Source organism: Solea solea, chromosome 3, assembly GCF_958295425.1.
Source record: "Solea solea chromosome 3, fSolSol10.1, whole genome shotgun sequence".
In the NCBI taxonomy this organism is placed as follows: Eukaryota; Metazoa; Chordata; class Actinopteri; order Pleuronectiformes; family Soleidae; genus Solea; species Solea solea.
Genome location: NC_081136.1, coordinates 31,129,366 through 31,367,995, shown reverse-complemented (window position 1 = coordinate 31,367,995; position 238,630 = coordinate 31,129,366). Strand labels below are relative to the sequence as shown.

General features: G+C 41.0%; 16 protein-coding genes across 27 annotated transcripts; 4 read left to right on the top strand and 12 right to left on the bottom strand.

The window, feature by feature from the left end:
- Positions 1–13,074: 13,074 nt before the first annotated feature.
- On the bottom strand, positions 13,075–30,866 carry rassf8b (Ras association domain family member 8b). Its single transcript, XM_058625233.1, has 9 exons — positions 30,511–30,866; positions 19,913–20,083; positions 17,831–18,181; positions 17,505–17,710; positions 17,175–17,378; positions 16,742–16,816; positions 16,264–16,386; positions 14,945–15,068; positions 13,075–14,524 (listed from the first exon to the last, which is right to left on the bottom strand). Exons 2-9 carry the CDS (start codon positions 20,022–20,024, stop codon positions 14,409–14,411), a joined length of 1,311 nt encoding a protein of 436 aa, XP_058481216.1. The 5' UTR covers positions 20,025–20,083; positions 30,511–30,866; the 3' UTR covers positions 13,075–14,408.
- Positions 30,867–40,114: 9,248 nt separating this feature from the next.
- Positions 40,115–53,103, bottom strand: pkp2 (plakophilin 2). Its single transcript, XM_058625220.1, has 13 exons — positions 52,771–53,103; positions 49,548–49,618; positions 48,052–48,653; positions 47,834–47,972; positions 46,729–46,936; positions 46,471–46,648; positions 44,779–44,896; positions 44,497–44,658; positions 43,365–43,541; positions 42,323–42,476; positions 41,542–41,734; positions 40,818–40,905; positions 40,115–40,251 (listed from the first exon to the last, which is right to left on the bottom strand). Exons 1-13 carry the CDS (start codon positions 52,964–52,966, stop codon positions 40,183–40,185), a joined length of 2,355 nt encoding a protein of 784 aa, XP_058481203.1. The 5' UTR covers positions 52,967–53,103; the 3' UTR covers positions 40,115–40,182.
- A 2,628-nt stretch (positions 53,104–55,731) lies between these two features.
- Positions 55,732–71,819, bottom strand: nudt4b (nudix (nucleoside diphosphate linked moiety X)-type motif 4b). Its single transcript, XM_058625236.1, has 5 exons — positions 71,317–71,819; positions 61,394–61,504; positions 59,689–59,733; positions 58,927–59,014; positions 55,732–57,468 (listed from the first exon to the last, which is right to left on the bottom strand). The coding sequence occupies exons 1-5, from the start codon at positions 71,410–71,412 to the stop codon at positions 57,248–57,250; spliced, it is 561 nt and encodes a 186-aa protein (XP_058481219.1). The 5' UTR covers positions 71,413–71,819; the 3' UTR covers positions 55,732–57,247.
- A 14,514-nt stretch (positions 71,820–86,333) lies between these two features.
- ube2nb (ubiquitin-conjugating enzyme E2Nb) lies at positions 86,334–92,559 on the bottom strand. The gene is made up of 4 exons (XM_058625237.1): positions 92,421–92,559; positions 90,500–90,746; positions 89,390–89,530; positions 86,334–88,754 (listed from the first exon to the last, which is right to left on the bottom strand). The coding sequence occupies exons 1-4, from the start codon at positions 92,448–92,450 to the stop codon at positions 88,711–88,713; spliced, it is 462 nt and encodes a 153-aa protein (XP_058481220.1). The 5' UTR covers positions 92,451–92,559; the 3' UTR covers positions 86,334–88,710.
- A 1,115-nt stretch (positions 92,560–93,674) lies between these two features.
- Positions 93,675–96,610, bottom strand: mrpl42 (mitochondrial ribosomal protein L42). The gene is made up of 5 exons (XM_058625239.1): positions 96,489–96,610; positions 96,055–96,118; positions 95,160–95,244; positions 94,496–94,659; positions 93,675–93,796 (listed from the first exon to the last, which is right to left on the bottom strand). Exons 1-5 carry the CDS (start codon positions 96,571–96,573, stop codon positions 93,751–93,753), a joined length of 444 nt encoding a protein of 147 aa, XP_058481222.1. The 5' UTR covers positions 96,574–96,610; the 3' UTR covers positions 93,675–93,750.
- A 410-nt stretch (positions 96,611–97,020) lies between these two features.
- pwp1 (PWP1 homolog, endonuclein) lies at positions 97,021–102,449 on the bottom strand. The gene is made up of 15 exons (XM_058625232.1): positions 102,260–102,449; positions 101,584–101,642; positions 101,314–101,483; positions 101,109–101,194; positions 100,615–100,711; positions 100,393–100,503; positions 100,109–100,239; positions 99,604–99,674; positions 99,403–99,499; positions 99,224–99,285; positions 98,989–99,100; positions 98,533–98,623; positions 98,110–98,231; positions 97,729–97,834; positions 97,021–97,563 (listed from the first exon to the last, which is right to left on the bottom strand). The coding sequence occupies exons 1-15, from the start codon at positions 102,323–102,325 to the stop codon at positions 97,466–97,468; spliced, it is 1,479 nt and encodes a 492-aa protein (XP_058481215.1). The 5' UTR covers positions 102,326–102,449; the 3' UTR covers positions 97,021–97,465.
- An 890-nt stretch (positions 102,450–103,339) lies between these two features.
- Positions 103,340–118,626, bottom strand: ano6 (anoctamin 6). The gene is made up of 20 exons (XM_058625214.1): positions 118,219–118,626; positions 113,785–113,855; positions 113,076–113,204; positions 111,426–111,491; positions 111,053–111,340; positions 110,761–110,874; positions 109,948–110,063; positions 109,737–109,871; positions 109,431–109,536; positions 109,103–109,163; positions 108,795–108,940; positions 108,578–108,655; positions 108,051–108,279; positions 107,795–107,964; positions 107,617–107,714; positions 106,866–106,996; positions 106,134–106,339; positions 105,767–105,966; positions 105,560–105,665; positions 103,340–105,470 (listed from the first exon to the last, which is right to left on the bottom strand). Exons 1-20 carry the CDS (start codon positions 118,304–118,306, stop codon positions 105,252–105,254), a joined length of 2,757 nt encoding a protein of 918 aa, XP_058481197.1. The 5' UTR covers positions 118,307–118,626; the 3' UTR covers positions 103,340–105,251.
- Positions 118,627–120,102: 1,476 nt separating this feature from the next.
- ints13 (integrator complex subunit 13) lies at positions 120,103–126,957 on the top strand. 4 transcript variants are annotated; one of them, XM_058625221.1, is made up of 18 exons: positions 120,103–120,472; positions 121,313–121,563; positions 121,656–121,730; positions 121,913–122,115; positions 122,330–122,410; positions 122,549–122,639; positions 122,766–122,894; positions 123,242–123,265; positions 124,109–124,193; positions 124,358–124,471; positions 124,566–124,655; positions 124,795–124,973; positions 125,062–125,226; positions 125,359–125,513; positions 125,613–125,843; positions 125,940–126,070; positions 126,465–126,600; positions 126,744–126,957. In XM_058625221.1, the coding sequence occupies exons 2-18, from the start codon at positions 121,339–121,341 to the stop codon at positions 126,778–126,780; spliced, it is 2,151 nt and encodes a 716-aa protein (XP_058481204.1). In that variant the 5' UTR covers positions 120,103–120,472; positions 121,313–121,338; the 3' UTR covers positions 126,781–126,957. The 4 variants fall into 4 exon arrangements, with proteins under 4 accessions (XP_058481204.1, XP_058481205.1, XP_058481207.1 ...); XM_058625222.1 differs by having other exon boundaries at positions 120,104–120,472; positions 124,358–124,450; XM_058625224.1 differs by lacking the exon at positions 123,242–123,265 and having other exon boundaries at positions 120,104–120,472; positions 124,358–124,450.
- Positions 126,958–127,006: 49 nt separating this feature from the next.
- Positions 127,007–134,904, bottom strand: LOC131456681 (uncharacterized). Of its 5 annotated transcripts, XM_058625210.1 has the most exons (9): positions 134,700–134,904; positions 133,602–134,035; positions 132,948–133,043; positions 132,642–132,841; positions 132,498–132,539; positions 131,897–132,093; positions 130,561–131,609; positions 128,576–129,892; positions 127,007–128,297 (listed from the first exon to the last, which is right to left on the bottom strand). In XM_058625210.1, exons 4-9 carry the CDS (start codon positions 132,732–132,734, stop codon positions 127,135–127,137), a joined length of 3,861 nt encoding a protein of 1,286 aa, XP_058481193.1. In that variant the 5' UTR covers positions 132,735–132,841; positions 132,948–133,043; positions 133,602–134,035; positions 134,700–134,904; the 3' UTR covers positions 127,007–127,134. The 5 variants fall into 5 exon arrangements, with proteins under 5 accessions (XP_058481193.1, XP_058481189.1, XP_058481190.1 ...); XM_058625206.1 differs by having other exon boundaries at positions 132,498–132,841; XM_058625207.1 differs by having other exon boundaries at positions 132,498–132,841; positions 133,622–134,035.
- Positions 134,905–135,546: 642 nt separating this feature from the next.
- Positions 135,547–141,704, bottom strand: si:dkey-14d8.1 (zinc finger protein 878). Its single transcript, XM_058624793.1, has 7 exons — positions 141,494–141,704; positions 140,045–140,253; positions 139,547–139,639; positions 139,365–139,457; positions 139,074–139,184; positions 138,840–138,963; positions 135,547–138,675 (listed from the first exon to the last, which is right to left on the bottom strand). The coding sequence occupies exons 1-7, from the start codon at positions 141,516–141,518 to the stop codon at positions 136,964–136,966; spliced, it is 2,367 nt and encodes a 788-aa protein (XP_058480776.1). The 5' UTR covers positions 141,519–141,704; the 3' UTR covers positions 135,547–136,963.
- A 156-nt stretch (positions 141,705–141,860) lies between these two features.
- On the bottom strand, positions 141,861–152,883 carry LOC131456693 (uncharacterized). 2 transcript variants are annotated; one of them, XM_058625235.1, is made up of 9 exons: positions 152,729–152,883; positions 151,339–152,636; positions 148,810–149,064; positions 147,390–147,497; positions 147,225–147,281; positions 146,965–147,123; positions 146,681–146,840; positions 146,277–146,377; positions 141,861–144,565 (listed from the first exon to the last, which is right to left on the bottom strand). In XM_058625235.1, the coding sequence occupies exons 3-9, from the start codon at positions 148,939–148,941 to the stop codon at positions 144,404–144,406; spliced, it is 879 nt and encodes a 292-aa protein (XP_058481218.1). In that variant the 5' UTR covers positions 148,942–149,064; positions 151,339–152,636; positions 152,729–152,883; the 3' UTR covers positions 141,861–144,403. The 2 variants fall into 2 exon arrangements, with proteins under 2 accessions (XP_058481218.1, XP_058481217.1); XM_058625234.1 differs by having other exon boundaries at positions 151,339–152,883.
- asb15b (ankyrin repeat and SOCS box containing 15b) lies at positions 150,389–156,162 on the top strand. 2 transcript variants are annotated; one of them, XM_058625225.1, is made up of 14 exons: positions 150,389–150,614; positions 150,762–150,875; positions 150,976–151,028; positions 151,146–151,277; positions 151,355–151,522; positions 152,792–152,898; positions 153,003–153,141; positions 153,689–153,860; positions 154,227–154,387; positions 154,840–154,984; positions 155,052–155,207; positions 155,276–155,378; positions 155,472–155,625; positions 155,727–156,162. In XM_058625225.1, the coding sequence occupies exons 2-14, from the start codon at positions 150,769–150,771 to the stop codon at positions 155,864–155,866; spliced, it is 1,737 nt and encodes a 578-aa protein (XP_058481208.1). In that variant the 5' UTR covers positions 150,389–150,614; positions 150,762–150,768; the 3' UTR covers positions 155,867–156,162. The 2 variants fall into 2 exon arrangements, with proteins under 2 accessions (XP_058481208.1, XP_058481210.1); XM_058625227.1 differs by having other exon boundaries at positions 150,390–150,614; positions 153,689–153,842.
- Positions 156,163–157,219: 1,057 nt separating this feature from the next.
- lmod2b (leiomodin 2 (cardiac) b) lies at positions 157,220–162,599 on the top strand. The gene is made up of 6 exons (XM_058625228.1): positions 157,220–157,813; positions 158,073–158,543; positions 159,037–159,297; positions 159,416–159,637; positions 159,753–160,214; positions 161,915–162,599. The coding sequence occupies exons 1-6, from the start codon at positions 157,538–157,540 to the stop codon at positions 161,939–161,941; spliced, it is 1,719 nt and encodes a 572-aa protein (XP_058481211.1). The 5' UTR covers positions 157,220–157,537; the 3' UTR covers positions 161,942–162,599.
- Positions 162,600–165,318: 2,719 nt separating this feature from the next.
- On the bottom strand, positions 165,319–185,095 carry waslb (WASP like actin nucleation promoting factor b). 3 transcript variants are annotated; one of them, XM_058625229.1, is made up of 12 exons: positions 184,699–185,094; positions 177,823–177,957; positions 177,557–177,643; positions 176,790–176,886; positions 175,474–175,497; positions 172,148–172,331; positions 171,409–171,451; positions 170,282–170,435; positions 170,064–170,081; positions 168,708–169,255; positions 168,506–168,614; positions 165,319–167,187 (listed from the first exon to the last, which is right to left on the bottom strand). In XM_058625229.1, the coding sequence occupies exons 1-12, from the start codon at positions 184,801–184,803 to the stop codon at positions 167,126–167,128; spliced, it is 1,566 nt and encodes a 521-aa protein (XP_058481212.1). In that variant the 5' UTR covers positions 184,804–185,094; the 3' UTR covers positions 165,319–167,125. The 3 variants fall into 3 exon arrangements, with proteins under 3 accessions (XP_058481212.1, XP_058481214.1, XP_058481213.1); XM_058625231.1 differs by lacking the exon at positions 175,474–175,497 and having other exon boundaries at positions 184,699–185,095; XM_058625230.1 differs by lacking the exon at positions 170,064–170,081 and having other exon boundaries at positions 184,699–185,093.
- Positions 185,096–189,725: 4,630 nt separating this feature from the next.
- LOC131456998 (hyaluronidase PH-20-like) lies at positions 189,726–193,497 on the top strand. The gene is made up of 8 exons (XM_058625730.1): positions 189,726–189,784; positions 190,135–190,841; positions 190,987–191,153; positions 191,230–191,398; positions 191,484–191,702; positions 191,804–191,962; positions 192,503–192,592; positions 192,747–193,497. The coding sequence occupies exons 2-8, from the start codon at positions 190,143–190,145 to the stop codon at positions 193,140–193,142; spliced, it is 1,899 nt and encodes a 632-aa protein (XP_058481713.1). The 5' UTR covers positions 189,726–189,784; positions 190,135–190,142; the 3' UTR covers positions 193,143–193,497.
- Positions 193,498–195,988: 2,491 nt separating this feature from the next.
- tmem229a (transmembrane protein 229A) lies at positions 195,989–198,200 on the bottom strand. The gene has a single exon (XM_058625435.1). The coding sequence runs from the start codon at positions 198,032–198,034 to the stop codon at positions 196,976–196,978; it is 1,059 nt and encodes a 352-aa protein (XP_058481418.1). The 5' UTR covers positions 198,035–198,200; the 3' UTR covers positions 195,989–196,975.
- Positions 198,201–238,630: the final 40,430 nt, after the last annotated feature.

The window sequence follows — 238,630 nt, the reverse complement described above, 5'->3', positions numbered from 1 at the left end:
TACAGCTTCTCTCCCTCTTTCCCCGTCTTTTCTTAGTATTTGTGTGTCAGGGCGTGGCTTCCTCTGCTGCCGTTCACCTGCAGATTTCTGCTTAAATCCACCCATCAAGACGATGAAGGCCATTTCCACAGACTGACATAAGAGTATAACAGACTTCTTTAATGTTATAAACCAGGCAATTCATGAAAGGTCATAAAAGGGACAGTCAAAGGAGAGAAGATAGAGGTGGATCACTGGAGTAATGGGTATCTACAGGCGACAGATTCTGCTTATATAATGACTTCTTCATATCAGGCGTAGATTCCAACGCTAACTAACTCGTATAACCGCGTTCATGCCTTTTCTAAGTAGGATGAGGAAAGGTTTATTAAAGTTGAAGATCTGATGTCTGATTACGGCAGAATAATGTTCACTCCTGCTGTTTCGATACTTGTGAAATGCACCATAGGTGTCATTACTGAACGAAGGACTTGGACCCAATAGCACAACTTGGGAAACAAAGTAAAAACCAAACTTATTTTGAAAGTGCAACGAAAAACCACTCTTTCAAGGGGAAAAACTAATAGCAAAAACAAGGGCTAATAAAGCTAATACATAAAATACTCTTTGGAGGGAAGCTAACAAACAAAAAAACACTCTTTCGAGGGAAAAACTACTAGCAAAAACAAGGGCTAATAAAGCTAATACATAAAATACTCTTTGGAGGGAAGCTAACCAAGAAAACCACTCTTTGAAGGAAAGCCAACAAAACCACTCTTTTGAGGAAAGCTAACAAAACCACTCTTCCGAGTAAAGCTAACAAACAAAAAAAACACTCTTTCGAGGGAAAAACTACTAGCAAAAACAAGGCTAATAAAGCTAATACATAAAAAAACTCCTTTGAGGGAAGCTAACAAACAAAACCACTCTTTGAAGGAAAGCCAACAAAACTACTCTTTTGAGGACAGCTAACAAAACCACTCTTTCGAGGAAAGCTAACAAACAAAACAACTCTTTGAAGGAAAGCCAAGAAAACCCCTCTTCCGAGGAAAGCTAACAAACAAAAAAACACTCATTCGAGGGAAAAACTACTAGCAAAAACAAGGGCTTGACAAAGCAGCAAACAAAAAGTACAGAACCTGACGAGACAGGGGCATGGAGCGAACGCTGACAAATCTTGACAAGACAATCGCACAGGGGTTACACTGGTTCACAAGACAAGACGAACTGGCAACAGACAAAAAGGGAGACGCAGACCATATATACACACACACACTGTAATGGGAAACAGGTAGAAACAATCAGAGCGGGGAAGACAATCAAGACTGGTGGGAAAAACACAAGGGGAAAGGGCAAGTTACCTAAGTGAAATTTCAAAATAAAAGACAACGTTGACACAAGACAACTACTAAACACAACCAGCTTTCTTGGTCATGACAATGGGGGCCTTGACGGTGTGAGTCATGTGACGTCCAAAGTCCTGTAACATTCACTCCGTTCTTCAGTGAACTGTTCAGTCCTACACTTGATATTGATATTTTTGTATCATCATCAGTCCAAAAACATGCAGATTTTGGGATTAGGTGAATTGGACACTCGAAATTGAGCGTATGTGTGAGTGTGAGTGTGGATGATTGTTTGCCTCCATGTGATGGAGTGGCGACCTGTCCAGAGAGTACCCTGCGTTTCAAACCGGTGCCCTCCGCGACCCTCATGTGATGTGGAGGATAAAGTGGTAGCTGATGGATGGATGGACCTGATTCATTGTGACCAACTAGTGTCTTTTCCTGTCCCCGCCGAGATCTAACGACTCTGAAACTTCCAGTCTGTTTATAGCATCAGCCAGCCCCAGCTTTTCCTCCAGCAGCCTTAATATTCACCACACTACCTACACATTGTTCCACATTTTTTCCCCATTCAAGTTACTTAAATTTCAACCCTGAATTGAACCTCTGGCTTCAGGCTTTTGGGTCCTAACTATGGACAATATTTGACAAAATGCACATCACGTTGTACTGAAAAAGTACTTGTGTTATAAAGTGAATAGTAGGCTAATGAATACTGCACACAGTTAGGCACTCTCATGCCACCATTACACATGTCCTAGATTGTAGCTCCATATAAATTGAATTAATCTTTATTTCAGTTGCATTCATATAAAAAATAAACATAAAAGCGAGATCCTTCAACACGAATGCACCAATAAAGAAATAGGCCTATGTTGTACAATACAAGGAAAACACTGCATCAATTTTCATAAACATCTTTATATGCAGTCATAAGGTCCTCACACTGAATAACACAAAGCACAAAAGGGAGTGGAAATGAACCAAATGTTTCATTTTACACATCCAGTGTCTGGTACACTAAGTACCACGAGGCAGGACCACTGACATGGATATCGACTCTCTATCTTGGGCAACAGAGTGAGGAATGGGGTAAAACACAGTTGGAGTCCGGACATGAATTATATATCACTCTTACATTGTGGTGGACACAGATCATTCGTTTCACGCTGATAAAACCTCCAAAAAGGAAGAGTTGCTCCTCTGTGGACGTGAATCGACAAATCTGAACAAAAATAAAGGTTAAACTACCGGCCTTGATTTATACACAGCGGTGAGTCTCCTCAAGAAGGGTGAGAATGATTGTGTCGGCGCAGATCATCATTTTGTTGCATTAATCACCGCTGCATGAGATTACATCGACTGCTGCCCTTCCTGTGTGATCAATGAGCGGCAGCGTCGTGGCTTGTGAACTTTCTAATTCTCTATTGATTTCCCCGAGCTGCTGCGTTACTTGCCCAGCCTCGCCATGCCGGGAAGGTCAGATGGCGGGGTCGGCTGTTTGTCGGCTGTTTGCGGCCCCGGCAAAGATTCAGAGTCGTTATTAAAAGGACACTTCTGCAGGGGTGGGCACCTGGGGGGGAGGGGGGGGGGGGTTATGACACTCAAAAGAAGGACGCTGACCGTTCCTCTAAGTGTTAAACGATGGCCTCGCTGATCAGAGGGTGACTCAGCCGCTGTCCTCGAGGAAAACGCATGGTGCATTCACACCTCGTCCACCGAGAGCAAATTAAAAGGTCTTTATTGGTGAACTGGGAAGCGGCGATAAAGAGCGCGATACTGTGCGACCACTTTAGAGAAAGTCTTTCACAGGATTTAAAAGAGGAGGAAATTATGCATTCGCTGCAGCACAACCAATGAAAAATGTGTTTTTTTCCCCCCCTGAGGAGACAGCTCAGTTTTTTTTTTCTTTTCAGTAATAAGCTTTGTTTTCCAGACATTTCGGAAGATATGAATATGCATCATGTTGTCCAGTAATTCCGCTAATGGCCCCTTAGCACAGCAGCCACTTTGACTTGTTTCAGCAGCAAAAGCACAGGTGTTGCTGATCACACTGACGATGGCTCTATTCACCTCGTGTAAGTCGGGACGGTGCGACAGTGACCCAGCATGCACCCTGGAACATGGTCTCAGCTGTCATTCATTTGATTATATACACAACTGTGACCTACAGTGGCGTGCATGGCGGCACACTTGGCCAAAGTCACTCATAGGGTTTTCCATTACCCCTAGAAATGTGCAAACGGCAACACCTACATTTAAAAAATAAAAACCCTGAAGGTTCCCCCTAGGTTGTCCTGTGGTTGATATGGAACATTTTCCTCACCTTCATACAACCTTTAGAGAACATTCTTAAAAGGTTCGCAGTATCAGGCTGAACAAACACTGGATGTGGACTCAAAAGCACAGCTCAAAAAAAGCAAAACAAAACCCTTTCACTGGTTTCAAACAAAAGCACAAGGCAACAAAACAAACCAAAACACAAAAGGCTACTAGTTACTACAGATAATGACAAGGACGCTTACCGGTCGGGCAACAGACGCAGGAAACATGCGGGCTAAACACACAGGTGGAGGGATAACGATGACGGGAAACAGGTGAAACACATCAGGGTAATCACAGAGGAGGGAAACTTTACAGGAAGCAGACTCGGAAACCGGAGGCTTAATGGTAATTATTTCAAAATAAAACAGGAAACAGAACACAAGACTACTTCAGAACGTTCTCTTTAGGTTCCCAGAATGTTCCCCTAACGTTACTTTGTCACAACCTTCAAACATTAATTACGGTATACACATATTGTGTGGAAACCACGGAGCAAACCATTGGAGAACGTTTCTGTTTTTGGCTCCCTCAACGTTTAGGGAACGTTGGGCTCCTACCTGACCCTGAGGGAATGTTCTCTAAGCGTCTTTTTGGTTTACGTTCTAACTAACCTGACGAGAACCTCAGATAAAACCACGGAAACGCAAAATGCTTTCGACCATGTCAAAATCTTTGAAATGGAAATACAACGATATACCATTGAAATGATGCCAATGCCTAATATAAATGCACTTAAACATAACTATCCCTTCAAAGACCTTTACATTTGAAGAATGCATCCTAAACAGTTCATTAAGAGACATCTTTTTTTTCATTTATGTTATTCATTATTTGTTTTTACTTGGGTTGCCAATATGTTGTCACTTTTACATATTTAGAAAAAGAAAATTACACACCCTCTCTCTCTCTCTCTCTATATTAGCAGTCCAGATTGGATGTTAGCTTTGCCCCCTAACTGCCGTGTTGGCAACAACATCCCTATCTTTCAATTTGGTGATAGCTCTGCCTATAAAAGAGTGCTACCTGCAGCCAAGCACAAACTTGTCTGAGAGATTTATGTCTCCCTAACTCTAAATTCCAATCTCAGCCTGTTAGTTATCCCTGGCTTTAGTTTAGTTGGCAGAATGATTGACAGCCAGCTGATTGGGGAGCCATGGATTTCTGTGCCCTCAAGTCAAGATTCTGGAGGGATTCAACCAATTACTGCTCAAGGGCATCAAGACAAGGTGCAGAGGGTTGACGACCAGCACTGGTTGTAGTCTAACCCCTCGTGGCGCTCGTGCACACCAGAGGGTGCAGTGCGGGATGCGGCAGAAAAGGAACTGCAGAGATTATGAGAGACAAATCAGACCCTGCAGGTTGTGTCTCTTGTAATTGGAAGAAGAGAAGGTTTTCGGGGGGGTTTTCACACTCAAGCAGCTGAAACAAAGGATGAAGCAGGAGGTGAATGAAAAGCCTATTGTGTCACTGTCAGAAACCCAGAGTATCTCACCCACTGACGACACGGGCGTCTCTTCTTGGAAAGTACTGTCTTATGTTTCACTGATGAGTGCACCTGCAAACAGAACTAATTATGTCCTACAAAGCACAATGTGGACACAACCACCTGTTAAATACCAGGTTATTATAGTTCCTCTTTCCTTTTACAAGTATTTATATACATTTTGAACACTGACGTGTGCATTTGTGCTGCTGTTTTATCAGTGAAGACCAGGAAGGGAGTAGAATTTAGCCACCAGGGGGCGACTCGACTGCACTGGTGGAAAAAAACTTGTGATTTCTCACTGGATTTATTTCAAATGCTCGTTTCGGGTTTTCTTCAACACGATTTTCATGTTGAATTTCAGGTTGTTTTTTTTTACATTATGCTCCCATACCACGTCGCACATGAGTGGACACCAGAGTGATTGACAGCTGGTGTTGTCCAATAGGAGCCCGGTTGCTTGCGACTCGTCGTGGCGGTGGTCAAATTGTAAATGCCAACGCTTCATATTGAGAGTTTGCATGTCCATTTTTATATAGAGAGAGTGTATGCAAGTACTAATATTAACCTTAAACACTCTATTTTAATCCCATTTTTTGGGTCTTTCTTCATATTATCTATGGGAAGATTAAATGAAAAACAATTTACTATTGAGAACTTAATTGTAGTACATAAACATAATTGTGTACCATCAACAAAGACATAACCCATACATACATAAACATACAAGAATATAAAGAAATATAAAGTCGGAAAAAAAGGAAATATATGTTAGGAAACTACACTGAATACTCTAGTATGTACAGACTATACATAAGTAAGAATCTATATATACATTCATAGACATTGTGCATTGAGAAACATTATGCTATCTGTGTCGATTATTGAGTATTGTCATTTGATGTACTGTGACAAAGCCCTTTACATGGGTGTGAGTATGTACGTGTCCTTAAAGAAGTTCCAACAGAGGAGAGAGAGAGAGAGAGAGGGAGAGGGGGAGAGAGAGAGAGAATTAGGCAGCAGTTTCCAACAAGATCATTCGGTTCAATCCACCAGCCACTTTAACTGTTGTGTTAAAAGCAGCACAGGCCACCTTGAGTTATTGCTGCATCCGGTAACATTCATTCACAGTAACGTGCATGTGTGTGTGTGTGTGTGCATGTGTGTGTGAGACACATACACACATGCACACACACACACAGAAGGAGAGGAGACACCTACTTGTAAATGATGTCTTTCATCTTTTGACTTCAGACGTGGCTGTCATCCACTTCCATTATACAGCGGGATGAAATGGGACACACAAAACAGACTGCATGATGTGTGTGTGTATGTGTGTGTGTGTGTGAGTGAGAGAAAGAACAAAGGAAGCTGTGAAACGTGCACACACACACACACACACACACACACAGACTCTTTCTTGTGTCATAATCACAGAAACAGTGAGAGGAATTACTCTCGTCTACGTCAACTTATGAGATTTTCAGCCCAGATGTGGAGGATGGGAATGGATGAGCGACGCTCTCGGGCTCAGCTCACTCCACAAACACCACGATGGTGGTGCTCTTGAAGAAGCCACTTAAAGCCCCCCCCCAAATCGCTCCAGTGGAGCTTTGCAGTGGCCAACAGTATCAGGCTGCAGCTGCACAGACTGGATATCTGCATGAATTTGGGTTGAAAGAGAGAGAGAGAGAGAGCCAGCATAACCTATCTCAGGAAAAAAGAAATAAGAGTTCAGGCTGCAGCCAGGGGAACGGCAATCCATCTGAGCCAGGCCTGCATCGTGTGGAATAAGAGCCCTGCGGGAAAATTAAAGTGTGATAAAACAAGACGTTTATGTATTACAGTATTACAGCCAGCCATGCTCAACTTGGATATTCCGGCATAATTCCTTTTCACTGGCTCCCTTCAGAATCTTTTCTCTTTATGTTTTCAGTGACAGCTCAGACAGCAGGCGGTGGTGATGGGCAAGTGAAATTGCTTTTGCACTGTGTCCAAAACTCCCATTTCCAGGTAGATTTTTCTGTCACAAGAGTAAACCTTCATGAGCAATTCTCACTTGACAGATGCAGGGGAAAAAAGTCCAACTGCAGACACTTTCTACCGAATGTTTCACATTGAAATCACAAAAATGAATTGATAAAGGGTAATAATTCAGGTAATCGTCAGGTAAATAGCTGGATCTGGGAATCACAGTTGCCTTCAGTTACCTGATACGCTTCAGTCTGTTGGTAGAGATAAGACGGATTCATTCGTAGTCTATCCGTCGGCGAATGGCTCTTTAAACTTCCACCAACCACAAAAGTTACTACATTTGTGCCAAGTAATTGTTGCATTTTTAACTTTAAAAGTCAAAAATTGTACTTTAAAGTGCTCCAGTTTTATAACCTTTAAAAAACGTATTTCATCTTTGGAGCCAAAGATAACATTTTACGTAGCCTGACTAAACCAATCCATATACAACGACGTTATTCACCTTTTTTGCAAGATTTTATGGCAAAATTGATAATATATGGTAGTTGATGGAGATTAGTTTGCCAAGAGTGAAGCCTGTACTCTAAATTGTATTAATTTGCATGTACTGATTATGCACCAGCTTGATATGACTGCTGGATATTTTTAACAGACCAAAATCAAGTCCAGGGGAAAGCCTACAAAATGCACTTTTCTGCATGTTTCATTTACTTTTTTTTGCCTTATCAAGATTCATATTATTTAATACCTGAGGTAATCACCACTCCTCCGTGGTGCGAGCTGAGCCCGACGGAAGAAAAAAAAAAAAAACACATTCAGCCTAACCTGTGGTGCAACGGTATTTCACGGCAAATCACGAGTGTTAATCATCAGTCATTTGCTCGAGGACAGGGACCGAGGAGTAAAAAAAAGAGTGGGTGTCGGCATTCGGGGGGGGGGCAAAACTGATCTTAATGAGACCTGTGTGAGGAAGAGGATAAGCAGCAACTCTTCACCTTAAAACGCTGCGACTGTGGGCGCCGAGATGGCTTCATTAAGGCCCCGGCAGACTTTAGGGGCTGTCACTCCTGAAAACGGCCAGAGCAGCAAAGGAATGGAAAACAACAACACAGTAATAACGTTGACATTTACAATAGGCGACAGATATCATATCCAATTTCTCCCTGCACACCCTTAATTCCTTTTTAATTGCTTTTCCGTGTTGGTGACGGGATAAGACTGTCTCTCTTCATTTAGTGGAGAGATGGGGGAACGTGGAGTGTGTGTGTGTGTGTGCGTGTGTGTGTGTGCGTGTGTGTGTGGGCGCTGATGGCTCATGTTGTGGTGCCGGTGGTGCTGGTGGTGGATTCAGCAGCTATAGGGTTAGGGTTGGGGGCGAGTGGGGGGCGCTGTTGGTTGCACGCCAGTTGCAAAGCCAGTACTGACATCACTGGTAGCGGTTTCAAAGAAATCAATGTGTGCAGTCAAAAGCTTTGATTAAGCACTTTACATGTCTGACTCTGGTTTGATGAAAGTTACAGATGGATTAAAGGAGCGATACGCATGATTAACTATAGCAGTGTAGCCAGCAATTTGTAAGTTTACTTTTGAATATGTGAGAAACAAATAAGAAGAAGAAGAAGACAAATTTGCAAATTTGTGTTAATAGCGAGACCAGAAACACATGTATGGGGGGGGGGGGTTACCTTTTCCACCTATGATGATATAACGTGTTCCAAAAGTAGTCCAATCTTTCAAGAACTCGTCTTCCATGACAATTGACACCCCCGATGATGGCAAATCTTGGAAATAGGGGACGATAATTATCAAGAAAGAGCAGCACAGTGCTTCCCAATGTCCCAATTTTATTAGGGAGGCAGCAGTAGCCTGAATCTTTCCAATAGTTTACCAATAAAATTAGCCTCAATAATTTATGTCTGACATTTGTGATGGGTCGATAAAAGTGTTACAGTGATACAGTGTTTCCCCTCCGTTGTTGTCACATAAACAAAAGGAAATATTGGTCAAGCCCAGAAAACAATGTCTAATATAATATTCATTAACTGGTGAATGTTGGCTGTAGTTCACTAATCTAAATTAAGCTATTGACCTAATAATCTGCATAAATAAACACGTAACAGGATCTTGAAGTATATCGGAGATCCATAAAGAAATACAGCACTTAATATTTCAAATATAGAGCTGTAAGTGACGGGAACCGAACATCATGGGTCTATTACTCTGCCGAGTGACTGACGGCACAGCCCAGTGCACCACATAACTTGGCAACCCTGGAGTTACTTTTATCCAGCAGAGTGTGTGGTGGTTAATCAAAGCCCATCATTTCCATAATTCATGGATGCCCATCTGTTTGCCACCTACTCCCAAGCCCAGTGCAGAATAAACAAATCAGAAGAGGGGCCGAGGGGCTATTTAATGACAGCGTCAGCCGTGGCTTGTGTTACTATAACCGTACACACACACACACACGTGCTCGTCTCATCAGTCTTTCTGCAACACTATCATTCATTTCAAACAATATTCTTCAATCCATCTACGGTGTAATATTTGCATCTCGCGGTTCCCTTCAGATCTCCATCCCCGACAGTTTGTCACTAAAGCCTTGTCACACTATGGGATTGTACAGATTTCCTCCTGATAATATCTAACCACTCTGATGTTATTGCAAACCCAATGGGCTGATTAAATCAGCAGAGCTCACGATAGGAAGCGGGGGGGTGTGGGGGAGCCGATAAAGCTTAGAGGGAAGTTGATTTGTTGTATGAATCAGGGATAATCTTACCTAACAAACGTTCCGGCGGCAAAGCAGCCAATAAAAAGCTAAATCTGACTCCCCCTGAGTGGCGTGCCGTGTGTTTTTTCCATATATTGTAGTGACACAGAAATCATTTCCATGCATTAATATCCCATTTTTTTCCCCTCAAAGCTTCCGTCTCAAAGCAAACAAACAAACAAACAGAAAATAGAGCCCTGGTTAAAAAAAGTGGAAAGATACTGCAGTGGTTTCATGGCTGGAGGCTTGGTTGGTGCCTGCATGCTGAGAGCTGCTGTCACTTACTTAGGAGTTTTATTCTCTAATGAGCTATACTGTACAAAAGATCACCCAAAGTGATCCCTCTTTAAAACACACACACACACACAGGCTATTAAATCTAATGATGGCACCATGTAAACATCAGGAAACGACTGTAGACAAAAAACAAAAAACAAAAAAAGGGTTTGGGTGGACTTAACAGCATTTAACGCTACAGACCTTCAAGTAGAGACTGGTGTGAGAGGGTCACAGATGTAATCAGAGCTGCTCTGACCCGGCTGTTGAGCTCCATTTAAAGTATTAAAGCTGGAATACACCGGGGAGACACTGAGGACAAATAACAATTCTTACAGGAGGCGGGGGGAAAAAAAGAAAAGATGAAAAAAACGTGTGATAACCAAAGTTCTCCAACTCTGTAAAGTACCAAAAGTGTCTCTCCAAACTTGAAAAATAAATCCAAAATTGGGTCTTATTTGGAGAAACTTTTATTCCTCTCAGTGTTGGCAGAAAATGTGTCTGCCAACACAAAGGAGAGAGCAGGCAGAGGAGCCGCGAGTGATTCTGACAGTTGCAGACGCGCAGGTAAAGACACTGCTGTGGCAGCCTTCCTGCAATTCAGATACGTATTAAAAATGAAGTTGTTCTTATCCTTCCTAGATGGAGAGAAGGTCACCCGAGCTTTTATCTCCCCTCGTTTAGACAACTGCAAAATGTCACTCCCGCGTCATCCCCGCGTCGCTAACTATCTCGGCGAAGCAGAAGCAGCTTCCGCGACAAACTCGCGCGTACGTTTCACATTCATTGCCCAAAGGTGAGCAGAGCAGCGTCTGCCATGGCTGACTAGTGACTACACACTGAGTGTTTGATATTGCCAAAGTGAAGGGTATGATTTCCGCCGAGTCCACTACTGTTGGGTGCACTTTGTCCGACAAAAAAAAAAAAACCCGGTTTCAAGCTGTTAGAGGTCACCGCACACTTTAAAGCCATGGAGATCGAGGATTAAGTCGCACAACTTGACAGACTAAATATAACTGCCCCCTAAAATGACTTTTCACCACTATGGAAGACATTATTCCCACTTCTTTAACTTTCTGACGTTTCCTCTTCTAACGATTAAACGGGGCTTTTGATTCCAACTGTTGCATGATGGGATTGCGTGATATCATGCTACCAGAGCTCTATGGGGAGAGCGACCTTGGCTGCTAGGTGATTGAGCTAACTAGCATAAAGTAGATGTGTCCAGCATAATTATTTCCTTGACCGTGTGGAGTAAAAGTAAAGTTTTTTTTCCACTCAAACCCAAAACTGCACAAACATGTGTGACAGCAACACACTGTATGTAAAGCTGTCGAGTTAGCATACGCAGCTAACTTAGTGCTACCTGCCTCTAGCTAGCAATGCTATGTTTACATTATTTTGAAGAGTAAAAGCTATTTTCACAGAAAACCAGATGACCACATTATGACTCTTACAACCCCAGTTTTATAAGCTAGTGTTTTGTTCCTTAAAAATAGCAATTAAATGTAAAAATAAATAAAAATTAACAAGTAAATCAAGCTAGTATCTTAAAAAGAGACCACACAGCATTATTACACTGTAGAGCAGTTTATTAAGTTATAATTTCTGCATTTTCTTTTATATATAATTTATATTCATTTATTGTTTTGGTTTCTTTTCCATTATTCTTGAATTTATCTTCATGTCTTTCATACTAAGTGGCTGAATTATAACCTGTGGGGGGGGGGATGAAACAGAAGATGAAGTTAATACAAAATAAAACATTTACTATTCAACGATCTGTCAATTCTAATTGTCGCGTTAATGCAAGTTAGTGATGAGGTTGTGTCTCAATGAAAGGCACTACAAGCTCATGAAGACTTGAACTTGCCCCAGTTTGTTTACTCGTTGTCAAATACATGCATTACAAGCCGAGACTACGGCTATAACATTAATCCCGAGCCAGCACAGACACTTTACTTTTCAAGTAAAGCTACATCTCATCCAGTAGCGAATCATTGCCTTGGTTACGCTTGTTGTCCTGTGTCTGTACAGGAGCTAAATAGCTTTCATCCTTAATTACTTTCTGTCCATTTCTTTTGTGGGTAATTCTGTGTCTTGAAATTTCCCTGAGCCGTGGCGTATCCATAGAAGCTTTCAAAAACCACTTGAAGGCCGTTTCCATAATGGCTCTATCATCTTGTCTTGTATATGCACTGTTATTGAGCGGCGCCACTGACGGCGCGGCCCGACGACAGTCATTGGCAAAGTGTCTCCGCGTGACGGAGGATAAATGTTAGTAAACTAGTGTCACGTTTGACACATTTACATTTGTGTTTGTTTGTTTTTTTTTAACTAACAGTGAAAAGGTTTGGCCATTTTCTGACGTTCATCGGCGTAGAATGTTAACAAGGCAAAAATGACAGAACAAAAAACTAATAATTGTCACATAATGGTAATTATTAGGAGTCCGGACAAAGCAATCACACATTCAAATCTAACCGCTCTCACACTCTGCATATTTTACTTCAAAAATAATCTACACACACTGATGTGATATGTTGACATTATATACAGGACTTGTGTTCTGTAAGGCATGCTTGTTAGGTACAAGGGAGCTGTGCCGAGTTGTGATGTGAATTCCTCTGGGTACATTAGCACGGCAAAACAAAGCAAGATGCTCCACACACTGGAAAGAGGAATTCAACCTTATTAATACACTTCCACCACAACAAATAGAAGTCAGGGCTGGTTTATATACGCTTTCAAACGAAGCTCCTGAAATGATCATTCCTGTGGCTGCCTCGCAAATTACAAACCTACGTGACGAAATCCCAATTTGTGAATGAATAGGACCGATTGTACTTGTGCACAAATTATATTTAACAGTGACGATGCAAAGGGACAAAAGTAAAAGTTTCATGCATCCACAACACAACAGTGTTATTTTGTACACAATTACAGCCTCTTATTCTTATTCACCCAGTTCATCGAGATAAGCTGCATAAATACTGTATTTAAAAAGTACATTCATCTAAGTAATTAGATTTTTCTTTTTCTTCACACTACCTTTGGTTCATATGAGACATCTTTCTTTAAGTTCTTTAGAATGATAAAAATCAAATGTGTGTGTGTGTGTGTGTCCCTGCTTCATGAACACAGTGAACCATGTCAAACACTGTACGTGGCACCTCAGGTAAAAACACTGACAGTTAAAGTGCTGAGGCTTTTGTTACAAAACAGTATGATTATGAAAATAAAGACAAAGAAATACAGACACACCGGCGTCCTGTGACCCCTGACCCTCGTGTGGAGGACAAAGCATGGATGGGAAATATCAACAGGAGCAGGACCAACTTACACAGTTAACTTTCAGCCGGCTAAATAATGTATGTTTTGCCACCACCCAGTGGTTAAACTGAGTACATTTTTCACGCTGGATTTTAAATGCAGACTCCAAGGCTATCATGGGGTTTTGTGGAAAAGAAAACATTTCATGTTTCTCCACCCAAACTGGAGCCATACTTTTCTTTTTTTGTAGCCTCCACCTCTATCTCTTTAATATAAAGGATTATATATGATCGACAGGAAATAATGAGGCAGATTTTCTGTTCAAATCCAATACAAAAAGTCCAAATTCACATTGGAACCATTGTATCTACTGACATCAGTTACGACGACCTCAGTGTCACCTGAACCGGTGCTAATGCTAAATAATATACGTTTAGTAGCTACCTTGAGTTTCTTTTACACATATTGAAGTCTGGTTTAAAAACAAAACAAAACACCAGAGTAAGGCAATCAGATATGGCTACAGTTATAGCACAGGTGTGACGTCACTGTTCTGTTTGTGCATGCTCATGCACGACTCTTTTTTTTCTTCTATGTTTGTTTATGCATACGTGTACATGTGTCCAAACTTTGCATCTCTTTAAATCCACATTGTTTGTCCGCTGGCTGGATTTTTCAAGACGAATCTTCACCCATTTCTTAAGAATCCAGGCAATGAAAATGGATATTGACATCACTTTGAGTGTCAGTTATGGCATGAAAGGTAGAGAGGGAGGCAGTGCAAAAACAAATCAACCATGTTTATCCTCCAGAACATGTTTTTTTTTCTCTCTCTTCAGGTTAGATTGTTTCAGTGTTTTTGCTCAGGAGCATTTTCAGCAGGTCACTTTTTTCGTTTTGACCTTTCTCTGTAATAGAAAAGAGTCCAATAGGACATCTGGCCGTGCCACTGCCAAAAATAATGTCACGTCTCCCGGGGTCAAACGTAGATCCCTTCTGGGTTGAGGCTGGAGGAGACGGCGCTCTGAAGAGTTCGGAGGTCGCTGGGTAAGAGGCGCGACGAGCCTCGTCTTCTCAGAGAGTCGCGTGCCACTTCTGCAAAGTTTTAAACCCACTATTAATTCAAAAGAAAACAACTGCAACTAATATTATTATTAACTGCTATTCCTTCACAGTATTAATAAAACGAGAAAGGCTTAGAGTTAAGACTGAATGAGAGTGAAATTTTCTGCTCTTCTTAGTCCGTGTAATAGGTTTACAGACTTAAGCCGTAGTCTCACTTTATACCAGTTATACTGTATATTTACAGTGTTACCTGCAATTCATCAGGATGCCCACAAAGTGGCACTGTGACCATACACATGTGAAAACATGTCAGTTGAGTGCCTTAAACTGAGCCTTTTAACCATGTGATGTTACAAATTCATGAAGTCTATGCTATGAGTTTGTTTGTGTGTATATATATATATATATATATATATATATACACACATCGATATGTGTGTGTATACGTGCCATTGTCCTCTGCTGAGGGCTGAGCAGGCAGCACGGTGACCTTGGTTCCCGTCTGCTGGATGAACTGCTGCAGGTTGACCTGTCGCAGCTCTTTTGTCAGCTGCTCCAGCTCCTGCTCTTTTTCCTGTAGACAAAAGTCAAACAATTATAAAATAAAAATCACCACTTCTTTTTTTTTCTTGTTTCACAAGAACGTTTGCGCTCATAGGTCTGCATCCAGTTTACTTAATAACAATAAAGACAGTGTGATAATCAGTTGTTAAACTTAAACCAAGGCAACTTTTATATGCCTTGGAAAACGTGTTTTATTCTTCCTTTTTATATATTTTATTACATTACTCTTATTAATAGAATTATAACTATACATTTTGAAACCTAAACATGTTTTTATTTCTTTTTACATTTCCTATTTTAACCTCTTTTAACACTTTCAGTCGTCGTTTGTGCTCTTTAAATGTTTTATTCCTCTTTTATATATTGCATTACATACCTCTTATTATCATTATTACTACTATATATTTTGAAAGCTAATCCTGTTTTTATGTAGTTTTTTTTCCATTTCATTTTAACCTCTTTTCACACTTAAACCCTAAAAGTCCTTCACAATCTTTTTTAATGATTTGTTATCGATCTTGTCGACGTCTTAAATGTTTGTTCAGTCCACCTTTGTGCTTGAAAAGTGCTCTCTACATAAAACGTGTGGACATTATTAACAGAGCATCATGCTCTGCTCAGGATCCGTCCGCGTGTCGCATCCCAGCGTCGACAGCTAAGGGCGAAGACTTAACTCTCAGATAGTTATGCAACTGCAGGCGAGGGACATTGCGTACTTACTCAGGCCTCTCTCTAATCAGGCAAAGAATGCTGTAATACCCTCCTTTCCTTTTCCCTTCTCATTACCTCACGCTTCCCACACCCTGCTGGCCCTCGCCTGTATATAGAACCCTTCAACTCATAGCCAAGGATCCACTGCACATCCCTGCAAGCCGGAGATTAAACTGCGCTCCGCTGCCCACAATTTAATGAGCTTAGATTTCTATGGTTCCACCTGGTTTGCCGGGGTTCAATTTTTACTCACTCACACACACACACACACACACACACACACACAGAAGCAGCAGCAGCAACTTTTTAATTAGCACTTTTCTGAAATCAATCTTCTTTTCAGCACCACACTGATATATTAGGAGCAGCCGCTTTTGAGAAAAAAACAATAAAAAAAAGGTTCTTCAAATTCCTGGCAATGTGGACGTGATGTTGTGAAAGATAAAAAAAAAAAAAAAAGGAATAAAACACTGAGCAGGAGAATCTGAGCTGACCTGTAATCTCTTGCCTGACTGGCTGAGCGAGCGCTCCAACGCCCTGCAGCTGCTCTCCAGCCGCGCCGTTTGTTGGCTCTGCATTTCCAGCTCTGCCCTCACTTTCTCCAGCTGGGACTGCACCTGAAATCCAGAGTCGAGGGAGGAGGAGGAGGGGGGGGGGGGGGGGTGGAGAAGAGGCGAAGCCAGCACTCATCAGGACTTCACAGAGGAGATGGGGAGTAACTAATCCTTTGTATCGTTAAAACATGTAGGAGGAATTGAATGCTTAAATGTGCTTTGAAGTTAAGTCCCCGACCACGTGAAATAATGCAGTGTTGCAAATTGTATTTTTTTATTTTAGTTCTTTTGTTTATTATCAAGAGTTAACTTCATTTCTTCACCTCACATTGAGTCATTTTACTTCCCAGAATCTTTCATTTTGGTGAACTTTTTTTTTTTTTTTTTTTTAACAATATCAGCAGTGACTGGACTCTACCTCCTCGTCATTGACCCTCTGGTTGAGCTCGGCCTCCTGCTGCAGCCGCTCCTGCTCCACGCCGGTTTCCATGCTCTACACAGTGTCACAGAAAAAGGTAAAAATGTAGTGCATGACTTTGTCAGTGATATTCAAACATTGTCACAATGCAGCTCCACACGTCTCTCGCAGTGTATGGATCTCATGTCACAAGGCTCAGGGGAAGTGATCGGTTTCATGTTCAGACAGATGGAGGCAACAGCAACATTGCTCTAGTAAAGTTGGCAGGCGGGACTATGACTGAAAACGGAAAGAAGTGCCCATGAAAAGATTTTACTGCTCAGAGGGGGATAGTTCAGCAGTTTGCCACTGCATACACACACAAGTCAGGTCTGATATGTCTGTAACAGTAGCTTAAAGAAAGTAAGTAAAGTACAGTAACAACATATTTCACCTGTATGTGCGCGAGATGCTCTGAAAGCTTGGCCTCGCACTCGCGCACACGGCCCTGCAGCTCGGCTAACTGTTGCCTGAGCTGCCGCTCGCTCTCCTGCTCGATCTGAAGCTCGTTCTGCCAGAATTCGTCCTCCTCGATCTCGGCGTCGTTCCTCCGCACCTGCTGCTCTAAGAGCAGAAGCTCTACCTCCAGATTCTCTCTCTGTGGACAGACAACACGACATTTTTCCGTAACGAGAACATTAGTAATTTCGGATCTAAAACCCGAGTAGATTGAGTCGACTTTTTCTGTAAGTAACAGGACTGGCAACTGTGGTTTTCCGCTCACTTCAATGGCTTCACTGGCGGCCTCCTCCCACTCTCCCAGCTCGGCCTCACAGCCCAGCAGACGGCTCTCCAGGGCCTGGAGTTTGTCTCTCTGCAGCTGCACCAGCCGGCTCAAATCTCTGGCCGGACTCCCAGGCACAGATGCTATTCCGCCGCCTCCAACTCTGCTCAGGTTCAAGCTCACACTGCGCTGCTGAGCCTGTTTGGCTGGAGGGAACGGATGGGTGAGTGGGATGTGAAAAGTTTGGTGACGAAGAAGATAAAAAAAAGAGGTTTTTAAAGTAGGTAGAGAAAGTAAAAACTTCAATTCCAAACAACACAATCTACCTTCAGCATCTCTGCTTCTCCCAAAGATCTCCCGCAGACCTTTGGCTCCTCCAGAGAAGGTCAGCGACTTGCGCTTGGGTTCCCTTCGCTTCAGCGAGTGGTCTGCGCCCGAAGTGCGGAACTTGGCCAGAGGTGGGAGGCTCTGGCGGTAGAAGCCTCGCTCCGGAACGCGAGCCTGCCTGTCAGAAGTGGGCCGCTCGCTGATGGACGGGCTGGTTCTCTGGAGTATGAGCTGCACATCGCTGGCATACTGACCCCACTTGTTCAGGGACACCACAGGGTTTTCGTTTGGAGCCAGGTGGCGCTCGGTATCCCGCCATTTCTCGATCAACGTGTATCTGCCGGTGCGTCCTAGGGCGGGGGTGGAAAAAGAATAAAAATAAATAAAGCTGAATATTAAATTTTTTACTGAGATGAACAAAAGGGAGCGCTCCACTGACCCTAACCACCAAACACTCATCTAATGAAGTGGACAGTGTCACCGCAGATCCACTTAGTGTAATGGACTTAAGCAGAGATGATGCTTTTGACTGACTCAGCTCATGTGTGTCCAATAAAACATATATACACACACACACACATATTCAGTGTTGTAATGTAAAGAAGTACAAATACTTTGTTACTGTACTTAAGTACAAAATACACATATCTGTTTTTTGCCAGACAGACATTTTGAGGCTTAGGTGTTAAGTGTCTTGCACAAGGACACATTAGCACACTAGCAAAGCCAGGAATTGAACCTACAACATTCTCGTTGAAAGACAATTCGCCCTTCCACTGAGCCACCATGGCTCAATCCCGACTTTAAAGTATCCCTTTTAAGGTAATTTATACAAGACTGTACATATTCAGTGTTATTGTTGGCGGTGCCTTCTCTTTAGAGGTCCCTCTGACATATGGTGTTCCGCAAGGATCTATGCTTGATCCCTTTATTTTCCATGTCGTGCAGATGATTTATATCACTGCAAAAAATGCCTCAAGAAAATATAACAAGAAAATATAACCACTATTGGGGGAAAATTACTTGTTTCAAGCTCAATCATCTGCCAGTGCAGCAAGAAAATGGCAAAACAAGGAAAAAAATACCTTGAAACAAGTCAAAGTATCTTAAGTATCTTCAGCCTTAATAAGTAAATAAGTGTATAAAATGTATCCATGGCAAAATAAAAAGACATAACATGGACAACACTGATTAACTCTTTAACGTCTCTCCCACGCTTGTTTACCAGTGTTTAGTGACAGAACTTTACAGTGGGAAAATTCAACTCAAACAGTGGCCGCGCTGGGAAAAAAGGGCGGGGTTCAATGGTTCACGGCCCTGTGTGTGTGTTATTGTGTGTGTGCGCGCCTGCATTCTTGTCTGTAGTGTTCACATATAGATAAGAGCTAAACACTAGCCCGTTTGCGCCCTCACCCTCGCCTTGCACAGTGAGGGTCCTTGTAAAAAAAGAGGCACATTCATCACTACAGCCATTCACATCAAAACGCCCCGGCCGGGACAAAGAGCAAAGGGAACACACAAAGGGACAGTGAATGCCATAACTCATGAAACACTGTCACTGTGAAACACGCTGCACTTTGTAGCTCTGAGAGAAATCTTCTGCCGGGGGTTGGGAGGGGGCTTGAATTCGCAGGTGATGACAAACAGAAGCGGCGCGTCGACTTGTTTCTCTGCATCCGAAACGCGACGTGTCAATGGAGTTAAGTGCGTCGCACGGCTCATTTCATTCTGTGCAGCCCCATTTATGCCACATATCTCTCGGTGTGTCCTCAAGTCGCTTTTCATTTTCATGCAATTTATCATGTGCAGTGTGTCTGACAAGCTGCCAAGCCAATGTTGGACACAGTCCACGTCACATGAATGTCACCATAGGGATTTGTGTAGGACAAGATACCATTTACACCGTTTTTCCAGCATGAAAGTCGTCTGGAGGACTTTGTCTCAAATCCGCTCCTCTGTGGTGGTCAGGCTAACGGGAAAGTATGAGTTCCCCATTCGGTCACCAATATCTGATATGTACAGCTGACATTTTAGTTGATTTATTTGTTCCAGCAGCATACAGTTCCTCGTTCTGAACTCACCAATAGCTTGTGCCAAAGCGATGACCACTTCCTGACATGTGGTGAACTCCGTGACCCCGCACACGATGCGCTGCACACCGTCCACCCACACTTTCAGCTCCATGGCCTTCATCCAAAGGCCCTCATTCCTCCGCACCACAAGGGGGAACTAGTGACGGTTTAATGTGCATTCTAAAAAAGACAAAAACACACACACGGTTTAATGCTGGTAAAGCAAAACATTTAAACTTTACACAGAGAGAATTGATCAAATCACTTTATATAATATAATATATTATTGTGGCAAACTGCAAGTTTTTTTTTAGCATCTTTCATTTTATTGTTGTGGTTCATTCATTTGTCAACAAACAAAAAAAAAAATCAACACAGGTGTTATAATTCTATTTGATGGGTTTTAATCAGGTGGAAAGTAATGAATTACATTTACTCGCGTTACTGTAATTGAGTAGATTTTTTGTGTACTAGTACTTTTTAAAGTCATTTTACATTTGGAATCACATCCTTTATAGAGTAAAAACAGGTGAATGAATGATGACAGGTGAACGATAAGGACAGGTGGATGACAGGTGAATTGGCACTAATTAAGATCCCCGAGTGAGTGAAAAAGTGAAATTATTGTGTGACCTTTGACCCATGTTGACCGATACATTATGCGTTGATACATAATTTACTTTGTCAGCACTTTAATTTAAGTTTTGCCTTTAATTAAAAACAATTCATGTGAGATTTGTGTCCTTTTTGCATGACACAAGAAAGAACCTTGTCAAAAGTCAAGTAAATAAGTACATTTTAAACAAGCTACTTTCTTTACTTTAACTTGAATACATTATTTAAAGAGCAAGCATTAGAGAACACACACACACACACACACACCAGCTCTGTGAAAAATCAACAGCTCACCAACATGCAACACTTGTTTCATTGTCACACTATTCCTGTTGCGCTGCTAATAATAAATGACTGCACCACATTTGTGTGTGTGAGTGTGAGTGTGTGTGTGTGTGTGTGTGTGGTGCAGTAGCTGCTGTGTAACAGGGCCTCGTTCAATACCGTTTTCTCATTTGCTGGTGTGTCTGCGCAGGAAAAAAAAAAAAGCTTACAGCGGTTGCAAAAGCGTGCAGAAGGAGAGGGGAGCCATTTCAAACTGCTGACACAAGCGCGTCAGCAGCGAGGCAGTCATTACGGACCTGGCAAGGCCACGACAGTGAGCCGGAGCAGCGGAGCAGTGAGGGAGCAGGTGCCTAATGCTCACACTCGAGCAATCCTACAGGGCATCGGCCCTCGTTTTTCCCTGACAAGGCCATCAGCTCTGCTCTGATCCTTGACTTTCATTTCACTTGAGGTCTCCCTTATTACAATTTAGTCGCCTCTCATGTTCATCACAGCTGGGATGGGACTCCCATCTCTCCTGCTATTTAACCGCCACTGCCCCGCCCCGGAGGCCCCCTTCCTCTATAGCACGCTCCTATATGCACACGGCGTCCAGTGAGGGCAAAGCTGCCCGGCATTTGGTGCAGAGCAGGATGATTTGTAACTGTGGGCAGATTCTGCAGGAACCGTCTGAACCCAAACACCCGTTTACAGCGCAGTAAATGAAAGTATCGCCGTGAATACAGCTCAGTGTGACATACAACAGTGTTTGTGTGTGTGGGGTAAACAAATCAAGGTGAAAGGGCAGAGGAGTGAGAGATTGTGGTGCCCGGAAGACGGAGTGCAAATACTATTGGAATGAACAGGAAACGTTAAAGCAGCACAAACTCATATCCACAAAACACAAGCTGCCGATATAACAACATAAAAGAAAATGTATGAGAAAATGTTTCACTTAAACTATAGTGTGCAACTTTTAAATATAAACAACATGTGTTCCATTAATGGACAAATGAGTTTAACCCTTTAACACAGAGCGTATCGCCGACGACACGTTTGGGCAAGCTGTGTTTGCATTACCGTAATTACGCCGCGGTAATTTATGCTATCGGAAAAATCCCAACAGTTTTAAGAAAGCTAAGAAGTTGCACTTCAAAGCGGAGTATGTGGTCATTATGGTCATTTTACTGTCGCCGGGTGCGGGAAGCTGGCAGATGGACACAATAGCGTGATTGTTCTAGTAAAAGGGAGAAAAAGCTGCAAACACGTGACCACCAAACTTTTCACAAGTGAATTCTACCGCTCAAAAAAACCCGGATGTTCAGCAGTCTTTGCCCTTGCTCGACCCTGCACGTGCTGTATACACAGAAATGCTCCCTAAGTCAGGGCGGATAGCTTTTCTGTGAACGTTTCTGTTCAAAGACCAAAAAAAAAAAGCAGAAAAATCAACAAGAGGTTAACAAAAACAACAAAAGTTATGTCTGAAACTTTTAATCCATTAACAATACAGCATGTGTCAATACTACACACTGTTCTGGGAAAGAATGGTTTCATTGTGTTCACAAACGGGTCAGTGACACGGTTTCGCAACAGACGACGCGATGACACCCTCCACTTTCACAGCTGTGGTCGAAATGTTGTAATGCAATGTTTATTCTATGACGAGCGATATCCAGATCACGCTGAGCGCGCCGTGGTCGGGTGACACGAGCTTGTTAACCTGAGATTTCTCCAGTACACAAACACACTGTACATCTATGTGAAGAAGTTACACCTAAGTCATTCACTCGTCTATGATACAAATTACTCATTAAACTCATTCTCACTTAATCAAAAAGTCCAGATAAATGATTTCACTTGCTGATGAGATTCTCACACACACGTTAATGTGCTCCAGTGATTTTTGGGAGACATTAAACTGGCAGCACACACTTTTATATTGAATTAAAACGATAATTTAAGACTCTCTTCGTTCCCTCACTTGGAAACAGTGACGACTGACCACTACGTATGACAACTCTTCTTTTTTAGGGGGGGCATTATTATTATTATTTTTAAAAAGTCCATGACTCACTCGCTCCCACCAGCACCTTGGCATGAATAAGAGAACATATGCTCGGAGATGTTTGGTTTTATCAGAGGGAGCGTACAGCTCAGTGTTACAGGAGCAGAGGAGCAGCTGCGCCGGAGCAGATGTTCTGCGTTTCTTAAGTGGAACTGAGCAGACCCGCGCGTGGGTACGCATTTTTATAAATGTCGTACCTTTAGAAGCCGTGACGTCAGAGAACAGAGAGCAGAGACATCCGACTTGTGACTGAATGCCGATTTAACGCAGCGGGTAAATTGCCGTGAGAATAATACATACAGTAAGTCCTTATATGGACATCCTGGGGGTGTGTGTCTAAATGTCATATTCAAAAAAATGTATAATTTAAACTTTAAAAAATGTATTTTTTCATATTCTTATGTGTTGTTGAGTCGAAGTTAATATTATATGGCATTTTTGGTTGGGATATAAAGTAGCAATAATTGTGCAGAAGTCACAAAATAGACCGTTTTTCTTTTGTTGTGTGAACTTTGAACTGTGACGTACCCAAAATCAATCCGATTTTTAAACATTTTGAGTACTTTTTGCTCAGGTGTGTTTATAGAGTTGCTGAAAATGGAAAAAATATTCCATTAGTAATGGGAAAAAAGCGTGAATGGGGTCATTATATACAATTTCTTTTAATTTACATGAGTTACTTTCAAGCCCCTGCGCTGCCACAGAGTGGATAAATAAATCATATATGGCTACACGACGTGTTCTCACACACACACACACACACACACACACACACACACACACACACACACACACACACACACACACACACACACACACACACACACACACACACACACACACACACACACACACACACACACACACACACACACACACACACACACACACACACACACACACACACACACACACCAGTATTCTGCTGCCGCAACATGTGTGTTTCTATTTTGGTGCAGCTTCACTTTAAGTGTATATGTCCGTATTTAGTAGCACCAGGCCCGCGGCTCACTCGCTGAGCTGTACATTATGACGGAACGGCGAACTGCACACAGCATGTGTGAAACTTGCTGGAATTTCCTTTTTCATGAGTCATAGTTGAGTAATAAAGAGACAAAATCAAAGCTGCGTGTTCTTGCTTTCCATGGCAGAATGAGTCAACATCATCACTGGAGAGACTATGAGTAGATATTGCAACCAAATATGGATGAAACGTAAAAGGGAGTTTGTGCATTCGTGTCCATGTTGGTGATCCATTAACTTCACTTTCAGTAAAAAATGTTTTTATTCCACCCCGTGTTGTGTTTTATGTGCATTTTTAGTTTATTTTATAAGTTAAAACAACCCTGTGTTGTGTTTTACAGATTTATTTGCATCTTTTGTTTTATTTCAAAGCTAAAACAGCATTCTTCTACTTCTTCCTTCCTCATTTCACCCTGTGTTGTGTTTTATAGTTGTATTTGCTTTTTTAAATTCTATTTTTCCCTTTTATTGGGAAGCACTTTGAGCTGCTGTACAAATAAGGTTCATTCTATGAAAATAGCAAACAAACATTCCGAGCAAAACCCAGAATTTAGATCTTACATTTTTATTAGTCGTTAGAAACTCAATCCTGAAATTTGTGTCCATTATAAAATACATTTTTAATACCCTAATGTGCTTGATATGGACATAAAACTGTACTTTCTGGTTGAAAGCTGAAGCAGAAAATAAAGTGGTACTTTGTGTATGATGTCGTTGGGTCTCACTGGTAATTAGTGGTCATATATAAACCTCGTCTGTCTGTCTGACTGTCTGTCTGACCTCTGTCTCGTCATGAGTTTCATTCAGAGGGAAAGAGGTTTTGACCGCTAATGCTGAAACAGTGCGTGTGGATGTTATTGGAACATATTACTGGTGGTTGTATAAGAAAATAAATGGAGTTTTCAAGAGCAGGTTTGTCTCAGACTTCAGACGGCGGAATTATCTGTGAGTCAATTCTAGAGAATCTACTGACACCGAGTGTGTTTTTCTAATATGCCCAACTGTTAATGTGAAGTAATGAAAATGGCAAAGGTCATGTCACTTTTGTGATTCTAGGGTGGTGTTTTTGAGGTTAGATGAGAAAAGGATTTTGACAGACAGAGGGACCAAAAGGTCAACGCTGTCAGAACAAATCCACAACTTTCGCCGCCGCAGCCTTTTAACTTTGAGACACGAAGAATCCCGTGTCGTCTGGGCTGTGAACTGCTGAGCTAAACTTAGTGGTGACTTCAGTCTGCCGCTGCTAAAGTTTCATTCTCCGGATTCCACAGAAAGGCAGAGCCTGGGAGGCGACTCAAGTGTGGAAAGTCACCGTGTCGTATTTGTGTTTTTCCTCAGGAACGGGGCCGTCGCTCATGGAGCCTGCTCAGCGTGAGAGCTCCTTTCATTTTAACGTCTTAAAGAGTTATCAACGATATTAAAATGAGGAAAAACATCCAGCAATGAGCTCATTTCCTGCCGTGTTTGTGCTCAGTGGTTTCAGCTCATTGGTAGATTAAACTTTAACAAACTCATTGATCAGGTTTGAACCCCGACCTTTTGTTACTTCCGGTAAAATTCAGACAATAAAAACTTGTATCTCTGTACTTCAATGAGTGAGAATTCTTTCTATATCTGGCAGTTATTCAACCGTTTAGTAATCACGGTACTGAGCTCACTTTGCAAATGTGTGACGCGCTGGTGAATCTCGTCTGTGATTGGACGGTCGTTCCAAGGAAATCCTAAGGTCCTACCGTAATGACTAGTATATGAGCGAAAAGCTCAATTTACTCTGATTTCCTTTATCCATCCATTACATGTATTTTCTACCACTTTATCCTCCACATGAGGGGGGTGCTGTGCCAATCTCAGCTGACATAGGGTGAAAGGCGGGGTCACACCCTGGACAGATCGCCAGTCCATTTGAATATCGTAGATATCACAATTGGTCTAGGAGTTACGGTAATGAGTACAAAATCCTGACCATGTTAAAGCCAATATCTGCCGATACCGATAATATCGTGCGTCCCCACTACTACAGATATACAGTGAGCAATATTTTTGCTTCAATATGTTAAAAGAATACAATTTAAAAACTTGCTAAGTGTAAATGTGGTGACATAGAAGCAGTAACAACAAGATCAGATGACGATGATGCAATCACAGGCCAATTTTTAAAGTAACGAGGAGGCAGTGGGAGCAGGAGGGGGTGCACAGACAAAGGAGCATGTTGTAATGTGTGTGCCTATGTGTGTGTGTGTGTGTGTCCACATGGCTAGCTGGATGCAAACAATCCCTCGCCATGGCGACGCAGCTCTAGCTTTGTCCGAGCTCAACACAGATGAGCGCATTGATTGGGGGCCTCGGTCTGGGAAAGTAAGCCAAACAATCGTGGACAATTAAGAAACAGCCCGTGCTTTTCCTGTCACTTCCTCTTTGTCTCGTCTGAATGTGAGGGTGTGTGTGTGTGTGTGTGTGTGTGCGCACTGCAGCGGGGTTTCCTCCCACAAACTCTGATTTAAGCTTAAGCATATTCAGGGCTGATGTGCAGCCCTGATGGAGATTATCAGAGTCAGCTGGAGAGCAGGGAGTCACGTGGTTCTGGTTAAAGCACCTGAGAGGGGAACTAATCTCTCACTCCGGCTAAATAAACATATTTCACGTAGAAGCTAAATGAGTCTGCACTGGAACTGAAGACGTCCACAAACAGTGTTAAATCAGGAGGATTCATCGCTGTACTAAATGTCAGGCCTTTCAAAACGGAGAAACCAAAGGCGTAGCAACAAGACAATCCCCCTGAGAGGGGGGGGGGCGCGCTCAGGAAAGGCTGATTAACAATTTTGTGAGAACTCCCTTAAACGTCCAGAGTGGAAGAATTAGTGACATCTCCCGGTGAGACTAGGGGGTGTAAGAAAATATCACGCTGTGGAGCTAAATCATTAATTGTTTTCGACCGATCTCTGCCGAAAGTCACAAACTACGATACAGATCCTGCAATATGTCCACATGCTGCTCTCCAGATGTTTAGTGTACAGTTTTGTTTGTCAGTTTGTGTCCTTTTAATGTCACAGTAAACAACAATAACATCACTATTGTCCTCTGCCGATGAGCGAAGGCGGCGTGGACGCAGGCCGTGCTGTGATCACAGCACCCTCTGCTGGATAACTTTGGGAACTACTTCAAACAGTCTGATGTTTTAAGAATGTATGTAGCCGTTAAGAGAGAGTTGTGAACAATTGAATTTGCCGATGCTGAAGAGCAAACTTAAAGACCTATAAATTCTCCAGTCGTCCATATACAGGACACCATTGTTGGTAACATTTGTTTAGCTTCAGGGGACACAAAAAAGAAAAGCTGGGACTGACATTGGCACTCTTACAGCCACGCTACCAGCGAGACTAAAAATAGCCACAGGAAGAAAAAAAAAAGCTAATGTCAGCAGGTATCTCCATTACGAAGAAAAAAAATGTAGATTAAATTAGGATTTGACTCTCGTCCTCAGACCAGATGTCACTTTTCTTGATGGAGTGTCCCTGCGCCTCGTCATTACACGGAGTTTCATGAGGACTGTTATTAACACACACACTCTGCAGTCCTAGTGTTCCCTCTCATTCATGTGCGCGCTGTTGAATGGAGACGACCTTTTACAGATTACTTCCGCATCAACCTCGCCAGGTTGTGCAGAGTGAGGAATAAAGTTGATTTCCCTGTGAACAAAGAGCAATTTTTAATCCAACTGAATCAAAAACAACCTTAAAACGGCACCGTTTCCTTCATCGTATGTGGAGATAAGTTGTTTTTAATTTGCTGCAGACACGAGGTATAATGTAAAAGCTCAAAATTGAGTGGACATTATGTTTATGTCCACTGGTGCGGAGAAAACAACCACCATATAATGAGTTTGGGTGACCAGAGTGCTACCTTGCAGTCTCAAAAGTTCAACCTAATCAGCTTTATGGAGACAATAAGCCTTTAACCCTTTAAGACTCGGAGCTTAGTCGGACCATGAGGTGATGGGAGGAGAAAAGAGAGGAGGTAACGAACACTGGATTCACCACAATCTGTGCAATTTGAGTTTTAGTTAATTTTGCACACACATCAGTTAGTGATGGCTAATTTAATCCATTACAGTAGTGAACACACACACAAGCCGGGTGCAGGACAGTGGGCAGGATTTGAACTGGCGACCTTCCCGGTCACAAGGCCAATTCTTCTCCTCTTGACCAAGCGCTGCCATAACTTACATACTGTATCCCCCACTTACATTAAAAGTTAAGATAAAGCTCTGTGGCTTCAAAAACACTTGGATCTTCATGTTTAGAGAGTTTAGAGAGGTCACTGTAAATGTGGGTTGATTTAAAAAAACTTATTTATCTACTATTTATTCTAGAGCTCCAGGTATTAAATCAGATTAATCATTGACTAAATCTGACAGAACCTTAATCAGCAACTATTGGGATTTAATCATCAATCAAAGCTGCTTCTCAAATGTGAGAATTCATCACTTTTTACATAAAGTGAGCAGAGAGCGATCCCCAAACCTAGAAATGTTTTTGTCCACAAACCAGAATGATTCACTTTTAATGATTTCCTTTGTTATATGGAGCAAATAAAGCAGAAAATATTCACATTTAAGAAGCTGAAAAAAAAAGAAAATCAGAGAACTTAACTAATCGTTGGAGCCCTAGATTGACTGTCTTATTGCAGCCATCATTCTTCTAGAACACAGTGATGATCTCTGTGTAATACTGTGGCATGAAACACATCCTTTATGATGGGAGTGAAGTAAAAGGTGGAGGTGGACCATGATAGAACTAATCATTGGGACAGACTTTTACAGAACCTGTCAAAACAAATCCCTTAGATAAAGTGAAGATGTTTGATATCAAGAGTCAAACCAAAAGAGGCAGAAACTGCTGTGAGATTGGACAGTGTTCACGATCTCGTACCCTGTCCACACCTTAATCAGTCTGCTGTGTTATGTCTGTTTCTTACACCAAACACATGCTACGTGTTTGTGAATGAGTTCTGCCCTTGCTTACATGATCTCACACACACACACACTTCAAGGACTTCTCTCCACCTCTGCTACTGTTGTCGTTCTGATTCAGTTGAAGGAGCTCTGATTAAAACCTCTGCTGAGTGAGCGCTTAGAGCCAAACTCTATTAAGAGATTCATCACTGCAGGGCTCAGCACATCTCTCTATCTCTCTCACACACACACACACACACACACACACACACACACACACACACACACACACACACACACACACACACACACACACACACACACACACACACACACACACACACACACACACACACACACACACACACACACACACACACACACACACACACACACACGTACAGTGAGGACCCTCATAGACAATGCCTTCCCTAGCCTCTTACCCTAACCTCAACTATTGCAGCTAAGTGCCTTTACCTTCACCCTAATCTAAACCCAGTTCTAACCCTAAAACAGGGTCTTCATTGTCCCCAAAAAGCCTTTTAAAGATGTGAGGACCAGACCAAATGTCCTCACAAAGCCACAAATACAAGAACACACACTTCCTGCAGGAATCAGATATGACACCTTGTGTAGAATCCGTCCAGATATTTCTACTGCTCCTGCCACTAATGAATATCAAATTCACTCACAGCTTGTGAGTGAGTGAGTGAGTGAGCATCCGAAGCAGCAAACCAAGACAGGATTGAAACAACTAATCGATTGTTAATCAGTAACTAAATTAATCTGCAGTTATTTTGATAATCGGTTTGAGTGTTACTTGATTGTTCAGCTTCTTAAATGTGAATAATGTTCTGGTTTATTTTTCTAAATAAAGAGAAATTAATAATTTACAAAGATCAAAACGTGCGCCATCTTGGCAGGCCGATTGGAGACGTGTTGATCAATAAAGTTGAGCAATTTTGTATAGTTTTTGTTATTTAACTGGAGGGAAAACTACACATTTACAGACTTTAGAAGTTAGGTAAGTAAGTCGGTAGTAAGTTAGGATCGAGACATGGTAGCTTTCTTTCAACGGGAAGGTTGGGGGTTCAATTCCTGGCCCTGCGAGCCTATGTGTCCTTGAGCAAGAATGGGTGAATGACAAAACTATAGTGTAAAGCTGCTCATCAAGATTAGATTTATAAATACAGACCATAACACCAACTCTTCTTCCTCTGATTTTATTTGGTAGTAATGAGTAACAAAGTTAGTTAGAAGAAATGTACAGTACAGATATGTGAATCTTGTACTTAAGTACAGCAAAGTATTACTTGTACTTGACAACACTGGTGTAACGTGTAACGACTTATACATGTTACTGGGTTTGTTTTGAAGCAGGAGGAGGTGGAATGGATGAATATGGAAATAATGCCAAAAAAGAGAGAAGTTATGCAACTACAACCACATTCAATCCTCTACAGATATAAGGTCTCTTTAAAAGCCTTTTTTTAAGTTAAGTGAATTACTTAATGGTGGTCTTAGAGGACAGTTGGCCTCCTCAGTGTTGCAGAAATATTACCTTTCTCTGGATTCAACCATGCATTATTTCTCATTTGTTTGCGTCTGATCGCAGATGTTTTGAAAGCAGCAGTTTTTAAATAGAGTGACGCACTGAAGCATTTACCGCACAAACACACGCACACATACCTGTAATTGAGCCCGCAGATCACAACATGTCACGGTCTCCTCCTGCTCGTGTTCCTGCTGCTGCTGCTGCTGCTGCTGCTGCAGACTCACTTTGTTTCCCAGTGGAGATAAAAACGCAGGAGTTCATATGATGATGCGGGCCCACACGGTCTGTTCCCGACACGAGCCGCGCCAGTTCACGGTGCGGTGCGCCGCGCACATCCGCGCGTCTGTGTGGATGTAAACATGCGTCCGTCCAGTCGTCGGACATCCGACATCCGCTCCTGCTCTGTGCGTCACCGAGGGAGAGAGACACACCACAGAGACATGGAGAGAGAGTGAGTGACTGAGTGAATGTGTGAGTGTGTGTGTGTGTGTGTGTGAGAGAGCGAGAGCTGCTGTAAATTACATCTGAACAGAACTGGGACAAACCGCAAGGCATGATGGAGCCGTTAAAGCTGCACTGCACTGCACCGGCGACGCAAACCGGACCGGACGGATCTGCTTCTGTCTGATTATCACCAACACTTTATGTTCAGTGAAGATATAAGTGGGGAACATGTATGACAACATTCTACCCGACATCACTTAGTTTTATATAAATACAGTTATTTTATTTTATTTAGACATTTATAGAGCGGGCACAAATGCATTAAACGTTATTTCATATGAAGTATATGACACGTGTCATGGAAGGAAGAGGATTAGGGACAAATGAAAAAAACATTTGGAAAACAGCCTGAATTCTGAGATTAATGTCAGAATTCTGACTCCCCCCCCCCCCCCCCCCCTCTCAGAATTCCAACTTCTGAGAATTCCCACATTCCCCCCACAGAATTGATTTTTTTTCCCCTTCAGAATTTAGAATGAGAATTCTGAGATTATCCCAAAATTCCCACTTTTTCCCTAAAAAGATTGCCTATTGCTCTATGTCAGCTGGGATTGGCACCCGCGCCCCTTGAGACCCTTATGTGGAGGATAAAGTGGTAGAAGATGAATGGATGGATTAACCTTTAACCAGGTAAATCCCATTCAGATTAAGAAATACTCTTTCCCAAGGGAGACCTGGCCAAGATAGGCAGCAATAGCCTACATAAAAACACAAATAATAAAATAAAAGTTACACACTGAATAAAAACAATGACAAATGAATAAACAAGGTATGTTTACTTTCAAATCACAGATGTCTCAGAGACAAATCACCATGGTCAAACAATAAAAAAGAATTTAGAGGATAGAGGATTTAGGAAATATGACGTTGAGTCTTCCAAGTTGTAAATCAAAGTCAGAAGAAACATGTTTTTCAAAAGATAAATCAAGAACTTGAAGAATAAGTAGAGAAGACGCTTGATTTTCAAATTTAATTTAGGAGGGAAAACTCTTTTCGTAACACGATGTGAAATTAATTGAGCGTTCAACCCAAATACCATGCTATTTTAAGGCTGCTTCATGCTAAGAAATGGAAATGTTCTGGATGACTTTGTGCATCATTTCACACACACTCGCCTCACAAAATACACATACACACTCTGACATAATTGGTATCTTTGGAAACACTGCAATCTCCACACCAACGGACACAGAGGCGGTATCTGGACACGGGCTGAGAACATGTAATTTAAGTAGGATGTTTATATTCCCATTGCTGAGTTATATTCAGTGTCCTGCTGGCTTTTTTTTTTACTGCCATGTGGCAACAGCCAGTGAGCTTCACTCCTCACAGCCAAGAAACAGCAACATGTTTCTTTTGGCGACGCTGTTTCACTTGAGGAAAGGTTATTTTTTTTTAAAAAAAGGAATGAGAATCTGCTCGTTTAAATTCCAGCCAACACATAGTGTATGTCGTCATGTCTCACAGCATTAATCATGACAGCTGCCTGTTGTGCTAATGATGCAGAAACATGTGGCTTTCGGCTTCTTTTTTTAGATAACTGTAATTTAGTGCTGAAACACCCTCAGCTTTTGACAAAATCAGAGTCACTGATTTCTAATCTGTGTTGCTCAATTAAGCAGCGTCTCACACTCCGTTTTTTTTTTTGGTGGCAAATGACTTTACATGACTCATAAATTTAATAAACCCCAAGATTTGGATCTTTTTTTTTTCCTGCCAGCTTTTCTTCTAATTGCAGTCATTGGTTCCAGACTTGTACATTTGTACATAAATCAGATTAGAATTTAACTCCGAGATTAATCCTCAACATATGGTTGGGCTGCCGAGACAACCAAGCGGTGATCAGTCATCAATATTTTCTTGCAGGCAGTGGTGACATGGTTTGACAGATCAGATCAAAATCTTTAACCCTTAGGACCAGGTCTAATACTAGTCACACTCATACCCCTAAGCACAAAAAATGTCCTTTTTAGAAGAAATACATAAAAAATTATACATTATAATATATTCTACTTTCATTGAGCTGATTATTTTTCATCTACATCTGACCTACCTATTGATATGAAATACGATTCATTTTTAAAGATTTTAACCCTTCAAATGCCAGGTTTTTGGATATGTCAATGAGGAGGAGGGGGGAATTGTGCCAGTGCCATCTAGTGGAAATAGCATTTTTTTTCTCCATATGCCAATTTTGGCCAAAAACACTCTCCACACAATCTGGTGGAGAGTAGTAAGAATTATCACTTCCAAGGCAAAAGCCCAGATTGACACCCAGATACTGTTTAATTAAATGTGTGTATTATGCTTTAATGGAAGTGAGATCAAAAATTGCAGTTTGAATGGGACATTTTTTGCACTAACACTATGATTGTAACACTTTTGTTTGTACACCGTGTATTTTAGCTTCACTGTCAAAGCTGAGCTGGAAATAAGATCAAATAAGAATACACAATCTTACCAAAATTCCTGAAATATGCATGAACACAGCCAAAGTTATCAAAACAATGCAATCTTCCACGCACAAGCACAGAAAACAACATCGCTAAATCTCAATCACCAATTTAACTGTCAAAGATTCTGTTTTTGAATTTCCTTATTTTACATATCTCCTTGAATACAGATAGAATACAGACAGAACACTTGAATACAGAGTGGTCATACAAACGTGACATTTTCTGGTGTTGATGATGCATGAAACTTCTAGTAATGAATGCGCACCGTCCAATTAATTGAATTAATGTGAATAATATTTGAAACTATGTGGTTGGTGATGTGATCCTTGCCTAAAGTACATATTCTCAGGCTACAGAAACCAAATTATTTTAGAAAATGTTTAGTGATTACACTACAATTTAGACACTCAAAATAGGTGTCTGTGCATCTCAAAGTTAAAGATATGGCAGAGATCATGTGCTGGTACTTTTTAGATGGTGTGTACAGACTGTACCTTCTCACTTTCTGACCAGGTTTCTTCCACCTGTTAGGACAAAATCCCATTCGTGCTTCTTCTCTTCTTTGTGATGTGATTCCACAGACATTTTCACCAGAGCAGAGGTCTAATCAGACAGAGAGAGTGAAAACACCTGTGTCTGTGAACAGGAGCCAGGTGCACCAGCTCAGACTAAACGAAGCAACAAGTAGCCATTACATGTATGAAAGGGTTGTTCTTTAGGGAGTTATTTTTGTGTCTCTAAAATGCAAGATTTGAAAGCAAACAAAAGCATAATCACTTTTTGACCATTAACAACAATTTATTTTTGCACATTCAAGTTTTCTTTGCATATTGAAACATTTTGTTTGCAAATTCAAAAGTTTTGTTGGTAAATTCAAAAGTTTTGTTTGCAAATTCAAGTTTTGTTTGTAAATTCAAAAGTTTTGTTTGTAAATTAAAACTAAATTTGTGAATCCCCAAATTTTGCTTTCAAATTCTAAACTTTAGCTTGTGAGTTGCTTTCAAATCCATCGTTTGCTTGCAGATTAAAGACACATTTGTTAGATTAACCCCTTTTTTTTTTTACCAAGTTCAAACTACAATGCACATTCAGTATAAGCCTCTAAATGTTTAAAAGCGTGAAAATCACAGAAAGTAGCTTTAGCATGAAAATGTATAACATCCCTTCATAATTAGGCAAATATAACTATCATGTGTCATTTATAATTTATCAGTAAAGAACTTCTGGAGTTCCAGGATGTAATATGTCGACATAATAACAAACAGGGATTTAAAGCAATATATATTCTGGTTTTACCTTGTAATGTAAGCTAGGTTAGCATCACCACACCTCACGTGGAACTTATAACTTCTATTCTAATCACATATGTTACAAACCAAGTTTTAAAACAAATAAAAGTCATACAATGACATACAAAGCGTTAAAGAAACAAAGATGATATTACTTCCCCCCAAAGATGTAATTTGTGGAAGTTCTTATAGTGGTTTCGCTCTTGAGGCTACGTGGTTGTTAGCTAATGACTGGAAATGTTCAAAATTAGCAATAAAGCTTTAGTAAATCACCAGTTTAACTCATGACCAGTATATAAAAATGGTCATAGTTTTCCAGTTTGAAAAGTGAATCATAGATGTAGCGAGTATAGCCACCAGGGGGCGACTCCAACAGTTGCTATTTGAATGGAGGTCAATGGGGAAATTAGCTTACTTCTCACTTGATTTACAATGTCAGGAAATGCTTTCTTGAGGAGTTATTGCTTTCGGTCCTTATGTTTTCAGGTGTTCACAAATAACACATGTCAATTTTGGAAATTATGTTCCCAATTTAAAGTTTAAGGAGACCTAAAAGGTAAGACTTAATGCGTTTGGTAATAGATTTATGAGATTTCATTCAACAATCCTGGACTTCACAAATACATATTACATAAAATTGTGTATGTAATGTAATATTTTTCTATATTTAAAAAGATAATGGATAAATAGTCCAGTAACGTTCCTCACTATTTTTGCCACCACCTCCTTTGACCTTCTGCCTTTTATTAAATCGACATGTCTGTCTGCTGTTTGTTATCAAACCACGGAGCCAGCTCTCGGCTTCAACCATTTTTTAATCCTTTTTCTTGTCAACATGCTTCCTCTGACTACTTTTCTCTGTACCCGTCACAACCTCCTTGACCCCCAGTCAGTGCAGACACTCTAAATTTCAACAGCACTCCACACTCCTCAGATGGCCTCCTTATTCCTGGCCCTCCTCCTCCTTGACCTGTCTGCATTGCTTGGCACACGCTGCCATTAGTTACTCCTTGGCACCTTTGCAGAGCATGAGACAGGAGAATTTAACCGTATGTGGCCACTTTCGACCTGTCTATACCTGTCTAGATCTGTCCATCTATAAAAGTTTCAGGGCTGGATTCACTCAAGTCCTCACTCCTCCACTCTTTCTGAAGTAGTGAATGTATCCTTCCCCCTCTCAGGAAAACATTTAAGATTCTATTTTCTTGTGTTAGGCTGAAAACTCTCTCTCCATGCCCTCAAGAGCCAGAAGCAGTCATGTCTGAACCAGACTTCCTGAGGAAGGAGTCCCAATCACGTAATTTTAGGTTGTAGTCTACAAAAATACCGTCATCTAATCCCAGTAATGCCACTCGTTTTCGTCGTGCCAGTTAAATAAGAGTCTGACAAACATGTGACAATTGGACAAAAATTGATGGTAATGTATGTTTATCTAGACAAAGCCAGTCTTACCCCAGCACTGATGGCTTAAAATAAAAGGAAATACCTTCTTATGCATCCATTCTAACAATTACATATGTCTAGACTTTTCTTAAAAATGCAAAGTATTATCTAGTATTTTATAAAAAGAATGGGAAAAAAAAAGACTGCAGGAAATTTACAGGATAACAGATGGCATATTTTTCCTGCTTCCCACATTTTGCTCATCTGTCGTACCTCAGGAATCGTTTTTATTATTACTGATCATATCATAGAAGATTCTAGTCAACACAAGTCGATTGGGAAATTTGTGTTTTGTGCCCGAGAGGTAAAACATTTGTTTGTCTTTTTTCTCTCTTTATTCCCCTTGTAGTGCCTCTTCTATCTCCACAATGAACTCCATAATAACTGTCATGTCACTGCCAAGCTGAAGGCTGAGTACAGACTGCTTGTTATCGGACAAACGTGGGTGTTTTAATTAGCTGTTCTTTGACCAAGGCGAGTGACTAACTCAAACATGGACACAACAGACAGAAATGACTGAATGACTTGGGCTCAAAGGAGGGAATATGAATGCAAAACCAATGTGGGCCCCAAAAACATTCACAAGAAAACGAAGCATAAACGAACACACAGCAAAACCCACCCAGCAAGAGAACAAGTGACAGCGTGTGCTCGAGCAGACTGAGGCTTTTAAAAGCTAAGCTCAGCTGTAGGCGATGCCTCCTGGCGAGCGAGGAACAGCCACAGCTGAGCTCGTTAATGACGGGCAGCTCTAAAAGCTGAAGTTCATCAATGGAGAAAAAAAAGGCAGAATTCTGACTTTTTTCTGATTCTTAATTCTGATTAATTCAAGATTAAAGTAAGAATTCTTGACTTTAATCTTGAATTAAACCACACATTTCTGTTCAAATGTTTTCCTGAAAGTCTGTTGTCAGTGTTTTAGCGGTAGTGTTTTGCTAAAGTTAAAGCAAAAAGTTTGTTAAAGAATCTCATTTTTTGAGGCACTGACATCAGAACTGGCGTAAAATGTTATAAAATAAGGGGAATACGTCAAAGTGGTGTAAAATGGTTTGTTGCGAAATTTCACGAAACTTGGTGGAAACATGCCAAAGCCCAAGACAAACAAAAAAGTCAATTGGGACCATGGCCTTAACTCAACAGGAAGACAGCCATTTTGAATTTGGAGTCCATCTTGACGTTACCAACATAATAAAAACGCATCAGTTTGTACTGGACACATCAAAGATGGAAAGTTATCAAAACATCTTGCAGATTCAAAAGGACGTGGCCACGGCAACCAATGGGAATTTTGGCAAATTGTTAAGTTTACCATACTTCAGCATACATTGACCGATTGGCTCAAAACTTAATGTGACACAATTTTTAATCTATTGAACAAACCAAATGTATGAGCAGAATGAAATGCTTGCATTAGTATAAATGACATAAACATTGTGTCACCCTCAGGGCTCGAAACACAGCCACTTCTTTACATATTCTGGGTTTGTTTGTTTGTTTCATCCTATGTTGTCACGATAATCAACCAAAATAAAAACCCCAAAACACCTTCCCTAGGATTCTGTGTCTGAGTATGTGGTCGTACTTTATCCAAAACATTATTAAACGATCAGATGCATGACATACTGGTCGGAGCTCTGAAAAGCCCAAACATGCATTTACGTCCCAAATGTTCCCAAATGTTCTTGAGTGATTATGTCAGTGAACAGTAAGTTGCCCTGAGTGCTGACACCCCAAACAATAGCCTCAGTGTCAAGTAAAATAAGAAAAAAAGAAAAAAGAAAGTCGGCCTGTTTTCCACTGCTGCTGATCTGTGAAAGAATCCTTTCTTTCTTCCAGTGTGTTAAACATGTTCACTCACTCTGTGACAAACTCCCACTTGAGTTTCTCAATCCTAGTCCCAGTGTGACCCACTGTCCTGCATGTTTTAGAGGTTTCCCTGCTCCAGCACACCTGATTCAAATAAATGAGTCGTTATCAGGCTTCTGCAGAGCTTGATGGCGAGCTGACCATTTGAATCAGGTGTGTTGGAGCAGGGAAACCTCTAAAACGTGCAGGACAGTGGGTCACCAAGGACCAGGATTAAGAAACACTGCTTTCTCAGCTTCATTTAAAGTTGTTGTTTTTCTAACGTTAATTCTTTTTTTCATCTTTTTATTGAGACAAATGTGTGACATCACTGCCCTCTGCAGGAGACATTGACAGCAAACCTCCACCTTTCTTATGTTATTGACCTATAACACATTTTGTAAAGCCTGAATAATATGTGACTTTAAAAACACACACACACACCCAGGATGTCCATATTAGGAGTTGTGTTTTATTCCCACGCCAATTTATCAAGGGTGCACCTGCGGCACAGATCCATACCTTAGTGTGAGCACTAAGGGTTAAAATAGTTTTATACCCTTACTCTATCCAGTAAATTATCCATATCCTCTGTGAATTTACCAGCATTTTCTGTCTAGTAATACACAGATAGAAGCCACAGTTCTGCACAAAGCCAGAAAATATCACCTAAAGAAAGACCCAAAACTGCCTTTAAAGCACTTTGTTGTGTAATTTTGATTACTACTTCTTATTTCGTTATTCACGTAGCATTAATTGCATCCAAATTCATGTTTAGAAAACATAAAACTCACTAAATTTAGTTTGTTTTTTTGGTTAGATTCAGCCGTGTCTTGTAAATCATCAAAATGGCTACAGAAGCAAGACACTGACAAACATGCAGCGCAGCTCAGCACGACACAGATACTAGAAAGAGCATCACATCTGTCTCCAAAAAGCTGTTTCATGTCGTGCCACGCTACGTTAAGTCCTGTGAAAAGAAACAAACTTGCTCGCTACTGGTGCACGTACTGCACGTAGCGTTGTGCTGACTCGATACGCAGATACAAAGGGAATAAGTGATGCAGAGCTGTAATTACTTTGTGGGATACTGAAGAAAATCCACCCTACCCTCCACCTGGAATCAAGTGAAGCCTTTGAAGATTCCCCCCACTTGGCACCAGCTTTGTTAGACAAAGTGGATTTCTGAGGGAATTTGTTTAAACAAAAACCAGTGTGAACAGGAACCATTAAGGCTCTGAAGAGGAGAGAGTTAAGTGCAGGGTGTTTTCTACTGGACCTGATCATCAACGTTTCATGTCATATTCCCTGGCTGAGACGTCGGCTGGCACCGGGCTTCCCCCCCGGGCCTTCAGCTGTGCACGGGTATAATCCACTGGCCCAGACTTCAGCATCCACTTTATTGGATTGAGAATCTTTTAATTATGATTTACTGTTGAGGGGGGGAAAAAGTCATGTTTAGTCATCTTTGGCAGCTCTCAGTAAGATTAAACCACAGAAATGTCATCTCGGACGCTAAAGCTGTGGTGTAACAGGAAGATGAGGTACAATAAAGTGTATTCAAAACAGTTTATTCGTTTCAGAATAACTATAGACGGCAAAAAATGCAGAAAACCAGCTTGTTTGTTAGGATAGGAAGTCATTGTGCCATAAAATACACTTCTATACAGTAACCTTAATAATGTTGCTTGTTTAATTGTGGTACTTTTTCTATAATAATTACCAGTAGTGCTTAACAACTCACAGCAGTATCCTTAACTAACAAGCTGCCACTATAAAAACTATAACACGTGTTACACTATACATGTTAAACAATGCTTTCGGATCACGACACACAAACAAAGCGACCCTGTACGTCGCGTCACTAATGCTGCACGTTTGTTGTGTTATGAGTTCTGTTATCAGTCTCTGTTTTTTAACGACATCACTCCGCTGTTCCTGTTTTCTACGTCTAAATAAAACAATGTTTGTTCTTAAGCCACACAGACACAAAGGAAAATGGCCAAGTCTTCGGCTGTTTCACGAGACACTGACAGGAAATAACTACAGCAAACAAACCCTGTGTCACAGAAAAATAGTGCATACAGTACTGATACTGCTCATCACCGCAGCTCGGAGAGTACATATATATATGTATATATATATATATATATATATATAGATATACATTCATACATACATATATATAAATAAATATACATATATATATATATATATATACATATATATATGTATGTATGAATGTATACATATAGACACACATATGCACTCAGTTTCGACCCGAGTTCACAGCCTTTGTTGTTCTCGGGTTAATGAAATCCGCTTTCCTGAGGCCACACTGTTGAGAAAAAGAAGACAAAGATAAATGTGGATATTAGAATTCACATTTTTTTCATCAAGCTACTGCAACATCATGTGGCATTTAAGAAGGCTTTACTGTACTGCCCCCCGGTGGTAGCATCATTGCAGGAAACAGCAGAGCACACAGCTACCAGGTGACATAAATATACAGTTAAATACTTAATAATCATTTATCTGAACCAGAACATTAATAACAGAAAAGGAATTAAGCACTCATTTTGTCAATCAGTGCTTTAATGTGTTTGTAATGTTGTAATGTATTAGTTTTAAGGTTTGCTCCAAGAGAACGCTACTGTGTTCATTCCTTGGCAGTAAGAAGTAGTAAATATAGAAATAAAGATAGTGAACGAGCCGAGAGCAGATTATTATTCTTCTAATGATATACGTAAAAGGTCATTAGACAGAAGGGTATGTTACACTAAATACTTGATACTACAAAAGTAGAAAACAAGGACAGTGATTTTAGATGGAAGAAACAAACTAAACCACTGACAACAGCCCCTTTAAAGACATGTGTTACACAGTCATAAAATAAGCACCCACCTTCTTGTAGGCCCCATGGAGATCACTGTGTCTCCACATGGTGTGCAGCAGGACACATGCAGCCTGACCCGCTCTGGTTGGTCCATAACTGGGACACAGAAAGATCGAATGATTGTGTCCTCTTTTACATACATTAAATAGACTTTATACTGCATATCACAAGTTAGTTAAAGATAAAATATCTCTAAAATGGGGGGTAAAGCTGCTGTAAATTTTACATTATGATATTGTACTTTCAGTGAGCTGATGTTTTTTCACCAACATCTGACCTAATTATTGATATTTTTTTGTCATGATGCCCCCATGTTTTTAGAAAAACAACAGAAAATATGAATTACTTTCAATATACTACATGCAAAGTAAATGTATTTGTGTTCAGTTATTTCAGACTAGGATATGTCAATGATTAGCAGCAACAATTGTGACTGACACTGCCATCTAGTGGTAATATGTTTTTCTCCATATGCCAAATATGGCCAAAATGACGCCATCTTGTGGAGAGTAGTAAAAATGATACATTTTTACTATGCAAAAAGCCCAGATACACCCAGATAAAAGAAAATGTGTTATACTTTAATCAGAGTTTGAATGGATTTTAATGGGACACTTTTTGCGCTTAACGTTGCGAGTGTAAGACTTGTTTGTACACAGTGTATTTTGTATTCCACGGTGACTGCGTTCTACATCATATAATATCTCAGTAAATGTTAAGTTCTTGACTGACCCATTGTCCTTGCTGCTGATGTTGATGATCTTTGGAAGGGCTCCGTGGCTGACGACAGCTCTGACGTGCTGCGAGTTGCTCTGACTCAGGTCAGTGAGGATGTGGCACAGGCAAGCTGTCGATTCTGAGGGCAGGTCGGTGCCAGTGTCGTCGTTGGGCAGCAGCGGCACCAGCTCTGGTAACACCTGCTTCACTTTAGGGAGGAAGAGACACATGAAATATGTACAGTTTTCATTTAATTTGACTTAACTGCAGTTTTAGGTAAGCAAAATTCAAAGGCTAAAGTAATTTAGCGTCTTTAGTGGAAATAAAGTGATCAGAGGATGCTGGCTCACAAAAGAGCCATGCAAGTACTGCAGTTGGGTCATTTGGAAGAAATGTTTGCGGCCACGAAATAGGTATGATGTTTGCACGAAATATGAATTAGAATCAATTTGAATAATGATTCCTTGCAATGCCAGGCTTTTGAGAATATCTCTGTAACTCATTCCCAATCTAAAATAAAAATCAGTCACACTTCCTCTGTCCATCTTGCTGCTTCAGCCCTCTGGCAACCCTTTTTGCTTATGCAGCTCTCAAGGTCATTCATGGGACTGACATTAATGTATTTAGTGCGCACATTATACCTATTTCATGGCTACAAATTACTATTTTGTGGCTATCATTTGGTATTTTGTGGCCACAAATAGTTTTTTTTCCCCTATGTCATGTCTTTGGCTCTAAAGGAATAAAATAATTAAAATGATGATGAATGTTCAAAGGTCAGGTGAGTTCAGGTTACCAATATCCGGGTGCAGCTCCTCGTGGCGGGAGAGGTTTTTTATCAGAGAAATGGTCGTCTTCTTCACGTCGCTCTCTCCCTCCCGCAGTATCTTACGGACGTGCTGAAGACCATTTTCCCGCTGAACAATAGTGAAAGCGATGGCTTCAGACACCTGCCACAGAGGACGTATGGAATTACACGTAATATAAGCTCAAAGGCTACTTGATTATTTACCTGCTTGTTCATGCGAAAGCCGACTATAGTAAACATGGTCAAGACCGGCTGCTGGAGTTCAAACCAAGCACCAGAATGAGGGAAAAAAGTCATTTAAGTGACTTTGAATGTGGTATGGTTGTTGGTGCCAGACAGGCTGGGCTGAGTACTTAAGAAAACTGCTGATCTAAAGGGATTTTCACACACAACCAGCTCTAGTTTTTTTTTTACAGAGACTGGTCCAAAAAAAAGAGAGAGAAAATCCAGTGAGCAGCAGTTTGGGCAAAAATGCCTTGTTGATGCCAGAGGAAAACAACCAGACTGGTTTGAAATGATACAAAGACAACAATCACTCACAGCAATAACTCCTTGTTAATAACTAAGGTAGACAAAAGGCATCACTTTATTAGGTGTCCTGTGTACCTAATAAACTGGCCCCTGGGTGTATTGCATCTTTCAAGTCTTGGGTTTGTTTGGATCAATGTTATTGGGAAAAAATTGCAAGTTCCTTTCGTTAAACTGAAAGATTTCAGTCAAATAATGAAAATTAACTATGGCCATCAAACTACAGATGCATACAGGGTTTCATTTAAATTAAATTAAATCAAATTAAATTAAATTAAATTAAATTAAATTAAATTAAATTAAATTAAATTAAATTAAATTAAATTAATTATGGGATCAACTATAATGTGTCCAATTGTCTGAGGCGATTAAATGTATATATGTTAAAAAGACACAAAAACGAACAAATAACGTTATTTCTTTATCCCATCTTTTTAAAATTTAAAAGAAGAGCGTGAATATCTCTACAATATGTGTTGATATTTGTTTTCCATAATCTTACCACTCCTTTCCCAGCTGTGATGTTCTGCAGGGCTCCGACAGCAGCCTCCTGGGTGTAGTGGCGCACACTGCGGGCAATCAGCGACAGGTACATGCGGATTGTGATGGCGCTCCACAGCCATTCTATGCCACTGGGGTTCGCCTTCTCTTCCAGCAGGGGGCACTGTCGCTCCAGATGCTAAGAAACACACACACACATACACAGGTGATGAGCTGCTGCTCTGGTGGGTTCACAGAGTTCACAGTCACAGCAGGAGGGTGATGAATGACAGTGGCTGGCAGGCATCTTTCCTGCTCTCTCTCTCTCTATCTCTGTGTGTGTGTGTCATTGAAGGCATTTAAAAAGTACCAGGGAACCCAGGCTGAGCCTTCAGTGCCACTGTGCAGCATCATTGTGCTGGAATTTCCCAAAATTATAACGAACCGCAGCATCTGAGAAGCCGCAATGCAGATAATTGCTTAAAAGATGAAATGTGCACTGACGTGTGACGAGTATTTCATTAAAATGCGTTTTCCAAACTCAGAAACCAGTTTCCGTCTTTCCATTTTTCTTGCCTAGTTACGTGCTTATTATATAGTGAAATGAACATCATTATTTCCTCCTGCACATTTGGGCTGAATTTAAAAGCGCACAGGGAGCAGTCGCTCTTATTGGCCATTATCGCTGATCCTCAAGGTCAGATTATAAAATCTCTCCAAGTAGAGGCTGTTAAAGAAGCTGATTAATGCTCCTAGCTTTGGAGAGAGGGTGTCATTTTTGAGTGTCCACATAAATAAGGTCATTTGAAACCACACTTAATGCGAATATGTGGGAAATAAACCTTATAGCTCGATTCTAATGTCTTGAAGTGTGCATGCAGTTTATTTTTTTGGCCACCTGAGGGCAACAGAAAACACAACACTGACATATTGTAAACTTCATTTTGGATTCTGTCCAAAGCTTAAACTTCACTGTGATTTAATCTTCTCCAACTCGATGTTACCGCTACCTCATCATGCAAATCATAAAAACAATGCCATTTTAGCGATTGATTAAACACAGAGGAATCCTGCGGGGGTTTCACAGAACTGCTGTCAAATATTATGCCACATATTCTTTGTCGTCAGTGTGGATTATTGTCTGAAGGGATTACCTCTGTAATCTTGGCACTGCGATTAGGAAAGCAGCTGACACTCTTCGGATCGGAGGCCAAGTTTTGCCGAGATTCCCTCAGGTCTTGCATGTATTTCTTTGGAAGCTCTGCCTCAAACTGATAAGACAGGTTGTGCAGGATGCAGACGCAGTTCTCTGTGGACTTCAGAGCAGATATTGATGTGGATTCAAATTAAACTGAGAAAACTGAGCATTTTTTTGTAAAAATACCCTTGTGTGAAGATAAATTTTTCATCTGGGATGCTCATTATTTTCATTTCACCTTGTCATCCGTCTTATAGTCGGCTATGGTTCCCCGAATGTAGTAGACCAGAGAGTCAATAAGATTCTCACAGTGCCTCATCGCTTTTCTGCCGTCTGGACCAGCAGAGCTCAGATTCCTGGAAACAGAAACAACCAGAACCATGAAGGAAACATCTTAACGTTCTATAGGAAACAACGATATACTCAAGCCAACATCAGCCAATCACATGGGAGCAACTCAGTGCATTTAGTGCATGTAGATATGGTCAAGAGGTTCAAACCGAGCACCAGAGTGGGGGGAAAAAGGGTTGTTTAAGTGTCTTTTTATGTGGTATGTTTGTTGGTGCCAAACAGGCTGGTTTGAGTATTTCAGAACTTGCTGATGCACTGGGATTTTCTTTTTAAACAACAACAGGGTTTACAGTGAGATTTATCCAGTAAGAAGCAGTTCTCTGGCTTTATTGATGTCAGAGAACAACCAGACTGGTTCAAAACAGTCACAAAAAAACACTTGTTATAACGAAACTATGCAGATGGCCATCACTGAATGCAAAAAAAAAGAAAAGAAAGGTCAAACCCTGGGCTGCAGAAGCCGAAACCCACAGTAGCAAGCCACTACTATCACTTTATTGGGTGTACCTAATAAAGTGACCAGTGACTGTAACTTCTGTCAACAATGTTAATAACAAAGAATAACATTCACACATTCAAATTATGAGTTAACTATGTCATTAAGCTAATAGCTGCATCCAGGAAAATCAATAAAATGACAGTTTTACAAAAGAAAAAGAGCTCATCTTTTTTTTTTTTTTATCTGCAGGGACTCCGGGAGCTTACAGGGACTGAGAACATGATAAGGAGAACTTGATAACACCAGGCTGGCAAGAACTGAGTGATTTCAGCTCAGCAGAGCAGACAGAAGAGAGCGCTCTATGAATAATTCAGCCGTTTGGCTCTTTTCATCTGGCTTTAGTTGCCAAGGGAGCGGAGCGTCTGATTCTCCTCTGCTTTGTCAACAGAGAGGCAAGTAGAGGCCAACAATAAAACCAAATAGTTGAAAGACAAATCGTAGATGTTTTGATAGTGAGGTAAATGTTTAGTCACTCGGAAGGCGATTACTGACATTAAACCCTAGTTGATGGTTTAAATGTCTTTTCATAAGACTTATTATTATTATAGTATTAGTATTAGTATAGTATTAAGAATATTTTTCCACTGCTGTCATTTTTATTAAAGGCTTTTTCTAAAAGTGAAAACAAAGAGTAGGTTTCCCTGAGTTTTCCCATCAGAAATCATTAAAAGTTCTTTGGTTCTTGCCTTAGAACTACAGACAGCGTTTCTTTACGCAGCAGAATTCAGACGGAGGATATGAGTTTATCCCCTGATCTGAGACTGTTTACTCAAAACACAACCTGGCACCGGCTGGCGCTGTAGCTCTGCCTTCTGCTAACTCTCGCTCTTTGTAATACCATAAAATTACTGCCATATCATGCACGTGACAGTGACTGTGGACTTTTAACTTCCTACATCTGCTCCTTCATATGTGGAGTCAGAACAGTCAGGGGTAGTTTTTTTTTTTCCCTTTTCCAGCACGATTATTTCTGTCTTTTATTTTTGGCACTTGCTGACTGTTCTGACTGCACAACTGCTGTCTGTTTACTCCAAAAGCACACAGAGTCTCCCCTGTTTCAGTTCTATCAAAGAAGCATACCGCAGGCAGCCCGTGGCATTGTGGAAAACCTCGTCGTCCGCCAGGAGCTCGTCTTTTGGGTTCTCGCCTTCAGAAATGCCAGAGCTGGGCACGAGGACGGACTTTGTGAGGACAGATAAGGCGTCTTTGCTCAGGCGCTCCTTCAGGAGGTCATGAGAGGAGAGGTTCCACAAAAGACCTATAAAGGAACATACAAAATTATTAATTTCTTAAATTGACTCTATACTTACACATAGACAAGACATTACTAGGACTGACCAGTCAGTTGCCGTCTGGTCTCCACATCGCGGCTGCTCTTCAGTGCACCAAGAATCGTTGCCATGCCGTTGTTCTCCTTCACCTCCATCTTGTTCTCACTGCTCTGGTAAACGACGTTGCGCAGCGCGCCAGCAGCGACCCGCTGAACCTCCTCGTGGTCGACGTGGAGCAGCTGCAGGAGCTTTCCGATTCCGCGCAGGTAGTACACCTGGAGACAAGAAAGGAAGAAAGAAAGAAGACCGGATTATGGACAAACAAACACATCCAGACATAAAAAATGAAGACATGTAAGCCATGATATGATAAGCTTTAAAGAACATGCTGATGCATGACGGTGTCTCAGTGGTAGAGCCAGTCGTCTTTCAACTCGAAGTTTGTGGGTTTGATTCCCGGCTCCGCTAGTCTACATGCCGACGTGTCCTTGGGCAAGACACCCCCACGTTGCTCCTAACGTGTGCTATATAAATACAGAGCATTAACCATGTGAGACATAACCAGCTATTTTAAAATAACTAAACTTCCAACTGGATAACAAATATTCTGTTATACAATATATAATAAACAGTTAAATAAACAGCTAAATCAACATTTAGGGGTTTTAAATTATATCTAGAGCTGCAACTAACAATAATTTTCATCATCGATTAATCTGTCGGTAATTTTCTCGATTAATCAAGTAATTGTTTGGTCCATAAAATGTCAGAAACATTAAAAAAATGTTGATCAGTGTTTGTCAAACCTGGAAATAATGTATTTCCACAAAATGATTAACTTTTAATGATTTCTTTGTTATCTGGAGCAAAGAAACAAAGAAAATATTCACATTTAAGAAACTGAAACAATCAGAAATCTTGTTTTAATAATGAAATATCAAAATAGTTGACGATTAATTTAATAATCGATGAATAGAGTAATTGTTACAGTTATATCTGGTATAACTTTTTGGTTTCCCTAATATACGATATCATATCAGCTCATCCTTAGTGACAGCATCACTACAAATGATATCAGTGATGAAGTCAGAGTCAGAATGGAAAAATAGTTTTGTTTGAGGTAAAAAAAACAAACAAAAAAAAAAAAACCCCGTACATATGACTAAACGTACCATCTTTTTTGCTTCAGTGCTCTTGAAACATTGATTCTGTATGTGGCTCGCCGCATGGAGCAGTGTTTCCTCGTCCTCCTGGGTCAACAGGCTCACTGCTCTCTCTAAGGTCATCTCTGGAAGCTTGTTCTCTGACTTCCTGTGTGGAGACAGACACACGGCCCAGGATGAGACAAAGTACAATAATGTGTAAAAGTGTGTTAACACGTGAACCTTACAGATTTGCGACATTCTGCCTCTGTATCTGCTGAAAAGGAAGTTCTAATTCCATCTGCCGGCTCACGTCCACGTCCACGCTGGTGACAGAGGGCGGGTACGAGTTCAGTCTGCGGAGCCCGTGTGCATTTCTCCTGACGTGAGTCAACCAGGACAGACCTTCATCAGGCTGCGCGGCACCGAGCATCACATCACCACTTCTCTCCTGTTTGAACGAAGTCTGGTTGTGGCTCAAGTGCGAGCCATAATCACCGCCACTCCGCTGAAATGCTGCGTTTGCAAACACGGGGGGAGTCTGCCTCAGTGACCTCTGCCGGAAACTCCCATGTGTAGGCGTGGACGCGTGCGGCCGACTTCCTCGAGGCGCCTCTGAGAAGGCGTAGCGCAGAAACGAGTCGGACGCGAACGTGCGGTCGTGCAGAGTCCCCGTCATCTGTGGCTGACTGGGTCCCGGGTGTGTGTACGTCCCAAAGCGGAGGGTGCTGGAATTGAAGCGGCTGCGAGGAAATCCTGGGCTCGGCGGTGGAGACACCTCCACCCTCCTGGAGGGTCTGCGCACGCGGCTGTTTGATAGAGAGCGGTTGGTGAAGGTGAATCCATTCACCTGTCAAAAGACAACAAAAACACAAGCTTCACTTTAACATGCTGTGGCTTATTTATTCTGTAATTCTCCTCTAAAAAAAACTTTACATTTACAGAGTAGAATACTCAATATTACACAGGAATACACTGTACACATGCATTTAAGTTATTATATTTAACAAAGCTGCTGATTATTACTCATTTATGTAAGTTTACACATTTTTATTTTCATACATTTGATTAAAGCTGGTAAGTTTTACCCAGCAATGTATTTGACGTAGGGCTGCAACTAACGATTGTTGAGTAATCGAGTAATTGCTTCAGCCCTAATTTAATGAAGTTTAATTTTTTGATAACCCGTTTTATTTATTTATCATTTAGTTTGTACATTATTTTTACTTTGAAATAAATGTGTTACAGTTACACTTATTTCTAGCAGTGGCCAAAGAGAAACCCATATCAGACCACCACTAATATAATAAGCCAATGTTTCTTTTGATACACGACGAGGCCGTGAATATGACGCAGCTGCAGGACATTTGAATGTAATCAAACGACGGCGTGGAATATGTAAAGCACAGCGTGAGTCTGTGTGACCCTGTTATTGTTCACGAGGAAGCAGGAGAGCAACATTTGTTTGTTTTCTGGCATAAACACTGACCTTGTCAGGACTAGTAGTCCTCATGGAGAACAAAACCTGGTCCTAATAAGGCAGAGGTTCATTCCTGAGGTGTTAAGTTTAGGGCTTAGATTTGAATTGTGGTTTGGTTAAGGTTTGTGGTTAAGGTAAGGAATATCACTATAATTAGGCCGCTCAGATGAATGGAAGTCAATGTAGAGTCCTTAAAGGGATAGCTGTGCATGTGTGTGTGTGTGTGTGTGTAAAAATTATTAAAGAGCTAAAAAAGCCCCTTGCCTTCGTATTTGGTAAAAGTCCATCTGCAGCATCAAAGCTCTGAGCGGTGTTTCTCTGTAAGTGGACACCACCTGAAACAAGTCGAAGAGGTTTTGTTAGCGTGTACAGTTTCACGCCATCACCATCTGAACACAAGGCAACACTAACACCACCTCAGGTCAAAGGCGTGACTCATATCATGGCAGCTTAAAAGAAAAAAAGAACACACACTTTTACAGTTTTGTAAACTAAATTTTGTGTTTACTTGGCAGAAAGGGAGCAGCGGAGGCAGATTAAAAGGATTCAACACATGTATTATTAATGTTTGTCAGTTACTAAAGACTTAAATATGTCATTATCTTCCCTCTGGGGTTCATTTCACACTCCCACATAACCACACTAAGCCTTATAAACTGTAGCACATTTATATAAGTGTGTGCAGCAAATGATAATTGCCATGTCAATGATGAATTACTTCTCTGTCTGAGATCCTGCTCATGCTTTAAATTCTGAAACGATTACTAATAAGCCATAGATTCAGGGTCCTGCAATTAAAAGGATGAGACTGAAAACACGCTTTTGTGCAATAATTCATCCTTAAACTTGAATGAAAAATTGAAATCACAGTTAAATAAAAGGTGTTTAGTGTGGCTTATAGTAATTTGTCTTGTTGTCTTTGGTGATTAATAGTATTAATGACTTTCATATCTTGTGTAATTTATGTGACATTGCAAATGGAACTCCTATGGAAGTAACAATTTTGAACAATTAAACAATAAAAGCATTTATTTATCTATTGATCTACCTTGTTTCATTTCAAACTTTGTTTACCACTTGTTCAAATATGAAGATTTACTGTTTGTAAACAGATAAGATAAGATAAGATAAGATAACTTTTATTTATCTCACAGTGGAGAGAAAACGGCGTTACAGCAGCTCAACAATAGATAATAAACAAACAAATAAACAATATACAAGTAAGTAATACAAGTAAGAAAGAAATTATTTACATATATATATAAATATAAATATACATATGATCTCTACGTTTCTGGCACTTTATAACTAAAAATATGAATCGTTAGTGTTGCAATTGGTAGGCAGTTGATTTATAAGGGAGATCAATATAAATTACAGGTTTTATATTCTTATTTTATTATAAAATGAATAAAAATCAATTGATAAATCCACAGATAAATAAATAAATGTGTCATCTGCAAACTTGGACACATTAAACTGCTAACAAAACCATTTTTATTTTGATAAACATTCACTGTTGTTTCAGGCTGAGGAGAAAGCAGAGTCATACGAGTCCTGCTGTGTAGTTCACACAGCTAAATGTGGGAATTTCATCTGTCACTAAATGTTATTATTGTCATTTCTAGAGGACGACTGACAGGAGTTGATTACTCACACCTACCACTATAGATCAAGGAAGTGGGTGAGATATTAAGTTGAAGCTCTGTCAGCTACTATCAGACTTGAGTTGCATGAATGAAACTGCAGGAACCTGTTGGACGAGGAAACTGCTCTGCAGCGTACATTCTCGTCACAAAAATGACCTTTATTGTAGTCTAAATGATAGTAGATGTCCATTAGTATGCAATTAACAAAAAGCACATCCTCAAGCCACGGTCTTAAGTTGGGTCCAGGTCAGCTGAGGGTCAGGAATCCCCCTCTGGGTCTTCACATTTTAATGAATTGGACACGAGAGAACATCTAAATATTGATCTGATCTTGCTAAGGTTTGATTTCAATTAAAAAAATCTGCCTTTTAAAGATGAGATTTTTATGTACATTTTTGCAGTCTATGTATAGTGAAGCATGCGATATAAAGGACTTTTGGATTGTATCGAATTTTACATTTTTATCTGTCCGATATCAGATCCAGTGATTTTGACGAGTATCGGACCAATTCCCATCCAGAATCACAATATTGTGTTAATGTCGTATTGTAACTTATATATCGTGACAATATCATATGTGGGTGTCTTTGGCGATTCCTGTTACTATCCAATACTGGTCAAAATAACTAGATTATATATCGCAAAAAAAAAAAGTAAAATCTAATCTAATCCAAAAACCCTGTATGTCACATAAATCTTTAGCTAAACACACAATGTAAAGAGCGCTGTTTATTATTATTTTTATTGTTTATTACATCAGCTGTGTGCAAATACGATGGTAAATATAATACTCAGCAGTGCACATGTTATTAACAGTTTAGTACTTTAAAAGCTCCAGTGTGTCACATTTAAGAGAGTTTGTTGACGGAAATCACTTTTCACTAATACAGTATCAGTAAAGCTAAAAGCATTGTTATAAGCATGTCTTTTATTGCTTTCTTTGGTATAAAGGCTCCGTGTGCTAACCAAAACTCTTTTATAGTGAGTACATTTTGATCTAAAGCAGTGGCTCTTAAACTTTTCCAACCAAAAGTTCTCAAAATAACACCATAATCATCAATCAAGTAAGGTCGAGTAAAGTCAGCCGTGGACTTTTCACAGGAGGCAGATTTACTCCCAGTAAGATAATTTGCCCTCATCATCCTCCTCTTCCTCACAGTTTCATTCTCTACGCACTGTGGTCCAAATTCCTCAGCTCCACTCCGACATCATACCCTGGTATATACAGTAGAATGGTATTTTTTGGATTTTCCTCCAAGTACCACCAGAGGAAGCTTGTGTACCACTGGTGGTACACGTACCACAGTTTGAGAACCATGGATCTAGCGGTACATAGGGCCCAGTTTAGTATCAGTAGATACTCAACTTCTACTATCTAGTGTGTGTACCTAGTGTGACTCAAGGCCTTTTTTTAAAAGAGAAAGTGGTATAGAGTGAGTCGTCGTCTTCTTCTTCTTCTTCTAATGAAAATATTACATATACATATTATATATATTTTAGTTAGATTATATAACTAAAATACTGAATTTGTCTTTGGTTATGCTGCTTAAAACAACGAGAAAAGGCTAGAAACAGACAAACCTGCAGGTAACTATATAGTGTTCTTCCTTCATTCTAACACTTTTATTCACAATATTAATATAATGTTAATGATTAAATATTTAAAAATACATGTTTCTAAGAGAGATAACTGTTATTCTTTGTTGTCAATAGAGAACGGGGGAGCAATAAATGGCCCAGTGTGAACCCTTTATGACACTCTATAAATGAGGTGTGTCGTTGTGTGACTTTGAAAAACCATTACTTAAATCATTTAGAGTAGTTTTTTTGTTCCTCACCATTAGAAAGAGTCCTCTTCGCCTTCCGGGCCAGTGTGAGCTGGACCTGCTGGTGAACTCGCAGGCTCCGGTCGTTTGAATCGGGTTTGGCCGAGGACCTGTCAGTGAGCTCGGCCGGCACAGCCAGACTGGTGTCGTTGAGCATGAAAGAGTCCGCAGCGGCAGGTAAAGCGGATTTTAAAAACACCTCGTCCATCTTTACAAAAATAAACCAACAACTCCGCGGCGACTACATTCAATAACGACTGAATTGGACGTGTTCGCGCTGCTTTGTCCTCTCCCTCTGATTCTCTCTCAGGTAAACTCAAACCACACCAGCTCGCTACCACTGAAGAGGGCGTGGCCGATGAGGGCGGAGCTAAGGGGCGTCACACCTGAGGTGTCATGTGTCAGCCTCACTCGCCTCTGATTGGCCAACACTGTTATTCACGCTCAAGCTGCAGTTTGAAGTGGAGAATTTTAAAATGTTTGGAATTTATTCAACGAAAGATGTTAAAATAATGAAATACTGACTTTTTTTGTGTAAAGGAAGCCTTTTATCAGCAGCCATTTTAAAATGAAGAGCACAGGTGATCTGTGTTCAGTTCATGTCAGTCAGGACAGTGTGACCCAGGATGCACACTGAAAGTGAGAAAGCAAAATGGAACGCAGCCATAATTAATATCATTATTTACACCTGTGCCTTTTCTAGCAGCCTATTAAAATGTCTGCTAGGCAAAAAGCTCACATGAACTGACATGAGCAGCTATTATTTATGTAAACAGAGACACCTTTCCTGCTAAAACATGTACACGCTGCCTATTATGAATGTTGTTAAAGATTGTGAACAAAAAAATATGATGATCTGATCTGAGTAACACAATACAAACTGTGAGCTAATAAGAGATTTTTGAAATCAGTATTATTCAAGAAAAATTTGACATTCGCAATAGTTTCCTTCCCTTTAATGCATTTTTATTCTCCAAAAAACAATCTTTCCAGTCCAGCTTTTTAAATCACGTTCACATTAAACTTGATATTCATACATACTTTTTTTTTTTTTTGACATGTCTTTAGTTCGCTTCGATTCAAATGTGTTCAGCAAAACATTCAAGGCGTCCAAATCGACATCACAACAGTCGTTTAGTGGGGACACACTCTGTGTCCAGGCCGTCTTAGTGCGTGTGTGTGTGGGGGGGGGGTTCTTAACCTTAATTAGTCATGTTTGACCCATGAAAGGTCACAGGTCAACTCACAGCATTTCATCAAGTGCCAAAGAGAGGGTGTTTGACGGAGCACCGAGCTGCTAAACATCCAGATTTAAAGGGTGTGACTTTGATTTAAGGTGATTTTCCATTAATATATTTAATAAGTAGTGAACACTGTAGAGTTCGCATTCATAATTTAAAAAAAAAGTTTTTCACATGATAAATGATTACATTCGGAGAGAACAGTGAACTGAATCAAACCGTGTATAAGATTCTTAAACTTGGTTTGACCTCAAGATCTGTACAAACAATTTATTTTCTTTTAAATTTGGCACATATGTTCCTCAGCCCACACACATACATACAAACACACACACACACTCACTCATACACAGAGGTTAAAGGTGGTTAGAGTCTGTATTTTACCTGTATAACAAGGTTAAACATCGATTAATTGGCATTATATGTGGTGTTAATGTCCTAACTCCAAACAAAGGGAATGAACATTTATCTAATTGTCTGTGAAATTTTAAATTTAAACTAAAACACGAGATAATTATATGTATATGAATGAACCGATGCTCAGACTTGTGTAGCGTGGCCACAAATACACAAGTTAATAACCATGATGCTTATTTTAGATATTATAAATTCTCTTCTCCGATAACTCAAAAAGCTTGCGGAAGCACCGAGTAATTTTTGTTTCCGAATACATTCTGAAATATTATAAATACACGTTACTCACCAAGCCGTGTTGTGAAATCCACAAACACAAACCAACCAACCTCCACATTCTATAAACCTGTGGCACGTTACCACTGACAGTCGTCCCCGTGCCGCTCATACTCAGTCAGGTCTTTAATAATCCACACATATTATTTTTTTTTTGTACATTGTTAAAAATATATAAAATGTTAAGAGAATTTTTTTTTTTACAGGTTCGTTGAGGTTTAAAAACACATTTTTCAACATTTCTCCTCAAAGCTATTTACAAAGCTCTGTGTGGTTACCAGTTGCCAGTCTTCATTCAGTTGTGTTCTTTAAATTAAATATTTCTTTTCTTTTTTCCAGGAAGATGTTTATGGGGTTCATTTTGGGTCTTTAATGTGCAAGCAAATGGGACAGAACTAAGATCACTTTTTGATCATTTGCAACCATTTCTTTATATATATATATATATACACATACATATATACCAAGGTATTTTTTGCAAATTCAAGGTATTTTTTGCAAACCCATTGTTTGCGCATTAAAGACACAAAGTTAACTCCACAGATATATGCCTTATATAGCAGTTTACGTGGTTCTTTAAATGTCATTGAATCTGTAGCGACTGGACTTGAACATTTACTTCAAAACTGTTTATTTATCTGCAAATCCAGTCGCTACTGATTCAATGACCCTAATGTAGAGAACTATGACCTGGATTAATGAGAATCTACACAGACGTCATGTGTTCAATGTCAAGGATCACATGATGCGCTCAAAATTACTTCGCTTACACGGTTAATAAAAAAAAGACTTTACAGCAATGACGTACTTGGACTTTTTTCAGTGTCTTTCACTTAAAGCTGTAGTGCGCAACTTTTAAATTGGAAAAAAAAGCCTATCAGCTCCACATGACTCTCTGTGTTTAGTAGCAGAGGTCTGATAGTTAACCCGGTTAAACGGTTGAATGACTGCCAGATATTGAAAGTTAACCCGGTTAAACGGTTGAATAACTGCCAGATATTGAAAGTGAAAGGTACCTTGTCAAAAAAAGGGGTCAGAAGAACTCACTCATTGAACATTTTTTAACAAGTCTACAGCCATAAAATCAAAACCATGGTCATAAGAGAGTTAACCTTGACAGGGTCTGTTTTCAGAATCATTTCTGATGGTGAAAACCAAAGAGGCTGAATAATAACATCGAAAAGAAAAGAAAAAAGTTACGCACTACAGCTTTAAATTAATTAGCTGCAGCCTTGGACGTAAGTACGCTTCCTTGTAGAAGGTGAACAAAAACAATTATACTGTACCGGGCATGATGTCATTTGGTCACATGATGCAAACATGAACTTTGCATCATTAAATACTTTGATGTTGTGGGAAACACCGAGCGTTGATAAGGAGTTTACCATTGAGTGAATTGCTCAAGGTTAGCGGACGTGAGCGCGACTACAAACAAGAGCAGTGTTGTGTTCAAGGACTGCAAACAGCTTTGTGACAAACGCTACAGTTTCCAGTTTATCGAGGTAGAAACTCACTGACGAGCTCTTCGATCGCTGCGCTTCATACACGGGAGTAGCAACGCTTTAGTTACTTTTATTTGAACTGCACCACCTCCAGATCTGATATTGTAATGTTGGGTAAGTGAACTTATCTTATAAATAGCGACTGAATAATATAAAAATGGACATAATTTACACGATTCTCCTCTAAACTCGAAGGTCATCTACAAAACTGACGCCACATTCTATCGAGAAAGACCTGAAACTAGTGATTAAAACCATTAACTCCTCGCAAAAATGTTTCCAAATGTTGTAAATCAAGTGAAAAATAGTTACATTTAACATAACTGGGTTCTTTTTGCAACCAGGAGTCGCCCCCTGGAGGCCGACTGCTGATTCTGTCCCAACTCCCTGGGTTTATCTTTACAAACGTGGAGGATTATGTCCATTTTTATAAACAGTCCAGATTACAGCACAGTGTAAAGGAAAGACACCACTTCAAGGAAAAATGCAAAAGAGATTCTTGAAAACACCAGTGATCACAGGTCTTTTTTTTGTTGTTATCATCATTAGTTGACGACACAGTGTTCTCCCACGTGGACATGCTTTGGGGTCATATTTTATTGACTAGAAAGCATATCCGCTCTGCTAAAAGAAAATAAAAAAAACGACCGTTAGTGAAATCAAACATTAAACAAGTTTGTGTAAGGCATTCCTTCACTTGCAGCTTCCTCGTCCCAAACTTCAGCTCATCAGTCTGGTGTTTGCCAGCAAAAAAAAAAAAAAGAAGAAAAAATAAAGGAGTTCTTCAATTTTTCAGCCATTTCCACTGTTTGTTTGTTTTCCTGTCAGAGCTGCGAGTGTCTGCTGCTCAGTCACATGAGTCTTTAAACACAGCTCTAAAAAATGGCTTTGGTCTGTCCTGCAGCTTTTGATTAGAAACGATACATTACAAGAGAGCCGTGACTCCAAAAAAAAAAAAAAAAAAAAAACGTCTTTAGATTCATGCAAGACTGTACAGACTTTCGGTGAACTGTCCCGAGCCGAGCCGGACAAGGACAAGCGGCGGAGGTGCGGTCCCTATCTGCAGGAGGAGCCCAGCATGCTCCCCGTCGACGGCGTGTTTGCCGTGGCACTGTAGTGGGGGAAGTTGTCGTTTGGTTGCGGGCTGGGGAGGATGGAGTTTCCGTTGGTGGGGGAGCAGCTGAGCTGCAGCCTGCGCAGGTACTCGGCGTGGACGGGTTTGTGGCTCTGGAGCACTTTGATGGCCTCGTCCACAGTGAACCACTCCCGCTTACGGCCTGCAGAGGGAGACAGAGGTCCGTGTATCAGAGCACGTAAACCATCAAGAGTCCAACACCAAATGATCCATTTTGTATTTGTACAAATTATTATACAACAGCAAAATAAATGGAATTACAACCCTGACTCTTTCCTCTCATACATGCAACAGGGAACAAGGAAATTAAGTTTTATAGCACTTATTTTAAAAGCTGGGTGGAAGACGGGGGATTTTTGGGTCAACAAAAATTTATTTCCCAAACTTTCTCTAGTCTTTTACTTAAGATTTATATGTTTTAATGTAAGTAAGTAAAAGAATAAGTTGTATTTTATTCATGTGACATTTATCTCTTAGAAATGTCTCCTTTAACTATTGCGTTCCAGGAATAGTAGTAAAGATAGAAATGCTTTACATTCTAGTTCAGTAACAATTAAGTAAGTAATATTATGGTAATGTGTCTTATTGCTAAAGTAATCAACACTGAGTTGATTAAGTGTGTGGGAATGCAAATTTCATGCATAGCTATTAAATCCGAGATAAAATATTGTACTGACTAAACCGTTACCTGGATATTATGTTGGAAATATACCGTGAAATTATCTCCATATGACAACAGTGTCAACACGGTGGAAATGGCTCTAAAAATAAAACAGTTTGACCAAAATATTACCTCCCTCTTACAAAATGATTGCCATATTAGAGCCTAGTAAGAGTAGCTACTGTTAGCAGATGGGACTCTAAATATATAGTAATGTTATTGCCATGTTAAAACTGTACTGTAATGTATAGTGTTGTCATTTTGGTGGCATGTGGCTCTCTGTCACCTATAAAAGGGAAACTGAAATCTGTGAGGCTGCACTTTAATATTTTACTGTACTTTGCCACAAGACACATCATATATTCATAAGTCATGTTCTTTTAATTGGTTTGTCTTGTTGAAGCACTCATTTAAGCAAGGTTTGGACCACGCGCACGCATAAATGCAAGGGTATACGTTACAAAATATGACATACAATATATACGTATGTCCATAAGCGTAAAAATAGACCACGGCAGTAGCGTGTGCTATTCAAATTTCAAAACAAGAAAACAGCAGATGTGGCAGGATCTGGTTCACGCTCACAGATTTAGGCTGCGTCGCACTGAGTGAGCACATAAACTAAAGGCCGGATCCTGCTGCTGCTAATGCTGCTGCTAATGCTGCTGCTGCTGCTGCTGCTGCTGCTGCTGCTGCCCACCAGGCCACTGACAGCTTTAATATGCTGCAGCTCAAAATCTGTGGCCTAGATTTAGATTTCACCGCAACCCCACTGCACGTTAGTATCCATGGGAAACACTGGCCGTCGCACGGTGACAAGGAAACGCAGGATATTTACCCAAACAAGTGACACACACACACAGACAAACAAACACAGACATACACACACAACCGTGACCACAAATGCAAAAAGTCAGGTGGACGTGAGGCAAACTGCACCTATGTTGACAGAGTCTTCCCAGGCCTCCAGCGTTTCAGTCACAGTCAACACATACACGTATGTTCGGTGCTTCCGGTCTTGGTTTTGCTTTAAGAGATGAGGAGAGAAGAGAAGAGAAGAAGTGAGTGATGATAACATCGTTTAAATTAGATTCACAGTCAATATATGTCTATACTGTATCTATGGAGTTGATTTTGGGTCTTTAATGTGCAAGCTAACGGAATGGATTTGAAAGAGTGAAAAAAAACTATTTGCAAATTAAAATATGATCACTTTGTGACAACTTGCAGCAATTTATTTGAGAAAATTTTTGTTGTGAATATTCCAGTTATTTTAAGTTTTATTTGTAAAGTTTAAAAGTCTAATGTTTTGTTGCGCTGTACTTTATTTCTATTTAAAACAACCCACATCTGACCAGTGCTTTCCAAAATAAAAGCATTACAGACACTAAATATAACATTATTATTAATATTATTAAATATACATTAATATCATAACATATTTTCTAATTTGAATGAATTAATATATTAAAAGAACATAAACATTTCATGTGACAGGTAGAAAATAACAGTTAACAAAGCAAAATAATAACAACTATTAGCAATGAAAGATATCCGGAAACACCATTTCCCAACACTGCATTCTATGGACCAAACCACAAATCGATTCATCAACAAGATAACCAACAGATTTAACTGATAACGAAAATAATTATCAGTTGGAGTCAACTGTATGAATGTGTGTAAAAAATGAAAGATTACCTCAAATACACCGAGCAGGCGTCCCAGCTTTCCCTTCACACCAGCCTGGAGAAGACGAGAGGAGAAAACATTAAAAACTGGGCTTTTTGTTCTGGTTTCACTCCACCAAACAGAATGTAGAGGACACGTCTTTGTCTCTAAAAACAACAAAACAAAAACAACACGTGATTAGAGGGTGAAAACGACAGAAAAGCGCTGCTTGAACCCCAGACTTTATTCTGTCCTCTAACAATGGGTATTGTGTCTTAAATTACAATGTTTTGAAGAAGTTTGGCTGTGCACTGACCTCAACTATAAACTCCCGGGCTTTGTTTTGATATCGAAATGTTCAAAACAAAAGCGTGGAACAAAAACCTGTGGCAATATTTCTCTCCTGCATTATCCCTCTCAGCCGCTTCAGTTGGTGGAGTCAGTCAAGCGACAGTCATTATTCTTAAAGTTGTGATGGAAAGTCTTCAAGAGGAGCTTATGCATGTTAAATCGCATTAGTGATCACCATCAATCATTTTTTACTGCAGCCAGTGGAAGAAAGCCCCGGCATGAAATCGTCTCTCTTTCATAAGACACGCCATTTGTTGTATGTATTCACACGATTCAAATTGCTGTCGCAGACACACGACACCTGTCCTTTCCCCTTCTCAGCATAGTTCACAAGTGTCACTCCGTCCTGACGGAGTGGTCCGGCAGTCCGGACCGCGGGGTTTGTGAGAGCGCAGGAATCCAGTGAGGAGCCAAGTTTAGACCACTGACGTAGCCGAGAACACAAGGTTCCCCATCGGCCGCAGCGCTGGAATACCAGCAGCCTCCTCACTCACACAGCTACTGACACCGTGGCCCTTCAGCATACAAGGCTACTGCCACTGCCACTGCCACTGCCAACGCTAGTCCAGCTCAGGTCAGCACAGCAGGTTCCCTTTACTGCATATGATGCATGGAGACATATTTGAGCTATTTTAAAAAAAAAAGTACGGACTCATGATCCGAGTCTGATTTAGAAATTGCAACGTCACAGTAAAAAAAACGTGTATTCTATATACTGTAGTTTTATAGAGCTGCAACAATTAAATGATTATTAATTGATTACTTAATGCCTTAAGTATTTTTTTTTTATAATTCAAACAAGCTCCCTGGTTTTCCAGCTTCTTAAATGTGAATATTTTTGAAGTTTCTTTGCTACATAATAACAAAGCAGTCATTAAAACGGATTCTTTTTTTGGTCAAAAAACAAACTAATAAGACATGCAAGGACATCATTTTAAGTTTTTTCTGACATTTTAATCCAATGAATGTCGAAAAATAACCGACATATTGACTGATTATTAGAATAACTAGGGATGCAAATCCATATTGGTCAGTGTCAGAATCACTCCAATATTGGTCAAAATCAGACAGATAAAAATGCTAAATTCCAAAATAAAAAAAATAAAAATCAGCAAAAGCATTTTAGCTGAGTCATGTTTGGGCTGTTGCATATCAACAGTCCTTTGCGGCAGGATTCATGAGGACATTCATGCAGTTTGAACATCTGCAGCAGTTGCAACAGCACTTTAAAAACATCAATTTTACATGCTCTTTTTTTAGAGCTTTGTTCTATAACAGATGGGTTGTTTTGGACGTTGCTAAGTTCAACGACAGTGAATCACATCCAGGGAAAGAAAGTATCCCAATTGTTTGACAGACAAAAGTCCACACATCATGTATTCACCTCCTCAAAGACTTCTCTCACAGCGGCGCCACACGGCTCCTCCTCGGGCTCCATCCCTCCACCGGGGACAATCCACTGGTCCGGGTGCCGACTGCTGCTCACCAGCAAAACCTGTTTGAGAAAACACAACAATAAGATCATTAAAACCTGAAGAAAAAGAGAAGTGGTCCTGATTTAGAGGACGGGGACGGGGGGGTTTGATTGACTTCACACCTCCTCAGTTACCTTGACACAGAGCATTACTTTGACACTGACTGATCTAACATGAGCCCGTGACCCTTTGGAGTCAGGTCTCAAAGACAGATGACCTTTCTCCTTTTTTGTTTTTGTTGTTGCCTTAATGCATCAGCATCCATATAGTCCCATTAATTAAACATTTAGCGTGCCACGTCGTACTGGGGCAATAATTCAATAACAATATGTAGTGTAACATATACTCTGCTTCCATTAAGCAGAAATAAACTTACTAAAGTTTATTAATAGTAAAAAAGTACTCATGAGTAAAATTACTCACTAAAATGCTGTTTTTGGACTGTTTTTATCTGTCCCGATATCCAATCCAGTGATTTTGACCAGTACCGGGTATCGGATCATCCCACTAGTTTTGAGACAAGACATCAATGCTTATTGCTTCTTCATATGTGCTTTGATTTAAATGCACAGTATACAATTTCTGCTGCCAGGGGGCAATGAGTTGTCGTGTACCATTAGTGACAAATACACACAATAACAATAAAAAACAGTAATTCTTCTCTTCTGTGTTTCATGGGAGGTTTGCCCCCAGCAGAGACAGTAGAGATGATGATGTCATTAAAAGGTTACCAAAATAAAAGAGTCGGCAACCTTGAATATAGAAATATGGACTTTCTTACACAAATAAAGTACTGTGCTAAAGTCTCAGTGCACACCCTGCTTATGTGTGCCAAATTCTGTCGTCATTGGCATTTGGACTGAAATGATGTGACTGAAAGTTGGTCTTACATATTCACAAGGTGTGACTGAGTTAAACTCGTACAACATCAAGCGTGTCCTGAATAAACTGGGTGTAATAGACCTTTTCCACAGCAAATGTTTGTCAACAAGACGTAGTAGCACAAACACAGGTTTCAAACATTGATGAGGCTCCCACTCCAGTATTGAGAGAGCCAGGGCCATGCTGTGTAGGTCACACTTAATACTTGATACTTTATCCTGTAAAGGCTGTATTCTGGGTGGATTTTATGCTCAATAAAATCTAACATGAGTTTTGATGTGTTTTGGAAACGTTCTCTGTAGTTTATTCCAGTCTGGCCGTTCGTGAAGCTCAATCAAATCTAGCACCGGCCCCTGTACAACAACATCCCCCAGAAAACAATGCATGTAAAGCCGAGCGTGAGCTGCTCAAATTCTCCTGGCCCTCCCCTGAGCGCGCGGCGGTGGAGGGTGGTTTGAATAACACTATGGTTGACACCGATACGCACGGATCAGATGTGCCCGTGTCTGCAGATTCTGGCAGGATCCATACGGCCGGCAATCACAACAGAGACGAGCAGCTGTAAACATTATCACATACGCCCCCCCCCACCATCAATCTTCATTAAGAAGGAGCCAGTGACAGAGCACAGCTCATAATAACATCAACACAACAAACGTGAGCAAAAGCAACGGCATAAGATTCAATTACAGTCGACGACAATTTATCAGTTGTGCAATTGACTGCATTTTCTCAACTCTACTGTAAAGTTCCATTATATTATTACATAATCACCCGATTAACCAACAGTTAATGACAGCAACTCAAACTCCAACTGAGCATCAGAAGGATCCACACACAACCATATGCGGGGTTGACGGTGACTGGTCAGGAGAGGAGAAACATATCCAGTGGGTGAAAAATGGCCTTGTTGTTGTTGTTGTTGTTGTTGTTGCCAGACAATCATCCGAATGGTTCACACAGTATCTCAAACAACCACTCGCTACAACCCAAAGTGACGTCTCTGAAAAAGCACCGCACACTGCACCATGAATCCAATGAGCTACAGCAGCGGGGAGACCACACCGGGGGTCACAAATCTGTTACACCAGACAGGAACAATAAAAGGTTATTATCAGCAGCTCAGCAGTGACAGGAGTCTTGAATGTGTTATATTTTGCTTATGATCCCATCAACACCTCTCACATGTCTGCGTCGGTTCAGAAATCCATCAACACAACGAGCATTAAATGTATATCTATATAGATATATATCTATATCTATATAGATATATATCTATACTGTATATATGTGTATAGATATATATATATATATACACACACAAGCAGTAAATAGAGAAATTTGTGATGAGCAGCCTGAGCAGAGCAACAGATTGGGACATTACACCTATCCCATCACAGCATCCCGTAATCTGCCAGAGGAAGCAGCCTGTCACTTAATCCTAACTTCTACGGCTCTCTTTACGTTCCCTAATGAGATTTCAAAAATTTGGGGACTTCAGAGGATACTTCTGGGGGCCAAGGGCCAAACCGATTGGACGGCACATGCCCGAGAGCCTCGACGGTGACTCAGCCACCTGTTCATTCCCCAAACAATATACGTTAGGAAGGAGGACGGGAGGCAGACGGGTCGCATGCCTCTCTCGCCAGACATCACGACTGTCAAGTCTGAAGACGTGGATTAACATGAGTAAAAGAAACAACATACAATAAAAGGTGTTAATGCTATACAACAGCTGTATGTCTTTATAGTTAACTGCGAGTTGAAGTGTGATAAAGGACGACACATTTGCGGAGAGGGAGCGAGAGAGAGAGAGAGAGCACAAGCAGCTCCAGAATGTGACGTCTTGTCGGCAGAGTGCAAACTCTAGGAAATGTGCAAAGTTGAACCTTCTAACCTGTGTGAGCCAGCACTGTGAGAGAGAGGACGGGCTGCTGCGAAGACAATCTGAAGCTGACCTTAGTGGAATTATTATTATGAGAAGAAGAAGTCCTTTTTTTTTTTGGTCAGATGCAACAATGGTTTCATTCAGAACTGCAACAATTAAATGATCAGTCATCGACTGGTAAATTTTTATAACCAACTGTTTTGACAGTGCTTTGATTATAAAAACAGCTTCTGCTTCTTCTCTATGACAGGACACTGAATGCAATATAAAACAAGACAAGGGCTGAAACGATTACTATGCCATATACACAACTGTTTCAGTGTTTTATATTTCTAATTATAGTAGCTTCTTAAATATGAATATATGCTGGTTTCTTTGCTCAATATCACAAAGAAATCATTCAAACTGGATCATTTTGGTTTGTGGACAGAAAAACAAGACATTAGAGATCATGTCCAACACTGATCAATATTAATTAATATTATTAATCGTTACTTGCAGCCCATCCTGATTTGAAGTTTTGGGAAACATTGACTTAATTGTTTTTTTACCATTTTCTGGAGCAAAAATCTACCTGATTAATGGAGATATTAAACAGCAGCCCCCGTTTATGTTCACCTGCCATTTTACTTAAGAGTTATGGTTGCGGGATGGGCTATTTCAGTTGGTATGACATTGTGAAAGATTAATCCATTCATGTGTTTTGGGTGTGTAGGGGATTTCAGAGCGTTAGCACGCTCTTCCTCCACGGTCTCACTGCGTGTGTCTGAGTGCTGCTGGCTGAGCCGCAGCCAATGAGGCTTAAACGTGGATCACCGATGTCGACGTGTCCTGAGCCGACAATGTGGCTTGTATACAAAACAAAAGCCACAGAGCTTCCAGGACAAAGCAGATTTCTGCTCCGCTTGTCCTATTTTTATCTTTTGATTCTGTCCTCAGAATAAAACGCAGGCTGTATTTTAATTTTGTATGAATGGATTTAGGAATGTAGAGTGCCGTATCAACATATTACAAGCTGGATATAATTAAAAAGCGGTGCTTCGCAGGTGAATGAACACGGTCATCGGATGTATAAAAAGAAGTAGCAGATGTTTGGTCACTTATGGCTTGTTTCCACAAGCCTGACTTTGCTTTAGCGATAGTACATGGTATTTTTTTTTTAGTACCTGCTCAGGCGAGGTTCCAAGAGAACCGAACAATGACGAACTGCAGATTAGTTAAAAAAAAGGTAACAATCCTGAAAATGTCGTTAATCTCCGACATTTGGCAAGGAAATGTCTAAAGTCTCATAATTTAACAGAGTAGTTAAATTACACAGGGAAGAAATTAGATAGAAATTCACTAAGACCTCAGTCCCAGTGATTTGATTCTGTGTGTTTTTTGTTATATTGGTTCATCTTTCAGCTGTTAGCACAACCTTTAGTTTTATTACTCTATTTACTTAATTTATTTACTTAATTTATTGTGTTACAGGACTAAAGACCAAACACAGGCGGTACCACACACTTCTCCTTCGTATTAGTACAGAGTCATAACAACTAAGCACTCGTCCCGTCGTTCATCTTATAAGCAGTCCATTTAGTACGCGCTTTAGTCCTAAGACTTTTTACAATTTGAGCCAGCCCTCAATAGGTTTTATTTCATCTTATTTTATTTTATTTGCGCTCTTCAGTTTGAACGAGGACCCGAGGTAAAAAAGATACAGAATCGAAACAACAGTAACGCTATCACTGAGCTCCCCCGTGTTTTATTTCAAGGTAATTACAAGCGATTACTATTATTTTGTTAAATTTGCTCATCTATACGACTGTAGGACAACCACGGGGGGGTAGTATGCCGGCTTCTTAGTCACTAATGTGTTATAATCTATACCCCAGACTAGGTTTGAAAGCCTGATGATGAAAATCCAAAACAAAATAACTCACACCGTCGTGACAGATGGGTCAACAGTCAGGTGACAGCTGAACTCCAAGTTAAGAAAACCCAACCCATGTTTGGAAAGAGGGACTTGAAGGAAGTCCAGAGGGAAAAACTGTAGTGACAATTTGCTGTAACGCACCTTAAAAACACCTTGGGGCGTCCATTGTGAGGGGAGTTGGGCAAATTCTGAATTCTGGGGCAACGTACAGTATATCTTCCCTGTGTAATGACAAACACTATGGACAAATGTCAGACACGTCCAGGGACGGCTGACTTGTCTGCTCTCCAAAAAGTCCATCTTAAAACAAGGTCAGGCTTCTTGTAGCTGAATTAGAAGTTGGAGATATCAGACCTGCCAACTGGATTCACTACCAGTGGTTGTGACAGCAAGTCCTCTGGCTTGGCCTCACACAGGGGACGGCAGGCATAAATATTCTGGAGGACATAAACACCTCCTCCTCCTCCCGAAGGAGGAACGCCTGTAGCTGTCAAATAAAGAAGGCTCCAAATGCCAGACCAGGCCGGCTGCCTGGAGCAAAGGGGGGGGGGGGCGGAACCAACAGTAATACAGTAACAGCACAGTCTCTGAATTAAAACAGGTACCAACAAATGAGTCACGACGATGGAAAGTCGGCGACAAACAAAACAAGAGAGCTCCCGACTGCCTTCATGTCTGATGTTATGTTCAAAGGACTCATTCACAGTGACCGTCTGCAGTGACTATATTTACAATCTGCAGTCAGGGACCTTCAAAACGGAGCCTCTAAAGTTACCAATATGACCTGCTGCTTGCTGCCGTTTCCACCAGACACACTCGATCTAACTGGTGCTCAAAGTCATTGTATTCAAATGTTACTCAGACAAAAGCCTGTGCCAAACACAATCCAGCCCTTACACAAAGACATTGAATGACACGATTTACATCCGGCAGATTCAGAGGAACATTATCATCAGGTTCGACCAGCCCGGTAAACGTAAGCTGCCTGTTCACTCGTCTGTGAGTAGATTATGTTCTACACCAAACCTGACTTTTTTTTTTGTGACTTTAAAGCCGCTCTTTACTCACTTTGTCCGTCTGCCAATGGGTTCAATGTAGTTTGTTTTTAGAGATGCCGGCTGCTGCTGCTGCTGCTGGAAACTAAGCTGATTAAAGCTGATAGAATCAATGAAACAAAGAAAATGTGGCGCTGTAAAAGCAAAAACCAATGAGTCGATAAGACATTAAAAGAGAGAGCCACACAGCTGCGGGGAACTGGGGCTGGTATTCTACTGACCAAGGCGGTACGATTCAATACCAATATCATATCAATATGATGTTGATGCGTAATTGATCAAATCGAGTGCATTTCTTTCTAACAGATGACAAGAAGCTCCATCTAAATATTGCTGTTACAGCTTTTAAAGTATCGATTTGGTGACATATTGTCATCCTTAGTCATGCCATGCGATAATTGATAAGCCAGGGCAAATATCGATATTTTAAATCAGTGTATTAAGACGCTTTAAAGTAAACAGTCCATGACAGTTTCCCTCAAATCCTGAACAGGCGTTTCATTTCCTTCAGTTAGACAGGTATTGCAATGTATCGCTATGTGGTTGTCCTGCAATATATCGAGTATCACGGAATTGAAAATTATAAATAAAATCGTCACAGACACAAGTTCACGTTGGAATGACTTGATTTTATCTTTCTCACTCACAAAATAAGAGTTTCTACAACCTATCACCGCACTACTATGGCGTAAAATAATTAGGCCCTCCCTCCCTGAACAACTCACATGCTGTTAAACCCATCTGGGTCTTCTCTGTTATCACTGCACTGTCAGGTTCCTACTTTCCCTTGTTAGGAGTTTAATTGCTGTCAGAGTACCTCGCCCTGACAGCTCAACTTTCTCCTTTCCTCTCCAAAACAAAACACTCCAGCGGCACGTTCGGCTCTTATTTCACCGCAGCTGGGTGTGCGGTGTCATGGGACCGATTGTGCATGTGTAAGCATGTGTTTAAGGTGACAACCGATGCCACAAAAGGACAATACCCGATGCTTCTTAATGCAGAAAATTGATATTATCGTCACACACACACACACACAATCATAATCAGGGCATCCCAATTGGCACCTCTTGTGATTATACGAGACTTGTCAGAGCCTGAAACCTTGACGTTGGCGGTCACACCCACACACTGCTGTTGTCACAATATTCTGTCCTTTCTTATAATTACAACTTTTGTGGGTGTACACGTTCACCCACAACTTTTTTTTTTGCACGCCATTCTCTTAAAAAAAACAAGCGCAAAAATTGTGCTGCAGATGTCATTTCGATCTCTTTTCATGGCTGTACATTTAAAACTCAGACATGATGACATAACACCTGCACACACACGGGTGAGCAGACATGCTTTTGTGACTAGCTCTGTTGAACAGTACACAAAAACACTGGAGGGCCAGGGGAGGGATTTGTGTGTCTGTCTAATGACCCAGACTGGACTTTTTGCTGTATATTGTGTGACAGCTTGTATACCAAGCTCAAAGAGGAGGCTGCCATAAAAGAGATATGATCCTGGATTGTTTAAGCATAAACAGTTACCTACTGGTAATGCAGAAGCATGACTATTATTAGAACTACATGGTACGCAGTGACTGGCTAGTTGTATGTAAACAAAATAGTACTCAAAATATTTAATGTATCATGTATGTGTGGCTTTTTTCAGCTTTTATAGAAAATTATTCGTTTTTTTTAGTATTTCTTTGTTATATGGAACAAAAAAAATCAGCAAACGTTTCACATTTAAGAAGCTGAATAATCAGAAAACTTGTTTTAATGAATTCAGCCCTGGCCTAAACTACATCACTATGCTCTCACTTAAATCCAGAGTCTATCGTACATGATCCATAAACTACTTCGCCTCAGTTTATTGACATGATATTGTTTCTTACAAAAGATATCGTGACCTCATTAAAACTGCCCGACTAGATCAAGATTACATTTGTAATATTAGTTTAGTTAAGAGCCACTGATTTATTTATAGGCTGTTTGTTAGAGTAGGTTGATTATTTAAATGAATATCATGTGCAAAGAGTTGTCAAAGAGGTGACGAGTTGAAGATGTGAAGTATATTAATATGTCGGGAGATAAATGTGGGGTGGAAGGTTAAGGAAATCCCCTTTAAACTGGGTTTACTGTGGTGTATGTCACCAAGATAAGTCACAACAGCAATAAATGTCTATTGCCACATAAACTATATGGGACACGTTAAAGAAATAACCTAGAACATTACACTCAACATATCACAGGCACTCTTTTAGAAGTAATATATAAGATGTGGCCTTTTTCAGCTTTTGTCAGAAGAAAGACTGACTGCAAATGTCTTGTTTTAAGTTAAAAATATCTTCATTTTGTCATTGTTCCCCTGCTTAATTCAGGTTAGTTGCAGTTATTTAAGTATGTATTAGCTATGAGCTACAGTTTTTACATTTTTATGTTGTGAATTAACATCTTGGGAGAACCACTGTGCACGAGGCCAAAGATTAGGGAAACCCCGTTTAATGTGGGTTTATTGTGAAGGATATATAACCGTGATAAGTCACAGCAGTAATAAAAGTCGTCATTATTTACATGGTGCCTGTCCCTTTAACTCCTCGCGGCTGCACGCTCACACAGGCCGGCGGGATTCAGCAGCAGCCTTATCATGAATGGTCAGCGACTTTTCATGGACGTTTACGATGTCGAGGTTATTAAATATGATGTGTCGACTCGACATTTGACGGATATATTTAAAATGTGACGACGTGAGAGCCGCTATTTAGGGAAACGTGAAACAGCGCGCGCCTCGCCCCCTCTCTGTATCGGCGACAGCAAGCTAGCTACAGACAGGCCGGAAGTACGGCGGCTGTTTTCAAAATAAGAGGCAACAGTGACATCATTTGAAAAACAGCTTAAAATACTCATCACTGACTTGTTCAGGTTGACATAATGACACTAAAAACTGCAATGGCTAGTTGATCTCTCATGTAGTAATACAGCGCTTTATGAAATCAACAAAACATAACTAACAATACAGCACAAAACTACATTTGAGGTGAAAGATAATCTAAAACGTACAGTAGAGCAAAACAAATCCAAACAAAACCACTCAAGGTCTTTAACTGTCTGCCTGTTTGATCACTCAAGAGTGGTGAATTGAGATGGATTTTTGGCTGTTTCTCTAGCTCTATAAATAAAAGTATACATCAATCAATAATTGCTTTTTATAACCAATGTCGATTTATAGAAATGACTGCGAGTCAGTAATAAGAACCTTGCATGGCTCCCAAACAGACCACAATCATTCTTTGAGTAGTAATTCCTTTTCAATGTCGATGTCCCAAAATTGCTTAATTAAAATGAATATTTCTTGATAAATTCATGTATTCTGTCTCTCCAATCTGAATTTGTATACGCACACAATTTAATCAAATATTATGTGATTCATATCATCAAAAAAACTAAACTTTGTCAAATGAGAGAGACAGAATAACTCACAGCAGAAATAAAGAACATGTTTTAATGACATGGTTTAAAGATGAAATCTTACAAAAATAATTAGCTGATTAACTAAAGAATAATATTAATAATCTGTAAGTCAGCACTGTAAATTTACCCATCACCACATCATAAAAAAGACATAATTACCTAAAGTAAAGGATGATGATGATTATTTGGAACAAAACGAGACCAGCTGTTCAACTCAAGGCCATGCTGGTCAAGTCACAGCAAGTGAGAGGGATTTTATTTTGAAAAGCGCGACTCTAACGCGTACCTTAGTAAGTGACGCTGCCTTGACAACGGTCAAATTTTCCTCCTTTTTTTTCTCTACGTGCTCCTCAAACTAGCCTAAACTGGATAGCCCACGGTGCATCAGCAACTGCACTGTGCACAAACCAAACAGTCGCCTCAAGCCAAACAGAAATAAACAACATAAATGTAGTTACACAAGACAGAGAACGAGACGCCACAAATCTCAACCAATTATGAATTATTAAAGAATATGGCCAGTTTAATTCATAGCGTAAAGCTCCGTGTGTTTGTCTGGATGACTGGGAGAAGATATAGGGGATGGCTAAAGGCCACAGAGTCTGGACACTCTTGCCTGAGCCGCTCTTACCTCTTCCTCGCGTTCGTTCTTGAAGCACAGACACGCCGCTCGTTTCTTGAAGCCCTCGCCATCATAAGTCCTGGTTTGGTTCGGCTTGAGCTTCATCCTGAAATCCAACCCAAACTCCTTCAACAAGTAGAACCTGCAAAAACGAGACAGGAGGACGAAGAGGAGTAGGAGGAGGAGGAGGAGGAGGAGGAGAAGGAGGGAGTCCAAGGAGTTAACAGCGGAGCCGCCGCATCGCTGCTACTGCTGCTGCTGCTGCTCTCTGCATCTCCGGGATGGTCAGTCATTCGAGGAGGAAAATGGAGGGAGTTAATGGCGGCTCTGCTTCAGAGATGGTCTCCTGGGTCAGAATGTCGTGGATTTATGTTTCCCTCGTGAAACGGCAGCGCGTCCGGAGGCGGCGAGTGCGGGAATCCCGCAGGCTGAGGTCTATATGTAGACTAGAGCCGACACCGCACAGAACCTCCTCCTCCTCCTCCTTTGCGCACATCTGCGCATGGCCGCGGATTCAGCACAATGACTGGAGTTCAGTCAGTCAGCCGGATCACTCCTCCGAGGCAGAGCGCCGCTCATTGGCTGGAGCGCCGCGAGGGGGCGGGGCCACAGAGCCGGTCAAAACAATGATCATAAACAAATGCGTAATTGGTGGCGATTTCCAGCAAACTGGTGCAGCGTGAACACATGAACCTGTAGTTGTATGACTATGACATGCAGAATACCGAAGCAGCATAGATAATCTATTCATATATTAATAGATTTAGATAAATAAATTAATAAATAAATAGTAGTTCCAAATCAAAACAATGTTTACATTGTTACAAATCTCACTATATTATTTCATCAACCAATTATTGATCATATCACTATCGGAATAACTGACATAATAATAAAGTAATATGTGTTCAATGCCTACATAAAATACAGAAGAAGTTTTTATAGTTTAGTATAGTTGTTATATTAGTACAATTGGAATAAATTGTAAAATATGAGAACAAACACAAAAGAATAATAAATTCAAGACACAATCAAAAACTGCATGTACGCATAAATAAAATATAAATGTAAGATCTTTTTTTAAAGAAAAAAGTAAAATGAAAGAAATTAAATTAAAAAACAACAACAATGCATTTAAAGGCAAATATAAGCAGTGTTGTTATCTAACAAAGTACAAATACTTTGTTACTGTGCTGAAGTACAAAATTCATGTATCTTTACTTTGTTATTTGTATTTCTAGCAGCTTTTACTTTTACTCCACTTCATTTCCTTGGTAATGGTCTGTATTTATATAGAGCTTTAATATAAAGTGTCCTGATATTGTTGGTGCTGTGTTGCTGTCCCACCATTGTGGATTACTGGGACATTAAAATAGAACAGAGCTATTGTTGATGGTATTAGCAACATCTGTGTTTTTCCTACTACTCCTACTGTTCCCACTACAACACAAAAGGTCTGCTGTGAAAAAAAAAAAGAGGAGAGGATTGTTAAACACATGTAATCTCCACCCTGATTTATTTTGTCTCACTCAGACAGGAAAATGCTAATTCTGGAATCAAAGCTCTAAATCCCAGAAATGTTGTGGTAGAAATTGAGCAACTTCTCCTTAAATGTAAGCCTTACACTTAGGTCAGTCAGTGAGAGGAAAACAAACCCTCTTATATAACCTTGTGCATTTGTCAAGAGACAGAAAAACATGGCATTTTAATTGCACTTTTATGGCAGTTTCTTTTTTCTTTTATAACAGGAGTTTCATGATGTTTCAAGCTCCACCTGAAATATAAACACTTTTGTGTCGTTACCTTTTGCCAGGTTGAGCACGTCATTGTTCCTTTTTGGACACAATCACGTCCAGAAAATAGTTGGACCGTGACTCCCGTCTTTCGCTCAACTTACATCATGCCCGAGTTTATTAACAGTGAAATCAATGTGAGCAAAATAGGGAAGCGGTATTTACACATTGAGATAACGACACGGTTAAAGGTGTATTGACTGAAATATTTCAGGCCTATAAAGAAAAATGTCTCCACTCCAGGTGGAAGGTCTTTGTGTCGTAATGCCATGCGTTCAGGGTGGCAGGGTGGTTCATGTGCGCCACTCCTTCCTAAACACATTGGAGTAAATTCTGTCTCCGCACATAATCTGACGACACTCCCATGTTGTGACTGTTCATGTTTAACACATTATTATGTAATGGTGAATGAATAATGTGCTTCCTTCCCTCTGCAAGTACTCGGGTTTTTAAAAGTGCCTTTGCACTGAAGGTGGCTGTCGTTTAGTCACTGATAAATTCATCAAATGTACTCACTGCATGGGATAACCATGACACACAGCACACATGAACTTTACACTTAAGAGCCACTTTATTAGGTACACTGGACACCTAAGAAAATGGCATAAGAGGCACCTGGTGTGGTTTTATGCTGCTTTGATTATCATAACTCGGATTGTAAGTTGCTGTTGCCGTTTTTCCTTCTTCATCCGTGATGTAGTGAGTTGCTGCCATGCGACTGGATACCGGATACGTACGTTGACAACTAGTTGAACATGTGTACCTAATAAAGTGAGGCGATGAGTGGATACCTTTGACCCGCAAGTTAAGGAGGATCCTGAGATAAGATCACCAAATCAAATCAAAGAAATAAGACTGATCAAAGTGGGTCAAAGGCTTCCCCTTGTTGTTTTTGAAGTTAATCAAGTAAGTGTGCGTGTTTGCCAGAGATGTTTATCTCATTTGACTGAGACCGCATGTGAATTTAAAAGCAAACAAATGACAACAAGGAGGATCATAATTCTCTTCTACTCTCTAGTAGTTGTAAGAGATTTCGTCTAACTATAGTTGTTACTCATTACTACCAAATAAACTCAGAAGAAGAGTTGGTAATGGTCTGTATTTATATAGAGAGACTTTCTCGTCTTGATGAGCTGCTTTACACTACAGTTTTTTTGCCATTCACACATCTATCATTCTAATTCACACTTCCACATGGGGTTAAGTGTGACTAGCAGAGCCAGGAATTGAACCCGCAACCTTCCATGTGAAAGACAACTCACGCTACCATGGCTCAATCCCAACTTTCCCCTTTTTTTAATACTTTTACATCTACTTAAGTACAGTAAATGTCAAATACTTTAAGACTTTTACTTCAGTAATATTATAAAAAAAAAAAAAAGTGACTTCAACTTCTACCAAAGTCATTTTCTGGTAAAGATACTTCACTTCACGTCTCTTCAGTGTCACAGCGGCTGAAACTCAGTCCACTCCATGGTTTTAATATTAACCGCCCAAACGTCTCCCTCTTCACTGAGATTGCTCTGTGGTTGCACTCAGCAGATAACTCTAAGCAGAAATGCCTCTGAGGTGATTATTACACTACATGCACATGTCATGTTATCATTTCAGTCGCAGCGGTCATCCGGATCTGACGGAAATCCAATAAGCTTCAGGTCATCGTGTTACAAAAGGTCAGAGTCCGCCGGCATCATTGTGTCATTTTAGTCTTATTACACTGTTCTGGTTACAATCTGATTACTATGGCAGCAACATTACAAATGGACAAAAGGACAACGTAATCATTCTGATAATAAATAATACATTTATGTGGTTTGTGGATTAAGAGATTATCCAAAAAAGTGAGATTATAGAAGTGAGTCTGAATTGAATTTTGGCGAATAATACAGGATTAGAACCATTTTAGACTGTTTGTAGCAGCACTATCTATCTATCTATCTATCTATCTATCTATCTATCTATCTTTCTTTCATGGTCAGAAACCGTCACGTGAAGCTAATACATGTTTTATGTATGTCTTTGTTTTTCCCTCCCTGCTATAATTTATAATGTTGTTTGCGCTCGTGCAGATACTCAGTCACGTCATCGTCCTAATGGCATCAGTCACCTCAGGTGAAAATAAATCGCCCTGTCATCGAGCTACTCCAAGTGGTCCGTCATCTTCTTGCTTAGCAATAACAGGCAATAACGAGGTCCTGTTTTTAGCCAAGGTGTGTGGGGAATAGAGGATTCGGTTTCTCCTGGCTCACGTCGGGACAGATGGAGGGGGGGGGGGGGAGACAAAGAAGCCAGAAGTGAGCGTCTCCGAATCACCCGTTCTCACTCGGAGACAGAGGACATCTGCCGCGTGACGACAAGGGGAGCTGACACCATTCATGGATGGATTACATGGAAACACTGACACGGGTACATAAAAAGCATATATCCCACTTATTCAGTACACATGTGGTGTATTGCCAGAGACACAGATCTCCTAATCGGCCTCTCGGTTCGCCAGTGAGTGCAAACTCTTTTCTGCTGATAAAATCCTGAGCTGATTAGCTCACGCTTAAGTCTCTTCTCTGACCTCGGCGCCGAGCTATCAGACACGAGGCATGTGAGGGAACGGCTACCCGCCAAATGTGGAAAACTAGAGCCGCAGCAAAGCGAATCGACTTCACACAATAAAGACGTAAATGTGTAAGATAGCAACAATAAGGCATCGCGGCCCGTCACATAAAAATAGCCCGTGGGTATCATGGAGTTTGTGCTAATATTAGACGGGGCCATCTGTTATCCTCTGAGGTCTCCATTATAAGACACTTTGATTTAAAATTAAGCTTCAGCAAACTCACTCTTCCCGTATATATATATATATTCACACAATTGTTTGGAGGCATTAAAGGTGAGGCCAAGGTCTTCACTGAATGGAGCTCGTCCAATAACTGCGCTGCCAAGGCTGCTCAGATGGACGTGAGCCGCTGTCACTGCTGAACACGGTGTGGAGAGACAGGCGGTGACGTCTCTGGAAATACATCTACGTCCTCTTTAATTAAAGCGACACCATTGTAGTATATCAGGGACTTAGCTCTGGTACCCCAAAGGAAGGGAACCCGAAAAATGGAACCATTGGGGCAGGTTATGTTGGTCCGTATTACCCTTGAACTTGCTGAGCCTGATTCTTGCAGTTTGAGTCTTTTAAGGCAGTGAACAGTGAAACTCAGCTCACTACGGTGCCGTTTGGAACAGTTTCACACTAATCTTGACTGGCGTTTCCATCGCAGAGTGTGCGGGGCTGGATAATATGTGCCAACTATGTAAATAGTGTTATGTCATAGCTCACCGAATAAAGTCAACAAAGAAGACGCCGACGCTCACTTTTGTTCAAAGAAATCTGCAGCTGAACATCGCTTATTATGTACCTGTAGAGTTAGCAGCACCACTGTAGCATCAAACAAAGAAAAGCACAGTAGAAACCGTGTTCACTAAACTGAAATATGAAATATTCTGCTTGTATTCTGCAGAAATCTTAGAGGCCGAGTCTGCGCGCCGTGAGATCACGGTGGTAAAACGGGTCACATCAACACGTCTCCTAACACTTTTACGGCCTACAAGCGGATAAACACAGGTGACTCAAGGTTACCGACGACAATAAGTTGCTTGTGAGGGCTAAACGACACACAATGGCGGCCTGTTTTTCCCGTATGTAAAACCTGTCATTACGGCAGCCGAGCATGAAATAGACTCAACAGGGTAAACATCAATTAGGGAGGAATTATCCGGTGAAGGAGAGATACGGCGCAACCGTGAAACGATGCCGTTGTCAGCAGATACATCAGGAAACATTCAGTATATATACTATATTTGTGTGTGACATGGTGACAAAACTACTCACTCTACATTAACTGCAGGCTACCTGCGGACACAAGCTCCTCTCACAATGATGCCTCTTGTCTCCTTGAGGTTGCACAAAAACACACACACACACACTATAATCAGGTGAACATTGGGTTTTAAGGGGCATAAACAAACCCAGACAGTGACAGTGTGATTGCCAGAATGTGGGAAAGTCTGAAACGAAACCACACGGTGACGATGGCACTCTCACACACACACACACACACACACACACACACACACAAACACGCGGGCAGAAAATGATTCATTCCCCTCAAACAGGTTGTCTACAACTCTAAATATGACCATGACTGTGTGTTTGTATTGAATCAAAAATGAAAAGCTGCTGCTCACAGGTTTATTTTGACTGCAGGGCTCTTGGGAGACTAAGTTTGACCTCGAGAGAACAAACACTGAAGAGCTTATGAGTGACAGAGATGTAAAAATAAAACTAAACATAAAAAGTGTTTCAGACTTTGGAGCAAAAAAAAGAAATCCAGAAAATGTTCAGGCTGATTCTTCTGGCACAGAAAAACCATCAAAGGACAAAAACTCGGGGCCTGGAAACGATCAGCAACAATAAGTGATCCGACAACAAGACTTGTTTTGTTTTGTCTTCACACTGAAGCTCGGAATTACGGGAACTACAGAGAAAGCAGATGTCACCGGGTGAGCACTTTTAAATTGAAATGTGGGATCCTTAAAATCTACGGCGATGGTGATAAAATGTCAGAAATGGGCTTTCACCCAAATGTGAACCGGGATTCTGAAGCATCTCTTTTTTTTGGGGGGGGTTGGGTCTTATCTTTCAGTTTTGAAGATGTTTATAAATGGGTAATGTCTATTACCTCTACCTACGTGTCCCTTTAGAACTGTAGTAAATGAATCGTAGGAGAAGTAAATAGTAAATGAATCGTAGGAGCCACTATTGACTTAATTTAGTTTAGAGCAAGGTTATTATAGTTCACGAAAACTAACAAAATAACAAAAAGTATTTTGTTAACTGTTAGTTTATAAAACTAACTAACTAAAATTGTACTTTGTTTTCATCTTTGTATATCAATTTCCTTAATAATCCTTTTAAATTTTGGATCCTTCTCATGAGTTGAACTCTGTTGTTTTACTCATTTTGTGGGTGTTTTTATGTCTATTTTATGTGCGCACTATGTACGTACAGATTTTAAATGTGCTTTATAAATAAAGATGGATTGGATTGGATATGTGGATGGAAATGTAACCTGGACGTACAGCAAGTGGAAATAAACGTGCGACCCCTTTACGTGACTCTTCCTCGCTGTGCTGATTGAGGAATTGAAACAGCACAAACGAGTCAAGCCCAACTAAGTTACAGTGAGTACATTGCACCATGGCTTGATGTGACCTAATGTGACCAGAGAGGGTTCACACTGCAGTAAAAATCTCTCTCCCCGTGTGCAAACGTTTTCTGTACATCTCACACAGCTGTTTCATGAATGAGCACTTGTGCAAGAATCGGGTGACCTGGATTCGGACTGATGACATCACCTCTGTCTACCTTTTATTATTATTACCGCCGTCGCGATAAAATTAGTTTACTTTGCGTTCATCGGGATATTAAAGAGGTGTATAATCTCTGATTCTGTGGTCACACCGAGGACACGGCACGTGAAAGGAAATCCACTCCAACATCTTTCTTTTAAAATCACCAAAAAAGTGCAAACGTAAACAGGACATAGGCAGGTAACGTGCAATAAGAAGCAAAAGAAGATAAAGTTTGACAAAAACAAAAACCCGACCAGCTCATTTAACGAAGCAGAAGAAAAAATGAAAAGACTAATTAAGGTTTTGGGCGCATTTCAGTTAAGTAAAGCTGTGAAAAACACGTAAAGTAAACATACAGATCATCCGTTTTTCCCTTCTCCCTCTGTCCGCAGATACAGTACGAGTTCATGTTTAGTTTTATACCATTTACTTGTGCAAATTCAGAGGTTTTGAACAGCAGTTTAGCCCCCGTCACGCCTGCTTTGTAACCTTTGACCCATCCCACTCTCCATATCTGTCCCATGTATGTGTGTCACTGGGTTGGGCGTCGTCTCCGCACAACTGTTAAGGGTGGAGAATGTGAAGCAATCGGTGCAATAATTAGTCAGATTTCTCGTCATAATGTTGGTCATTTAGGTCAGCCATAGGCAACGCGTTAAAACTACAGTTTCCTTTACTGTTTAATAGAAATAAATGAATTCTGTGGTTCAAGACCAGATGGAGGCCACAGCAACCTTGCGCTAGTAAAGCAACATAAATGCCGTGTGACTGGAAACACAAAGACCTGTGTGTACACAAAAACAAAGCACTTCTTAACAGAGGGTGAAGAACACAACACTACGTCTGACCACAGAGACCAAACACAGGCGGAATAATAACGTCAGCGACCTCAAATATCAGCAAAGGTCACACTGTGAAGCTTTTAATAAACAAACAGAGAAGAAATACTGCTCCTCATCTGCCTCACTCTGCATGGAAATGAAAGATCAAGGGTCAAAATGACTTGATAACAAACGATCTTCCCTCCTGCTGGGCCCACAGACACGTGTGGAACTTTAAATCACACAAACAATCTCCGCTAAATCAAGTTTTCACTCTGTGTTCGCCTTATCTGTCCTTGCAAACGCGCTCAGGCACACAAGTGGGTCAAAGCCTGAGAGGCCGCGTTAGAGGACGGCGAGCGCAGGCCGCAGCCTAACTTATCAGCAGCGCACTGTTTGACTGGCTATTGATCGGCAGCGTGACGTGCCGTGCTGTTGTGACTCCCTCTGATCTCAGGAACGTGTCAGCGGTGGTGATTTATACCCACCGAGAGACGAGGAGTTAATTATTTACGCGGAACGCTGCTGGGCGAGACAACCGCAGTGTCCCTGACAACTGTACTGCAGCATATGTGTGTGTGTGTGTGTGTGATCCTGTATTTGTTACCTTTCTCTGGCGTAAACAATGTTTGGTCCTCATAGAGACCAAAACCTGGTCCTGGTGAGGCAGAACCTCATTCCTGAGGAGGTGTTAAGTTTGGTCTTAGGTTTGAATTGTGGTTAGGTTAAGGTTAGGGTTAGGCATTAACTTTTAATAGTTTCGTTTAGGGCAGAGGTCTCAAACTTGTGGCCCGTATAGGTCACATTTTAACACCTAAGCCTCAAAATGTCCGTCTGGACTTTTTTTTGTTTATTTTATGAGACTTTGAAATGTGCTGTGAGTAAGTGCTTTTGCCCAGTTTTCCAGAATAACTTTCAATATCTGGCCATTATTAACAACTTACTGCACATTAAAGTAGTGTATTAACAATTTGAAATGAAGGGGAAAAAAGTGTTGTTAATGTTACAAGGGCAAATACTTTGTTGCTATACTTGAGTACAAAATTCACGTATCTGTACTTTACTTGGTTATTTATATTTCGAGCAACTTTTACTTTTACTCCACTGCATTTCCTCTGACTATCTTTGTTACTCATTACTACCAAAAAAAATCAGAAGAAGAAGAGTTATTATGGTCTGTACTTATATAGAGCTTTCCTAGTCTTAATGAGCTGCTTTACACTACAGTTCTGCCATTCACACGCTTCAACAAGGATACATATAGACTAGCAGAGCCAGGAATTGAACCCACAACCTTCCAGTTGAAAGACAACTCGCCATGGCTCAATCCTAACTCCTCCCTTTTACTTCTAAAACTTAAGTACATCAGAAAATGACCTTTTGATACTAATAAGTAGCGTAAATGTCATAAACTTTAAGAAAAAAAGAAGTGACTTCAACTTCTACCAAAGTCATTTTCTGGTAATGGTACTTGTACTTAAGTATCCCTTTAATGTACTGTATACAAGACTGAATACACTGTCCTTAGAAGAATAGCTGTGCAAACCTGTGTGTGTGTGTGTGACAAGACCACGCCTCAGATGTCGTTTCTTGTGTTGTTTTTTTCCCAGTGTGCGAACACTGATCCAAACAAAACACTGTGGTTTTCGACGCCAGTCTTGATTTGTTTGCCTCATTAACCTGTCGGCACCACAGAGAACAGTGTGAGTCATTCATTAAAAAGACGTATAAAAAAATCCACGTACACATTTCAATCTGTGCCGTGCCAATCAAACATGTGCCGTCCAGGAGGGAGGACAATCCATATATGAGAGGAACGAGTCGAGGCAGAGCTCGGGAGTGTTTGTGTTGGCATGGATGAGCTGAAAGGGTGAGGAATGAAGAAGAAGAAGAAGAAGTCGTGATATTCAATATACTACTCCTACACTTTTCGTTGAAGAACATGGACAACACACACACACACACACTAAGTGTGTGTTTCCTGTTTTGAAGAGAAAACTTGTTACGCAAATGAGGAATTACAAACAAGACAGTAATCCTAATCAGGACGTAATAACATACTGAGTAACTCCTCTGGTTGCAATAAAACAAAAGTCAATTTGAAAGTAAGTCTCTGAGGAAATGAGCCGACTTCTTAGTTAATTAATACCGTCAGTACATTTTCCTGAGAAGTTCATGGTTCAGGTCTTCTTCAAGAGAACATAATGTCCAATTTTAAATTATCTTCCCATTGGTGCATACAGTACGAGTGTGATTGACAACAGGAGTCTAGCGGCAGGTGACACCTGTGAATTTCGGGTCAATTTGTAAAAATCTTGTGGCTTCAAAAGCGGCGGAGTTCAGATTAAGTCGCCACTCGGGAATAACGTGGTCCTGTCTGGTATGCGAAGGCCACCACAGTTTCCTGGTTGCGCGTGAGCAGAGGAGCAAAAAGTCAAAAATCCTCTGTGTCTCTCTGCAGCGTCACCATTTCCTTGTCACTGGAATTTCAAAAACCACAATTGAAGTAAGGAAGGCCAAGGTGATGGCACCAAAGGGGGTCTGTCTCTCTCTCTCTCTCTTGGTTATTTTTAGTAAAAAGTGCCGTTCCCTTACATTTCGGAGGCCTTGGATGCTTTTCTCTGCATATATAAATAGAGATAGAGAGAGAGAGAGCAGGGATATGGAAGTGTCAAGATACATCTATAGATATCGTTTCCAGCTCTCTATTTGTGTTTTGAGACACAGTGTATAGCAACATCTACCGGACACGCTCCGATACTTCCGAAGAGTCCCACCTTCCCTGAAAAAAATCAAAACAAAACTGTACATCAGGTTCAAGATGTTCCCACCACAAAAGATTCAGCTGTCATTCGACTTGCATAACAGCCGAGCTGGAGAGAGTCCAGATACCTGCTGTGGTCGAAAAAGCAGGGATTCCCTTTTTATGACAGTTTAATATCGAGTGTTACGTAACATCAGGGCACAGATTAGAGGGTTTCACTGCAGCACGCCCTCTTTAACTCCATCTGCAGTGAGTCAGTTGACAATGGAGGGAAGGTGAATGAGAGAGGGGGGAAACGAGGTACGACTAAAGTGCAGTGTTAGGGAAGCAATGAAGACATGGGTAATGAAAATGAGGGGAAAAGGGAACAAGATGAAGCAGAAACAAACGGTGTCAACACAGACTCCGCCCAGAAAAGCCATCTCCATCTCGGGGGGGCTGCAGCACCGGCGTCGGGTGTCGAATAGGTGCTGACGCTGATGACACGCGACTGGCCAAAAAGAGGACGTCTGTCATCACCTGTCAGTGTCAACATCTCCAGCATGTGATGAGAATGTTTTCACCTGCGAGTCAGCAATCGTGGTGAGAGATGATCTGCTGTGTCAGAGGAGGAGGAGCAGGGCTATGTTTAGGACACTGGCACTGCGCCGTCTCTGGCGGTCATCGCTGTGGTTGCGATGGCCCTGCATTGTCATGCGCTTGTCATCACGTGTATGAATTTACGCGAAAGAGGAAAGAGGACACGTAGTCTTACATAAGCCGCATTGTTGATGCACTACAAGTGGAACCTTGACTTGTCTCTGAAGACACGTTAAAGATCCCGTGTGTCCCATGAGCAATAGTACCTGGTACCTGGGAGCTGAGCCGATATTAAAATGTCTCTGGAAGAGTCACGAGCGAGACGTCCAACACAGGAATTGAAACTGAACAATGCCCAACTGTAGATCAGTTCAAAAATCCTGGAAAAAAACATGCGTTAACCCTTTAACAACTAAGCCTCAAAATGTCACTTTTTGCCTATTATAACCATAAAAGAGTCAGAAAAAGTGCTTTTGCCCAGTTTTCCAGAATAACTTTCAAAATCTGGCAGTTATTCACAACTCACTGCATGTTAAAATAGTGTATTAACAATTTAAATTAAAGATCAAAAAAAATGTACATGAACGCCAGATTTTGCGTGTTAACCCTTTAACACCTAAGCCTCAATATTTTAAATTTTTTTTGCAAATGATTACACACTGGACCTTTAATTTTTTTCTTTTTTTACAACACTGTTGTTGCACAGCCAGCAGCCGCCTGTCACCCATACATGTTATAACAGTGTTTGTTTAATGTGTTTATCAGCTGCAGTTATAAAAAAAAAAAAAAAAACCTGCCGCTGCACGTTTTAAACTTTTACAAGCGACAGTCAAATGACTTCCTCGTGCGCCAAAGTAAACACGCCCTCGGTGTTAATCTAAAGTTTAATACACCTTAAGCTGTCATTAAAAAAAACAAAAAACATCACATGTTGAAGTTGTTGTATCCTTAAAAACAGCTTTCCCCCTTAATTTTATTTGACTCATTTTGACGACACTAGCTTTTGTTGACCTGGAGGGCAATGTTACATATTTTTACTGCATATTGTGATCAATAAAATATAAACATGTACTTGTTTTATTGTGCACAACATATAACAAAAGTATTTATCTTCCCTTTTTGTTCTTCCTAAAGGTCAAACTGACTTGGAAATGTAGGCTTTTAGGTTTCTGGCATCAGATCATTTCAATAATAACAACCCTGAACAAGTTTAAAGCTCTGGTGACAAACATGATTAAGTGTTTAATGTTTTCTAACTTTTACTTATTTCATTGATCTACCCGAGTTAAATAAAAGCTAATACATACTTAATAATCAATATATATATAGTGAACCTAACAGATGAAGTAACTTTAAGTAACTTGAAGGAGGTGCCGGCCTTAATATTTCTAACTGTGTTTTTTTTTTAATAGTTTTGTTGTAAATATTAAGAATTTCCTGTTTGTTAGTAACTGAAGTCAAAAAGAAAGTAGAACTAAATAAAACATGGTGTTAATAGCCATAAAAAAGGTGTGGATACACAGAGAGGCAGCTCTGAGATAAATAGGAAAGAGAACACATTTTTAAAATAATAAAATGGACTTTAATTTTAGTGTAAAGTTCCTTTAAAGGAATATTCTTTATAAAAGCCCACATGGCAATGTTGAATGTTCTTCTCACTGACCTGAGACTAAAAATAACTCGCTTGAGCCAGAGTCTTTCTGAGGATGGACGCTTCAATAACAACAAAGCCTCTCCAGAGAAGACGGCCTCTGTGACTGGTTAATGTTTGGTCAGATATTTCAGATAATGAGAGGGAATCGTTTCCTGCAATTCCACTCAAAGGACGGCCGCATACCAGCCCCGGGTGACTCACTGTTGCCATATAAACCCAGCCGTGATCATAAAACATTGTGAAATGTCTGTTTGTGTTGAGGACACGTGAAGAACACGGTGTGGGGGGGGGGGCTCTTAGGAGGCGACAGGTGCCTCCTGCTGGAAGAGCAGGCAGGCAAGCGAGCAGGCAGGAGAACAGAGTTGATAATATATCCAGCAAAAAGTGAAAATTTGTGTCCATACTCCATCACTGGGAAGATAAAGTTTGTAAAGATCCAGCAGGGGTCGAAAAATGTCCCAAAGAGGGATGAAAGGAAAGCAACAGAGCTACCAAAGACAATCTGTGAAGGGAAGCGCCATCATGTGGTACTATATGGAACAGCAGGAGAAAAGGCGTGGGACATTTTTGACATGACAAGAGCAGAAGCACGGGTGGAACTATTTATATTATGAATGAATGCAATCCAGAAGCTGTAGTACCTAATGTTAGAATATTTTAATTGATAGACGCACACACTATGGATAGTGGAGATTTGTCCAGAGGGCAAGTATCCTAGATATTCTAGTTGAAAACTGGAAAAACCTAAATATTGCACAGCTGAGAGACTTGGGATGTCAAAAATAAGCCAGTCTGTCCATGTTTTTTTCTTTCTCTTCTCCACTGTATTATTCACTGTGATGCCTTCTGGGTGGCTTTATAATGTGTTCCATACAAGAACAAACCGTTCCTTCCTGCTATGCGGCAACTTACCCCAGACGGAGGCCATCTTTTACAATACATGTAATGTTATGCTTTAAACACTTGATAAGAGTTTGTAAAAAAAAAAAAAAAAAAGATGATTATTGTTTATAGTTGCTTCTTGTTTTGTATTGTGCTGCTGGAAAGTCTTGCTGGGCTGAAGTTTTTGGGGGTAAATGTGTAATAACAATCTTTCTGCCAGGTATTGCAACTGCAATGGGATTTGAAGGCCAAGCTTCTACTGCAAGGGTGAACTATGATGTATGAAAACATCATTTTATTTAAATACAAACCCTAAATCAGATGTTCTACATAGTATATATATCATTAAATGCAAGCGTTGTGAATGTTGTACATCAAGGGCTCTTCTTAGGATTAATAAAGTTGCCTGAATGAGTCACTACAGTGACTATTAGCCCATGTGACAGCGTTAAGGCAAAAGTTGAATTCAAGACTTTTTGAATGCCACTTGGAGCAAAATTTAAGACCCATTTTACAATAAACAAAAACAACAAAGTTGCCCAAAACACATTCGGGACAACTTTGCCCGAGTGTTGATTTCAACATAAAACATGACTTTTCAGTCTAGTACAAAAAGTTAAAATATCAACTTCCAGGTGTTGGTTTTGTGACATCTTGGTGGTTGTGCCGTCATTAGGTAAATTATGAACATTAAATTATGTTGTTTTTTTTTTTTAAATAGCTGTTACCAATTATTTTGAGATTTTCAATTACAGAAAAGAACCATAAAATCCTGCTTCCTATGTGTTAACGTTTCAGACTTTGTAAGGATGCGCGGGAACCCTGTGTGAAGTCACTGGCACCTCCACATGCTTCACAACTTCCTTCCCCCCGGTGGAGAATTTTTTGATGTCCATGCTCCAATTATGGCTTTACAAAGCACCAACCAACCACATGCACCTTAAATAGAAAATGCAAATTATAAACGTACCCAAATGGCGGTGGCATTTCAGAGGCTAGAAAGCGTCCTCGCAAGCCTCAAATGAGCCGAGATTTGTCACACTCCATTACCGCTACATAAATTAAATCGGAAGCGCTGTGCATTTAAAGGGGGGGACACAAGATTCAACACAACAGAAACCAGACGAGCCTGTGCGTACTTACTCAACTCAGTTTATTTACAGAGTATTTGAAGAGCCATGTATGCAAATGTACTGAAATCACGACAGAACTCTTCTTTTACTTTACACATGGGGAGCTGATTAATCATAATAATGATGAGTTTGATCTCAATATTTTGATCTAGATGCTTCAAAAATCCAGTGAGTGACTGCTTCTCGTTTTTTTTTTAGACTGCCGTCAAAGTTCCTCAGCGAGACAATAAATTAACCGTGGTTTTAAGCCGTGCTCCATCTTCCGGACTTGAGTGAATGCGGCGGATCGAGTTATTGGTTAATACTTCTGGGAGCGAGGAGAGGACACAAACGAATCTAAGCAACACCAAGCCTGCGGTACGTCGAATAAAGAGCAAGTAAGGAGAAACGCTGAACAAAAATAAAATAGTATTACTACAACAAAACGTGTCAGTACTCCTTCAGATACAGAAGCGACGGGATTGTGAAGAGTCTACGCCCACTAAAAAGTCACACTGATCCCTCAAACCCATGAGTACAGTATTGTTAAAAGGAAAAGTTTAAGTTTTTTTTTTTAGAAAGCGTCTTTTTTTACGGGTCAGTGACAAATCTCAAAACCAGAATTCGATGCAAGATTTCACATGTGCAGAACTGAAGGAACTCTAATTTTTCTAAGTCTGTAACAGCAAAGCGAAGGCCTTTTTTGTCCACTACAGAAATCCAGGCTCTCCACTGGAATCGATTTAATTCATTTGCATAATCACAGATCTGTATATCGAAGAAAGCAGAAGACCAAGACGTTCAAAAAAGCCTCAACTACCCCTTTAAAAAGGAAGCACCTCCACTCCAACAACCCTGAAGGAAACTTGATATCAGTGTGTTTATAGTACATGCCTTTTTTTTTTTTAAATTAACACTGTAAATAAAATAGAGAACAAGCAAACGCATATAGCACGAACAGACATTTAAAAAACAAACAAAAATAAAACAGCTCAGACACCTCTTTGAAAAAAAAAAACAAAACAAAAAAACGACATTTTCCACACATCCTTATACTCCCTTTCTAGATTTGTTGAAAATGGCTTTTTTCTTCTTTTTTTTTTTTTTAAGTGAGTGGAAGTGATTCGCTCACCCTCCCCACACTGTCCGACAGAGGCTGCAAAGTCTCCACATTAAATGATATACAGTAGATGAGGGGAAAACTGATCGCCGAGGAGAAAAACTGCAAACGCCACAACCCCGAGCTTCTTAAGTTTAATTCCATTTAATATTCTGCTGAACAAAAGCTTACATTTAAACCGGTAGATTGTGGATTATTATACGTGCTTGTACTAACAATAATAACAATAATAATACAATCAAATGTATTTCCTGTCAACATCTAACCGCCGTTAACCATGTAAATTATATGAAATCCCACCTGTTGGAGACAGAAATCGATCCTAGCCGCTGACTAAATGCTGTAAAATGAAATTAAATCTGTTTTTTTCCCCACATATTGTGTAAATTCCACCAGCAGATTTGGCAGTTATACAAGATCCCCCCCCCCCACCTCTGGATGAAAACACCTCTTACATCTCTTTCTTCAGTTGAGCAAGTCCCTCATTATGGCCGCTTAAATGTTTTTTTTAACTAACTTTCCAAAGTTAAATACTTTACATTTTGTTATACTAATAATAAGTTTCACCAGTGTTGAGTATTTGTGATGACACTAAACTACAGCAGCTGCACCACCATCTACTCACTCCGTGTTGCTAAATTGTTGGGCGGGTCACAGGCACAAATGTGTGGGAATTCAACTAACCTTTTTTAATTTTCCGTTTGTTGAACGTACGGGCTCACGTCATAAAAAAAAGTCATGGTATTCCCTAAAAAGAGTAAAAGGGGGAAACATCATCATTCATATTCATATTGTTTTTTCCCTCCTGCAAGTCAACAGTGTGGTGGCACAGCCGTACATTCTGCAAGCGTTGAAATAACAAAACTCCTGTCACCTCTCACAAGAAGACATACAGATGTGTTGACAAATGATGCATGTGTTAAAAGAAGGGCAGCTTTAATGTATAGTTTGCAAACGTACCAGTATGTGCCTAAGTTCAGGACAACATATATAATGTTATTTTTAAGACTGTAGTGGGGAGGGTGCCGTCCTCTGTCCATGCATTTTAAATAGCAACACGGGGAGAAAAAGAAATGACTAACACACATTTAACGCGTCTTAGAGAGGAAAGTAAGTCACCCAGAGGTCTGCAGCAGTGAATCTTGTCATTTCTTTCAGATAGATTTGGACTTATAATCTTTTTTATCTCTTCTCTTTTTTTTTGTGTCCATTAAATTCAAATTTTGACAGAATAGGAGTACATTTTTGTGGATCACATTCAGACGCCTCGTCTCGCTTCTTCTATACTTCAGTGTTGCTCGCGTAGAGCCTGGTCCATGTTCGGGCTGAAGGGGAGACACAGAAAGATAAAAATGTTGTGGAGGGTGGGGGAGTAATGTGGAGGAGGGTGCGGGGGACGGTGGATCAGAGACAGATGAGACTGACTGAGCAAAGTTCCAGGACAACAGGCTTTCCATGATAAGAGCAAAGTCCCAGGTTTTTTCACGAGGGCTAAGAAATAATTCAGTGAAATGTTTGGTGCTGTTAAACAAGGCGTGCACATCGGAGGCAATCCTAGTGCTGGACCCAAGCCCAGATAAATAGGAGGGCTGCGTCTATTTTTTAATATTAATTTTTTTTTTTAAGTTTTCTGATTTTTCAGGTTCATAAAATATGAAAAAAAGAACTGTGATGTGCTGATTTGAACTGTTCTTCCATGACCATTTGATTATGATTGACAGGCTTGCAAAATGCATCCATTTTTAATGCTCACTGCAACATTTGGAGTGGGATTACATAACCAACAATGGCTGACCCATAGGCTGTTGTTTTTTTTATATCTCTCTATCCAGAAAAACATCACAAAGGCAACATACAACTAAAATATTTTGTTATAACCCCTCATAATGTGGCAGGTAGGTATCAAACAGTGGGAACTCGGCGAAAGGTTTGTTGGTTGGTCGAGGTATCTGCTACTCACCTGTCTCAATGGCATGGCTTTCATTCTTCTTCCACTGCTCTGCGACGTCATTTGCCAGGGGATCATCTGGATTGGGAGCACTTAATAATGCCTGGATCGATAGCAACACTGTACGGATCTGCAGGGCTGGAGACCACTTATCTGCAAGAGGAAAAGTTGGGGAGATGCCAGAGACAAAAATGACAGTTAATAGTGGAAAATGGGGGAAACAATGTCCAAGCAACCAAAACATGCAACCAGTGACAAGAGACTCTGAACAGCACTAATCTCGGGTGACAAGCAGAAGGATACCAGCAAATTGCTCAGAGATCCACCTTCTCCTAAAGGTGTGGGAAAAAAACACGTGTGCTGTTTCTTTAATGTTTAAAAACTCATCTGTTGGTGTCTGTGCTGCGCTTGCCAAGTAAATTACCCAAGTTTATTTAACTGCAAATGTTGATTGATGGTCGTAAGCACGTCAGGTTCCTGAGGGGAACCGTCTACTTTTCTCTCATAACATGACAATGTAATTGCAGATCTGCTGCCAAAAACTGGTCATAAATCTGTGAATCCTAGCCAACAATTACTATATTCTACAGTGCAATCTTTCACATGTACCTTCAACTTAAAGACACGTTTGACATAAACATTAACTTTATAGGCTCTTTGTAATTTCGTAGGGTTGACGGTACTACCAAAGCCACTGAGAATTGACTTCACCACTTAAGGGCTTTGATTCATGAGCCGGTGGAGAAAGAGAAATAAAAGCACACATTTCTTTGAAGTTGTTGAGAAACAAACGCAATATTCTAAACTATACTCCCTAGTACTGTGCGTGATTTGAACACAATACATTTGTTATAAGCCCAGAAGTAATAACTTTCAGCATACATATATATATATACATATATATACACACATACATACACACACACATATATATATATATATATATATATATATATATATATATATATATATATATAAAAATCCTCACTTGATAGAAGAGAAAATAAAAAGTTCTGTTATATGTGCCAGTGTGGTTTCAAACCAGTGTTTACTAAAGGAAATTCCATCATGTATACATAAAAATAAATATGTATATTTGTGTGTTTCTCTCGTGTTTCTTACCTTTCAAAATGTCTAAACATATTCTTCCCAGTTTGTCAACATTGGGGTGGTAGATTTTGGTCATGAATCGCACTTTGGGAGCTGCCATGGGATACTCTTCTGGAAGAAATAGTTCAAGTTTAAATGTGCCCCCTTCAAAAGGAGAGTCTTGAGGCCCCGCAATGACCACATGGAAGTAACGTGCATTCGCTTCGTCAGGTGTAGCCGTGATCCCTGGGACAGGCTCTGCCATCAACCGCTGTGTCTCCTGAATATGGCGAGAATGGAAAAACACACAAGACCATTGTCTGATAATTTTGTCTGAATTTGCATAGATGTCATTCACACACACAAAAATTCCACAACTTGTTTGACACAGAAAAGGCAACTGAAAACTGTCCAAGTTTGTCTTATAATCACAATAAAGGCTAAAACGCTCAAATAACTTCACACTACATGAATCTGATTTCTATAATAACAATATAATATAGGGCTGCAACTAAAAATGATTTTCATTAAAGGTCATGCTTTAACCCTAGCAGCTAAACATGTGTGCCCGATTCAAAGGATTCATCAATATTTGTGCAGTTTTCTGTCAACAGAATTAAAGATACCGATTGACTCAATCGCAGTTTTAAAAAGGGCCTGAGAAAAACCTAATTGTGATGTTCTGACAGAATAGTTTGTCAGAAAATTCAACAACAACAACAAAATAGTTTTCAAATAAAGCCTTTTATAAAAGTCAAACTTCACTTTATTATTCACTGTATAATAAATATCATTAAACTGACAGAATATGAACACAAGATACACTGAAAATATATACACAAATAATACATGGGTGAAATCTTAGAGGTATAAATTCTTTCCAACATTGCATTAATGTTTAAAACTGATGTAGATGATAGGATAAAAATACAATTTTGAAGAGTTACACTGCACCATTTGCAACTAGCCAATTGTGATTTCGATTTAAAAACAATTTGTTGTTCTACCCAAGTTCAATGCCTAACTTGCAGTACACACTTAATTACAGTAACTTAGTTCAAATAGGATTATAGTTTGGGTGATTCGTGTCTTTGTGGACTTGGTTTACTGTACATTAACATTATAAGGTTTCGATAAGGAGGAAGTGGAACATTTTTTTTATTAAAACAGGTGCACATCCGCAGTCAACAAAACGGAAATTGGCTTATTGTCGTGTACAAAGAAATACTTCGGTGTCGATCCGAGAACAAGCAAAATACGCTTCCCCCGTTTTGACTTTGACAGCGTTGAGTCACTGACTGCTAAAACCGGCTCACCCAAAAATCGCTGCTCGATGTGGCGGAAAACGGTGGATCGCGCCCACTACCGGGCCTGGCCCAGTGAAGGGAAGTCGCGATAGGATTGAGGAGGAAACCGCAGCGCAACAGGCCTCGCAAATAGGCTTATTATTGCTTGACATTTTTCTCACAAAATAAGCAATACGAATGTGCTTGCTATGCTGTGGTTATTTAAATAAATGGTGGCGTTCCACACCAGCGACAGACATGTGTACCAATCAGCATATCTAGAGCTGCCTGCCTGCCTGCTAGCCTAGCTTACTTAGCCAATCCATTCATATGTCGACTGGAACAACTCGTCATTCTTAGTTGGCTTTGTGCCGCAGGTTATGCATTACAACTACATTTTAATCAAGACAGCGTGTCTGCTTGTGCTAAAAATTCAACCCCAGACAGAGAAAACGGAAGTGGCAAACAAAACACTTGCAGGACGCGGAGTGGCGAGCTAGCTTGATAACTAGCTAGATAAGAGCTAATTGCGCTAGCCGCGCTAACGTCAGGCTACACGCTGGATAGCAGCGACTCCACGTCCGCATTAGCCTTCATTTGTCTTTATGGTACAAACGCGCGGCTGATTAACATATACGGACAGTGTAAGGTATAAAAAACAAGTGTACCTTTACAATCCTACGAGGCAAACCGGCCATCTTGTGTTAGCTATTATATTTTTAGCCGTGGACTCTCCTTCTCTTCAGGTTGGAGTGACTGAGCTGCCGGGGCGGGGACAGAGAACTCACTCTTCCGGTGGCTTCTGAAAACGCAGGGCTGCTGTCTTACGTAAAAATGTAGCCAATGCTCTGTGAATGGCACTCTATAAACTGTCTCTAGATGACAATTAGTTTTAAATATAACATTCTTAAATATCAATACAGGCGACACCCTCAAAGCCGATTTCTTAGTATTATAAACACAATGTAAAGCATTGTCCGACACCATGATAGAGCTGCAGTTAACGATTATTTTTTTACAATAATTCATCTGTCGATTATTTTCTCTATTAATCAAGTATTTGTTTTGTCTATAAAATGTCAGTAAATGTTAATGTTTCCCAAACCTCAAAGTGATGATGTTCTCAGATGAAATTAGTTGTAATGTTTTGGGTTTTTTTGTCATATGGAGCAATAAAACCAGAAAATATTCCGATTTGAGATGATGAAAAATCAGAAATATTTTTAATTATTAAAAAAACCCTCTAAAACCAAGGAATCGATGAATTGGATAATTGTTGCAGCCAGACGCCATGTGACAACTTCTTTACTTTTGCTTTATAACTTTTCATTCAAAAGTGAACGCATGTTTTTACTCTACAGTTTTAAGTTAGTGTCAAAGTTTTCACTTGTTAAAAATGTGAATGAGACAAGGTGAAGAGCTCTGTGAGAAAAAATGATTTTGCCTGGGTTGGCATTAAATTGTGTCATATATGTGCATGGGCCATAGGAACAGAGAAAGAGATGAACATTGTCCCAGAAATGTGACTGTTTTAAACCTTTAAGCATTTTGTTATGTTGCAACTGTGAATGACCTTGAGCAGGCTTCACTGCCTCATGTTCTCCTTTTACATCAAATGGCTCTCAGGAGTATAACAACATGTAGGATGCACTTACATTGCATCCATTGTTAATTATTAATGATGCATTTAATTCATATCTCACACTAATGATCATTACTTACACTCCTCTGATTTCCCATGGATGCAGATTTATATTTCTACTATACATGTAGCAAAACATTTTACATTTCCTTTTTTTTTGCTCTGTGGTTGCAAAGGTAAATTTGTTATACAACAGGTTCAAAATTATATTGAGTATAGATCACATGAAACTAGATTAAACAGATTAAAGGTTTGCAGTGACCAACAGACTCGTGACAAGTCAATATTTAACAGTTTATTATACATCCTTGTGACAATAACATAAACATTTGCAGGTTTGTAATTCTGGCCTTCAGTTATCTGTCCTTTGGTGGATCCTTCTTTACGCGTCTCCTGTGGTACCTGTGAACAGGAAAACAGATGCAAATTCATTCTGATCAGTATCTACAGGGAACATTTTAATAATGTGACATTTTCGTTGAGTTGTCACACTCAAAAGGTACAGTATGTAACCAAACAAAAACATTTTATGAGACATTTTCAAATGTCCCAACTAGGGATGGGCATGAATATTCCATTATTCACTTGATTACAAAATGTAATGATCAGTTAATGTGACTATTCACAATTACACTGAAAAGCTACAAAATTGGTGGGAAAAAAACATCGCTCACAGCTTCTCACTTTATCAACATTAATCTTGAAGGTTCTTTTCTAAGCTTAATATGTTGTAGATTCAGCAGAAGAGATACAATTTACAAGGGTCATTTGAAGCATATTGTTAGCTGTTCCCTTTAGCTCAACATGCTGTGAACCCTGTACTACTTTTACTAATTCTCATGCACTGGGTGCATCTATTTGTCTTGAAATGTTCCCATTGTGACAAGCCTGAACATATTCCTGAGCGGATCATCTAACTTAACAATTCTTGCATATGAATAACCTGCTTTTTCTCCTTGCCAAGTTTTGATTTCAGGGGAAACGCTCATGGCAAATAAGGAGATCTGGTGTCTTTTCCAACAAAATAATGCAACCAAATAAGGTAGGCTCGTTGGTCTTTTTTTGGTGTTCTCTACACAGAGGCATTATTTGTGTACTTACTCTCCGACTGGATACCACCGGTGTTTGGTGGTGAAAAACATCTTGCTCAGCTCCTCGATAGTGGGCCCCTTCTTGCCCTTCAGCACCTCCTTGCTAAGCTGGGCCTTTAAGACCTGGTCGTGGGTCTCAACTGTGTCGGTCACAGGGTCTGGTCGTTCGATAGGCTGCACAGATATTACATCATGAGCACAGATTCCTCTTACTTTACTCAAACCATTATGCCATTTAAATAAATAATCTTTTTGAAAGGATTGTTCAGTGATACAAATCACAGTCAGCGTACTTTGATTTTAGGGATGTTTGCAGTTTGTTGCTGTTGTAGAGGATTCATCTTGTGGCAAAAAAAATAAATCCAGACACCTACACTTGCCATATTACCCTTTAATTACAGGGTGTACTGTCATTTATTTTAACTTATCAGTTTGACTGTGATTATTTACACAAATTTCACATTCAGACAAAAGGTGTCCGTCTGTTCAGTATATTAAGCTATTGACTTTTCAAAAAAATTTGAACCTGTGATTTACATCAGTGGTGGATTTTCTACAAAGTAAACACCACTGTCTCTTACTTTGGCTTAAAAAGTCACAGACATCAGATAGTTATCTCAGACAGCACATGGACACATAATATGTAGAAGGCTTGATAGAAAACAGTCTCTTACTTGTGTGAATTCATAAGGAATGTCGGCAGCGGGATGATAGCACACTATTGTTTTCCCATCTGAAGTCACACCGATGTCCACGTTACTAAATCCAAGAGATGGAAGGGTTATCATCGTCATCGCAATATATCTTTATAAAAAAGCATGTGTTTAAATCATTGAATAAAGTGCACACTATGTTTTTTTAACTGCTCCATGTCTAGTAATGTGAGACAATAATGATAATAACTAGACCCTGATCATTCACATTTAATATGCCCCTCAAATATTTGTCTTCATTTATTTGCCCACAGTTTCAGGTTTTAGTGTATTTATAATCTGTAACTCAGCACTGCCAGTTAGGGATGCACAATATTTGACTTTTTGCTGATATCCTATATATAGGGAGTGCTTGGGCCGATAACTGATACCAGTATACAGTATATGTCCTTTAGTCTCTTCTTTAGTGAAAGTAACATAATTGTTTGCCCACTTATGTAGATATATATACTTTCTTCATTGAGCAAAATAAATAAACCCTAAAAACATAATAGTTGTAGAGGGCACCAGCATAGAGGTCAAGGAGGTAACAGCCTATTTAGTCTGCTGTTGGTAGTCATTAGTAATATCGGCAGATATTGTTGTGTTTTTGCCAATATCCGATAATAAATTTTAAAGGTAATATCTGCCAATACTGATCGTGCTGATGATATCGTGCATCCCTACTGCCAGTGTGTTCCTACAGTTAAAATTAACAGATCAAGAGTAATGCAACTTAGTCAAAATCTTTTTTCCAGACATGTCTTTACAGTTTTTTTTTTGCTCATTAAAATTGTTACATTTGGTTCCGTGACACAGCTACAATAATCACAAATGCACGTTTTTGTTAGAAAAAAAAATTAAAATAAATAAATACCAGCTTGAGCCAATAGGTGAAGGTTCACTGTCACTGGAATTATGTCGAACTGGTAACAAACTCGCTGCAACACAGAGATTTAACACAAATAATTTCGCAGCAACTCGTGTTTTGTTATTCTTGTTATACAGCAAAGTAGTCAGGACACCTGCTAATAAGTCATATACGGACCTAAAAGACATGGATTCCTCTCATTCACTAAGGTATTGCCACTGGATTTTTAAATAGAAAACACCACATAAAATAGTTTTAACAGAGGAAAGACAAGTAATTTACACAGATTAAGTATTAACCTAGTGAATTTACTCTCAAGGTTAGCCCCTGTTAGCATTTACCGCTAACACTGAGTGTTTGAGGTTACACACGCTGTTCGCACTGAAACTAAATCCATCTCAGATAAATTGCTTTTTAAATACACATAAACACAAACTTACTTTGTACATGTCGCAGTATGGGGCCCCGTGAAACCCGCGATAAGAGCCCATGAAGTTTGCACAAATTAGCCGACGCCATGCTCATATTATGTCCGTCGCTGTATTAAGTCCGTGTTTGCGCTGCGACTCACTCGGCTGCATTAGTTCCTCTTTGTCAGAGACCAGCATCGTTGAATTATGTTCGACACAGCAAACATTAAAATTGAGTCTTATTAATTTCATAAAGAAAAAATACTGTCTCTGTTTTAAAATGGCTTTTCTCATTTCTGATGCATTTGCTGATTTAAAATATTCAAACTATCTATTATCACTTTAAAAAAAAAGAAAAGATAAATGGTATATTATTTGGGTTCAGTATCAAATTATAACAAATAGTATGTCAGTTTTTATTGAACAAAAATAATGAATCAACCTACCTTCATGTCAGACTTCACACCATCTGTGTCACCTTTGCTTTGGATGGAAGTGAACGTTATTATTACTATGATATAAATGTATTTAGATATTAAGGACACCATATTTATTGATGATATCATTTTGTGTACATATGTTTATTTCATTTCAAACAAACACATGAGAAATATGAGAAGGTAAAGCAGTTGTATACTTTATGAGAAAATGGTCTTAGAATATTTAATTTGAACAGAAAAGCAACAGTAATTCATACATTTTAAAGCGGGTTTCCACTTGTATTATAAAAAGTAAATTGCTGGAAATATTCAGTTGTATGAATAAAAGACTCAACTTCTTGTCCACTCTCAGTATGCAAAGCCTCTGTTGCGATTTGTCAAAGGAAACTGAACAACCTTCAGTCTTTTGAAGGTTCTAAGTTTCACTTTGAAGTGCTGCACGAGTGCGTCTTCTCCTTTTCCGGTGAAACAGCAGTGCTGCACGATGAGAAATACAGCTACAAGAGGAGCAGCTGGATGACTTTCTGATGGAAACTCAGTTTACAGGATGTTGCTGCATTCAAAGAGTCACTGGGAGACGTCCATATCAGCAGAGGCTGCGCTGCCCGATGCCTGTGATCCCGTGTTCACCAACAAGCGCTCTCGACTACCAAACACCTCAGACACTGAGGGAAAACAATGACAAATAGATGCAATTATTTTAAAATTAAGAACCAACCTCATAAGCACACAGTCAGCAAGTGAGTTTACCAATGTAATTAAACAAACAGAAGTGGAATAAATGTGTTAAATAATTAAGAAACAAATTATTAGTTAAGTGTCAACGGTACCTGCTGCGACATCGCTTATATCCCAAACTCTCAAGCCGTCCTTCTGCCCTCCAAAAGCATAGACGAAGGGTTGATCAGGGCAACAGGATGCACAGAACAGTACTCCCTGTTCACAAGAGAGGAAGTACATCAGTTTATCAGCTCATCAAAATATCTCTTCAACAAGGCAAGCCACATTAATTTATAGAGCACATTTCATCACAAAGAAACCCTGTGTGATTCACATGAAAAAGAAATAAAACATCCAATCTATTCAGCAATGACAAAACATTCAGGAAAAGAAAGAAACTCATAATACCCTTATATCTACATGGTTACATTAATATTGCTCACAGACTGCAACCTGAGTGATAGAGATCCACATGATGTATAAGCTCTTACCATTTTCATATCCCGTGAATGCACCAGGTTGGGTTTGTTCCCCAATATGTCCCAGATTTTAACATGTTTGTCAGACGACGAGGTGACCATGCATCCTTTAATCTGGCTGCTAAGGACCAAACCTGCAGAAACGTCAAAAACGTAAAATCAAATTCTAAGCATATTTTTTTCCAAATTTGTGGCTGCAAATGAGTTTGCCACCATGGTGACTCATCCACATGCCAAAGTATGTGTGAGGTTTAATTTAAAATACATGTATCATACATTAGGTAGTCAATGGTGTTGAAAGAACTCAATGCAATCACTGATAAAGCTTTTATCCGTTTGTATCACTTTGAATGTAATTCCGAATGGTCACATTAATATAAATCAAGTGAATAAGTGAATAATCCAATAATAATAATGACCATCCATACTGCCTACCTGAAACTTCTTCATCATGTGCCCTCAGTGTGAAAACAGGCTTATCTGCGCGAGCGTCCAGACAGTAGACAAAACCATCGTCTGTACTGGCCTGAAACACAAACACACTCAGCGTTACATTAACCACTGAGCTGGTCAGAGAGAGACCAGAGACCAGAGACCAGAGACCAGGAGGAGCAAGTTCTGTAGCCCAAAGACCAGTGCTGCAACCATTACCTTTTTAATTACTGTTGCTATTTAGGCATGATGACAAAATGTTAAAAATCTTGAAGACAAAAGCTATTATGATTTCAATAATCTTCATATACAACCACCCTTTTCAACGACTTCTTATTTTTCTTATCCTTCTATTGTAAATGAAACACAATTACATTTAGTAGCAACCCCTCCTTAGCAGCATACAAGATCAAAAACATCTATTTAAACCTGTGAATTGTGTCATTTTAAAATACACACCAAGAAGTTACAGGGTGAGAAATGGTTCCAGACCAGACGCTCCACTTGACCACTAAACCTCCAGGTCCGATAGCTGGTGTCTGGACTGCGGCAGTCGTAGAGAACAGCTGTCCTGAGAAAAAAAAGAAAATGCTGTTGAATGTTTTGAATCAACTGTGAGTCGGAAACTTTGTTTAAAGTATTTATGAATTAAATTCCATTCTGTGAACTTCTGACAAATCTCAACGACACTTACTTGTCATACGATCCTGATATCAGTGTCTGTGCCTCAAACGGGTGGAATGACAACGTCTGAACCTGAAAGATTTAAGTTTTATTATTTATAGAAGTTGAAGCCTTCAAATTCTGGGGCTGAAACAGTCAATAATCACACTGCATCACATTAGCAATGCTGTTTAGTTTTTTATTTAATACCTTATCAGTGTGTCTGCGCAGAATGGTGGCTGGTTTGCCTTGAGACAGATCCCACAAGACAACAGTGTCATCTGCTGATCCACTGGCCAAGACATTCCTGAGTAAGAGAAATCCCAAATAAATCTCATTAAAGTACAGTATATTCTTTCATTTGAGGCTTAAAATGCATCGGTGAACGTTTCATAGCCTCAGATCACTGACCTGGCCAGTTTGTTCCAGGACAAATCCAGCACAGCATCTGTGTGACCATCCATAGGCTCTGCCGCTGCTCCCTGGTATCAAACAAAGAATGTCATGATTCAAATCTTGATACGAAAAGATCCCTTTTTCTGCATCCTGGCTATCCATTAGCTCAAAAAGATGTGTTTCCTGACATATTGCTTGGTATATACACTGCCAGTTATACAAGTCTGTACATGTAAACATGTGGTTTTCATTAAAAAATATCTCATCTTATCCCTCCACATTTTAAGTGTAATTATGTGAAGCTTCGACACTTTCGCCCTCTTGTGCAGTCACGGTAAAAACGAGGTAATTTCAAGAATAACTCAGTCTTAAGCAATGTGTCAAAAACAAACTTATCTATTTAAAGTCCTAAACTTACTTTTAATCATGTCAACAAATCCTTGCGAAAAAGATTTGTTGAAAATATTCCAATTATGATTTTGAACCAGTGGGAACTCTCACTCTACAGACAGACACCTACCTTCTTGTTCTTTTTCTTCTTCTTTGAGGCCTTTTTGCTCCCCAGAGAGAAGACTGGCTCTAAACAGTCCACCACGTCAAGGTCCCACACATCAATCCGAGGAGTCATGTTGCCCACAGCAGCATAGTTAGCTGCGAAAAAAAGGTCACACGGCAAAGACAATTTTTAAGGGGGAATAAAAAAGATTTAAAAAAACAAAACAAAACCAGATACAACATATTTTGCAGGGGAAGTCTATCCAAACTATTATGACCTGGAAAGAAACAGTGGAAGGCTTTTCTCACCTGATCCTTCTCCAGGGGTTGGGTCAAAGTTCAGCCACTCCACACACAGTGGATAGGCTGGCAGTAGAATATTATGATGAACATACAGAGAATCCTCTTCGGAGTTATAAACTGTAAAGCAAGAAGCCATTTGGCAAGGCAATTCATACATTTATCTTATATTGTAAGACACAACAGATGATATTTTAATGTTCTGGACATTCACTATGTGGATATATTTACCATAGATGTCCAAGTTACAACAGTCCTTCTCTGCCTTTCCTGACAGGATCAGATTGTCACTGGACTTGATTTGGAAGTCTTCTCGCTCATAGTGGTCCTGGAGGATAGAAGGATACACTGCTGATTTTTTTAAGGATGTTTTTCCCAATTATAAAGTACAATTAACTACAATTGACATGAGTCAACAAACATTCCGCACTGGAAATTTTGTTTTTTTCTTTCAACTTCTCTGTCTTTAGTGGTCAACACAGCAGAATGATGTGCATATTTTATCTGGCAGAGATTTTTACGCTGAATGCCCCTCCTGACACAATCCTCCCCTTAACCTGGGCCTGGCATTAGGAGTACACTGGTCACCTTGTGGCTGCGGTCAATTTAGAGTGTCCAATTAACAGTAAGCAATGTCGAATACGTATCCAGTTTAGGGAAACCATGAAATATACCAGGAGTAATTTAGCTGAATTTGTCTGCACATGAGCACTGACGACACTCACTGTATCTTTGATGGTGATGTAAGGATCTTCCTCATTACAGCTGAATACTGTGAGTCCAGCCAGACTGTCACCAAGACTAGCCGTCACTAGGTTGACAAGAGACAAACAGTAGATACCAGGTCAGTCTGAAGTAGATGCTCAGAAAGGTTTTGTTACTACACACAATGAGGAGAGATTAACTAAGAACAAATACACATAGGCTCACCTGTGTCTTCCTCGTCATATTTATCCAGGCCGTACTCTGCCAGCTCATCTTCCTCATCTCCATCGTCATTCTCGTCCTTTGGAACCTCAGCAACATCAGCGGTAGTGTCGGGATTTGAGTCTGGGGTTATTCCTTCATCCTCCTCCTCTTCCTCCTCAGCTGCCAATTCTCTGATTTAAAAATAATAAAGTCTCAGGGTGTTTGGCTATGTAGAGACAACAGCCCTTGATCTTAATTATCAATTAATTAGCAGATTGTTCTCTTACTTACCCCAACTCATCTTTTGCTTCAGTAATAATGCGTTGAAGCTCCTCCTGGCTCAACTCAACCTTAAGTGGAATAAAAGAGTCTTTTTTAGCATTTGAATATTTGACAAGGAAGCAGAGGACATTTTTAATGAAAAATATATTAACTTTCCTGAGCACTTTATATTATTTATATTGATTAAAATGAATGCTTTGAGATCCCATAAATCTATGAATTTAGTCACTTAAAACATGTTACCTCATACTACACACAGAAGTAAGGCTGCAACTAATAATCATTTTCAAAGTTGATTAATCTGTTGATTATTTTCACAAGATATAAATTTGTTTGGTCCAAAAAATAATTTAGGTGACAACATTTTGAACAGTAAATGCAGAATTTGCTGATATCTGAAACAGTAGTTTTGACGAGTAAGAATGACAATGTCACAGATATCTGCATACTAGTAAACATCACAGGTATTTGTAACGGTAAAACACACTTGGCAGTTGAATGTTAAAAATTAATAATTATGGACTTGACAGTTGGAGTGAATCATTTTCTACACGTGTTAATGTAAATTACAGCCATACAATCTCAGAATTTAAGCTCTTAAAACTCGCAGGGCAACAGTGAACATGCCATGTTGACACATTAGCCTCAGGCTAACATCATTAGCTTGCCGAACACGTAAACTCACTTTGTCCGGGCTTTCCTTGGCAACGCCTCGCTTCACCCACCCGACACAAGTGATCTGGGAGCTCATCCTGGAGAATACAATATGCGATTTGTCAAAACGCAATAAATGTGTCAGAGTAACTTTTCTTAACGCTTTAAAGTCAGACACGCGCACTGTGGGCGTACATGTGAGTGTACGAGACTTGGCTCTGCGTCGCACGTAGATGACGTTGAGAGAGCGCTGAAAAATCTGCCTGACCAAAAATGTAGTAGAAGCTACCATCACTCATGCCATCACTCCACTAAACAACAGCAAAAGAACAACAGAGATACTGTATTTCCTGTTCGCAATAGTATTAAGTCACAAAACTATTGGTGTGTATCTAATTTAGGTGCAACACATAAATCATGAGATTATAAAAAGTGTGGGGAACCACTAAGTTACAATAATTGAAGTAATGATTAATCACAAACACTGAATAAACAATTGCATTAGAGCTGGTGAATCAATCACTCAGTGATCTGTCAAAGAAGTCTGTACTACACATTTAGAATTAGTCATTTCTGCACACACACCAATTAGTGATAGTGAATTTGTCCTCCCATCCTGAACAAGGGATGATTGGGTGCCTTGCTCAGGGGCACCAATAACATCAAGCCTTGGACTGAGATATGTTCAAAGATGAGACATAACTGCTTGAGGCTGGAAATAAAAATAAAAATAATGCAAGGAAATACTCACATCACTCGACCTTTTCATAATGTAAAGGACCAAAAAGTGCATTAAAATATATAGATTTAGAAATGCTGCTCCAGCAGGAAGAACAGAAGAAGGAAGAATAGAACTTCATAAAGTCTCCTTTATCAGGAAACCAGTAGTTCTTAAACCTGTTTTCATAACAAAGTGCTTTTAAACTTGACAAACTGGGTATATTGAAAGAAAGAACTGTGTAAAGTCTGCATTGGGTAGGCATTGGGATTCCAGTAGGACTGATGTCTACTGAGCTGTAGTACAGTTGCAATGGTAGAGCATTAAACTTAAACGACACATAACAGTACTTCGGATAGTTTTGAATCTTTTAGATGAAAATGATGAAAACCATTTTTTTTATAAAAACAATTTAATGACACTGTAAAATACAACAAAATAAAAGCAGACATATGGCATACTGGTATACTGCTTACATACACGTCTTTCTTGTAGTACAGACAGTTGTTCAAAATCAAAAGGCCACGGAATAATACAACAGTGGTTTTGATCTTAGAGATCAGCAATGACACAGGAGAAGAGTAAATTCCTGCAGTGGCATGTCGTCACAACAAGCAGGGCAAACTTTGCTTGACCAGTTCAAGCTAAAAATAGACAAAACAATGACAATTCACAAGACTGTCGAGGTTTAGAACGATGCTGAAGTAGAGGCGATAGTTCTCATCACGATGTGCTTGTCAATCTACACCGTTCTGAGATTAAGTTATGAATAACACACATGATTATAAATCAGCACAAACGTGTGCGGAAACTATTCAATGTAAAATGTACTTTAACACTCTTGTTCCTAAGAGGTAGCAGTAGCATGTAAACGTCACGACATGCCACCAAAGTACTGTATCACAGGATGTAAAGAGTAGTGGTCAGTGGCACAGGACTTGGACGGAACAATTTATCGTTTAAAAAAAAAAAGACAATAACGAAATTGCAATTTGAAACAAGGCAATAAACAAATCAGTGGTTGCAATGTAATTGTTTTTATGTTTGATTGTTCTTTGTTTTATGCCAATTACATAAAATGTAATATACAAGTTCTCCTTCTTAAAACTAGACTATAATAGTCAATATTTTGATAGTATCACATAGGCTCCATCACATTTTGTACATAATTGAACTAGAAGTTGACCTAAAAATAATTATACCACAATTAAAATCATGATCACAAAAATCACAATTAGTTCTTTTCCCCAGATGGTTCATCCTTACACAGGACTGGAAGTGCAACAATAATAACATAACAGTGGACTTCACTTACATCAACTCAACCACTGAAAATGCAGACTAGGGCCATGGATAGCTCATTTGGTAGAGCCTGCAGTGACCTTGGTCTTCCTCTTTTCACATTTCTCTGTCCGAAACTGGCGAAACTGAACTGCATTTGCATTTTGCAAAAGTGATAAAACCTACTTACATGTATTAGTAATCTAGTGTCTTGATATTGGCCAGGACATTTCACTGCTGAGGAAAAAAAGCACAATGATTTCCCACTGCAACACAATAACAATGGCCCCAACAATGCTCCTCACCACACCCCATTTTTAAGACCAACACACTCATCAGTGCCCATGGTGTGATGTGCCATTCAAGGATGTGTGTGCAGGAAAAAAGGATATGTGCATCCGTTTCCAGCAACATTTTCTTTGTTGTAGCTTTGTGCCAGGATTGCCAAGATGGGGCTCTTTGAGTTGTCTTGACAGATTACTATTTTACACAAGTTACAGGGGTGGGAGTGTAAAAAAAAGGTACATTTTTAACATAACAAAGGTTTAACATACTAAATTTTGTAAAGATTAATACTGATATTTTAGGGCAACTGGGTGAAAATTGGAGAAAGGACGGATTAAGACACCAGGGGTGTCAGTGCTAAGGCCTCATATTCCAGAGATACTGCATATTTTTGTGAATGTTTTGGATTTAATGAACAAATTTTTTTCCAGAAAAAAAAGAAAAATCCCAACAGAAAGGCTACTTACATGCCTTTTCCCGAGCTTTCAACCACACTGTTTAAGCTTTAAACACATTCCAGACATCACAAGTGCCATGGGTGAAATTGGCTTGACATGAGCCAAACACACCGAGGGAGTGCACAGCATGAGGACAAGGTTTTAGGGATGAGTCAGCAGTGGTTTCTCCATTCAATTTTTTCTTCTGTCCTATCGTTATCTCCACATTTATTTACCATAATGAAGTTCAGTTTGTCACTGGGGCTTTGTCAGTATTTTAACAGACGTCACGCGAAGTCATGTCAGAAATCAAGCTCCAGTTCTTCTTTCCCATCTTTCAATTCTGTCCGTTTGCGAGTGCCGTCGTCGGCCGGTTTCAAGCGTTTGGTCACCAGCTTGAGGTTGGTCTCGTGGAGTATAACCTGGGTCAGGTACTTCTCTCGCTTGATCTGCTCTTTGACGGCGTACGGGACATCCGGGATCACGTAGGAGAGGATGAACTTGGTGAGGTAAACGATGTGCTGTGAGGACAAAAAAAAAAAAGAAGGAGACGTCCTTTATCAGTTATCACATTTTAGAGTCGGGGAGATTTCTCCGTTTTTTTACCCACCTCTAAAACAATTATAAAAGCCATTTTTGCCGCGACCACGTGCCAGTAGTAGACGTTGTGTTCATACTGTCTGGGATGTCCTGGAGGATAACGGAAATCTCGATACCTACGAAATGAAAAGTTTAATAGTTTCCCTCAGAGCACACGCATAGTGACTTCCTCTGGGGACATATAAATTCAACTAAAACAAAGACTCAAACCCTGTACCTGCAGGATGTGATGGACGGGGCACTTTCCATGAGGGGCCTGCTGTAGTTGGAGAAATCACTGGTTCTGAATATGGACAGCGAGCTGTTGATGTAGCCCTCCATGGTGTTATTGTAGTGCTCTCCATACGGGTACACGGAGAATGACCAGTAGTAGACCAGCCGTGGGATCATGTCTGATGTAAAAGCAATGATCATGGCCTGTTGACACACACAGTAAATGTGGTGAAAGCAGACAAGGACAGTTACTGTCACACTATCAGTCCATGTAGTTTCATATGAGTTCATACGTCTGTCACATTACGCTTTAAAATCCGATTTACTACTCTACCTGCTTAACTCATAACTGGGTGTAAACAGTGACTAACATTTGTGGCAACAGCCAAGATGGCGATGCCCTGAAGAATGGGCTGCCAGGCCCCGATATCCTGAGCCTTCTCTGGCTGGACGCGACGAAACTGAGTGGTGATTTTCCAAGCATCCACCCGGATCTCAAACAGGTTGTTGACCAGCGCGAGGACTGGAGCTAGCGGGAAGGAGGCCACGAACAAGGTCACAAAGCCAAACTGGATGACTGTGAGAAGACAAGATATGAAAAATAAAGACACTAATACATTTAATTGATAATGATATCATATATCAAAAAGCTTGGCCTGTCTTACGAGTGTATCCTGGTTATGTTTTTGCAAACTCCCAGAATCCAGGACAAGATCCTGATTTTGAGGAATCTGCATATACATTACTAATTGAGGTATTCCTCCAGAAACTAAAACACTATAAAAATAATTAAAACACCTTATTCCATTTTACGAACCATCTTCAAATGAGATATCAAGACCTACCTGCAGTGAAATCTCAATACTGTTGTTAATAAATGTATCGACATTAACCCTTAACAACCATTACATTCTGTCACTATCAGTGCACCAGGTATTCTTAGTTCATCATAATCAGGACGAAGCAGAAGAAAATGTGACTCACTCTCAATTTCCTCATCTCACATAACTCACACAACCGGTTTTCTTCCAGAACATTTCATAAAATCATTTGGAAACATTCCTAAAAGTGATCCAAAAGATCGCTATCGAAAAGTTTCTCACCCATTTCAAGATATTCGTAGAACAGGCCCAGTTTTGAAACGGGCTGCAGCTGATAGTCCTGCTCCCAGCGAGGGATCACCTTCTCGGACGCCACGCGGGTGCAATAGCGGGAAATCAAATTCTTCACCCACCTGCGGAGGGTTGGATGAGATCAATACACAACAAACTGTATTTTGCAACGTTTGAATTTGAACAAGATTCAAACTTCTGTCAAACGAGTTCACACAATGCCGATTAAGCTGATCAGCCGCACTCGACTCGCTCTGTGTCTCTCACGTCAGCTGCTGACACTGAGAGTGATTTGTTTTATGTCATGGAGTTTGCATGTTCTCCCCGTGTGTGTGTGGGGTTTTCTCCGGTTTGGACTGTAGGAGGAAACCGGAGAACCCAGGATGATTTCGGGGATAAGGCAAATTGGACACTCTAAACTGACCTGAATGGTTGTTTGTCTCGATATGTGGCCCTGTGATGGACCGGCAACCTATCCAGGTTGAACCCTGCCTTCCCACGTGACCCTCATGTGGAGGATAAATCGGTAGAAGATGGATGGATGGATGCTTTCAGGGTGTTGTCTACATTTGTGATCCTCTAACATAAATAATTGGTGGCCTCTCTCTAGGGTCACCACACCCTGACATGCATGGGTGGTGCTGTGTTTGCAGCCCTAGTAATACATTGTTCATCAGCAACATCATCAACAACAAAATCACCAAAAGCTTCAATAAATAAGTCTAAATTTCTGATGACGTACGGCAGCAAGACTTCCTGGATGTTGTTCCAGATGGCTTTCCCCCCCATGATGATAGACAGCTGAGTCGTCAGCTCGATCAGACAACCACCGGGATCACACTGCAGCCACGAGACACAGATTAAGACACACATTACAGCTGTTAATCGGCATGCAACAGCTAGACTAGACACGTCATTACCTCCTCGTTCCTGTACTTCCCCAAGAGGTAAACGGGCTGCCCTGGATAACTGACTGCTTTCCCTTTAGCGAAGGCGATGTAGAAGCACGAGGAGTAATAGTTTACAAACTGAAAGAGGAACATCTTCAGGGTTAAGCTGTTCTCGTAGTCCGTCTTAGTCCGCGGGAGTTCTGTCGTTGCGTGTTAGACGAGAAAAGGTTTAAAGGATTAAACTGCGTACAGGTAAGACAAAGGCCTGTGTACAGTTCAAACTCACCAAAGTCAGTGATCCAGATGGCGACGCGCTCATAAAGCATGTTGAGGATCATGATCACGACAAAGCTGATGAGCGACGCGGTGACGGCGGTGGCCATCTGCGGCGTCACGTACTCCTTCAGCGGCTCCAGCTCCTTCAGCTCCTGATTCCTGAATCGAGTTGAGAAGGAAAAGAAGACGGCCAGGCGATAGACAATGATGGCCACGATGGATGCCAGAATCAAGAGAATCTGAAAGGACAAAGAGAGGATCAGTATTTGAGTATTATTCAGACATTTCCAGTTAAGAAACACTAAGTTTTTGAATTAAACATGCAAGAATATGTCATTTATCTAGATTAAATTCATCATATAAGGAAAATTAAGTTTTAAATACAAAATTATATTTATATATATTTATAGTTAAACACCTTTCTCTTTCAGATATAATATACACATTTACTAATATTTGTTTAGAGAAACCTAATGGGGAAACTGGAATTATACACTGGCAAAAATAAAAAGCGGATTGGAAATGAATTAACATTACCCAGAACAGGACGGTCCCTATTCCAATCGACACCCTGACACATCGTCCACAGGTTGTGTAAGGAACTTTTTCTTTCACCTACAATCACAAACAAACATGATGAAATATTAATCTCTGACAACAATATGGCATTTTTTTTTTTTCCTTTTACCACGAAGGAATATTCTGACTATGATTCAATTAGAATAAAAAAAAAGTCTGTGTGTGTGTGATTTACCCCTGTGATGGGATTTTTCCTCTCATAGATACATTTGGCCTCGTACTCTGGACGAGGCGGCTGCTCCTGCTCCAGAAACTCCACTGTGTCCCACTCGTACTCCAGCTCTGCCTGGTAACGCTTCCAAAACTCCAGGAACAACGTCACTGACAGACGGAGCAGGGAAACCATGAGACAGTGGAAATGATGATGACAACATTAAAAAAAAAAAAAGTCAAATGAACACATCATAAATACAAAAGGGGAATACGATAAAAATGTCATAAAGGGTGAACATTGATATGTAGCTGTACTTGTATTTAACTTACCCCAGATAGACATGAAAACTGCGAACACCAGCGTTCCAAAGTTATCAAATATGCAAAGTTTCTGTAAAACAAGAGGGACAGTTTTGAAATGCAAACCAGCTGAACTGTTCGTTACTTTGACTGTTAGAGAAACCGATTAAATGGTTTTCTTTCATTTGGGGGTCCACTGATGACATTAAAAACTGCGTTGCTTTAGTAAAGGCGGCTGAAAACGCAACAAAGCGTCCGTGAAACGTTCCAATGTTACACAGTTTCTGTCCACGAAGACACAAAAGAGGTGGACTAACATCAGCATATCATCAGCAACGACAAATGAACTGTGTCTCACTTTTGACGCCTCACATGTGGAGTTCAACCTCCAGTAATTGCAGAACTTGTCACACTGAGGACACATCACTATGTTTCCTCCAATGTCAGGGTCGCACACTTCTTTGCTGCAGAACAGAGATAAAACAGAGCAGCAAAACAGTTAACAAAGTAGCAAAGAACAAACAATACTGCAAATGAATGCTGTTGATTGAACTTTATTGATTTGTTTTTCAATCAAATTCCACTGAGTTATAACAGTAATAACTATTGCTATGTTCGCTATTATGCAGTATGTTAAAATGGCCCGTGAGGAGATGAGCTGTACCTCCAGGTGCTGGTTTCTTGAGTCTTGAACCCATAAATGAAGCAACCCAGGCCCACAACAGCAGCCAGAGCGAGCATTACAGTGTAGAAACCCAACCAGGCAAAGTAAATACCAATCTTCTCTCCATAATACTTCCTGTGGGGGGAAAACAACAATAATGACTAATGTGCATGAGCTCATTTAAACGCTGTTATTTAAAGCTCATCTTCACCTTATTAGGTCGAGTGGCTGCATCTTATAGAAGCTTTTGGGATGAGCCCATTCATTATAGAGCAGAAATCTCTCGTTGAGGGAGCCCGGTTCTGTGGACATGACGTTGAACCTGCCCTGTAAATAATCAAGATTATCATAAACGAACACAGTCAAAATGATTTGAATGAGGTTTTAAAGGTACAATATGTAAGAAATGTATAATATTAAGATATAAAATGACATATGATGTGTCATCAGAGAATAAGGAAACATCTTAAATCTAAATATTAGCTTCAAGTATAGTCACAAAATACAAGTTTATGCTTTGCCAGCACAGTGAGTAATACTGAATAATACGGAATCTAAAAAGCCTCTGCACCACCTCTCAAAAACATCTCAACCAGATGCAATGGAGATACATGTAAATACAGACGACTAAAAAAGGAGAGGGAGGTGGCAAAAGACACGTCAGAGAGGAAAGTAAAACAGGGAACTTCAGGCAAGGTGAGTCAACACTCTCTCTCGCTCACTCCGTCAGTGTATATTTAACGTTTTTCCAAACATTTTTTTATTGTCTGCTCTAAAGCAGACACACTTTGAATCTCCGTCTGATGCCGACACGTGAAAATGAACCAAATAGGTTCAATGTTTATAGAAATAAAACAGAAACATACACAACTATGCATGTGTATGTGTTTTTCTTGTCGTTTTCGGGTTGTTTGATGTTTTTCATGAAATAGTGAGGAAGGCAAATTCGACTTATTGGCTGAATAACGGTGTCTCTCTTTCGTTCGTTTAGCCGCACAGGAACACAGAAAACAATGGCACTTACGTCATGGAGGGGATAGGCAGCTTTGTAAACTCCACCATCCAGCAGTTTAGTGATGCCAAACTTCTTCACGCTCCCTCTTATTTCATAAGGGGCACGACTCAGGATGTAATATGCCTGGGAAAAGCGTAAAACAAAAAATGCACTCATGTGTCGTCAAGATACAGAAGAGGTCCATTAAAAGTTCCTTAACCCACAAAAGAGAACTAGCGGGCATCCTGTAGAATCAATCATCCCTGTATTTTTGATTGTTCTATGCTCTGTTCAAATCGTTCAACACCACGTGACAACTCACCATCCTGCTCCTCATGGACGGAGTGAAGAAGTTATCTTTGTCCTTGATGTGGAACAACTCCAGGTGGTCTTTCTCGAAGGGGGCGGTGAAGAACTCGGCCTCCTTGCCGATCAGCTCCTCACTGGGGTAAAAGTGCTTTGTGATGAAGGTGAAGAAGCGCCACGGCGAGGGGCGCGACGCCAGGTCATTGGGCTGGATGGGGAGCTTGATGTGCAGGACCTCGGCGTAGGTGCACAGCACGTCCCACGGCATGTGGATCTTGACGAACATCAATTTCGCATCTATGACCTGCAGAAAAACCCAGGGAAAGGGAACACTGAGCTAAAAGAGTGTCGAGGGGAAAACACCTTGTGTGTGCGCGAACAACACGTACAGATTTTGTGGCCTCCAGCTCCATTCCCATCTTCATCAAGCTGGCCTCAAAGTATTCTCGCCGTCTCTACAGAGAACAACACAGAAAAGGATTAAATGAGATCACCCCTGGTAAAAAATGTGTTGTCAATCAAATAAAGAGTCAGGGTTGGGTATTCTATCACACATGACGCATATAGATGCCATGTGTGCCAAGCTAAGAGAGTAAATACTGTGAGCATCTATGTTTGGACTGCCAACGTGTCTCAGGAAGACACAACAGCATCAGAAAAGTATTCTAATAAGGCATTTTATACAGTAAACTGCTTTATTTTGACATTTTTCCACGTCCATTCCTTAGCAACGTGTCTTTATTTACACTGTACATAAAGTGCACAAATGAAAATGCCACCAGCGAGTCTGAGCAGGTTTGGTGGTTTATCACGACTGATCCACTCACGACAGTAACTTCCCCAGGGCCAAACGAAAGCAAATTATAGAACAATGACTTCAATCTACTGTATTATACAGTATTAATCTACATGAACAACTTAGATTATTATCTGTTATTTAAGAGCAAAGTTTCACCTGTTCTGTCAGAGCTGTTCTGTATACAACGTGGAAATCAAATACCTTTTATTGTTTGTTTTAGACAAACCTGTTTTTACCACACACTTGAAAATACCATTAGCTCCATTGATATTTTCGTCAAACATGACAGGATATTCTAAAGTAAATTTGACATCAGTTTTAATCCAGTGATTTAGCCTGCTCTATCTGAACACCATACCCTCCCAGCAGGAGAGGGTTTGGAAACAGCTGTTTCGAGGTGTGCCAGGCAGAGACGGCTGAACTCCCAGATCCTCTCTGGGTTTATTTTAGCTTGTGATGATTATGGACAAACAATTGCCTCAGACCCATGAGAGCTGTGGCATGCAAAGATGCCATTAAGCTGCTCTCATTTGTATTTTACACAACACCTCAGTGTCGCTACAGTTGCAACACTGCAGGTAACTACGGTCTGTGGAATAGCAGTATTGCCAAAGCATTACATTGCACATCCCTGACTGCAGACCTATTGCCAAAGATGCAGGTAGTAACTAACGACACACCTGAGTGTTGTATTGTGTGGGAAAAAGTACTGATTGTGATGCCGTTAAGTTTTAGCGTGAGTATGAGTCAATGAGAAGATTTCTGGACTCTTGGAAATGTGTGCAAAATAACAGAGTTAAGAGTTTAAACTCAGATTAGATCAGCCGTGACCAGGTGAAGAAGAAAAAACACGTCATAGTTACTGTGTGGATTAAAGTAGAGAGCTATGAGTGATGAATTGAACGTCATGCCATCCTGGTGCAAATAAAACACCCTTTGCAAATACTCAACACAGTTCAGTGCATGAGTATTAAAGCATGCAAGGCATATTATATTAGATATTTCATAAGTCATGGTTACTCTGGCTTCCTCACACAGTCCAGAAACATGCAGAGGTTAAACTGGACCTGTGAAGGACCGGTTAACTGTCCAGGGTGAACCCCACCTGTCGCCCTATGTCACCTGGGACCACCGTAGAAAATGGATGGATTTGCAAATGCAGGACTCATAACTAAAGCATCATATTATTTTCTTAATGGAGTGTGAGTATGATTTATACAACTTGTGAAACAAGCCATACCTTTCGTCTCTGGAACGTGTGCCTCTTGTCAAACTCCTTCTTGTCTTCATCCTCGTAGACCAGGATGAAATCGATCCTCCTCACGCCGTCATTGAAGAACAAGGACTCGGGCTTGTCGTTGAACTCTGCCTGTGGACAGAAACACGGCTCATCGGGTAAATCGGCGGCCTGGAACTCGTACTCCTCCTCCTCCTCCATAATGTCGTACATTTTGAAGCGTGGAGAGTCGGTGCAGAGAAACTGTTAAACATCCACCTTAACCAGCCTATTTAAGCCGTGATGTGGGGCATGCAGGAGAAATGGGAAGAGCCAACAAACATAATGACTCCCGCCCATTGTCTCTCTCTCTCTCTCTTCCTCTTCCTCTCTCTCTCACTTGTGGCACAACTGATTCTAATGTCCTTACAAGCATAATGTGACATGTGACTACTTGTATGACTGAAGTTATAATAATAGTATATAGGTGTATATATACACGTGTTCTAGCACTATGCCAATATCGCATTTATATATAAAGTTTCGAGGGTTTTTATGCATGTTAACCCCCCTCAAGCCACAGGAAAAATAATAATAATAATAATAATAATAATAATGATGATAATAATAATGATCTGAAAGAAAACAAAAGGTCCCTCGCACAAATTCGTGCCAGGAGTTTCGGTATATGGGTAAAAACACCCATCCTGTATATAGATTGCAGTTGACTCACCTGTCGTGTTTTGGTTACATTCGTTCCTTCCTTTATGGAATGATATGTTGGTAAAAACTCCTCAGGATAAACTGAAAAAAAACAAAAAAAAAACATGTGAGACACAAACAGGGGTATTCACTAATAACATCAGTAAACATTTTCTTGAGGAGTAAGAAAATGAGGCTTCAAAATGGGAGTTCACAGTCCTATGGGTGACATCACGACCGGTTGCCACTTTACTTAGACTTAAAGAAAAAGTGACCCATGATTCCTCTCATCAAAACCTGCCCCCGCTCATACCCGTGAAACTCCGTAATGAACCCCGACCCCTTAACCCTCATAAAACCCCGTAACTGTGATTAAAAACTCATACTGACGAGCCTCAGTTTTTCTCACACGTTTTTACGACAAATTTCAAACACAAAATGCTAAAAAATAGGAAAAAAAAGTCAAAAGAACACCTCACACAATGTAATGGAACCAGTCTTTTTTTCCTTGTTGATGCCAGCAGCATCTGACTTTCACAATAAAAGTATTTTTGGCTTAACAAGAGTGATTTATCTTATAATGCACATTATAAAAATAGTGTTATTATGAAAAACACATTTACAATTCAATGATTATACACTAAAAAATACATTACTATGAATATAATATTGTATTTCTGATAATAGCTCCTCACACTGGACCTTTAATGTCCCTGCTGCTCACTGGAGCAGTGCAGTTCTGTTACTCATTAGCAAAAACACAGACTGGAGGTTTGACCCATTAACTATTGTCTCACGAGCTTGTTTTCTCAAACTTCATGCTGTTCATGCTGCTTTTTCTTTGTAACCGACAACCTGCTCACCACAATGTTGTGTATTTCACAGTAGAAAAAAAAGAAAACATAAAAAAAGAAATAGGTCACTGCCAAATGCAGCCAAATGCAGCCAACAGCAGCGTGACCTCTGGAACAATTCATTTAGAAATCAGCATCGGGTTTTCACACCAGTGACCACATCAAAACATCTACTGTGTCCTCTGTGATCATCCTCCCCTTTAACCTTTGTTTGTTTTTAATAAAACACACAGTAAATCATCCACTAAGGAAAGTCTTGTAATATTTCCATATAAAGCGGAACATTCAGAGGAAACTAAGCAAAGACAGATGTTGTTTTCAAAACACTCACCATAGAAACCGCATGGTTAAACTTAATCAAATGAGGCTTTCCCCTTTTCTAGGTTTTAACGTTTCGTCTTTGGGTGAGTCACATTAAGAGCTAAATTCTCTTTGGCCTTGTTTTTATGTAGTTTGGTTTTTTTTCCTGCTGAATGAATGAACGCCTCATACTGAAGTATTTTGTTTTCTGCTGTTACCACTTTAGTCTCTCATGTGATTAAAATGTGCACCACCTACTGAGTCAGTGAACGCAGCAGGAACACCAAGACGGTCGACAGTGATCCACAGACTTTGACACTCAGTCGTCAGCCACACGTTTGCCAGCCGTGAAAATCTGCTTTCAAGCTACAACCCACTCTGCCAAGACTCACTTCCTCTCAAGAGCACATTCTTTGCAACAACAGACAGGAAACAATATAATTATTTCAAGTCCCGCCGCCTGACACCCTCCCACCCCACCCCTGCAACATTATACACGATTCGCTGTCTTATTTGAATTCAGTTTAGGCAAATTCCATCAAACAGGAAATTCTTTACTGAGTCAAGCAAGGGGACATTTTATGACAGTTGGTTGGACTCCAGTGTAAATGGCGTCCACTGGAACAAAGCTTCTTGAACTGAAATGAATCACGACTTGTTACAGCAGGGGAACCCCTTCACTGACCTACATTACATTTACTGACTTCACCCTGCATGACCTTGAGCACACTATTTACACACAAAATTTAGCACCATTTAATAGTGAACATATGTAGCCTTCAGTCAACATCAATGTCTAGTTAGCCCGTTTTTGCGCTATTGTAACTATAATGCCGCTTTTCCATTACACGGTCCCTGCACAACTCGCCTTGCCTTGGCACAGCACGGCACCTTTTTGTTTTTTTTTTGCTTTTCCCATTAGCAATAGTACCTGGTACTTTTTTAGGTACCTGCTCTGACAATGTTCCAAGTGAGCTGAGCCCATACTATGCGTGACGTCGTCAGACTGCCAGCCACTGATTGGTCAGAGTGTCATGCAGTAAGTACTGAACAAATCTTTTTAATGAACTGATTCTAATGATTCAATTACACCGAAAACAACTGCTTTACAAGTCACTAGTCACTCGTCCATGTTGAGGAGGTACTATAGTAATAGTAAGACGTGGCGGGGCGAGCCGGGACTATGAAGTGGAAAAGGGGCGTAAGAGTCTCATTGTGAATTTGTGAATTAAAATTGGTAGTGGTCAGCACTCTTGCATTTGCAGTAGGAAGACCTGGGTCCATGGCCTTTTCAAAATAAGGGCATTTCTGCATTGTATTCACATGTTCTCCCCATGTGTGCGTGGGTTTTCTCCGGGTTCTCTGGTTTCCTCCCACAGTGCAAAAAAACATGCAGATTAGGGGATTAGGTAAATTGGACACTCTATATTGACTGTAGGTGTTAGCGTTTGTTTGTCTCTGTGTGGCCCTGTGATGGACTGGAGACATGTGGAGGATAAAGTGGTAGAACATGAATTAATTCACATACAGTACAGTACAACCCCCTTTTATTAAAGGGATAATTCAGGTATTTTGAAGTGGTCGATATAAGGCAGAATCAGTGTGTTGCAGTAAACAGCGTTCCCATATGACACCATGCTATCATGTAGAAATGTGGGTGGGAGAATTTGTCGAGAATATACTGTATTGTGCCACAAGAAAAAGGGCTGTCTGACAACATGGTAAACCTCAACATATTTAGAAATATGGCGTACGGTTACGAAGAGGTTGTTTTGCTCAGTAGGGCCCATACCATGCTTTCTCTGCTGTCCTCGTTTATATAAAAACAAGTTCCCCCGTCTCCCTCTCTGAAAGCTGTTGACCGTTCATAAACCCCTGTCTCAAAAAGAAATGAACTGTCCCTTTAATCAAAGTATTGTGTATTCTGGCACAACTTATGGTATTTTCCATGTAGTCGGGGCCTTTTACATATTAGTGAAATCTAACCCAAGGGACCGTTAGTGTTTCACTGAGCTGTGAGCGATTTAAAATGGACGCAACATTAAGACAGTGCACCACTGTGGACATTCACACAAACAAAGGACTGAAAGAGACTGAAGCGACAAGAATTTATGGACTGACAACTGTACAGACAGAGTGACGTACGGTGTCTGTACATACATAGACCTCCAACACTGACTCTTCTCACTTGCTATAAAGGAAGGGCAACTACGCTGCGGTTTCAGTTCATACCTGGGAATGTGAGACATGCAAGAGACAAAGGATCACGGAGGAATGAAAACACTTGCGGCTGCCAATTTCCACAAAGCATCTATGAATTTAACAGGAATGTTACTGGACACGTGTCAGGTTATTTAGTGAATACCTACAAGCACTGCTGCCGATACAGGTGTGTTCCGTTTCAGTTAAAAGGTGTGTGAGCCAGCCCTCCACAGATGTTGTGCACATGCAGGAAGCATCTAATAGTGACAGCTTCATGTTTATTCACCTACTTCAACTTTAACTACGATTTAACACAGAGATCACGTTTTCATGAAGGCAGAAATGGATAGAAATAATCCCACGTTTGCTTATATAAGTATTATGCACTCTTGTATAACGTACCTAAAGTATCTGACCAGAAAATGACTTTGCTAGAAGTTGAAGTCACTTTTTTTATTATATTACTTAAAAGTATATGACATTTACTATACTTAAGCATCAAAAGTCATTTTCTGATATAAAATAAGTTTTAAAAGTGAATGTAAAAGTATGAAAAAGTGGGGAGTTGGGATTGAGCACGGGTGGTGCAATGGTAGGGTTATATTGGATTATTTTAACCACTGGACACTGTCATGACTCCATGTGTAGTTTTATACTGTATATAATCTAACTGTACTATACTCACATTATATACAGTATGCGTTATTTTCAGATTATCAGAAAGTTAACAGCTAAGTATCAATTATACAATGAATGTGAATATTTTCTGGTTTCTTTGCTCCATAAAACAAATAAATAGAAAGAAAAGACATTTGAGAAACGTCATCATTCCCAGGTTTTTGTAAACACTGATCAAGACGTTCTGTCAAGTACTCGATTAATCGCGAAAATAATCGACAGAATGAATCCATGACGAAAACAGCCATAAATAAATGCAGTGGAATTAAACGTGAAATGGAAGAAGACAGGGAAACAAACTTTGAAAGCATTACTGTTCAAACAGAGTCGTGGCGAGATTACGGAGTTGTAGAAGAGAACATTTCAGGGATTACACGGACACACACACACACGCATAAAAACTATTGCGACAGAGAAAGTAGTTCTCTTACCCATGTCCTCTTCTATCATGCCCAGTTCAGCCTCCATCTCTTCTGTCTCGGACACAGAATCCATCTCCAAAATGTCGTTGTCGCTCATGGTCCTTGTTGCAGCGAAACAACAACAACTTTACAATGTTACGAGGAGCCACAGTGCTTGGTAAATTCTTCTCCCCCCGCCGCGCATTCTCCTTTTATTTCTCAAAGTCGCTTCATGAAGTTTCCTTCAGGTTGAGACTTGAGAGAAGCGGCAGTGGCGGCAGCAGCAGCAGCAGGAGAAGTCATTGCCACACTCGGGTGGGGCTGGAGAGGAGGCGGAGAAGCTGGTGTGTATGTGATACCAAAAACTTCTGCATTCACTTCCACTCCGCTCACTTTATTAGAAACAGCATGGCAACACAAAGTCTCACCCAAAACCAAAAAAAAACAACCCCAAAACAAACCAACGGCTCGTGCCAAAAGTACTTTTGTTCACTGTTTACATTACTGTCAGCCGCTTTCCTGTCACGTGGTTAACGTAAAATATGATGGCGCCCGGAGAAATATTGTTTCTTTATTCAGTATACTTTTATGTAAATATTTAAGGTTTTACTAGCTTCATGTCACGTGACCAGGTGGACTGGATTTCACTCTAAAAAATAATGTGAGAAAATGTCTCTACAAGGAGTATCAATTTGTCTGTTAATTGATTATAAATATTTATACACAAGGACACATACATACGGAAGAGGATTAGGGCCACATTATTATTTTTTTTAAAGCCTTAATTACATACATACACCTACAGTATATTAGAAAATCGTATTTCCTCTGATAATTAATTACAATATGTATTGCTGTATGTTGTTTTAAACAGTTTCAAAAATGGGCTAACCAGGACGAACACTAAATATATATTGGAAATGTGTCTTTTTGTTAATTTATCACTTTAAAATATCAATTCATATATGTGCAGTGGTGTGTGCCGTGCACTAAAGTGCCCCCTTGAGTCACGAGATGCACAATACAGTTCCCTCTAGAGTGGTATTGTTTCTAGAGAAGTGTCTTTCTAGTGGAGACAAGTGATACAGTGTCCTTTAAGATGCCCTTGCAACTTTGTTTCCTATGGGTGTCCTTCCAACCAAAAAGAGTTACCGTTATGAAGTTTGCTACTGTTTCTACATGACAGTGTCCACGTGGCCTTAGAAAAAAATATATTCAGTGCTGTATAGAAAATGCCCATCACGGTGATAAAAAGTGATGCTGTGCTGTAAAGGATGTCCCTGTATAGATAAACACTGTTTACAAAAAAAAGAAGGAAAGAAAGAAAAAAGATACGTGGTGTCTTCCCCACCAGTACACAGAAGGTGCCATTTTAATTTCCGTCCCTGGCTCCCTGCCCTTGTGCACGCCACTGTGTATGTGATGTTATATGTTTGCATGTCTAAGAAATAAGAACTTTCAATTTCTGGTAAATAATTATTAATTATTGTAACAAAATATTACATATACAAGTGTATGTAATGTAGTACCTTTTTACCAACTCATTTATCCATTATCCAAACTTATTGAATATAATGTATTTTATTTGGTTGGCATCTGACATAATTGGAATACTTTCCTTAATATTTGAGGCAATATAGGAGGTGTAGTTTTTTTTTTTTAAACATACTTGTTTGAATGTACAGTTGTGAGTTTGTCTATTTTATTTTGCTATGTAGTGTTTGAATATATATCAAGAAAAAAGTACACTAAACACAAAGTGAAATTTAAAACTGTGAAGTAAAGTGACTTGAAACTCCTCTGCATCCGGATGATAGATTATTTACAAATGGGTTTACTATTTTTGTGATCTATAATCGGTAATGAAATTTTCGCGCAGACTCGGAACTGTCTAATCGTGCGGCCCAACAACAGGGGGGAAGACATATGGTGACGGAACACCAGTAGACATATCTGCTAATAACAATCGACTTTCAAGTGTATTGTTTGTTAATTGGTTCAAGTGTGTTCACACACTGAGAGTAAATATTACTTCAAATTGGATTAAATAGTAAAACACAATGTTAGGCTTTAACAGATGCCATAATGGGTGAATGTTCGCGTCGCCGGTGATGAAAGTGAATCAGCAAACAAACGATTCCGCCTCGTATTAGCTAACAGGCTAAAGCGGTGGACTGAGCACACATCTCGTTTATTAATTTTAACGTAACCGTAAGAAAGTAGAGGCAGTTTCAGACACTTTCAGAGTAATTCCAGTCGGTGCGACGTACACGGTCTTCTCCGGGTAAGTTAATATTTACACACCAACGGGAATATTTAGCAGCGAGTATGTTTATTCGTGTAGTGAACGTTAACTGTAGTTTGCGCTAAACACAGTAGTGCAGTGACGTGCAGTTACTGCATGTAGGGATGCTACAGCATTCGATATAAGTGTGCATTTGGATTAAAAGAAAGACCGAGCTCACAATTACTCGGTCGTGGTGAATTTCCTTAATTAAGATAATCGTAAATGTGGAAAATTGTCAGTTTTCACGTGAGAGCCTTCAAAATGCTGTCTACCTTGCCAACAAACAGTCCTAGTGGTTATTTTAAAGTTCCACAAGGGGGATGGGATGTCATGATTGTTGATTACAACAACAATAATAATAATGCTTAACAGACCAATCAAGCCTAAACAAATATTACAAGACGTCTTGTCTGGTAAGTCAAGGAGAGAAAGAAGCCCAACATTTCACACAATTAGGAAACACTAGGCAACAGTGGAGAGAAAATAAAATAATGTTAAGATTTAGGAAGAAATCTCTGACAAGACTTAAAGATGTGCAGCCATCTGCCTCGGTAGGTTTGGGGGTGAGGAAAATAGGGGACTGAGCAGAGGTGGTGGACAGAAAGAAGGGAGAGAAAACATAATACACCTAATGAGTACAAACCAAAGGCTCTGCCCATTAACGCTCAAGAGCCTAAAAAACTATATCACACAAATATTGTGAATGACACGTTAGTCACAATAGTATAGACAGGAAATGATAGAAAAATACTATGCTAACAATATGATAATGATTATGTAACTGCAAGACACATTAACCAAAAGCTAAAAATAGCTGTATATTTCTCATTCTTACAGGTCAGCACATACTGCAGATTGGCAAAATGAAGATGTTCTCAGTGTCTCACAAGACGGTCTTTGTGGTGGACCACTGTCCCTACATGGCCGAGTCCAGTCGCCAGCAGGTGGAGTGTGACGTACTGACAAAGAGCCGAGCTCAAGGTGTCATTCCTTTGGCCCCCGTGTCCAAGTCCCTGTGGACCTGTGCCGTGGAGTGTTCCATGGAGTACTGTCGCATCCTCTATGATGTTTATCCACTGAACAAACTGGTTAGATAATTGGTCTTCATTATTTTTTTATTTAATTAAAAAGCAATAATTCGGATTTTATTAATATTGTCTTTCACCTCTTTCCTTCACAGGTTAATTACATTGTGAGTGATTCAGAGTTTCACATATTGAACACCTGGAGGCAGGAGGATCAGAGCATTCATGAGGTAACCCTGTCTGGTAAAACTCTATAACTGTATTCAAACACTGTGTTCAGCAGTTCCAGATTGTTCACATTTTGGAGAAGTGCAACATTGCCACCAATACATCAGTGATCATACTTTTGCAGAAGTCTTCTTCAGAACTGTACTTGCAATGTGATTTTGTGGTTTCCTTCCCTCTCTGGCAGCTCATGGCAGCTCTGGCAGCTGTTGGGCCACCTAACCCACGTGAGGACCCAGAGTGTTGCAGTATCCTCCATGGGCTTGTTTCTGCGGTGGAGTCGTTGTGCAAGATCACAGAGTTGCAGCATGAGAAGCGCATCGCTCTGATGGACACAGCAGAGAGAGTTGCCAACAGGGGTCGCATTATCTGCCTCACCAATGCGAAAAGGTAAACACGCTCAGAAGAAACACGGCAGCCATCAGCCAGATGTTGCTGTGCCCAATACCTCCTAATTTTGGGGATTTATTTTAAGCATCAAACATTTAAGGAGTCAACAACTAATATATTCACAGTTATCAGTCTCCTACCTTATCTAAAGGACACTATTATTCTGTAACTTAAAAGTTATAATGTAAGCCTTGTTTTTGTATTAATCTTACAGTGACACTCATGTGCGCATGTTGGAAGACTGCATCCAGGAAACCATTATAGAACAAAACAAGCTGGCAGCAGGCTCAGACAGGTCAGTGACACATATTGTTCTAATTGGAGAAATGTGCTGTAATCAATAATGTATCAATAAAGTAAAGTATCAATAATGATTTGAGAACTGCATCATAGACTTGGTTTCTTATATTTAACTTATTATTGTGTGTTTCAGGCTGATGGCCATTCAGCAGTGTGATCTGGTTTTAGTGCACATTTACCCACAAGGTGAGGACACACTGGTGTCTGACCGTCCAAAAAAAGAGGTGAGTGCTAACAAGAAGCTCAGGGGAAATAAATAATATGAAATGGGCTTGCTTTTGTCTTTATCCCCAAACCACATATGATTGAACCATGTCACACAGTTTTTTTGTTTTCTCTTGCCGTCACAGATCTCCCCTCTGCTCACCAGTGAGGTATATAGTGTTCGCGCCGGGCGGCACCTCTCCACCAAACTCAACATTCTCGTCCAGCAGCACTTTGACTTGGCCTCGACCACCATTACAAACATTCCCATGAAGGTAACGGCGCTCCTGCCCTTTGCTCTGGCCTTGCACATGCTTTGTCATAAGTGATACTCACATACATTTTAATGCTTTTTATTTTATTTTCTTCTATATCAATGTTGTCACGTGCAGAATGCAGCTCGCCACTTTTTACTTGAGGATTGCTTTGTTTTCGTTATTTTAACTCTCACAGCTTTCCTGTTTTTCTCCATGCTTGCTTAATCTTCATGTGTTAGCTCTTCCTCAACTCAAATGACCATTGATAATTTACAGTATCTTTTATCTTTTAATTTAACTCATCTGCATGTTGATATGACTGTGAACCTGCTGCTGGTTTCATGCTGTATTTTCTGTTTTGCTAGCCCACATTAAATGTTTGCGAACAGGTTAGTACACGTTACCACACACACATGCAAGTGAGGAAGGAGCAGAGGTTACATCATGTAGTGTTTCAGTATATATATATATATATATATTTTCAGCAGTAGTGTTGCAAAGAGGTTTAGTTTATTTACAGATGTGCTGGTGAGGCTTCAGTGATGAATAGGCAACTCTGGTCTCATGTGGACAATCTGAGAGTTTTGTTCAGTTAAACTATGTAATTACTTTAATCCACCATTTTCTTTTAAAATAATTTGAATTCCTTGAAACATTTCTGTTTGAGATACTGGTTTATTAAATAGAATGTGAATGCTGTATTCACCTTCTGACAATTCCAAGACATCTGTGACCAGCATTGCCTCTTCTGAGTTATTCAAATCTGTTAGTGTGTTTAAAAAGTTGTCCCTCAACTTTCCTCACATCTTTTGTCTCCCTCATCAGATCCCACTCACTCTCCCTTTAGTGTCTTTGTGTGGTTCATTGTGCTCTTCCTAGTTTTTGTTTTTTAAACTGACCATCCTTGTATATGTGTTAACACGATTCTACCTGTAACAGTCGTTTAAAGCTTGTGATTTGCCCCCATTTTAAGGCTACAGCCAAAATACTTTTTGCTCAACAGAAGCAATGTTGTGCCTTTTACTTAAAAACCAAGTTTCTTTTATATAAGAAGACAAATATTTAGCTTTGAGCATTTTCCTTTTTGTTTTGTCATTATCATTTATCTTTTGGAACATGAAATCAGCAGTGTGCGTTTTTGTGTTTGTGTGTGCGTGTGCATAGCAGTGTGTATTTGTGTTTACACAAAGTAATGCTGACCTGTATTTGTTATTCTCCATGGGGATGGGCAGGAAGAGCAGCATGCCAACACATCAGCCAACTATGACGTGGAGCTCCTGCATCACAAAGACGCTCACCTGGAGTTCTTTAGGAGCGGTGGGTATTTCTGTTGAGACGTGAAATATAAATGGAAGCAAGGCAGGTTATAGATCCAGAGATCAGATGTATTTTTTTTAACGCTTTAGACACACATGTTATTGTATAACATCATTATTTGATCATTGCAATTTAAAAATTGACATTTCTTTCTGGTTGTGCAGGAGACTTGCATATGGCCGGCACCAGCACTCGGGAAAATGGACTCAAAGAGACGGTTACACTGAAATGGTGCACTCCAAGAACCAACAGCATAGGTGGGCACAGCAAGTTCCCAGGTTTAATAATGTTATATTATCCTTATCCCTAAAAGTTTTTCGGAAGTTGAATATTTGCCATTACATGTACCTTTTTTTTTTTCCCCCAACTTAGAACTCCATTACTGTACTGGAGCCTATCGCATCTCCCCCACAGATGTTAACAGTCGTCCGTCGTCATGTTTGACCAATTTTCTTCTCAACGGTGAGATTGAGAAACACTTTAAAACCCACGTGCTTGTGCATTTTTAATTCTTCTGTACTATGTATTGTAGCAGTGTCAGAGCTGATCTGTACACCACATGTATGAGTAGTTTGGCAATAACTTCTCTCACCATATGCAGGTCGATCAGTGCTACTGGAGCTGCCCAGGAAGTCGGGCTCAAAAGTGATCAGCCACATGCTCAGCAGCCACGGGGGTGAGATCTTCCTACACGTTCTCAATAGCAACCGCTCCACTCTGGAGGATCCACCCTCCATCAGTGAGGGCTGTGGAGGCCGAGTGACAGACTACAGAATCACAGTGAGTCCAGCTTACCTAGTCTGTGCTGAAATATTCACCAGAACCCTGCTGATGGAGACTGTTTATTTTCTCTCGCTCTCCCCCTCAGGACTTTGGCGAATTCATGAGGGAGAACCGGCTAACTCCGTTTTCAGAGGCTTCTCACAATCCAGCGGGCAAGCTGCCAGCTGAGAGGGCCAAGGCGCAGCTGGAGCGTCACACTCGATACTGGCCCATGATCATCTCACAGACCACAATTTTTAACATGCAGGCAGTAAGCAGCACTTAGGATTTTTTCAAATATTTGTCTTGTTCGTTGATGATCTCAAGAATTGTGAAAGAATGTGTTTTTCCCACATTAGTCCATGTTACGTCCTTTTTGGCTAAGATGTTCTATTTGTCTTAGGTGGTTCCTCTAGCCACCCTGATAGTGAAGGAGACTCTGACTGAAGACGATGTTCTGACCTGCCAGAAAACTGTTTACAACCTGGTAGACATGGAGAGGAAGAACGACCCACTTCCTATCTCCACTGTGGGATCCAGAGGCAAAGGCCCCAAGAGGTATTTATTTAAACAACTAAAAATAAACCTTGACTTCCTCCATCCTGTGTTTTTGAGAAAGAATAAGTTTTCACTTTTTTTCACTGTTGGTATTTCCAGAGATGAACAGTATCGTATTATGTGGAATGAGCTGGAAACATTAGTGAAAACTCACGCCGGATCCACCGACAGACACCAGCGGGTTCTGGACTGCATCATCGCCTGCCGCAGCAAACCTCCCGAAGAGGAGGAACGAAAGAAGAGAGGGAGAAAGAGGGAGGACAGGGAAGACAGGACAGAGAAAAATGGCAACAAGGACACGGAAGACAAAAGCTGGCAGGACTCAGAGAGGTGATGATGGCTGTTGTATGTCATGTTTGAGCTGAAATATCTGTTGCTTTTGAACAGAATGTAATGCTGTTACACTATCTTGTTTCTAATCTAAAGGCTAAAGGGTTTGCTGGATAAAGAAGAACCGGAGTCAGAAGTGATCAAGGATTCTCCGGACTCTCCAGAGCCGCTCAACAAGAAACCACGCCTGTCGATTGAGGAGGTTCAACCTCCAGAGCGCGCAAAAGGTACAAATACTCATCAGACTGGCTCTCTTCAAAACAGAAAACACTTCTAAAGTGTCTCATATATTAGGTCAATGTCTTTCAGACTTTGCAATTAGCAAATCACATCGACTGCAAATCAATGATTCTATTTTTGATTGATGTAACTGATTGAATGTAACATCAAGTACAAAGAGCATTCTTTGTAGGCTGCTTACAGTTTTTACATGTATTCAAAACCCAAGTTCAAACTGCTTTTTTTTAGGTTTTCTGTATTACTTGATAGAAAGTAATGCAGTATATTTAGTCAAAGACTCTTTATATATGAATAACTGCGTCGGTTATCACCTGGTATGACGTCATTGTGGCCACACTTGGGGCATCTTTTACCTGCTATATCTCCATAATGTCGCTGCAGGTCCCGTGTCGCTCCTCAGCATGTGGACCAATCGCATCACCACGGCCAATTCCAGGAAGCACCAAGAGTTTGTTGGAAGAGTGAGCTCAGTCAACAACAAGTTTGAGTTGTACCAGCACCTGAAAGAAGAGAATGGGTGAGTAACTGTGAAATATCATGTCACTGTCTGTCACGTTCAGTAATGTGTGCATCGTCTTACTTTGGGTGAGCCCATGAATGAAGCCTGTAGATGGACACAATTTGTTTATGCATCAAACTTGACATGTTCCTTGTTTCCAGGATGGATGTTCATGAAAATGGCAAGGCCACCAGATGATGCACCTCCCCCAGATACAGTACACCGAGAACGAGATCAGTGGATCGGTGTTTTTCAGACTTTCGGAGCCATCTTGCGTCATCAAAACAAAAAGGACCACACAATGATGAACTCAAACAATGGATTTGTAATTTTATTTTTTACCCATGAATTTGTAGATATATCTGCTCACATGTTGTGTTAAACAATAAATGCCGTCAGTAGAGAACTTTTGCTTTTGGATAAATTATGTTGAAAGATATTTTTGGATCACGTGAGTGCATAATTCTATATCAACCATTTGCACTTGCGGGACTGGAACATTGAGATTATGTTGGTACAAACATGAGGATTTTTCTGTTTTGTTTGTTTTGACTATATATCTGAAAAATCATAATATGGAGGACGAGGCCGCAGGGCCTTGTCGCGCATGTTTGGTCCTTTCTCAACTGAAAGTGGCCTCTCATCTTGTGTGAGATTGATCCAGAGTCTCAGTGGAGGAGGCCGCTCAGACTGAAGCAACGGAGGACGCCTTGGACCAATGGCCCATAGATCTCTGCTGTGAACCGACAGCTGGCGGTTTGAAGGCCAAGTGGTGACTGTTCTTGACGTTCCAGAACCTTTGCAGAAGTAAAGAGCTACGGCAACGAGGAGGATGATTAGGATGAGTAGGCAGACGATGAGGAGAGCTGTAAACATAGCAGCCATCCACTGATAAGAGTTGGGGGTGATGGACGTAGATGCAGATGAGTTAGAGGTGGGACAGAGGGAAGTATTGGTGCCTGAACCTGGATTCATAGTGGTGTAGTCAGCAGTGGTATAACTGCCAAATGTGGGAGGGGGAGATGCAGTAAAACAGTCCTGTCTGTAGCTCACAGGTCCAACTTTAGTGATGGGAAACTCTGGAAGCATTGCTTCTCTGAATTTAAGGTTGACGGATCCACCTGTAGACACCATTGCCAACCACATGCTGTGTATTTGATCAACATTGCAATGTGTTCTCTTGATTTGCCCCATTTCACAAAAGGTGTGGTTGTACCATGAAATCACTGTGGACCCAGGAGTCATGGAAACAACAGAAAGGTGGTGGCTGTGGGAGCTGTTAAAATAGCCAGACAGTTTCCACAGCAGGTCGTCCACAAGGTGGCGATGACGGAGGATGGAGTGGAGGCTGCGTTTTGCCGTCATGGTGAAAAAGTGACACGGTTCAACTGGCCTGTGCTGCAGATCCAGAGTCATTGGCAGCGTGGTGCTCAGACCCTGTCTGTCCCGGGCGACCAGGAGGAGGTGCTGTGGAGCAAACTTCATGTCCACCTCCAGAGGAACCCCGTGAAGATCCAGACCATCCAGAGCCAACCACGTCCCAACACTGAGGGGAGGCCCGTCAGTCAGTCTGATCTCCAGGGAGAGTGAATCTGCTTCACCATCTTCTGGATCCAGAAAGGTTTTAGAAGGGATCGAGTAGAGAAAGGGGAAGCCAACAGTGGCCATGAGCACTGGAATGGACTGCAGCACTTTGGGTGGAAGATTCAAGGAATCTGAAAAGTAAAAATTGTTTAAATTATTGCACAGTAAAACAGAAAAATGTTTAATTAAACACCTTTTCACTTCCACTGACACACAATCGAGCTATAAAGACCAGAAAAAAGCAGGTGGAGTCTGCATCTAGGGACAAAGAGCAGGTGCTCATACAATTTCCTGAATAAAAGGAACGAGAAAATAGAAGAAGAGAGAACTCACTTGATCCTGGTGCTTAAATATTACTTCTAATGTTTTGCTCTGATTCATAACATGTTCACAGTTGGCGAGCACTTACCTGACATAAAAGATGAAGACTGTGGTGGCCCGACTGAGCTTTGTCTTGTAGCTGAGGAAAGGCCAACGCCAATTAACGGTGTGTACGTTATCGTGGAGATGCTACTATCTGAGAAGAGGTTGGTGGTGGGCAATGGAATTGTAGAAAAGACTTTTCCACTTGAATCAAATGATAAAATCTGTGATGGAGAAGCAGTCCAGTAGATCTCAGTTGGAGGGAAACTTGCTGTAAAGGTAAGAACATGATCCGATGAGCTCTCGAGGTAGGTGCTGGGAATAGGTGGGGTGCAATCACTAACATACACATGATCCTGGCCACACGATGGGAATGAAGGCTCCAGACTCTGTATTGAATGAATGGAAGACGCAGGGTACGGCTCTTGAGCAGTAGAGGGAGCAGTTGGACCAGAATTTACCCCAGACACTGATCCAATGCTCTTGGATATTGCAGGATGAGTTGGATCATCCTGCAATATCCAGCTTGGGTCTATTTTAGTAGTTGTTGCATTTAAATACACGCTGCTTGTTATTGCGTGGGTAAAGAATATGTTGGAGGAGTTATGAATGAGCTGGGTCTGCTCAAGCTGCAGTGTTGGCACAGTAGTCTGTTTCAATGACAGCATGAATGGCATACTTTCATGACTGGATCTGACAGATGTTTGGTCTTCAAAGGACTGGCCCTTTAATGTGCTCAATGGGATTGAAGTTATTTGGGGGGTAAAAGAGAAGCTCATTTGCGCTGGTGTTACTGGTGTCGGTGAAATGCCTGAAATGACTGTCTGTGTTTCACAATTAATGTCTGTGACAGAGTTTGACTGTAAGTCCATCACAACTCTGCTTTGAAGACTCGAAGAAGCGTCGTGACAACGTTTGGAGGTCTGCAACACTGAGCCAAAAGATGGTGATGAGTTCAGAAACTCTACACTAAATAGGGGGTTTGTAGTAAATGACGTCTCAAGTCGTCCACTCAAAGGTTCAGAAGGTACCGCTGGTGTAAACTCCAGTTCAATTTGTCCAGACAGTGTCAGGTGACGCGCTAATGTGGTTGCTGACATCGCGTCCTGACTCATCCCGGGTGAAGCTGCCAGCAGATGTTCAATCGTCTCCGTACACTGATGTATCGACAATTGCTCATTCGGAAACAGCCGAGTCCTCTGTATTCGGTTTGTCGGTGGCGTCTGAGTTGGCTTTAATCTGGAGCCGAGCAGCAGGACATCATTATGTTTCTCTGTCAGAGGTGAGCGATGAGAAACAGACGGGATTTTGTGGAGCGCTGAGTCGAGGTCTTTTGTAGGTTCTTGGCTAAAGATGACGTGACCTTTAAAAAAAAAAATAAAAAAAAAATAAATAAACAATACAACAATTCAGCACAGTGAAAAAAAGAGGAGCTCATCAAATGTAGTCTCAACAATACTGCCAATATTGTGTGCGATTTTTATTCACTCAAAAAAAAACAACTTTATTTTCTATGAAAGTATACATTTGATTCTTAATTATATGCTGTGTATGTGTGGTCTTTAACCATAGACTGTATATAAAAGTGGATGGCGTCTTCTGGTTTGCAAGGTAAGTCTAACTGAAAAGTAAAAACATATTTAATTTCAATGAGAGTCTATGGGAAAATGAGCCTAATTCAGTCAACATTGTCCTGAGTTAATGGTCTAAATTGCTAGTTTCAGGTCTTCTTTAATAGCATAATAGCATGTCAGTTTTGAGTAAACAACATGTGATTAACAGCTTCGTTCTATGCCTTGAACATAAAATACAATCATAAAACAGTCATTTGTTTTCCACGTTAGCCGCGCTTCACATATTTCCATCACTACATTAGGGCCATATGTTCCTTCATCCATGCATCCATTGAGCTACATTCATCTGTGGGCTCCCTTTCAAACAAGGTCAAGTCATCCCAACATATGACCTGAATGACTAAGCACCCAGAACAATCCCACACAGTCATATAGGAGTCAACAGCAGCAGACTTACCCAGTGAGCTCACAGTGGGCCGTCTTTCTGAGTCAGTGTGGCTGGCTCTGTAGTATTCAGTCCACCGGGCGGTTTCCTTCAGATGAGGTCCAAAGGTCAGACGAGTGGCCTGCGATGGCCCATCGACGGCCTCATGTGTCAGAGTGGAAGTGTCACTGTAAATGGCCGGGGTCATTGGCAGTGAGGAGTAAATAGTAGTGTGCAGTGTGGACGATGTTAAGACCACAGATGGTGGTGACGAAAAGTCTGCGGTCCAGAAATACTCGGAAATAAGAGCCGTTACTTGCTCGCAACAGCTAGTTTCTGCTTTGGAGGCAGAAAACACAGTTGGCTCTGAACGGTGAAGTGGAAACCAGTTTGGATGACCACAGATTGAAGATCCTTGTATTTCCTGCATATAATCTGTTTCCGTAACTCCCGGTGCCTCTGGGTTTACGTCCGAGTGGTAGATCGGCGTCTGAAAAGCATGCCACGCCAGAATCTTCTCCAATACAAGTGGGAAACTAGCAGCCAGTGTGTTTGAGGGCTGCAGGAAAGGCTGCCTGTTTTGATAGTTTACAGCACTTCCTGTTGAACCCTCCGTGTGCATTTGTTCCAGTTTTAAAGGAAGAGAATATGTCAATGAATGGAGATGAGTTGTACATGGAAAGATCACTTCACAAACCCCCTTCCATTCCAAAATGGTAGCTTCCAGCAGTCTTGCCAACTCCTCCATCTTCACGCCGTGTTCCAGCGTTTGGGTAAAATCAGGTCTTCTCTCTCCTGGACAGCAGACAGGCCACAGGAGTTCAGCAACATCTCCTGAGACATCTGGAGACATCTCAGCAAGCCCACTTTGTCCCCAAACCCCAAGCTTGTTTTGTTGTTGTTGTTGTTTGAGGGAACTTCTTCTTGAAAACAGGAAAACCGAGCCCACTGGAAGGTGGAGGTGTCCGGCCAAGGTGCTGACCAAACGAAGACGCTGGCTGGCGTCAAGAGTGACGGGATTCAGCAGAAGGAGAAGGTTAGCCCATGTAGTAATTTCCCCCTCAGGACAGGACAGAGTATTTCTATTAAACACAGAGACAAACGTGTACTATTACATTCAAGTTCTGCTTATAACATAAAAAGGTCTAGTTTTTACTTTGCAACTTTGCAGAAATAAACTAATTCAAACAGGTGTTTCAATTTCAATTCTAGCAGCAGAATCTATTTGAATACGTTTTTCAGAATAAAAGCTCTGAACTCAATATGAAATTTGAATTTTAACCAAATAATTTAAGATCAGATTTGTTAAATCATCTGCCGGGGCAGATACAGATGCTGGCGGGCCACCAATTGCTGTATGCCGTCTTACCTGGCTTGGCTCTCCCCACTCCCAGTTTTGTTAAGGATGTGCAGGTAGAAGTGTCCAACGCACTGCTCAACAGTCACAGACACTTTTAAGTGGTACATCCCGCAGTCCTCGAGCAGAGCTAAGCCAGCTAGAGTGTGACTCTGTTGCTTAAAAACCATCCAGTGTGGCAAAGTGCTGCCACCATCCGCCAGTGTAAGCTGGGAGGGGAAATAAAGAAAAGACGTTAAATTCAAATTTTGTGTTTAATAAATGCCAGATTGGTGGGTTTTAAACTCTTATTATGTATATGTTATTATTCTGCCTCTGTTTGGCCTTTATAAACAGAAATGATATAAATGTCACCCAAATCTAGCTCTGTTAAGCAATATTATCAGTGGCATTGATCAAGTCTAACTGCTGGGTTATTTTGAGCTGTAAAATTCAATTTTTGCATGAATGCTTCTTTCTGTCTTCCGCCGTCTCACTTTACTCGCGCAATGTTCCTGTTGCTGCCGTTTGTCCTGACACGGGAATGGAAAGAGATCTAAACACCAATATACTGAGAAACGTCACAGTTTCTATTCTGAGGTTACGCTGCAACTGTTTTAAATGCACGTTTCACCTGATAGTGCTGTTTGAGTCCCAGTGTTTCAGGAGAAGGGACCTTGAAAAAGAAAGGAGATCCTGGGTCAGATGTGAAGTTGGGAAAACTGCTATCGTCTGTCCTCGCATGACAATGTGGCATTAAACTTTGGTTGTGCATCACATTCTTCAGCAGCAGCAGCAGCAGCAGTCCGAGGTAGACGTCCAGGGGTTTTTGTTTAAATATACTGGTCTGCTTGACAGGGAGGTAACCCATCGCCCCTTCAAATGCTGAGTACGCCTGTCTTTACCAGTAATGGCTAAAGTGTCTCTTTTCGGTGAGGAATATACCCAGTTGTCCCATTCTGTTGTCCAGTCAAACACCTGTGACGTTAAAGAGAAAAGATGTTAAAAATGGCAGCATATGTGCACGGCAAGGCACTGATGTTTCCTCTTCCTCTTTGACAGCGAAAAGTGTTTGTTTACGCACGGGCAGAACCTGATCCTCAGAGCGGTCATTCACAGAGCTCGGCTTCACGGAAGGTCCAGTTACAAGTCAGAGGTGGTTGCCAGGATACCTGATACGCTACACGAGACAATTATCAGTGACTTCATGTCACAGGTCAGGCAAATCATTTTTGTAGTCGTTCAAACTCTCAGTGCATAAATGTGGTTCTCAATCCTGGTCCTCGGGGACCCCATGCCCTGCTCAAATACACCCGATTCAAAGGAATGGGTCATTATCAGGTTATTTGCAGAGCTTGATGACCATTTGAATCAGGTGTGTTGGAGCAGCAACACATAAAACATGGAGGGCATGGGACCAGGATTGAGAAACACTGTGTTTGACTGTTGTGTGCATCACTTTGAAACCTTGGCTTTACACCAGGGCGGGGTACCACATTTTCTATTTTATGAATTAATTCATCATATTAAATTGAATTCGAGTAATTATAATACAAAACACACGTTTGTCATTATTGGTTTGTAAAGTATCTGAAACTGAAAATAACATCAACGTTTTGCCACATTTAGCTTCAAACAATGTTTGAAAAAGTATTATGAACACACATACATACATACATATTATATATATACATATATACATATATATATATATATATATATATATATATACACTCACCACATTGGCAAAACACTCACTCAAGACACACGCTCTCGGCTGACTGGAAATGCCGCTCCTCCAGTTAACGGCAGTTCCGGGCCAGTCGGGGCCGTATGTTCAGCAGACGCATCCTGGACAGGATACTACTACTACTACTACTTCTACTACTAATCACATAGTCTCTGGGGCCCTGGTATTTTGTTCATGGGTTTGTTTGTAATAACATCTGCCTAATGCTTCTCAGACTGGAACCAGACCACGTATGGTACTCCCAGCCCATATGAAGAAGGGAAAGCTGGTATGAGCTTGCCAATTGCCCTTCATTATCTCTGTCCCAGCTACATCTCCGTGATTGGTGTGGGAGCACTCGCTGCATCGGTCATGTCATCGATTGATTCTGCACTTCTGTCTGCTGCCTCCCAAGTTGGTCGAAACATCTTCAAGAACATCATCTACAAACAGGTGAGAGACACTTTATACAGCAATGGCAGCAGACTCCTTTAACTATTACTGACTATGTTTTTGTTGTGATAAAATAGAGCATATCCTATATTTAAAGACGCCCTCACCGGATTATAACCTAGTCAGTCCTGGTCATAACTTACATCTCACAGTTGATAATGTTTTTGATTAAAAATGTGAATATGGGACATTTAACCTGAGATTTCTCTCAAAATGTCTGACACACTAGCAGATACCAATGTGCTGAATACAACTTTTTCACAACATGCTGAATACACACTTTTTCAACTTTTAGAGAACTCTTTATACAGTTGTTCAAAGTCCAGTTTTCAGGTTTGTAAAACAAAGCTGTGAGGATTTTCACAATTTTTTTTCCAATTCAAAGATGTGCTTTCAAACATGCGCTCAGAGACCAGTGTTCTGAGGGTTTTATTTTGAAAACCGGATGTTACTGTCCTTACAAATCAGCCTGAGTCGTTGGCTCAGGCTATTTACCGTAAAAGCCGTTGTAAGGAGGGCGTTAAAATGTGTTTATTTTACCAAGATAGTTTGACCGAAGAGCATGAAGCAGACAATATACAAAACACAATAACAAAGTAAGCGGTTTCCAAAAAATAATTATTAAAAATAACAATAATAATAATTTAAACTCACCATTTAGGTTATAATCCATCTGTTTTTGTGACTGGAGCCAAACATGTCAATGATGCGCTGGACACCCAAAGCCTTTGGTCTTTGTTTGTTGAAGGACGACATGGCCAAGTGACTGTTAGACGTTCCTAAAACAAATGTATCCATAGCAAATCTCGACTAGCTCAATTAACTATTCCGCTAACCGATGGTGACTGCTACTAGCACGCGCGCGCACGTCACCTGAGTGACGTAAGGACGTCACGCATTATAGGTTCTCTACAAACAGGTTCCCCGCTGACCTCAGAACAGTGATTAGACATCTCCTGATGTTGATGAGTTGTATTCTTAATGATCTATGACGTCATATCTGTGACGTCATTTCGGCTCGCCAAAACTACAGATATCTGTAATTGAGTTTTTACGAGTCAAAAATGACGTCATAGATATCAGAAATAGTTATTCCAGACAAGTTGTTTGATGGCAGGACTGACACTGAAACACTTTTAAAAGCATCAGTATGTTCAGCTTGTACAGAAATCTGTAGAGCATCATTTAACAAGGACATCTGGTGCTTTAAAAAAACAAAACAGCACTAAAAAGTAAAGTTAAAACAGTATTTTGGACTTTTAAAGGCTTTTGGTTTTTAAGGGGGGGGGGCATACATTTGTTACAATGGTTAGTGACCCGGTCAGAAGAAGGGCCTTTCTGCATGGAGTTTGCATGTTCACAGTCCAAAAACATACAGATTTGGGGTTTAAGGCAAATTGGACACCCTAAATTGACTGTAGATGTGAGTGTGAATGGTTGTTTCAAGGCTTAAGATTTGGAAAGTTTGGTCACAAATACAATGGACAATGTACAGTATAGCTCTTTGCTTAAAGGATTTTTTTATTTTTTTCTGTAAAACATCAAAAGGAGAAAAAAAAAAATACTGTCAACAGGAAGATGACTACGAGTATAGTTGTATATAAGGCTGTCCACGATAGCACACACTTAGATTCACAACGTAATCTCCTCACTCATATGCATAATGTTAAATGATTCTGTGCTCAACCTATAAAAAAAATTAAAAATCACTTGGTTTTAGATCAACAAACCTGCATCTACTGCCGAACAAAGCGTGAAATAATAAACACATTTTTTTTTTTGACCTAAAATAAAAGCACGGAGTAATTCTCATGGTTACGTGTAGAAGTAAACGTGAAAGAAGCACTACAGTCCACAAGGAGCGCGTAACGTTCGTTGACTTGTTTTTTTCCGAGTGACACTACAACCTTTTATTACGCGGCAGATACATTATCTACAGTCACATGCATTAAAATACTTTTTTTGTTTACAACTTGATTAGCACGCGAGAGAAACAAAAACAAGCGTCACCCAACACCCATTACTTTCTTTGTCATAAAAATGAACAATCCTCTAAAAGGGACAAGAAAAACGATCATCAAAATGCCCAATTGCTATCATTTCTTCCTCCAAATGTGAAAGTTTTATTGATTTTGTTTAATCATCCAAGTACATGATGATGATAAAATGTCAATGTACACTAAATGAATTGAGCTGCTCCAGCTTCAGTCTAAGGTCTGATTTATACCCCACACAGCTCAACATTTTTGATAATAGTTGCTCGACAAAACATAACGTTGTACTATTTTCTGCTTTAGAGAAAGGTGACAGTGACCCCTGCAGTGACCACACTGTCCTCTTCCTTTTAGGTCAGTATATCTTAATGAAGTTGTTGATATAATTGAGGAGAACAGTGCGCAAGAAACAGAGGTGGTAAGTGCGTCTGTTGAAGCCACAGACTGTATAATAAAGAGAACACTGATAATACAATCAATGTTATCTTCTACCTTGAAAAGTAAACCCCAGGAAGATGGACAGACGTAGCAGTTAGCCACCAGGGGGCGACCCAGCTGGTTGCAAAAATAATTGTCTGAACAGGTCTATGGGAAAATGAGGCTACAACGTTTGATTTATAAAACCTTTATACATTTTCCTAAAAAGAGTTAATCGTCTCGATCGCTAGTTTGAGGTCTTCTCCGATAGCACATTGTGTCAATTTTGCTAAATATTCTACAGATGTGCAACATGAGCTCTGTCCAAAATGTGTCTTTTCTGACTCTCTGAAGTGTTGTGCCCCAAAGCAGAAATCAGGCTCATCACTCTTGAAATGCAAGTAATAATTCCTCTTTGCAAATGCCTGAACAAGCCTGTTTTATTTACTTCAGTGATGACCATCAGCCCTGATCACAGCTGTCTGTTACAACGATTGATTTCTTAAATTAATAATCATCACTGGCCTCTTCTTCCTCATCAAACTTCCTCTTGAGCGAGTGCTTCTTGTGTTTGGCCCTGTGCCTCCGTTTGCCAGCGAAGTCGGGGTTATCATCCCTCAGATGTAAGCCCTGGTGCTTCTTCAGAAGCCCGGGGACGGAGAAACCCTTCCCGCACGTCTCGCACGTCCACGGCTTCTTGCACGTGTGAGTCCTTTTGTGGACGTTCAGGTGGGACGCCAGCTTGTAGGTTTTCCCGCACACGTCGCAGCTGAAAGGACGCTCGTTGGTGTGTAGCCGGATGTGAACCTTCAGGTTCCCCACCTGAGTGAAAGTTTTCTCGCATATGGAGCATCGGTAGGGCCTCTCGCTGGTGTGGATCCTCAGGTGAACCCTCAGGCAGTACTTGCTGGAGAACTTCTTTTGGCAGATGGGGCACGGGATCTTCGCTTTGGGCACGTGGTCCTGCTGGTGCCGCTTCAGGTCAGACAAATAGACGAAGGTCTTTCCGCACTGGGAGCAGAGATACTGGCGGTCGCCAATGTGGTAGCCCATGTGTCTCTTCAACAAGCTGGGGACAAGGAATCTCTTCCCGCAGCGTTCGCACATGTGCGGGCGATCTCTGGTGTGCCAGCGCTCGTGGTTGGACAGCTTGAAAGCCGTGGGGAAGCTTTTGTTGCAGTGCTTGCAGGGAAACGTCACCTCGCTCGTGTGGCACTCCATGTGTCTTTTGAAGTATGTGGACTGCGTGAAGCCCTTGTTGCAGATGTTGCAGTAGAAGGGCTTTTGGCCGCTGTGGGCGAGCATGTGTTTCGTCAGGCTCTGCATTTTGGTGAAACACTTGCCGCACTGGCCGCACGCGAAAGGGCGCACCGTGCTGTGGGTCTTCAGGTGGTTGTTGAGGAACGCCTGGGTTCGGAAACTTTTGTTGCACGCTGTGCACACGAACGGCTTCTCCCCCGTGTGAATGCGCTCGTGATCCATTAACTTGGACTGATACGGGAAGCTTTTGTCGCACACTCTGCATGTGTATCTGTCAGCTGGAGGCCGGACTTGCTTTTTTCTCCTCACGCTTGGCCTAATGCCATATCCATCACTCAGGCTGGCTGGAGGAAGTGGCGGCAAGGCTGGAAGTGAGAGTGAGTTAGTGGCGATGTGCGACACCCACTGATGCAGCGTGACCCTGTGAGTCTGGGACTTATTAACTTCTTTATTTCCGCCTGCGCTCTGTGCAGCGGAGGAAGCTTTGACGGGCACCTGAACTACTCTGAAAGGGATTGATTTTAAGGGCACGTCTGATTTCAGCGTCAGCTGCACGTCTGATTTCTCTGGTGTTGCTGTTGTTCCATCTTCTTCTGTAGTTTGTGAGGCCGTGGGAGACTGTACCTGTTCCAAACTCTTCTCCTGCTCCAGATTCTGATTCTGGGCTGGTTTTGTGACACTTGTTTCCTTCGCAGTGCTGCCGCCGTCGCCCGCTTTATCGCTGTTTTGCCCTTCTTGTTGCGGTTGCGCAGTGGCAGTCGCCGCGCTGTCCGAGGCATCGGACACCGCTCCCAAGTCTTCGGTGTCACTAAGGGAGGTTGGACTTGTTTCAGTGAGGGTAACCTCTAATTGTTTTGGTGATTCTGGTGGTGGTGGTGGTGGTGGTGGTGGTTCTACTGGTTTGCGCCGAAAGGCAAGTGAAGAGAGTACACAGTCGCCCACTGATGATGAGATGGTGGCTGCACAAAAACAAAAATCTGTAAATGTCTTTTTTTTTTTAAAGCATCTTAAGTTCTGTCCAATACTGACATCAAAAACCGAAACAAAGACATTCGACTGTTTCTTCTTTCATCTATCTCTATACATTCAATTATAGCTTTATACAAAACCACCTAAAGTGTACCTTTAACACCGAGAAGTCCTTTGGCCTGCTGGTGAAGGAGGAGAGTCCTCAGATCCCTGGGATCGGGGATAAACCCCCCACATGCCTCGAGGACAGTGGCCTCACTTGAGATCATGGCACCGAGCTGAGGAGAGGAGAGTTATTTGAATTACGAATACATTTGCAGTGCAATTATTATTGTGTCAAAAACAAAACAAAAAAATAATAATAATAATATGAAAAGTGACAGTATACCTGGGACAGATTGGGAACAGGAAGAAGCTGCTCCAGTTTGCACACCAGACCTGCAGTTAGAGTCTGCAGCGCTACGTCAAACTTTGCGCCATACTGAACGGGAAACACTTCCTGTAGAGAGAGAAATATGAATGAGTTATAAAGGAGTGAATCATTAATAAAAATAAGGGTCAAACACTTAGTAACTTATGTTGTGCTCTGAGACTGGGTATTTATTAACAGTTGTCATCAAATCGACATTAGTCTGCAATGACTGCCAAATGCCATGTTACGACAGATATGGAGGGATACCTGGAAGAATCGCTTCCTTTCAGCAGGGTTTTTCAGCAGATTCTGGACCAGCACCATGAAGTTGGTTTGAGATTTCTCCACTTCTGAGTCCTTCTACAACACAGGGATCAACTTTCAGACTTGTCACAAAGGCATCAAGTTTCTCAGATAGTAAAAGAAGAAGAAGAAAAATATAACCTCACCGCTAAAGAAGGAGAGACTTTCAATCTGTTGATTAAAGTTTGAATAGCTCTGGAATCTGGTGGGCCGTCTTTATGAAGCAATTCCAAAATGACCTACAGCACAAGACACAGATTACAACCTCGTTTTAAAAACAAATATCACATCGAAATGTTCTCTTTTCTAGCAATATTGTCTCTTCCCTTCTTAACAAGAGGTTTCAGGTTTAAATTTAAAAGACACCAGTAATTACAAGTGTTCCAGTTGTTCTTGATGCATGTAATAATACGAAACATATGGAGCTCATCAACACAAGTGTGGAGTCAATAACCAAATCTGGTGGAATGAATGCCTTCTCGGAAGCCTGGAGGGTAAACAGCATCAAAGGCCGAATCTGATCTGAGCAACCTGTGTTTAAAAAACTGTTTAGTGGCTGCAGGGTCAGGGCAGACAACAGCTGAAGTTTATATGTGACTGTTAGACGTTCACACACACACACAGACACAATACATAAAACTCACCCTTGCTCTCAGTCCCAGGAGGAGCTGGGCGGTCTGCTTTGAATTCATGAGCTCAGGAACAGTTTGCGTCACCATGCTCACAAACTCCTCCACCTTCCCATACTGCTGCACGTTTCGCTGTCGAATCACCTGCCACATGTACGAGTATGTCAGCTGCAGAGGCGAAGCCATCAAACGAAGAGAAGAGAGAGGAAGGGCGCCTCCAGCACCTGTTAAGAACACGGCGTCAAAGTGAGCTTGAAAATGAATAATAGGCTGGCACAACTTGACTATTTTACAGCCATTTCTGTTACACCTTATTTTTTTTTAAATAAATTAACTAGGCAGCCTTTATTGATATGAAGTAACCTGGGAATGCTGGAGAACCTCTCGGATTTGGTGGAATGCGAGATTTGCATCATGGATCTACAGCCCATAAAATCTGCAGCAACTGAGTGATGCTAATATGTCACTTTGGACCAGAACATCTGCGGAAAAATGCCATGAACAACTAAGACAGTTCTAATCTGAAGGCAAAACCGGATCCAACAAGGTGTACCTATTAATTTGGCCGGTGAGTGTAAGTATGTTTGTGTTGAATGCAACGTTAACTACCACCATCAGATGTACACACACCCATAAACTGTGAAGACATTTGTTCATTATTCATTCAGATCATATCACCTGTGACTTTTAAAATTTATTTTAAATTATACCTAAAGACAATATCTTCAGCTGAAAACCAAAAGGCTGTAATGACTGTAGATTAATATTTTGTTTCAGAAAAACACATTTTGTTTTCCTATGTCCCCATGTAAGCTTGCTTTTATCTGCTTATTTGTGTGAAACTTGTATTATTATTATTGTATTAAATTATGTTATTGTATTTGTTATCTATTTGTCATTTTCAAATAAATAAATACCATCTTCAGATCTTGGTACGCATGTAATTGTCTTTACATGCAGCTTTGTCTAGCTACTGTAGGGGGCGATGCTGAGCTATCAACGTATTTTATCGCTGTGGAAAAGAGGGTTTGAAACACGCGTGCACGTCACGATGCGTGTGCATGTGCTAAATTGAAGAGACGAGATTAAGCGCCAAACAGCAAAGCGATAGAGTCCAACTTTGTGCAGATGCAGCAGGGCGGTGAGCTGCTGCTGCTGCTAATTGGCGGTATCGTAGTTTGACGTTTGACGATTCAAACCCCGGCTGAGGCTGACCGTTGCGTCCAGAAAATGGGAGAGTTCATTGTGACACCGAGCAGCGTCGCAGGAGCTAGTTAGCGCGCTAACACCACACTTAGCCCAAATGTAGTCGAAAGGATGTGGCCGCAAGCACGTAAAAACAGATACATAGATTAGAAGCAGTTGTGTTTCCGCTACAAATGGCACAATTTGCGTGCTACTTCCTGGGCAGCCGATCGCGGCGGCAGCTGCAGGTAGCTTGCTAACGTTAGCTTAGCAACTTACCAGTGGTGTCGGACCGTCTCTCCATTGTGCTCAGTTTGTGCTACTTGCACATATCAATCAGCAGACGGCACCAAATAGATCTCCAGTGGCCCCGTTTACTCAGAATTATATAGTTTGAAACTATTTAATCGTCTTTTCCAGTAGCGTCAAGCCAGGAAGAATAATGGCGGCTGCTGAGCAGCGGCTTTCCAAAACAAAAGTCTGCGTGTTTCCGGCGGATGTTACTGTACAAAATAAAAGCACCAGTCTTTTGAATGTTTGAAGTGAAGGAACAAAAACGCAAATAAAATAGTCATGTGAACGATTATGAAATACATTTTTAATAATAAATAATTTATGTATTATTAATTAATAATACAATGTCAGGTGAAAAGCAGTGCTTTTGTGATACATGGAAACAAATAGTTTTTTATTACAATTTTAATACAAACGTAATCACCAAACATTTCATTCATGTCGTTATTTGTGTAATCAAGAGTGTCATCAAAAAAACTAACCTCTTTTTGAACCCTTTTAAGGTCAGGAAGTTCTGACTTATCAACGTTCTGCATGAATATGGGCTCTGTGTAAAAAAACCAAAAGCCATTTTTTTTCTCTTCATATCTTTCAGAATTTGAAATGTTTTTATATTCAGCACTCTCTAGGAAACATTCAGACTTTATGTGTGGCACCATTTTTACAATAGCAACAACACTAACGTTTATACATCTTTACATTATTATTGACAAATACTATCAGAGCACACAACACTGACAAAATAATTTCGCTTATAGGGACCCTGCAGGGAGTAGACAAAATAATGTTTACTTTTCATAAAAAATACAATATTGTTGAAATCATTGTTATAAACTGCTGATCATCAATAAAAATGCAAATAGCCTGCCTTTGACGGTCTGGTGTGTAACATCTCGGAGGGTTTATTTGCAGAAGTTGAATATAATACCCATAAGTATGTTTGTACAAGTGTATAACTGCTTTAAAATAAAAACATAAGGTTTTTGTAACAAATTAAACCGATTAAATGCATTTTAGGCAAGGGCCTTGCTCCATGGAGGCTGACATCTTGCACCAACATGTTTCTACAGCAACCGACAAATACAAACAACACACTTTCTGGTATGTGTGGTTCCTTGAGGCGCTTAGGAAAAGGGGTTAGTGGGGAGAGGGCTCCTCCATTTGTTGAAATCTCACCATTAGATGTCAGAAATTCTTACACAATGGACCTTTAAATAGTTCTCACAATAATAGGATCCAGCAAAGAAATGAGGACGAAGCCAAAAAAGAAATGGAAAAATAGGAAATATTAAGTCACAGTCATCATTATAAACTGAATAGATAAATACCATGTGTGTATATTGTGGGGATCAATGCATCTATTCAAGCTCATATAACCCACTGCTGCAGAAATACACTTGCCCTGATGATTTACATACCTCAGTTAGCTCATAGTAACGTTTTTATTTTCCCTGAGTGTTCACACTATTTTGTCTACCTCCTTTACATTATTCTGGAAATGTTAATCACACAAAGTAAGTGGTTTATCTTGTAGCAAAATAAGTTAAATATTTCATATAAGTACAAATGCACATTTTCACGACATACAAAAATGAAAAAATCATACACACTGTTCACTAAAACGTCAGGATAACGCGTAGACGCTGTCCACAACAGGAGCACATTTGAATATACGCGCATATTTCCACATGTCCTCGATGCGTTTCCTTGAAATAAATCATTTGATGACGGAAAGTTGTTATTGAAATACTAACCTTCCTCTGCAGATGAGGCTAAAACGCCTGCGGTCTGGAAAGATTCTTTGCCTGTTGATTCATAAGGATCTGTCGACATCAGTCGTGTTTGTAACTGGCATTTCCTCCAGCCTACGGGCAGCTCTTTTGTGACGAGAACAAGCCCCCCTTATGCTTCTCACTGAGCTCATCCATGCATCCATCCATCTATCTATCCTAATCTCCCTCACTTTCTCTCATCCTGACTGTCCTGTCTCTCGCTCCCCCTCTCTCTGACACATACAGTACATGAGCTACACAACCAGGGAGTCATGTTCCCATGACTGGCCGTGATTGACTCAGTGAATGAGACATTAAAAAACGCAAAACACACTCACTGAGCCTGAGTAGCAGCTATGGATCACTGGGCAGCAGCTTTGGAACACAATGACAGGATTCAAAGTGCCTCTGGCGATGGCTATCTGCCATCTGGTCAGATCTTTGATACACAATGTAGGACACTTGTTGAGCTGCTTGGCATGTTGTTTGTGACGAGCAGGTTCACAATTTGTGACGGATCACAGATCACAACAATTTCGACCACGAGTACAAGACCGAGCCCCTGTTGAATCGCAGTTGTTTTATGCAAACCCATAATGCTTTTATCTGTCGGAGCCGTTAGACAGGCGCGGGATGGGGTTCAGTCTGTGTAACTGCCAGAACACGGTTGACGAGATAATGACACGGAGGTCCCCATCTCAGGATGAAATGATGTCCTCCAAAGAGCGTGAGGTCATTTTGATCTGTGGCACCATAAATACTTTTGACTGCAGTTCAAAACTGGAGACAGGACGACAGAGAAGACGAGGTCCGCTCACAACAGGCCAGCAAAAATGCTCTTAAACACTGTCCAAGGCAGCTGACGATTTATATACTATGTCAGCTATTTTGGCAGATAATCAGTTGGTGTCCTCCTCTGCTCCATCGCGTGGTTAGGTGTTAGAAAAGCCTGATAAGTTTGTGTGACACACCCTTCTTCATAGCAGGTGTCCACAAAAGCAGAATAGTGTCAGACCTGACTTGGTAATCCAGCAGGATTCCACCAAACAACAGGACAATCGGGACATTGAGTTGTTAAACTGCTGTCTGAGTTTTCCTTCTCTCCATAATGTAATTTTGTGCTTCATCCACTCTCATGCTCAGGGATTGCTTCCCCCGCTGGCTGAGTGTCAGCAGCGTGGGCGAGTGTCTGAAGTGGGATGGAGACAGACACACTTGGGATCGCGTCAGAAGGTGCTTGGTTATTTCCAGTGTTGCACACTGGTAAACGTCTTCCAGACTTGACCTAGAAGTAAATAAAGAAAGAAAAAAAGAATGATTGAAAATTATTATACTTTACCGTGTTCCTCCATCCTCTCCTCTTTGATGGACGTGATACTGTACTGTATCTCCAAAGGCAAAACATCATTACATGAGCTCATAACGGACGCAGCCTCAAAGTACTTCTGAATATTTGATGAGCAGTTATTAACTTTACAGTCATTGACTTCCTGGAAGTGGTCACTAAAACAAGGGCACATTATCATGCAGGTTTTATAAGATTTACCCACAGAGACCCAACAGCACAAGATTCAATGTGGTCGATAGAAGGCGATGCGGAGTAATACAAGAGGCAAGGACTAACTTAGTGAATATACAGTGAATGATATACTGTTAAACCAGGGCCTAAAAATGCTGCTATTTCTGTTTTTATTACTGATTTGTTACCTTTTTCTTTTAACCACATATGTGTCTATAATTCCCTACATGTGTATTTATTTATCTTCAAATGGAGAGCAAAGCCTCCCTTTAACTTCATTGTACCAGAGAATTTAGACAACAAAGATATTCCGTAACGCGTATTCACACAGTATTTTACTCATCGTCTACCACTTTATCCTCCACACCCTGGACAGGTCACATTTCACACTGAATTTAGTGTCCAATTAGTGTCTTGAGCATGTTTTTGGACTGTGGGTCTCAGAGAGAACCCACGCACACACGGGCAGAACATGCAAACTCTACATAGAAAGGTCCTCGGTCAGACTGGGATTTGAACCGGCGACCTTCTTGCTGTGAGGCAACAATGCTGTCCATACCCTTATATTGATATTATGCCATATTAGATACTGCTTTTAGTTTACATTTCATGTTTGTTTTATGTACAGGACTTTTTAAATGTCTGATAGAAATTTGGATTGTCTCCAAAAAATAATTGGTGCAAAATTATTATTATTGTTATTTTTGTTGTTGTTAATCAAATGAAATGATAGAATACCTCTACTGGCTCTCTGACACATTAATTATGAATTAATAATTTATTCATTATGCCATTTATACATGGATCATATATAGACCTGTAAAAGTCAGGATAGACACTTATTTCAAGGCCTGTATAAATATAAACAGTAACTAAAAGTAGATTATCATCACCCTCAAGATTTAGGATTTTCTAACAAACAACTGGGGATACACGATATCATCGGCATAGATATCCATATCGGCGGATATTGGCTTCAAAATTTATACAGTATATATCGGATATCGGCACACACGGCAAGATCTGCCGATATGACTAATGACTAAGAGAGTAGGCTGAAAAAGCTGTTACCTCCCTGACTTCTATGCTAGCGCCCCCTACAGCTATTACTGTTTTGATGCCTATTTATTTTGCACAATGAAGATATTTTATATCTGCGGCGAACATGAGTATGAAAAATATTTTGTTAATTTCACTATAGAAGAGACTAAATGACCTAACGGATGCAGTTGAGCAAAAGGATGTATATATCGGTATCGGTATCAGTATCGGTTATCAGTCCAAGCACTCCTGATATATCAGCATCTCGGATATCATTTAAATTTTACAGGTATTTGCATACGTGTTGTTTCCTATGTTAAAAAGTCGACTCTTTGTCTCTCTAATCCGCACATATTGTTTATTTTTCAAATCTCGTCACGTTTTCCCACCAGGACACGATACACAAACACGTAAAATAGACGGTCAACGCACTTACCAGCCACGCGATAAGAACAACACAGGCTATGAAGGGGATGAGCGCCAGAAGCATGGGCGTTCTCGAAGACCAGCTGTAATTATGACCATCCTCCAGACCCCCTGGGGAAACCAAATATTATTGGCGATGTTACAGAAGACAGAGTTACATCTTGGATATCTGATACCACGTAGTTCAACCCTCTTGATGTTTATGTATTGAACCACTTGAGGGAATTCTCGTTGGACCAGTTCAAGTAGTTTCTTATTGACATTATTTCAATTAGCATGAAGCCTCTGCCACGTACTGACAGCATGAAACTCGTTTTCAATCATGGATTTCTATTAACTACATCCTGTATGTTTGTTTGTGGGTTCCATAAATGGTTTCAGGCTACAGTTTTTTGTTTTCGAGGCATGATGTACCTGGTGTTTGTTGAGTATTAAGGCACGGTGGTGGCTGGCACGAGAAGTTGGATGTTTCTTCAGTCGCAGCCTGTAGGACATCTTTGATGTAGTCGAAGTAAAGGCCAGATATTAAACTCCCTTCCCGGTAGTGACACTGGAAGACCTGCATCGCCGTTTCCTGTGGGATCACACAAACGCAAGCAGCGGTGACATAACTCATCGTCAAGGCAACTCGATCTACAATTTCAAAAATATTATGTACTATACAGTATGTGCGATACTCGTCCCAGATAGATACTCACCAGTTCCTCATGATCAAAGGTGAAGCGTAAACTCTTCAGCATAGCAATGAAGACAATTATGTTCTCTTTGTTGGAGGAGATGACGCCAAACATGGTGGCCAGCTTCCGGAGACTCTGCTCTAAAGGATAGATATTTAACACCACCCAGCACGTGCCAGCCTGAAGATGCAGGGATTAAAAGAAGTAAATGAATGAACAAACAAACATACACATACAAAAGTGCCATCTCATATTTCCTGCACTCACAGCTTCATACCTACCACTTCTTTGGGAATGTAACTAATAGGAATTTCATAATCTGAGGGGATATTCTGCTTCTGTAATAGAAACAGAGAAGAGTTTTTACTCATAATTCACACTTTATTGACATCATAGCATGTAGTATATCCTGTGCGGTGTGGTGTGTGTCGGTGTCCTGAACTCACCAGTAGCGACAGCTTGCTCACATCATCAGTTATCGGCGTCCCAAATTTCCCAGAGCAGAGATTCAAACTCGTGAACAGACTCAAGAAGAGACAAGGTGCTTTCAAGATCTGAGGGGGAAATGATTACAGTGTATTTTGTACATGAGGTGAAGATTATATTTGGTAAAAATCAACGTTTGACTCTTTTTTTTTTTCTTTTTTTTTCTACAGACATCCACGTTAATCCACTTCACACCTGAAAATCAAATTCACACGTACACCCTTGCTCAAGGCTACAATTACTGTACTTCCCTCACCAAGGTAGACTGAGGATTCTGATGCCTTGAGTCAAATATTTTCCGATCAGTTATTGACTTACGCTTTCTGTGTATTTACTGCGTTGTGAGGGGAAAAGAATGAGGGTCATGCTGGGTAAAAGAATAAACTGAATGAAACAATAAAGCAAGAAAATAAGAATGCATGTCGTCAAGCACGATATATACATTTCCAATTATATCGAAGAGCACCAAGGGCTCAGTTTTATGCTGAATATCAGATTTCCTCCACAAGTAACTCAATAATTCCACCAAAGTAGGAACTGTAATTCTTAGATAATCATAAGTCATAAGTCAAGCTGCAGCTACTTTAACAAGTTGATGGATTTAACTTGGTTGATTTGTTCATTTTCTAAGCACAAATGCCCCCAAAAATGATCTGGCTCCAGCTTCCAGATTACTTGTGTTCGGGGTCGATATATTTAAATGATTTAATATGTTTAGGTTTTAAACTATTAACTACATAAAACAGCAAACATCACCCTGTGCAGTTTGTTAACATAACAAAACATAACAAGAAAAATGATTATTTAACAGTGAAACTGTTAAACAAAGGAGGCATTTTACTCCTTTTATTGTGAAAGGGTCCAAATTCACAACCAAGAGAGAATCAATATTTCAATTTTGCACACAAGGAGGTTGCTGGTGCGACAAGCAGCACAGTGTTTGCTTCCGAGCAGAATAAAGGGGGGATGGGAGGGATACACACTGGCCCACTACTCAATACTGTATATTGACTGGAAGTAAACTGTGTGCGCCCATTCTCGTTACTGCCTTTTTAAAATGGTGCAGCACGAGCATTATGGGATTTTAACACATTAAACACACTCTCTCGTGAGGGAATGTAAGGGGAAAATATTCCCTTTTATTTTTAATAATAATAAAAATTCTACAGGGATATTACAGTAGCATCAGGTCAGAAATGGCGTACATTATGAGTAGTTTGAAAATATTGCATAATAATAATGTCTTAAATTCAAGTACACAAGTAGACCAACTCTACACACTGAAATAAAAATAAAACTGAAGTTCAATAGCTGTATCTTTGTATTTTAGCACAATATTAGACCCACTGTATGAAAAAAAATAGAAAGTACTTTACTTACTTTCTTCCTCATATGGAGCAAGAATCTGTGGCTGCTTAAATCCAGTGCATGAAAACTAGTTTTCCTGGTCCGAGGACAGAGCTCATCTCTCCTGCTTCCTCTGCTGTGTGTGTGTGTGTGATGTTCAAACATGTAGTGAAAGTTGGTGGGCTGGCAGTCTGTTTTTACTCCAGACAGATTGGTGAAGTCTTTTGACGTGGTGGAGAGAGGCCGCCTACAGGCTGAGTCACTGTGTCACACACACACTGACGCTGTCTGAGAGAGAGAGAGAGAGAGAGAGAGAGAGAGAGAGAGTGTGTGTGTGAGGGTTTTTAACCACCCCCCCCCCCCCCCAAACTCCCACATGTCAATTTGCTCATCAGTAGAAAGTGGGTGCTTGTTCTCTCAAGGGAATTTTTCACTTAGAACATGTCAAGGTTATTCCACCAGCTGTTGAAAATGAAAGTAAGATAATGACCGAGGTGTTTTGATATATAGCTGGTTTACCCTCCCCAAAAAAACCACACTTTTCACTTTTACAATTCATCTCTTTTTCAAAAGGGAATTGTCATGGAACATGATTTGGCCACATGTTGGACACATTTTTGCCGTTTTTCTGTTCTCACACTGCTAAAATGCTGATGTTTAACAAGTGATCCGACTTAGTTTACCTTGTTAACGTGATAACATTTGCAAATTGAATCCAGAATGTGTAAATTATTCACTAACAATCTACCGTACTGGAATACAGTACTTACAAATGTATTAGACCACCGCCAAAAGCCACAGCTGCCCTAAAGCAGCATTGTTAATTATCAACATATTTTTAGTGTTATTTTATGCTGTAGTATGTAGAAGCTAAAATATACTAAATAAACAGAAAAAAATAGTAAAGCACGTTATTATTTCTTGATTAAGATGTCAAATTATAGTTATTTATTTGCTTTCCTTAACAGAAAAATTAGATTTAGTGCTTGCTTGTTGTTGATGTCATTTCTGACTTCTCAGAGAGGCTTAAAACACGTTTTAGAAAAGATATATTGAATATTTATGTTATATCTAATGTTTTAAGCACTTTATAAAGGACATATTTTAGGGCTACATCCTGTATTCAGCACGTATGCATGTTGCAAAGTGGCGTTAACGAATAGCTAATGAGCTGCAATGAGTCATGACAAATGACAGTCAATAACTGACATGTGTGTGTGCGTGTGCATTTCTGTGTCCTATTTTGTTTCCTAAAGCCAAAGCCCACTTCTAATAAAGCTTATTTCTGATGTTATTGATAAGGTTAAGGTTTGGTCTGTGCACAAATGAACTGAAAGTCAGTGCAGTGTCCTTACAAGAATAGTTGCACAAAGCTGTGTGTGTGTGTAGACATGCAGAAACTTAGTTGCATAATCCCCTCATGACTTGCATAGATCAAGTGAAACCAAGTACAAACAATTATCTCAAATTGATTTCCATTATCATATCAAAAGGATATATTTGGGAAACAAACAGTAACTGTGGGAACAGAGCAACGCTTTTTTTCCCCCCTGCAAAATGTCACACTCTGCAAATACAGTGAGACCTTTACCCACAAACAGGTAATGTGAGTTTTTTGTTTGCAGATGGAGAAATGACACTGTTTTGAATGACATCACGGCACACCAATCCGGCAGCTGGAAGCAAAATTGCGACGGGCACTCGCTGAGCTGAGTCAGGCTACTCAGAGCAGGTCACGTCTAAATATAACCCAGACAGTGTAGGACGCCGCAAAAACAAAAACAAAAACACACAGCCTGCGAGCAGGAGCGGTCCACAGTAACGTTTCAGATCGAAAGGTGAGAGCAAACCGTCAGACTAACATTAAAATACCACTTAATCTGTGACGTCCGCTCGGATTTGACAGATGTATACTACTAATCAAGCATGACATCCAGGAAGCTCTGTGTTTACACAGTGAGCCATGATTATCATTTCACCCTTAGCACAGAAATGGATGACTTTGAACAAGAGGGAATAAATGAGGAGCTGATTGAATTTGCCATTCTTGAGAGCATGCAAGACGCCTCCAAGCTGCCTTGTTCATTACACACAAACAGGTACCAGAGTCCAAACGTCTAAATGTCCTGCACACGTGAGTGTTTGTAGAGTAAAATCTTTAGTTCGACTCACTTTGTTTCCCTCTCTCTTTCTTATCAGGAAACAAACAAACAGTGAAGACTTCAACAAAATAATGTCGGCCATTCAAACAGGTAGAGATACCTATTTAACTCTGATGTTGTTGTTGTGGCATCAGGCAGAAACGCATTAAATCACAGTTGTGATGTGACACATTCCTCCATGTATGGTGATTTGTCTGCTCTCCACAGGCGATGTGTGCGCCCTGCAGGAGCTGTCAGCGTGTGCGTCGGCCTTCAGAGAGAGTGACAGCAGGGCCCGGCTGCCTCTGCATGCAGCAGCGGTGCAGCCTCTGCGGGAGATCCTGCATGTGGTCCTGCAAGGTGAGGGCTCAGTGCAACAGGCTGGATGTGCATGTACGGTATGTGTGGTACTTTAACTTACTGGTGTGTTGTGTTAGTGGTGGTGACGTCCACAGAGTTGACCCTGGAGGAGCAGACGGAGGACGGAGAAACTCCTCTGACTCTGGCAGCGGAGGCCGGTCTGGTGGAAAATGTCAAGATGCTGCTGCAGCACGGCGCTTCCCCACACAGTACAAACAGCAGGAACGAATCCCCTCTGCTCATTGGTAACACACACACACACACACACACACACACACATGTTTGCACAGCATTTGTAGTGAGGACATTCTTAGACCAAAATGCATTCCCTAACTCCTTGCCCTGACCTCAACCATTACAACTAAATGCCCAAAAAACAAGTCTCAACTCTCAAAAAGTCATTTTAAGGTGTGACAGAATGTAAGAAACAGCCAAAATGTCCTCACTCCCTATGGTTTGGTCCTCACAAAGATACACAAGAACACACACGTTTGCCCAGCATTAACAGTGAGGACATTCATAGACATAATGCATTCCCTAGCCCCTTACCCTGACCTTCACCCTCAAAAAGCCTTTTCAAAAGGGTGACGGAACGTGAGGACCAACCAAAATTTTCACACCTTCCCAAAATGTCCTCACATGATAGCCATACAAAAATACAGTCACACACACTCACACAGCTATTCAGCACTTCCATTCATCCAGTTAATGTCTGACCCTGACCTTAGCCCAACCTAAATTCAAATCTTAAATCTTACCTAAACTTACCCGCTTCTTGAGCTCCTGCCTAATGAGGACCAGGTTTTGGTCCCAGTTACTGGTCCTGACAAGGTCAGTGAATATAGCAGGACAGACAAACACACACAGCACCAACTCTCAATCACTCAGTGCCTCATAACTAGCATTACTTGTTATTATCAATTTCTGACAAACATAGCTATGTACTAATTATCTAGCCTAGTGCTTTATTGTATATTTCATTACAGTAGGGCATTAGTATTCATTTACAAACAATTAAAATGTTCTAATTATCATATGTTAGCATACTACACTAAAAAAAGTCTGTTAATATGCTAGCAACGTTGGCATTGTAGCATAGATGTTAGCATGTTGTGATTTGGCTTTAGCTCTTAGCAAAACCATACTGAAACCTCATTGTCTTCATCAATAATTGGGTTAATCAAGTTTTCTCTGGGGTGAAATGAAAGGTGCTGCAGTGGCTAGCACTGTTGCCTCACAACTAGAGGGTTACCAGTTTGAATCCCGGTTGAACCGAGGGCCTTTCTGTGTGGAGTTTGCATGTACTTTCCGTGTGCGTGTGGGTTGTCTCCGGGTATTCCCGGGTATTCCCGCATCCTCCTACAGTCCAATGACATGCAGATTGGGGATTCGGTTAATTGGACACTTGGCTGTAGGTGTGAATGTGATAGTGAATGGTTGTTGGTCCCCACCTTTTGGTCTATGTGTTTGGCTCCCATCCCAACGGATCATTTTGTATTTTCTACATTTTTCAGCAGTGAGAAAGAAGTCATACAACATGGCTTTATCCCTCATCATGGGCGGAGCCTTCGTGGAGCAGGTGTGTCTCTCTACGTGGACGGCCATCCATGAAGCTGCAAAGGTGAACAGCGAGGCATTAAATAAGTCTAGTACAGCACAAAAGAGTCAGAACTCTACGTGTGATCATGTCTCATGCTGCCTACTCGCTCGTCTCTTCCACACCAGGTGGGGTGTCCGGCCCTCATGATGCTGCTGCTTCAACATGGAGCCAAAGTCACGACTCGAGGCAAACATGGGGTGACGCCTCTGGGGATCGCAGCTGAATATGGCAACACTGAGGCTTTGAATATACTCATAGAACATGGTAAGAAACAATATGATACGTTACGTAATACATGGTCCACGATGCCAAAAATATATGGATACAGCAATTCTGTGATAACCAATATATTGCAAGACACTCATAAAGCGACACATCGCGATATCTGAACAACTGAAGAAAACAAAATGGCTGTGAAAAGTTAAAAGTGCAGGATTTCTCTATTTATTCACAACATGAAGAACAAAGTGCATAAAATCTATGTGTTGAACGTGGATCGGGCATCTCTTAACGTAGCTTTCTACGCCATTATCCCACTGTAAACTCCCTCTTCTTCAGCCAGGTGATTTCCGTCCAAGTTTCCCTCATTCATTTGAGCAGCGCCACCGCAAGGAGGCAGGAAGTAGCGACGCCTGGCGAGTGAAACTGGCAGGGATTGTTTTAGAGTACCTTAATTTGTCAATTCAAATATCAATATTCGTATTGGATGAGGAATGAAGACAATATATCACCAAATTGATATTTTGAACAATGTATACGATATAACACAGTTTTTCCTGTGTTGTGGTGTGTTATCCCTGTCCTCCACTAGGTGGTGATGTGAACGCCCAGGCCAGCAACGGAGACTCAGTCCTGTATGATGCGTCAGGATCTGGAAACCTGGACTGTGTCAAGCTGCTCCTGCAGCACGGAGCCAACCCAAATGTGGCTAGCTACGCCTGCCAGCTGCCCATCCATAGAGCTGCGTATGAAGGACACAGTCTGCAAGTTAACCTTCATTCTCTGACGCCATTTGACCAACAGGAACAAACAGTCATGTTGACACATCTGATGTTGGCAATATTCCGATGCAGAGAAAAGACGAATATTGTCCAGAAATACCCAAAAGAAATTTCTCAAAACAAATTAACTTTCATTTCCATCAATTTTTGCAATTACTTAACATCTACCTCGCAGCTGTGCTTTGTTGTCACTACAGACTTTTTCACAAAGAGCCTTCTGTTTCCAGTTCCACCACTGAATAACACTGTAAAAACCCTAATGAACTTTTTTTTTTCCCTCTCTGTCCTGTTTTCCTCCTCCAAGCATGTTCACTGTTTCTGTCCCTCACTCTCATTCTCTCTGTGTAGAGCCCTCAGGACTCTAATCCCCATCACCGCAAAGAGAGCAATCCGTCTCGCGGGCCATAGTCCTGTCCACTCAGCAGCTGATGGAGGACAGGTTGAGTGTCTGAAGCTACTTTTACAGAAAGGATATGATGTCAACACCCTCCTCCACATGCACATTTCTGGTATGGCGGGGCTGGATGTGCAATACTTTTGTACAGACCTGTACACAGTGATATATTAGATAGAGATAGACAGACAGACAATGGTACACTCCTAAAAACATAATTTAAAGTAACACAATGTAGGATTTGCTCTTGGTTTCCCCCCACAGTTGGTATTCGGTATTGCTTGCTACAACTGTCCTAAGTGGTAACATGTTAATTTGTTGACTCTGAACTCTGAAGCAGGATCCACCCTATTTCCAGACCAGGTGCAGAAGCCTATGTTATAGCATTTTATACAAGATCATTCCATTGTTTTATTTTTTTAATATATTATAAATAGAAACCGATTGCTCATTGTATTTATCACTTTACGCATGACTATGAAGTAGAATATTGTCATTATTTTTCTGGAACAGACCTGAAACCAGAAGTTCCATTTGTCATGTGATCTTTTGTAAATCTGGTGACAGAGAACTACGGGGACCTGAGGAAAACTCCCCTTTACTTTGCTGTTTCCAACGGTGACCTGACCTGTGCTGAGATGTTACTGGAGGCTGGAGCAAGAACTGAACTGGACCCCCTGCGATGCATCCTAGTGGCTATACGGGCTGAAAGGTGCGTGGCATACATGTATTTATTCATTATTAAAAGGGAGAAAGAAAACTATGATATCTCTCTTCAGGTACGAGCTGGTGCAGCTGCTGCTGTCCTATGGAGCGGATGTGAACTGTTACTTCAGAGTGATCAGTAACACGGTGTTTCCTACGGCCTTACAGTACTGTCTCAGAGACCCTGAAATGCTGCGACTGCTGCTCAACCGTGGATACCGAGCTTACAAGTACGCAGAGTAAAGTAAAGAAGGAAATTCATACAGTATATAGTACATAAACTACTCATTTCTGCTAGGTGTTTCCAGTGTTGCCATGGCGACAGTGAAGAAACGGACAGTACTTGGATAGACATCCATAACCAAGCCTACAACATCTACTGTCAGCCGGATGTTGTCTCGGTAAGATTTGATACATAAGTACACATTAAAGAGATTAAATAATCTGAATTAATTCAACAGCACATGCCTGATTTTTTTCTTTGTTTCCCTCAGTTCTGTGAGTTTGTGTCGGTGTCGTGGCTGGAACATCTGGTGGGGAGTGTGGTGAGGCTGCTCCTGGACTACGTCAACCATGTCAACATCTGTCTCAACCTCCGTCGCCTCCTGGAGAAGACGCCAGAGTGGGATGAGCTGTCTGACATTCTGAGTAAATCTTCAAACTCGTTGCTTTAGACGGAGCACAAGATGATGTTGAAGATGACCCTTGAGTTCTCATATGTCCGTCTGTGTGTGTATGTGTGTCTCCAGGCAAGCCACGGTCTCTGCAGCACTTCTGTCGACTGGTAATCAGAGGTCATATGAGCCTCAGGGTGCTGAATGACCCAAAAGCCATGGCTGCGGTTCCTTTTCCCCCCATGCTGAAGAATTACCTGACCTACACAGTATGACCCACGTCACATTTTGTTGCTGGAACATGTTTTTCTGTGTTTATGAGACAAATTTACCTGTTTGAACGTTTTTTTAACGTCACTTTAGAGCGTGTTGTCTCACAAAGGTTAAGGAATAATATTATGTGCTCACAGGTTCACAGAGTGAATGTCTCTTTTATTTAAGGATCCAAACTTGTCATATACCATGTCTAAAGTAAAATAGAAGTGGTCAACTAGCAATTATTTTTGCACACTTTGTATATTATCAATATGGAATTGTATTACATAATAAAAACAACGTTTTCAATGTATAATTTGTGGATCTTTTGGGCTGGTAGAAGCTGAACTAACCAAAGCAGCATGTGTTAATACAACTATTCTGTATTGTATTCATGGCCGTTAATTATCACTAACGATCAGGAGGGAAAAAAAGAGCTAAATTAGAAGCACTTTAAATTAATTTATGGGCTGCTTTGTGACATTTGCAATCAATTTACATTTAGATCAGTCCATTAAAACTTAATACAGCAAATAACTGGAATTGGCATATCCTGTAAAATCCTCTTTGGCACTGGCATGAGATACTGGAATTTAAACATTTGAATAAGATGACACTATTTGTACGGCCAAATAAGCAGTGTGTGTATATGCATGTGTACCAAGATTAATGACAACCCAGTAAAGAGTTGCTGAGACATTTCACTTAAAGCCACAAATGTGGTCAAAAAACCCCACCAGCCACTAAAATGTAGTCTCTTGGGATAACAAAACCTCACGGCAATTCGTCTAATTGTCGTCAGGACAATTTAGTCTGGTCAAAGTGGTGGAACGACCAAATGGCAACTGTTGCCTTAAGCTGTAAAGGTTAAAACCCCATGACAAAATGATTGGGATTCAAGTAACCAAGCACTGACCATAGGTTTGAGCGTGTTGATTCATCCCAGAAAGCCAACTAATCACACATTCCTTTAAGGTAATCTATATTGGGGAAAGAAATCAGTCACCACTTCCCTGCCTCACTTTTATATGATATGACATATGAGATTTACTTTCGTCTCGAGCAGCTGACGGTAAGAATGGATGCACATGCAGAGATGGAGCCTGTGACATTACTTGGGTGTTACGTAATCTCTGCTCGACTTTCTTGTTCTGTGTGTCCGATGGGCGCAGTTGGTCTTTTTTAGCCATGAACAAAGGCACTCAGGCCCAGGAATGACAGACTGCTACGTTGACAGGCCATGCAGCGTCTGAGCTCACATGCTTTTTGTGGCTCTCTCTCTCAGAGGACTGCCTCCCAAAAAAAGACGCTGCATCATGGGCCCCGCGCTTTGCTGCTACGTTCCATTCTGATCCCTCTCTTAAGGCCCACGCGGCAGCTGGGGAGATTAGAGTGGAGAGAACACTGACACACTCCGACTCTTCCTCACAGTGACACAGCCAGCCAGGACAGGTTCTGGTTCAGATGGGACTAGACCCTCATTTTCACAACTAGACAAAAGTAAAACCTCTCTGGCTTCTTTTATTGGACTTATGTCTTTGGATCTCCAGCTACCTCACGGTGAAGCTCAGCATTTTGTGGACTCGTTAACGTTTTGGGGTCTACACAAGGTCATATGCGACTCAAGAGCTGTTCTGTCTGTGTAGGTTCACACTGATTCTGACTGGTCTGAGCTTTTTCACGCCTTGGCCATGAGCTGCTTTGGGTACAGACGAGAGCTGAGTAAGTACGAAGACGTCGATGAGGATGAGCTTTTGGCCTCTCTCAGCCCCGAGGAGCTGGCTGAGTTGGAAAAGGAGCTGGTGGACATTGATCCTGATGCCAACGTGCCCATAGGACTCAGACAGAGAGACCAGACGGACAAGACCCCGACGGGCACCTTCAGCAGAGAGGCCCTCATGAAGTACTGGGAAACTGAGACACAGAGATTGCTGGAGGACGAGATAGGTGGAGGGAGCCCAAAACTGGTTAGTTATGGCGTTTTAGTAGATTAGTTTGGCATTTGTAAAATGTGCCAGAGGCAATAACGGCTTGTTTGAAGTTTTATCAGATGCAACTCAGGACAAATTACTTAAAAGAAGTTGCCTAGAGTACTAGAAGGTAGACAAAAAAAGCTACAACTGCCTTAAAATATCTGTTATTGTACTTTTACAACCCAGGTTACATCAGTTTAAGATATGAAACCCCGAATATTTGTAAGTACTATGTTCCATTTCTGAAATGCAGGATGAAGAACAAGAGGAGTGTGTAACAGAGGAAAGCAGTGAAGCAGAGGACGAGAAAGATGATGAAAATGAGAAAGAATCAAACAAGTGTGAAAGGAAGGAGGAAGAGGAAGAAGAAGAAGAAAGTGAGGATGAAGCGGAAGAAGAAGAAGAGGAGGAGGAAGAAGAGGATATTGAGGAGGAGGAGGAACCTATAACAGAGGAGGAGGATGAGGATGAGGATGAGGAGGAAGAGCAAAATCCCAAATCAACACCCCAACCTTCAAATAATTGTGGAATATTACAAGCAGACACCCCGAAACTTCTAAAACCGCAGAGGGTGGAGCCTATTAGACTGACTCCTCCCCCTCCAGCTGTTGACAGCAACGCGACCGGAAATCCAATTGTTGTCGACGACGCTCTCCAGCGAGTTCTTAATGACGACCCAGAACTCACAGAGGTTAATCTTAACAATATCGACGACATCTCGCAGGTACGAGTAAAGACCAGTGAGCCTTTTACAATAAAATGACAAAAAAAGGAAAAAATTATGTAAAACTGATTGGGGTTCTTTGATTTTTGGCAACACTTGAATTGTATCGTCCAATAAGATTCATTAATAATTGCTTTTTTGGAATTATGTCAATAGCTACATTAGCTTATTAATTAAATTAATACACATCCCCAAAGTACAATGCATTTCAGAAGAAGTTAAAAGTTGTACATACAAGGTTCAAGCTCTACTTTTTAGTAGCCTCACTTCATTTGAACAATTTAGTACTGTGTGGTTTTACAAAAAGGAAGGACTGCCTTGCAAGCTAGCTTGTAAACTATCTTCAAGGATAACCCCACAACCTTCATTTGGTAGTCCTGGGGAAGAACCAGTTATCTATAAGCTACTGACGATTGATTTAGTTAGTTAGTCAAATCACATTCCATGTCCTCACGTGTCAAATAAAACAAATGTATTCTTGTTCACATATTAGGAAACCCTAAGCCGATTTGCTGAAGCACTGAGGTCCAACACACATGTTCGGGTCTTTAGTCTGGCGAACACCCGAGCTGACGACCCCGTGGCTCTGGCCGTTGCTAAGATGTTGAGGGAGAACTCGTCCATCATCAGTCTGAATATAGAGTCCAACTATGTGACTGGAAAGGGTGTAATGGCTCTGGTTCAAGCACTTCCAGGAAACCAAACACTGACTGAGCTTCGATTTCACAACCAGAGACACATGTGTGGAGCACAGGTTTGTTCTCTTCTCTCGGCTCACCTTTCTCCACCCAAAACAATACTTCAGATTAGCCTTTTCTCCTTGGGTTTGTGAGGCTTAAACCAGTTTTCCTTCCTCACACTTTGTCTCACAGGTAGAGATGGAGATGGTTAAGATTCTGAGGGAAAACCACACCCTGATCAAGTTAGGCTACCAATTCAACCTCCCTGGTCCCAGGATGAGCATGACAGGGATCCTTACCAGGAACCAGGATCGCCAGAGGCAGAAACGGATGCAGGAGCAGAGGCAACAGCAGCAGCTTCTGGGCCAACAAGGAGCAACAGAGGGACCTGGCAACCCCAGAACCACTGCACTGGTATATAACCTTGCTCCATAACGATTAATGATTTAGAGACTGGGCAGACTGGATGGTGTCTGTCTGATATGATGATATTCTGTATGATCATGTGTCCATTTCCCTGTTTCTATAGCGAGGAACACCAAGCCCATCACCTTACAATTCACCCAGAGCCTCTCCTTGGTCCTCACCTAAACTCCCCCGGAGTGATGCGCATAAAAAGCAAACGCCTCCTGCTCCACCTCCACCTCCTCCTCCACCACCACCTCCTCCGCCACCTCCACCACCACCCCTGCCCCCTCCACAGCAGGAGAAGAAGAAGCCCACCAGGATGATTGCAGAAGTCATCAAGGCACACGAGGCCGGTGGCAAGAAGACAACGAAGACAAAAGGGAAGAAGGGCAAGAAGGTCAGGGAGAAGGATTTGCGGAAAGATGAAACGAGTGGCATCCTGAAGGAGCTCAAGAACGCACTGAGGCCCGTGTCGGTGGAGCGGAGAGGGGAGGAGAGTAGCCGGCCATCCACGCCATTGAGATCATGCCATGACCAGCTGATGGAGTCCATCCGCAACAGCAGTGTCCGCAGCCTTAGACGGGTGAGTGGAAGTATTTGTTTTGTTATTGATGAGATTACTATGCCTCAGTTGGGTCTTCATGAACAAAGACAATGTAACATTATTTGTATGCTGCTTCCTTAGTATGCTAAGCACAACTATCAGACCCGACTGAGCGTTTATCCCAACAAACTGTTGAAAAAAAAAGTTCTTTGAGCAGTAGAATATACTTTTAAAACTTTTCTTGGGTGCGTCTTTGTGTTTTGAAGCTGTTGTGCTTTACTAGAGCAATGTTGGTTGCCTCCATCACTCTTGACCTACAGTGACTCACTTCCTTGTGCGGTGCGCCAATGTCACAGGACGACACAAGATCTAAACGCAGTACGCTGAGAAACGCAGAGAGAGTTGCGTGGAGCTGATAGGATTCATTAGCATTGTGTGAACTATTTCATCAGTGGTCTAATGCTGCGTTCACACCAAACGTGTCCAGAACTACTTCCAGTGAAACTTTCGTATGACGAAACTGGGATTAAACACCTGTAGTTGGTATCACTCTGGGGAATCCTGACCTGACCTCAGTACGAGCTAGCAAGGTTCTCATCCATATGGAGCTCCCGAAAGTAAACTGTAAAACTCGCCTACTTGTGTCTGTCTCCGGGTGGTGTTGTGGAACAAGATAACTTGTGTCCTAAAGCTCCGGGTGCCCACACACAAAAGTTTCTCCTCCATGTGACATCATCAGGAGAATCTCTAAGCTGATTGGTCGTCGCGATTCCTCGCCAAAGTTGAACTCGAGCGTTGGAGCAACTGCCGCGTCATGTCGATAGCACAAAATACTTGCATCTACTCGCGCCTGTACATTGACTTTATATTTAAAGTTGATACGCGGAAGATTGTGTGAACAGCATAGCATATGACATATGTTTATTTTTAAAAAGGACACACTATGGCTTTTAATTTAAGTTTTTTCTTTTATTTTTAAGTTGACAAATGTGCCTTTAGAAACTGATGTAAATACATGTTCATGTTCAACAATGTACTCAATAAAACATTGTCCCTCTATAGGCAAACGGGAAAGAAGTTGAATATAGATGAGGATGACACAAAGTCAGTGGTTTGTGAGTCATCTCTGTGTCTACTTGGGCACAGCAGACAATAGCCTGCTGACCAACAGCCAGCATTGTGCTGTGGTATGACTACAATACTTTTACAGCCAGAGAGCGAGAGAGAGAGATTTAAAGAACAAAACATAATACAGTCAGACAATGAAGTAATTTCACTCTAAAGATGTAAAAAAGTAATAGAAAACAGAGACCACAAGAGAAAGAATACACACAAGAAGAACGTGTACCAGTACAGAGAGCCGAGCGTTCCAATTTTGTTATTTTGAGTGTTGGCCCTCGTTGCTCTCTGTGAAGAGAGACAACCATTACCTTGGTTAAAGCATTTGGAGCAGCTCGTTGTATTGTTAGAATGGAAAATCAGCTCTGCCCTCAGATGGAGGGGTCCTCGTAGCTGTGAAATTCCTGCCACTTAGCGCAGATATTAATAGAAACGGTTCACTGGGGCTTTGATAAAGACATCCATGCTAACCACGGCCCACAACAAACAAAGCGGCACCAACAAAACACTAACTGTTCACGCCGCTTACATAACGCTGTGGTCTGTGTCAATTAAAAAAATTGCTGCTGTCGCCCATCGTGCTTTTTGTCCCCCTTTGACACACTGTCGTCGTCTTTCAGGTGGACGTCCCGCATCATCTACGATGATACAAGAGGTCCATGACGCGCTGAGACGTCCGAGGAGGCACAGTTTTATTTCTTACTCATTAAAAACATATACTGGAAATTTGCACTGCAGTAATAGCTTTACACTGTATTGATTTTTTTTTTTTTAAATTGAGAAAACTGTATTATGAAATGAGTTGAATTCAGTGTTTTTTTCTGTCAAATTGTAAATATGATCTGTTGTTGGTTGGATTACATTAATGTCTACATATAAATATAGACTTTTGGTGTTTCCTGCACCACTTACTATGTTTTCCTTTTGTCTGTCCACTCTGGTGTAAATTTTGACACGGTTGCAACGGTTGCAACACAACAACGGGGCACTCACCACTGGAGGGACACTTACATCATTACGGGATCTAATCAGAGATTATGAGTAGTAGCTGCTACTGGGTCAGTGGAATTGTTTATTTTTCCAAATACCATGTGAGGTTCTTGGTCGAGAGAGACAGATTAGATAAAAGAAAAGGTAGACATAAACAGGTCGGGATGTGAGGGGGTGGATTAAGGTTGGAAGTGTGGAAGAAGCGATCGGCCTAATCCTGCATCTGCATTTGTTAATGGAAGTGCTTTCTCACTCCTACATCCAACGGTGCAGCAGTTCACAGGCGAAAAAAGGCAGTGACTCCAGGTTGGCAACGATGAGGGCCCGAGCATGAATGCTAGGGGCCGAAATTACTCCTGGCACGGTGCGAGGAACTTATTGTTTACCTTTAGCGTCAGATTATTATTATATTATTATTATATTGAGGGGGTTCACATGCATAAGAACTCTTGGAAACTTGGCGTGGAGGTCAGGTGTGGCGAAAAAGCTATATTGTCATAGTGGTCAGACCCGTGCGCTGCACCAGGGCTCTATAGCGCCCCCTAAGGTGAAAACGTGGATGGAGCAAACCAAAATGCAGTTGCACCGAATTTCACAAAACTTGGTGGGAACGTGTTATAGCCCAAGATGAACAAAAAAGTAAATAAGTAAATAATTAGTTAGAAAAAAACCTGCTGCTAACTAGTGGTTGGAGGCTTGAACATGGCACAAAACCAGGACCAGTACCTTCTTAAATCTTGGCAATTTTCAAAACCATAGTCCAGTTTATAGATAGAAGAATACATAAAACAATACATTTAACACTCAAAACCAAAGAATAAAAATTAGATTAGTTTGTGCTGTTTTACAATATTTTCTATTTTACTTAATACTTGAATTCAGCACTTATTATTACACATGAACAGTATTAATAATAATGAAATGTTTCAGGCACAGAGCACAAGAGTTTTAAATGTAAGCATATAGATTTTTTTGACATTACTGCTACCTCCATATCACATATGCTGATGCATTGCTTGATTTATTATTAACACTTAACCTCAAACCAGATTTCGTGAAAGGCTTGGAGTTAAACTAAGTTAAACGCCTATGCGGGGAACACTCCCCACAGCGGTCTGCTCAGAGACAGACGCAGCAGCTCACTATCCACACCGCTCTCCTCGAGCTAAGTGTCTAAGATTAAAGCTTCCTCTACTCAAGCGCATGCACTTTGTCATATCCGCCGGTGCTGTCAGCGGGACCATAAAATGTAGCCACTTCCTGCTGTAAATGGGGCCTGTGCACTCAGGGTGGTGGTCACTGCATTATCGAGATGGACAGAGGTGTTCGTGGTCTGTTGGGAAAATGTCGGGAAATGCCTCCGACCACAGCAACAGCAACAGCATTTGTCAGGGCGCCGACGTGGGGGTTTGCATGAATTCCCTTCAGCACATGAGAGTTTACACTTAACACATTTTCACCTTCAGCAACAAAAGAAATGACACTGTACCATCAGTGGAATACAATCAAAAATCATTTTCATTGCACTACCAAGCTATTACTTAGTAATTACTGTTGTAATAGATGGTAGGATCACAATATTACTACTCTAGTACTGGCATACTATTACCACATTGTTACTATACTAATGTAAAAGGTTTTTAAAAAACTGGCTGCATGCATTTTGTTGTTACTTGTGCACTTGTTTGTACCCAAATGTTGGAATGCGCTTTGGATAAAAGCGTCTGCTAAATGTCATGTAATGTAAATATAATGTAATTGTTTTTTTTTGTCTTTCTGTGTACAGTGGTGTGACACGAGTGGAAAGTCCCATACCTGCTCTAATCTCCTTCATAAGCTCTGCAGCAGGGAACTGATACAGGCTCGGTCAGATGATGTGGACATGAACTAAAAATAAATCACGCAGGCATGGGGGTTGCTGTTGTTGTTGTTGTTATTATTATTATTTAACAAGTAATGTTAAAAACTGGCTTCTTTATTTTCCCCCAGCTGTCTAATGTTGTTGCTGCAGTGTTATTTTAATAGTCCACATCATATTCAACAGTGCAACTGCATTATTGCTGTGTTTTTGAGGCATTACAACACACTATAATGCATTTTTTTTTTAAATATGTTTTATACTGTTACAATTTCAAAATTAACACGGAAAATCTGGTGTTCATGTATAAAACTTATTGTTTTTCTTCATATTAAATTGTTAATACACTATTTTAACATGCAGTAAAATGCTCAAAGGACATTTTCTGGCCCTTTTATGGTTAAAATAAGCAAAAAAAGAGACAGACAGACATTTTGAGGCCGAGGTTAAGTCACAAAAAAAAAAAATCCATATACACATTAATCTTAATTTAAAGGTTTGTGAAAATTCTGCAAATCTGTTTGGGGACCCAAATAAATCACCCGCAACCCATTTGCGGGTCCCAACCCGGCCTTTGGGAACCACTGTACGTGGCATTATACTGTGCGCACAATGAATCACAAGCATTACATGACAAGGTTGTGACAAACTAACTGCGCTTTTGTTTTCCTTCTTACTCACCCACTTTTCTTTTCTTCCCTTCTTCCTGACTCATGTGTGACAATCCTCTGCTCAGCTGCTGCCAGATTCTGTCCGAGCACCCGTCTCACCACCGTCTACGGCAGGGGATGAGGCCCACTTCCAGTCATTCCTATGCACACATACACACACACACACACACACACACCCATATGCTGAAGCCTAATTTCCATGTTGGACACAGGATACCTCAAATCTGCATGGATACAGCAATAACCACACTCACTTAACACCTACTGCAGTGTTTCTTAATCCTGATCCTGTGGACGCACCATGTTTTAGACGTTTCCCTGCTCCAACACACCTGATTCAAATGATCAGCTCGTTAGGAAGCTCTGCAGAAGCCTGATAACGAGCCGTTTATTGGGATCAGGTGTGTTGGAGCGAGGAGGCCCTGCTCTACTTTTACACCCTGACAATTTAACATTAGTTGAACAAACAATCCCACAATAAAAAAAGAACAAACACCAAAGTGTGTAAATGTCAACCTTTTATTGGAGTGTATAATGTATGAGTTTGTCAAGCCTGTTTGAGAAAAAGGCTCGGCGTCCAGAACACCTTATTATAACCGAGTTACCTCAAGACACGAACATCTGCGAAAACATGGCCCAGGTGTTCCTTTTCCCTTGAAAAAGAATATATTTGACAACACAGGGTCAGTTCTTACATCAAACTAGTGGCAACTTGTCTTTCAGAGACCAAAAATGTCAATTATAAAACGATATAAAAACAAAAAAAAAAAAATAGTTTGGAGACATTTCAGCACACAATCCCGTCTTTTATTTCCCGTTCTGGTTACCTCTCACACTAAATGTGTATGTGTTCTTTCAGGTCCAGCTGCTGTTCCAGCAGACTTTAGAATGAACGGCTGCAGAAGCTGCTGTTTTTGCTTTCTTTAAAAGAGAAAATGCAGGTTGGTTATTGAAGTGCAGAGTCTCCACATAAGGAACTGCTAAAAAAACAACATTATTTTAACCTTTTTATCCTGACCGGATGAGTTTAACAACTCCCTGATGAATCTTTATTTATGCCGTTTTAAAAAAAGCACAATCTATTGGGCTTTGAAGGGATTAACTATGTAACACACCTTAATGCACTCGTTGGATAATGCCATGACTTGACCCCGTCATTTGTCAGCAGCTCAGCGTCTAAAAGGAGGGAGAACTCCACATTTTGTGCCGCCGTTTCTGCTCAGCAGCGCAGCCATAACCACAAAACACCCAGTATAAGCTTCAGGTGTGAGACTAAAAAAAAGAAATGTCTTTATTCCTCAAGATTTACACAATGTATATTATAACCTGATTCCCAATAAGCATACGCTACTGTTAAAAAAACAAAACAAAACAAAAACAGTCAGAATTTGCTGTAGTGTGACAATAACAAAAGAAAATCAACTAAAATTCAAATAGATCGCCGGCCAACAATGTGTTTACTGTACGTAGTGTGGGCGTGTTTAACGGTTAAAAGTCTACTTTGCCTCATTTACTTAAAGCTTATTCATAATGAGTCTCCACTTTCAATCTGTGCAAAAATATAACAACTCTCAAATTTACAGTTGACAGAATGAAGCTAACGAGAGCGTTTTCTTTTTTTCTTTTCACCCTTCTTCTTTGTCATAAGAAAATATGAGCGCTAAACTAGGATCCTCTTGAATAAGTAAAAATAAACTACAGAGCAACAGGGTATGAAAATAGTTCACTTTTGCCTTTCTTCCCGTGATGAAGGCGTGATTTCTATGTGGCCACCCGCATTTTTTTAAGCCCCTCAATCGATGAAAAAAAAAACAACAAAAAAACATTAATTTTCTAAGACTGAAGAGATTGTGAAATTGCACATGTTGATATGGACGCTGCAGGACAGCGACGGGGAGGGACATGTGCGATGAGAGGCTGAACCGACAGATGGAGGTGATTAACATCAAAGCGCAGGGGACGTGGGAGGAAGAGAGGGCGATACAAAGAGATGGAAAAAAACAAAAGCTGGACAAAGATAAAATGACAGATGAGACATTTTGCTACCGAAAGACAGAAATGACGCACAGACAGACAGAGAAACGAGAAGAACATTCAACCTAAGATATGAAAGTGACAAACATTTACAGATTAAATGAGGTATTGCACAGATTAATCATAAAAAAAAAGCATAAAGGCAACAAAAATATACAGCAAATTGATAGAACATTTACATTTAGAACTTTAAAAAGACAATATTTTTTTAGTGTCGTAATCATCCAGGAGTTAGGACAGGGCAGGGGAAAAAAGAAAAAAACAAACAAAAAAAATCACTAGTCTTCCCATTCATCATCATCCTCAAAGTCCTCATCGTCTTCATCGTCGTCGTCCTCGTCTGTGGAAGGAAAGACAACATTGGCACTCGTTACGTTAAACTGAAACAGCAGGAGATGCACAGAGGTCGTCGACCTTCACTTTCAAACGTCTCCCGTGACATTTTTTTTTTGTCTGAGGCTTAAAAATAGAAAAATCACAAGGACGTTTGAGACTGATGAGGAAGTGATGAAAGTCTGATTTGTATTTTGGAAAGAAAGCGTCATCTGACACACACTTAATGAGACAAAGGCCTGGTTTTTACTGCAATTGCCTCTTTTTCCATTACAGTCCGACTCCCCAAAATAGACTGCCGGCGGAACGGCCGCGTCACGTCGCTGATCCGGCGTCGTAGCCGATACATTCTAGTCAACGGGTCAAAGTTCACCAGTCGTGAACGTCTGCGTAAGAAGGTCGGAGGGGATACGCGCGGCAGAGCCACGGAAATTCAGCAAAAGCCGGAGAGGAAGTAGGAAAATAGAGCTTCAGGTATTGTATTTCACTTAAGTACATCACAGAACAGAAGTACTGCTCCGTTTGTTGGGTTTACAGCCGCCATAGTCGACTGCCGTCATTTGCTTATTCAAATCTGATTTATCATGTTATTCAGTTTATTAGTTCTTTCACATCATTACAATTGTGCTGGCTCTGCAGGTGGAAACATGCTCTAAGTTCTGTTTGTTTTGAGCTTCCTGTGACATCTAGTGGACTGGACAAGAACTGTGAATGTACAATGGGATGAGATTTAAAGAGGTCATTCGTCCTGTGCTCCATGAGAGTGAGAGAAGGGTGACATGAGAATATGGTGTGAGATTATTCTTCTTTTTTCTTTTCACATGAGAACATGGATAATATTACATTGAGATGTATTTATCTATTGGAAATAACAGTGTTAGGTTATAGAGAATGGAATAAATTAGTTCATATAAATATTCAGTTACTGGTCAAACTAATTCATCCAGAAAAAAACTAATTTCAGGTATAGAGCTGAAACAATTACTCAATCGATTACTAAATTAATCATCAACTATTTTTTTCGATTAATCGGTTTGAATGATTGAAACAAGATTGTTTCAGCTTCTTAAAGAATGAATCATTTTGGTTTGTGGACAAAAACAAGACATTTGAGAACATCATCATTACCAGGTTTGACAACTGCTGATCAACATTTTTTAAAGTTTTATGGACCAAACGATTACTCGATTAATCGTGAAAACAATCAACAGATTAATCGATTCTGAAAATAATCGTTAGTTCTATTCAGGTAATATTAATATAATATTATGTATGCTGTGTGAGTTCAGCAGCAGGTGAGTTTTTTGTTTTGTTTTTGTACGTACCTGAAGAGTGAATAGCCTTGCTTCTTTTCTGCATCACCTCCATCAGGGCCCCTACAATGCCCGCTGAGGGGGCAGCGGTGGTAGGAGTTGATTCGTTATTGTCCTCTCTCTGCAAACAAACAAAAACAGCTCCATCAGCCACAATTACGGAAGCAGATTCAGTTCAACTCAAAGGTAACACGTGTGATGAATGAAAACTCACCGCTTTAAGTTGGATTCCTTGTCGGATTTGGTCCAGAAGTGCATCTCTGCCGCCGCCAGTGCTGCTGGACACTGGCCTCTCTTTCTGGTCCACCTTCTTCAGGTTTGTGCCCTCTCTGATCTGACTCAGGAGCGCAGACTTGCCTCCACCTGAGGACAGGCTGCCGTCGCCCCCGTTAGCGTCTGTGGACATCGGAGGAGCAGGAGGTGGAGGGCCAGGTGGTGGCGGAGGAGGAGGCGGAGGAGGCGGCACACCGCCACCGGACATGGGAGGAGGCGGTGGCGGGGGCGGCGCCACGGGAATGGAGGCATGAGCTGGTGGAGGTGGGGGCGGGAGGGAGCCTCTGCTTGGCGGAGGTGGAGGTGGAGGTGGAGCGGACATGCCCGGCCGAGTCGGAGGGGGAGGAGGGTGTGAAGAGACCGGAGCTCGGGAGGGAGGGGGCGGCGGCGGGGCACCTCGCCCTCGCGCAGGGGGAGGGGGCGGAGGTGCAGAACTGTGGTGAGGGGGTGGCGGAGGAGGGCCACCTCTAGATGGAGGAGGTGGAGGGGCTGAGGGACAGAGGAAAAAAAACAAAATGGACAAATATTTAAAAGTCTGAACAGAAATCAATGATCAGCAAACACAGAGAGGAACACTGAGCTCAGACTGAAGCCTGGAGGAAGTTTAAAGTTTACTCTTCTGGTTTATATTCATATAAAACTGACTTCAGTGAGAAGATGGGAGACGTGACAGCACATCTGTCCAAAAACGCTCGTCAGTTTCCCCAAATCTTGCATGTATCAAGCCATGCAGTTATATAATTAAGCCACAGGGGGGCAGCCTTCTCCTGTGTAATGTTAATCTGCCAGGGAAACAAAATAAATGCCTCAACTCCTACTTTTAACAACAAAAATTAAAATAATGAGCTGAAACATATTACTGTGTATATATAATATAATATAAAGATCCAGTGTCCTCCGAGTCTGACAGCTGGTTAATAATAAAAAAAAAGGGTCAGTTCACATGCAAAGTGTTTACAGTAGAGCAAACCACGAGAAGAGTTTTATAGGTGTGGTTCAGCCACTTGAGAGGAGTTGCACAGCAGACAGGTAACAGACGCTTGACCATTACTTCATAACTCGTATATATATATATATATACATTATATACACACATACATATACATATATATATATATATATATATATATATATATATATATAAAAAAAAAGCACATCCAACTCAGTTAAAGTCCAAGATGTGAGGAACTGCAAAGTCTCACAAAACTATTATTTCATTTCTAGGTCACATATCAGTCACACTCCACATGCACAGTCAGTCATGAGCTGTCGTAGCAGGTCATGCATAGAAACCTACCGCACCACCGGGGTGGACCTGCAGATAAAAACCATTGCACCAGTTAGCTTGACAATCAACCTGTTCAAACGTTCATTCATGTCTTTTAAAACAACACATTTTCTTCATCACGGAACTGAAATGCACCACTGGCAGATGGAGATCCTCTCCTTCGTGAAATGGATTTATTGATCAGGGGGAGTTGGAATTGTCACGATATAAACCCACATGTGCCTCACCTTGTCGCCGTAGCTCATTTTTCACAGCTTCTACACCTCCTTTCTTCTCAATGAAGTCATAGATGACCTTTGAGGTCTCCTTGTCCTTCAGCTCGGCCTCGGAGATGCCACACATGTCAAAGAGGTGTTTCAGCTCGGGGTCTAAGTTATTCAGCTGCAGGGTAAACACAGGAGGAAGACATGGCGTTCGGTAAATACAGTCAGGCAGTGATAATTAAGTACAACAGACTCTATAATAATACTGCAATATGAATTATGTTAGGACTGAAACACCTTCAGATTATTATTAATTTTTCCTCTGCTGCATTTAAACTGGCACCATTTTAATAACCGCACTAGTGTTAGTCCTTTAAAATTAAACAATTATCAACCTCATCAGACCTGCTGCACTCATTATATAAATATAGAATTTGAGCTACAATGCTGCCACCTAGTGGTACAAGTGACGTGACATCTCGGCTCGCTGGGAAAAGACATATTTTCCCTGACCTGGATCTGAACACGTCAGAACAGGTCCGGCCATTCCAGCGCACATGTTGAGAGATTAACCTTTATCTCAGCTGTGCGGTGGTGCATTAGAACATGTCGTGAATCCAAATTGGTGTTCGATTATCTCTTTAAAATACTTAATATAAAAAGGTTTGACAAAGCAAAATCTACCCCTGTGAATGCTTTGAACCTGGGGGTGGATTTGAGAGGTGAGAAACTGTCTTTGTTCCACTGACCTTGCCCTTGCAAGCATTACCTTATCACCTGAATTATGTTTTCATTCATTCATGAACAGAGTTAAGTCCTCTGACCTGTGTGATCTCAAACTCCCTGCATCCAGCATCACTGCTGATGATGCTTCTTTGGAACAACTCCATGGATTATGCAGATCAACAACAACAACAAAAAAATCTCCTTGTGTAACGGTCATGGCGACTTGACCGTGCAGCTTGGCTTAATATTTTATAGCCGTTACTAAATTAAAAAAAAATCTGTCTGGAGGAGAAGGAAGTGGGTGGTGGTGGTGTCTGACAAACAGAAAAGCTCAGGGGCTTTTAGGTTTTAGAACAAAAAAAAATCAAAAAGGGTCACATACTGAGACATGTGTGCCGGTGTTAGATTATGTGAATTCTGCTTACATCAAAGCCTGTGTTTGGATCCCATCCCACGTGTCCAATGTGCCTGTGAGGGGGAAAAAAGCAAAAACAAGAGCGGACGTGAGATCACGTAAGGTTAAGTAGTAGAACATGCGGTACCATGCAGTGATGACCTTCTAATAATAATATGATGAAAGAAACAAACAAAAAAAAAAAAAAAAACACGTAAACTGACGTCGTTCCTGAAAGCACATCATGGATTGGTCTACATTAATAATCTTTCACATATTCTATAGGATTAATTTGTGAGGAACAGCGGCCTGGATTAATACCTTGCACAGGGACGAGCTGCCCTGTGCCTCATTCAGACCTGGTATTTACGCCCATGCTGGGAGATTTGATCTCATGTAGACACAGCGTTAAGTACGACTGTTCACGCCTGGTATAAAACACGTGTCCTGCAACTCCTCTGACCACAACAGATTGGATCTGGCTTCCCTTCCCCTTTATTCAAATACACACACACACACACTGATGTCATGTCAGTCCACGGGAACAAAATCAAGATTGTTATCCGGCGATAAAAAGAAGAGATGAGAATGTCATATGGAAAGCACGTTTAAACATTCATGACACGTTCTTTTCTCGTAACACTGATAAAATACTACCGCCAATATCATAAGGGAGAGTAAGGGCTTTGTTGAACACAATTTTTCCAAACACTTGAGATTAAAATGGTGTAAATAAACGTACTAAACTAACGCAACCACACTTGACTCACTGGAAGTTGCTCGGCGTGCCGATGTCTGCCTTGGTCAGCTTCTTCTTCTTCCCCTTGACTTTCTTCTCCCTCTTGGGGAAGGACGAGTGCACAATGTTGTTCACCTGAGAGTTGTTGTGAAAGCGATGAATGCTGTTGATCTCCGGGTTTTTGATGTCCACGGTGGCCATGGGCAATGTGGGACCTGCGAGAGCGACAGAGGCCGCGGTACAGTTAAGAGTTTATAGAACACAACGCGTGCAATTCAAAACATCGACTACAGATAACTCGCCACATTAAAGTGTGGTTTATAATGAGGACAATAAAGTAGTAACAAGTCATAAAACATAAAAAATAATACTGGTTTTTAAAGAAGAAAGAAGAGTTTGGAATTCATCGGGCCAGCTGTGTCCATTCAATTATATAACCAATTATTTACTGGCTATTACAGACTGTTTGGCTCAACTAGAAATGGAACTATTTGGATTTAATGGTGTGAAAGTGGCCGAGTCTTTGCGGGATTATCTCATTACTGCCACTCGGGGTATTGACACAGAATGAGTGAACGAAATTATAAACAAAACACTGGCAAATACCTCTGGGATATAAAAGGACTGTAAATGAGTTGAGAAACTCGTTCTGTCAGTTCGGTAACCCAATATACTTAACAAAGACTGTCTGTCAACCTCATTAAAGTTCTCATTTACAGATGGCGTCGTGTTTCAAACATTCATACGAAACAAATCAGCTCTGTAAATAAAGGAAAAAGACAGTGCTATACTCATTTAACCGTTTCACACCAGGGCCCCGGCATGAACGGCAGAAAAACAATCCAACACCAAAGTGACAACACCAATACCTCAGGGGTCTCATGTCCCAACACACTTGTGACCTGCAACCAAGCATGTGCAGACAAATATGTCCATACCCGTCCGTATTTTTGATTCCGAGTCTGCACCTCACTCAAAAAAAACACATACCTTTGACTCTCTGACTACACGGACTTTTGGGAGTTTTGCTGGGCAAAGGCGAGGCTGACCGACTGCGCCTCCTTCTCACCCTGTCCCAAATACACCTGCCCTCGCCTCTCGCCGCGCAGGTGGTCGCGCCGGCATCGAGGAACATTTTGTCCATCAGGTTGCGAGTTTGCTCTTCTGCGCAAATCGAAAGGCGGGCGGTTTGGTCGGAGAGAGACGGGTACAACTCGTCCTGCGGGAGTATGAGGCAGTGTAGGGAAGTCAGGCAGCTGCCTGAACTTACACCTCCGACGACTGCTGCTGCTCCTCCACCTCCACCTCCACCCTCACAATTAAGATCCTCAGAGGGAGCAGACAGGAAGGTGGTGCAGAACATCATTGTTGCTGATGGCTGGGCATAAGCGGTTTGACCACTGAGTGGGTCCAAGGTCTTTTGCCTCATGCAAAAGAAATGTGCAGAAAGTCCTCAGTCCCAGCAGGGAAAGACTGCTTCATAAAAGAAAAATGTCCTCTAAAACAAATCCAGAGTGGATAAATTTTAAATCCAGTACTTTTTGGTTAAAAAGGTTTCTTCAGCGCGCCGACACCGCCCCCAAAAAAGACGTTCACCACTGTTTCCTACATGAGAAAATAAGCCAGAATGTGATGGACTTCGTGCAGCACTCAGCAGTCACTGAATTAACATCTTGGGACATCTGGCGTAGTTGAAACACACACTGTCTGAGCTGCGAAGGCAGACGTCCAGCTATGCCATCTGAGGAGAAAAGAGACAGCCAGCACTTGCCAGCCAACGGCCCGAGCTTCACTCTTCCTCTTACATTCCTTCCATTACTTTCTCTGTCGCCGGCTCTCCCAGTCTCCGTTTCGCTGCTGTATCAGAGTGTGTCTGAGTTCTGAATATTTTATATCTTCCCCTGCAATCATTTGCTATCCCCCTGGCTCTCCATCTCAGCATGTTGCACGATTAGATTATCATGATCGAACCGGCTCGCCATAATCATTTCTCCACCCAGCTCCACTATTATCCCCTCCCACTCCCTGCAACACACATAAACAGGATCTAATCCCAGCAAGTTGTGTCCTGGCTCTAGCACTGGGTGTTTTTTTTTTTATTACGTAACCATGACAATCTACCCATGGCATAATCCCACGATAATCTCAGTGGTTCCTGAAACATGATGAATATGCGGGGTGAAATGAAGGGTGAGAAGAGCAGAGCAAGAGAAAGCGAGAGAGAGAGAGAGAGAGAGAGAAAGACAGAGAAAAGAGGGAAATTAAGACAGATTAAATGAGAAGCAGAGGGTGAACGGGTACAAATGACGAGATGGGGGTGAGGTGAAAGGGCAGAAAGAGAAAAGAGCAGAACAGAAGAGAAGGACAGCTAAGAATAGAGTTGATGACAGTATGACGCAGTCATGGAAATGTGATGGACCAAGACGAGAAGAGAAGAGAAGAGAAGATATCCCCGTGAGACTACGAGGATGATTTCCTTTGGAATTTAACAAATTCACAGGCCAAGATGGACTTGTAGAGAAGCTGAAACCACGCATAACTAATGCAGGACACAATCTGGTATAACAACACCTGTCTTTTTTCATTTTTACCAAATATTTATTGGCTAGGCATGTCATGACCACATAAACCATAACCACAACTGGCCTAACCTAACCCTAACCATACAACGTCTCCATAATGTGACTGTGTCAACAGATTGAGGTCCCCAAGATATGAGTAATACCTGGAATCCACGCACACCCAAGTCAAAATGATGTCAAATGATGCCACTTCTTTGCAAAACTGGTTCATCTGCTGCTCCATTCTTCCTGTAACTAGACTGCGTCATCTTGCGCCATCATGCCAAGTAAAAGAAAAATTGTTTTCCGGCTCTTTAACCTCCTGAGTGACAGAGTGAGGGGCCTTGACGGGCATGCAACTCAGAGATTAAGACTCGCCGAATTAATGGATTTGTAGATAAAGTATATGAAACCTGCTCGTGTCCACAGTTGATTGATTGCTGTGCATTTCCTCCACTGCTCGTCCATTTGATTTGTGTCACTCCATTGTGAAAGAGCAACTCATATAGCATACAGCAATATTTAGATTTTAAGAGTTTATTCACTATTTAATTATAAACTGCTGGTGTACGACTGCTTTTTGATGGATGCCAGGCAGAAGGTGTTTCCTACATACGGTGTGCCGTTTCTACAATAACAGACCAATGTTGCCAATGATCCAAAAATCTGAATGATCCTTGAACTCCACCCATCAGACATACCAACACAATGACACACAGAGATTTCTCTGTATCGTTTTTTCATGCCTCCTCTGCTCACATCTGAAGTTAATGTCAGGAAATATTGTCAAACGTACCATTTGGAGGGTCGCGTCTCTTCTCTGTAAACACACAAGACAAAAAAAAGATGAACCGTTACAAACCCGCACTGGGTTGTGAGTTAGGTTAGTGAGGAGAGAATGTGCACGAGAGCACAGACGTAACAGAAGAGAGAACGCCGGGAGGACGGAAAGTTACGGAGAGAAAATGGCCAAGCAAAGAAGTTCTGTTAATGCATTCATGTAATGCAGAACACATTCGGTTCTTTCATTCATTCACACACACACACACATAATGTTTAATTACGTCTGTGATGAAAAATACTGTCCAGAGAACAATTACGATACGACGACGGTCAAAAGGAAAGAAGCCTCGTCGAGAAGATGTGACCCAGCGCAGAGGACTGAAGAGGAAAAGATGACAGAGAACCATCCATGTGAAAAGGTCAGGAAATGATCCACAGAGGAGGAAGAAGGAAGACGGACGCTCGTAATCAAGCAGGTGATGATAAAAGTTAAGGAAAGAGTGGCTAAGGAGTGAGAGGTGTGATTTTGCAAATCATTACGCGTTTTCAACAGATTAAGCTGAGGACATTCACAGCTCATTTCCTTAGATGGACAGATAAGATAGAAGGCGGAAGAGGAAACAGTTTTGTTTTGTCTCAAAGTCTTAATGCTGATGGGAACTTAAAATCACCTATTAGAGCTACAGAGTGCCTTCATACAGTAAAACAAAATACACGCTAAATGTCAAAGTATGTGCACAAAAGAGTGCAATCATCAGCGTCATACATCTCAAGCTTATGCAGCTACAGTTCCAGTATTCCAGATTATTATTAAAATACTGATTCACAGTGTCTCAACGACAGTGAAGTGGAAGAGTTTGGTTAAAATGATTCTGAATAGTGACGGTATGGGTTGTCATTAGAGGTAAGAATTCAGCTGAGGGAGAGTTTTGCAAACTGGCAGGAGGAAGATGGAGTAGTAAAAATGAAATCAATAAACCAGGCAAATAAATTTAACATAAGCCCCTTTTCAGTGCATCGTACTTTGGTTTACACTCCAGCATATCGACTGGAGTGCCTCAATTGAATACATTTGCTTTATGTATTGAGATTACAGTCTATTTTGCCCAGTTTTGTGTGGAAGCACAATGTAAAAGTGACAGGTTTAGACCTTTATTTAATCTTGTGCTCAAACCAGACTATTTCAAGCCAAAAACCTCTTACTGCACCTCAGTGATGTTATGTTATGGCTTGACACAAGACTAATATCGAACCAAACAAGTCACTTTTACATAGTCGTATTAAGACGGCGGGTGGGTTTGAAGATTAGGTCAGCGGTAAGATTGGTACCAGTTTTCCTCTGTCGTCTTCCCACGAGCTCTGTCAAATGGCCGTGGAAACGCTTGGTCTCCTCCTCGCTGGCAAAGCTCAGACCCACTTGGCATGTCTGTAAACACACAAACACAAAACACTGAAACATGCGTACATTTGGAAAGTCTGGTTGTTTATCAACAACTGCCAAAAACGACCCATTTCGGTTGCCTTGTTTGAATTTACAAACCTTATTTCCTAACAATCCAGGCTTCGTCAGCAGCAGCACCACCACATACCTCATGGTCTGCTGAGTCTGAGCCACTGCACGCTCTAGCGAAGATGCTTACGCAACAAATAAAAAGGGGGTCCCTATCATGGGAATGGCTTCAGATTAAAAATCGATATTGACTTACATGACATGTCATCAGTGTCTGAAATGTCATGTTATGTTGAGCATTGTTATGCCAACAAAATAAAAGGCTTTACTTTGGATGAAAAATGTGAGAAACTGGTCTCCTGCCAGAACTAAATTTGTTGAAAAGAACATAAGCCCTTTGTTTCCAGACAGTATTGCTCAAAAGGAATGGAGGCAAACCTTGAGAGACAAGTTTAAAACTTACTTTATGGTAGTGACACTAAAGGACAGAGGAGTCATTGCAAAAAGTGGGAATATCTTAAGGAAATCACTCAAGTTCTGACTCTAATGTGACAATCAGAGATGAGCAAATAATCTTGAGGCTTATATACGATAACATACAGAATAAAGATAAGAAATGTGAAAAGTTATACGGCAGGTCACTCACATCTCCAGCAAATGTGATGAAGTAGGGTTTGGGGACGTAGATGCTGAAGTTATTGTACAGCTCCTGTTCAAATGTCATCTTACCATCCTGAAGAAAGACAGAAATGTGAATTAAAAAAATAAAACGTGAGCTCAAACAAAAGAGAATACAATTCATTGACTCTACTGTCTTGCAATCCATGCGAGTTTATGATGGATATGTGGTTGACCACAGCTGTTCATACTGTTTTCATGATCAAAGTTCTGATCTGCCGCGCGTTCACCTACCCTGACGTCGAGGACTCTGATGAAATACGACCGCAGCGGGTTGTCTTTGACCAGACAGGCCACTCCGCAGCATCTCTTGTTCCAACTGGAGTTCCTGTCAGATGTGAAAACCTGGACCACTGCTGAAGACAATGTCTAGGGAGAGGGAGGACAAGAGACAAGAGAGAAAAGAGTCACATATAAGATGCACGGAAGAAGGAGGAGAATAAAATACACAGGAATAGATAAACAAATATAGCCAAATTGCTTCTGATAAAACTTAAATAAACTGGTTACAAATTACAGTTGACTGGAGGTTTCAAGGTTTCTGTTCATCCCCGCCTCCTCACTCCTCCAACATACACAGAAATGTGATAAATGGAGAGGACATACACAACCCAACCTAAATTCACATGCTTTACAATCCCCCCCATCCAAGAATTATTTTCCTCCATTTCATGAGCTGCATAAAACGTGTAATGACCACACTGACCACAGACTGAGTGACACTGAGTTTTTGTGCAGTTGTCAAAAAGGAGACCCACAATCAAAACGTGTCTAAAAACATTTGGCAAACAACAACACAGAAATGTGGGAATTAGAAAGGACACATCCTCTGCACTGACCCAAAGCCGTGAGAGCTACTGCAACAGCTGCTTTGAAGTTATAGTACGTCATGTTTGACTCAGTTGACAGGAAACATGCAATCGAACATTGTCCAGGAAGTCAGCGAGGATAAACCACCCTCGACTATGGTTGCAAGCAATTAAATATGAGCCCCCTACCAATATGTATATAATATATAAGCACATACCCTCCATTCAGCTAATGAATCAGCTCCGATTGAACATTTAAAACCATATCGGTATTGAAGGACCCTGGCTCTGATAGTGCCCGATGGCCTCCACCTGTCATATGGTGACTCATCGCTCTGCATGGAAGCTCCACAGTCTTGGCTTGAAGCAGGCTTGGCACAAATTATGGAACAATGGCTATATTTAAAGGCTAATTTTACTGAAAATGTGTGTGTATACACACACACACACACACACACACATAAAGTGATTTTCTTCTGATGAGAGCTTGTGAGAGTAATGCAAAGTCCACAGAGTGATGAGTTTAAAAGGAGCAGCTATGAGGTGCATTCATTGACCCACAGAAATTCCAGGTCTTCTGCAAACACACATGCAGTCCACTAATCAAATGCTTGCTGCTGTCAACTTGTGGAAAGACATGCACTACTAATTAGGCAGTCATTTGGTCACTGGAGAAGTATGAAATACACTTCCTTTTTTATCACTGCAATCATTACTCTCTTTTGCATCCCCAATTCCATGGAATATCATGACACTGACAGCTATTTTTTCTTTTGTGAATGGGGGGTAGTGGGCAAACAGTTGATTGATCATCAACTATTGGCTCTTCCATGCTTCAAATGATTCCGTTTTTAAAAAAAATCCACTATTGGTCAACCTCCGGTAAACATACACACAAAGAACACACCTGCCCTGCAGCAAGCACAGGGACACATCTATGATCACAAGAGCAGATCAGGCTCCCGCTGGTTTTACAGGTTGCTCCAAGGGTTCCCTCACACCGAGGGGCCGACCTTCACAGTCATTACCACAAACATACAAACACCAAAAGGCCAAATACCTGGTGATTTCTTTATCAACACTGTTGTTCTACTTTCTTTACCCGAGCAACATAAATCAGCTGAAGTTGTTAAAACATTTAGAGGAGTTTCTGTTCTTGGTTATAAAGGTCTTACTGGCAGCAGAATTCTGCTATGTACATAGGTACACATTAGAAGGGCCCTCAGAAGACATACCTTGGACAAGGCCCAAATCTAATCATGTTAAAGACTGTAAGCGAGCGGTTAATCTTTCGGTTTAAGCTTGCTGAGAGACAACCCCACATACGAGAAGCTAACTGCTAGAGGAAATAAAACACCTGCAGATAAAACAGACCGCTTGTTGACTCTTGACCCCTAGGATAATACAGCCACTGCAACAGGCTAAATGCTGCAACAAACAAAGAGGGTGTTAACGAATTTAGGGTTTGGTTGACTTGGAAAGAAACAACAAATGGAAGGGTTTTTTTTATTCTCCACTTTGTGGGAAAAGTAATGACGATCTTAAACCCTTCATCTGCACCATTATTTTTAAAATACAGATTTCAGGGAACAAGCAAATCCTCAATTGAAATGATCTCACTAGAGTGAAGAAAGTGTGCTTTCTCCTCAATTCTATGTGTGCAGCATGGATCGTTATATAAGTTAATTTTAAGCTCAACTGGTTGCACAGCCTCAGGGGACGCAGCTAATTGGCCAGTTGTAGCTGAAGCTTGCATCTCCACGTTGAATGAGCACATCTATGGGTCTATGTGAGATGAAGGAAGCATGTGAGCACTTGTACAGAAGGCATGATGATGCGTGTATGTCAGTTCTCTTGGTAGCTCATTAAATTTGTATTTAAATCAAAAATACCAGTATCAAAAAGATAACATTAATGTCTCTGTATCAGCAGGTGTAACAGCAATGAGGCCCTGGGGTTTCATCTGCTCCTGGAGCACTGATCATTAATAAAAGGGACAAAAGCAGCAGGAAGCGGAGCTCAGTCTATGGCATCATCAAATTGTCTAAAATGACCTACATATACACTCTCTCAAGAACAAATACTCTTTCTACAGTGCACCCACACCCATGTCTCTATATCTGTATTAATGAGTTGTAGTGAGGACGCAATCACACACAAGAATATAAAGATAGTGTTCTTTGTTTTTTACTGACCACAAATAAGGAAGTGATATTTGATATTTAGGCAGGTATATAGTTACCTCAACACAAAAGGTAAGATGCTAATTGTTTAGAAGAACCTACAGTTTACATAGGAGCCACAACTTAAACATCATATATTCAATTTACGGGAGCATATATACATACACTGGATAATTTTTAAAGTTTATTTTGGACCAATGCAAAGATGGGTGAATGAGCCAAAAAAATCTGCCTTGAATTGATGAAAAACAATGCTATGTTAAGGATGTGGATGGGTCTACTAAATACTTCATAGGGCATTAATTGTTTATTTTAAAAGGACAACATTGAGTGAGACACCAAAAGAAGGAATAGAAATATAATGTTAGCCCTATATCCTTGTTGAAATATGAACGTCTCTCATCACTGATCAACCATTTTGTCAAGCTGTTCCATCCTGGCACAAATAAACATCATAACACGTCTTCACAGGATCTCCTGGAGAGGAAGCAAGTCAAAGTGGGCAGGAACACAACGCTGGATAACTGGCTGACACAGAGAAAGCTGAGCAGGAAAAAAAAAAAAAAAGTGATGTACAAGCACAACAGGGCTGAAGATGGGCTGAAGGGCAATGAGTGACAGGAGGGGGTGGCAGATTGTACAAAAAGAGCCAAGGTGAGACTTCAAATGTACAGTGGAAGGAGAGAAATGGAGAAAGGAGAGGAGAAGTGCAGGAAAAGAGGAGTCATGTTCCACTTCTCCAGCACAAATCACCAGAGGAGGCCGACCACGGGACTTCCTGTAGAACAGGACTGCTGATCAGGCAGTCTGTACACACACATACTGTGAACTGGATCTCTTCCACCTTCTGCCCAGTCAGTCGCTGTTGCGGTTGCTGATGGTGAAAACAGCGTAAGGAATACCAATGATGTGAAACCAATGAGCAAAGGCCAATACCTGTGTGATTCTCTCATTTTTTTAAACATATGTTGACTGTAGGGTGACATATGTGAGTATGTCCTAAAATCTGTATTAAGTGCATGCTTCTGCTGCTCAGTACAGCTACTGACGTATTGTAAAAAAGAGGTCCACTACTTTTAAAGACTAGGCTTTTTTACAGCTAAGTCCAATTCATCTGCACAAAGAGAACTTTGCGTCTGAGAAAGCAGAGCAAATAAATGACAAAGGTGACTCCATGATTCCTACATTCATAATGAGAACATTACATAACACACGATCACTCAGTAAGCCACTGAATCACTGATGGGCATTCTAATTAGACCGGTCAGGGAGACACACAATGTCCAGCTCTTCCAATTTTCTCCTCCCTCAGTGGCCCCTCCCTCTCTCCCTCTCTCTCACAAACACACACATTAACTGTCTCCTAAACTCACTCTGCATGCAAAGATGTATAAAGCGTAGGACTGCGAGGAATGTTCCAGTTTCCTCTGTCACATGTCGGCGTGACACAATTGCCTGAATGCCAGAGAAGTGTCGTCAGGGGTTTTTAAAACAGGTTACAGAGGTGTAGGAGGACACAAGTCAGAGACCTGTATGCGTTGGGTGTCAAAGGGGGAGGCAGGACATCGAACCACATGACTGCACACAGGCCTGACATACTGTGTCATGGGACAGGATATGAGTCTTTCCAAAAACATGCATGGACATACAGATACCTCACAAGTATCAAGAGCATGATCACACCACCTTTACAAGATACCATTAAAACGTACACTATGATCACAATGGGGAAGTAACTTTCCAACAATTATCTGCAAATATTCGTCTAACGTGCACGGACCTACAGTGTACGCTTGCAGAGCAACTGTGATAACGTCACAAACACGACACGACTTTAAACTTTAAACCCCATTCTATGTAGTTAAGGTAATCAGTAACAGGTGAGGGTGTGGCGTTCTTCAACGCAACCGATATTACTGTGTGATGTTTGCAAGGCAAGAGGGCAAGGACAGGTATCAGGCAAACATTAGAAGGAAAAGTGACCTCATTTCCAAATGAGACTTGAAAGTGAAACATGCTTTAATGCCAGTCTGAAACTCCCTTGAGAAACACAGGCTGACGAAGCAACATCCCTTATACATGAACACCTTACACTTGGCAAGTGTGTTGCTGAATTAAAGGTGGTGATAGTGCACACAACATAGAATTCATAACATGAGACATAGGGTAATGACCCGTCTGTTTGCTGGCTGTAAATTACTCGAAACAACAAGTGAGAGACAACCGCTTATGCTACGTGAGACGGCAGGCACTCACGAACACTATTACATTAAATCTACACTGCGGGTGTTTAAACAACAAACATTAATTAGATACTAATAATGAATTAAAATACTGTCACTTCTTTCTGAAATGATTCATGAATACTTTATTTTGCCAGCCAGAGGGAAGATAAACCCATCATGGAGGACCAGTTGTCTCTACAGTTCCACTATAGACTACCAAAATGAGGACCATAAAATATGTGTCGGTGTTATGTAACATCAGACTATATGGGACAATATTGTGTCATGATGCTGCAGCACTGTAGTTTCACTGGTACGGCAGACTGCTCCACATCAAACCGTGTCGTGGGACTGGCAGGTCCTGCACGAGGAAGACGTTTGGCTAGTCAACGCCGTCCTCAGCCAAGTCTGCTCGGCACATTCCTCTCAGTGGACGCACTTCCCGATAACAACCAAGGTTCATAAGAGTTATGTAATGCCAGTGCAAAAGGAAAAAAAACAACATCATTGTCCAGCCCTGCTTCATGCTGATGGATTTAACAGCCCTCAAAACCCCTACTAGCATTAGCATGCTGTGGACTTACTTTGGTTAGGCTAGGTCAGACCTCCAGACCTCAGACCTCAGGTCACAAAGTCCTCTTGAGTTTAAGGGTGTAGTAACTTGTATATGTCAACTATAGAGGACTCGGCATTTAATAATGTTAACTTAAGAGTGATATTAAAGGTATATTGATAAAAAAAACAACAACCAACAATCTACAGGAACGACAGAGTGTGACAAAGAAGTTAAAACAAACTGTGAGGGGCAGCATTACACCTCTCAGTGTACAGCCTGCAAGAAATCATTGTGAGAAGAAGAGTGTGCAGACATGAGCACCTGCAGCATTCACAGAGACAGCTAAATAACCTGCACACAGACGTACAAAGTATGCAACTGTATAAATTCAGCACCCTCAAAAGAAAGTACTAGCGACGTACAATATATTAAAGATGTACCATAATAATAATAATAATAATAATAATAATGCATAATCACCACGATTAATGCCAGCTGTTCCTCCTGTAGTACTTGTTTGGTGAAGTACTTGATGTTTCATTGTATGGTTACATTTTATTTCAATATAGGACACATAACAAACATTTTTCTACTAAAACACCCCCTCATACCTCATAAGAGAATTATATTTGACAAATGCAATGAGAGACATTGGGAGTTGGATTCAAGTTGTGCTTAAATGAAGTTTTGGGGGCATAAAGATGGTCACTTTTTATCAATAAAACCATTTTGTTGGTATTTCTGGGAGTGACTGCATGGGTTATTACCTGTCTCTGGGTCTAAGTTAGTAACCAACACAGAGCAGAAAGACATTGACACCTTATACATATTTGTTTACCTGTCAACACGTTCTCTCGTAACTTTAGCCATGTTTTCATATTTTTTCCGCAGCGCTGTTCAGGAACCACACTGAGGTGGGTGACAGAGGAATGTCAGGACTTCCTTAGTGATTTCAGGTGTGTCAGGCTGTGAAGTTAAAGGCGTGCCAGTGGAGGAGGCCTGGGGCAGGAGTCAAACTTCGGCTGTTGCCCAAATGTCACCGTCCCAAACAGGACGTTCCGCTCAGCACAGCTAATGTGCTCGAACCCCAGCTAAGAGCCCTCCCTGGTCGCACACGCTGTCAAAACAACCGCGACCTGTTCTGTCACAACTTCATCTTGAGAAACAAACATTATCGTTAGCCCAGAAATCACAACAGAATGCCGCAAACACGAAGCGACAACTAACTCCTAGCTAGCGTTGCTCTCCGGACTCGGGGCAGGAAACACGGCGGTGTATTAGCTGCCAACCAAAAAAAAACAAAAAATACAACAGTTTGAGGAGGGTGAAAAACTTACCATGCATTTCCTGCCAAGGTGGTTGAAGATGCATTCATTTTCCTGCGGTGTCAGTAGTATCGACCCGACATTTGTTTGCCGCCGCTGCGGCAGATGTCCACTCATTATTGGTCAATTAATAAAGAACGCACCGACCCTTAACTCGTTGTGCTGGAGCCGAAATGATACATAAACAATCCCTCGATCATCCGTGGCCTTCTTACGACCCCCGCTCACACCGGTATGGTTCTATCCCGGGGAGTCCGCGAAGACTCGGGTGTCAAAGGGAAAAGCTATAGCGTGTGGGACCCGTGCGACTTCCCGCTCCACTTTAAATGAAACCCAGTTATGCAGCGACTGAACGGAGACAGAAAATGCTAAAAACTTTCCTGGGAAGTCCGACCGCTAAAGAGCTCAGAGCCAGTTCCATCCAACATGGCAGTGTCAGGGCGAGACCATTTTCTCTAGGAACGGGGGCACGCGTTCCTGCAACTTCTACACACACAGTTACCAAGAGAGATTCTTGACACGTTATACGGTGAGAATATTTTATAAATGTAAGTCACATAGTCAGATGCCTTTTTGTGGGAAGTGAAGTGAGTTAATTCTGCTTAGTAAAATTCCAGTTACATGGACAGACTCCAAGCAGGTGGTTCGGTCCTTTCCGCCCGTGGCTTTTATGACAGGAATGTGTGCGAGTGCAGAATGGGAGGAGATAAGAAATAAAGGCGCAAGTTGCCAAATTCATTCACTTCTATGGGAGAGGAATTATTGAACTGAAAATGAACGCAAAACTAAGACTACACTCAAATCAACATATGGACAGGTTGCTTATAAAGAAAACACCTTAATTGCAATACAAATGTGTGTTTTTTGTTCCACTTCCAACATATATCACATTATATTCTTGCATTATTTGTACTCGAATGAGATGAAATAAATACAATTTTTAAAAAGTAAAAAATTAACAGAACCAACTAATTAACTATATCACTGGGGAGCCATCGACACATTTGATTCAAATGTCCTTTTTTAGTGAAGTGACATTAAGATCGTTATTATAACATCAGGGATTCATGTCTGACCTTTACTAAAAAGTGAACATTTGCAATCGTGTGTCACAGGAATCCATGTTTTGGCAAAATAAAACACTATTATTGTTATCATATGACAGTGTGCAGCTATTTCCAGCCATAGACGTCATTATTTTACTCTTTACAACGAATAGAACTCAATAATTATGAAACATGCATATTTAGACACTAGTATAAGTAGCCTCAAACATGCATGGGACTGTATATATTGTAATAATTTGCCCAAAGGCATTTTGCAATACGGTGACATGCTCAGTCAGGCTCATAAATGGCTGTTGTTTGCAGGATAGCAGTCTTTAACAAGGGATAAAAAGACGTTTGTTGCAAATGCTCACCAGGACAGAAGTAATGTCGCCTTTTGAACACATTTTAAACACATTTTAGACGTTATGTGTATGATACAGTATGTTATTCTACCAGAAAGTAATTTTTGTCAGTTTATTTGCATAATGAGGAGTTTAAAATGAAATAATCTCTCCCATAATCTCACAAATCGAATAACAAACTGCATGCATTACAGCACGTTTCCTTCTCGTGCTGGGGGTCCTTGCAGTTAGGGGGTAAAAAAATGTTGTTCCTGTTGATCTTCAAATGTCACAGCTATACACCTGTTGTGAAAATCTCTCCACATTCACCAAACACGGCGAGAATGGTGTTAAACGTAGGAAATAATCTCTGACAATGTGTTTAAGAATAAAGAATCCAACACATGAGGCGCTGATGTTTGAAGAAAGGACACAATACTGCACTCATACAGCTAAAAACAGTGCCACATACATTTCCAGTAATTCCATAAATGTGACGTTTATTCAAAGGTCAAAACGTCCTGTGCGTTCCCTTCTATGCTCACTTCCATGTACTTCTACCTGGTTCCAACCGTGCGGCCTGCTGTCCTGCAGAGTCTGGTGGAACTTGAAAAACCCGACCGACAGGCAAGGAAACACCTTGTGAAACCTCGCCCTGCTCCAAACTTTAGTTTAATTAGATGCATGAATGGATGTGTTTCCAATAAGTCATCCTAACAAAGTTGTCCTTACAATAAGGACTTTTGTTTTATTAATAATGTACAGTGGAATGGGAGAAAATGGAATATGTGGGAGGAGATTGAAATAAAAATAGAGACTCCTGTTTCTCCATGAACATTACTCCTTTACCACCATTCCACTCCATTACCTTAATAATGACTTTGTTACTTTTCATCATCATGCTACAAAATGCCCATAATACAAAGACAATCTTCCCTATTTTATTGCGAATAAAAGAGAACATAGTCGGGCTCAGTTCCTCTTTATTTCATGAAAATGGTTTCTAAACTTCTTCTTTCCTCGAGTGTTTGGCGCTTTCAGTCTGATGCGTAAAACCACATTTTTTATTTATTTTTTTTCAAAATGCTTGTCAACAATGTGAGTGAGCAATTATGTAAAAGAAAGGGAGTCCCACGCATCCATTCAGGGATACAGATGCCCCATAAACAGAAATTGAGCGATCGTGACACCTCAGCGACTCGCCTGAACAATGCTGACGACAATAATTTGACATTGTGAATGTGTGTTTATCTGTTTGGGAGGTTTTGCTTTGCATGGGTGTTTATGGTGCAATTGTTTTGAAAGGTTATTTGCACAAGCACAGGCCGAGCTTGCGGGGTCGCTCCCTGCGAGACCTTCACTTGACCCACTTTCCAACAACAAAAGAGAATTGAGGTTACGGGAGAAGGAAAGGGAAGAGGACAACATGAATATTATATTTTGGATTCTGGAGGAGGACATCCCCCCACAGGCCTAAGTATGAATATTTAATAAAGCTGGACCTTCCGCATCTCCTCAGCATGCTCCTCAGGGTGGATTTTGGACAAATATTGACACGTAAACAGAGCTATATTTGAACAGGGAAGGATTATGTTGTGTTGTATACTGATATAAGATAAATAAACATGATCCCTTACTTAAGATGTTACTTATACAATATTATATATCTTTTTCATGGTGGGAAATACTTCAGCATTCACATATTTTAATTTTCCAACGCTATAATACAGAGAAATCCATACAAATGAAATGAAACATCATTTAAACAATAAATAGATCAATGGTAGATTTTAAACATACTTTTACAGGCATATACAGAGGTATAATGAGATGCTTTGCATGCTCCAGGACTTCAAAAAAACCACAAGGACTGCAAAAACCAGAAGGTGGCAGCATTAAACTGCACTGTGTGTAGCTGTTGCTGCAGGCTGCACCGAGCACATTTGTATAACGTTTCAAATTACATTCACCCGACATGTGTGCGTACCAAAACACACAATCCACACTCCAGCAGGCTGATGTCGTCACACATTCAAAATGAATGAAGAGTCACTGCCTCTCATCTGCTGTTGGAGTTAAGGGTTAACAGACGTTGGATGTGGTGTTGCAGTGTCATTGTTTGGAAAGACAGACAATGCATCCTCACGTGTCTGTGCGAAGCATTTACAGAGAATGTCTGAATCAATGAGAGGATGAGTTTTTAGTATCAAACCTGGGATTTTAGCAGGCATTTTAAAGTACGGAGCCAAAAAACAGCTACTAAAATGTGTCTTATGTAATCTAATTTAATCTATTTAAGGCTATGCAAGCTGTTACAACTCCAATTATGTAAATGAGGGGCTCGCCTTAAATTCATGTTAAATTCAATGACTATAAAGCAGTTTATTGTTAGGTAACCAAATCATAAAACAAACAAAACATGCACAACTTACTAAAAACAATTAACTGGCTCACTGATCCATGAGGGAGCAGGAGATTGCAACACAATTCTTCCCTTAACCGACATGTAAACATCTTTGTAGTTAATTTGTAGTAGCTTTGTCATCTTTGGACTCATCTTGAGGCGTAGATACGATCTAATGATGCTTATCTAAAATGAATTTACAAAGGAAATACACCACAAATCATGTAGCAGGGTCAGAAGTCACTGCCCCACTGTTCACACTATATGCCACTAACCTGTGAAATCACCACCATTTGGTATTACATGTCCCTGACCAGACACATATACAGTAAACACATGCAGGGTCAACACACGTCTCCAGACACTGTTTTTGCAACATTAGGAGGAGAAAATGCATTTATTTGTTCTACTTTCACTTATTTTAGTCTCTAAAAAGTATCTCATCTCATTCTCTGCGTCATGATGTCATCACAGAGACAAGAAGCACTGTTGTTATTAATGCCACCTCAGTCCTCTCTTCCCACGTGGGTGTCAGACTGTGCTGTCTCCTAAACGTAGGGGAAGAGTGGAAGGAATTGTGGTTGCCCGACATTCGAACAAGAAATCTGAGGACGTCACCTTTGACGCCGCAGCCACGGCTGACCTTTATTTAACCAGGTTGGTCCCATTGAGATCAAAAGATGGGCTTTGCCTGTACGTTGGTATTCCAGGTGTAACATTGTATAAGGAGTGAGAAAAAGACGACATTTCACAAAAGAAATCTGTTTATTTTGAGTATTTTGAACAAATAGAGGTGATGCCACGACATACTGTCCTGGGATTTTAATTATTTAACCTTGTTGGACTTTTTTTTGAAAATTTATAAGCAATTTCTAACCATTTGCATTGTTTTTAATTATCAATCCACAGAATTGTACAATGTACACGCTCCTAAATCTTAAATAAAGAAAAATAACATCAACAATGCACGTCATTTTATTCAAATATCAAATTACATTTTAACGTCCCGTTCTCAATGACAGGCACCGGCACCGACAGTCGTACACAACTGCTGTCAACGTTATGTGCTGCTGGATGGAGACAGTGCACATTCACACCCAGGTGTGCCTCCCTCCTCTGCTCCAAGTCAAACCTGGCACATGGGAAACAAAACAAGACAGTTTTTTTTTTTCTTTATGACAAAAACAAGTGAGGGCAAAAATGCATCCTTGTTCGCGTCTCTCCTCCCTGCACCTATATATCAGACTGGGTCGCTCGTGTAAGGAGGACACTCTCGTTCCCCGGCTTCCTCTGAAGGACATGAGGTACAGTGTGTTTTTACCATAGTTTTCCAGTTTTGTGTGTCTATACATCATGAATATCAGGATCTGCAGTGTTTTGGGCTATGTTTGACTAAGTGAGAAGAGTGTAACTGTAAAGTGGATGACTTTAAAGAATCAGATGTATAAAAAAAATCTGGAATAAGGCATAAATGCAATATTAAGGATGCCACTTGCCATTAAAAAAGAAGAAGAGGAGTTTGTAAATGTAAAAAGAACAGGTTAGAGTTTGCTCTTGTTGTGGAAAATGGAACTGCACGATGTGTTAAATGGTTTAGTGAAAAATAAACTGTATATTTGATTCAAAACTCATTCTATTTTTTGTCTTCACCCAGTTGAAAGTATGGTTTCCATCACACAGAGGAGCAGAAGCTGTGTGCTGCTTCCTACTCACTCGGTCATCCCACCTCGGCCTTTGTTTCTCTTCGCCGTGGTAACCACTTTGGTTTGGCCTGTTGGTGCTGTCACTGACCTGAAAGACAAATCCACGTCCGCCGCGATGCCTCTCACTGACCAAACTCCTCACAGAGCTGCCCACCAAACCTCAACCAAATCAGTCTCTCATCCTGTCAGTCACGCCTGTCTTCTTCAACAAATAAAACACTTTCCCAAGTCACGACCTGACCTCTGCAAACATTTAACCCTTAAAACCGTAGCGTCTCCTCCACAAAAGCACCTGCGGTCTCATCTGTCCAAAGCCCCCCTGCCTCCTCATTCAGCCAAGCCTCCCAAACCTCGATCTGCCACCTCATCTTTACTCTCAAAACACTCACCACTGTCTAATTCATCACTAGAGCTTCTAACATCATCGTTTCTCAAGACAGTCGAGACAAAACCTTCGCCCGTTCCCCTTCTCAAACCCTCCACGGATCGAACGAGCGCACGCCAACCCGGACTGCTTCAATCTCTTCCACAGACCGTGGCTCCGCTGTTTGAGCACCATCCTTTCATTGTGACTTGGAACATCCCTGATCTGGTGTGCAACAAATACAACATCTCATTGGACACCTCGCTTTTTAAGGGAGTGGCCACACCTGCTAAGGTGAGTGGACGAATACTGAGGGTTTGTATTGCTTATATGGGTATGTATATGTAAATATCACAGTTTTAGGTCTTTTTTTCATGATGTCAACCCAGTAAAATGCACAAATAAACACTTTATTCACCTTTTTCTGTTCATTTAATAGGTTCCAGGCCAGTTTCTGTCTCTGTTCTACTTAGACCGCCTGGGTTTTTACCCACATGTAGACCTCGCTCGCGGGAAACAGTTCTATGGTGGCGTCCCTCAGAAAGGCAACCTGAAGGCCAGCGTGAACAAGGCCAGAGCAGATATCAACTACTACATCCCGTCAAAGTAAGCCGAGACGGACAGTCACACTTTATGTGCCGCATTCACGTTCGATTCGAACCTCTTCGCCTTCCTTTTCCAGGACAACTCCAGGCCTAGCCGTGATAGACTGGGAGGAATGGCGCCCTCTGTGGGACAGAAACTGGGGCAGCAAGAGAATCTACCAGACTTTATCTGTGGCCCGTGTATTGAAGTCAAATGGCTCCCTCACTCTGCAGCAGGCCACAGAACAAGCCAAGCAGCAGTTCCAGGTCGAGATGAAGACACGCTGAAACTACAGATTTAGTTCCCTGAAACTGATGCTGAATACTGATGAAGTGTGCGCTTCCTTTGTAGCTGGCAGCCAGAGGGTTGATGTCAGGGATGTTGGCAGTGGGCAGAGATATGAGACCTAACTATCTCTGGGGCTTCTACCTGTTCCCCAGCTGCTACAACTACGGCTGGATGGAGCCACACTACACAGGCCGCTGCTCCAAGGAGGTGAGGAGGCAGAATGATGAGCTACTGTGGCTGTGGGAGTCCAGCACTGCCCTCTACCCCTCTGTATATCTGCAGGTTGGTTATTTAAATAATAATCGATTTTATCTCCAGATCTCTACCATCTCACGCTGATTTCTTTTTCTCTCCCTCTCTCTGTTTCCTTGCCCATGTTTCAGGTCTCTTTGGCAGACAATCCACGAGCTGCTCTGATGGTGAGAAATCGTGTCCGGGAAGCTCTGAGAGTGTCAACCCTGCCAAGACGAGGTGGCTCGGCGCCTGTGTTTGTTTACACACGACCTGTCTTTGTTGATCAAAACAGACGCTTCCTCAGCCAGGTGAATACGTGTCATTTAAAAAGAAGAAAAGGGATGATTAGATTTTTGGTGGTGATCTGGATTTAGATCTTCAGATTTAGGAAGTGTGGCCTTGGCAGTACTTTCCACAGTTGTATTATGTAACTGCTGCACAGCATGAGTTTTGGATGGCTTCCTCGTGATGTCAACCACAACCACACGCCCATCTGACTGAATAAATAAATGAATAATTACAGTATATGCACAATCCGGGGCAGATTACATCTTTTGAGACAAGTGGTTTTGGGAGCGAACACACACTCCCCTAGATTAGGTTACTCTTATCTAAGCAGTGATGTGTTTCCACTCTTCTAGAAGAGTTTGGTTTCTTTCAGTGTAACGACACCCTGTCCGGGTGGTAACCCTCGCCGGAACATGTAATCCTCCTCCTCCTCCTCCTCCTCCCTTCTCACCTTGTACGATGGGTTTGTCTCATTAAAATAAAAATAAAAGCCCTGTGGCTGCTTATTCGTCCTTAATCTACAGAGGCATTAGTGAACGTGTTTAACCATTTGTGTCCAGGGGGACTTGGTGCACACCGTTGGGGAGAGTGCTGCTGTGGGAGCGGCTGGTGCTGTGCTGTGGGGGGCCAGCGCCGACTACGATGACCAGGTAACATCACACCACAAACCTCCACTGCACCACTGAAAGACATGAGCGTGTCCTGGTGTCCAGGTGGCAATGAGCTGATACAGGAGACAGACACACGCTGTGAATAGCTACTGATTGATGACAGTGGCAGCTCTGTTCTCTCTTCGCTCCGCAGGCCTCTTGCAAGGCTCTCTCGTCCTACCTCTCCTCCACCCTCAACCCTTACATCGCCAACGTCTCCATGGCCGCCCAGCTCTGCAGCAACTTCCTGTGTCGGGGGAACGGCCGCTGCGTCCGCAAAAACTACAATTCCAGTCACTACCTTCACCTTAACCCTGACAGTTTCAGGCTCATGCGCGTTCAGGGACGCTACCTCGTGCTCGGGAGACCGACCTTTGCGGACCTGAAAACACTGAGGAGGCGCTTTACCTGCCAGTGCTACAAGGGGACGGACTGCACACCCAGGACGCACAGAGAGCTCATCAAGGCCTTGATGTACAGTGTGAAGAAAGGGTTCCACCAAAAAGTCCGCTCGCTGAATAAAGCGGATAACGTGGAGATGAAGGTTTAGCGAGAGACACAACACTGGTCTCTGAACTCGTTGTGGATTTGCATCTTTCCCACTTGGTTGATTTGCATTTTCCACTGACACAAAATAACAATCCAACCCTCGTGAAGACCAGGCGACTAGATGATGTGTTCATCGATTACATCGCAACTACACATGTCAGGGAAATTTAAAGGACTCAGGAACCGTCGTTATATTTATATAAAGACTTCACACTGTGACCTGTTGCATACTTTTGCCTGAAAACTGAAGTAAACCCCTCATCTCCAATGAACGTTGGGGAAACGACCAATAGAATCTGTGCTTCATGTTATTCTCAGTGGACATTTGTATATAATTTGACTGTATGTAAATAAATGGAAAGGACAATGAAATGTTGTTTTTTGAGGTACTTCTTAGTAAGCAGGTTGCCCTGCCATGGAGTTGATTGAATGAATTTGAAGGTGTTTTACTATTATAAATGGATATATTTATAATATTTGGGCTTTATATCACATGTAAATGAGGAGATACGATGTTAGTGTTGCAGAGATTTTGATTATCGGGTCAGACAACCAAGGATGGATGTTTCTGGAGTCAGTGATGAGTTTAGTTGAAAAGCTTTACTGAAGACAGCTCAGATCCGAGGAGAACAAGATGTTAACAGTTGGACATCCTCTGTCATTCTGCCAGTGAATCTCACAGTTAAGGTATATCTTTGGTTTGGAGGAGAGGTCAAGATGTCTGGGTCCTTTCCTCTGCTGATACCTAGAGTCAACCTTGGGGAGTATGTGCGTAGTCGAGTTATCGGCATTTGGTTCAACAAAGATATCACGAGGAACAAACACTGTGTAGACAAATTATTATAGGTGTCAGGGTTACACAGATGCCTTCTCTTAGTTAGTACAGAAAGGGACGTTGGAGTACATTGCGTATAACTGAGAGCTTTACCTACAACAAGCTTTTGAACTTGAACTAGAAATGGGAAAACCGGATCAAGGCGGAACCCCACAGAAGCTAAAGCCTAAGAATCTCTTACTTATAGCGAAATTCAAAATAAAAGTGTCAGAATTTCAAAATAAAAGTGTCTGCGTTGACATGGAATGGTATTTAGTTCACGATACAACAAAGAAAGCATAAAGTGGCTGGCCACATTAAATTGAACTGGAAGGCCACATTTGGCCCACGGGTCACAAGTTTGATACAGTATAAGGCCTTCTAGCTGCTAGACATTTTATGCAGCTTGATTTTTGTAAGTTAAGACAGAAAAGATTTAAAAAAAAATTGGATTCAAACCACATTTATTAGTGGTTTGAAATGGGATTCAAATCCCATTTTGCCTGGGCTGCTCAAATTGGATTTCCAATATTGTCACATTACCAGTGCAAGAAGTAGCCACTCATTTTGGCAGAGCAGTTTAAAGGAGAGCGGAGTTCTTCTTGTCTAAATGAAGAGCTCTGTGCCGTGACTTGACAGGGAGATTGGTTTGGAGAGCGAGGTGATGCCACAGAATAAAATCTCACTCGCAGCAGTCATCATTCACGTTCCCAGAGCGTTCAGTGTGTTCACTGTGGCCTCTTGTTGCTGCTGAAAAGAAAGTAGGACACATAATGTGGAAGCAACCACCTTTCAAGTCACACGCTGACATTAAAAGAGCCGCACCAGTCGAACTGGTCAGTTGGGAATAAAGTGGGTCACTTAAATCTGCGTGCGTCACAGCGCTTTTTAATGTTTGTGTTTGAGAGTCTTTGTGGAGTAGTTAGTGTATAGTATTCCTACCTGAGTGTTGTCAGGAGATACTGTGGGTCATTAGTGTGTTCAGTCAGGGTCCTCTGGGTGGTGAATGTGTGTGTGTGTGTGTGTGTGTGTGCTTTGTGTTTACTGTGATCTCCTTGGTGCAGGAAAAAAAGTACAGATTGCCAATTTGCATTCATTTGCACACGTCAGGTGACGAGCCCGCAGGTAATAATAATAATATGACTTCATGGTGTGTGTTTATTGGCGGCACCAATTGTATTTGTGGTTGTGTTTGTTACACTGGCAGCAAAAGCAGTAATGACACAAAAGAATTGTGTGGACAATGAATTTTGTCTTCTGTGTCATGCATTGCCCGACATTAAATCTGACACGTGTGTCTCTGGACTTTGCTTTGCTTCATGTTTCATGCCTGAGATAAGATACAGTGTGAATACAGGCAGTGTTGTTAACATAACAAAGTACAAATACTACTGTACTGAAGTATCTGTACTTCACTTTGTTATTTATATTTCTAGCAACTCTTACTTTTACTCCACTACATTTCCTCTAACTGTCTTTGTTAAATGGTTTTCAGGAGTTGTGTTATTGTTGAGGCATTTTATGGCTTTATTGTGGACACTCCACTTTGCAGAACACACTCCACCAAAACAGCACTTGCCAAGAAGTAAAAGAATTAAGAAGTATTCGCCAGTTGCAACATAGGAAAATCTCAGCTTTAATTTCAATTATGAGTCATACAGCACATGTTGCATTTTTATTCCAAACTTTTATACACTTTTTTTTTCTTTGAAAGCAAACCAGTGAATAACACAACAAAAATGTTACGTGTGACTTTAAAAACATTGTTAAAAGACAACAATTTAAGAATCTTCCACGAAAAAAGCATTTGTTTGTGTACTGTATAGTGAATTATATTATATTAAAAATGTAATTGATCCCAGTCATTTTAAAATATTACTGTGGAAGTGACACAGATACAGCTGGTGGTGAATTCACTGCCTCACAGGTGTTCACGATCACGAGTCACATCGCAAAGAACTTGGCCTTGGCATTATCAAACCCATGCAGACGATACAAAATTACAAGTTTGTGTACATTCACTTTTTCAGCAGTTTAAAGACATAACAACCTGTACATCTTTTTATTATTATCAACATGTATCTGCACTGTTCAAGTTTGGTTTCATTATCATTGGTTAGTAAGTGCTTCCTTCATTATACAAATGAAAAAAAAACAACAACATTTGCTGGGGAAGGAAAACGGCAGCTCTTTGTAATAAAGTTTTTTTTTTTTTTTTAAAGAGACCATTGAAAAACTTAGCCTTATTCTTTGACTCATATTTGCAGAGGAAGGCACTCCAGCTAAGTCACATTTGGTTCATGGAAAAATTCACAGTAAAATCGCACTCCTCCACAATTTGTTCCGCTACATGTTTCTTCTCTTGCTACACGTTACTGGGTTTATCTTTTCTTTTCTTTTTTTACACTAAGTTGCCATGCATTTACAGACAGGTTCTACACAAATAAAATAAGATAAAACATTATTATTTTAGGTTTATATTATACATATATTATCTCTGTCTTAAATACTGACTTTTTCGAATTTTAGGTGGCAATATATACTTAATATATATATATATATATATATACAGTATATATATGTATATATATAACAAAATAATGTCTTTATATATAGATATATATATTATATTATATATTATATATATAGATATATATATGTTACAAACATGGAACAAAAATTAAAGACATTTTTAGCTTTTTCATGCAGTACAGTTAACGCATGCCAGTGCACAAAAATGGCAGAAACTGCATTTAAAGAGGTATAAGTTTATATAAAATCCCCATGTATACTATCCCAACATCTGTTGCCATGTCTCATCTGTATGAACCAAAGAATGTATCTTTTATTTTTGTTAAAATGTGGGCAAAAGCATGGTTTTTGGGTAAGAGTCAAAGCCTGGTCCCACACTATTCAATTACAATTGTCTAAATAAAGCCATAATATTTCATGAACTGTTAAAAAAATTGGTCAGTTTTTTGCCAAAACAAGTCTGTAAAACCTCAAAAAGAAAGAAAATATTAAAGTTTCTCGGACTCCAGCTCTCCATTGACTTCTCTGTTGTCCTTCACAGTTTTGGTGGACTTGATCTTCAGCAGGACGTTGGACAACACGTCCTGGTACAGACTGAGGCAGACCCAGCCGGGCAGGTAGAGAAGGGTGATGAGGCCCATGAAGTTGTGGGGATAGTGGGAGTAGTCCCACGAGCACGCGCCGAACTGCCTCAGGACCAGACCCCAGGTGAACTCCCAGGTGTAGATGATGCAGACGTAGACGGGGAGCCGCCGCCAGGTCCCCCAGCCTCTGCTGAGGTGCAGGTGGAGGTAAAGCTTCTCCACCACGAAGCTGCAGCTGCCGTACATCAGGAAGGACCAGAGTGACGTGTGGCCGCTCAGGGTCCGGTCCGACTTCTCCACCAGGTTGAACAAGGAGGTGAAGAGGACCTCGTCCAGGAAGCCGTGCATCCCGAAAAACAAAAAGTGCACAAGGCCCGGGAGACACCGAGGACGGGCCCGGCTGTCACCCCTGTCCTCCGGCTCGGGTGTGCTCGGGAGCTCGGTTTGGTACTGAAGCTTTGACATCCCTCTGTGGAACACCTGGCTGAAGTAGAGAGCCAGGATGTAGTTCACAGCCAGCTGCGTCCCTGACACGAGCCTCACCTGCTCCGTCGGCGTGCTGATGTTGCCGATCAGGATCTGCAGTCCGATGTAGATGGACGGATAGAAGACGAGATGAAAGACCACAGGCCGACTTCGGAAACACCTCTTCTGTGAGTAAATCTTCTCCAGCGCGAAATGGGTCAGTGAGTGCATGACGCAAAGATACGGGGAGGAGAATCCCAGCAATTTGGGGTCCCGTTTATTCACAACCCCGTGCAGCGACGACAGCAGGACATCCAGAGTCACGCCGTGCATCCCGTAGAAGTACAGCCGCATCCACTGCGGCAGCTCCCGCAGCGGCTCGGTCGCGTCCGCGCTCTCTCCGGACGGCTCATCTTGGTGGGGCGCTCGCTCCGATTTCAAGCCGCCGGCGGCGCCTCCTGTGCGGCTGTGAGCGCCGTCGCGCCACCGACTGTCCATGATGGGTCACTTTGTGTGCAGAGACTCAGTTGTTGTCCTCTGTCTCCACATTTTTCTCTGCTGTGTTGCGCAGCAGCCGCGCAGCGCAGTGAGGAGAGCTGCGGCTGCACGAGCATCTCTGCAACTGCATGTGCTGCCTTCATGGCCGCCTGGGAAAAAAACACAAATCACATTCCGTGGACTTCCATGTAAACAAACAAACAAACAACCCTTGTATGTTAAACAGACTCTCATTAAGGTGTTGCAAACATTTAATACACCCTTTAATAAACAAATGTACAATGTTACTGTATATATTAGGAAATATAAAACAATTGAAACCACTCAAAGCAAGGGCGCCTGTACTACATAATAAAAACTAGAGATGGGAATTGGTCAGTATTGGTATCACTATTGGTGCCATACTGGTCAAAATCACTGGATCGGATATCTGACAGATAAAAATGTTGAATCCGGTACAGTCCAAAAATCTTTCTTATCTTATCTAATCTTTCCTAATAGAGGAAGCATATAGTAGAATAAATGCACATAAATACTGTAAAATGTTACTTTTTCTTAGTGACAATGAAGTTCCCTGGAAATTCTGTCATCGCCTAGTACTTTGAAAAATTTACTTTAAACTTTTAAATCCAGATTACATTACATTTATTCTTAGCAGCACACACACACACACAGCAAGGATGAGGAGCTTGTAATACATTTGGATGGCCACAGGGGGGCACTACTCAGTACAGAGTAATGCTGGAGATGAGAGTCATGGGAAGCAAATGCATATAATGTTATCACAGACTGTGGAGTGAGTTCATGCAGTGTATACAGTGTTCACTTTTTGTTAGTAGAGATCATATTGATCAATTTCGCGTCGTTCATTTATAAGATACAGTACATTTTCCCCCCCTCTGAGAATATTTTTAAGCACTCAGGAAGATTTAGGTGTTCGACAAAAATGGACCAATTAAATATTGATGTTAAGGGGCTGCCGTGTGCTGCTGCACGCGCAGAAAAAAACTGCTGCTGTTATGAACGAGGACGAGAGGATGTGCAACAGTAAAGGTTGTTATATCTTTTTTCGCCGAAATACTAAATGCTGTATTTGACACACACATTTGTGTCCTGCATTATTAATATTTAAATGCTCCATTTATGTCAGCCATAATGTATTTACTTTAAATAAATGAGATTATCACTGATATAAAGAGTGATATTAGGGTGTTGTATGATATACTTACAGAGATGGACAACATTCGGGTTTTCCAGCATTATTCTGTGCACATAATCCGAGTCAGGCAGAAATAGAAGGTCAGTTGCCGTCGCGCTGGATTCCCTTGTATTACACTGGGCTGTCAGTGTCCATTATATCTTACATTTTAATTTCAGTGGCCAGAGGACACAAAGATCCAGATTCGCTGTGCCTTTCTGTGATGTCTCAAAGTTTATTTCACGGAGGCAAATACTGTCCTTAAACTCAGTAGAATTTACAGTACAACTTGACTGAATAATATATTTATTTGCCCATATAGCTGCTCTAGTCCAAAAACAAGATTTGGGGATAATAAGGCAAATTGGACACTCTGACCGTAGGTGTGAGTGTGAGTGAGTCAGCTGGGATTGGCACCAACTACACCCTGCGACCTTCCTAGATAGATAGATGGATATAGAAATACTTTATTGAACCCCCCCCATGGGGCACATGAGGCCTACAGGCCTTGAGTTTGAGACCTTTGTTCTGGAGGCTTCCAAATGGAAGTTCTTCTTCTCGTGGGTGACGTCATAGTTGTCGCCACTTCTGCTTCTGCTATGCAAATCCAGACACCAGCAAGTCCAACTATTCTCTCGAGTGAGTGGACCGTTGCGCGGAATAAAGTGGTTGAAGACGAGAGTGATAAACTCTTTCTGTCCTTCAGTGAGCCATGGTTTGGTATTGTTTTTTGACTTCTTCTTCACATTCATCAGATAAAATACCTGAGTTGTTGTTCCCCAGGCTGATATTAATATTATCTTGGCATCCCTTACTACAGGGACCCTCAATCCACTGCCCTATGTTTTAGAGGTTTCCCCTAGCTCCAACACACCTGATTCAAATGCTCAGCTCAATCACCAAACAGCAAGTCTGATTGTGTTAATCATTTCTTCACCTCTAGATGGCAGCAGTGTGACATAGTGGCCCACAGTTTGGGTGGGTGACACTTGTTTTCATTCACAGAAACTGCATAGAGTGAATTTTAATACAAAGATGCAAATGTGAGACACACACGGTATTACCAGCGTATCCATAATAGTCAGAAAAATGTATGTGCTCTGACCCCGGACTCCGTTGTACAATGTTAACAACAAAGCACTTATTCTCACTTATTATTATTCTGCTGCTGCTGCCTTTGTGAAGCACTCATATATGAAAGTGTGCCTTTATCTTGAATTTCATTCATTAACGTCCTGAGACACAAAAACGATCCCGCAGATAACAGATAAATTGTGTCGGGGGGGAAGCGACAGTCTTGACTCGGCTGCATACTAAAACATTTTCTCATTAGGCTCATTACAGGTACCGAGAAGAAGATGAAGCTATGTGATGTCTGATTTATGGGATGCCCGGGCGAGTCCCACAGGATATGAATACGAGTCTGCCGTCATGCACTTAAAATGAGAACCTCTGAAAATGTAATTTCAGAACCCATTTCCTCCAATTTGAGCCATTATTGAATGGACCACTGGCCACACAGTATGTGTGTGTGTGTCTGTGTTTTGTCTCCACTGTTGTTTTCCCATTTACCTACATTTGTGACCTGGTTCATATTTAATGCCATGTCTTCTAAACCCATGCTTCTCAAACCAGTGGTACACAAGCTTCTTCTGGTGGTAATATTGTATACAGTATAATAACATAGACATGATCAAACACGTTAAAACGACAATAAAACACAGAGCGACATGCTAAAATGACACAACACATTCAAATGTAAACGCATAAACATAACATCTGCAAGCTATACTATATATAAACTAAACTACATACAATAAAACACAACTTACAAGTCAAATAAACCTAAAATACAGCCTAGAAGCATAGCAGACTGTCTGAATGAATTCCCACGTTGTCCATCAGAGGGCGCTCTGAGCACAGCTTGGCAAATGACAAAAGATGACAAATGATGTTACACTTTTTACATATGGTCTGTACAGTATATTCTTCCGGTTCTCCTGAGGATGCGAATGCAGAAGTAGTAAAAATATACTTAAATAGCCACCAGAGGGCACCAAAGAAGACTGTTTGAATGGAGGTCTATGGGAAAACAAGCCTATTTCTAACTTGATTTATAATAACAGTCTAAATCCCTAGTTTCACATATTCATCAATAGAACTCACAGAATATAGAATATCAACTTTGTAAATTCTATTCCCATTTAGAGGAAAATAGACAATAAAGTATGGCATATATGAGAAGACACCTGTGTGATTGACAGCTCCAGTAGGAGCCTGATTGCAGATGACTCCTCTGAACTGTCATTTTTGTCAACATAGCGCCGGTGACCCATGAGCATCTAGTCTGCGTGACGAATCTGTAGGACCCAAGAGCAGGCAGGCGAGGAGTCGTCATAGTTTTGATTATCTATTAACAAAAGAAGAACAATGGTACAGTGGAGCAGGAAGTTGGCGACGTTGACGCCAATCAACAAGAAGATCCTAGAGCGTAAACTCAGGAGGAGCGCGGTGTTACCGCTGAGGAGACTGTAATCATAAAGACCATGAGAAGGCTGCGCTGATGAGGAGATTGACAGCAGGTGTGCTCCCGACAGAAAAGGGCTGCATTAAATCAATTGGGGGGGGGGGGGGGGGGCCCACATGTGGCTCACGGGCCTTGAGTTTTGGAGGACTTTCGAAATGGGATATTCAGATTCTTGTCGACACCAGCAAGTCCAACCGCCCTTTTGAGTGAGTGGACACTCCAACAACTCCACTGCAATCTGCAGACTCACCTGTTAGCTTAGCTGTAAGCTTGATGCTCTCTGTGCATATACATAAGAGATAACATGTCACCAATCTCCTCTGGTGTCTTTTTCTCTTTTCTTCTGAGATGGTCGACCTTGCACGTTGTGCTTTGGCACCGCGTACACACGGAAGTGAACAGTGAATAATGTTTCCACTACTGTTCGTCTTCGAGGTTTGCTCTATTCCCAGGAGTCGCTCTGGCTCTTGTTAGCAGTTTCTTCATCATTAGGAATTCTGTGCAACCCCCGAGACCCTGCAGGGACTCACCGGGTCACATGGCAACAAAACACCCTGTCTCACCCTGTCTCATCTAGCTTCACCCTTCACCACTCTCCTCACCTCCCCCCCATTTATTTGTGTTTGACTCACCTTCACTCTCTGCTGTCCTTTATTCACCCACTTACTTTTAATGATCGACATCTTTTCTCACGTCTGAGACAGTCTATAATACTCGACATGCACATATCAACCTCTGTTCCTTCCTCACTGCTTTCCACCAGCCTCACTCTCCTTCTCCCGTTCTGTCATCCTCTCTGCAGTAACCTTGGTGATTCTCCTTTTAACCTTTTCACCAGAGCCTCCTCCATTTTCACATTGCTCCCAACTCCAGTTTCCCCTTTTGTCACCTCTTAATGGCTTATCAATATCTTGTATTCTTTTTCTTTTGTAACTTAAACTGCCTTTTCTTTTTTAATCGTATACACACGACGCTGCACGTGTCTCACATGTACTCGTCTTGTTTCAAACGCGTCACCTCTTCCATTTGGTCCAAAAAGCACATGCTGATAGCTCTATGTTCCTCCTGTCTTCATCCTCGTCTTCGCGTCATCTCCTTGTTCTCCTTTGCTCACACGGACAATTACAAGTCCCTTGTTCCCACTTTGACCCACACTGATCCCAGTCACATTTGACTCCTTTACATCCTCTTCTTCCTCTGCATGTTAAATCCACTCATAAAGCAAACCTAGTTAGTCAACTCTGGCACTCCAGCTGCCCCGTACGTCTCCAGACACTCTGTCCTTATTCTGCCTCTGGCTTTTTGTCCGGACCACCCTTCCCTCTGTAAGTCTCTGTCAGCAGCAGCAGCAGCAGCTGTGGATGCCATGATTTAATTTAGCATGAGAACGTGTCTGTTTCATGGTGGGACTACTTCTGTGGAAATCAGCAGTGATTGGTAAGAAGAGGACACACAGACTATGTGTTGTGAGGCTTTTGTGCATCCTGATCGTTTTGTTTACCATCCTCTGTGCGCCTCGGGGGGGGGGGGGGTCTCAGAGATTGTAGCCAAGGGATACTGAGACTCCAAGACTGTCTCATGCTCCAATTGGCTCAGCCAGCCACCCACTCGCATGTATTGGACCTTTACTGATATGGATATGGATCATTGATGATGCTCCGTGTCTCTCTGCTCTCCTCTGCCCTCGGTCTGTGTCTGAATATCTCTCCACTGTCCTTTTTTCCTTCGCTCGTGCACAGACAGCACAGAGAGAGACACACACACACAGTGACAGAGAAAATGGAGAGGGTTAGATAACAAAAAGGGATCGGGAGATTGAGAGTTATCGGTGGGATGGGTAACAGGGTCAGGATTGTGTGCGGACGTGTTGACATCCAGGGGAAATTAGAGCGTCAGGATGTCGGTAAGTAAACAGGAACAAGCGGCAGGTGTGTTGTGTTACCTGCAGATCTGGCAGCTTTTCAAGGATTTGTTGTCTCTTGCTAGTCTGGCTATTACCACCTGAAGAACATTGCAAGGATCAAGGGTTTTCTGTCCAGACAAGACACAGAAAAACGGGTTCATGCTTTCATTTTCAGCAGACTAGGTTATTGTAATGGTGTCTTAACAAAAAAAAACTGGTCCTCAGATCACGACACAGGCTCCCCGTGAGTCAAAGGATAGATTTTAAAAGTCTTACTCTTGGTCCACAAAGCACTGAATGGTCTTGGCCCAAAATACATCCCAGACTTATTCGTTCCCCATGAAGAAAGTGAAGCAGCGTGGAACTATTCTGCTCCTCACCTGTGGAACCAACTTCCCGAACACCTAAAGTCTGCTCACGCTCTCACTGTCTTTCTATTTCTCTGTAAGATAACCAGGACAACTCTCACATTACCACAATATCTCTCAGTCCAATTTAAAAATAGAGCCATTTTGTCATTCAGTGCAAGCCCATTCTTAGCATCGCCAGTGTCTTTGAACGCCAACATCTATTCGGATATGGAAATAACACACTGTGTTCGACTTCTTATAATTGATGATGGAAAACACTCAACGAGGAAAATATGAAATGAAACCAGCAAGACTTTTGCTTTAATGAGGTCCCAAGGTGGCCTCTCTCTCTCTCCCTCTCTCTCTCTCTCTCTCTCTCTACGGGTTAACTAAGAAACACTCCAGTGGTTTTTCTTAACTGTTTCACCCTGAAACGTCTCTTCTGCAGAACAAGAAAGGGCAGAAAAAGCTTCAGAGCTGTTGGTCATGAAGAGGCCGCGTTGCATTATACTAAGCATATGAATTCACATCCTACTTCATGTTATGTCTTTATAAGTTCAATGCCAAAGCATAGATTAGTACTGATGTATTTAAGCATGAATTAATGAATAGATCATTTTTGATCGCCAATTCATCTAAGTTGACCTGTTGTTCGATTTAAAGCCTCCAACAATGGGACTTTTTCAGCCTTTTACATGATTCAACATTGCTAGAATGGCTGTGAATGAAGGAGGCATTGCTAGCGCCACTCAGTGTCTTTCACCATTTTAAACGAGGTATTTTCCTCGCGCGTCCACGTTTCGTCGATGAGATCCAGCTCCTCATTTGAGCGTCTGCTCCCTGCAGTGCTGCTGAATGTGTAAGAGGATGCAGAGGCCGCACGCTGTGGCCGCATTTGCATACTCTTTGTCTCGAGGTGGTGACTTTTTATACCTATACTTTCTTTACGGGTCTTTCTGGAAAGGACGTTGTTTATAAGCGCTGCTGGAACTGCTGCCAAAAAAACGGAAAAAAAAAACGTAGCAAACCCATTTAGAAAACAAGTTTTTAATATCGCTGAGTTTCTCAGTGTTTTACCAAAGTGCATGTTTCTGTTTGATATTTGCATACACTTTAAGTGGCAAGAGTAAAATCTAATATTTTATATGCATTTCACCAGCTCAGAAATCCATTTTTCATTGAACCTTTATTTAAAAGACCCATTGAGATCAAGACCTCGATGCAGCAGCGCACGTCATAGTCATATAAAACCAGGGAGATAACCGTTACAAAACAAACATTGAAATATGATAGTGCAAATAAATAAATAGACAAATAAAGTGCTTCAGTGATTCAAAAAAGTAGCCAATATCAGAAGCTTCCAAGCTCTGAGAGAGAAACATGACTTACAGTATTTCAGTGTTTAATTTTTTTTTCCTGAATTACACTTTAAAAGTTCAAGTTAGGCACACACAGAATTCATGTTTTGCTGAAAACTGACGGATTCTTTTCCTAAACCATTACTGCAGACCTTTGGGGGATGGGTTATTCTGTTTTCAAAAGGGCAAAACATGTTGAACGGACAAATAAAAAAATAAAAAACTATTTCCAAAAGAGCATCATTAAAAATTAATCGCGCAATGAAAACAACAGAAAGAAAACTGACTCTAACATTCAAGTATCTGTGTCCACAGACACTTGACCCATGTGATTACTGATTAAGCCTTTATTTTTCCCAACGCGAGCTTTCAACAATGTTCAAGTGGTGGCTGAGTGAGTGACAAATGGATCAAATTTTGATCACACACTTAGTGGAGGCAGGAAACCTCTCCCACGCCTTCACAGCGGCCTCATTAGAAAACTCACAGTATTTCTCAACAGCGAGTCGAGGCCTTGGCCTCGTCTGACCTGCGGGCTCCAGCCGAGGCACGGCGGCAATTTTCAGACAACTGGACACGGAAACGCTACCTTATTATAGCAGAAACTGCTACGTGTGATTGTTTGATTATTTGCCATGCCCTCACAGCGGAGCAAAACTCACAGTAGGTATATGAACCAATTAAAGTCAGGCGGCTTGTGAATCTCTCCTAGTTCATAATGATGCATGGTCAAGAAAACCCCCTTTAATAACTCAGAATTCATGCACTGACCTGGAAAGTGCTCTGAGAGTATATACTCTGGCCAACTCCTACCATTCCTCCGTGGAAGTGAGGGCAGATTTTGACATATAGCCCCATGAAATGGGACACTCTGTCAAGAACGTGCTATGTTAAAGCAGGTGTGAGACGTTCATGCCAGAGATTCAACATAACATTGTCAACAATGAGGAAAAAGACGCAGCTATCAAACACACATTTCTGGGAAATTTGTGTCACAACATACATTATCACAAGACGCAGACACCTAATTATAACAAAGGATTCCTTTATTTCCCATTTGTGACAAATCTTGTTTTCTTTGTCATCTTGAAATGTCAAAGGTTATCTCCACTTGGGCACTCGCGTATCAGAATGATCTTCAAATTTCCCACAGGAAATGACGACAAACTAACAAAAAGGCATAAAAAAGGTCAAACTAAAACATGGAGCGGGAACACAGGAGGAAATATGAACACATGAAACCCAGAGCAACAGACTGACATGAACAAACAAAACAAACCAAAATGAACCCCGCACAGACACTGGGGAGCGCAGAGTCTAAATACACACGAGAGACAATCAAACACAGGTGAGACAAACAAGACACAGGTGAAACACATTAGGGGGCGGGGCAGGCGATCAACAGGGAAGACCGGACAGGAAGTCAAACTACACACAAGGGAATACAGGAAAACAACCTAAAAACCCAAAACACAAGGTACAGAAGAAGGTCCAAACAGAATAACAAGAGCGTGACGTGACACAAGGAAAATATAACCCGGTCATATGAGGTAAGGTGCGACTCAGCCTTAAAATGCCTCAAAATGTGAAGAAAAGTTAAAAGTCTTGCCCCTTATTCTTCTATTTCATCTGCTCTGTAACTTATCTCCGTAGCATTGAAACATCTTAACAGAAAACACCATCCACACGCTCTCTTATTAACCTTGAGCAGAATGTGCTTGCAGGTACAAAAAGCCTGTGTGGAAAAAAAAAAAAAAGCCAAGGACACGCTGACATAAAAGCACATGTTGCAAGGAAACCTTTTTATTATTATCATTACTCGAGGTCAGGTAAGGTCATACAGTATATTGACCCTTTTAGCACACCGTAGGAGGCAGTATCTAGTATCCACGGCTAATGTGAGGGGGATTTCATACGTGTATACATATATAGCTGCACGGACTAATGCATGCATACAGTGTATATGTATACACTACTGTCAGTGACTAACAGGGTTAGGGGGGCGGGGTAGGGCATTTCTCCGCGTATCGCTGATCCGCATTAGGTTACATCGTATTCCCCCCAGAGACAGAACGTGATCCTCTGTGTCACCGGAAAATCAAGGGTGAAGGGAAATGATGAGTGGGGGAGGAGAGAGAGACAGGAAGAGAGGGAGGGTGGGAGGAAGGGAGGAAGAGGAGAAATGGAGTCGCACGGGAGGCGGTGAGGGTGAGCGTGAGCAACGCCGCGTGAGTAGAGCTCCGGGAAAATGAGAGTAAGACTGGTGCAGAGTCAAAAAAAAACATTTCAGTGTTTAATCTAAACACTGAAGTCAACAATTAGAGGAAACAAGAGGATACACTTGAAGTTTTTCATTAGTAATATTGTGTGAAGCCTAGGAATCACCATGAAAACCACAGTAATAACCACCTTTGTGACCGATTTTCAATATTTTTATCCCAAGAAAGCTAGACTAGACAGATCCAAACAAGTACTGTGGAGATAGCGTGTAGTGTGTGTGTTTAATCGTCAGTTAACTTGGTACAATGTCGTTTTAATTGCTCAAAATAAATTTCGACTGTAATGTTCACATTTGCAATTGAGGATTGAATTTGATGTACAGTAAAAAAAAATCGAATATTCACAGTTCTTCCACTTCTGTCTTGACGTCTAAGACTCACCTTTGGCCTTTTAGTTTTTTTTTGTCACACTCTCTTTCTCTCGCTCTTACCAGCTCCTCCAGTTCTGCCTTCTCACTCTCTTCCACACGACACCCACTCTACTGCTGTCTGCCTGTCTGTTCAGGGCCTGTGAGTCTGCCTACACACACACACACACACACACACACACACACACATATACACAGGTTGTGCACAGCTATCCATCAAGGACTCTGCACTGTCTTCCATTCATTTTAGGCCTAAACTTAACCAGTAGGTTAGGTTCTGCCTTATTAGGACAAGGTTTTTTCTCCTGGTACCGACACGGTCAGCGTTTACGCCCCGAAAAGGATCCTTAAGAAGTAACAAATATTGCAACACACACACATTTAGCAGCTGAAGGCCTTTTTCCAGTGAAATATCATCAGAACGTTGTTGAATAAATGCCAACTGTTTAGATTCAGACTGTGAACAGACGATGACATGAGTCTCTAAACTGATAATAAGACGTGTGCAAGTGAGCAAAATCTTGACTTGATTTTTACTGGCACAGAGATGAGATGAGGAAAAAGTGGATGTGTTTTCGGTGTCACTTCATATTTCTTGGCTTAAAAACTAGTATTTTGAGGAATTTTCAGCTTATACAACACTAAGTAGTGCATGTGGGTGGTGTGTACAGTTTATATATCTACTGTATATAGTTGTAATGTGGAAATAAAGTATACTTTTGTACTTTTTTTTAACATAAATTTCACCTCTTATGGAATCACAACACTTTGAGCCTCCTTGTGAAATTATTAGCTTTTTGGCAACTCAGAATCCCTTCTCTAATCAATGAGAAAATAAATTACCGTCCCTTCAAAGCCAAGGAACTGTATCAAGGATTGGAGTGTCTGAATTTATGTTGCTGCTGCTGCTGCTGCTACTGCTGCAGTGTTGCCTCATTAAATGATTTAAATGAGCTTGATAAATAAACCCAATTTCTTCTTTGGTGGAGAGTGCACATGGACGTCAGCAGTCACAGCTGGAGAGAGCAATGGCTCAGAAAGAGCTGTGTGTGTGTTTTGTGGCCTCTTCTGGCATAAACACTGACCTTGTCAGGGCTAGTTGTCCTTATGGAGACTAAAAACCTAGTCTTAATGAGGCATCTCTGAGGAGTGGGTTAGATTTAGGGCCAGGATTTGATTTGTGGTTAAGTTAAGGTCATGTTTAAAGTACATTTTTTTGCAGAATACCTGTGCAGAATTCAGAAAAAGATGTGTGTGTACATGTGTGTGGACCAATTGTGGAGCAAACCTATCTTTGTGAGGACATGTTGACCTTGTGAGGAAATTTAACAGGCTTTTTTTAAGGTATACCAGGGTCCGCTATATGCGACACACAATGCAACAGTGGTAAACAGGGTCCTTAAGGATTAATACGTGGTTTTAGGGTTAGGGTTAGTTTTAGGGTAGTTATTTGGGGCCGTCCACACAGAACTGGGTTAAGGTGAATATGCATATTACTTTTTTGTCAGAGAGGCGTTCTGTCCACAGGGAAATTGTGTTTTAGGGGACCTGAAATGGTATTTTTTGAAAAATGCCTCCCACAATGGGAAAAGGTTTAGGTTAGGGTTAGAGTAAGGGGCTTGGGGATGCATTATGTCGATGAGTGTCCACACAAAGAATAAAAAACCACTGTTTGTGTGTGTGGTCATTCGGGAGAAGGCACTAATGACCAAATTATAATTCAGTACATGCACACAGGCAGGAGAGGCACATGGACTCATAAGTACATACGCACACAGCCACACACACATACAGCAGAACAGATTTGTCACGGTGCTCGTGAGTGTGTGCGTCGTGTGTGTGTGTGTGTGTACAGTGTGTCGATCTGTGTGTGTGTGTGTGTGTGTGTGCATGCCCGTCCCCTGCCTGCGCGATGACGACGAGGTCACTGGGCCGAGCCTCTTAACTTCACAGTTCAATTTGGATTTGCATAATCACGGCGTTAATTTCCACGAGGGGCGCGTCCATCAGCGACTCTCGACAGGTGACAGGGGGCGAGGCAGCCATCCCATGATCCACTGCTCCAACGAGAGAGTGAGGAGAGTGACACACACACACACACACACACAGAACCCACGAGTGGAGCTGTGAAGAGTGTGAATGAATCGAAATGTGCAAAAACGATGAAGAGAATAGAGACGAAAAATAAACGACGAGGCAGATTCATTGACTCGGAGCTTTGTGAATAATGACAAATGTGTTCTCTTTTGGATTAGATGTATTTATTCATCAAAATAAGCTGTGTTTTGTCAGTCATGCTTAAAAACGGATTTTTTGAAAATAATAAGAGAGAATTGAAAAAAAGAACTGAAGATTAGAGTTGACACTGTATCACGTGTATAAAAGCTGGATCTACGGCCCTGCGTTTGCACGTTTCAACAGTTTCCTCACACGTCGTTCCTCGAGACACCACGTGCACTTCTTGCCAGAGGTTGAAATTACAAATTATTTTTATTTCTTTCGGGTACACAATTTAGCCTGTTAACGGATGAGGTTTCAAGGTGGCAGACAGTTACTCAGGTGAACCAAAGCGATGTTAAATAATTAAGTAAAATTCATAATAAACATTCAATAAATCATTAACATGAAGGAATCGAAGAGTTTCTACGACGAGAAAGGGCCAAATTGAAGACATTAACAATAGAATTTATAGAATTTTTGGAATTTTTATTCGAGAATAAAGTCGTAATATTATGAGAATAAAGTCATAATCTTTTGAGATGAAGTCTTATTCTTATGAGAATAAAGTTGTAATCTTATGAGAATAAGTTTTAATATTATGAGAATAAAGTTGTAATCTTTTGAGAATAAAGTCGTAATGTTATGAGAATAAAGTCATAATCTTTCCAGAATAAAATCATAATAATAAAAGAATAAAGTTGTTATCTTTTAGGAATAAAGTCATAATTATTATTCGAGCAAAATAATAATATTACATTTATTGAAATAATTCTTAAAAAAAATCAACAACTTTTTTACTTCAGTTTCACATTCTGTTAATTTCTGTTGTCTATACACTTAAAGATGCTACCACATATTGACGAGTGTCCATGAGTCTCCAAACTGAGATTACCCAAATAATCTACTGCCATGCCATTTCATCATGATCTGTCAGTGGTTGAGTACTTCTCCCCGTGACTAACAGCTTCCGCGCTGCATCCCCTTTAATAAAATTTAGATTAGAATTTCTAGACTTTATAGTCTGTCTCTGGCCTGCTAATGTTGAATTAATTCATATTTTAATTCAGTCCAACTCTCACGTGTGAATGCAAATCAAATTTGATGGCGGCTCCTCCTCATCATCATCGACTCTCTTTCCAATTTCACACGTTGCATTAAATTGTTCCAGTTTCCAGCGGCAGCAGTTAACGGTTTATATAAACAAGGAAATCGGCCCCCAAATTTCCCGTCGGGGGGGGTTAATAGAGGTGACAGTTGGCGCAGCAGGTACCAAGATGGCCGCCGCTGCCGCCTGAGTTTGACCCAGTGACACATTTCTTGTCCCATCTGTCTGCGGCGCCCAGAGGAGACGAGAGCCTCCCCGAACACCAGGATACAGAAGTGTGTGCGGCTGCATCTCTGTGTCAACTTAATGTTTACTCAGCGAGCCCCAGCTTGTCTCTGAATAATTCAGACAGACAGACAGATACACACACACACGTGTGCGTACACACTTTTCCCCTCTCAGTGGGTGTACTGTCAACCCAGACTGTTAATTTGTACCAGACATGTATGAAAAAAAACTATTATTCTCCATTATGATCTCTCATCTTCTCTCCCTGCTGCCTCTTTGACCCTTATTCTTTCTCTCCCCCTCTCTTCTCATTTCTCTGATGAATCTCACAGTCTCTCTTTCTCTCACTCTGTCCATCATCTGACACTCCCCCCCACACTTCTCTCTCTCGTTCATGCATAAGTAAATGAGGACCAGGGAAACACATCTTACTCCAAAAGTTCTGCCTCTGAGGTTTAAAAGATTCATCATGGAGTCGTCTGGAACATGCTAGACAGACTGAAGGAAAGTGGTGGATATTTGGTTGTAAAAGCTTAGAGACAGTCAGTACGTTTACATGCACACTTTAATTGAGCTAAGGCCATAGTCCGACTGAGACAGGCGATCGGCGTGCACGTCTGACTCCGCCTCTGTAGGTGGCGCTGTATCTCTCTATAAGCGAGTGCGTATTAAATCCGTTTCCTGTCGACCTTTACGTCACAGGAAACTGCGAATGGCGAGATGGATCGTGCCGTGGTTCTGTATGTTTCGTACCTGCTGTACGTCAGTCCAAAAGTGGGTCCAAAGGTCCAAAAGCTTCCGTCGTCTCCTTCTACTTCCAACACTGGTCCAACTCCAGTCCAAATAAGCGTATACATGCAGGAGTAATGGGACTATGAATCGCATTATCCAGGTATGTTAGTCCGACTAAGACTAGCTTGATTTTAATCAGTGCGACTGCTGACCAAGACCTGGTTGGCAAGTTGTTGTAGCCGTTATACAAATTCTGCTCTCTTTGCACTCTTTGAAAGCTCCAATGGACAATTTATGTTGTCCAAGATGGAGAATAGTAGCCTGGGTGAACTCAGTCGAGTCTGCCAGTGATTTGATTTGGCAAGGACGCCATTTTGCCCAACGTCTTACAAAGGGAACCAGTCACAAATGTCTAACAGCTGCTGTCCAACCACCTGCATGTGAGACTTCCATTATTGCAGCAATTCCCTTGTGAAGACCTGACCTCAGTGCATAGGATATCTGTGATTTCCTGTTTGCTATGACCTCCAACAAAACAACAAAACAATAATCACTATAGAGAATGTTGTGTGTTTATGTGCCGCATTAATGATTCCTTCAATCATTACATCATGCCTTATTTAACTCAGAATTACACTAAATATTGATGCCTATAGCTGCCATAATGGAATAGCCCCAAAGAATATGAAAAGATCAATACATCTAGATGGAGTGGGAACAGGAACAGATAAACGGTAGATAAGGGACTGGCAAGGCAAGGCAGATAAAGAGAAAAAAGAGATGAGGTGCACACACACACGCAAACAATCTCTGGCACAATCATGTTTTACTTATATCTCCGGTTAACAATCATTATTATTATCTCTCGGTCCTCAGACGTCTGAAATCAAAGTGTGGCTCGTTCAAACCAATTCCAAAAGCCATTAAAAATGAAATACATCAAGGCTCAATGAGTGTGAGTTTATGTGTTTTCGCTCCCCACCATCCCCCACCCCGCCCCCCCCAGCTTCTTCCCTCCTGATTGTAGCATGATGCAGCAAAAACACAAACCCCTGTGAATGATCAGAATGCCGCTACTGTTTGAGGTTCATTTGTTTCTAATGAATTTTCTTGGCGCCTGTGAAGCTCAGACGCGACGCGAGATAAGGGAGGATGTTTTACTCATTTTCTTCCTCCATTTTCTTTCTATTCCAAGCCTTGTCTTTCCTTCTACTCCTTTCCTCTCCTCTCCTCTCCTCTCCTCCCACCACTCTTTCCTACCCTGCAACAGAGAAAAAAAAGTAAGCGTTGAACAATTCCCCCCCCCCACAATTTATTCCAAATTCTGTTCATGTCTGCTCCTATTTTTAGCCACCTTCACATACTCCATACTGTAAATCCGAGTGCACAAAAAGTGTTATCGACGCGCACGCACGCGTGTTCTTGTGTGTGTGTTCTAATCCATCTGAGTAATGTGCACTCGTATTGATGTGGGCCGTACTTCTGTGTGGCCACATGTAATGAAAAACATCTTTGTCTCGTCTGCTTCGCTCCGGATTGGATGCAAATGATGAAGTGCTTATTAAATGCTAATCTGCCATTATAGAGGATATCAACAGAGTGCTGTGTTATCAGGGTGATCCAATATCATGCGAGTGGACGTACTATGGATCCACGCGTCAGCTGTGTGCGTTAAAAAGGCGGCTGATGTATTTCCGTCCAATTAGCCAATGACCCAATTCCCTCCGTGATCATATTCAATATCCCAGTTTGCATTATGCCGGAGCACCACTCAATTTAACTTGCACATAACGACGCAGTTACCAAGGACGGTGAGATCGATATCCGCGAGCGTGACCCTCCCACGTCTGTCTCGTAAAGCTTGCGGCTTACAAGACTCCAATATGGGATTTTATCAAGTTGGACAAGTTGGAGTTGTTCCACTGTCACTGATGTTTTGGGGCTTTAAAAGGTGAATACATGCCCAAATGCAGAGCTCGCTAAATTCCATTAACTTCCCCCTTAAAACCTCAGCCTCAAAATGTCCTTTTCTTATTATTTTAACCATAAAAGGGCTTTAATAACTTTCAATATCTGGCAGTTATTTACAATTTACTGCCATGTTAAAATAGTGTATTAACAATTTAAAAAAGGTTTTTTTAATATAAAAATGCATTTTTTGTCTCTGAACGTCCAAAAAACTGACAAAAAAAGGAAACTACTGCATGTTTCCTCTCTGGTGACAAAGACGCAGATTCGCCAGACACAGTGTGCGTGAAATTACCGTAATAACTACACGTTGGTAATTACGGTAACGCAAGATGTGCTTGCGCTAACGTCGTCTGCGATACACTCGGTGTTAAAGGGTTTTAAAACAATGTCTGTGATGATTGCAAAAGAAAAACTGACTGAACCCCAAATCAAGATTTTCTGGAAAGAGAAGACACTGATTTTCTTTTACAAAAACAAACGGAATCAGGTAAGAATTGCAGAGAATCACCGAGATAGGGTCATTTTCACACGGAGTAGATGAGACTGGCACTGGCGACTGTGGATCCAGAAACCAGAGTATAAATAGCAGAACACAGTACACGGGAACACAGGAAATCAAGAACATTGCAGGGATTTGATTTTCAGGTGAGACGACCAAGGATGGAGTTTCTGGAGTCAGTGATGAGTAAGGTTGAAAAGCTTCATTGGCTTCCTGTTTAGTATGTTGATGCCCAGTGTACCTGAAGGGTCATTCATCACATGTTTTAGGTGCGGTATATATATGCATGCAAATTGCTGACGTGCCCGTCTGGAAACAGATCATTTTAACGCGAAAAGGCCTTTTTCATATGAAAATATAGTCGTATGACTGCAGAGCTAATGACAAGAGGTAAATTAGAAAAGCAGTAGTGAAGAGAACATGAACAGTGCTGTAAATATATAAACAACTTTCTAATTTCACAGATAAAAAAGGGCCCCACTTCAGAATACATAAATATAATAGCATCCTCACAGCCGGCTTATCTGCCTGCAGGACGTGAGTGAGTCAGCCTGAAGGAAGCTGAAGTCAGCATCACGTCCACGGCAGTATTACATTATAACCTGTTTATGCGCCGAAATACTTCAAAAAGTACCTGCCTTGTGCTGGGTTCTTTAAACTCTCTTGATGTGATGACACCAGTGGTCTGCGCCCACAGCTAACGGGCAACTATTACTGCAACTTGCATCATGGTAAGATGTCAGATAATGTGCTCATGTGTAAAACGGTGACACCCAATTAGATATAGTGAGTTAACCTTTTATCCTTGTTCTTTCTCTGTCATCCAGGAAATGCTCTGTCACGTCAGTCAGAGTGATTACTGACTGACGGAGGCATCGCTTAAAGTGAGGATGATGATGGATGCGAGTCCATATGTGTGAGATGTTCATCATGCAACATTTATAACCTTCAGGCTCCTATAGATTCCGCCGCACACACACACATATGGGCTCTGTATGCTATGTTTTTTCATCACTCTTTCCCGAGAGCATTCAAAACACATAAATCCAGCGATATTACATGCATGTGGAGCGGTAGTAAAGTAGAGTGGAGTCATTTCACATGCTGCGTAAAGAAACATAATCTTACACAAAACAACCTGACCGGTTTATATTACACTTGGAAACATGTCAACAGAAATAAAACAAGAAACCGATCAATGGCTTTACAGATTCTTCAGGGTTTCCACACTGCGACAGATGACTAGAAAGTGCTTTAAACCCCCGAGTCCACATTTAGATAGATGGAAAACAACACCCTGGAAAATGGAACTCGAAAGATTTCATTTTACATTTTAAGAAGCAGTGCATTTAATGGGCGGCACGCAAGGCGGTTGACTAATTAATTGAAGAAATGTTAGGTTAAACAATTTATGACGATTAAAAACAAGAGAATGAGGCTGTATAAATATCACATGATTCAGAGGTGGAAAGAGTATACTGAAATGTTCTACTCCAGTAAAAGTACTGGTCTAAAAATCGAACAGTACTTGAGTTAAAGTAAAAAAGGGGACACAAATCTCACATGAATTGTTTTTAATTAAAGGTAAAACTTTAAAAATTAAAGTGCTGACAAAATAAAATATGTGAACACATGATGTATCAGTCAAAATGGGTCAAAGTCACAAATGCGTTAACTTAACCTTAATTAGTGCAAATTCACCTGTCCTCATAATTCATTCACCTGTCCTCATCATTTACCTGTCCTCATCATTCACCTGTCCTCTTCATTCACCTGTCCCCATCATTCACCTGTCGATTCATTTGTCCTCATCATTCACCTGTCAATTCACCTGTCCTCATCATTCATTCACCTGTCCTCATCATTCACCTGTCCTCTTCATTCACCTGTCCCCATCATTCACCTGTCCTCATCATTCACCTGTCATCATTCATTCACCTGTCCTCATCATTCACCTGTCATCATTCAATCACCTGACCTCATCATTCATTCACCTGTCCTCATCATTCATTCACCTGTCCTCATCATTCATTCACCTGTCCTCATTGTTCCCGGCCCAAGTTTCTGGTATTATTTATCTATTTAAATGTAGGCCAACATTTTTTTACTTAGTAACGGATGTGATTTAAAATGTAGCGAAGTACAGGACTACAAACAAAACATACTTTTATTAAAAGTGATATTACACATTTTAAAAAAATACTTTAAAGTACACAAAAAAATACTCAATTACAGTAACGCGGGTAAATGTACTTTGTTACTTTCCACCACATGGGGAAAAAATAGTTATCATATGAGGGAGAGATAATCTGAATACACCTTCACAATAACACACAGAGAACAAACATAAAGAGCAGAGGCATGTGACGTCTGCACCGCCCTCTCTACTTGGTCATGTGTGCATAATTATGCGCGTGTGTGCGCGTGTGTGTTCTTGATCTTGCAAGTTTTTATCTCTTCACACACCTGTGTCAGCCAGACAGACTGCATCCTGCTGCCCCACTCTCCTGTTGCCATGGCGAACTCCCCTCGGCCTACAGCAAGTGCAAAGGTGTGTGTGTGTGTGTGTGTGTGTGTGTGTGTGAGAGAGAGTCTGTTTCTTTCCTGTGTGCACACTCATGCTTTGCTTTAATTAAGGTGCACGCTTTCATGTTAGTGTCCACCTATGCAGGTCTGAAGTGTTAAGCCTGACAACATGAGTTTGTATATGTGTATATATATATATATATATACTGTATGTATATATATACACATATGTATGTATGTACACCTAGTGTTTAAATGCTTGAGTCTATTCTTATTGAGGGCATGTCTACTCTCCTCTACAAGCATTTAGACAGATGTGGGAGGAGGAGGAGGAGGGGTGCGATGACTCACAGAGACGGTGGGAGGAAGAGGTCCTTCCTTGTCCTCTTTTAGTCTGGCTGTTTATCGTCCAGACGTCTCTCTCTCTCTCTGTCTTTGTCACCTTTCCTCCTCAAATCATTTCTCCCTCTACACACAAAAAAAGCATGTCTCGGAAACACAAAATCATGCACAGGATAACAAACCACAGATTAGAGGAGACAACAGCAACAGCATGAGGTGGAATAAGCAGGTGGTCAATCTGTCACACAATCAATAGATAATTATGTTGGGCAAACTATTCTTTTGTTTGATCGTATTGGACAGCATTGCAAACCGGACCTGAGTCTGATGAGACAGGTTTGGATTCAATTATAGACTGCATATATATAAAGCATATGTACAAAAAGTAGCAGTAAGCCACAAGGGGGTGACTCTGCTGGTTGAAAAATAAACGCTGAATAATAAACTCTTGAATGTCCATGGGAAAATAAGACTATTTCTTACTCGATTTATGTCAGAAAAATATTTTTTCAGAGAGTTAATAGTCTCAATCGTTACTTTCAGTTAATTTAGTACCAATTTAGTTTTAGAAAAATAGACAATACAAAACATCACATATGAGTGTGACTGAAAGCTGGTTTCGTTCAATGGGTCTTTGAACTTCCATTTGCAAAACTTCAACGTGATCATATCGAGCTCAGATTCTCATGTGTGACTTCAGGACCAGTTGCCACTTGTTTAAAATGTACTTTATACTTGCTCTAGGTTTTATATGTATAAAACCTAGAGCAAGGATCAGCAAGTAAATGTGGCAATTTTTTTGTTAGTAAATGTAAATCTATTGGGCCTAAACATTGTATCTTCATGAGGCTAACTTCTTCTTTCTTCCTTGAGCCTAACATATGATAGTATCTATTCTTACACATTTTTAAATCCATGACAACAGCAGTGTTTTTATATTTTATTTTAACTGTTTAACAACAACATAATCTATTTGAATAAGTTCATATTTTTTTCAGAATAAAAGCTCTAAATTTAAGATCAGATTTTCTAAATCATCTGCTGGGGGCCAGATACTGATGCTGGCGGCCCCGTTTTGGCCCACGGGCCACCAATTGCTGACCACTGACCTATCGTTCATAGTTGGAACTCTCATGTAGTAATCATTACACCTCATGTGTCATTCTCTTCTTAAATAAGCTCGTTGTTTATCATTCATTCATCATCGCCGAGCCGTGCACTGCTGCTAAAAACCTAAAAACTCTGTGAGCTGGCTGAGCTTATGTCATCATCACTGCCGCACTTTAGAGAGCCTTAACTCTCCTCCCGTCACCGCTTTCCCCATCTGTTCTCGTCTATATATCCACCACCTCCCCATCCATTTTTTTGATCTTATCTCATCAACACTTTCATCTACTCCCAGAGTAATTGCGCATTTTCCTGTTTTTATTCCAGCCCCACCTCATTTTCTGTGTCTCTTTGGTAGCACGTGGGCTTCAAACTCAACAGTGCTGCACTGCTCACAGTCGCGCGTGTGTGTATGTGAGGAATAGTGAGGATATGATGTTAATAGATGGATAAAATGACAATAATTTGCCCTTTTTTCCTGCATCGGCCTTTGTGCACATTTGCAAGGGAGCGTTTTTTGTTGTGTAGTTACAAACATCTCTGCTTCAAAGCATCAGCTCTATACTCCACCTAGCAACAGCCTGTACACTCTCTGCCTCTCTTTTCCTCCCTCTTTCTGCTCCCTCTCTTTCAACCTCGCACTTGCAGTGACGTGGAAGCTGGAGATTAATTTACATGCTCGCATACTGGTGCGCGCACACACACACACACACACACTTGCTGTGTAACTGGTCTTGAAGGCTGCATGTGTGAAAGCCTTCTAAAGAGATATTCAAAATGAGACCTTTCGGTTACTATGGCAATGACAGCGATAGGAGTCTGACAGGTTCCCCGATAAATGCGGTCCGATTGAACACATGACTGTGTAATTATACCTGGGTTGAGAGCTCACTCCACAACCATGCACACACACACACACACACACACACACACACACACAGAGCTTTGTTACACCGGCACAAACACACATGACACAGAAATGTTCATATGAGTAAATATGGTAACTGTAATGAAGAGAAATGGGAAGCTAGTGACCTTTAAAATTTAATACGCTGTGTAAGTGTTCTTTTTTCTTTTCTTTTATGTCTGAATATGACTCTATTCATATGCACACTAACACACAGACACACTGAGCTTTTGCATAAAGTGGGACACGTTTTAAAATCAGGTGTTTGCGGCGGACACACAGGTGAATCATGGGACTCCTAGGGAGATTCTTCTAAATTTAACTTTAATGTTGGCTGACTGTGGAGGCGACAACTCAGTCACTGTTTTAATAGACGTTGATGCGAAGGAACCATTCATCTGTGGTGACACGTTGTCTTCTCCCTGACAGCACATACTGTGTCCTGACATTCTCAAGACCAGACCTGGCTCTTGTTTTGTTGAGGGTGGGATATATAACACAAATAGGCCATGTACCTTTACAACCACTCTATTTTTGACATTTTGGGAACATGACCCAAATGAGAAATGCATGTAGCGATGGCGGGCGGTGGGAAAAAAAACACAGCTGGACGTGTAATATGTCTTCGAAACGATCACATGCAGTGGTGTGCATGTCACAGACATGTCGCAGACTGTCGCTGGGTTCTCCTGATAACTCGGCACAGTTATCAGGCACAGTCGACTGACTTGGGTTAAGGTGCCAATGCCCCAAGGTCCCCAACAGTGGAGAAAATCATCGAGAGGTGGAAATAATAAGGGTAAATATTCAAAAAATGCTAGTGTTTAGTGAAGCGTGTATCGACACCTGTGTCTTTTAGAGAGAAAAAAAAACAACATTAACTTAAAACACAACAACATTAACTCAAAACACAACAACATTAACTTAAACACAACAATATTAACCTGAAATACAATGATGTTTCCTTAAAACACAACGAGAAAAGCAGAAAACACAACAACATTAACTTACTGTACAACGTGACAACATGGAAACTGCGGTTTGATTCCTACTCCTAAAAAACAGCACTTTACTCCCGGTTAAAAGACAGACATTGTTAATGTTGTTGTGTTTTAATATAATGTTGTTGTTTTTCCCCATGGGGAGGTGATTTCCTCCATCACCAAACACACTCTGACTTCAGAGGCTCCTTTAAGTAACTAGCCCCGCCCACTTAATCGTTTTAAGACGCTAACTCCATCAAAATATTTTAAATTAAATAAATTACGTATGATACGTTTAATTTCTCCACCCTCTCCATACATATCTGATGTATTGAAAGGTATATTACGAACGTAACACGCTGTTGTTTTCAGCAAGAAGGAAAAAACAATGAATGAAAATTAAATCAGTCACCTGACCACAAAAAGCCCGCGAATTTACACTATTTTAAGGCGGAAGTGGAATTGCTCCGGTTTGACACACTGACGGGAGGAGGCGGAGTGGAGTGACGTTACGTGACAGTGTGCTTTAACAGTGGGTGAGTGGAAATGTCTGAAACTGTTGACCAGAGAGTTATTGCGGAAAGCGGGTTGTTAAATGACGAAAAAACAGAGAAAGAGGGGACAAGTGTAGTGCGTTTGTGTGTGTGTGTGTGTGTGCGCGCGTGCGTGCTTGCGTGCGCAGGTGTGTGTTATACTTCACGAGCTAAACAGACCACTCTGATTTTAGCCCTTTTTTTAGAATTAAACATCTCAAGTTGAGCCACTCGATAAGGTAAACTGATAAATGAAAATGTTAAGAAAATAAATAAAGCAAATATTGAGTGTTTTTTAAATTTTTTTTAATGTTTACTTTTAAATTTTTAAAGCATAAACACAGCTCAAGTTCTCACAGCAACACACATTCTTACAACCCAAAACAGTGATACAATAAATAAATAAAGTGGACCAAGCCCAAGATCCACAGAATGTGAATTAGGCTATTACTCAGAGCAGGTGTCTCAAACCTAAATGACATGGGGGCCACTGAGTGTCTAGTTTGATCAATATGGGACTGGTCAAGTGAAAAAAAGTCTTTTTGAGAAAAAAATAAACGTATATCTCCCAGAATTTCAACATAATAGTGCTTGTTTTGATTTGGAACTACAAATACTAAACAATATAAATGTATTTGTGAGGCGATTTACAGATTTATTCATTAAGAAGTGGAAACAAAATGGTTTGCAATTAAAAGTACAAGCCATGAAAAAGAAGAAGAGTGAAAGATGGAATATAAATCCAGTATTGTTGAAAAGCACATATGTATATATTGTCATTCGGATATTTTCCCACAAATGAATTACGAGAAATAATTGTCATTGAAAATATGGTTGATTTCCTTTGCTGGCCACATAAGTGTTAAACACAACTTTCACCTTGAAGAGTCAGACAGAGGCGCCATCTGGGAAGCCCATATGTCTTCACACTTTCACGAGTTTAATGAGTGTCTAAAGGCACTGTAGTCACATTAGCATCACTGTGTACAAAGAAAAGGCTGTGTGGGTGCGTGGCTTGTGCATGTGTGGTGCTTTGAGATTTACACGTGCAACCATGCTTGGCTACATCTGCTTACAACGGCGCACAACAACATCTGCTGTACGTGCGCATAGGTTCAGGCTAAACGAAGTGACATCGAGGGCGATGACTGTGAGAATTTGTCTGGGTATGTCTACAATGACTCGTAATTTCTCGAGATTAAATGCATTTACACAGACTCTGTTGTGTTGTATAGTAGTTACTGGACTTAATTTAGCACTTCTGTCACAAACAATGAATGGTATTTTGCTGTTTTGATAAAGAAGGCATGTTTATAGTCACACAATGTCTCTCATGTACACATTTTCTTAATATGAATGAACATACTCGCATAAGCGGAACGCTTCAGTTGTTTCATTCATCCATTATGACTAAGAACAGTCTGGTGCACATGCGTATTATGGGTTACATGTATCATACATGTGTATACTATCAGTCTTTCCAAATAACAGTCAATCCCACAGTGATCCAGATATATTTAATTGATAATTCTCATTTTCCCACTAAAATTAGCAGGTTAACCTGGGGGTGGGAATCGCAGGATACCTCACAATACGATACACAATACCAAATAATATCACGATACAACGATTCTTTGATAGTTAATATGTTGCAAGACAATTATATAGTGATACATCACAATATCTGTTTTTGAAGAAAACAAAATGTCCGTGAAAAGTTGAAAGTGCAGGATTTCTCTATTTATTCACAACATAGAGAACAAAGTACATAAAGTCTATGTATTAATCGTGGATGGGGCATCTCTTAACGTAGCTTTTTCCGCATTTATTCCAGTTTGTCCCTGATTAAAACTCAATGGTGAGTGAATGATTTTTTTTTTGGTCTTTTGGCTTTTCCCTAGGATCACCACAGCGGATGAACTGCATATTTGATTTGGCAGAGATGCCCTTCCTGATGCAATCCTCCCATTTATTCAGCCTAGGGACCGGCACAAGGAGTACACTGGATGTGGCTGTCCAGGGGATTGGGTACCTTGCTCAGGGGTACCCCAGCCCTTGACCTCGCGGGGGACTGGAATCAGCAACACTTCGTTTACAAGGCAAGTTCTCCTTCCACTTGGCTATTGGCTTCCCACGAGCGATTTTTAGGCAGTACTTCAATTAACTAAATTTAATTAAAATATTGAGTCCTGTCCCAAAAGTTTCCACCACTTAGTCAAAACTAAAGAAGCCTCTTGAATAAGAGGTGAACCTTTTACTTAAGCGAAGCCCAGTTGCCTGTAGCCAACTCCTGCAGATGTAGAAAGTAAGGATTGCTCAAAAATTCAGTGCTAACAGCTATGCTTACGGCCAAAAAATGAATCCGCGTCGCATTGCACCATAAAAAGCAAACGAAAAAGTAACTAATACCTAATTTATAAGAACAGCCTGGTGCGTGAGCTCATTATGTGAGAATATGAAGTCGACTCTATCTTTGTCTTTTTCACTAACTCCAAGTCCTACATTTATACGAATATATTTGGATAATTATTCTTCCCTCTATGAAGACTGGAGCTATAGCGCAGACGCAAAGCCTTTTGTACGTGTCTGCTGGCAGTGCTTGTATGCTCCAGGCACTTCTTTGGAAGGCCTGCTGGCTGTTGGAATAGACTTTGGCCATTTGTAGTCCCAGTGTGACTGAAACAGTGTGGCCACTGAGCTCTCTGAAACAGACAGCGAGAACGAGAACAGAAGGCAGAGAGAACAAATGGAAACCAGAACAAGAAGAGAAGAGAAGGAGATATGAGAGAGAGAGAGAGAGAGAGAGAGAGAGAGAGAGAGAGAGAGAGTAAGAGAGGGGGAGAGAGAAATGGGTGGCACACAGAGCAGAGCTGTAGTGTGTGTCACACTCTACGCCCACTTTGACCTTGGGCGCACCTTTTCCTTTAATTCATTCCCAGTGACGTACAAACAGGACACACACACACGTGCTCACAAACATTAAGGAATAAGGAAAGTTGGAGCCTTTTCATTTAGGCTTGGCTGCCCAACAACAATTGCTCTTTAGTGGTCTTCAATCATGGCTTGTGATGTATGTATGTGTGTGTGTGTGGGTGAGTTTGTTGCACGTTGTCTGTATAGATGTAGAACCAAGCAGTCCTTGCGGATCTCTCCCACACACCATCACACCACAGAGGCAACACAAACACACACATACACACACACACACACAGCGACTATTGTTCCTGCTTGTCCATGTGACTGTGGAAATGACGCTTCTTAAGAATCAACCACAGCCGGGTGTGAATTCACACTGAGAGCCTTTTAAACCAGGTCTCTGAAACAGCCAGTTTTTGCATTTTGCTCACACACATAATTTTGGCATAGTGAACAGCTCCCGTGTGACTTGTTCTGTAAAACGGTTTTTGCTTTGTCAAACCTTTATTTGTCAAGAATGTTGCTGTAAAGTGCTTTTTTGGACAGAATATGAAGGTTACTGCATCCTTAACGTGGTTGGAAAGACATGTGATTGTATGTGGCCGCTAATATGTGTCATTCAAAAACAGGGATATAATGGCTGATATGATATCAGAACTTGCTCATCTGCCCGTCTGTTCAGGGGCATCATATTGTATGTTTCCATGCACAGTTAAGTCGAGTAGCTTGACTTTAATTGGACAACTGTCCTTGTCCCAGTATAAAAGCAGGAGCGGGGAATCGATCTATTCAATGAAGTGTGTCCACCTTCAGTATGTTAGGAGACCATTATGCCCCCCTTAAGCTTGTTAGGCATTTCCTGGTGGACCCATTATGTCCCAGACCAACACTTAGCATGTTGAGCGCCATTTTGTGTCCTTCTACCATCCATTAACTTCAAAATATTTCATCCTTTATAACGACTGAGCGTGAATTCAGTCTCCTTATCAGTCCAAAAATGTTTCTTTTCTTCTTGTTATTATTCTTTCTGTGTCAAAGTCAGTGGAAGTAAAGTCTGTGGCCAGTTTAGCTCAACTCCCAATCACGTGATGTGGCCCATTCTTACTCCATTCTGTCCTAAGCGACATCTCCGTCACTGCCCTACATACCTCCGCGCGTCTTTTGCGTTGGCATGGACGTTTACGCAATGCTTCCTTCCCACCAAGTTGCAGGCATTGATAAACCTAGCAAGCATTGAAGATGTTATCTTATTGTGCTTGATGTGAAATAGACTGAAACGCAAGCAGGTTTTGTGGCGGAGGGGAATATTTCACTCTCTGTTTCCTGGCTGCAGGGGTAAGGCAGAGAGCTCTGGCAGCATGTTTTACTGCTGTTTCACTCCAACCGTAGGTAATTTTTTTTGTCATTTTCCTGACTGATTGGACTATTGGCTCTATACTGCCCCCAGGATATCCATTGGTATTGCTCGCCCGTCATCGTAAGCTCCCCTGCTAGGTGCACAATGATGGACGAAATGAACACAAAAGTAATTTCAGTTGGACTATTTCATTTACATTTATTTTAATCTGGTTGTGGTCTTTAATGATAGGAAAGTTTAGTTTCTTCCCACATTTTATTGTTAATTTTAACCACTGCTTTTCAATCTCTTTGCCCGAATGCCATTTAGTTGTAATACCTCCTTTTCATCTTCAGCTGTACTGATTTGCTTTGAATGCGAGAACTTTTCATAACACATGACAGATGACACCCAGAGTGACCCGTCCTTTTCATCTCTCCGAGTACACACACGCAGAGAGACACACACACACTCTCACACAAAAACAGCCACGCCCTTTCTTTCTTTCATTCAGCAGCTCAATAACACATGTACACACAGTGTGTGTACACACAAACACTGCCATTCTCTCTCTTTCCTACACACTTTCTCCCTCTGCCGTTCAGAACGATGACCTCCCTCCATCCCCTGCTCTTTCCTTAGTTAGTCTTTCTGCACAAACGTAGTTGTACACAATGAACATACTGTGATGTAGGGAAGCCTATGTCTGCATTGTACTGCGACGCGTTGTCTCTGACCACCATCACACACACATCCTTCTCTGTTTTTGCATCTGTGTTTCCTGCTTTACTGTGTGATTCAGGTGGGGGAGTGTGTCGCTCCTCTGGGTGCTATATTCACAGAATTATGATGTCGGAACACACAAAAAAAAAAAGGCTGAGGAGGGATACAATATTTCTGCTGGGCCATGAGAGTCTTGAGGAGGAACAGACTATTGGAAAATGACGCAGACAAACAAAGACTACAACAATAAGCCCCCTTTTTTTTCTGTCACTCCTCTTTTCCTTTTGTCGTTCTTCTGATATCTATGTTCCCATCAAAATGGCTGACAATGAGCTCTTTCTTCCTCCCCATCTTTGTTCTTCTGTTTCTTTTTTCCCCTCTCCCATGTGTGAATCAATGTTCACATCAATTCACTTCAGACGCTCTCTTTTGCCCGCCCGTCTCCGTCCCATGGCAGCAATGAGGGGAAATAACAGAAGCAGATGACAAATCAAATGTATAAATGCCCTCACGATATTCTGAAACTTAATGATGTGATGTGTGTTCAAAAGAAAGTGCTTCATTACAGTGTGTCACTGTATTTGTTCATGCATTAACTTTAAAGGAAGAAACAGAAGATGAATTGTTCCTCTGGGTGCCTGAATGTTTGTGTGTGTGTGTGAAATCTCACCTTTATCGTTCCCTCAATTTCTTTTAAATTCCTGTGCATACAGCATGTGATACAGCATATTTACCTTGCGAAAGCATTACACTATAGGACCTGATTTTGCCGTGATTTAATTAACTGTTAGTCAAACATGCCTGAAGTTACACCCGTCTGTGTGGTTTTCATGGTTCAGTAAATACTCCCCCCACAGTTTTTCCTCCTTGACAACAGTAAGTCATTTTTGGGCTTACACACACACACACAGCAAGAAGCCACAATGCGTAAGTAAACAAGAGTGTTTATGTACATCTGTAGGTGTTCGAACATCTAACCCATCGTGTCACATGAGTTTAAATTCATTGATTTCTTTCTTTGCACATGGTTTTATGTTGATTTCACAAGCGTGTGTGTGCATTAATGCATGTGCACATGCCAGGATCATACTCCAATAGAGAATAATACATTAATTTTCACATATGAAAGTATAAAACTTCTGAACTTGTATTATTATTAACTACCTTACAGCTGAGCAACAAGTATATGCTAAGTATTAAAAAAGAAAACTCAACTAACGAACCTTCCAATGGTTGAATCCCACGATGCACATGACTGTAAAGTAAATTAAATTATTATGTTATGACACTAAATTGAATTGCCTGCTAATTTAATTCTGAGCGCTCTTCATATTTTTTTCCTCATGTCTTTGTTTTTTAATTGTTCAAATTAGTCATTTATGTTGTGCTTGGATGTGGAGTTTAAAGTGACACACTGTAGGATTTCAACCTAGTAAAGTAATGTCTAATGGTGACTCATAACAGGCTTGAGACAAAGCGTGAACAGGTCTGCGTAACTTCTAGTTTCAGGTCTGTGCCACAAAAAGGACTATAACAGTCTACAGTACGGCATTAAAATGAATTTATACTGCATATGTGCTTAACACAAGAAGAATTTCACTTGAATACTCTGTCATTGTCGTTTGCCACTCGTAACAGCTGGCATGAATATGAACTACAGGGAAAAAAAGAGCGAGACAGACGGATGCTGGCCCAGAGGGGGGACGGACACTGAGGTCTCACAGAGGTCAGACACGGAGAGACAGACCGAGAGAGACAGAGAGAGTGTGTGAATGAATACATGGTTGAATAACTAAGTGAAAGTGTGACCTCGATTTGGATGTGATGCAGATGGTTATAACTATTACTGGTTACCTGGCTATAGCTAGACATAAGACGAGACCTTAACCTAAACCCAATTGTAACCTTAACCCTAAAACCAGGTGTTAACCCCCAAACAGCCCTTTAAAGAAGTGAGGACCAACCAAAATGTCCTCACAAAGCCACAAATACAAGAACACACACACACACACACACACACACACACACACACACATACACACATGTGCACACACACTGAGGAAATATGAAAGCCCCATATTCCCTGATCTTCTTTGTGAAAGTCATTTGCAGGTATGAAGAGATTAGACTAATGTGAGGGTGTGTGTAAGAATGTCTGGGTGTGTGTGGATGTGTGTGTGGAAGATGAATCTCTGAAGTGTGTGTGTGTGTGTGTGTGTGTGTGGCGGTAGTGGATTGCTGAGGTTTGTGTGTCTGTATGGATTAGACTAATCTGTTTAAATGGCGAGTTATAGGTAGAGGTAGAGGGGGAATCTGAAAATTTAAAAGAGATGAGACGCGCAGTGACAGAAACCATCATTTTTAACATTTTTTTTTCTTTCATGTCAGACATAAAAAAAGATGTTAGGGAGCAGAGAAAATATATGATGTTTCCGAAGAGGAACCACTGAACATCTCCCCAGAGAAAAGCCATGTCTGTTATTTGAAACCTGGATTTGACTACTCCTGTGGTGGCATTTGTTTGCATGTCAGTCTCAGTGAAGCAGTTTCTTTCCTACGATGGATTGCGTTCTGTTTGTTTTTGTCATTTGTTTAAAGAAACATAAAAATATTTGCCCCCATTTTTAAGTTGTTAAGATGGTTTATCTGTAAAGATGTCATGTCCTTCCCACACTCGCACAAACACGGTTGTTTCTGTGTGTGTTTGGCACAAAAAGTGATGTTTTCCTTCTTTTACTGGCTTTTAAAATAGAAATTAAGAAATTGTGTAATCAAAATTTTACCATCAAAATCATGGTCAACCTTTTCGTTGGACTGTGATACTTGATTTTTTGCCGACATAATTTATGTGTTTGTTTAGTGATTAAAAGTAGAGCTATGTTGGTTAATGCATTTTTAAAGCAATATAATGCAGACGGTGCATCAAGAATAACATAATCCTAATCTTGAATCACACAATTCGCGCCCTCCCGCTTTCTATTTTTACCACTGCATATAAAAACACAGACAGATAAAACGAGACGTCTGGGCCAAACATACGACTGCAGGCAGAGCGATGGGGGTCATGTGTCTCTGCAGCTAAATTTATATCTAATAGAAATGCATTCCAGTCAAAATCAGTGTCCAAATCAGGACGAGGAAGAAAGCAGCAGCAGCTGTGAGGTTAGGAAACGGAATGAACAAGAAACTGAGGCAAGAAAAGAGATGGATGAAGGATGAAGCGCTTCTCTTTTCCCTGTCACAACAGTTTTGTCTCATCTAAGCAAAACTATGAAATCTTATGAGTGTGAGCTCAGAACAAATATAATCATCCATCTGTCTTGACGGGAGAGAAAAATCAATGAGTGGATGATGAGACCGTTATGAGTTTCAAAAGATAAATGGTTATTGTATTCAATAAGTAGAATTTCTAATGTTAAATGCTGTACATAGAATATACTCACACACAACTAATGGAGTAAAAGATGTCTCCTTTTGATAATAAGGTATTTCTAAAGAGGGATGGCACAAAATGGCCGATATAGTGTAAATACCAATAGGCTTTCTTACACAGTGATTTTGATTTGTCATAGAAGGTAAAGCCGCAGCCCTTCATCGTAGATGCGCTTTGGAGTCAGACAGTCGTCAAGTGTGCATATGTGAATTTAATTTAGCCATGATTAATGCCACTAATTGAGTGTGACATGTCTGTAATAATTTTTTTTTTTTCCTCTAATGGAGCCTCACACCTCTGATCCAATTAAAAGCTTAACACTGATTGACAGAGTGGTGCTAGAAAGTGATCCATTTAAATCAGACTGGCATGGAAATGCAGCGATTGATCAGGTGCAGTTGATGAGCTTCTTGAATTTAACTTAAATTGGTGATGTTTTTCGATCATCCCCCCCCACACTGACTGATGGAGGTGACAAAACGCACGCAGAAATGGCCATAAATCATCATTATTACACTAAATAAGGAAATATGTCATGTTCTATATGTAATCTTTGCATTGTGATGACATATATAATCCTGTTTTGTTTCAATGGGTGTCACCCATCACAGATATGGATATCATGTGTCATGTAATCCATTGTAATGTATTATGTTTCATTGCTGGGACGTGTAGCAGAGTTTTGATTACACTTCCTGGACCCAGTTTTCTTTGTTTTCCTTGTGTCTTGTCAGTGTCTGTTTTACTTTGTAGTTATCCCTAGTGTGTAGAACTTATCTAGTGTCCTTGTTGTGTTTGTTTCTCTTTTCCCTCCATTGTGATTGTCTGTCTTGCCCTGATTGGTTTTGAATTTCACAGTTCCCCCTGCTCGTTCTCTTTGAGCTCCTCACGTCATGTTTTGTTTGTAATTTTTTTTTTTAATACCTTTTTGTTTCTTTGTTACCTAATACTCTTCCGTCCTGTGTTGGAATATTTTCCTTTTTGTATTTACTTTGTTTTCTTACAACCCCCCCCCCCCTTTCTTTACCATTACAAACATGACCTTTATAACTAATTAGGAGAGTCATTAAGTATCAAACAAACAATACTTTTATTGTTGGCTCCCCAGGACTCCCCAGAGCTAAGAACACAAAACAATACTTTACCTTCTTTGACTCCGTTTTCAGCAGAAAACTATATTTAGTTAAATTTTCAATAAAGGTGTGCAGACTAGCACCTCCTCTCTACAAACACAACATAAATATTTCACTGTCACTGTTAATGCACTGCATTGTAAAAAGGGTGGAATGCAGCCATATAAAGGGGTTTAATATGTTCACAATCAAGAAGAGTAACGCTTCACATACAGTATTTAGGCCTAATAAGAACCATATAAGGGACTGAAACAATGTCAGAATTAGATGAGTGTGTGCTCTCTTGTCTCCTGTACAACACAACCCTATACTTCTTTTTACACCAAGTTTTGAATTTGAATGCCTATTATTTACTGCCAAGTCAACCAAGGTGAATAGAAATCCTTTGCGAGGCTACAATAACAATGCATAACACTGCACAGCCTGGAGCCATAATGTAACTTGTGTCCTCACAGGTAGATTCTGGTCGAGGTCAGCATGTTGTCAGCATGTGTCTTTTCATGTCATGCTGAGGTAAGACTTGGAAGTACAATACAATAATAAAAATGCGGCAGCTTTACACATCTTGTGTCACTGCCTGAATGGACAAATCAGCCAAAGTGCACAGTTTGCTGTTTTAGGCTGAAGCTTACTACACAAAGAAAAACAACATTCTGCCTGAGAGGAAAACTACCGTTACTATCTGCATTGTCACTACTCTGTCAATAATTCTTACACCCAAGACCTTTAAAGCTTTTATTTTTGTGTTTCCGTCGATGATTTTCATCACCATATCTGAAAATATAGTGAATTTTGACATGGATTCAGGACATTCAACTTTTTAAGCCAGGTTTTCATCATGATACAGTTCGGTGTACGAAGGACAGGTATGACACTTTTTGATGTCCTTTTTAAATTTGTCCTCACCTGCTGCTTACTGGCTGCAGGAAATGTCTGGCCCAGCTAAGTTTCTTGGTTTGAAAATGTGGCCCAATAGTCCTGATTTTTTTCTGCTCAGTTTGTGGCTGTTTGTCTCAACAAGACATCATCATCCAATCAGCTGACTGTCGTGGGTCTAGCTCCACCTATACCGCACCAAAACTCTGGTAACCCAGGGGAAGGGTACCGAAATAATATGGAACAGTTGGGGCATATTATTTTGGTACTATTCCTAATGGAAACGCAAAAAACCCCACGCCATTACATACTCAAATCATTGAAGCTAACCTTTTGTGACACAACTTAAGTATATTCAGTGGGTGAGTTTTTGTCCGGTGACCCCTGAGCATGTGAAATGTCACTGACTACAGATTTAAGTGGGATGCAGCAGAGCTGACAGACAGACAGCATGGCACAGCAGGAAAGCAGACAATCTTTGTCCAAGGAATTGACATTTTGGGGTAGAGAAAAAAAAAAATATTGGCTGACATTTGTGCCTGATGACAGAAAGCTAGACAAGACACAAGGCTGTGAGCAATTAGGAAGAAAGAGCATAGAGGGAAGAAGAGACAGTAGACTAGATCTGAGGCACAAACATCCTGTCTTCACAGCCATGCTGCTGCAACATGTCGTCACTGTCGCACTTCATACCAGACAATTTCGGATTTGTTTGGCGACCTGTCCAGAGTGTACCTTTCGCCCTATGTCACCTGGGATTGACATCAGCGTTCCCTACACGACCTTCATGTGGAGGATAAAGCGGTAGAAGATGAGTGAGGGCCTAATAGTCTTCAAATTCAAACGCACTTCAAATTGGAAACAAAAGACAAATCTTCCAGTGAGGATAGAGTTTGACACCAGTGAAAAACTGCTTCAGAATGTACTTGCAAGTGTTCACATCAACACAAAAGAACTGTAATAAACAGTGTGAAAGCACCAACGTTCAATTCAAATGTACCACAGTAATGCAGGAAGGTTTCTCTGCAGTTCTTTGTGAGAGTCTGGTTGAAGGATGTGATGATTGGCAGCGTTGGCAGCACAATGTCTCTCTGGCATCATAAACATGCTCAGCATTCAGGCCACCATGTGACAGTGATGCAGTGAGCAGTTCTCATAATGTGAAGGAGGTCCAAAGGTCAGATCTTAGCAAAACACTCTCCCCTCACTGTATTTTCATGTCTGAACACCTTTTCTCTTATATGATGCCATCTGACTGCAGCCGAGAGGAAGCATTAGTCGATGCCTTTTCAGGTCAGCGTTCACAAACATTTTTATTTAACCTTTATTTAACCAGGCAGTCCATTGAGACATAACTCTCTTTTTTTTTATGAGGAGGACCTGGCCAAGACAGCTCACCAGTTACAATTCAGGTTAAACATATACTGTATATACAATGCAGAATGTAAAACAACAGGCAACATGTATGCATACTGGAGAGAACAGAACTAGTTCAATTAAAACCGCTGCGATTTTTCTACACAAAATCTTTTAAATAGATTTACACATTTCCTGAGGGAATATATGATGAATGTTTTGTGAAAATGGTGACTGAAGACAGGGTTGTCTAATTTGAGGGTTGGTTTTGGTTGATTTTTGCCTTTTTCTCTATACGCTGGTGTGTCCCTAATGGCTTGTAGAAAAAAAATGTACTATTCGAAGACATTCATGCCAACTGTACTGTAAAGAGCATCGAGTGGGTAATGACCCTGGAAAAGAGCAATATCAATGTAGTCCGTCAATATATGTGTCTGTTTCTTATTATTTCTCTTAGGGTAACTTTACAGAAGGTGGTCATTTTTTATCATAATGCCGTCATCCGGTTCAACCATTGATTTTGACCAAGGTTATCTGTTTTCCTCTGGTCATAGTGACAGCCACACTAACTCTTGAAACTGCACCATCCTTTTCACACTGATTTTAAGTCAAGATTGGAGCACATAGCACATTATAACATGGAACAGCGCTGCGGGGGCACCACAAGGTATTCTGGGATCCACATGTCAACAGTGGGTATGTTATTATTTTTTTCCCCCACTCCAATACACCTGCAGCCAGAAAAACCTGGAGGTTATATTGTGATATAATCTGACAGAACATTTTATGTGGCAATAGCAACAATAATAACACTTGTATAGTTATACGGGAAGCGGTGCAATAAATGGGAATGCTTTACTGTTAATAGAAGACAGTTAAAACCTCGTGAGGACAAAACGAGGACAGTTGAGCAGGACACTCAAGGACAATCCCGTGTAACCTGCCAGCCATGACGGCTGACAGACTGAGCGTGAAGAGAAGAATCAGTACAGTGCAGCTGAGTAATGCTTTGCAGTAAATCTGTCAGTGGTTTTGACTGTGTTTGGGGATTTCTTTCTTCGTACCTTTTTGGCAGGTTAGCCTTACCTTAAGAGATACTGTGTGCTAGGAATAACAACAAGAAAGTGTGTGTGTGTGTGATAGTGAGAGAGAGAAAGAGGTAGGGGTTTCACAGGAATAACGGATGGGGAGGTATGAGAAGAAGAGGAGAGAGGAAAAACACAAGACAGGTGATGCCAAAGTATCCTGCGGCTTTTTGTATATGACTAGAGGGCGCACAAACAGACACACACAGAAGCAGAGCTGTCTTCTTTGCAAGGCAATATGGGCCATTTTCTACAGTCCTCTAGTAAGATATGGGTTTTATCTGTCTTTAACACACACACAGGCACCTGGTAAGGCAGCTGTTGAGGGGAGGGCTGTCGGCGGTGAACACATTCTCACACATTCTCATGTCCGTGAGAAGCTAGAATTGTGATTGTGATAAAAAATATGTTTATTGTTCGGTCCTACTGAATGTCCAGGTTTATTTATAGCAAGAGAATCCACCAGAAACATTCCATCTGGGCTTTTTGGTGTTTTTTTCCAGTCTCACTTTACTCGAGTGGTGCGCTTCTTCCACCTCACCTGTTCAGTCTTGATGTAAAATGCGTTGCGCTGGAAAATAAAACGTATACTATACCGAGAGACAGAGTCACAAAGAGACAACTGTGGAGCTCATAGGGTTAATAAGCGTTATAGATATTCTTTTATATTTCAAAGTTACAAACAACAGCTTTCAATACAACACTGTAGGCCAGTGTTTCTCAATCCTGGCCCTTTCCAATGTTTCCCTGCACCAACACACCTGATTTAAATGGTCAGCTCGTCAGAGCTCTGTAAAAGCCTGATAACGACCCCTTCATTTGAATCAGTGTGTTGGAGCAGAACAACATCTAACACATGCAGTGCAGTTGGTCCCCAGGACCAGGGTTGGGAAACCCTGCCGTAGAGTAACATTTAAATCCAAGAAAGAGAATGAAACACACAAAACAAATACAAATAAAATAAGCAACATCTCACACTATGTTTAAAGTCTAGGAAAACAGGTGTTTTTTAAGAAGAGAACATTCAAAAGCGTAATTGTTCAATCACAAAGGTTCAGTAGAGCTGAGATGAACTGCAGAGTTGGGCGGTAATTCTCCATAGATTTGACCAAGGTCACATTAAACAGTCATTTGTTATGAAAATACAGCCATAACATGGTAGTATGTTTTTTTTGTTTGTGCCCATAATTTGAAGCGATTTTGTGAGATAGTATGATGGATAGATGGATAAAGTGCATCCTCAAACGCAGAGGTTCCATAATTAGTTTCAGATCTGTTCAGCAGTGAAATGGTGGTTAGTTTGGAAGGACAACGCCCTGTACCATTTCCCTGATAATAACAAGTAATAACAAGCACTACACGGGGAATGTGCTTCCACTGATTGCCTGTCCCGCACTCATATTCACAAAAAAAAGCATTTCCTTCTCCTCTCCTGCAAGTGCAACAGTGCAGTGACTCCCTCCATCTGCTGCCGTGTCGCTATAGGTGGACTGTGTCTGCTGCAGTTCGAAGCCGAGTGGAACAATCGTCACCTCGGGAACAGGAGGGGCTCTGGTACATTTTCTTTGTTTTCCCTCACTCAGAGGTGTCCTTGAGATGCAGCAGATTTTTCGCCAAATCTTGAGATTTGAACCTGTCTTTTCTTGATTCTGCCAGAATGTCTTCACTGTTGCTCAGAACATTTTATTCAGCAAGATGTAACAGACATTGAGAGCCAAGTGATGGCAATAATGGCACGTTTAGTGTAAGGCTGATTCGAGGGATTGTACCAGCTTGTCAGATATTGAATTTGCATTGAAGGAACAGCAATCACCTACATTGTCAGTGACTCTGATATGCTATTTTTTTATTTCAATCAGACCCCCCCCCCCCCCCCATGTTTTCCACATGTTCTGTTGTCACTGACTGCCTGGTGTCTGGTGTGTCTGATTAGCTGTCAGTCAACCTGTTTGTCCTCTTTTCTTCTCTGACTCTGTCACTCCGGTCGGCTCCCTCTGAATTCTACCTGTGGATTTGCTTTTTGCGCTTTTCCCCTCTTTGTGTTTCAAGCAGCATTGTCCCACAAATCATTCTGTCCCCTGTCCTTGATTTGTCTCGCTTTTGTCATTTTGGATTTTGTTTCTTTTCCATCATCCCCCTACCCCCAAATGTGTGTGTGCGTGTGTGAGTGAGGGAGGGAGGGAGAGAGGGGGAGAAACTACCCTAACCTAATGCTCTCAGTATGCTTTGGGTTTACAATTAGCTGTTTGGCTCAAAGCCTGAACGAAACAATTACACTCATGCACACACAGGCACACACAAGCACACATTCATCCATTTTCTCCTCCTCTTTTTCTCGCAGTCATAAAAAAAATCACTGCATGTACACACCCAGCTGACATGATTTCTTTTAAAATTTGAAATAGTAAATCGAAAGGAGTAGGCTGAAGCTAATGCTTAATAACACCGCCATAATCACAAAAACCTGGGTGATCAACAAAAGATGAATTATATGATCAATACTGTAACTATCAGACATCCATTAACTCAACTATAGTCTATATACTGCAAGATTCAATTATTCTTATAATGTTTTTTGAGCCTGTTCATTGTCTGGCCTGTTTTAACATTTTCAGAGCAAATATTCAATTGTTTTGTAGTGTATTCTTATCCACCAAATAATTTTTGTTGGATGATATGGTTTGTTGTTTCACTGTAGTTTTTTTTCCCTCTTGCAGAGAATTCATATTGCTGTCTTTTATAGTAAGAAAATTGTCCAGTCACAGATTGGCACAGCACAGCGGAACTGCTGAGCTTCAAATTTGTCCACATTGTGCTCAGAGCTATAATGCTCACAGACAGAGAGTTTGGAGGATGACAGTAAAATAGCGAGAAACGGATTTAACGGCAATGTTCCTTTGCCGTAATTTAAGCCGCTTTGGCTGCAGCCGTTCAGAACACAGAGACTTCCAAGTTTACAGTTGTCATGACTTTTAAATGGTTCTTGCTGTATAATGAGTTGGCAGAAAATGGTGACGGACAAATGGGGACATGCTCTGTGAAATCTTGGAAGAAATTAACCCCTTTACGTCGATCTTGCCTTCCCAGAAACACATTAAGGCCATGAGGAAAAAATGGCCAAAAAATAATCAATGCCAGAAATTGTAAATTGACCATAATGATCTGTCAATTGAGATTTAGGTCACCATCACACACATGTTCCACCTGACTGACAGAAAATGCTCGCTACTCTTCTCTTTGTCCTCCTCTGTGATATCCAGCAATAGCCCTCTCGCCTGAATGCCCTCACCCACATACATGCACTTGTTAAGTCTTCCCTCTCTTCACCCCCTGTTGAGTTTGTCCCAGACACACTCGGCTCGTTCATATCTGCCTCTGGATTCAGCTGCAGAGCATAGCCCAGAACAGCGTGATAAGCTGCCATTGATTGGCTTCAGACTGGCTGGAAGGCTGAACACATTGTCGCCTTTTTTTCCCCCTGTCTCTTCACACATGCACAAACTTGTTTTTATATCATAGTGAGGACACTCGTAGACATAGTGTATCCCCTAACCCCTTGCCCCTTACCTTAACCATCACAACAATGCCTAACCCTAAAGGCCTGTACATTCTCTGCAAGAACAGATACATTTGTTCACTCTCCCAGGGCTGTGACAAATAATTATTTTCTGACAGCCCTTGTTTGGGAGTTATTGCACCTTGTTCTTGACGCATCATCTGGGCAGAACTTTTTTCTTGTGTGGTGTCCGACAAATGTTGTTCTTCCCTTTGAAAACTTCCCAGGAGTTCTGCACCTTGTGAAGTATGAAATGTCCTGGCCAGAACTAACCTTCTTCTTATTCTTGCCACCTCGAGAAAAACAACAAATATCTATTCTTGAATTCTAACCTCTATGGTTTACAAGTCTTCTGGTCCTTACCCACACAAGAACACACATGCAAATCATTTCATGGCCTGCACTTGTCCCTACATTTCCTTACTCCCTAAAAACGACCACATCTGCTTCTCCCACGACTTTTCCCATCGCTATGGCAATCACCACAGCAACAAGTTACCTTAGTGACTTTTTTGTAGTTGTTTTGTTTTGTTTGTCTTGCCCAGTTGCCACAGCTTCCTGCTGCTAATTTCCAGGGCAGATTGAGGCCGATTGCTTGATGCAATAAGTGAGACTGTGTCTCGCCCGTGCTTTTGATTTACCACCACAATACATTTCATTACGAGTCAAAGTAATCACTTCAGGAAAATCCACCTCCTGATGAAAATCTGATTTTTGGCAGCGTGTGGCAGCACTTTCAGCAAATCGACAACCAGAGGAAACTAATTGGGGTTTCAATTAAAGCCTTGGTGCGGGAGACGGAAGCTCCTCTTTCCCTAATTAAAACCTTCAACTGGCTAATTATTGGGGAGATGGATGAACTAAAGTTGGAAATAGAGAATGAGGGGCGATTGATGAATGGATTGCAGGTAATGTGCAGGTAAAGTGATGGCCAGCTGAGATGGTTCAAAAGCAGGTGAGAAACGGTGAAATACAAGCATGTGGATGAAATGTTAAAGTGGGAAGGGAGGATATAAAGGAGCATTGCAGATATTCAGGGAGCTGGA

What these genes read in the sequence shown, in the direction of transcription:
- pwp1 (XM_058625232.1), bottom strand. Translation starts at nt 102,325, where the DNA reads ATGAGCTCCCAGATCACTTGTGTCGGGTGGGTGAAGCGAGGCGTTGCC. An exon ending in TGCGCAGACACACTGATAAG is followed by an intron (nt 99,286 to 99,402) that starts GTATTAAATAAA and finishes TAAATCTTTCAG; the next exon opens with GTTCAGACGTTGTCATTCCA. An exon ending in TCTCACCCTGTAACTTCTTG is followed by an intron (nt 98,624 to 98,988) that starts GTGTGTATTTTA and finishes TTTGTGTTTCAG; the next exon opens with GCCAGTACAGACGATGGTTT.
- ints13 (XM_058625221.1), top strand. Translation starts at nt 121,339, where the DNA reads ATGAAGATGTTCTCAGTGTCTCACAAGACGGTCTTTGTGGTGGACCAC. An exon ending in TTTATCCACTGAACAAACTG is followed by an intron (nt 121,564 to 121,655) that starts GTTAGATAATTG and finishes TTTCCTTCACAG; the next exon opens with GTTAATTACATTGTGAGTGA. An exon ending in AGAGGCAAAGGCCCCAAGAG is followed by an intron (nt 125,514 to 125,612) that starts GTATTTATTTAA and finishes TGGTATTTCCAG; the next exon opens with AGATGAACAGTATCGTATTA.
- asb15b (XM_058625225.1), top strand. Translation starts at nt 150,769, where the DNA reads ATGGATGACTTTGAACAAGAGGGAATAAATGAGGAGCTGATTGAATTT. An exon ending in CCATCCATGAAGCTGCAAAG is followed by an intron (nt 152,899 to 153,002) that starts GTGAACAGCGAG and finishes CTTCCACACCAG; the next exon opens with GTGGGGTGTCCGGCCCTCAT. An exon ending in GTCAGCCGGATGTTGTCTCG is followed by an intron (nt 155,379 to 155,471) that starts GTAAGATTTGAT and finishes TGTTTCCCTCAG; the next exon opens with TTCTGTGAGTTTGTGTCGGT.
- pkp2 (XM_058625220.1), bottom strand. Translation starts at nt 52,966, where the DNA reads ATGGACGAGGTGTTTTTAAAATCCGCTTTACCTGCCGCTGCGGACTCT. An exon ending in GCACTGAAGCAAAAAAGATG is followed by an intron (nt 46,937 to 47,833) that starts GTACGTTTAGTC and finishes TCTTGTCTCCAG; the next exon opens with GTGTACTACCTGCGCGGAAT. An exon ending in ACTATAAGACGGATGACAAG is followed by an intron (nt 44,659 to 44,778) that starts GTGAAATGAAAA and finishes TCTGCTCTGAAG; the next exon opens with TCCACAGAGAACTGCGTCTG.
- ube2nb (XM_058625237.1), bottom strand. Translation starts at nt 92,450, where the DNA reads ATGGCCGGTTTGCCTCGTAGGATTGTAAAG. An exon ending in TGCCTCGTAGGATTGTAAAG is followed by an intron (nt 90,747 to 92,420) that starts GTACACTTGTTT and finishes CGCCATATTCAG; the next exon opens with GAGACACAGCGGTTGATGGC. An exon ending in ATGTTTAGACATTTTGAAAG is followed by an intron (nt 89,531 to 90,499) that starts GTAAGAAACACG and finishes TTCCTCTTGCAG; the next exon opens with ATAAGTGGTCTCCAGCCCTG.
- tmem229a (XM_058625435.1), bottom strand. Translation starts at nt 198,034, where the DNA reads ATGGACAGTCGGTGGCGCGACGGCGCTCACAGCCGCACAGGAGGCGCC.
- LOC131456693 (XM_058625234.1), bottom strand. Translation starts at nt 148,941, where the DNA reads ATGTTTGAACATCACACACACACACACAGCAGAGGAAGCAGGAGAGAT. An exon ending in CCTTTGATCATGAGGAACTG is followed by an intron (nt 146,841 to 146,964) that starts GTGAGTATCTAT and finishes GTGATCCCACAG; the next exon opens with GAAACGGCGATGCAGGTCTT. An exon ending in TAATACTCAACAAACACCAG is followed by an intron (nt 146,378 to 146,680) that starts GTACATCATGCC and finishes TGGTTTCCCCAG; the next exon opens with GGGGTCTGGAGGATGGTCAT.
- si:dkey-14d8.1 (XM_058624793.1), bottom strand. Translation starts at nt 141,518, where the DNA reads ATGGAGAGACGGTCCGACACCACTG. An exon ending in CTGTTCCCAATCTGTCCCAG is followed by an intron (nt 138,964 to 139,073) that starts GTATACTGTCAC and finishes TCCTCTCCTCAG; the next exon opens with CTCGGTGCCATGATCTCAAG. An exon ending in AGGACTTCTCGGTGTTAAAG is followed by an intron (nt 138,676 to 138,839) that starts GTACACTTTAGG and finishes GTTTTTGTGCAG; the next exon opens with CCACCATCTCATCATCAGTG.
- LOC131456998 (XM_058625730.1), top strand. Translation starts at nt 190,143, where the DNA reads ATGGTTTCCATCACACAGAGGAGCAGAAGCTGTGTGCTGCTTCCTACT. An exon ending in GAGTGGCCACACCTGCTAAG is followed by an intron (nt 190,842 to 190,986) that starts GTGAGTGGACGA and finishes TTCATTTAATAG; the next exon opens with GTTCCAGGCCAGTTTCTGTC. An exon ending in AACTACTACATCCCGTCAAA is followed by an intron (nt 191,154 to 191,229) that starts GTAAGCCGAGAC and finishes TTCCTTTTCCAG; the next exon opens with GACAACTCCAGGCCTAGCCG.
- LOC131456681 (XM_058625206.1), bottom strand. Translation starts at nt 132,734, where the DNA reads ATGGGTTACCTCCCTGTCAAGCAGACCAGTATATTTAAACAAAAACCC. An exon ending in GACTCAAACAGCACTATCAG is followed by an intron (nt 132,094 to 132,497) that starts GTGAAACGTGCA and finishes TTCCCCTCCCAG; the next exon opens with CTTACACTGGCGGATGGTGG. An exon ending in GCCCACTGTGAGCTCACTGG is followed by an intron (nt 129,893 to 130,560) that starts GTAAGTCTGCTG and finishes TTTTTTTTAAAG; the next exon opens with GTCACGTCATCTTTAGCCAA.
- ano6 (XM_058625214.1), bottom strand. Translation starts at nt 118,306, where the DNA reads ATGAGCGACAACGACATTTTGGAGATGGATTCTGTGTCCGAGACAGAA. An exon ending in AGTTTTCATGTCTATCTGGG is followed by an intron (nt 108,941 to 109,102) that starts GTAAGTTAAATA and finishes TCCGTCTGTCAG; the next exon opens with TGACGTTGTTCCTGGAGTTT. An exon ending in CTTTTATAATTGTTTTAGAG is followed by an intron (nt 105,471 to 105,559) that starts GTGGGTAAAAAA and finishes TTGTCCTCACAG; the next exon opens with CACATCGTTTACCTCACCAA.
- waslb (XM_058625229.1), bottom strand. Translation starts at nt 184,803, where the DNA reads ATGAGTGGACATCTGCCGCAGCGGCGGCAAACAAATGTCGGGTCGATA. An exon ending in ACCTTGGCAGGAAATGCATG is followed by an intron (nt 177,958 to 184,698) that starts GTAAGTTTTTCA and finishes CCCTCTCCCTAG; the next exon opens with ACATTGTCTTCAGCAGTGGT. An exon ending in ATCCAAACACAGGCTTTGAT is followed by an intron (nt 170,436 to 171,408) that starts GTAAGCAGAATT and finishes TTTACCCTGCAG; the next exon opens with CTGAATAACTTAGACCCCGA.
- nudt4b (XM_058625236.1), bottom strand. Translation starts at nt 71,412, where the DNA reads ATGAAGCTCAAGCCGAACCAAACCAGGACTTATGATGGCGAGGGCTTC. An exon ending in AGAACGAACGCGAGGAAGAG is followed by an intron (nt 61,505 to 71,316) that starts GTAAGAGCGGCT and finishes TTTCTCAAACAG; the next exon opens with GTTTTGCTGGTGAGCAGCAG. An exon ending in GGAAGACTCTGTCAACATAG is followed by an intron (nt 57,469 to 58,926) that starts GTGCAGTTTGCC and finishes CTCCCTCTGCAG; the next exon opens with GCCGTAAGCGGGAGTGGTTC.
- lmod2b (XM_058625228.1), top strand. Translation starts at nt 157,538, where the DNA reads ATGAGCTGCTTTGGGTACAGACGAGAGCTGAGTAAGTACGAAGACGTC. An exon ending in ATATCGACGACATCTCGCAG is followed by an intron (nt 158,544 to 159,036) that starts GTACGAGTAAAG and finishes TTCACATATTAG; the next exon opens with GAAACCCTAAGCCGATTTGC. An exon ending in ACCCCAGAACCACTGCACTG is followed by an intron (nt 159,638 to 159,752) that starts GTATATAACCTT and finishes CTGTTTCTATAG; the next exon opens with CGAGGAACACCAAGCCCATC.
- rassf8b (XM_058625233.1), bottom strand. Translation starts at nt 20,024, where the DNA reads ATGAAGGCCATGGAGCTGAAAGTGTGGGTGGACGGTGTGCAGCGCATC. An exon ending in CGCTTTGGCACAAGCTATTG is followed by an intron (nt 18,182 to 19,912) that starts GTGAGTTCAGAA and finishes CCCCCGCCCTAG; the next exon opens with GACGCACCGGCAGATACACG. An exon ending in AGCATCTCGCGCACATACAG is followed by an intron (nt 16,817 to 17,174) that starts GTGAAATATGTT and finishes GACACTGTGTAG; the next exon opens with AGCATGGAAACCGGCGTGGA.
- mrpl42 (XM_058625239.1), bottom strand. Translation starts at nt 96,573, where the DNA reads ATGAGCATGGCGTCGGCTAATTTGTGCAAACTTCATGGGCTCTTATCG. An exon ending in CATACTGCGACATGTACAAA is followed by an intron (nt 96,119 to 96,488) that starts GTAAGTTTGTGT and finishes TCTGTGTTGCAG; the next exon opens with CGAGTTTGTTACCAGTTCGA. An exon ending in TCACCTATTGGCTCAAGCTG is followed by an intron (nt 95,245 to 96,054) that starts GTATTTATTTAT and finishes TCTTGGATTTAG; the next exon opens with TAACGTGGACATCGGTGTGA.